Consider the following 238,350-nt stretch of genomic DNA (forward strand, 5'->3'; position numbering starts at 1 on the left):
CCAGGCAGTCTGAACACAGCATTATTGTGTTTACTCTGCATTATATTAACTGTACCATTATGCTACTCTTAAGTTTATTTGCCAAAAAAAACACAAAAACCCTCCAATGCATTTTAAAATATATCTAAATATAACTGTAAACACTATGAATGTTCTGTTATTGTAAAATCCTGTAGAAGGTATACTATGCAGGATTTACCTTTAAGAGGGAGAGAACAGCAAACAGACTTGAAGGATTTTTACAATGATGATTTAGAGGTGTTACTGTCATAACAACAGAGCAGCAGTAAAGTCAAAGTTAAAGCTAAATCAAGTCTTTCTACCAGTCAGACTCATCACTGCTTGCAACTCTTTATAAAGCCTTTAATGTTCCCCCAAAGTTACAGATGACATAGCCCTAATCAAATAAATAAGTTGATGATTATATAAATTAATCATTACATAGCCTACAGCAGGGATACTCAACTTGGGGCCCAGGGTGCCAGGTGGCCCCTCCCAACCATTTTCTGATTTACAATGAAAATAAATTGATTCACATTGGGAGTTTTTTTGTACTGTAAATGTAAATAAGGTGTGAGTGAGAGTGCATAAAAAGCATCACAATAGAGCTAGCTTATCAGCCCCCTGGACCCTCCCACAGAGGTTTGGGCTAAACCTTGAATGACCTCAAATATTAGAAATGCCCCTGCCTAAGCTTGACCTATGCGGCTTGCTGTGACTGCCCCCTGGCCTCCTGTCATTTTGCAGAGGTGGCCCCAGGCAAAGCAAGTAGAGTATCCCTGGCCTACATGAATCACAGCTCTCAGTGATAATCTCATGACAATTCATGACAGCTACTGTGTACATGTCTCTGAACTCTGGGTTGTATAAAAAATACTTCTTTGACTTACCCAAAGTCAAAGAAGTATTTGGTCCTGTTTGCCAGCTTTAAAGGTTTTTTTTTCATAGCAAACCAGGAGCTTTATTTACAGTACACTAAGGCTGTACAAAGCAAAATCCCCTGGAGTCCACACACTAAACAAAAGGAGCAGAGTGGCTGTTACAAAGCTAACTAGAACTAAATTCTGTGATGGGATTATTGTCACTCCACTGCTGTGTTCTGTTCCCAGGGTGTGGCACTTTGTGACATATGTCTTCCTCAGCACACATCTGTAGAATGTCTTTGGATTGTCTGATCTTACATACAATCCATCAGCTCTGCGTGTGCAGAAGCTGCTGACAGGATACACAACAGTGATATTATGAAAGCAGCTGGTGTCCAGTTTGGTTGTGATGACTGGGTCCTGTGTGGGCTGTGTGCCCTCAGATGGAGAGGAGGAGTCTGTGGGGTGAAGCACTGCAGGAGTTGTTTCTTGTGTTGTCCAGTCTGGGAAAAAACCCAATAGAAAAACAGTGTGATTTAAATTATAATAATTTAAATTTGTTTACCAACAAAAAAGGGTATTTTTGAAGGGGAATCCCACCAATTTTACACAAAAAAGTTTCAGTTTACACATCATGAGATGTACTGTGTCAGCCTGTGAAAACAGCTGAGTGATCTCTATGTCTGTGGCTCTGGAGGAGCTGTGACGGAGAAAATAATTGTTTTGTGCATTATGGGAAATGAAGGATTCAGTATTTTAGAGCTTAGCTCACACTATGGACTTGACTTGATCTCATGGTAAAAATGATGACAACCTCTTTACAGCCCATTGTGTGGTGGTGGCACAATAAATTGTAAAGACAATAAAACCTCCACAAAATAGCATTTTAGGTCTTATCCGAGCTTCATATGAGTAGCCTAGAGAAAATAGTCGTGCGCTAGGCTACTTTATACAATGTAATGTGTGCTAATACCATTAGCATGTTGTATTTCTTTGGAAAATGTGTTTATAGTATAAGACAGTTGTTTTGACAGTGAAACTTGTGAGCTGTTTTGTGACGTTACCTTTATTAAATGTTGCTCTTGTTCCTGGCTTCATATGAGTAGAGGAAAACTTTGGTAGCCGCTAGGCTAATTTATACAATGTAAAATGCCATAGGCTTGTGCTAATAACATTAGCATGTTGTATTTGTAAGGAAAACGTGTCCAGATAAAGACAAGTGCTTTGTTTGTGAATGCTGTGAGTTATAATGAAGCAGATTTCAGTCAGAAGCACTTGAGTCAAAGAAAACTTTATTTCCATTTGCAGTTTTACATTTGGCGGTATGGCTCTGTTCTGGGACTTCTCTGCCTTTCCTTGCCTATACAGAAAGCCTCTTCCACACGTCTACGTGGAAAGCATAAGGTGGAGAGAGCACACCTCTCCGCCCTTCTACGTGCATGCGTGGAAAGCCTTAAGGCAGAGAGAGCACACCTCTCTGCCCTCCACGTGCAAAAATGAGGAAAGCCTGAGGCAGAGAGAGCAAACCTCCCTGCCCTTCCATGCACCAACATGGAAAGCCAAAGGCAGGGAGAGCAACAGCAATGTAGACGTGCAGCAGGCATGGTCAAATGCCAGAACGATGCTGTCGTGGCACTCATGCGTTCCCAAGCACCTATTTTCAGGGTGGGACAGCTGCACCCTGAGATGAACAGAGGTAAACTTTTGTGTCGCAGCAGCACGCATCGCATGTCATGTGACAAGGAAAAACCAATCACAGCCAGCAGACATCTTTCCCTCCTTCCATAAATATCAGTCTCTCATTAATATGTAGGAGAAGTTGATTATTTTAGTGTAGGGCTACCCACAGCTTTTCAACAGTATTTCTCATCCTGATGAGTGACTCTCAGCCACATGTCACCATCATCCAAAGCCAACCACAAAAAGCACCGCCAGACTTGCAAAATAGACATAAGAGCCTACATTTAGCACAAATTTAGCAGAGCTGACAGAGAGGCAACTAGAATTGTCTGCGCCCACGTCATGAACAAAGGCAAAGAACAGAGAAACTTGAATTACAACACACACAGCGTGACTTCATTCTCAGCTCAGGACTCCATCACTCCACTATATCTTTACATAGCAAACAGTGGTTTGCTGCTATAATAATGCTCTGAATGTTGCATACAGAACCTTAAAGTAATCAGTGATTCTAGATGAGATGATGATTATTTCTAGTGGTGTGAGGAGGAGCCTTCTTTTGTCAGCTGGCCAAAGCAGATAGCTTTTGTAGGATGCTACAGGATCCTTTAAAACAGTGGTTTCCAGTCTTATGGTCATAATATAAAGTAGAGTAATATGGTGATTAATGGGACAAGAGAGAAATAAAAACCTGGACCTGTGAGCCACGATCCCTCCAAATGTCTGCATGTCATAGAACTGAATTATAACGAATTATAACGAGTAAAGAAAATGTAAAGTGCCATAGCCTCACCTTCACTGAGTTTATGTTTTAATTGTGATATCAGTGGATATTTGCCCTGTTCACAGAACTGTCCAGAAAAGTCATCCATATCCAGAGTCCACACAGCAGCTCCTCCCAGCCGCTTGCTCTTCAGATAGTCCACCTGTGAGACAGTCAGACGTTACACAATAAAACTCACATGTAGAGAGACTTGTTGAAATATGTGCGTTTTTCCACAACAGTCATGTACTGAACCTTGGCATTATAACTCCTCTGGTTATCAAAGCCGACCCACTGACTGCCTTTGACAGCGTAGGGAACTTTCTGACCATCAATCCAGTGCACTGAGGTGCCTCTCAGGAAGGAGCACGTCTGGTAAAGAAACATTAGAGCAGAGTGGTGTTTGTCACAGTTAGAAAAAAGGTGTTGTGTTCATGCTGATGAAGCTGGAGTGGTACTAGCAGCACTTGTGGTAATAGCGGAAGAGGCTGTAGTAATGGTATCACTAATACTAGAACAGCTGCAGCACAGCAGCATTAGTAATGGTAATAATAGTTGCACCGGGGACACAGTTTGAACTGCAGGCGATATGGTACCCTCGGGCCTATAAGGACATGCGCATAATAAATAACTCAAAAACTGATTTCTTTGAATGATCAAAACTTTACATTTATACTGTATTTTTACAACCCTCAAAGAGTCCAATCATGCTCCTATGTTTTAAGAAAAGGCACAGTTGTTCATTTGTCATGCCTGATGGATTTTCTCTCTTCTCGTCCTTTTTGTGGGAAAAAAGTCTACAAGTTAATGAAAGCAAGCAGTGGAAAATATGTCAGCATGACAGACTGCAGAGAAATATGCATGTCTCCTTAAATGACATCACTGACAGCTTTCTGAATAAAGGGATGAAGGACTGGATTCACAAAGTGAAACTAAAGATGAGTCTTTTATCAGTGCTAATCAAATTGGCAACTTGTCTGACTTGAGTCAAGTCATGTGATTCGAGTTTCCCCACCTCTGCTGTTTGGCACCAGCCCACTAAGTGAAGCCATAAAATCCAAGTTTGGGTAATAAAGAGGAAGTCTGATCTGAACTGGAACCAGCGGGCAACACTCACCATGACAAACATACTGTGGTAGAAATGTATTAGACATAAAGGAATATATGACTGGCGTACTGTCATGGTTTTGTATTCTGAGAGGCCTCAGAGACCACACTTGCTTGTATGCTTTATGTGAAGAGGCTCTGGCTGTCCAGAGATTAAAGGGAACCTATCATTTTCTTTATTTTCTGTCAAATATATTATGTTACAGTCATTTTAAACGTGGCCAAAATTTCAAATAATGAGGTAAACATATGTAAACGTAATCCCTGTGAGGAAATACCCCAGGCTTCAGACTGTTGAGCTGGCAACAGATTTCTTTATACAGTCACCTGCACCAGGCACATCAGATTTGTGTTGTGATAGACAAGTAAGGACGTTTGAGACTCACTGAGTTTATTCTATTGTTCATCAAAGAGAAGACTGACATAACATACCCTCCAAACATACCTCTCTTCCTCTTGATTAATGGGTTGTTTTTCTTCAATATCTATGGAATTAAAAGTTTTTATCATTTCATATTCCAGGTATTCCTCATAAAACATGTTTTTGACATGAGGCCATTTGCATTTAAAAAAAATGTTATATACATTTTAAGAAATTGTTGTTTTTGTATCACTACCCCACTCTTCCATAACTGGGGTCAAAAATGACCCCAAGCATTTCCTATGGAATATCAAGGGTTAGACCTAGGAGTCTTTGATTCTTATCAACTGTGACTGTCAGGTATACATTTACTGTCGCACTTACACATCTAATGCCAACAGTCTCACCACCCAGGATTTTTATACAGCAACATACATGTAGTATTAAATTCGTTTTATATCTTGGAATACATATGACGTTTAAGCAATATCACATGAGAGGGAGTGATGTTGTACTGTATACTGTCACGGCTGTGACGAAGACAGTTACAGCCGTGAATTTAAATTAATTTAATTCAAATGTAATTTTGGGGAAAATATCCATCTTCTTGGTGTAACGCTATAGTGTCAGTTTGCGTCAATGTAGCGAGTGTGAGAGTTGGTTAATTAACGGTTGTATTTATATTTATAACACCTGTGAGCGGAGTGATTTTACTGTTACATGTCCCAGTGATGTTATACTCTATATCAACACTCACGGAATGCCTCTCGTCCAATCAGATTACTCGGTCGGAACTAACTGTTGTATAATATAAAATATGAACTTATTTTCCACATCCATGACTTTTGTGCGATAAAGTATAGTATTATTGTCATCAAATTAGCCTACTTTGTAGTTAGCTAACACTAGCTAACTAGTTAGCTAACACTAGCTAACTAGTTAGCTAGTGTTAGCTAACTACAATGGGGTCCATGTCATTGGTTCGACAGCCCATTGGTTCGACATCCCATTAGTCCGACTGTCCGCGGTGCTGAACGGCTCACGGCGGGCGTATGGTGCGCCGCGTCCGGCTTGAGGCGAAGCAGGCTCACGGCTTATGTGTTTGTCACTTTCTTTTTCATTTTAACCCACACCATGATCTTTTCCTGACCCTAACCAAGTGGTTTGTGTGCCTAAACCTAACCAGACCTTAACCACAGGGCATCATGATGATTTCGGAACAGACTTCGGAACAATGAGTTTAATATGGTCGGAACAATGGGATGTCGGACCAATGGGCTGTTCCCCTACAATGTAGGTACTAGTTAGCTAACTACTATGTAATGTTAGTACTGCAATGTTAGCTAGCTAATATTACTACATTTGTTGTGTAGAGATAAGCAGCCTTACTATGATATTTAAAGCTTCCTTGTAAATGTGTGTGTGTGTGTGTGTGTGTGTGTGTGTGTGTGGTTAGCTAGTAAGCTAGCTAACATTACTGCATTTGTTGTGTAAAGATAAGCAGACTTACTATGATATTTATAGCTTCCTTGTAATAAAATCTAACCCGTTAGGTAGCCTATTATACTATTATTGATTATTCAATAAAAAGTGATAAATGAACATGTCAAACATGAAATCATTCTTTTGTTGACCAAAATATAATAGAAATCATCATCTTTAACCAAAATGAAAGAAATTGCTTAAGTTTATCACATAAAACGCATTGATTCTAATTGGGGTCATTTTTGACCCCACTTCTGGAAGAGTGTAGGTATTGGTAGGTCATGCATCTAAGGGTTAAAATTTGTATTTCAGGCTCCCTGTAAGCTCATTTCACTACATCTTGTTTGAGACACACTGTGAAATAGTGGCAGTGGGATTGGGTAGTAGGTAGCAGATAGTAGTAGATATAGAAGTTGTAGTTGTATCAGTGGTCATGCTAGGGTTAGCAATTGCAGTAATAGCAGAACATCTGGTCCATGGTCAAAGTTTGCATTGTTACTATGTGTGATTACGTAGACTTCTGTGCTAAATGCAGTCTATTCAAACGTCTGCTTGTTACCTCATAGTATGACCAGAGACCAATCTGCTGGGTGAAGGGCCCCGGATTGGCAGGGCCACTGATTGGGGCTCCCAGGCCTGTTGCTGTGGTGGAGAGTGTGAAGGAACGAGCATGAGAAGGAAAACCCAGCAATAACTTTCCTGCTGGGGCTCCTTGCTTCATCAAGAACTGCATAACATAATCCTGACAGGAGAGAAAGGGAGGAGTAGTGAGAAATGTCTATTAAACAATTCAGCTTCCTTGGGTTGTAGTTGTTAAAGGGGCACTGTACAATATTCAGAGTGTATCTATCAGAGGTTGTCTGCACACTGCTGTCAACATGGAGGTGGCTGCGCGGCTAGCAGCAAACAGTGCTAATGGTGCTTATAACGCGAGCAATGACAACGGTGCATACAGAGGTAACCGTGTTTATTGACACGGGGGCAAGACCGGAGGGTGGTTGCTATGGCGCTACCCTGTCCTGATATCAGCTGTGACCACCATATGAGGGCAGTGCAGAGTGGCAGCCATTAGCTAGCCAGAGGGATACACACAGGGATTCACATCAACATTTCAGGTTGATACATTTCAATCAATAAATAATTCTATAAATGATGATATCAAACCTTTCACTGGCCCTGTACATGACCGATAGCTTCTAAATAAAACTGGGTACTTACCACGTTAGCATTGTTTTCAGAGTAGAGTGAACTGTGGTGGGCTGTCACTTTATCTTGACCACCACTGGCATCGAAAGTCTTAACACTGATGAAGTCCAGGTACCTAAACATAAACAAAGACACACAATCACACCCACATAAACACAGAAATAGGTTGAATTTAAGCATAATTTGATTATGTGGTGTCAAAAGTATTCAAAATGGAGCTGACATAAATCTAAGTCTTACTCTGACATCACAGAGAGCTCGTATTGTGTATCAGTAGCATCTGTTTGTGCTGCCATGGCTGCAGAGAGGAACAGCTGCGTGTTACTGCTTCCTTTACTCTCAGCTTCATAGGCCTCTGAAATCTCCTGGAAATCAATGGAAATGTATTTACGCTTCAGTCAGTGGTGTGAAATGCACTTCAGAACAGCAAATCACATTTTGTTTTACAAAACTAACCACTTCTGATTTTTTCCCCATCTTCCAGGCAGCTATTGGTAGGCCTATCCGGTTCAGTCCAGTGAAACTTAAAACTTGTAAGATAACCCATCACACTGAACATCATATGTGTTAAATGTGTGGCAATCAGTTTTAAGTGATTGAAATGTCTGCACTGCATTAACATACAACAATAATCTGTGTCTGTTTGTATGTGTGTGTGTGTGTGTGTGTGTGTGTGTCCAAAATATTTAGAGACAGTGCTCACTGATGGATTATCTAACTCAGAAAGTGTCAGGCTTCTTCAAGTTGATCCTCATACTTCACTGAAATGACCACAAACAAGTGGCAACCAACACACAAGTGCCTAAAACTGCAGCTCACTAATGTCCAAAAGTGAGTCAGTCCCCACAACCTCCATGTAACAGCAGAAATAAACACGTTTATGGCCTGGTGCAAAAACCGGTTTTAGTCTTGTGAGTTAATTTCCCTGTTCATGACTACAGGGGGGAATTTTTATATGACTCACCATTTACCTTTTATAATGTTGCTAATGGCATGGCTGCTTTGACTGACAGGTTGGTGCCATTCATTGACAAGTTGCTACCACGACAAGAACATTGGTTAGGTAACTAAACCATGGTGTAACCCATTCACGTGTGCGCACCTGCGCGCCAGACCAGCGAAAGCACGTTAACACACATGAACGCAGTGCTCATGTCTCACAGTCTCACGCAAGCGCACACACATGAACACAGTGTACAGAGTTAGAGCTACAGGCTACAATGAGGCTAAAAACAGAGTTCAAATGATGTTTTTCCGAACAACATTTTATGTTATGTGAGCAGTGTGGAGATAGAATAGAATAGAATAGAATAGAATAGAAAACTTTATTGTCTGGAACCAAAAGGCAACAGAAATTTGTCTTCGACAGGGTTCGACACCAGGTTTACACACACACATACACACATAATTGTGGTTTCAATTATGTGTTTTTAGAGTTTGAATCTGGGGCACCATTAGGTGGAGTTTTGTTGTTACCTCCTCTCCCCTGGGATCTCAGCAAGTGTCGTGTGGAAACTTCACCTGAGCTTCCATCGGCATATGGGTGAGTAGATAATGGGTGAATTTTCTTTTTTGGGTGCACTATAAAATAATATATTTTTATTAATTCAAAATGATATTATTTTTAAGACTCTGTATGATTTAGGCTGTATGAGTTAGGCTAAAATATTAAGAATAAGAAGAGAGAATAAGAATGCCGAAGTAGCAGAACTTTTTTAGTGGCTTTTCTTCAATTAAGACAAGTGTAATATTACGGCAGGGAGGAAGAGTAAAATCAGAAACAGCCACAGTGAGATATTAGATGAAGAGCTGCAGACAACAGGCTCTTACTGCACCTCTGCAAACAGCTCACATCCAACAGGAAAACTATTTTTACCTGCCCTGCTGTGGAAAAACACATGCAGAAAAATAACAGGTGACTTGAGCCGTGGATCAGCTTGCAACTGAACCTGTTGCCCACTTCATAGAAAATACCAGGATATATATTGTATATCGCCAATTAGCCTGAAAATACCGGCATATGAATTTTTGTCCATATCGCCGAGCCCTAGGGGACACTAGAGAAATAGACACAACAAGGGCCAAGAAAAGAGCCAGAGAGACAGAGAACAGTAGCAGGGAGAGAGTGACATAATGATGTCACGTATTATTTGCAGGACATGTTCATGTTCTAATGTCCCTAAAAAAGAAGTTTTCATGAGGTTGTTTTTTTTGTTTTTGTTTATATTGCTGTCTTTTATCTATTATGGTTTTATTGAGTGAAACATATTGGAATTCTGTTTTTGAATTACTGACATAGTAAGATGGCCTACTGAGAGAGGCCAAGACAGGGAAATGCATTAAGTAGGAAGAGGAGAGAGAAAGCGAGAGAGAGAGCAATAGGTTGACTGATAATAACATGTTTTTGGAGTCTTCAAAAAAAAAAAAGAAAAAGAAAAAGAAAGTTTTAATTTAAGTCTGTTATAAACAGACCAACTAAACATTTTCTTGCCTGCCTATTTGTTTGACTGACAGTTTTTGTGATCACTGAGATAACGCTGATTTGACATAAAGTTTAAAAAAAAAAAAATCAATGTAGCTTTGCAAGTAGCAAGCTACTTTTGCCATTTTCTCGTAGCGTGCTACATTTCTCCAGGGATAGCTTCAATGTAGTGAAGCTTTATTTTGATGTAGAGTATTTTATGGCATAGCTCACTACATTTTCCAAGTAGCTTGCCCAACACTGACTATTGACAATATAAAAAGACTTCAAAAAGTATCAACACATAATATGTTTTTTTAAACAATCCCCTTAAAAATTGTATTTCTATTTCTTTTTTGAGGAAAACAGCATTCCTGTGAATCAAATGTATCCATCAACGCACAAGTGTGAGAATGCACAGTTTGGGGCTAACAAATGTCGAGTTGGTTTTTTTTCTATTTTTTTTTTTAACTTTTAGAGTGATAATTACATTGAAGCCACAAAAATAAGCCACATTTTTGACAAGACACAAAGAAATCTTCAAGCAGAACAGGAATTGAACACATAGATTTCAGAGGAAAAAGTGTCCAGTCTTCAGCCAGTGTACCTTGCAGAGCAGAGTGAACCTGTGTATGTCCTCTGGAGGACGTTCATAAGATCCAGGGTACTCCCAGTCCAGATCCAGACCATTAAATCCATGAGTCCTCAGGAATTTGATAGTAGACTGGATAAATGTCTGACGGTTGGCTTGAGTGGACATCATGATGGAAAACCTGCAGTAGATGTGGATGTTGATATCTAAAGAGGCAGTTTGATACCATAATGAGGTGAAGTATATTGAAAACTGAAACATTTGGATTGAAGCTAAACTAACTCTAAGTTTTGACTTAAATATTTATTGTTGATTAATTAAGCAATAACTGGCTTATTTTGGCCAACTGGGGGCAACACAAACAAGAAGTGAACACTACACAAACATCTCAGCAGCTTTTAATTTGATATGGTGAACTTGTCAAACAATTGCATTTACACATCCAGCAGTTACAGGGCTACATAATCAGTCATTTGCAGTTGCATCTGTGTCCACCTGATCATTGTAAATCCAATATTCACTCTCTGTTAGCTCTGTTTTTGATCTCCACCAGATCCTGAGGAAAATATTTGTCTCTTTGTTCACCAGCTGGTCATCAGCTGTATTTGTCTGCTGCTTGTTCCTGAGCAGGTTGTGTACATTGGGTTTTTACAGCTTTTTCTTTGAGAACAGCTTCCTGCAACAACCACGCTATGAGAGAGAGTCACTTTAAAGGAACACTTCACCTGCAAAATGATCATTTGTACATTAATTACTCACTGGGTGCTACCTTGAACTCATAAAGAAAACTTTGTTTTTTGTGCATGCCTCTCCGGTGAACAGAGAAGTCTCATTCATCCAATTGTACACTTCCTGAAACATTACAAAGACGTCAGTGCAAACAGTCTCATGCACAGCTCAATCACGTACCTCTGCTCAAGCAGAGCTCATATGTGTGCGTGTGCTCAGGCAAGCTCAAGACAGGCTACTTGTAGGCAGAAGCATTTTATACTGTAACATTTTAGCGGAAATTCATGTGTTTGGGAAGTACCGAGCCAGTGGTAATTTCATTGACAAAAACGATGACGAAAACAAGACGATGACGAGCTAAAAATAGATCTTGATAATAAAAACTAAGATGAAATCAATGTTTTATTTTCTTTGATGAGGCATGATGAAAATATTAGTAGTGGACTATCAGACACTGAAAACTGAGAACGTCCATGCATGCATTTATCTTCAAATGCCACATTAGCAACAGGCTGGTAAACTCCAGAAAAAAGGTCTGCGCCAGGATGTTTTGCTAGCCAGCAAAAACACTTACGCTGGAGCAGCGTTAGCCATTGTTGCGAGTTGTGAGCTGTAATTCAGCAGTAAATAAGCAGGCGTGTGTGTCTGATTGGTTTGTCAGTTGCAGCGGTGGCTGTTAGCAGCTCTGCTTGCTAGCCACTAAACGGCAGTGGAGCAAGCAGCTCTTAAACCAGTCAAAAACTGCTGGAGAGATGCAAGCTTGTAAGTGTGCAGAAATTGTTTGTAGTTGTAGAATTCTAAATTGAATTTTTATACAACCTGTCACCTCGATTCTAATTTCTGTTACATGGATTAGCCTAGATAAAAAAATAAAAAATTAACATATAGAATATAAAATTTCATGAATGAAAAAATTAACACTACACTGTATCTGGATATATGAGACCTGGATTATAATATTCAAGTTGTGTGAGAGTTTGCAAACAGATGTTTGGACAAAGTTTTGCGGCTGATAAACGTGGTCCCTTATGACTTTGATCATGAAGAATGTTCACTTTCTTTTTTTATTCTCCTTTCACTGTGGAGGAATGTGGGAAGTTTTCTTCAACGGAACAAACGGTAAGTAAATGGTCATTTTGCAGGTTTAGTATCCTTTTAAGCAAATATTCTCCTCCAGAAACTCATGGGATACAAAAACTCACAACTGTGCAACTACTACCAGTATTTCACTACTGCTACTACTACTACTACTACTGCTACCTGTTATTCTTTTACTAATAAAAGTAATTCATGCAAGTAATGTGTACTTGCAAGACTCCAGATTTATCGTATAAGATTTAATTTCCATTTTTAAAATTACCCACACTGACTTGAGAAAGCAATATCTGTCAAAATGCTGCTCTGAAAAATAGTCATTCTTCCATGCCAAACTATCCACTTGACAACACAGTCAAATGAAATCGTTCCACTGCAGCTATTCTTGCATCCTCTCAGTAGATGGAGGAGTTTCATAAGGATTAGCAACAGAGAATCAACTCACTGAGATCCATCGTCCCCTTCTCTGACAGACAGTAAAGTCTTCAGCCTGGGGTTTCTGTTCAGATACACAAGAAAAATGATGGTTTGATGATCGAACTGACACAACATTTTAAAATCCCAGTGCACGATGCAGGTATACTACATGAACCAATTATTACCTGTTTTTGAGCTCAGTGAATGATTTATAGAGGCTTTTCTCATTCCACTCATACTCGGTGATCTCATTAGCATGGTTGATGATGGCGAAGGCATAAACCAGGTGGGTACAGAGGAAGGGGTCTATGTTTTCTGGCAGGAATTTCCCCACACCAGTTCTGTATCGCGACCAGTTGGTAAAATAACATACCAGTTTGGCTGTGGCTGCTGGATCAAGAGAAGGGGAAAAAGCTTTGCTGTACAGTACTGAAATTTAATTAAAACATTCCCATTCCTGTTTTTAAAATGTGTTGCTTACCAATCTGAATAAAGAGCTGAAGACCCACTGCAAGAAGGAAAACTCCTATGTTATTACAGTCGGATATATCACATATCACATATACAGCAAAAACCAATACAGTAAAACTATAGAAACATAGGAGCAACATTTGGAATTTCTCACCAATTATACCCGCTATTCCTGCGTTCATCTTTGTGCTGTCTGTCCTGTGGGAGTCTCCCATTGTGTGGCACCTTACACTGTGGGACAGAGACAGAAGGGTAGAAAGTGTATACACAGTGTAACGTCACCAGAGTCTCACATCTCGTATTACTATGAGTCACATGGTACAGTATTTAAGCACTAAGTGTCTTCACCTAACACTGAAACGCTGAAAGTAGACCTACAACTTACACAATGATGGATACAATGCCTGATGAATTAGTAAGAAAAAAGCTTGGTGAATTACAGGTAAAAGTGAAAAATGAAGAAAGTTCATCAGTGTGAAATTTTTTTTAGCTTGAAATATGTATATATATGTAATATATAAACAAAACTGTCAGTCCGCTGTATACATATGTTTATATATATATATGTATTTCCTTCAGTCAGTGCTCCACTGACTCAGAGAGTTTGAGCAGAGCATTGATAGAAAGAAAACTATATACTGTGTTGGAGGCAGGAACCTGTTCAATAATGTTCAACTGCTGTGTAAAAAATGACCCAGGTGATCAGCACTACTTCTGCATCATTGGGCCCCACAGAGCAGGTGCACTTAGACACTTTGGCGGGCTGAGCCAGCTACTCTTGGTTTAGCGCTCCACTATCTTGAATGGGGATAAAATTATCAAATCATGTGGCTTTATCCACTGATTTACAAATGTCTCTTTCACAATGTAAGTTTACAGGAAAGAGTTGTTTGGGGCCAAATGACATCACGTGACAGACTCAGAAGTTGTAATTCCACTGTTTGGCCCCTACTGAAAATGGCTTAAAAAGCCTGGCACACCTCCTGGGGGTCTGGTTTAGACAAGACAGCGGGCTTGCTTTGTTAACATGTAGAAACATAGTGCCCAGTGCCCACACTCCATTCTCCACTGGTTAGTTAACATTAGCCTTGGCCACTCTGCACTGTGCACCACCCAGGTCGAGTAGGAGCTTGTTACCATCACAGTGGTGGGATGATGTTGCTGTGGAAACATGGTGGTCACCCTCCAGTCTCCTCTCAGGTAGCCCCAGTGAGCAAGCGACTTACTTTTGAGCCACAAACCCCCCCCCCCCCCCCCCCCCCCCACCCCCACCAGGACCAATCACGGCAAGTGGGGGACAGGGCCTTTTCCATTTGCCATTGGTGCTCCCACCCTGTGGAACTCACTCCCTAAGGACACATCAGAGAGTCCCCCTCACTTTCCACCCTCAAGAAAACCCTCAAAAGACACCTTTTCAAAACTGCCTACAACCTCTAAAATGTACCTAAAGTGTACCTCACCCTTTTTGCATTATTTCCCTCTCTACCTCCCTAAGGATTATTCTATCTTTTTTTTTTGCTGTTGTTGTTCTTTGTAAAGCGTCTTTGAGTATCCTGAAAAGCGCTATACAAATCCAATGTATTATTGTTTATTATTATTATTAATGAGCAGCACTGCCAGCTAGCTCTCATTAGACCCAGGTTGTGTGCAGTGCAGTGAACTGAAGAATAGCAAAATGTACTAGACTGACATGCGCAATCGGCCAAAAACATTCTCTGTGGTTCAATGATAAACAGCAACTGCTGACATCCCTAGTTTAAGTATGAAACTTGTTGTACTCCCTTAACAGGAAGGACTGGACTGGGACACTGATATTCTATCTACAATTTAAAGTGACCCACTTAGTTTCACCTTCAGCATTTTATCAGGAAACTCAATGCCACACCGTCCCTGCATCCTCTAAAATAATGTAATGATGATATGTTGTTGTGTATGATGCTTGACAGACACAGACTGGCAGGACAAAGGACATGTCATGCTGAAGTGATGAGCTTTCACCTCGAGGCTGAATGATGGATGAGCAGGGTAGAGGATGCACAGAGAGAGTTACAGTTTCATCTATTACTTTGTTGATTTTGTGTCCATGGTTTTGAATTTGAAAACTGTTCTTTGGATTCTAAATGACACTTCTGCTTTATCACAGTTTTTTTGTATAAATATCCTTAATAAAAAAAATGGCAAAGCACAATTTAAATCTTCTGTGATGATGTAAACCTGAGGAGATCAGTCAGAATCTGGGAGTGTTTATTAAGTTATTTATTACAATATTACTCCCAGTGTAGAATGATAAGTTACTTATTAGACTACTTTTGCATTACTTTCACCAAAATGAGCTCAGAAGAACTAATGTTGATTTTAAATGGATGAGGGTCATGTTGTTTCACAGCAGGTAATCAAAGCACAGAAGCTCCACTTTATTACAGTCCATTTCAACTCCAGTGCTGCACAGGTCTGACACATTCATGCATTCACATACACTGGTTACCACTTTGTATTAAAATACCCTTCTTACATTAATAACTGCATGATGATGTAGAACAAGTAAATAGCCTAGACCTTTTAAAACAAACAAATATACTTGGACACAGTGACGGTAAGGCAGAGGATCAAAGTCTGATAATTATGTAACATAGATAAATATTTGTGGACTTATGATATGAAACGCAATAAACAAATGTTGAGGCTAGCACAACAAATGGAATGGCATGTGAGTACGTCACTAGGATGAGCGTAAATTAATACACCAGAGCTGGAAGACCCACCTGCTGGTTCCTGGTGTGCTGGTCAGCTACAACAGCACCGGAGAGAGAGTTATGCATAAGAACGGGACTGTGTGCCAGCGTTGCTCTGCAGTTAGAGTGGATGTGAATGGAAACACATCCAACAAATACTAACATCACCTATGCCGATCAACAAAGTGGAGGCTAGCTTCTTATCTCCACTACTTTCAAACAGCCTTAGGATGAAAAAGCAGAACAGGATACAATTTATGCCGTTATATTAATGGAGACAAACATGTTAACGCACAGTACGGCATAACCCAGATGTGCCTACCACTGGCACCCCTCTATGATGTAGTCTGTAGTGACCCTAGACTGTATAAATAAGGTAGTGACATGACAACACACAACAACCTTCATGGGATATTTTTTCTGGTGGCGCAATGGTGGAAGTGGAGCGATGTGTATAAATTTGCCCCCAACACTGTCCATGGCCATACCTCAAGTCCATGTTTGAAGTTTTTGAGATAATGCTCAAGTTGTTTCACATTTCTAGCAATACTGTGTTATAGAGGTTGAATTAATCTTGCCTACAAATTATGATTTGGCTCTACAGTACAAGCACGTCAGTGTATTCAATGGGTTGTTTTAGAGTCATTATGTTCTGTAAATGTATTGTAACAATATACAACAATGTGTGTGAGATAATTCAAGTAACAGTTTGACTCAGGAACTTTCACTTGATTTAGAGTAACATTTAACCAAGAGTATCAATGGAGTTGTGTACTCTGTCCACCACTGTGTAAACAAAACATTTTTGCTGACCATTTTTGAATCCCTGCTTCTCTATTTTAAGATATTTTTTCTTTTTGTTTCTGGCAGCTATTGGTTTTAATTTCTTTATGTGTCGTGTGCAATTCTGTAAGCTGATACCTGAAACTTGCTTTACTGTCACTCATCTCAGTGAGACTGAGGTCTGCACTGATATTTGTGAAAATGCATCATTTTTGTTGTGAGATAATGGAGTTTAAGTACAGACTGACCTGAAAAGTGTGACTTCAGGGTGAATACAGTGGCTGTCCTCTGAGAAGGAGCAAGCAGAGCTATGTTTTGACCTCGTAAGGTTTGGTTTTCGCAACATTTTTGGTGTAATATTCCTTTAAATGTTCTCTTTCTCTGCAAAGTTGCAGGAACCAGTTGAAACAAAGTCTTCTATAGATGCAGGCCACATAAAAGTGCCACACTCAAGCTGGCACAAATTGCACCTTGTGGTCAGTAATTCAGTGACCCTTGTTACGCCAATAATTGATTTTGGTGATAACACTTATCAATAACAGTGACGTCATTGTTATCTGTGGGCTCTGGCAAGTTCATTGAACAAGGTCTGTTAAATTGCTTTTGCTGTAAATGAGTTCATGAGGTCCTGAGGTCTCCTTTTTCAAATTCTCCTTATCCTGGACTGAACCCCAAGGACGTGCACGACAGTTATCACTGAGTAGGCTGGAGTAAACCTTAATTTTATGATGGCATGTTATCCTCTTTGTTGTATTTGTTATGCTATATATCAGGTTATGTCCTCTTTGTTTGATCCCTGCAGGGCTGTGTCTAGTGATGCATCAGTTCAGCAATTTGTATTGTATCTTTGAGGGGTAGCATTACAGGAAGAAGCAAAAACAGTTGAGATAGTTCCTGTCATGAATCATAAAAAATAGTTCAGTATCAGTATCAGGATTATAATGTTGTCTGAGGTTTCAGCTGCATCTTTAGTGCACCTCACCACTGATTTGACCAACCAAGCAACCAGCTAGGTAAACAACCACATAACAACACAACAGCTGACAGCGGCAAAACACATATTAACAGCCCAGTTTATTTTGTTGCTTTTTTTTTCTCCTCATGTTATGTTTTTTTACTCATTTATTTGGAAAGGGCGTCCTAAGAATTTCTTTAACAATCAGAAGCGGGCCATAAGTCACAAAAGATTGAGAGCCCCTGCACTAAAATGTATGTGCGTCTGGACCAGCTACCTTAACAAAGAACAGAGAAGCTCAGATTACAACACGAATAGAGAAAGCATGATATCATTTTCTTCACAGAACACCGCTATACCTTTACATAGAAATTAGTTATTTGCAGATATATTCATACTCTGAATGTCGTATATAGCTCCTTTGCTTTTAAAGAGTATTTGGACAAAGTTCTTGCACAGCAGTTTTTGACACTAAACACTGCATTTGACAGGTTTATGCTGATTGTTAGACATACTTATATATAGAAAAATGTGTATACACTCAACAAAGTAAGGTTTAAAAATGTATTGATTTGGTATTGGTACAAAAACTAGGATTCTATTTCTCACACTGCTGAAAAAAATAATACCCAGCTCTACAGGAAAACTGTGTGGTAACATGTAGGTTTGTGGAACATAGTATGGAGACAGTTAGTGAATAAGGTAAATTGAAATGATGAGGCAGCACTCAAGCAACTTTTACCAAAGTACTTCAATGCTTTTATTTGCAATCTATTTTACATATTTCACAAGAGCATACATTATACCTAATGACACACTCATTTACGTAAATGATTGTATAGTTTACACAGTATTCAAGAGAACTTAAACAGTCTGCTCGATAGATGACTTTTGCATCACTTGTAATGCACATTGTCTCCACACATGGCTCAGGGCCAGATGCAGCACTTGCAGCTGTCATCAAAGATAGATCCAGGTCCACAAGAGCTCACGTGGGTGATGCCGCCAGCGCACATGTAGAAACGGCTCTTGTCATCTGGGTTGGCGTACAGGCCGTCAGGTTTGCCATTGCAGAAGCCAGATCCTGGGGCGTGGGTGGTGGTGGTGGTGGTAGTGGTTGGAGGGGAAGTGGTGGTAGCACCAGGTTTGGGGGTGGTGGTGGGGGGCAGTGGAGGCAGCTCTGAATGATAGGACAAGAAGAAGAGGTTTGAAGCAGAGAGATAAACATCCATTAATATTTATCCATAATTTTACTCTGATTTTAATGAGACAGACAACACTGTATATTACTTTATTACTCCAAATTATTGAGAGGGTGGCTCATTCTCAAGACCTACAGTAAAGCTGGACACACACTTGCGACGAGTGTCAAGTGCCGCCCCTAGCACCAATAGTAAGCATCACGCTGCAGCGCATCAAGAGACGACTACTCACAGTAATTACTACTTTTATTAAAGGATCTCTACTTCGATGGCATATCGATGAGGGCTGGTGCACAATGAGCCGCCGCCAGTTTGGGGTTGTACATAAGAAATAATAGGGGGGGCTGTTTGACATGCGGCATTTGGCACCAGTGGGTTTTGGCCTCAATAATGGTGTTACAAACAAAGAACCTTATTGAACATTCATGTTGGCAGTTTTTTATATGACTGTAGTAGAGAGATACCTGGTTTCAAAGTTGGTAAGAAAAATACCTGATGCCAGTTTAAATTAGACTTAATTCATAAGAATATAAGATTCAATGTTTAATGTGCTAGGCAATGAGAATTAGAGCAGATGGGATAATGGTAGGGGTAATAATTATCAATCACCAGACCACTAAAGATGGCAGACATTACTATCTATCTTGACCGTAGTCTAATAACATCTGCGTAAAAATGCATTGGATTTACCAATATTAAGAAGTTTGTTGAGATGAGCCAGCAGAGGGTGGCTGCCCTCTCCACAGAATCGTCCCGCAAAGTCATCTAAATCAAGGGCCCACACAAAGGCACCACCAAACATCTGCTCCTGCAGGTAGCGCACCTATTGGGGGAAAAATAAATTGGTGTAAATACTTAAGATAGGCTGTGAATATGTTCAAAGTATAGAGTATAGAGCTGATGTGTCACCTACCTTGATCTCATAACTCTCCCTTGTGTCAAATCCCACCCACTCACTGTTCTTGGTGGCATAGGGAACCATCTGGTCCTCAATCCATTGAAGGGTGGTGCCCTTCAGGAAGCCACAGATCTAAACCAAAGACATCATGAAGGTTGTGTAATTTTGTACTTTGTATTTTCACACAGGCCATTAAATGCCAACATAATTACTGACACATACTGTACATTATATTGTTTCTTTTTCTTTTTTTCTTTTTTTTGTACCTCATAGTAGGACCAGAATCCAGCTTCACGTGTGAATGGTCCGGCTGATGCAGGGCCACTAGCTGGAGCTCCAACGCCAGTGTTTGATGATGTCAGACGGAAGGTACGACCATAAGCAGCAAATCCCATCCTCAACTTCTCCACTGGGGTGCCATTGTCTCTCCAGTACTTCATGGCAAAGTCCTACAAAAATTGACGGAAGCGGTCAAGTACAATTCTTTAAAATTGTACCCCCAATTTACTATTCTTCAGTTCCCAATGTCCACTTACAGTATTAAAGTAGATGAGGTCACCAAAGTCCTGGGATCCACGGTACAGTGGGCTGTTGTGTCCAGTGAACTGCTCCCAAGTTCCATGGAAGTCGTAGGTCATCACGTTGATGAAATCCAGTTCCCTGGAGATAGGGAAAAATAGTCATTTCAAAAAACTTTGTAGACCTCCCAGTTTTCTCTCTGAATTGGGTATTCATGACAGCACACTCACTTGGCAATCTCAGCAATCTCATATCCATTGTCAATTGTTCCCTTTCCAGCAGACACTGCAGCAGTCAGCATGAGCTGAGGATTGCCGGTGGACTTGGCCTCAGCTGCGTAGGCTTGAACAAGTTCCTGCAAAAACAGACCAACGAAGAAGTAAGAAAGAAAGTAAACAAGAAGTCAACATTGATATAAACCATTGACCAGTAGCTGTGAATTGCAGGTAGCAACCCAAGCAAGAGAAATCTGTACCAACCCTGCAGAGCAGAGTGAACCGCTGTTTGTCCTCTGGAGGACTCCCACGAGCACCAGGGTACTCCCAGTCCAGATCCAGACCATCAAATCCATGAGTCCTCAGGAATTTGATAGTAGACTGGATGAATTTCTGACGGTTGGCTGGAGAGGATACCATGATGGAGAACCTGCAAGGAACATTAAGTTCTGTTATCATAACTTTAATGATCCAAAAACCTTCATAGTAAAGTGGGCTAACGGCCTTTTCCCTCAAGCAGCCCTTAGCTTTTGGTAAACAACTGTGCGCCGTTTGAAAGGCATATTTGATTGATATCTGGGATGATTTTGATTGGCAATGGGTTTTTTTTCTTTAATACATTTTTAATTTTTACAGATGAGCTACATAGCTAGCAAACCACACCAGTGAACTATCTGTTGCTGTTTTGTTCTAAATGTATACTAAAGTAGTGATACAAGTGGCTAAATGCTTTATGTTTAAGATAACATCAACTATAGCTTCTTACTGGACAGTCAGCTGGCAACCACAAGACAAGTACTATATGTTCATACAGGCCTCATTATGCCTGCATTGTGTCACAGTTAAGACTTAATTGGACTTTCAGAATGTTGCAAGAATGTAAGCGTTAGAGCATTTGTAACATAACAACAAGCACTCTGTATTTGTGTTAAAATGTGATACATTGTGCTCATGGTTTAAAATGTTACTCACTGTTGTGAACCAAAGTTCCATCCACCAACAGCCAGCAGAGTTTTCAGTCGAGGATTTCTGTAAACAGCACAGAGGGTTGGTTAAGACTTTCAAACATTTCCTCCAAACTTTGTTCAAGCTTGTTGCTGATAACAGGTTTGAGAACAATGTATCATTAAGGCTCAAGTGATGCATTTTTATTCTACAGTAAGGAGCATCGCTAGACTTGAGTCATTGTTTCCCCAAGCATTACGTTACTTCTTGTGCAAAGCACTGAACTTCTGCCAGCTGCAGAGGTACTGTAGCTTAGCCTGACCTGTGACCTCTCCTAGATGTGACACAAGGGTAACTCAACTGTGGCCACTTACTTGGTCTTCAGGGCATTGAAGGACTTGTAGAGGACTTCATCATTCCACTCGTAGGTAACCAGCTCGTTGTTATGGTTGATGATGGAGAAGGCATAGATCAGGGTAGTGCACAGGAAGGGGTCCACATCTTGTGGCAGGTACTTCCCCTCACCAGGTCTGTACTGGGACCAGTTGGTGAAGTAACATTCCATCTTGGTGGCAGATCCTGTGTTGGAGTAAAGAAAAATTAAAGAAGCACTGATTACAGTACAAGTGAAAGTCCAAATCAAATAATAGTTGATCAGAAAGTGTTATGACTTACCCAGCTGGCATATCACCAGACATAAGCCTGAGGAATATAGAAAAGAAATGCACATTCTATTTTCGAAAAAATATATTAAGTCAAGTCAGCTTTAGGCCTACTTTATTTATTAAGCCCAATATCACCAATTACACATTTGCCTTCCACAATCTGTTCAGCACATAACATCTGCTGTCCTTAGACCCTCAATTAAGATAAAGGAAAAACTCCCCCAAAAAACTCTAACAGGAAAAAATGGAGAGAAAAAAACCCCTCAGGAAGAGCAACAGTGGAGGAATCCCTCTCACAAGACAGACATACAATAGCGGTCGTAAGTACAGAATAGACCAACATGACAAAATACAGACATCACGGTTAGTGTGTCAAGATTAATATACATAGCCTACAACACCACATGAAGATGGATACCTGCTAGAATTGTGAGCCTGGTCATCTTGAATTCACTTTTCACAACTTGACTGGATTACTATAAGACAAAAAGTGAAACAGAAAGCTACCATTCTCGATATAATTAAAATAATAAATGATAACTTATAGTAATTATTCTTCCTTGTAAACTCACCTTGGGACTGGATGAGAGACCCAAACAACAGCAGCAAAAATTGGCCTTTTATACAGTTGAAAGGAGGAGGTGTAGCAGCCTTTGATAAACTGAGGTAATAAATGTTATGATTATTAGGGACATGTTTTGATATGATCCTGCAAAGTCTGAACCATAGGGTATGTAGACAATAATTTACTCAGTGCAGCACTTTGTGTACAGCATGTCCTCAACACATGAACTGGTTGTAATTTTGATCACTAAATAGATAACGCATTATTATTTTATTCATTAGCCTAAATGATCTTTCACTGTGGATCATAGTCTTGATATTTACCTTCGTTGGAATAAGTGTGTTATTGTTACTGTTGTCATGATGACTTAATATTGCTTTTAAATCTTAATTAGTTACATTCAGTCAACTGAAAAACAATATTTGATTATGAAAAAACAATCTATTGTTGCTCTGTCATGTAAAACACACTCATTGGTTGGTTCCAGCCTCTTTTTTGGTTTTATATTATTGAAACTAATGCCTGCATACATGTGAGCACTTAAATCTATTCTCGCACTATTTAGACTGACTTCATACTTTAGATATAGAAGTAAGCAGTAGTTGGCAGTGAACTGTGACTTAGACTATGTTGATATTGCAAGCACGTGGCCAAAATCCAATTTAGCGATAGCTGTGGCCTGAGGCATTATGTTTTTGGGTTTTCAGTCTGTCCCATTCTTGTGAACATCATATCTCAGGGACGTTTTGGGGAATTTCTTAATTTTGGCACAGACGTCCACTTTAGGCCCTGACACACCATTTGTGAAAATGCAAAAAAGGGCAATTTCCCTGCTTTTTTCCATTCAGACCACATTAGACCAGGTCCAGATCACAAACCACTATACTTAGAACTGTCAAATCTGGACTAGATTAACATGGAGACTCCGGAGACTCATTGAAACACAGTTTCAGATGTGAAACCTTTATTCTATTTGTGAAAATGGCAAAATGTATAGTATTGCCACAACCCAGCCTGAAATTTAAAGTTTAAAGTCGAAGAGGCTGAGGTGAACAGGTTTTCCCACTTGCTGCTCATGATTGTGGTCAGTCTATCTATAGTACTCTGTGATCTGGACCTGATCTAATGTGGTCTGGATGGAAAAAAGCAGTGCAATCACCCTTTTTGCATTTTACTAAATTCAATTTACTATGTAGTATGTAGGAGTATGGGGACATTACATGACCAGACATTATCAGGGAATGATTCTGTTGCAGTTTATCACTGTAATCGTGATCACTATGAATGGTTTCCACTGTATCAGCAATAGCTACTGATAGAGCTAGTGGACTGTAACCCCAATAAAAACACACACCTATATAGCTCCAAAGGGCCATCTCTCCAACAATGCCCTACAAACTTTCCCAAACAGAAGCACATGGCTACTTATGTACTCGGACCTTCCTACAATGGATTTTTTAGAAATGAAACTTGCACTGCTTGGTCATTCATTTTTCCATTAAAGGAAGGAGAAAGATGGCGGTGTGTGTGTACATGCAGCAGCTCAGCACTCTGTGAAGCGGTTCTCTTTAAGAAGTATTCTGTTAGTGAACTTGTTATTGAGTGCCACGTATGCTTTTGTGAGCGTAAAATACAGCCGGCACAAACTGATGGGCGATGGTTCGCAGCACAACAGCTGTGTTTTTGACCACCACAACATCCGGATGGAGACTGTGATGCCACCAGGTTCTCCGTGGATTCCTGTCCCAGCTGAAAGGTGGTGAAGGTGGTGCAGTAACAAGAAGCAGAAGCTGGGCTGTCGATCCAGCATATGTGCTAGGCTAGCACAAGACCCACACAGACCTTGGCTGCCGAGTCTCTTCATTGCATAAGTACAATCACTCCCCAACAAGATGGAGGAGCTGGAACTTGCCACGTCTACGCAGAAGAAAATACAGGACTACTGTATCATAGTGATCACGGAAACATGGCTCAATCTGACAATCCCATAGGAGGCTATCTGGCTAGCAGGCCACACTTCACACTGGGTTGACAGGTCAAGCAACTCTGGTAAGAGCAGAGGGGGAGGACTGTGTGTGTACACAAACAACAGCTGTGCACAGCAGGGGCGTAAATATAGACAGTGCAGGCAGTGTGGTTGCACTGGGGCCCATGGGGTGGAGCGGCCCGACTGCCACGTGGAAATACGCCCGTGTTCAAAGAAGAACTCACATTAATACAAAAATGGTGCTATTTTCCATACATGCCCTAAATAAGGCAAACCCATCTCCATCATGGTTTTCTGGTTTTGTAAAACATTGTCAATCTATAACAAATTATAAACTTATTCTACATAAACTATTTTAAAAACTATAATTTACCAATAAAAAACTATCAAGTTAAACTAATAATTTCCTATTTTCTTTTGTAGATTTGTCTTATTCAGATATGTAATGATGATTGATGTGTAATATGTATGTTAATGTGTCCAATATCAAGTATCTACTGTAAAAAAAAAAGCATCAGTAAGACACACTGTTGCTACGCCACCTGTGGGATCACAGACACTCACTAGGCCCGTTTCCACTGAAGAAGTTCCTGGTACTATTTGGGGGGCAGGAACTACTACAGGAACGTCCTCTCTCTCTGCCCTCTCAACCGCCGTGTCTCCACTGAGAGAGCGGAGTGGGAGGAAGGTTCCTGTAAAGTTACGGGCTCTGGATGTGACGTAATCGTTGCGCGACCATTTACCAGGGCGACGTAGGGACGCCGTTAGCTGATAGCCCTTAGCGGTGTCTGTAATAACTCACTAAATGGCCCGTGAAAAAAAATAAAAAAAATTCCAGCGGATGTCTTAGTTACAACATGATTGAGCTAACTGGAGTAGTTTCATGTCGTATCCGACAACGGGAGGCTTTTAACAGATGACGTTCTGATGTTAGCTTTGCTGCTGCTGTTAGCTGTCCCTGTCAGCGGCAGCCACTGATGCTTTTTAGACATTGTGATTTCCCAAAACTGAATAAATACCACACATAGCAACACAAAACTCCTTTGCTAGCTCAATCATGTTGTAACTAAGATATCCGCTGGAAAAAATATTTTTTTCACGGGCCATTTAGTGTTTTTTTTTTACATGGCGTAGGAAGCTATATGAACGAGCTAATCCTCGTGTGCTGAGTTTTAAAAATGCCGGCTATTTTGTTGCTTTCTGTTGACATCACATCCCTCCTTGAGTATATCCAATCAGCACCAAGTAATCCCCAAGCCCCAGCCAGGAGTCTTTCGGGGCCGTTCTGAGTACCTACTCCGAGGCAGGGACTTGTTTAGCCCCCGTAAAAGTTCCGGAACTCTGTCCTTCGGGGGTGGTTCCTGCGGTGGAGACACGCACCAACGGCCCCAGCCCCGTAAAATTACCCCGAAGTTCCTGCGGTGGAAACGGGCCTACTGGTCCCTGGACCTGGGGCCATATTCACAAAGCTTCCTAGTACAAAGAGTTGCTTCTAGTGACAAAATTCTAAGACAATTCTTAGAATTGTGACCTTTTTGTAGTATTTCCCATTAAAGTTAAGACTAGGCCCTTGTAGAGATAAAAGTCATTCGCAGAGCAACTTAGACCTTAAAAGAGCTCCAAAGGTGAAAAGCTGTTAGGAGCAGGGAGGAGGACTATTAAGAGGCAGAGAAAAAAATGGCAGAAACACTAAGAGAAACAGGAAATTTTCTCCAAACTCAAACAAATGAAATGCTACAGATTAGATCGTGTGTGGTTAGTCATGAAGGATACGTACACATTTCCCACCATATTAAGCTATAAATAAAATGAGCACAACCCTAAGATATCTGGAAAACTTAAAAAATGCAACAGTGCAGCAGAAACAACTTAGGGTCTGTCTCAAGCTTTCATCAATAGAGTGATCACACTAACAATAACACTTTCCCGGTCAGCAGCTCATTTCATTTCCACTAGGTATCCACACCTTGCAGGCTCACAAAGGGTGTGTCTGTGACAACCAATCACATCTGTTAAAAGAATGCATCACACCTAGCAAGGGGGTTAACCACATATCCTCACTATGGTAAACGTTTATGTCCTTTCCTTCCTCAGGGTTGCTCTGAGAACTTTCCTAAATCACTCCTAAGCTAGGACTCCTTACTAAAAACTTTAGGCTACGTTAGGAGCTCTCTGAGAGTATTTTCAGAATGTTTGTGAATACAGCCTCTGGAGTATTTAACTGTAAAATGTTGCTCCTTCTACTTAATGAGGGAATACATGGCTGTCATGATTACTGCTGTTTACACCCCCCTTCAAGCTAACACAGCTACAGCCTTGAGCTACCTGCTAACTGCCATTACAATACCAAGCAAGAGTGCCCACCCAAATAGGGTGTTTGCAATAGCTGGTGACTTCAACCAAACAAACCTGAAATTCCTCAAATTCTAACAGCATGTCCAGTGCCCCACACGAGGAGATAAGAAGCTCGACCATGTGTACAGAAACATTAAGCATAATTTTAAAGCGTCCTCTCTCCAACACCTGGACCAGTCAGACTACATCCCTCTGTTTTTTATATCCAGCATACACACCGCTCACCAGCTTGGTAAAACCAGTTGCTAGAGTGACACGAGTGTGGCCGGAGCATGCATCTGAACAGCTTCAGGACTGTTTTGAACACACTGACTGGTCCATATTCAAGGATGATGACATCAACACCTACACTTACGCCTCCCCCGTGCTCTTTTATATAAGAAGCTGTGTCGCCACCACAAAGCAAATCCATATCTTTCCCAACACCAAACCATAGATGACCAAAGATGTCCAACTTCTACTGAAGGCCCGCAACATGGCTTTCAGGTCTGACGACGCACAACAGTACAGTGTTGCCAGGACAGAATTGAAGGTGGCCTACAGGAGGAGGATTGAGGGCCACTTTGACAACGCAGACCCACAACGTGCATGGCAAGGGATATGGCACATCACAAACCAAAACAATAACATCAACCTGCCTACCAGCAACATTGCTGCACTGGCTGAGGAGCTCAACCTCTTCTTCGGCTGCAAAGAGGGGGAGACGGTAGAGACTTTTAGGGCCTCGGCACCAGCTGTGAACAACCAGGCACTCATCTTGCAGACTGCTGATGTACAACACAAACTTGGTAATATCCTGGGAAGGGTCCTCATAGACTGTGCCGTGGAGCTGGCTGAGATTTTCACAGACATCTTGATTACATCGCTGTCACAGTGCTCTGTCCCCACCTGCCTAAAAACATAATAGTCCCACTTCCCAAACAGACTGCAATAACGGGCCTCAATGACTACAGGCCCGTGACATTAACACCCATAATTATGAAGCGCCTGGAGAGACTGGTGCTAAAATACATCAAGGTTGCTCTCCCACCACTCTGTCTCCCCATCAATATGCATACAGAACCAACAGATCAACAGATGCCATCTCCACTGCCCTACAGACTGTACAGCTCCAAAAGCCAGGTGCAAGGTGGGCTACAGTGGTGGGCCTGATCAACAGAGGAGACAAGACAGCTTACAGGGAGGAGATTCTGAGGCTAACAGAACTGAACTGCAATGAAAAGACCTGTTTTGCAAATGTGATGTCTTTTTGAGGTTGTTTCAACATGCATGGTTGTGTGGTTGCATGTAAAGCATTTCAGGGGAGAGATTCATTCACACTGATGTGAGATATAGGTCACTTCAATCATGACTGTGAACAGTCTAGACAAAAAGACAAAAGACTGGATGTGGGGGAAATATCAGAACCGAGAATTTAGCCCTGTTATGTGAAAAGAGCCTTAGTCTTCCAGCCAACTAAGGCTTGCCTGGCCCGGTCTTGTTCTGATTCAGTACAATTACTGTGAAAAACAATTTCTGCTCGTGTCCTTCAGCCGTTTGCAAGAAAGACCTCTCTATCTCAAAAGTCCCAGGCTGATATCAGCCCCAAAATGTTCCTGGTGCTAACATGTAGGTTTGTGGAACAAAGTATGGAGAAAGTAAATGAATAGGTAGATTGAAATGATGAGGCAGCACTCAGCAACTTGTACCAAAGTACTTCAATGCTTTTGTTTGCAATCTGCAACTATATTACATATTTCACAAGGGCATAAATTGTATCTATACAGGATTAACAATAGACTCATTTAGGTAAATGACTGCATAGCTTACACTGCATACAAGAGAACTTGAACAGTCTGTTTAATAGTTGACTTTTGCATCAGTTGTCATACACATTGGCTCCACACATGGCTCAGGGCCAGACGCAACACTTGCAGCTGTCATCAAAGACAGATCCAGTTCCGCAATAGCTCACGTGGGTGATGCCACCAGTGCACATGTAGAAGCTGTTCTTGTCATCTGGGTTGGCATACATGCCGTCAGGTTTGCCATTGCAGAAGCCAGATCCTGGGGCGTGAGTGGTTGTAGTCGTAGTGATAGTAGTGGTTGGAGGGGAGGTGGTGGTAGCACCAGGTTCGGGAGTGGTGGTGGTGGTTGGAGGGGAGGTGGTAGGGGGTACTATGGGTATGTCTCAATGGTAAAAAGAAAATAACATCCATTAATGTTTGTCTATAACTTGACTATGATTTTAATGAGACAGATAGCACTGTACATTATTTTATTACTCAAATAAACTAAAATAAATAAAGATCAGGGGTTTGATCCCTGGCTCCTCCAGTCTGCAACTTGAAGTATACTTGAGCAAGATACTGAACCCCAAATTGCCCTTGATGGCTGTTCATCTGTGTGTGAGTGTATTGAAAACTGAGAAACAGGTGGCACTTTGTATGGTAGCCTCAGCCACCAGTGTGTGTGAATGTGTGTGTGAATGGGTGAATGTGAATGTGTGGTGTAAAACATGCTTTGAGTGGCTGGAAGATTTAAAAGGCGCTATTCAAGTGCAGGTCCATTTACCACTGAGAGGTTGGCACATTCTCAAGGCTTAAAGTAAGAGATGGTATAACAATCAAAGTACATGTTAGAACATGCAGGTTGGCAATTTCTCTATATGACTGTAGTGGAGAGATACCTGGTGCGCAAATTGGCAACAATAACAATACCTGATGCCAACTGAGATAAGACTTAAATTATAAGAATATATATTTAATTCATCAGGAATGTTTGATGTAATAGCCACAGCGAATTAGTCAAGACAAGATAATAGTTGGGGTAATAATTATCAATCACCAGACCAATAAAGATGGCAGACATTACGATGTGTCTTGACCATAGTCCAACAACATTTTACCAATTTCAAGAAGTTTGTTGAGATGAGCCAGCAGAGGGTGGCCGCCCTTTCCACAGAATTGTCCTGCAAAGTCGTCCAAATCAAGGGCCCACACAAAGGCACCACCAAACTTCTGTTTCTTCAGGTAGTTTACCTATTGGGGCAAATAATTTGAAATTTTCAATTTTAGATTTGGGCGCAGGCTTCAGATGAAAATGCTTAGTAGTTTTTGCCACATTGTAGGCAAGTGAAGTTTTCGTAAAGTTTTAATTGACAACAGCTCAAAACATTTTACTTGATGAAAAGTAATGATGTTTTTGTCAAATAATGTTTTTCTCTTTAAATTAACTAGGATTTGTACCCAGGTTCACTATAAACTCTGAGTTATCAATCTCATACCATTCATACGCCATTAGAAGATGCAAGCCCGGCCCTCATAGGCTTCCTAGGTTAGTTTAAAACATTTTTCTTATGTTTCCAAAATAATTTATTATTCAGTTCTCCTCTCATCTCATTTTGAATGTCCAGTAGTCCAGCAGTAACATTTTCATCCAATCTTGTCTCATCAACAAACATGAAACATAAATTTTGTCATGGGTATTGTTATCTTTTTTTTATTTTTAGTCTGTCAATGTCTTGTCTTCATCATGGCAAAAAAAAGGTTGTTGATGAATGTTTTCCATCATAGTTTTTGTTTTTGTTGTTGTTGTTGTTTTGTTGTTGTTGTTTGTTTAAATTAACACTGCCACCTACCTTGATCTCATAGCTCTCCCTGGTGTCAAATCCCACCCACTCACTGTTCTTGGTGGCATAGGGAACCATCTGGTCCTCAATCCATTGAAGGGTGGTGCCCTTCAGGAAGCCACAGATCTAGACAATGGACATCATGATGTTTGTATAGTTTACAATAAGTTTCTTTTTCTTTTCACACAGGCCATTAAATGCCAATGTCAGTGACATGTACTTTACATTGCATCCTTATGTTTTTTTTTCTATTGGGATTTTTTTGTTGCCTTGGTCTTATCTAAACTGTACCTCATAGTAGGACCAGAATCCAGCTTCACGTGTGAATGGTCCGGCTGATGCAGGGCCACTAGCTGGAGCTCCAACGCCAGTGTTTGATGATGTCAGACGGAAGGTACAGTACGACCATAAGCAGCAAATCCCATCCTTAGCTTCTCCACTGGGGTGCCATTTTCTTTCCAGTATCTCATGGCAAAGTCCTACAAAAATTGATGTAAGAGGTGAAGTACAACTCTTTAAAATTGTACCCCCAATTCATTTTTCTTCAGTTCCCAATGTCCACTTACAGTATTAAAGTAGATGAGGTCACCAAAGTCCTGTTGTGTCCAGTGAACTGCTCCCAAGTTCCATGGAAGTCGTAGGTCATCACATTGATGAAATCCAGTTCCCTGGATATATGGGAAAAAATAGCTATTGCAAAAAAACTTTGTAGACCTCCCAGTTTTCTTTCTCAAGAGATATTTATGACAGCACACTCACTTGGCAATCTCAGCAATCTCATATCCATTGTCAATTGTTCCCTTTCCAGCAGACACTGCAGCAGTCAGCATGAGCTGAGGATTGCCTGTGGCCTTGGCCTCAGCTACATAGGCTTGAACAAGTTCCTGCAAATTCAAACCAAAGAGGAAGTAAGAAAGAAATCAACATTAATGTAAACCATTGACCAGTAGCTGTGAATTGCAGCTCGGAAATCAAGCAAGAGAAATCTGTACCAACCCTGCAGAGCAGAGTGAACCGCTGTTTGTCCTCTGGAGGACTTCCACGAGCACCAGGGTACTCCCAGTCCAGATCCAGACCATCAAATCCATGAGTCCTCAGGAATTTGATAGTAGACTGGATGAATTTCTGACGGTTGGCTGGAGAGGATACCATGATGGAGAACCTGCAGGACAGATTGACTTCTGTTATCATACAGAATGATTTGAAAAAAATTTCAATAAAGTAGGCTAGCAGCCTTTGGACTCAAGCAGCCCTTAGCTTTTGGAAAACAGGCAGGCATATTTGATTAATAATTTGGGATGATTTTGGATGGGAATGTGTTTTATTATTGATACATTTTTAATTTTTACAGATGAGCTACATAGCTAGCAAACCACACCAGTGAACTATCTGTTGCTGATTTGTTCTTAACATACAGTTAGGTAGTAATACAAGTGGCTAGGGACAGTTAAGACTTAATTGGACTTTCAGAATGTTGCAAGAATGTAGACATTAGAGCATTTATGACATAACATGTGATAAAGTGTGTTTATGGTTTAAAATGTTACTCACTGTTGTGAACCAAAGTTCCATCCACCAACAGCCAGCAGAGTTTTCAGTCGAGGATTTCTGTAAACAGCACAGAGGGTTGGTTAAGACTTTCAAACATTTCCTCCAAACTTTGTTCAAATTAGTAATGGCTTGTAACCGGTCACTAGAACAATGTATCATTAAAGTTCATGTGGTGCATAAACATTTTACAGTAGAGAGTATCTCTGAGCTTGAGTCATTGTTTCAGCAAGCATAACCCTACTGAAGGCTTCTTGAGCAAGACACTGAACATCTGCCAGCTGCAGAGGTCCTGTAGCTTGTGGCCACTTACTTGGTCTTCAGGGCATTGAAAGACTTGTAGAGGACTTCATCATTCCACTCGTAGGTAACTAGCTCGTTGTTGATGATGGAGAAGGCATAGATCAGGGTAGTGCACAGGAAGGGGTCCACATCTTGTGGCAGGTACTTCCCCTCACCAGGTCTGTACTGGGACCAGTTGGTGAAGTAACATTCCATCTTGGTGGCAGATCCTGTGTTGGAGTAAAGAAAAATTAAAAAAGCACTGATTACAGTACAAGTGAAAATCCAAATCAAACAGTTGATCACAAAGTGTTATGACTTACCCAGCTGGCATATCACCAGACATAAGCCTGAGGTATATAGAAAAGAAATGGTCAGAGAAATACAAGCACATTCTATTTTTAAAAAATATATTAAGACAACCTAATTCTATTTATATAGTCCAATATGACCAATCATTAGGGCCGTAACGGTACATGTATTTGTGTCGAACCGTTCAGTACGCGACTTTCGATTCGGCACGACCCTGTACCGAATTATTGGGCGCAGGATATTATTTAATTTTATTTTGTTTTATTTTAATTCCGTTTTTGCGAGCCGAACCATTTAAAATATCTAGTTCACCGACGGACATAATTGAGTGACGCACAGAGTCCCGTAAATCTCCGCTTTCACTTTGTGCATGGTGTGGGTTAAAATGAAAAAGAAAGTGACAAACACATAAGCCGTGAGCCTGCTCCGCCTCAAGCCGGTCGCGGCGCACCATACGCCCGCCGCGAGCCGTTCAGCACCGCAGACAGTCGGACTAATGGGATGTCGAACCAATGACATGGACCCCATGGCAAGTGAGCCTGACGAACCTGAAGACCCACCCGCAAACCTTAAGTCCTCCGTTTGGGAACACTTTGGTTTCAGGGTAAAATACGAAGATGGAAATAAACAAGTTGACAAGACAAAAGCAGTGTGCCGACACTGCAGAACAGCGGTCGGGTATGTACTTGGAAACACGTCTAACATGCTAACGCATCTAAAGCGACACCACCAGAGTTTGAACGTTAACCGGCACGACTAGAAAAAGCAATCTGGTGCAAACTACAATATCGTCGTTGTTTAAAAAGAAAGAGCGTTTCCCTGACCATCGTGCTAAAGAAATAACCAACGCCACTGGAGTTGAGTAAAATTGTTTAAGCTGCACTTTAGATATAAGCATGTTTTGTTTACTGCACTTTAACAAAGTGGGAAAGCTAAGTAAGTTCCTAGTAAAACTGAATCTGAGCAGGCTTTAAACTGTGAGCTCTAATTCAGTGTGCGGATTTTCTTCTCCTTTTTGCATGAACCCCTTTTATCCAGCACCTGACCTAACACAGGATTGGATGTGTGCACAACTACTCTGTCTTCCCACAATATACATCCCGACATGTGGACTTAGAATTCTTCTTACTGAATTCATCATATATTATATTACTAATTAGTTCTGTTTCACCATTTAAATTTATTCTTTGCCCCCAGTGGTCTTATCTCGCTTTAACTATACCATACTGCCTCCATGATCTCCAGTGGTACTGCTCCAATTCCACTGTATCCATAAGTTTCCAGAAAACATACACAAGTACAAATGAAACGAATGCACAAAAGGGAGGTACTGTCCTTCTCCATATCCATCATTGAGCATTGATGCACTATTAGGGTATGTTCTCGATACATGCACTTGTGGCCCAGATTTGATTTTTATGCCTCTGCGCCAAAGATAGCCAAGGCCAGAGGCGTTATGATTTCTAGTTGTCCCTCATTCTCATTCGCAGGGATGCCTTGAAGGAATTTCTTCAGATTTGGCACAAATGTCCATTTATATTTCATGATGAACTGATAAGATTTTGGTTTGCATAGGACAGGGTCACTGTGATCTCATCTATCTCATTCTTTGAAACACGATATTTCAAGAACACTTTGAGGGATTTCAAATTTGAAATTATAGCTGCTGCGCAGCAATGGTCGAGGACGGGCAATTTTAGGCAAAATTAGGCAATTCTGAGCAACACACACACTAAAACAAAGCATATCACAACATAGAAGTTACATCATATAATCATGGCATGCCCTTTAAATTGTGGACGAGTGGCTGAAGTGATCAGACTCATAATATACAAAGGAAAGAAAAAACTCAAGAACAAGAAAGTAAGAATAACTTTAACTGCTAGCAATTATGAACAAACTGGCCTGATCTAGCTTAAAGCTAAACATTATCCATGGTGACAAAGATGAAAACATTTTTTAAAATGTAAAAGTAGCTATTGGATAGATTCTCCATATTGACTGATAGCTAAGCCAAATAAACAGGGAAAAGAGACAAGGGATAACAGGGAAAAGTGTTGATAAAGAGTATTTGTCTCTCCGCGAAACTGCCTGGATCATAATTATTTTAACCTTGGTAGTCTCTAATCCACATAGCATGATGTCTGAACATAAGACTTTCACATTAGAATGTTCATTCTGCCTTAGCTGAGGCTTGAACTCACAACTTCTGAGACTGAGGTCCGTCTTCTATCTCACTGAGCTAATTGGCAAGTGACAGTTCATGTGTGGCTTCACAAACTGACTAAGCCAAGCATCAGGGTGCCAGACAGTAGCCATCCATGCCATGGAAAAGCAAATTTCAAAGTGAAAGTTCCAAAGCTGTAGCACATATGGTTGATTTATTATGAATTTTCAAAGTTTTGAAATTTAGAGGCTTGCTGTAGCGCCACCATCAGGACTATTGTCTTGTGTTTCCAGTTGAGGACATCTGGCATGGGACTGGACCTTTATGAAAAGTTTGGGTAGATTTCTCATATGGAAATCTCACTGAGCTAATTGGCAAACAGAAATGTTACATGTAGCTTCACAAATTGACTAAGCCAGTCACCTGTGTGCAAGACAGCAGCTGTTAGTGTGTAAAAGCAGATTTCAAACGGCTGTCAAAAATTCAGTTATTAAGACAAAAATCCGAAAATACACAAATTGCATCTAGACAGCATGGAGATGTTGGTAATTTGTTTTTAACAATGATTTATTGGCTCCATAAGTGAAAAACTGATGTTTAAAAATGTCATTTTTGCATTGACTCCAATTGTTCGCATGAGAGCGAAATTCAAAATGCTGTAAAAAATTCAGTTTTTGAGATAAAATTGAGATCATCTACCATGACTTCAAAATTTTGTCATTTTTTTAATGAACATTGAAAATGTGTTTTGCAAGAATTTGCAAGTACAGTACAGGCCAAAAGTTTGGACACACCTTCTCATTCAATGCGTTTTCTTTATTTTCATGACTATTTACATTGTAGATTCTCACTGAAGGCATCAAAACTATGAATGAACACATGTGGAGTTATGTACTTAACAAAAAAAGGTGAAATAACTGAAAACATGTTTTATATTCTAGTTTCTTCAAAATAGCCACCTTTTGCTCTGATTACTGCTTTGCACACTCTTGGCATTCTCTCCATGAGCTTCAAGAGGTAGTCACCTGAAATGGTTTCCACTTCACAGGTGTGCCTTATCAGGGTTAATTAGTGGAATTTCTTGCTTTATCAATGGGGTTGGGACCATCAGTTATGTTGTGCAGAAGTCAGATTAATACACAGCCGACAGCCCTATTGGACAACTGTTAAAATTCATATTATGGCAAGAACCAATCAGCAAACTAAAGAAAAACGAGTGGCCATCATTACTTTAAGAAATGAAGGTCAGTCAGTCCGGAAAATTGCAAAAACTTTAAATGTGTCCCCAAGTGGAGTCGCAAAAACCATCAAGCGCTACAACGAAACTGGCACACATGAGGACCGACCCAGGAAAGGAAGACCAAGAGTCACCTCTGCTTCTGAGGATAAGTTCATCCGAGTCACCAGCCTCAGAAATCGCAAGTTAACAGCAGCTCAGATCAGAGACCAGATGAATGCCACACAGAGTTCCAGCAGCAGACCCATCTCTAGAACAACTGTTAAGAGGAGACTGCGCCAATCAGGCCTTCATGGTCAAATAGCTGCTAGGAAACCACTGCTAAGGAGAGGCAACAAGCAGAAGAGATTTGTTTGGGCCAAGAAACACAAGGAATGGACATTAGACCAGTGGAAATCTGTGCTTTGGTCTGATGAGTCCAAATTTGAGATCTTTGGTTCCAACCGCCGTGTCTTTGTGAGACGCAGAAAAGGTGAACGGATGGATTCCACATGCCTGGTTCCCACTGTGAAGCATGGAGGAGGAGGTGTGATGGTGTGGGGGTGTTTTGCTGGTGACACTGTTGGGGATTTATTCAAAATTGAAGGCACACTGAACCAGCATGGCTACCACAGCATCCTGTAGCGACATGCCATCCCATCCGGTTTGTGTTTAGTTGGACGATCATTTATTTTTCAACAGGACAATGACCCCAAACACACCTCCAGGCTGTGTAAGGGCTATTTGACCAAGAAGGAGAGTGATGGAGTGCTGCGGCAGATGACCTGGCCTCCACAGTCACCGGATCTGAACCCAATCCAGATGGTTTGGGGTGAGCTGGACCGCAGAGTGAAGGCAAAGGGGCCAACAAGTGCTAAACACCTCTGGGAACTCCTTCAAGACTGTTGGAAAACCATTTCAGTGACTACCTCTTGAAGCTCATGGAGAGAATGCCAAGAGTGTGCAAAGCAGTAATCAGAGCAAAGGGTGGCTATTTTGAAGAAACTAGAATATAAAACATGTTTTCAGTTATTTCACCTTTTTTTGTTAAGTACATAACTCCACATGTGTTCATTCATAGTTTTGATGCCTTCAGTGAGAATCTACAATGTAAATAGTCATGAAAATAAAGAAAACGCATTGAATGAGAAGGTGTGTCCAAACTTTTGGCCTGTACTGTATATGTTTACAATACCGTTTACAGTCAAACATTTTGATGCACTGTAGGCTCAATTTTCGATAAATCAGAAATCTGTGTGGATTGTTTGTGTAGGACAGTCTGAAGATAGTCTGTAGCAAGTTTGGTGTCAATTGAGCAAAAATTGTGGGAGGAGATATAGGTTTAATAGGTTTTACGGTTTTTGAAAAAAACAGAGTGATGGACTTCATAATTTGCAATAGATTTAAATGTACAAAAGTTTCTTCAGTACTGGGGCTACATTCTGGTGAAAGTTGCAAATCTGTAGCACATATGGTTGATTTGTTGTGAATTTTCAAAATTTTGAACTTTAGAGGCTTGCTGTAGCACCACCATCAGGACTATTGGCCTGCTTTTGCAGCTGAGGCAATCTGGCATGGGACTGGACCTTTGTACAAAGTTTGGTGATTTTTCGCGCATGGGAAGTAGGATTTCCTCGGAAGAAGAAGAAGAAAGAAGAAGAACATGCAGAATAACAATAGGGTCCTGGCAGCTTAGGCTGCCCGGCCCCTAATAAATATCCACTTGGACTCAGCAATGAACTGACTAGAATTTGGTGGGTGAAGGTCAAAGGCTAAGGTCACTGTCATCTTACAAAACATGTTTTTGGCCATGACTAAAGAATTCATACACTAATCATGACAAAATTTCGCACAGATGTTGAATAGGACAAAATAATGAAGAGAAGACATATCCAAAAGGTCAAAGGTCAACTTCATTGTGACATCATAACTTTAGCTTACATTGTAGTTATGCTATGTAGCGTGTGAAATAGAGTATGGTGAATGTGCTAGTAAAGGTAGTATCAGCATTGCTTCTGCCTGGAGCTCGCATAAACGGAGCCTGGGCTTGGTTGAAGTTGGCAGTGCTGTTTGGGCTGAGATCACTGTCCAGCCTCCTGGAGGTGTCATTGTTGTGAGGGCTCGTCCTGGGGAGGTAGACTGTACAGCCTAACCCGGCGGGGGAGTGTGATAGCCTAACAAGGCTTCCTTCCCTGGGTCTACCTCCTCTGTGGTAGTATAGGTAAGGTAAAGGAGGTTGTTCGGTTAGTGTGGGGAGCAGTGAGACCTGGCATTAGGGGAGTGTCTCTGGGACGCCAGAGATCACTGTCTAGCCTCCTGGAGGTGTCGTGGGACTAACTAGGCGAAACACCGGTGAAAGGAGGTTCCCACCCGATGACCCCAAAGACTTGCTAGTTATCACTGCTCACGGGTCTGTATAGTTAAGCCTTGCCATAATAGCTTATCGTAGGGCTTAGGAGGATTATTCACTGAGCGCTGATCCCTTTTTTTTTTTTATTATTATTATTAGAGCACAAACTTCTTGTGTTTATTTGAATTCAGAACTAGCCCAGCTAGTGACTGCTGTGAATAGGGCAGCTGACAACAAGGGAAAGACCATGTGACCGCTTGGAAAGACAGGTGACAGGAGGGAAAAGACCCCAGCGGTGCTGGCATGGGTTAGCAACCCATGGTAGCAGTGGTGAGGCCTAGCAGCCTTATTACAACCAAAATTAGCTACAGCCAACATAGGGAAAATACCCCAAGAGTCAGCGAGAGCAGGGGTGGAAGATGACTCACAGGTGGATTACACGGTAACAGACATTGGAAAGGACACGACTATGACTTGGACCGGTGACTCAGTGAAGGATAGGGGCACGGACCTATCCACCAGTGCTAGAATTAGCAGCACTCAGGGCAAGGTGAGCGCATCTGTAGAGGGCAAAAGTAGCATAGTTGAGAACAAGATGCTTCAGGTCTGTCCTTGCGGCTGGCAGAAAGTAACATCAGTGAAAGGCCTCAGAACTCATCAGGGAAAGAAGAAGTGTGTGGCAAAGAAAGGGCAGAGTAGCCGCATTGATCAGTACTTCCTAAGAAGTCAGTCGAGTCAGTCGGATGAAGTCCAGCGGCAGGTAGAAAACCACAGTTCGCAGGATATCAGTAACGCTGCCACTGAGGAGGAGGGGGTAGTAAGAGAGGATGCAGGTGACACTGAGGCCAGTATGCTAGCCAGAGAAAGAACTATGGAGCAAAAGGTTAGAGTTAGATGGCCTAGAGCAAATGACAGTAAAGAATGGGAGATAGTTAATAGAGACTTGTCAGTAATCTTGAGTAGGCTTAGAGGAAATGCAATACAAAGGTTAGAAAAGATGGGAGATATAATGTATTCATATGGTGTAGAGAGGTTTGGGGTGCATGAGAGAAAGAGGAGTGAGAGGGTACAGTCAGGTAAGTCTAGGCGGCAGAGAGAAATAGAGAAGTTAGTCAAGGAAAGGAGACAGTTAAGAAAGCAGTGGAAAAAGGCTACAGAAGAAGAAAGGGAGGGAATTAAGGTGTTGCAAGAGGAGTTGAGGAGCAGGCTAGCAGTTCTTAGAAGGGCGGAGCATCTCAGGAAAAAGAGGAGGAAGAAGGAATATGCTAGGACAGGTTTTTTCAGGGACCCTTTTAAGTTTGTTAAAGGATTGTTCAGCCAGGAAAAGGGAGGGCAGCTTAAAGCAGAAAGGTTAGAGGTTGAAGAATATTTGAGAAACACGTATTCAGATTTGGAGAAGAATAGGATAGTAGGTTTCCCACCTGATATCCCTCCATTAGGAGGGATAGAGCATGAGATGGATGTCAGGCCACCTAGGTGGAAGGAAGTTCAGGAGGTGGTCAGGCGTGCAAAGGCTTCTTCGGCCCCAGGGCCTAATGGAGTCCCCTACCGGGTTTATAAAAGTGCGCCTGATACCCTTAAATTTTTGTGGAAACAGCTAAGAATAGTTTGGGAAAAACAAATTATACCAAGAGCATGGCGTAGGGCAGGGGGTGTCCTCATTCCTAAGGAGAAGGAGTCTGTGGACCTTAGCCAGTTCCGGATGATTTCTCTCTTGAATGTGGAGGGGAAGATTTTCTTTAGTGTAGTAGCGCAGAGACTAGCTAGCTACTTAGAAAGGAATAGCTTAATAGATACCATGGTGCAGAAGGCAGGAATACCAGGTTTTTCAGGGTGTTTAGAGCATACTAGCATGATCTGGCACCAGATTCAGGCAGCGAAGATTAACAAAAGGGACCTACATGTAATATTTTTAGATCTTGCAAATGCGTTTGGTTCAGTACCGCACAGCCTCATTTGGAGTGCATTTGACTACTTCAGAGTGCCACAGGTAGTTGTTAACTTAGTGAAAGCATATTTTCAGGATATTAGGTTGTGTCTAAGTACAGCAGGTTTCACAACAGGTTGGCAGAGGCTAGAAATAGGCATCATGGCAGGGTGTACAATTTCTCCATTAGCATTTACTATGGCAATGGAAGTAATCATCAGGGCTTCTAAGTGGGTGGTAGGTAGGGAGAGACGGCAGAATGGGTTGCATCTTCCACCAGTTAGGGCTTACATGGATGACATGACACTGGTGACCACAACAATGCCATGTACAAAGAGGCTACTAGAGAAGGTAAATAAGAACCTCAAGTGGGCCAGCATGAAAATCAAGCCTAGTAAATCTAGAAGCATCTCGATATGTAGAGGGAAGTTAAGTGATAGGAAGTTTGTCATAGATGATGAGGACATCCCAACAATTAGGGAAAAGTCAGTAAAGAGCTTAGGTAGGTGCTACAATGTAGAGTTGAATGATAAGGAACAGGTGGTGAAATTTAGAAAAGATGTGGCTGAAGGATTGGATAGAATAGATAAATCAGAACTTCCAGGAAAGTTGAAGTTGTGGTGTTTGCAATTTGGGCTATATCCTAGGTTAATGTGGCCATTGTCAGTTTATGAAATTCCAATATCTGTTGTGGAGAGAATGGAAAGGTCGGTTAGCTCCTACATTAGGAAGTGGTTGGGCGCTCCTAGGTGCCTAAGTAGTGTTGCATTGTATGGAAAAGGGATACTTCAGCTGCCAGTATCTAGTTTAACAGAGGAATTTAAATGTACCAAGGTCAGGACAGAGCTCTTGTTATCTGGGAGTAAGGACGTGGTAGTTAGGAGTGTGGTTCCAAATCCAACCAAGGGGAGGAAGTGGAACCCAAGATCGGCAGTTCAGGAGGCAGAGGCAGCTCTTAGACATGCAGAGATTGTAGGTAATGTTCAGTTTGGCCGGGGAGGCCTGGGGCATGGCTCAGGTAAACCGGTATGGAATACAGCAGGCCTCAAAGATAAAAGAAAGCTGGTTGTAGAACAGATACGCAGACAGGAAGAGATAGTAAGGGGTGCAAAGGTAGTGGCCCAGGCTAAACAGGGACAGTGGTTGAATTGGGAAAGTGTAGAGAAGAGGAAGCTTAGTTGGAGGGACCTGTGGAGTATGGAGGAGAATCGTATTAGATTCCTGGTAGGGGCTACATACGATGTGTTACCAACCCCCCAGAACCTAAAACTGTGGGTAAATGAGGACCCATCATGCCCATTGTGTTCACGTACCGCAACTTTAAAGCATATTTTGTCAGGCTGTAAAGTTGGCTTGTCACAAGGCCGATATACATGGCGACATAATCAGGTGTTGAAATGTTTAGCTGCAGGCATCGAAGGGAAACGAAGACAGGTGAATTCAGAAGGTGTTAAGGATAGGGGCTTAGTAATTCAGTTTGTCCGTGAGGGAGAGAAATACAGAAGGGATAAGTTAGTGAGGAGGCAAGGGTGTGGCCGCCTAGAAGGTGCTTGTGATTGGGAAATGCAAGTAGATTTAGGGGGAAAGCTTGTTGTTCCTCAGGAAATAGTCTGTACCAGGCAGAGGCCTGACTTAGTGTTGTGGTCAGTGAGTCAACAGATAGTTTATTTCATTGAGCTGACAGTTCCTTGGGAAGACTCAGTGGAAGAAGCCTATGAAAGAAAAAAGCTTAGATATGCAGACTTAGGAGCAGAAGCTGAGCAGCGAGGATGGAAGACTAGGATTTGTCCAGTGGAAGTGGGGTGTAGGGGATTCATAGCAAGATCAACTGTCTCACTCCTGGGGGAACTCGGAGTGCGGGGACAGAATTTGAGGAAGACAGTGAGGGAAATGTCAGATGAAGCAATTAAATGCAGCCAGTTTATCTATTACAGAAGAAATAATGTCAGCTGGGGGCCAGCAGGGGGAACTACTAAGCAGGGCACATAACTCCTTGAGATCAGGTGGAGAGATCCACTTCCTGTCAGGAGAAATCCAGGAAGAGGAAGTATTTAAGTGTGGGAGTGGCCTATTGGAATCCATTTTGTTTGAGGCCATGCGGCAAGGTGAGTGTGCTTGCTGATCCTGTAAGTCCAGTTAGCTCCTTTAACTTTAGCTTATATTGTAGTTATGCTATGTAGTGTGTGAAATAGAGTATGGTGAATGTGACAGGAAAGCTAGTATCAGCATTGCTTCTGCCTGGAGCTCGCATGTATGGAGCCTGGGTTTGGTTGAAGATGGCAGTGCTGTTTGGGCTGAGAAAGCCATGTGTAAGTAAGAAGGAAATCCAGGAAGAGGAAGGTTATTTAAGTGTGGGAGTGGCCTATTTGAATCCATTTTGTTTGAGACCATGCTGCAAAGTGAGTGTGTTTGCTGATCCTGTGAGTTCATTTATCTCCTTTAACTTTAGCTTACATTGTAGTTATGCTATGTAGCGTGTGAAATAGAGTATGGTGAATGTGCTAGTAAAGGTAGTATCAGCATTGCTTCTGCCTGGAGCTCGCATAAACGGAGCCTGGGCTTGGTTGAAGTTGGCAGTGCTGTTTGGGCTGAGATCACTGTCCAGCCTCCTGGAGGTGTCATTGTTGTGAGGGCTCGTCCTGGGGAGGTAGACTGTACAGCCTAACCCGGCGGGGGAGTGTGATAGCCTAACAAGGCTTCCTTCCCTGGGTCTACCTCCTCTGTGGTAGTATAGGTAAGGTAAAGGAGGTTGTTCGGTTAGTGTGGGGAGCAGTGAGACCTGGCATTAGGGGAGTGTCTCTGGGATGCCAGAGATCACTGTCTAGCCTCCTGGAGGTGTCGTGGGACTAACTAGGCGAAACACCGGTGAAAGGAGGTTCCCACCCGATGACCCCAAAGACATGCTAGTTATCACTGCTCACGGGTCTGTATAGTTAAGCCTTGCCATAATAGCTTATCGTAGGGCTTAGGAGGATTATTCACTGAGCGCTGATCCCTTTTTTTTTTTTATTATTATTAGAGCACAAACTTCTTGTGTTTATTTGAATTGAATAATGTTCTGCAAAACACTGTTCTAGCCATTTCTTAACATCATAACTCATGAATAGAAGGGGACACATTTGGTCAGATACTGAAATGGAGACATTAAACTTGGGTGTGCACCTTGAAACTGTTAGCAGTCAATAGAGGCCGACTGCCAGACACTTTCGGACAGGGATAGCTTGCCTACATGACATGACAATGATGTTGTGAGGGACAGGCAGACATATTGGAATGTAGCACTGGAAATAATTAAGGTTTTGGAGGAACTTGTTCCACAGTGAGGTCAAATCACTGGAGGTGGATGAGTATTATAAATGAATTTTTCTTTTTTCTCCTGAAAATTACTATCTGATTGAAAATCTTAAATTTATTATGTGAATATAAAGTGATGAAATTGGCAACTTCACAATTAACTGAATTTTACTGACTGTCTCAAAATACAGCAGCTGTTACATTACATGGACATTATGTGATATATGATGAGGGTGGCTACAATTACAGTGCTTTCTCTGTGTGTATTCATTTTCTGTCTCCATCACTAACAGCCACAAGTCTTAAGGAGAAAATGTTTTTCATTCAGAGAAAAAAAACTGTTTTTCACATTATCATTTCAATGTCTATTCTGCAGCACTTACCAATTTTTATTTTTATGAGTATTCACAATGCACTTTATTATACTTAAATGTTGTCCTTTCCATGTTTAATGTCTTATTTGCCATATGTTCCTCACTATACCTGGATGTGAGAGTAACTGTATGCTGCTGTATAGAGAGAATGACAATAATGAATTGAATTGAACTGAATTGAATTGAATCAAATCAAATCAAATCAAGTCAAATCAAATTTGATTGATTCATCCATACAAGCAGTTGATCACTGTAACTGTGATCACCATGAATAGTTTCTACTGGACCAGCAATAGCTACTGATAGTTTGCTGAAAGCCCAATCTATCACAGAGACAAACTCCCATATAGGGGGCCATTTCTCTAAAAATACCCCACATACTCTCCCAAACAGAAGCACATAGCTACTTATTATGCAGAATGACATCATCAGACCATCCTACTATGGCATCATTCTGGAAATGAAACTTGTACTGTGTCATTCATTTTTTCCATGAAAATACCTTTTTTTGTGAATGGGATGTCTTTTTGAGGTTGTTCCAGTGCATGTCTTTAAAGTTATTGGTTGCATGCAAGGCATTTCAGGGCATAGATCCATTCACACTGATGTCAGATTTAAGTAATTTCAAACATGAATGTTAACAGTCCAGACAAACAGATTGGATCTGGGGAAATTGTTGAAACTGAATGCCCTCGAATGTGAATGTAGCCTTAGTCTTCCAGCCCACTTAGGCTTGTCTGCCCTGGTCTTGTTTTGATTCAGTGCAGTGGTGACATGTTATACAAAGGTTGAAGGAAGGTATTGAGAATACATCATATAGTGTCTCAAGCATCATCACATTCTCTTCATGCCACAAAAGCTGTATTTGTATTAAAATTACTGTGAAAAACAATTTCTACTCGCACCCTCCAGCTGTTTGCATGAAAGACCTCTCCATGTCAAGGTCCCAGGCTGATATCAGCCCCAAAATGTTCCTGGTGCTAACATGTAGGTTTGTGGAACAAAGTATGGAGAAAGTAAATGAATAGGTAGATTGAAATGATGAGGCAGCACTCAGCAACTTGTACCAAAGTACTTCAATGCTTTTGTTTGCAATCTGCAACTATATTACATATTTCACAAGAACATACATTGTATCTATACAGGATTAACAATAGACTCATTTAGGTAAATGACTGCATAGCTTACACTGCATACAAGAGAACTTGAACAGTCTGTTTAATAGTTGACTTTTGCATCAGTTGTCATACACATTGGCTCCACACATGGCTCAGGGCCAGACGCAGCACTTGCAGCTGTCATCAAAGATAGATCCATTTCCGCAGTGCCTCACGTGGGTGATGCCACCAGCGCACATGTAGAAGGTGGTGTTGTCATCTGGGTTGGCATAAATGCCATCAGGTTTGCCATTGCAGAAGCCAGATCCTGGGGCGTGGGTGGTGGTGGTGGTTGTAGGGGGGGTGGTGCTCTCACCAGGTTTGGGAGTGGTGGTAGAGGGCATCGGAGGGAACTCTGAAGGTAGGAGGAGAATAAGGGGTTTGAAGCAGAGATATAAACATTCATGAATGTTTGTCCATAACTTAACTATGATTTTAATGAGACAGACAGCACTGTATATCAGAGTCCTGCACGGGTCCAGTTTTCAAGATCCGCCCCGACCCGACCCGGCAACGTACAAACCCGCACCCGAACCGCAAACCCGCGCATCGGGCCAATTAGTACCGCAACCCGGTCCGACCCACTGAAACACGACCCGCAGCCCGACCCGTAACCCGGATTTAAAGTAATCATTTTGGGTCATATTGGCTGAATATTGAACAGCATATCGCCACAGTTAAGGTGCCAGTGAGTAAACAACGACCTGAATGAAGCAGCTCTCACAATAAAAACCTGACTTCAGCTCCATCATCAACCCTCTGTGCTCTTCTCCCATACGAGTGTAAAAGCACTCGTTTGTTACGTTTAATGCTTTTAAACTTTTAATCTATGTAAAGGAACTTTACATGTGTAATAACAGACTTACTTTCTGTCCAGAGCGACGTTCAGAAGTTACGAGCCGTCACATGTTTTTAGAATCCATCGAGGAGAGAAGTAATCCATCAGGGAAACACTTCAGAAACATTATAAAGTGATAGTTGTACGTTTTATCCACTTACTTCTCAAATACCTAAATAATTATTTACTGTTTTGGAAGCGGCGCTTGTTAGACGGTGGCAGCCATGTTGATTCTGTCATCCAATCACAAATTGTGTTATTAGATGGTGAAACACGTGTAAACAGCTGAACCAATGACCGTTGCGAAACAGCGGAGGCAATCCTCAGAGAGTAAATAATGACCAAGATAGTTATCTGCGGGTACCTGACCCAGTGCAGGACTCTGCTGTATATTACTTTATTACTCCAATAAATTACTGAGAGGGTTACAGCAGGAGATGGTATAACAAACAAAGTACCTGTTTGAACATGTTAATGAATGTTGATCTTTTTTTACATGACTTTAATAGAGAGATACCTGGTCTCTATGTTAGTAAGAGAAATACCCAATGCCCATTTAAAAAAATACATTTTAAGAATATAAGATTAAACTTAACAGGAATGTTTAACATAGTAGCAAAAGAGAATTAAAAGAAACACAATGGTAGGGGTAATGATTATCAATCACCAAACCACTAAAGATGGCAGACATTATGATCTGTCTTGACCATAGTCTAATAACATCTGCATAAAATGCCTTGGACTTACCAACGTCAAGAAGTTTGTGGAGATGAGCCAGCAGAGGGTGGCTGCCCTCTCCACAGAATCGTCCCGCAAAGTCATCTAAATCAAGGGCCCACACAAAGGCACCACCAAACTTCTGCTCCTGCAGGTAGCGCACCTATTGGGGGAAAAAAAACAAAAGAAAGGAAATGGTGTAAATACTTTCAATTAAGTAAAGTTAAGAACATGTTAAAAATATAGAGGTGATGTGTCACCAACCTTGATCTCATAGCTCTCCCTGGTGTCGAATCCCACCCACTCACTGTTCTTGGTGGCATAGGGAACCATCTGGTCCTCAATCCATTGAAGGGTGGTGCCCTTCAGGAAGCCACAGATCTAAACCGAAGACATCATGAAGGTTGTGTAGTTTTATAGTAAGTTTGTACTTTTTCTTTTCACACAGGCCATTAAATGCCAATGTAATTAACATGAACTGTACATTGTATCCGAATGTTGTTTTTTTGTTGTTTTTTTTTACCTTGGTCTTATCTAAACTGTACCTCATAGTAGGACCAGAATCCAGCTTCACGTGTGAATGGTCCGGCTGATGCAGGGCCACTAGCTGGAGCTCCAACACCAGTGTTTGATGATGTCAGACGGAAGGTACGACCATAAGCAGCAAATCCCATCCTTAGCTTCTCCACTGGGGTGCCATTGTCTCTCCAGTACTTCATGGCAAAGTCCTACAAAAATTGATGGAAGAGGTGAAGTACAACTCTTTAAAATTGTACCCCCAATTTACTATTCCTCAGTTCCCAATGTCCACTTACAGTATTAAAGTAGATGAGGTCACCAAAGTCCTGGGATCCACGGTACAGTGGGCTGTTGTGTCCAGTGAACTGCTCCCAAGTTCCATGGAAGTCATACGTCATCACATTGATGAAATCCAGTTCCCTGGAGATAGGGAAAAATAGTCATTTCAAAAAACTTTGTAGACCTCCCAGTTTTCTCTCTGAATTGGGTATTCATGACAGCACACTCACTTGGCAATCTCAGCAATCTCATATCCATTGTCAATTGTTCCCTTTCCAGCAGACACTGCAGCAGTCAGCATGAGCTGAGGATTGCCGGTGGACTTGGCCTCAGCTGCGTAGGCTTGAACAAGTTCCTGCAAATTCAAACCAAAGAGGAAGTTGGAAAGAATTAAACATTGATATAAACCATTGACCAGTAGCTGTGAATTGCAGCTCGGAACCCAAGCAGGAGAAATCTGTGCCAACCCTGCAGAGCAGAGTGAACCGCTGTTTGTCCTCTGGAGGACTTCCACGAGCACCAGGGTACTCCCAGTCCAGATCCAGACCATCAAATCCATGAGTCCTCAGGAATTTAATAGTAGACTGGATGAATGTCTGACGGTTGGCTGGAGAGGACACCATGATGGAGAACCTGCAGGACATATTGAGCTCTGTTATCATACTTAGCATGATCCAAAACCCAAAGTAGGCTAACAGTAGTCTGCCTTTGATCTTCAGCAGCCCTTAGCTTTTGGGAAACAACTGACAGCAGTTTTAAAGGTAAGTGTGATTCATATTTTAAAGGGTTTTGATTGTTGTTTGATTTTCTTTTGTCATTATTACATTTTTAATTTTCACATTTGAGCTTCACAATGAGCAAACCACACTGGTTATTTAGCTATTGTTGATTTCCTTTAAACACGCAGTAAACTAGTATTAAAAGTGTCACAGCGCTGTTTGTTAAAGATAACATCATCTAAGGCCCAATCCCAATAAAATCCCTTGCCCCTGTCACTTAGCCGGTTACACCCTGCCTTTCCGAAAATAGACCTCCATTCTTCGTAATGGCGGGGTTTCCCATTTTTTCTAAAGGCCCCGGTATTCCGAATATTGGGGACAACGTCCGCAGTTCGTCAACAGGTGCCTCCAAACAGCCGCACACTCAATCACAGATCCGCTCCGACCAGCCTCCCCCTGCAACTACAGCTCCACTCGGCTTGTTGTTGTCATGGATAGGCCTACATCATTGCTTCTAGCTGGTGATATGCTGTGATAAGGCTTTAAAATTGTAGCCGTAGGTATATGCTCATTATATCACAGTTAAGAAACAATCAGATTGACTGATTTCACCTTTCCGTTTTATAAATGCATTTAATATATTTATTCCGACCAGAAGCCAGATTATCACTAGTCTGTCTGACCAGAGGGGGGCCAGGAGTGTGGCCAGGAGTATGGCCGGGAGTGGGGATTTCAGCACCACGAACAGCGCACGTAAAAAGACTTGACAAGCGTCTCTTTTCAAATGTGTTTGCTGCTAGCGAAATTATACATAATAAATGAAGACAGTGACATATTTTCAATAAAAAAACAATGAGTTGAACGTTCATTTCAAGCTTTTGTAGTACAACGAGTTTCAGAATTGTGCGAGTGCGGCGGGAGAGCAGGCGCCAGTGTTTGATGCAGGAAACTCGATATGGACTTGAAAATCAGTTTCGGAGTCGGGGGTTTGTAGTGTAATATTTACTATAGTGTTCATACTGTACCTTTAAACTGACCTTTAAAAGAAACGTGTTGAAGCAATATAATCTGTGCAACTGACAAATTACACACTGGTTTAATATTTCATGTATTCTTATGACACACACACACACTCATTGAGCACTTAAGAATTGTGGTGGAGAAGTACCTAGGACTCACTGTGAATCATTTCTAAAAATAGCATGAGGATGGGTTCAGAAAACACTAGTGGAAAGTTAGGGGAATTGCAGTTTGTCCTGATAATGACCCTAGAGGGGGAAGGACTAAAAAAGTGCAAACTCAGCAGAAATGTGACACCAATATGGTGGGAAGGACTAAAAAGTGCAAACTCAGCAGAAATGTGACACCTTTATGATCAGCACCCAGTGGAAAAGTTTAAGGAAAAGAGATGACTCAGCAGAAATTCTACGATAAAAGAGCGAGCGCAAACAAAGAAATGCTTGCTCCGGAGCTTGACTCATTGAGTTGTGATGTGTTTGTTGCCTGCGAGCACATTAAACTCAGTTGTATCTGATTCTACGTGTCTCCAGTGATTTTTGTGACCTCTGAGTATTTGAGTTTTTGATATCTAATGGAGGACAAAGAAAGTCCGTTTGAGAAGAGAAGAGCGAGGTCGCAAGCTTTCTGGCACGGCTCGGGACCTTGACTTTTTTGCTTCCACAGGTTTCGGAGTGGGGGTGGTTCGGAACGGCGGTGTTTCAGAACGGCGGTGTTTCGGAATGGAGGGCTGTCCCCCACTTAGCCCTTACTCCTCTGTTTTGCACGTTCATGTCTAGGGATAGGGTGCTCCAGTTCTTGGATAGAGGGGTAGGGCAGGTGGTGCTACATGGCACTCCAAACTGAAGTTTTTCAGGGGCACAATTCAGTCTGGGTGTTATGTGAATCATCAGAAATATGGCTGTATGAACAACAACCCACAAACATATTTTCTTTGTTTATAAAAAAATAAAAATTTTGATAACCATAGTATTATCTTATTTCAATGTACTCAATGTACAATGTACTCTGGTCCGTTTCTAGCTAACTAGCTAGCTAACTAACAGTACATTGTTATAGCTGATTTGTGCATGACAGTTTGGCATTTTGACATATTGCCATTTAGCATTCCCTCCTTTGATGGCATACAACACCTGAAATTTAACTTAAGTCCAGCAGTGAAGGTGTACTTGTTGCTGCTCTTCTAATATTGGTGCAGACTGGCAGAGTAGAGGCATGGGTTGCTAACGTTAGCCGACAGAGCACTGCTAATTGCCTGGTAAGCTGTAAACGAACTGTGAGCATCCTAATAGCCACAAAAGGCTGCCTCTAACCCACTCAAGAGAAATCAACACAGCAGAAGACGGCATATTCACAATGACGGGCAACATTTGTTGCGTCAGGTTACGTAAACATCCGCAATATGATGGAACTGGGCCTTAATCTGCCTGCTGGACAGTCAGCTAGCAACCAAAAAACAGTAAAACTATGTATACTACAATAATAATATACAGACTTTTTTTTGCCTACATTTTGTCACAGTTCAGATTTCAGTTGACTTTCAGGATGTTTCAAGAATGTAATGGTTGGAGTATTTGTAACATGATTTCAAGCACTCTGTATTGTTGTAAAAGCATGTAAAACACTGTGCTCATGGTTTAAAATGTTACTCACTGTTGTGAACCAAAGTTCCATCCACCAACAGCCAGCAGAGTCTTCAGATGAGGATTTCTGTAAACAGTACAGAGGGCTGGTTAAGACTTTGGAACATTTCCACCACACTTTGTTGAAGCTTGTTGCTGATAACCGATACTAGAACAATGTATCATTTAGGCTCAAGTGGTGCGTTTTTATTTTACGGTAAGGAGCATCGCTGGGCTTTCAGCCCCACTGATTGCTTCTTGTGCAAAACACTGAACCTCTGCTAGCAGCAGAGGTACCCTAGCTCAGGCTGACCTCTGACCTCTCCTGTATGTGATACCAAGGGCATCTCAACTGTGGCCACTTACTTGGTCTTCAGGGCATTGAAAGACTTGTAGAGGACTTCATCATTCCACTCGTAGGTAACTAGCTCGTTGTTATGGTTGATGATGGAGAAGGCATAGATCAGGGTAGTGCACAGGAAGGGGTCCACATCTTGTGGCAGGTACTTCCCCTCACCAGGTCTGTACTGGGACCAGTTGGTGAAGTAACATTCCATCTTGGTGGCAGATCCTGTGTTGGAGTAAAGGAAAATTAAACTGATTACAGTCCAAGTGAAAATCCAAATCAAACAGTTGATCACAAAGTGTTATAACTTACCCAGCTGGCATATCACCAGACATAAGCCTGAGGTATATAGAAAAGAAATGGTCAGAGAAATACAAGCACATTCTATTTTTAAAAAATATATTAAGTCAACTTTATTGTGTTTATTCAGCTCAATATCACCAATCACAAATTTGCCTCAAGGAGTTTTACAATCTATACAGCACATAACATCTGCTGTTCTTTGACCCTCAATTCAGATAAAGGAATAAATAAATAAAATAAATAAATGAAAAAAACTTAAACAGGGAAAATGAAAGAAACCTCAGGAAGAGCAAGAGTGGAGGAATCCCTCTCCCAAGACAAACACACAATAAATGTCATGTGTACAGAGACCAACAAAATCACAGTATAGACAAAATGACGAAATTACAGACATTATGTTCTGTGAGTGAAGGTCAATATATACATACAACACCACATGAAGATAAATACCTGCTAGAATTGTGAGCCTGGTCATCTTTGAATTCACTTTTCACAACTTCACTGGATTACTATAAGACAAAAAGTGAAACAGGGTCTGTGAGTGAAGCAACAACAGAAATCTACCATTCTTAAGGTAATTACAATAATAAATGATAAATTAGAGGAATTATTTGCTCTTGTAAACTCACCTTGGGACTGGATGAGAGACCCAAACAACAGCAGCAAAGGTTGGCCTTTTATACAGTTGAAAGGAGGAGGTGTAGCAGCCTTTGATAAACTGAGGTAGTAAATGTTATGATTATTAGGGACATGTTTTGATAAGATTCTGCAAAGTCTGAATCACAGGATAACAGACAGTATTTTACATAATGCAGTACTCTGTTAGCAGCATACACTCAACACATGAACTAGTTGTAATATAGGTCACTTTATAAGTCACTCATTATCTTATCATTAATCAGCCAAAAAGACCTATTGTGGATCATAGTCTTGATAATTTTCTGTCATTTAGATAAGTGTGCTATTGTTACTGTTGTCATGATGACTTGAGTCACTTTTAAATCAATTAATTACATTAAATCAACTGAAAAATAATAATTTATTTGTCCTTTAAAACCCACGGTTGTCATAATCTTAAACATTTGAAGGACTGAATAGTGAACAACTGATGAATCATAAAATTAACATGAAACTTATGTACGGATCATGTTCTGATATCTGTTTGTTTGACTGACATATCAATGTCATTTCTGTAAGTCACTGATGCTGGCTTTGTTCGGTTCCTGGGGGAGTCTTTGCTGCTGCGAGGTGTGGTTTCTCTGCCTTAGGCTTTCCATGTAGACGCGTGGAAGAGGCTTTCTGCATAGGCCCAAAAGAAAGGCAGAGAGGCCCCAGAACAGAGCCATACCCCCAAATGTAATACTGTAAATGGAAATAAAGTTTTCTTTGACTAAAGTGTCTCTGAATGAACTAGAATTACTGCCACACAGTTATATCCCTCTGCACACCAGTCAAGTTTCTTTTACAGATTGCGTCCATGTCTGTGAAAACATGGATGCTTCACACCCATTGTCCCCCCGACAGCACAGACGATCGATACAATCAGCACAGTTTGAAGGTGGACACCTAAGATTAGATTCAACAATTAAGTACCTGACCAAATATTTCCCCCTCTGTTTTTTTGAGATAAGACATTTAATAGCGGGCCAGAAAAGTGTTTTATGCAGAACATTATGATGTCACAGTGAAGTTGACCTTTGACCTTTTGGATTTAAAATGTAATCACTTTATTACTTTATCCTTTTAGACATTTGTGTGAAGTTTATTTTCATAATTAGCATATGAATTCTTGAGTTATGGATTAAGACATATTTGTGAGGTCAAAGTGACCTTGACCTTTGACCATCGACCACAAAATTCTAATAAGTTTATTCTTCAGTCCAAGTGGATGTTTGTGCCAAAATTGAAGAAATTCCCTTCAGGCATTCATAAGATATTATATTCACAAGGATGGGACAAACGTATGTACGGATGGACGGACGGACGGACATCCTGAAAACATAATGCCTCCGACCACGGCTATCACTGGCATGAAGACATAAAAATGAAACAAAAAAACATGAGTGAAAATTAGCATTTTATCCCAGCAACTCTGAGAATTTTTTTTCAAACATCAATTTGTCAATTTGCCTCCGTTGTGTTGTTTATAGTGGAAAAAAAAGATACAGTCAGGGAACATATGGCAAGAGAGGAAGAGGGCATTCAACAATGAATCCTAACTAGAATCAAACCAGGGATGTGTGTGTTTACATCAGGGATGTCAAACATAAGAACTACGGGTCAGATGGGGCCAACTGAAGGGTTCAATCTGGACAGAGGGGTCAAATTGATGCACTTGTGAAGGCTAATGCCAGGTTCACACTGGATGCAGAAGCACTCCAAATTGGTAATTGTCGCACATCTGCATGTCAGCAGTCACTTGCCATTCCAGTGGCGTAAGGTAGTTACAATGGGCCCCAGTGCATGCTATTATGAGGGGCCCTATTACGCCCTAGTTACAAGTTAAGGAGCACACACACACACACACACACACACACACACAGAGTTTTAGGTGTATATATATATTTTTAGCAACAGTGTGTCTTACTGCCGCTTTTACATTACATCCACTTGCAGATACTTGATATTGGACACATTATCATACATATTACACATCAGTCATCATTACATATCTGTATAAGACAAATCTATAAAAGAAAATAGGAAATTAGTAGTTTAACTTGATAGTTTTTTTATTGGTAAATTATAGTTTTTTAAATAGTTTATGTAGAATAAGTTTATAATTTATTACAGATTGACACTGTTTTCCAAAACCAGAAAGCGATGATGGAGATGGGTTTGCCTTATTTAGGGCATGTATGGAAAATAGCACCATTTTTGTTTTAATGTGAGTTCTTCTTTGAACACGGGCGTATTTCCAGGTGGCAGTCGGGCCCCTCCACCCCATGGGCCCCAGTGCAACCGCACTGCCTGCACTGTCTATATTTACGCCCCTGTGCCGTTCACACCTGAAGCGTATTTTTCCATGCCAGTGAGCAAGAGATTCTGCTCTCTGCTCTGTTTAAATCACAAGTAGAGCTCTGCCTCTGTCTGCTTGTGTCTGTGTTTGTGTGTGTGTCTGTGTGTACATTTCTCTTGCCATGTCTGTCTGTCTGTGTGTGTGTGTCTGAGGGAGTATGTGGCTCTGCTTGTCTCTCTCGCTCTCTGTTTAGAAATAACTGACAAATATGTGGAAGCATGGGGTGCATATTTTATCATTTATCATAGTCAGATAATTTATTACATTTCTAATATGGCCTTCATGTCATTTACAACACATCTGCCGCTCCAGAAGTGATTCAGCTTGCAGAAAAAATTCAAACTATCACTGTAGACCGAGAGCCAGCCCAATCTGTGAACACAGGTGCCGAAAGCAAGTGGGCGGCACTCCATAGGAAAATTGATGTGTTTAGTGGCGCGCCGCGTCCAGTATGGCGTGAGAGGTGTCAGGTTTCAGGAGCAAGTTGGAGTACTCTGCTTCATGTAAAATGCTGCTTCAGAGGCTTCTCACCCTGACCAGAATACAGTTCTCTGAAAAAAAGAAAAAAAGAAAGAAAGAAAAAAAAAAAAGAAAATTCTCATTGTGGTCATATTTCAAGATATTGAACACTGCGCAAAATATTATCAATCAGCAGCTTTAGTACAAAAGAATAATTCTCGTCTCTCTCGCTCCACCTTAAAACAATATTGGTGGAACTCTATTACCAAGGCACTGCTGAAACCTTAGATTTGTAACTGATTTGTAAGACAGGAGATAACCAACCTGCTTCCTCCATAGTTTTCACTTTAGATTGGTGTGGTGATGCCAGCATTAAGACACAGGAGTGGAAATTTGGAAAATTGGAAATGTAACCATTGTTACATGTATGACATGTATGTAATGACAATGAGTGGTAGACTGACTGAATGTGGAAAACCTGAGACATATTTTTGAAATTGAACCTATTGTTCTTAAGAAATCTCAGGCTGTTCATCATCTGTTTTGTCAACAGGTGAACATTTTCAGAATGTACTTGTATGACATTACACTAAAAGAAATGGGGAAAAATAGGTGTCTTTATAGTTTATCATGCAGTGGTTTTACTGGTTCAGCCTATTTTTGATCAAATTGGGCTGTATGTAGTTCATGAACTAAATTGAGTTTACTCCTTGTTTACATCATGTGCATTTTCAACCTCTAGGTCACTAGGAATTTTCCTTTTATTGAAGATGTAATTAATACGCAAGTAATAAAAGAAGAATTTATACACAAATATATATAATAGTTAAATTAAAAAAAGTTTACTTTTCAGTTTTTTAAACACACACTCTGAATCAAACATTTTAAGGTATAAAAGGTCAGCCAAATATAAGGTGAAAAAAAAAAAAATGTTATCAACCATGTGAAACTTGATATGTTTTGATTGCTTTGTTTTGACTAACCAAAACAGATGTGTGTCAACTGAGATGCATTGTGAATAAGTTGGTATTGCTCGAGACTGCCATGTCCAAGTTCCTTGATTAACAGTCTTGATTACTTTATCTCTTTCCTTTGAGTGGTGGCCATGACCATTGACCATCAAGATGCTGGCAGCTTGTTTTTCCATTCCACAATATCTTCAACTGCTTTGGAGATCAGTGTGGAGCTAGCTGGAGAATTCTGGGACACACAGGGTGGTGTGATCTGGGTGTGATACAGTCACAATAACAGAGAAAAGAAAAAAAATCAAACATATGGGAGGTAGACACAAAAACATGAACATCTGCATAATTTACAAACCCAAGATACTAGGTTTACAACATTATGACATGGATAAAAGCAGCAGCCATTGACAAACAGTCAAATGACTGTAAACTAATGAATTAAAATAGAAAACATTTACCACAATATTGAAATGTATTGTGTTTTGATGAATTAAACAATAATAATCAAAACAGAAATTTTGCTGTTTTTGTTTTGTATGATATAGGCAACAACATTTTGTTACTGATTAATCTACAGATTTGACAAACTACTTTTAACTTTTCACCATTAATAGTTTAGTCTATGAATTGAATTATTTGTTTTTCTATGATTGAGTCTATGTTTTGTTTGTCATACATTTGACACCACACTATTCCACTGATCTGCATGTAAATACACAAAATATGCTGCAATGCACAAACAAAGACTGGAAAGAAGACTGTATGCTAGTGACAAGGTATCACAAGATGTTTTTAACATTTAATCAGTGGTGGTAATAGCAATTGTAGATATCAACAACTGCTTTTTGACTAGTTAGAATTCCAAGCCAATATATCCATCATGTAATTTTGACCAGTAGTAATTCTAATCACAGGTACCTACAATTATTTCTCGCTAGTCAAAATGGTAATTCTTGATATTAACAATTAATCTCTCGCTGGTGGAAGTGTTCTTTGAAAATATCTGTAACTTAATTACAACCAGTCAACTTTTACCATTGACTTGTGTTTAAACTCAGTTATCTTACTATTTAATGACGAAAACTCTGTCTGTGTGTGTGTCTGTGTGTCTGTTCCACGTTTTTCTCCTCACTGACTTGGTCAATCCATGTGAAATTTGGCACAGTGGTAGAGGGTCATGGGAGGATGCAAATGAAGCAATATTACATCAATTGGCCAAAGGGGGCGCTATAGCAACTGATTGAAATTGCAAACTTTGAATGGGCATATCTCATGCCCCGCATGCTGTAGAGACATGAAACTTTGCACAGAGATGCCTCTCCTCATGAGGAACAAATTTGCCTCAAGAACCCATAACTTCCGGTTATATAGATTTTCCGCCATTTTGAATTTTTTGAAAAATACTTAAAATCGATCTCTTCCTAGGAAGTTTGACCGATCTGCATGAAACTGAGTGAACATAATCTAGGGGCCAATATCTAAAGTTCCCTCTTGGCAAAAGTTGGAAAACTTACTAAAACTGAGCTTCTGTAAGGCAATGAATATTGCGGAGGGCGTGGCTCATCACATAAAGGTGTATAACATCTCAAGGCTTTCACCGATCACCACGCAACTTTGTAGGCATATGACCACACATAATCTGAGGGGACCCCTCCATTATTGACCCCATCAAACAAAATGGGGGCGCTAGAGAGCTAATTTCTTACCTAGTTCCTAACCGCCATATGGATTTTTACTAAACTTGGGAGATATGTAGAACAGGAAGCCTCAAGGTGACTGGAGAAATTTAACTCTAATTGGCAACTGGGTGGCGTTATAGCAACAGAAAAATGCTTAAAAATGGCTAAAATGCGACAGATCGCTGTGGCTCCCCCTGTGGCTGAATGTTTTTGGGTTTTTTTTCTAATTTTTGGTATGACTAAGTCATGGTATGGTATGCTGTAAATAATCACGGAAACTGTCAGTGTGTCAGTCGGTCAATTCAGTCTGTCCCACGTTTTTCTACTCACTGACGTGGTCAATCTATGTGAAAGTGCACATAGGCACTGAGGATTGGCATAGGTAGAAGGTGACAAAGCTACCAATGGGTATGGACTAGTGTATCTATAATTCAGTTTCAAAGTGTTATATCTCCAAGTTGACATATCCATAATGTAATTTTGACTAGTTGCAATGATGGCAAGGCCTTTTAACATGTAATCAGTAGCAATGTTGAGACCACTGAACCCTACAGATGATTTGTTCATTTGTGCAACACTAAACTGGACATTTGAGGCATGTTCTGTAAGTTCAGTTCAGCCCTCTACAAAATGGCTGCTGTGGCCTCCTTTGATCGTCAGACAATGGCCTGCCAAATGAACTCTGTTTCCTAAAGTCCTCTGCTTTTCACACCTTTGTGTGAAATCTGCCCTTTTAGTCCCCACTGGTCACTGTGGCATGTGACTCTGCAATGTTACCAGCCAACAAAAAGAAGAATCTCTGCTGCATATGCACTGTGCAGCAGAGGTGAGAATAAGTGGCAGGAACAGCAGGAACTGTAAAAGGGGCTATTGTTTGCTGTTTAATATTAAACAGCAAACAATAGCCCCTTTTACAGTTCCTGCTGTTCCTGCCATATATATATATATACATATACATATATATATATATATATATATATATATATATATATATATATATATATATGTATATATATGTATAAAAGGTATGATAGCGGAATTTGGGGATAGAGTGGTCTCACCTTAAAGCCACCACAGGAGGTAGTAACAGCACCAAAACGGTGTCTGTATAAACAGGAGAGCCATCAAGATGGGACCATGGGCAGCACAGGTGTGATGTTTTGATGTAACGTAATATGCGTGTGACCCACCATGGGAGATTCACAAAGTAGCTGTCAGCAGTTAATTTAAAGAAGAACACCAGCCCTAAATGTCCACTAATCAGAAAAACAATGGTATTCGGGAGCTCCTTACCCTCCGAGCAGAGGACGAGATCAGCTGCCATATAACAGAGATGATAAATGATTGTTATTGCCATGCTATGCTGTCTAAAATCACACACTGGAGTGGAATAAAAAATGCAAAGGAGGCGTGAAAAAGAGACTAAGTAGTGGCTCTATAGAGCGATCTATGTGTAAAAAATGTAAAAATAGCTCTCTGAACGTGGCCTGCTCATGAAGAAACAATGGTTACCACATGTTCTGGTTTTCGTGGGATTGTTCTCTTTTTTTTTTTATCTCTTTAGATTTAGACATCCAATCCCATGTCTGTAAAAAGGTAAAAATGAGAAGAACAAAGCTACGATTATCCATATACCTGTCCTTCTTTTTAGTCATTAGCAGAAATATGAAAGTTTACCTTATCACCTAGCAACTGCTACACAGGCTGTCGCTGTCTTATGGTAAGTTATTCACATTATTATATAACATATAACATTTCACATTATTTTGTGCAGTTAGTAGGCCACTGTGTTCCCCACCATACTGTGAGAGCGTCACTCTTCATAACTGACACATTGGAGTGCAATGATTATTATATTTTGAAAGACCCTGACCAGATGTTGCAGTTATATGTCTTGTGCTGCTGTTGGGATGATAAAGATGTCTGACGTCAGTTCTGACAAATCGCTGTGTGCATCAAAAGCCTGGATCACTTTGAAACAACTTGACAAAAACAGTTTGTAGGTTTCTGTGACTTTTAAGACTTTATGATCAGCAATCAGTTATTTTTCTCTTTAAGACTGGTTACCATGGACACAGACGCACAGACGAATACATCAGTGGCTGACTGGAGATTATGCGCCCCTGTTTTTGTATATGGTATAAACCCAGCATACTCAAAATACTTGTACATTAATAACTTTTCTTATGACTTAAGAAACTGACCAGGTGTAGTTAGTGAAGCTTGTATCCATAAATGGTCAAAGAGCAGAGCAACAGCTGTATCTGACTGCTTGGTGTAGCGTGGCTGTAGTCAGGACAAATAGACTTAAGAGAGGCAATATGGAGTCCTACAACTGTTAACATAGTATATTTGCAAATATAGTTTAATGCCCTGCATCCTGTACTTTTCTTGCATTTCACACAGCACTTAGAAAAAATTTGAACATCCACAACTCCCGCCTCCCTCCAAAGTCCCATCCCCCTCCTCCTGCAACTCCACCTCCCTCCAAAGGCCTACTCCCCCCTCCTCCATTACGTCCTCATTACGTCTATGATAGACGTAGGCATTGGCAAGGTAACATTAGATACACGGAAGAGGAGAGCAAGTGTAACGTTACAACCGAGACAGTCAAACGCAACCCTGGAGTTTTAAAACTCAACCAGAGTCAGTGATGACTGATGAGTTTTAGAATAAGGTTACAGTGCTAACATGTTACGCAAGCGGTTACATCAGTCCAGAGTGGGGAAGACAGACAGGACGCTTGGCCAATCATTGAATTTAGTCTGAATGCAATGATTGGTCAGAGTTTTCTTAGAACCATATGAGAATGGTACAATTGTGAGTTTTTATCTCTGGTGGAATTCACTTACATTTTAGTGTGCCATCAGCTTATTAATAGCAATTTAACCTAAACAAAGAAATGCATAAAATTTCCAGAAAGGTAAGTGTTGCTTTAAGTAATATAAGACATTTGTATTTTTTACTCAAGCATGGCTTTCAAGTACTTCATCCACCACTGCTCTTCTAAAAGGTAGAAAAGAGCAGACAAGTTAAAGGGATAGTGCACTCAAAAATGAAAATTCAGCCATTATCTACTAACCCTCATGCCGAGGGAGGCTCTGGTGAAGTTTGAGAATCCCCACATCACTTGCGGTGATCCAAGGGGAGAGGGGGTAGCAGCACAACTCCACCTAATGCAGGCTGACAGCGCCCCAGGTTAAAACGTCCAAAAACACATAATTGAAACCACAAAATATCTCCATTCTGCTCGTCCGTAGTGATCCAAGTGTCCTGAAGCCCTGACATAAAAAGTTGTTTGGAAAAACGTTATATGAACTCTGTTTTTAGCCTCATTGTAGCCTGTAGCTCTAATTGCCTCTATTTGGACCATGCTCACGTGTGCGCACTATCCCTTTAATGGCCCAGGCAGACACAAAGTTTACAAGCTAACTTAGCAAGCAAAGACGAACAAAGCCGAGTTAGTGTCAAACTGCCAACTCTGTAACAAGCAGCACAATAAAGCAACTTTTTCATGTATTCATGGACTGATAACATAAAAAGTGGGAATAGCATTAGTACAATTTTACAGGTGAAGCAACTGTTTAACTTCTGTTAATGTACATGTATTAATTTGATGTTATACAATTAGTTTATTGCACAGAAAAAATACTATGGGTGAGAATTACAATTTTGCAATTACCGAAAAGTCCTCAATAAAAGACCATAAACAAATGCTTTCCATACACAAATGTTCAGCTGCAATCCATTTGAGCATAGCCAAAAGCTCTGTCAGGCTGAGTGCACCCAAAGAACACCTGAGCGTACACCATTCCTTTATTTCTACCACTGTCTGCTGCAACCATCCAACATTGCAGCTCCAGTTACACTGCATGTTGTGTCATACCCCACTGCTCCCATGACTGTGTCACAGCCCTCAATAAGTAGCCTTGCATTGCGCATCCATCATACCCATAACTATAACTACAGATGGAAGGCATGACAGCTCCCCAAAATTGAAATTAAAACTTTTTTTATTTTTTGATAAGTTTGGTTGTAAGTACGTATCTGATGCTTGAAAAGGGGCTGTGATGTCATTACTGATAGCTGAATGTGTCAGTTGGTGTTCTAGCCATCTTGCTACTCCAAATTGGATCAGACGGGTGTACATCTGGGAACTCGATACTAAACCTCCACATCCTGACTGCTACTGTGCCAAATCCAAAAGCACAAGATGACAGAGTCCCTGTCTGGGATATTTTGGCTTCATTTCTGTACAGTGGGAGGAAGTGGAGATGCATCATTCATCTTTGCATACAGTCTATAGTCATACCCAATAGCTCCCATAATGTCAAAACACCATGTCCTAGCCTTCATTTGATGGCCTTGCTCTACAGTAGGTACTGGAAATACTTAAACAATTGGCTTTGAAAAAGTTTTATGAGAGAATTTATTCAACATATTTGTTAGACCTCAAGTATACACACAATGTGCTTTGGTGAGAAACACTGAATGTAAGCAAAACTTTTGTTTGCTTACAAGAAAACTTCACAAAGCACCTTTAAGTTTACAGTGAAATCATCAATCAAAAATCATAGCAATAACATCAATGACATCAGTGTGTTTTTATTGCTCTTTATTTCTAGCTCCAAGTGCTAAAGGGCACACATGATATGGTAACGGGTGTGAGGTAATACATTCTTCAGATATACGGTCTCCATCTCCCTTGGCACAAACACCATGTAGTGCCGCATGAGGTGTTGGTGCTGACACACCCCTATCCCTTTCCTGAATATAACTGCAAAGGCCTTCAGGCAGAAATATAAACAATGCTGAAAACAACAATGAAAAAAATTCCCAGTGTGACTGATATTCCTACTGTTGTATCAGAGTGTGTATCACAAGTCAGCCCAAGCCCATTGGCACTATGCAATCCTGCACAGACTATTTCATGATAAATGAGTTTTCCAGATCCGGGCCAATGTCTTCATCAAATGAAGCACACAAAAAAACCCACTGAGAGGGTAATGTGATAGGGCAGTGCTGTTAAGAAATTCATTGGAAATCCACTGCCACTATATGACCTTATGTTTTGTGGAACGTGAATGAATAATCAATTCTATAAGTTACTTTTATTACAATATTATAAGATCTTCACTACATGATAAAGATCAGCATTTCAGTATATTTTCAAACTGACCAACCTTCCAACAGAAGGACAGAATTCTCCATATAAAATGTATGTGTGTAGTGTAATGTACAGACATATCGTTTGGTTTCAGTCATTTATCAAACACATTTTTGATCTGTCATAATACTTTTATTCTCATGGAAGAATTGCATTTTGAATTTTAAGCTGTTTTCTAAACATCAAAATATTTTAATCAAAAAACACAATAACAGATCATTTTCCAGAAGCATTCAGCTTGTAGAGACAGTATTGAGATGACAGCCAATGACAATAATCCACAAGTTAATACTTAGGGCCACACACAGCACTTGCAGCTGTCTTCGAAGACAGTACCAATTCCACACATCCTTATATAGGTTCGGCCACCTGCACACACATAGAAGCTGGTCTTGTCAGCTGGGTTGGGGTACATGCCATCAGGCTTGTCTTTGCAGAAGCCACGTCCTGGGATAGGGATGTTAGTCTTGGTGGACGGAGCATTGGTGGTACCACTGGGTCTGGGGGTGGTTTTGGAAACTGGTCTAGTAGTGGTAGAAGCAGGTTTGGGGGTTGTGCGCGTGGCTGATGCTGTGGTAGTCACAACCGGTCTCTTAGTTGTGGTTGGACGTGGAGGTGTATCTGTGAGAGATGAAAGAAACAGAAAGACATTATATCAAAAGGAGAATTTTTAAGCATATGGCTTCTATAAGTGTAATGCTGGGTTCACACTACACAATATAAGCCCGATTATAGCTTGATGTGGCGTCGTACAGTGTCAGCTGTGATCGTGAACGACATGAGTGTCGTACATGATAATCCATTGTTTCATCTTGTGTACTTTGTCATAGTAGACGACAACTGATGCCACATCTAGGATGCCTCATGATGTCCCAACAGAAAGTCTAGCATGTTTGATTTTATTTTTGTCTTTCTGACCAATAGAAACACAGAGCAATCTGCTGCCGTGGACAACTGTATGACAGCAACACCCCAGCCTTTTAGATATTTCCTCTGGGGATGTTACCAGGACAAAGTTAGCATCAAGCTAGCAAAGAATGTTAATTCTTCATAATGGAGAAGGATATAATTCACAAATAGTGGTGGGGCTTTTACTTAACACAACTGCAGAGGGTACCAGCTTCATTTGAAACAGACTACAATAAAAATGGAACTTTATTTATTTATATTTTAAATTTCCTCTGTATTTTACTATTTTTATATTTAATCTGCTCCTGTTTGCCTTTTTAAAGTTAATACATTGCGCTGTCATTTCAGACTCAACACTTTATCAGTTTATAATTAAACACCCCTTATAATTTCAGTTGAGAGAATCCCTTCATTTTATGAAAAGACTTTTATTGTGAAACAGTTGCAGGAAGTTGTTGTGGAGGATTCAGTGACTTGCACAGTTTTTCATGAGGCACTTCAAAAGTAGCTCCTGCTTTCTGATGGCACTTTTTACATTACTACAATAACATTTCAGGTGGGACATGAACACCCTCTGTGACTGAATAAAAATAGGACAAGAATATTACAATGACATCATGCACGTCATGAAAGGGGACCAGGGATGATTGGTCATAGACCAACCTGTAGTCAGTCATGTCCATTGGCCAAATCACGGCAAAATTTTATGACTCCTCAGTCACCTAATCTGACATAATGACTGCCAGAATGGACAAAAATGTTGTGTAGTCTGAAACCGGAATAACACAGTCATTCTGAAAAAACCTGCCAAGAACTGTGCATGATAAATTGACAAGCTTGGAACACACTGGTTTATAAAAAAGATGAGAAGCAAGACTTGCCAACATCAACGAGTTTGCGCAGATGGGACAGCAGAGGATGGCTTCCCTCTCCACAGAACTCTCCTTTAAAGTCATCCAGATCCAAGGCCCACACAAAGACACCACCATACTTCATTTCCTTCATGTACTGGACCTGTGGATTAAATAAGACGACAAGTCAACCAAAAAGTAAGAAAGAAATCTATATAATACCACCCTGCAGACCAACCCTAAATCCGTAATCCTTGTGTATTAATGTGCCACCTACCTTGATCTCATAGCTCTCCTTGTTGTCAAATCCTACCCACTCATTGTTCTTGCTGGCATAGGGAACTTTCTGGTCATCAATCCACCCAACAGTGGCGCCCTTCAGGAAGGTACAGACCTGAAAGACCAGATTGATGAAATGTCACTGGGTTGTTCCACGGTCCATCCATTCTTCTCGTGTTAGTAGCATTTAATTTTGTTCAGACTTTACCTCATAGTAGGACCAGAATCCTGCTTCACGTGTAAATGGTCCAGCTGACGCAGCACCACTAGCTGGGGCTCCAACACCAGTGTTTGATGATGTCAGACGGAAGGTACGACCATAAGTAGCAAATCCCATCATCAGCTTCTCCACTGGGGTGCCTTTGTCTCTCCAGTATTTCATGGCAAAGTCCTAAAATAGAAACGGAAGGATGAATGGCAAACATGAAGCCTGGGTTTCTTTAAGGCATACTGTAGCAACTGACAGTACTTGTCAGTGTTCAAAGAATGTTCTGGGGATTTATTATTGTACTTCTATAACGAGGGGCTTGTGAGAAATGAACCAGCAGAGTTCAACTTCTAATAAAAGTCAAGCCTCAACCTTGCTGGATCTTAAATTTCCCATAATGCAACCAACTACCTGCATGGTGGCAAATGCCCAGATTTTTTTTTTTAACTCTACATGCTTTTTTTTTTAAATTTCTACTCTCTACTCCCAAGCTTAAACACTATGACACTGGTTGAGTTACCCTGTAAAGGGTATTGAACCAACTTGATGTATGTATTCCTGCATTAGTCATGTCATAATAATCCATTTTCAACAATGTTTGGGGCTCCACACAGCACAAATAAGTATCTTACAGTGTTAAAGTAGATGAGGTCACCCTTGTCCTGTGAGCCACGATACAGAGGGCTGTTGTGTCCAGTGGCTCGCTCCCAGGCTCCATGGAAGTCATAGGTCATGACATTGATGAAGTCCAGATGTCTGAAATGGATTTGAAAATACTAATTAAGATGAGCTACTGAGCCACCATACTATATCATCAAAAACATAGACTGATTAAAAATTATAGCATTTTTAAAAAAAAAAAGAAAATCTGCAGTACTTGGCAATCTCAGCAATCTCATATCCAGCATCAATGGTTCCCTTTCCAGCAGACACTGCAGCAGTCAGCATGAGCTGAGGTTTGCCGGTGGCCTTGGCCTCAGCTGCATAGGCTTCAACAAGTTCCTGCAAATTATGACAACTGATAAGAGACATTCTAAAATATAGTGTTATCAGTGCAATATACATCAGTTCCCACTGGCTCATGAGTTTATAACAAGTGTGTTGCACTCATGAGCAATACAGAGGAATTCCATCACCCCTCTCACAGACCCTACAAAGTCTAAAGCCATTGCTTAATACTCCTGTTTGTTGACTACGATGTACATTTTGAACTCGATAATGCATGGCATTCATTTTAATTTGGCATGTTGTGGAGACTGGAATGGGGGGCTGTGGTGCTCACATCGCACCCCTAGAACTCTCACACTTTTATAATCACTGTTTCATCACTTATTCATGACACACCTTGCAGAGCAGACTGAACCTCATCTTGTCCACTGGAGGACTTCCACGAGATCCAGGGTACTCCCAGTCCAGATCCAGACCATCAAATCCATGAGTCCTCAGGAATTTGATGGAAGACTGAATGAATGTCTGACGGTTGGCTGGAGTGGACACCATGATGGAGAACCTGAGGAGATTTGTTTAATGTTAAATAGGACTTAACAGCATTACCCTGAAATACATCAGAGCTTGATTATGAATTTGACATACCTCATGGAATGTTTGTAAAGGAGCATATATTAGATGAGGAGTATATATTAGACAATGAAAGCAGAAACTTACTGAGTTGAGCCAAAGTTCCATCCACCAACAGCCAGTAAGGTCTTCAGACCGGGGTTCCTTTAAAAGATACAAGTGGCTTGATATGATTTGCTGAATGCAGAAGATTTAAGATGGCAAAGGCTTGTTTATCATACACAGTGTTTGTAGTTAAACTGGGATTTTTAAATTTCAAATTTCACACACTGACTGAACACAAGCTGGAGTATGTGGGGGGAATATTTCATAGAGTGGGAAGACAAGTTCTTACTTGCTCTTCAGGCCATTGAAGGTCTTGTACAGGGTCTCGTCATTCCATTCATAAGTAACCAACTCATTCTTGTTGTTGATGATGGAGAAAGCATAGATCAGATGGGTGCACAGGAAGGGATCCACATTTTGGGGTGTGTATTTCCCATTTCCAGGTCTGTACTGGGACCAGTTGGTGAAGTAGCACACCATCTGGGAGGCAGTTGCTGGATATCAGTGGAAGCAAATTTGTGGTCAGAATTGCACAAAATCTCTCTCTCTTTTTTTTTTTTCTGACATATCGTCAGTGTCAGTACAAACTTCCATGTATATTTGTATGACCATGTCATGGGTTTTACCCAAGTGTAACTTACCCAGCTGGCACATCACCAGGCACAAGCCTAAGAGAGGCACAAATAAGAGAATGGATTGCATGCACACATAAAACTTAATGTGTCATGTTATTAAGGCATTATGGAAAGCACTGAGGCTTGGTGACTGTTTACCTGCTAGAATAGTGAGCTTGGTCATCTTGATTTCAAAGCTCACAACTTCAACTTCTTCTTTTTCCTAGTATAAATAAACAGATTTGTCAAGGATAAAAGAAAAGTCATACAAAATTATATGATTAAAAAATAATATGATTGCATATTCTTTGGGATTTCTGAGATGGCACTAATGCACAAATTGACCATAACTATTATAAATTCAAAACATAAAGCCCATGAAGCAATTTTGAGTTGGTGCACAATAACTCCACTAATGTAAACCATCATAGTTTTTCTGGGATCTTTGTGTACCTATTTTAAACAATCAATATCAATCAAAGTTCTATTAGTTTCCCCTTCAGATTTCACTGTTTCATGTTGTTACAGCAATTAATAACAGCCTGTACCATGTTCTTAAAAATGTAATTTAACTAAATGAACATCTTATTAATATCTTGGCTTAAACTCCATTGTGCAGACTTGGTGCACTTTCCCTGTCACAGGCCATAAACCCTACAGTTTATCTTCCACATTTTGAAGCCAGCCCTAACACAACTGCAACACTTTGTCCCAATTTACAGGAAGTGCTGTGTATACAATTGCCCAATTCCATTCAGTGAAAACCAAATCATACCAAACCAGAGTTACAACCCTACAGTCTGCAATGATGTAGGTTTTGGAAACACAAGAGAGGAAGAGCAGAACTGCTTCTGCTAAATTCCAAGTGCAAGCTTACCTTGGGATCTCAGAAGGAACCAATGTGTATGGGTTTAGAATCTCCTTATATACATCACAGGAGCCAGATATCAGTGTTCCTCATATACCATGAGCCAGGGAGGTGGGCAATAATAATATGTTCAGTATGTTGTGGATACAAAAAATGATAAGATAACTAACATCAGACCTGAACTGACATATGGTGATAAGCTGTAATATATGGTATGGAGACAGTGTGACAAAGCAGCATATTTCTGTACAAGATATGACTCAATATAGGTCATGACCTGAAAGCTTTTACTGGGAAAATTCAAAGCAGAAAAACAAAAACAAAATATTTCTAATGTGTTAGTGTGATCTCATGAACACTGTTAGCAAACTATGAACCAGATTATCTTTTTGTGTTTTGGTCATTTGTTAGCAGGTATAATTATTTGTTACCATAGAAACACAGCTCAGCAATGTCCCTGAGCTGTCCAAGGACATCATCGCCTCACACTTTATTTATTTCAAACAATCCTAGAGAAAGTCTTGCTGCACATGTCTGCTCTGCATGCCTCACTGATAGTCACAAAGAGCTGATGAAGTTGTTTATGTGCCTTAGCTAAGACTGCAACTAGAACATGTGTATGTCATGTGTAAGAGCCCAGTTCCCAGTTCCCCGAACATGATGTTAGCATTGTACATTTCTGCAAACCACGTATATGTGACATTTGTACATTTTATACGTTTAATATCAACATTTCTAAAGTGACGCAGTATATGAGCTGACTTTGTCATTGGGAGGTAGACGGGATGGTGGATGGTGTGACACCCAGGCAAGATGGCTCTGACCTGTAGAGGCATTGACACAGGACCTATGGGGGTGTCCTGTGGTGTCTGGCACCATTGGCAGAGGATCCTTTGGGTCCTGTGGGTTGTGAGGTGAGGTACTAGTACATTCCACAGGGAATTGTGGAGACCAGATTTATGCCTTTGTCACATTATTCCTGAGCAGTTTTTGCAGTGAAGCATCAAGTATTGTCCTTTTGGGGGTCACTGGCATTGGGGAATTCCATTGCTATGAGAAGATGAGAGGGGTACTTGGTCCAAAATTGTGTTTGGGTTTCAGGTGTTTGGGTGGTGTGTGTCAAATGGCATCCACATGAATGCCAGATCCCAAGGTTTCCCAGCAGAATACTGCATAGTAAAGAGGTGATCAAAGTTAATCATTTCACCTTTCACTGGTTTTATGTTTTGGCTGATCGGCATATGTTATACAGAACACATGTTACAGTTTATACCTACTGTTGAAGAGGCCTGCAAATGTGTAAGGCGCAACTGACAACAAAACAAAATGAGCACTTGAAATGTTTTTTTATAGCAGTTGGGCCACTTGGAGTAAAGTTAGATGGCAAAAATACCATAAAAAAATAAGCCAAAGAAAATGCCTGATAGAGCTGAGGGAACTGCAGTCATGGGATAATTATCACTAAGAGTGTCAATCTCTTGACTCTTTGTTCACAGTGCTGCCTAAAAGGAAATAGACTTATTGGCTCTCTGTTCCACAATGAGATCAGCTAACTGATGTCAACTTCAACCTTCATGCATTAACAAACATCTTGTGTGTTGGGGTCAGCACATGTTGAGCCTAGCTGTGAATAAAAACTGGTGACAGGAGGAAGCAGCAGCACTTGGACCAAGTACCCCTCTCATCTAACCAAAAAAATATTAACAACTGTGATTGTAGATGGAGTAGCATAGTGGAGCCATTCTGACCAACAGTAAGGCATAGGTTAACTTTTTCTGATTGGACAGAACATGGCTCACAGTTAACCCCTGCTTCCTGTCATTAAGCTAACCATAATATTGACATTGATCTTCACTACTTTCTTTTATAAAAGAAAGTGAATAAGCATGATACCCAAAACGTGAGCTATTCTTTTGATGCAGCTTTCCACTTTCCCTCACCTTCTTATCAGGGCATTAACGGAAAATGAACGGTCCAAGGACGTGTAGATAATTTGAATAATGATCCCTGGCTCTCCTCAAATCCTTTATGCATATCAATCCACTGTACAGAAAAACTGCTGAAGTGCAGGTTTGGAACATGTAGATTACTTTATCTCCCTTTTGTAAACTAAAGCTAAAGAACACTGCACATAACCACTAAGAAGCTTTGTTATTAGTAAATATTGCTACATGCCTGATAACACATCAGAGCACAAATAAATGATTAATGTTTCTGTTGATAAAATAGTTATATAACTCACATGTGCGTATGTTGGGTGTGACACTGCAGTCTACTTGCCAGGGTTTTGTGTTTTCCATAAGCATTTCATAATCAGTAGCCATCAAAGTCCCCAAAGTCTATTCATTAAGACAGAAGAAAAAATGGTGTCTTATCAGTGACTGCTGCAGAAGCAGTTCCTGCCTCATAAACACTTATCTGAACTACAACACAACTGCTCCCTGTTCATTTCTTCCTGTTTGATGTTTGAAAGTTGATGATTAAGGCAGTAACTAGTGACAAAGCACTGTGCAATACAGATTTTGAAGAGTGCTATATAAATTAAGATGATTATTATTATCATTGTTGTTGTTTTTGTTGTTGAATGCACATGGCCAGCATCAGCATTCATTTACACCTCTTTGCTCTTGAACCTTAGCTTTTATTTTTCCTCAGTAATGACAGTTACACACACACACACACACACACACACATACACACATAGATGTAGTCTGTCCCAGCTGGCCACCAGCATCTTTCCCCGGTGATATTTGGTAGAAATTAGGTTGTGATGTCAGGGGCCAAAACTTCAGTGTCTAATGCCAACATCAACTGATGTTGAACACTGACAACAGATGACAGATGTTAATAACCAAAATCCAACATCTTCCAAACATCTCGTGCCAACATCATCTTGACATAGGATACCAACATTAAGTTGCAAGGTGTGGAGAACAAAACTTAATATCTGCAAAACATCATAATGTGAACATCCACACAGCATGAAATTCAAATGTCACTTGAGAATTAAAATAACCCAATTTTCATTCCAACCAAAATTTAACATCTGTCCAGCTTAAGAGACCCAATGTCTGTGTGTCAATAAACACAACAACACAAGTTGACAGGGTGACTGCAGGTCCATAAAAAGTCTTATTATGTTTTCAATTTTACAAACAATAGTTAAATATTACTTATTATGTTAAAGGTAATAACATTGACTTAAATTTGAATTTTTGAGGTCCTCATTGCCAGAAACATTTATATCTAATTTTATTTACCCATCTTTTCATTTCTTTTTGTCAAAATGAATCTAGCTCTTCTGCATAAAAGTCGTCATTTCTGATGTTCCAAATCTTAAAATCTACTGTCTTTGTACTCTAACAACTATAGTCCTACATAAAACCCTAACTCTGCACAGGACCACATATACACTACTTACATTTATACTTACCTGCAATGCTTAAATTAGAAAATATATAAATTTTGTTTCAAATTATCTGAAAAAGAACTTGAAAAGCATTACATTTAAGTGTCCAATACCTGAAGACACCAAGGAGCAAGCCCCAGGGCTGAAAAATGAAGCCAACACTGAAGTGCCAAAAAAATTCAGTTGCTAGAGCCTGTCAATCCCCATAGACCCCCATGTTAAAATGCCCAAAGTAGGTGGTCCACCACACTTATCTTCAAGGTCTACATTCATTTTAAACTCTACTACACGCTTCTAAAGTTTTGTGACTGCATCTTGCACAGACAAAATCTGTCCACAGAGAGACTGACAGACCACATATTCCCATCTGAAGTTGTCACATATCACTGCTTTGTCACTGGGCTATCATGTTGACATATTACACGCTAGGTATCTTCTGCATCTGCTGTTGACATTCAGGGTTGTGACAACCAACTCCAACACATTAACAAAATCACGTGGTTAGGTTTAGAAAAAAATAACATAATGGTTTGGCTCTACTGTAGAAGTGAATGCCAGGCTCCCAGGGAAAAGTCCATGGATTGTTGGACCAATTAAATTCCCCTCCCTCCTTCCTGCCCCATAGAGACTTTACAGCTCCTTATATTATGTCCTTACTGGCTGTGTTTCAAACTGATGCTACACAGCGGCGTATCATAACGCTGCGACAGGGTTGTCTGGCCAACCAGCAGCGTATCATAACACCGCAAAAGGTTCTGTCTGGCTGCGTTACAAACTGCTGCCGCCTGGTGGTGTATCATACTGCCCACCCTGAGAGGTAGCTTTTGGCATTGGTGTCCGACACCAAAATCACTGACAAAGCGTTTGTATTTGGTGACTTCGGAATGAGAACAGACATATAAACACTCAATAAGTATTCTGTGGTAGTTCCTAATACTATAGGTGTCACCAGGACAACATTTTGCCATGTTCACACACACACACACACACACACACACACACACAGACTCATAAGGTAAAAACAATACGAGCCTTACTGTCATGGCTGGTAACATCTCAACATTCACATCATGAATTTTTATTGTAACATACTCATAAATTTATTTCAGAAAGTAAGACATTACCTTCAACATATAACACTAAAGTATTGTCTTTACATGGAAACAATACGCAGCACATGGTACAGAGACAAACAAATAATAAGGCCTCACTCGTATTCTGTATTAGTTAGTGGGTAGTCTAGTTACTCACATGTGCATAGGTGGAAATCCCAGGGGGGATGGGGGGTCCGGATCCATCCCCCCTGGGAAAAAGGGGGAATGGGTATATATTGGGAATTGTCCTCCCAATATACACTGCCTGGCCAAAAAAAAAGTTGCCACCTGGATTTAACTAAGCAAATAGGTACGAGCCTCCTGTTGGATAATTACTGCATGGGCAATTATCTTTCAGCTGGCAACAAGTTATTTAACCCCAACTGGTGCAATGAGTTGCTTCTCATTTCCTAAACAACCATGTCGAAAGACACATCCCGTGGTCGTGGAAAAGATGTTAGTCTGTTTGAGAAGGGTCAAATCATCGGCATGCATCAAGCAGAGAAAACATTAAGGAGATTGCAGAAACTACTAAAATTGGGTTAAGAACTGTCCAACGCATTATTAAAAACTAGAAGGATAGTGGGGACCCATCATCTTCGAGGAAGAAATGTGGCCGGAAAAAAATCCTCAATGATCGTGATCGGCGATCACTTAAACGTTTGGTGAGATCAAATCGAAGAAAAACAACAGTAGAACTCAGGGCTATGTTTAATAGTGAAAGTAAGAGCATTTCCACACGCACAATGCGAAGGGAACTCAAGGGATTGGGACTGAACAGCTGTGTAGCCTTAAGAAAATCACTAATCAGTGAGGCTAACCGGAAAAAAAGGCTTCAATTTGCTAGGGAGCATAAAGATTGGACTCTGGAGCAATGGAAGAAGGTCATGTGGTCTGATGAGTCCAGATTTACCCTGTTCCAGAGTGATGGGCGCATCAGGGTAAGAAGAGAGGCAGATGAAGTGATGCACCCATCATGCCTAGTGCCTACTGTACAAGCCTGTGGGGGCAGTGTTATGATCTGGGGTTGCTGCAGTTGGTCAGGTCTAGGTTCACCAACAGTATGTGCTCAAAGAATGAGGTCAGCTGACTACCTGAATATACTGAATGACCAGGTTATTCCATCAATGGATTTTTTCTTCCCTGATGGCACGGGCATATTCCAAGATGACAATGCCAGGATTCATCGGGCTCAAATTGTGAAAGACTGGTTCAGGGAGCATGAGACATCATTTTCACACATGGATTGGCCACCACAGAGTCCAGACCTTAACCCCATTGAGAATCTTTGGGATGTGCTGGAGAAGGCTTTGCGCAGCGGTCAGACTCTACCATCATCAATGCAAGATCTTGGTGAAAAATTAATGCAACACTGGATGGAAATAAATCTTGTGACATTGCAGAAGCTTATCGAAACAATGCCACAGCGAATGCGTGCCGTAATCAAAGCTAAAGGCGGTCCAACGAAATATTAGAGTGTATGACTTTTTTTTTTGGTGGTGACTTTTTTTTTGGCCAGGCAGTGTATAATTTGAGGAAACTATACAATTTTAAACTATATAATAATAAAAACTGAAAGCACTTGTGCCAATTATATACGCAACACGATGCATTTATAACTTTAGAAAGATTGCATCCTCCCCCCTCATCTGCCTCACAATGGTTTGGTCCACGTCTGCATACACTGACACACAGCAGCACTCGGCATGACTTACTGTGGATCAGTGAAAGTGTGATAGAGCAGAGGAAACTGAGCTCCACTAAGTAACTACTTTGCAAAAGTTCACTTAAAACAAGAGACATGTCGGACACCTTTATTTACTTCTTCTTTTCAACAGAATAAAACACGTTACCAGTTGTAACCAGACAGTGTTTTGTTCACTTCAGTACCTTGTGGTTGAATCTTAGTGAATGCAGCAGTCATATAAACAGCCCAGCCGCTAAAGATCATTCAAACTCAAATAATTTTGGACCAATTTTAGTGCAATTTGGATTGTTACAATTTACAGAAGTGTGTTTACAAAAGAGAATACATCATTTTCATAACTTTTTGTTTTTTAATCTTTTGTAAATGGTAACTGTAATATTTAAAATCAATCTTTGTTAGTCCCCCGCAAAAATTACTCTTGAGAAATATTTCTGTTTATTGTCCCCCCCAACAATGAAATTGAATTTCCGCCCTTGCACATGTGTATCAGTTTTGATTGATTGATTTTTTATTTATTTACGTGTCATGCCACAAGTGGCCCATCCCACACGGGATTACATGACACCAATGAAACACAGAAAAACATTTCATATGTGACTTCCGGTACACATAACAAAATTCAACTTTACATAACTACAACAAAACATAATCATCTGTACAATGCCATACTTCTTTTAACCCAGGCCTTTTCTATAAATTCTGCAAATAAAAATGTTTTATGTTCAAATAACCATGCCAGCAAATCTGTATCCTGTCTCATCTCTTCCACTTCCAGTTTGTTAAATAACTGCACTCTTAAATCATGATAATATGGACAATACATGTATCTATATTTATTTGATAATAATCAGGGCTGCTGTGGTCAGATTATGTAATAATATTTCTGGCCTGGCTGTTGATTAGCCAGATAACAGATTACTTTGAACAAAGAATTGGGCCGCATTATTATTGAGCTGTCTTAAGGTCACTGGGCTGATAGCCAGCATGGTATGTTGCAACACTAATGTTACATCCATTGGTTAGATCTCAGGATAAATATACAGTCTAACAGTCTAAGGAGATATGACGCGTTGTCTTCAAAGAACAAAGTTCTCTTCTTGAATAACTATCCTGGCCTGACTGGATGATTTACTTTAGCCAGTTTCCTTGTGGGGCTGGGTTTCGGTGGTGGGCTGATGTGATAAGTCTCATCCACAGAAACTCTAAATGATTTTAAAGGTCAAAGTACAAAATTCAAGATCACATGGAATAAAAAAGCTCAAGGTTCATTTTATTCTTTCATAAAAGGACATAATTTACAGTGCTTGTCATCATCAGCCAAGACAATAATACATTTATAGAGGATATATCATAGCAATTTAGTATTTCTAAAGCACCCTTAAAATCTTAACTGGCTTACACTATAGTTCACCAAGCAGCTTCTTTCTTAACATAAAATGTGTGTTGTTTTGATTGAAAGACCATCCAAAACAGTTAATAATATTTCATTTAATGTCTGAATAATATTTTGGCGATCTTAAAAATATCACTTAACACTTGACATTATATATTTTTATCTTTTAGTTAACACTACAAAATGGTGGGGGAAAAAGTAACCCAAGTCAGGGTTAAGAAGTGACTACATTTGAAAAGTATTACATTAAATGATAACAGAAATAATATACTTACATTCTTGGCTACTTCTTTTCTTTTTTTTATATTTTTTGTATTATTTATTTATTGAATATACCTGTGCTTTTTTTACTTTGACATGTCAAAATATCTGCTGCGAAAAAGGTCTATTGATCAGTTTCTCGTGGGCAGGCATACAACTGTAAACTAATTTACAGTAGAGAATAATTAATTCAATTTAATTCAATAGAACTTTATTTATCCCGAAGGAAATTCTTTTGCCAGAGAATGCTTCAAATCAGTAAAACAAAATACAGTAACAGTAACATTCACTAAAAATGAAATAAAAAACAAAACAAAACAAAAAAAAAAAACAGTAACAACCAGAACAACCAGTGGGTTCCCCAGGTCAGGGTCACACCCTGGGCCTAGTTTTTATAACAAAAGAATATTACAGTAAATATCAGTCAAAAAAATTCTAAATATACAAGATATGAAGTGAACCAGTACCCAATAAAGTATCATAGGAATAAGACACATACAAGAGTTATTAAATATGAACTAAATTGGTGGAAAATGCAGACTGCGCCTGATAACCAACATTATATTGTACATGATATGACAATGAGAAGTATTATTGCACATCAGCTTGTGAAAAAGATATTACACTACATTGACAAGTGATCATGAAATTGAAAAGTAATGTTGCACAGGATGTTGAGAAAACATTGTATAAGATATTGAAAAGCAGTGATGTACACCATGTAAACGTTGTAGTGCACGTAATGTAGGTGAATATTGTTATCAGTGTTCTTTGTTTCAGCTCTTCTTCCTACAGAAGGAGAGGAGTTAAACGGTTTGATGGCCACAGGTAGAAAAGATCTCCTGTGGTGTTCTTTTGTGCTCCCCAGTGGTCTCAGTCTACGGATGAAAGTGCTGTGATTCGACTCCAGAGTGGCACGCAGGGGATGAAAGGTGTTGTCCAGAGTCTGTCTGTCTGCCTACCGAGTCTGTTAGCATCAGTTGCCTTCAGCCTGCTGCCCCAGCACACTACAGCATAGAAGATGATGCTGGCTACCACCGAATGATAAAACATCTGTAACATGGCTCTGCAGATGTTGAAAGATCTGAGTCTCCTGAGAAAATACAGGTGGCTCTGACCTTTCTTATACACAGCATTAGTGTTTTCAGTCCAGTCTAGCTTAGTGTCACCCAGATACAGATAATCATCCACAATGTCCACCTCGGTCCCCTTGATGCTGACTGAGTTCAGACGAGTCCAGTGCCTCCTACAATCCACGACCAACTCCTTTGTCCTCGTGACAGTGAGTTGCATGTGGTTTCGTCCACCAAACTCTGTGTCTGTGGTGTAGAGTGTAAACATAAAGGTGTGACAGGACTGTCCCCTGAGGTGCCCCCATGCTGCTCACTGTTATGTCTGGATTATACAGTGTCCGACCTGTGAGGTAGTTGGTTATACAAGTGGAGCATCGACTTGCATGTCCAGTAGTTTATTGCTGAGCAGAGCAGGTCATATGGTGTCAAATGCACTGGATTGCACTTGTGACAGAGTAGTAATAGTGACTGAGTATTCTCCCACATTATTTTGCTATTTACAGTAACATACTGTATGTACCCTTTACAGTATCTTACTGTACATATTACAGTCAAAGAAAAGATAGATAGATCACAATGACAGACTCCATATGAGATATTTAAAATGGTTGAGGATTAAAATACACAAAAGTAGCCTTAGGGCTTATCTTCTATTGCAGTTCAACATGGCAGATTGAATAGAAAATGTATTTTAATTAATTACTAAATGTAATGTATTCATATTTTTCACTTTATTATCAGGTACACCTGTGATTTTCTAACTTTGTAGGTTGAGATTGTCCAAGAATTGTTGACTTACAAACATAGAATTCCTGGTTGTGTTGTCCATAGCTATGCTGAAGGCCAATCCTAAATGACTTATGCATTAGGATTTACATATTAAAATGCAACTTTTGTGAAACTTTAGATTCATGTGCATCAACAGACAGGAAGAAAATGTTACTTGTGCTCTCTTTCAAACACAAGCGTTATACACTTATCTTTTCACCTTTAGGTTCAAGCATTTTCAGATATGAAAGCCAAAGACATATGTATATATTATTTATTTATTTATTTATTTATTTATTGTTTAACTTAAATAATTGAATGACATTTATCATTTAGCTAAAAAACCTATCTAAGGAGCTAAAGAAGAAGAAAGAATACCAAAACAAGTAGTCAAATTGCACAGCTCTGCAGAGGAAACTAAGCTTTGAATATTTGGTTGAAAATATTAAAATAAGGTAAAACTCTTTTTTTTGCTTTTTTTTCATATCCTGGCCTTTTCTGTACAATGTTTTTACAGCAGCTCAAATTCATAATGAATGAAGAGGGAGGAGAGACAGGCATAATGTGGTAAAATGACGACATTTAGGAAAACAAAAGCTTAGAGAGTCACAGAGAACATTTACACCATCTAGTGACACAATGCGCTCACCACTGTGATACATTTGCAGTTTAATGCCCATCTCCACAGGCACACTGACCAAAGACTAATCACTAATGCAGTAAACGGCAGTCCAATGACACTTCACCATAACAACCACTGTCAAATCCAATGTTAGCAACTTAAACTAGACATGAGAGGCCTGTCAAGCTTTCAGAAAAGGGGAAATGTTGAGACTATGTGCATGAGGAACCTGAAAGTCAGACAGTTGATATCCTCAAAGTTTAGATAGGGATGTCATATTTTTTTTACTTTTCTGAAGCCAAAACCTCAAGTCAGTGTGGAAGACCCCACTCAGAGCTGAATCCTATGAAAATGAACAAAAACTCCTTTGTTTGCTCCAAGGTATAATGCTAACTAATGTAAGCTAGCTGAACACATTAGCAAACAAAGATGGTTGTGTATCATTTGAGGCTGTTCACACTTTAAACAAATGGAAAAATAGGATTATTTAGTTTTGCTAGTAATGGGCTAAAACAGATAATGAAAGCTGTTGGGAGCCATAACTAAGACATAACCAAACACCTAAAATACAACTATACATTCTTACTCTGCTGTGCAAGAACATTATTCTTCCTGTTAATATTTGTCCTGGCAAGATGTGGGGTGCGTGACAAATGCATCGTTACTGTGAGCTTTTTCCTTGATATTATGTTCTCTTCATTCACTATACTCAACTGAAAAATTATACTGTTAATGTATGCATATTGTAGCCTCTCTGTCTGCTTATCTGAGATATTTAAGGACTGTTATTCCAGAAATTTATCATTATTTCCTTTGGAATATCTCTTATCAATATCCTTGAACATGTCATATTGACTTGGCAGGTATGAAAGCTTGACAGGCTTAACAACAGGTAACGTGGGGGTGGGGCTTAGCGAAGGGTCAGTTGTGCTTGTTGGAAGTATAAAAGCCAGAGACAAAACAACTGTGCTTTGTTTTGACTGGAAAAAAGACATACCGTGTTATAACTACCAGCTTAGCTATAAACTGTGTTTGTTGTTAAAGTAAAAATAGATTGATTTGCAGTGTTGACTTTTAAAGAGACGTTGAAAGAAATGTTGATATGTGACAAGGTCAAAGTGAGAATGTGTTGTAGAGATGTTTGTCCTTACCAACATCTTGTGAGGACAGAAATGTCCTAGTATTTGTACAAACTCATTGGCAATATCTTTATTCTCATTCCACAGTTCTGTGCACCAAACTACGGGACAAATCACATCTTGTATTGATTGAATAAGGGACAGTGGCTTCAGTTTTTTTTTTTTTTGTTTTTAACATTGGCCGATCCCATACCATGCCTGGTTTAAAAGTCTTCTCAGTTTGTTTTGGTATTCCACCTTTGAGGAAGAGCAGTGCGCAGCTGTTTTGTTTCATTCAGGGAGAGTCCCACACAGGGTTCTATGCATGTCAGATGGTCTGAAGGGGATATCACCATACTGGCAGAGCAATAACATAATGCACAGCAGACTATAGAGCAGGTAGATTTATTTTTTTATTTGAAACATTTTGACTTTATTCTCATTAAATTATGATATGATATGATATGATATGATATGATATGATATGATATGATTTTTGTAATATTACAACTTTTTTCTCAAAATATTATAACTTTACTCTCAACTTGTTGGAGAACACAGATGTGTGTGATATGTTTTCAGAAATCTCTCTGAAACACAGCTATTGAAGTCCAGGAGTTTATAAATGAACGAAAGTAAAAATTTATCATTGATGTGAGTGGGTGCCATATGCACATTTGAAGAGATTATGTCCCCAAACGAAAGACACAAAGGAGGAGGGTAAAGTAAACTATGCACACATAGGTGTTGACACAGCAGGGATGACATTCAAAGAGAAGTTGATCTATACAGGAGAATAAATATTTGAAAGCAATCCAGAATGCCCGAGAGCCTTATTGCATTATAATCCATTATAACCTATTTCTATATTTTGTTAAATTGTTAACTATCACCTGAATTTTGTGTTTTTCTGTACATAAATAAGGACATTTCCACCCTAAACTGGCATTATAAGTAACCAGAATAAAGCAAATGATGTGTTTGGTGTTCAAAATTTCCTGGGGAAGGACCCCCAGAGCCCCACTTAATATGTGTCCTTACCAAAGTTGACATGAAATCTACACCCATGGCTGGAGATGTCAGCTGAGACTGTCTTCTGTTGAGCTGTTGCTGAGGGACACTACAGAAATAAGTTGTATAGTATTGGCTGTTTTACATTAGGTCTGCTGAGTTTTAGATAGATCAGAGGACATGGCCTCTTGTATCATATTTTAATTTGGACATTGTGGAATAACTCTCAATTTAGTTTTTCAATGACTGTAGTGTGTGTGTTCCTCTCTGTTCAGTACAGTTACACTGGGACAGGAGATACAATCCGTCATCTTTTACACCTGCCTCAGCTGTGTGATGGACACTGCTGGTTTTCATTTCAGCTGTATTTATTACTAGAAACCTCATCACACATACTTTCTGTGCTCCATAAAACATCCATCTGTGTATTAGTGCTGTCAATCCACTTAAACCCATCTGACCTAAAGGCTTCTCAAGTCCCCTATAAGTACAGGCTGAATCCAAATATCCACCCTCTGGACTTGCGGACTGAGCCCTGGGGGACTTAAGTTGTACATCCTGTGATGTGTTCACTGTCATCACGTAAAGTCTGCGAGGGTAGAGACTGCAAGCTGCTTGATAGACAGGCAAGACTGTTTCACTTGATGCTGTGGAAACATTCAAGCAACAGCTACAGTCATATACAAGGTGACCACCGCTGTCATATTCCTCATGCAAGTTGATGAATAGTGTCTGCTCATCTGTTCCTGCAGATAGTATACCCTTATATGTAGTATAGTATAGCGTTTTGTGACTGAACAAGATGATAGTCATATATATCTATAATATATAATAGGCTATACACATTCCAAAACATAAATGTCTGTAAATAAGCACAGGACTATGACTAAATAAATTGGGTATTACTTACATTAGAAGACCTTCTTTTGTTGTTTTTCAGCCTATGTTCTAGCACATAATTATAATTCAAGTAGCATTTTAAAAGGCCTAACTACCAATAATTGTTTTACACATTCATGAGTTTTGTTTTTTTAAGTTGGAAATAGAAAAACCTACAATGTTATGTCCATAATACAATGAATTGTGGGTAATTAAATCAGTGAAGTCTGGTGATGTCTGTACCCCAAGCAGACTCTCTGCAAAAAGTCTACTTAAGGACCCTTGTGATCTTGATGAATTGTTGATTTGAGCTACCCAGTTACCCTGCCAGGGCTTTCCAGGAACACGCCGGCAAAGTCTGCAAGTGCATTGAAGTCCGGACATTTGGATTCAGCCACAATGTAAATGAGATGCCAGAGTGCATAAAGAAGCGTCAAAATAGAGCATGGTTATAAAAAGAAAAATGCCAAGGCAGGATCCCCGGACCCGCCAACAGAAGGTAAGTCCCAAATGTTCTCAAATCCTAGAAATGCCCCTGCATACATTGTCTATTGTACCAGTGCACCCAAGATAAACTTTATTGTTGCCCTAAGTAGGTGCAGTTTCACAGCAGCCTTAAGACTTTTATGTTGGGAGGAAATGACAATTAATTATCTGTCCACTATATTGGACATCATGCAATGCTGGCTATATTTCAGCTACAATAAATGAACTCTAGTAAAAGTTTAGTCAGGAAGACAAAACTTTTCATGCTCAGGCTGTAAGTGTCTTGGTCACCCTGCCATTCACTCCTTGCATGCATGCTCACTCACTATCTCTAGGTGCCATTTTGTGGGTAGGTCAATTGAATCATCAGCTGATTCACAATCAGCCAATAGCACAGCGACACACCTTCCCTGTCAGCCTATCATCTTACTGCTCCTCATTTTAAATAGGGTTCTTTCTCTGCTGTAGTTCTGTCTTGCTGCCCTTGAGCGCACCCTCCACCTCCCCATCACCACCTAGTCATTATGGATTCATCAGCCTCATACGCCTCAGCAGCCTCAGAGTCAGCAGCCACCACCACCATCAGTGTCTGGACTCCATGAGGGGGAGTTATCTTGCTGCTGCTCAGATATCTCTCTATCACAAAATATCTCCCTCTGGTGTTTAAGCGCCAAAGACTTCTGTTAAATCTTAATCAGCACAAATCATCTGTTAATCTGTACACTCATATTCTGTGTGAAATATTATCTTTACTTAATTCTTCTGTCTTTCCTGATTGAAATACTATTACTGTGACTTTTTTCTTGAAAATACCAATTAAAGCTATAGTGTGTAACTTCTACAGGTCCGTAAATGTCCGTTTCACCCAAGCCACTACTAGAGGAGATGACACAATGCTGATCAGCCGATCGGCTCCTCTAACATAACTGTATTTTTCAATATATATCATTTTTAGTATGCGTGTAGACTGGCGATATTCCCGCGCTGGCGCACAGGAGATGGTTCCTCACAACAAGAAGGGAGGGGGAGGACGAGCGGAGAGTGTCACAGCAAGAGGTAGAGCGCAGGTAGAAAGTGAAAGCAACATGGCGGAGAAGCAGCCGAGACACGGTTCAGAAGTGGATCCTACCACAAAGGCAAGTGTTACTCTGTGTAAGGTGTGTGGCGACTGGCCAGTGTTACTCTGTGTACACCGTGTGTGGCGAGTATTACACTGTGTACATAGAAGTGCTGCCGGCTTATTAGTTGTAATAACGCATTATCCGCTGGGAGGCGACAGAAGTTACACACTATAGCTTTAAAATGTAACTGAAATGTTTTGTAACAAAAACAAAATTTAATTTTTTTTTTATATTTTTGTAGAAAATGTCCATTGAAAAAAAAATACAGTTCAAAAAAGGTATGATGGGGTTATGTTGGAATATGTTAATATAATCAGGCAATAAAATTTTCAGAAATGTAAAATATTTTTGTTAAAAAAAAAAAAAACACAAGAATGAGAAGTAAATCAGGCATATCATTCATCAGGTTATTTAATGACAAGGTTTTGTTTATTTTGTTGATAAAAGCAGTGAGCTAGCTGCAAAGAGCAATTTTCTCATTGGTTTACTTTGTTTCCTGTTTTAACCCAGCACCATGAGGTAAATCGGTGCAAGATATATCTCACGGTGTCGTACATTCATGGTGTGTGTTTGTAGTTCAGTCTGTGGCTCAAGGCCAGTTGCAGCACTTGCAGGAGTCCCAGTAGATAAGGCCGGGCTGGCAGCGGTGCAGGTAAGTGTTTCCATGGAAGCATTGGAAGTAGGTGGTCTGATCAGCTGGATTCACATACAGCCCATCGGGGCGGCCACGGCAGAAGTCTGCAATGGGGTCTCTGGTGGTGGTGGGGGCTGGGGTAGTGGTGGGCTTCGGGGGGAAGCCTGCAGGATCAGACATAGAGAAAGAAATATGAATGAACAGAGGTTAAATAGACATTTTCTGTCAAATGACTATAAATTGCACCACGACACAAACACAAACCTAACCTTTGTGTTAAAAATGTATCAAATTCACAAAGACAAGTTTAATTTTTCTCAGATTTCTGGGAACTCTATTGATTGAGCATCAGCATCACATCATCTGGGCAGAGATAGTTTGGCTGAGCTACAGTATTTACCCATTGACATCCTGAGGTGGTTGATGAGAGGATAATGTTCAGCTGAGCAGAAGTTTCCACCAAAGTCATCCATGTCCAGAGTCCACACATGAGCACCTCCCAGGTTGTTGGCAGTCATCCACTCGACCTACAGGATGACCACATCAGTCACAAAGATGATTAAACTGCAGGAGTTACAGCAGCTCTATCAGACAGACCTAGAGTGGAGAAGTAGAAGACCTTCTTTTCTTTGAGGGTCTGTTATAAATTCTTACAAACACTTCAGATCATAATGGCAAAGACTTTACAAAAACACCACATCACAGATAATATGAGCTGGAATTTGCCTAATGACATTATTATAACTGCAGGTAATAATGGAACTCTTGGTTACCTTAGAAGAATAGCTGCGCTGGTCATCATAGCCAACCCAGGAACTTCCGTAGGTTGCGTATGGAACCTTCTGTTCAGGGATCCACTGAGTGTTAGCACTGGGGAGGAAGTCACAGATCTGGTAACACAAACACAAACAGAGTTAGATCAGACAACACGGGGCTTAGGATGTTGAAAGTTAAGTTTACTATCTGGTGTAAATACTTCAAGGAGAAATCCGTCCTTATTACTTTTATAATTTTGGATCTGTTTAGTTCAGAGGTGTATTCTCTTCTTGATTGAATGTAGACTAACGCAAGCTGATGTCGAGTCATGTTGTTACAGTGGAGTTAGGTATATTAAAAAAAAGGGCATCAGTTCTTCATAATTTTAGGGGCAAAGAGGCAGAGATGAAGTAACCACATTACCTCTTGTGTTCTGAATTTAGACTTCTTTGATTACACATATGTGGCAATGAGGCTTACTGGAAGTGGCCCAGCAGTGGATGAGATTTTGTCTTTTTAACACCATAGACTGTATAAAAGAAGCAAATGTAGCCAGTTTAAAGTCACCCAATGGCTTGTGAACAACCCTTTTGAAGCCTTGAGTTTGGCATTTTGGCTGTCACCATCTTCATTTTTTGCAGCTAGAAGTGACCATATTTGGATGAGAGGGTGGAGCTTTGGAGAAGCGAGGGGTGGATCTGACTGACAACTCAAAGACACCAGCGTGGTAGCAAACTGACAATCTTAAGGTATCCGCTCCTTAAAGCATAACCTGCTTCATGATAAATTTCACCCTACATGGGGCCATAATTTACAAATGAACATCATGCTGCACTGAAGGACATTTCCACATTGGCTTCATTTTTTGACCTGGGGATAACCCCTTGATGCAGTGGCCATTATTGGGAAATATTTACCTTCGACACAAAGTCCACTGAACATTATAATAGTGTGCAGTACCTCATAGAAGGCCCAGAAGCCAGCAGTACGAGTGTAAGGTCCGGCATCTGCGGGGCCATTAGCTGGTGCTCCTAGGCCGGAAGCAGAACTAGTAAGGCGGTAGGTTCGTCCGTAGGTTGGGAAACCCAGCAGCAGCTTCTCAGCTGGTGCTTCCAGAGCCAGCCAATCGGATATAGAAGAGTTCTAACAAAAGAAAAAAATAACAGAGGTAAATACTACAGCATCAAACTCAATATGTTTGATATTAACACTGAATCAGATGTCACACTGTAATTTGAAAGGTTTGCCAGTAATGCCCATCCAAACTGTGGATAAACAGATAACTCTGCAGCTTTCAACTTATTCTTTAGGTTTATTGGTCTAGCAGCTGAAAAGGCAGACACTTTCCTCAGGAGTTGGTGGAGACCAAACCAGAGTAAAGATGGGAGTGATTATTGGACTTACATTCACACGCGGCAAAGAAACATGACTCTAAATGAATCCCCATGTCACGCAGGGTCTTTGGATACTTGATATCTATATTCAATACTATATCAAGGCTCATGGTCACATGTTGTTGTGAGTCCCTCTGCCCCCCCAGTGGTAAAAGAATCTGTTAATACAAGTTTAAATGGAAAAGGCTTTCTTAAAACCATTTAGCATATCAACTCTGACTGTTCTCATCAGTGAGAAAAAGTCTAACTTAAATACAGATTAATGTCAAAGATTGTGTGTAGTTTGTAGATGTTGGACTTTGTGTGCATCTTACGATATTATGATGAGCATGTGTGCCGGAGTCCATAGAGCTGCTGTACAGTGGGCTGTTGTGTCCAGTAATTGGCTCCCAGTGTCCATGGAAGTCATAGGTCATGACATTGATGAAGTCAAGGTGGCTGTTGATTTGAAAGGTTTTCTTTTTAGATCAGCCATAGAACTTTAATCATTGTTTGAAGAACAAAGTATAAAGTGCATATTAGCTTTAACAGTGAAGTTGAAATTCCTTCTGACGCTGGATAATAAGAGCTGGAGTAATGTAACAGAACTTCTGCTATGTAAGGGCACAAAGCAGAGTAGCAAGTAGGCGCTATTTTTTTCCCCCCAACATTACTATTTGGCATTGCTAGACTCATAGAGCCTAGCAATGCCAAATAGTGCAGTAGGCAGCGTAATTAAAGGGGTGGGTGCTATCAATTGTTTTGAAATATTGATGGACAAGTTTTTTTAGTTCTTTCATTCCTATCTTGTATAAATGCTTTTGTAATGTGTTTCATGATGACCCTAATGAAGGCTGAAACGCATTGGTCTTGCAATCAAGTTGTTCTAAATACTACAAGTGTTGCTGGAGTTTTGGCGCGTTTGGTTCACTTTTTTTATTGCCCTACTATATATACACACCTACTGTATGTGTATTAAGTGCACATAGAGAAATGTCTTGATAAAATAATCAAAAGGCATTGCAGAGATGAATTTTATGTGTGGGAATTTGCCTTTGTTTTTACACTTAGGAGCTTAGCTCAACTTAAATATTTTTATTCAACACTCCTTTTTGCACAGGCAGTGTATGATATTCCCGCAGTCTTGGTCTTAACTGGCGCCAAAGATTTTAAGTCTTTGGCACTTAAAATCCCAAGTCCACTCTGTCTAAGACCTAGATAATATCAAATAAAAATGCGGTTAATTCTGAGACGAGACCAAGACTTTCATAAAATGGCCTTGAGACCAAGACAGATCTGCAGTACCATCACTTCTCTGAGCATAAACATGGGCTAGAGTCCAGTGAAATGAAACTTACAGGGCAATCTTTTTAACCTCGTAGGCTCTGTCTATTGTCTGACGGAAACCAGCAACGTTGGCTGACAGCAGCAGTCGAGTCCTCCTGTTGTCCTTGGCATCATCGTCAAAGGCCTTGGCCAGCTCCTGTATGCATAATGACAAGCAGATCAGCTGGTGATAGAGCCAGCCAGTACACACTGTATGGGCAGTAACGTTATATTTCAGCATGTTTTTTTTTTTCAGTTATTACAATAAATAAATAAACACAAAACAAATGAAAAGAGCAAACAAGCGGACATAGATATAGATATAAATAGATATATTCAAATGAAGGTGCTCGCCTGACACATAGGCCAAAAAAGTTTCTCTCTCTCTTTTTTTTTTTTTTCATTTTTTTTTTTTTTTTGAGGCAATACTGCGAGCGGCCTATGGGAAAAATTGGAAGCAAGGCTGAGTGGCATTCCTTGGGGATTGGTAAGTGCACAGTGTAGTGTTTAATATTTCCTGTCATTATCATCTCACGTTGTTGGTTTGCTTTTGTAAACATCACAGGCACCTGCACAAACAGAATGCAGTTCTCAGTAACCATATTCGTGGTATTTCATATATACAGGGAATATGCACCATTTTAGTATGATTGCTTCATTTCCTCACCAACAAAATCTTATGCCTTTAGAATAATGTTATAAGTGCAAAAGTCTGACACTATTACACTAATGGCTTTTAGGCAGGTTAAAATGCACCACACCTATTGAATGGCAGATGGGGGATAAAACACTAGGATAAGGACCGTACGAACCATGACCAGCAGAGTGAATCTCTCCTTGTCCTGTGGTGGGCTGCCATTGTGTCCAGGATATTCCCAGGCCAAGTTCAGCCCATCAAAGTTATGGGTGCGTAGGTAGCTGATGGCTGACGTAATGAAGGCAGTACGACTCTCAGGCCTGGCAACCATGGAGATGAATCTGGTGGGATGTATAAAGAAAAATACTGCTACCTCTATTCTGTTGATACAGCGACAGGAGAGGTTGTCTGACTTCTAAATTGAAAGTGTGTCAGTGGCATTGAGAAGGTTATTAATTTTTGAACTTACGGGCTCACTCCATTGACTGTGCCTCCGACAGACAGCAGAGTCTTCAGTGCAGGATTACTAATAGCAGAGAGAGAGACAATCAAAATGTTAAATATAATCACGTCCGTCCACTGAATAGAGTTCACTCTGCTTAAAAAAAAATCTACAACCAAAGCAAAAGTGGACTTAGTAGAGAGCAGATCTCTACCAGGTGGCCCCCTGGGATGATCACGTGATCAAGTGTCCCAGAAGCTCACAAAAATACACACCTTGTCTATTTTTGAGGAAGGCAAGGTGCATTGTACAGAACAGAAGTTTTCCTGCTAACAGTCACTGTATGTGAAATATAGGCACAATTGATGGATTCAGTAGGATGAATGTATTTTAACTAAGTCACAACCATAATCTTTGATCTGTGTCATTTACGTAACAAATATTTATATTTGATAACTGGACATTTACTAGTATTAACTTTGTCTGTAGGCTACAGCACAACAAAGTAGGAAATACCAATAAATACAATTAAAGGAGACCAAGAAGAAGAAACCATTTAACTACATAGCCAGCATACTTCCTTATAGTAGAAGCAAAATTATTAAAGGTAGTGGTATGATGGCATGTGGGGGATGGAACATACTGAATTGCAGCCATGGCAGCCAAAACATGGCACAGCTGCACCTGGTGGAATTGGCCCTCTTGTCTTCCTTACAATCAAGATGGCAGCAAAGATGACAAAAAGTGGGATTTATTCATCTTGTATCGTGTCTAACTTTGGTGGATCCTAACATATTGGTTATAGAATTAATCTGCAGATTCTCCTTTCTGTGGATGTAAGATTTTTTTCAGCCATGACAAAGGCCAAAATGTGGCCTGCAACAGATGGTAAGGCTTGTGGTTACTAGCCAAGCTGTTCTCCAGAAAACTTGCAGCCACTAAAAGCTGGTTGAGAGGAGTGAGGAGTCAGTAGTCATTAATACACTGTGAATCACTGCAACCATAAGAGGTGCTTTAGTATACAGTCATACATGTTCATACATACAAAATATTAGGCTGCCTGGTCCAGTAGTTTGTGGGATTAGATTTGGATAGACAGATACAGACTGATACACGCGAACACACACCCAACCCACCTTTTTTTGTGTATTGTTATTGTGTAGTGTGAATTGTTCTTTTTTTCTTGTGAGTGTGCAAATAGTTTTGCTAGTTATACACTCTTCACCAAGTGGCTCACGTAGTCACCTTGTCTCTATGATTTCTTTCTTGTTGTATATTAACCTTGTGAAGCACTGTGTAACCTATGTCCACGAAAAGTGCTTTATAAATAAATTTTACTTACACACACACACGATCAAACCCATGATCAGTAACAATGTAATGTTAAAGTAAGGCTAAGATTTGTTATGAAAATGCATTTATAAGGTTGGAAATGTATAATTATTTTTATATAATTAACTAAAAATAATTTAAAATATAACATGAATGTGCAGTATGTCATATTTAACTTGACTCAGCACCTTTTCCTATTAGTGTGTACATTTAAGAGTTGGGAATTAAAAACAGGATTCCAGGCTGAAAGGGGATCTGGTCTAAAAAAAATTCCAAAATCCATTCCACCCAGACAAAAATACAGCTCTGGGTTTGGCACGAAAATAGATACTATAGATTTATTAACTCACGCATTCTTGAGGTTGCTGAGCCTGACAAACTGCTGCTCGTCATTCCATTCGATGGGGCTGATCTGGTTGAAGCTGTTGATGGTGGCCAGAGCGTAGATGACGTGTGTGCACAGGAAGGGGTCGATGTTGTCTGCGGTGAATTTGGCAGTGCCTGGCCTGTACTGGGCCCAATTGGTCATGTGGCACACCAGTTTACTGGATGAGGCTGAGAGGTGACAGTCAGATAGAAGCAATGAGAGTTAAAGTGCACCGGTGTTTGCTCTGAAACATATATCATATCACTGTGAGGACGAGTCAATGACTGTATGAAACTAATGCTTACCAATGTGCAAAATGAGCACAACGCCCAGAGCTGCAAAGATACCAGAGAAAACAGGAAGAGAGAAGATGTGAGACATTGCCATTTTAGACATGTGATGTATACATAATACATATGTGTCCAAGGAAGGAAAAACATTGAATGAAGAAGGAGTTGGTGTGCAAAACAACAAACTATAATAATATAAAGTTGCTGCAAGAAAAAATAAATATATAATTGTATAATTGTAATTCTAAACTTTATCTTTTTGTTCAATTTATTTGTTACAAATGGACAACCTAATTATGTTAGTTTACCCATTTCAGCAATTTGGTCCTTAGCATCATATGTGTATTAGATTTGAATGTAGAATATTGCTTAATTTCAGAGGTGGGAGTAAGTCACACGTGCAAGTCACAAGCAAGTCTCAAGTTACTGTGGTGAAAATCAAGCAAGTCAAGTTAAGTCATTGCTCAGTAGAAGCAAGTCATATTGAGTCTTATGAATTTCTAATGATCTGGTTGCACGTTAGCTAGAGAGCCAGTAAAACATTTCTTTTTTGTGGGTTATGTAGTGACAAAGTTGGGTGTTGTAGTGGTCGTGTCTAATTTTTGCACTTCACACCTTGCAAACTGCTGCTCTCTTTTTACTACCATTCTCAACAACACAATCCAACACAATCCTCTGCTGGTCTGCTGCATCCTAGTAGGTTGCCAGGTTTGCACGCATTGCACTAGAAGTCTGCGCAGATACGATGTTTAAAATAACAATTTGGCCAATAGCCAAAGGCGTTGTTCTTTTTGTTGTCGGTGTTGTTTTTATCAAATAATGTGCCTCCTCTCCCAAATATTAATGATTAAAGGTAAATTAAAAATCACTGGTACATCATTGCCTGCTTCTTAGTAAGATTAATGTCTTTCTTTACAAAGGTAAGCATATCTGCAGTCTATTTTTCTTCTACTTGTCTACTTGTCTTGTATGTGTACATACCTGGTATTACTGAACTTAAAAAACTGAAATGAGAGAATAGTATTTACCTGTGAGGAGTCTCGTCATTGTGCTCTCTGAAGATCCAACCAATTTCTGCTGCAGCAGGGAACCCCTTGATGATCATAGAACAATCACATGAGATGATAAAAAACAAAATTAGATATCAGGCAACTACTGCTGAAGCAATTTACATGTTAACCACTCATGGCAACTTTGCTCGTTTTTTTGATATTTTGATGAACATTTGGCACTATTCCTTAACATTTTATGCTAAACAATATAATCAATAATCAATATTATCAATAACATAATCCTTAAATAATGAATGAAATAATAAGATTTATAATGAAAATAATATATGTAGTAATCAAACAGGTAGCTACTTATAATTGCAGTACAATGTGACCCTTCTTCCCCCTTTTTAAATTGAATATTTCATGTTTGCAACTTGCAGCTAAATGCTAGTGGTACACGACACAAATCCAGACATGGCAATGATCTTGTTACCTTTCTTCAAGAGAAACAGACGCAGAATCTTGAGCTCAGTGGAGTTGGGTCAGATTTATATTTTACTCATTAATGACTAATAGCTGGTAGCAAAGTGCAGCTGATAAGGGCTCAGGGTGGTGGAGTCTGGCTGATGTGCATAATTACCCCACTTCCAGGTAAGACTGGGTGAAGTCATGTAAGACTTGCTGGGAAAGGAGATATCAGTTTAATTTCTACATTACAGCGACTGCAGTGATAAGTGTAATCAGTGTGCATTTGCAATCATTAGTAACTGGACACAATGATTGGTAATAATAATAATAATAATAATAATAATAATAATAAAGGTGGTAAATAAGTGATGAATATAGACATCCTTATTATACCTGGTACCTGAAATGGAGCTCACAGCTTCCTGCTGGGAATCAGGTTTTGTACCCTGCTTTCTTACACATGATTAGATGAGTTGATTGACATCAATGTCATCTTTGTGCATACGGTGCATGTGCATGTGGAAACTACTAGCTCTGTCAAAAATGAAACAAACAGACAAAAAAAAAAAAAAAAAAATCTCTCTACTCTGTTACATATTTCATAATGTATGGGGAATGATTCCCATGCCATTAGGGTACATGGGTACTTAGAGTTACCTATAAACCACCTGTACCAGCCTGGAATCAAGAGCTGCAGTTACACATGTTTCTGCAACTTAAGTCACTTTCATGCTGTCAAATGAAAAAAAAATTAACCTCAATGAATTTTAATCATCAAATTTTGTATTACATCTAAACAGATACACAAAATTGCATATAGTTTTGTAAAGATTTTAATCTGGAACATGTTTATTTTTTTATGTTTTTCATCACATCTTACAAAATATCCTTATTGTGCAACACATTCTCACTCCGACCTTGTCACATATGGATGTTTGGTTATGGACTTTCAACATTGAGATACGACATGCAAGGTACCCTGGGTGCATTGGTTGTTTATATTCTGGGATGCCGTGTCAACTTCTGCCTGTTACATGCATTGTCTGTTTTCGAAAATACACTTCTGTTTTCACAGGAAATGTACAGTTTGCATACAGTCTCCTTCAAAATAAACCCATTAGGTCAACACCAAAAACTGACGTCTCTTTTACTTCAACAACAAATGTGGGTATGTTTAGCCAACACACACACGGTTGAATTTGGGAAAAACAAAACAAGGTTTGGCTTTACAATCTCATGGGAAGTAAACTCTGGCCACCTCCCGTCCCACCCACCCTACATGGACACCTTAACTTTTGTTCTTGTCACGCTGCGTTTCCCCTTGATGCTGCTCAGTGCCCTTGAACTATACCGGCAACTGGCCACATATCATGCTGGTATGGAGCAACAGCTTTTTTCGTGGGTGTCTTTCACTGCACAAGCAGTGGCTTTCAACAACTTTGGAGCGAGACTGGGTTGTACTGCGATATCAAAATAACATTAATTTTATATACTTCCCTTAAATATGTTTTAGAAAAATTTACGACAGTTGAATTAATTTTCATCGAGCTTTCTAAACTATTGTAAATATTGATGCAAAAAGATAAAATAAATTATGGAATTTCACAGTTTTCTCTATGCAATTGGAAATTTTGACAGTAACCTTACATGTCAATTGTCATATTTTTAAAAGAATAAAATATATTGCTCTTATGACAGATATTCCCATTGTAATGTGAAAATCATCTCTTCTTAAGTGTTAATTTTGTTTTTTGTAAATAAGAATCATAATAATCAAAATAAAGCATTGCCACAGTAATGACATCTTGTCATGGTAAGGACACACTGTTAATGGTTATAATGTAACCTTAACAATAATCTGCAGTACATCATAACAATGATAGGCAAAAACAGAAGGTTTTACATGTATCAAAGACCAGGTCAAACTGATTTACATGTTTCAAAAATATTATGGTATCTTAAGTGGATGTGGCACAAACATTAATGCTAATACACTAACACAATCACTAACTGCATCTCGCCACAACATTACATTTGTATAACAAGTCTAACTATTTCTCATTTTAGCCTGAGGAGTAAACTCATTCCAACTTTGAGGCCTCTGCTACATTTTGGTACACCTTTGAAAGGATCTTCTCCTTGGGGTTGGTCAGTGACCTGCTACTCTTAACTCAGCTGTAACAACATAATGGGACAGTAAAACCCTTGGGGTTAAAAAAACTTGGGGTTGTAATTGTGACTCTGGTAGAGGTTTTTGGTTTGCGGTGAGTCAGAGTGCATCCTCAAGTGCACACAAGAAGTGGAATTACAAAAGCAGCTTGAAACCTTGTTGCCTAGAAACATAAGGTAAGGTAAGCTAATAAAGTGGCTACTGAGTATAACTCACCTTTAATTTGTCTTTACCGCAATACCTACAGTACAGCTGCTGCGGTAAGGACATGTCAAGGAAATGACATTTTTGCTGTTAGCTTTGAGTGTTAGCATCTTTTTATTCACAAATTTAACAGTAATATTAACTTATTCTTTGTATACAGGTCAAAATAAATTATTACTAAGTGTAACGGTAAGGATGCACAATAAATACTTTAGAAGAAAAGATGATCTTTACCTTGTTTTTCTTGAATGGGGGTCACCAAGTGTGAGTGGTCCACTCTATTGTGCATGTGCTCACTTGCTAGCATTTGTTTCCATGAAAACCAGAGCTGGTTGGCTCTGAATTTTTTTTTTACTATATTTATTCAGCATCGCAGTAAGAACTTAGATGTGTGGGACAAATGCATTTAGACCAAAAAAATGATAGATATGAACATTTAACAAAAAAAAACATTTTTTAATATGGTGTTAAGTAATATTTATTTGAAACAATTTCATTTAAAATAATGTCATATTGTAATTGAATTAGTAAATTTGACGTATCTCAACAGTGAGACCAAGGTTGTGGGAATCACAATATTTAGTAATTTTTTTTGTATCAAGGTGTGTAATACCATTGTGTATATATTTTTCAACTATCACATGACACATTTTAATATAAATCCAAAATTTCAGTGCTGGGACTTAAAAATGCCGGCAGTTGCAGAAACACCCTTACAGAGACAAATGTCTTCAACTTGACTGAAATGTAAAGTGTAACCCAGGTTATTTTCTTACAGATGTCCTCTAAACTCTTCACATGCAGACTGTCTTTTGGTAGTTTCTATAATTTACTGATGTGCCCTGATTATATAATTTCAGGCTGTTCTCATGCACTGTTGTACATTTACCTACAAAAAGTAATGCACCAAAATTCATACATATCCCACTTAGTCATGAGCCAGTAATTCATGTATAACCTACATATCTGGGAAGGCTGCGATCTCATGACCAAAGCGCTGACAGGGGTAAAATGAAAAAGGCCAGGTTGGGGTCATGGATGGGTCACAGAACACAGCACTTTCCCAAAGGGACTAGTCATCACATTTTTCTTTTCCTAAATTAAAGAAAGTAACTTTACTTGCCTAAACCCAATGTTCATAACTTTATGATAAGTACTTTAAGTCATTCATGGGGAACTAATTTGTAGAATTTCATATGAACCGCTGTATGAGGATACACTGCTCATTTACAGGCTACGGGCATGGTCATATATGAGTAAATGCAGGTGAGTGACAGTCATCGGCTGAGACGATATTTCTGCTGGATATGGGCTGTGCCAGGTGTGACGCATACGAAAAGCTATCTTGCTAGCTGATGTAAGCTAGCTTGCAAATAAATACCACAAAATATGATGTTATCGGTTTATTTTCCATTTTCCTATGTTTCATGCCTGTCTCCTGACTTAATGCCAGCCAGGCAACATCTCTCATATGGGGCAGTTTGTATTTTCATGTCCAAGATCATACAATATCAGCAGGTTACACAAAAAAATCAGTCAGTACGTTTACATGACATTAGAGAAAATTGATTTATTGTGTTAGTCCGACTAAAACCCAACTTCTATAATGCATGTAAACATGTCAGACTGACACAGCACTAAATGGAATTTGTCAAAGTTGGACTAACACACCCAGATAATGAGACTGGGAGTCGAATTACTCCTGCATATATACAATCAATTGGACCCAAACCAGCCTATGTGCTCTACCCATGCTCCACAGTTTTCAGAAGCCTGCGACAATATGGTGAAGTCTACATCCAGAGCTGTGCATTTTTGGATGGATGAAATGTACAGAGCTGTTAAGTCATCCACCATGGTACCAATTTGCCACTGGCTAACCATAGTTAACCTGTTTGTCAGTTGTTTGATCTGTGATGTAATAAGTCAAATGGAAAAAGGTCCAGTACTAACAAGCTGAAAGGGGGCATATCACCACCTATCGTAGTGGAGTCGGACATACTTTGGTTAATAAATCAATTGACCTCCCTTGTATACTGTGACAAGGACAGTAGCCCAATTAGGTAGCCTAGTCGAACTATTACGTAACTTGACTTAACTGTGCTAGTAAAGGACTTTGTGTCTCCTCCACACTTCTTTGCTATAGGTTGAGGCTGTGACTTTACCAGTCAAAGTTTATTGAAGTTGAACTCCACCCAATGCGAAGATGCAAATTTGCTTTGTCACCAGAAATCTAATTGATTAGACTGTCGGGCCAGTCTCTTTCGGTTGAAGCAGTTACATAGGACATTTTTATTCTGATTATTTGTGTAATAAGGGTCCATGTAAATGCAAATATAGTTTATAGTCTCTTCACTCAAAGAACCAAGGTTACTATGTGACCAGACAATCTCTTATGATACTCTCAAAGCAGAATGACAGTGTAAGAATATATGATTCATGTGTAAAGTTAATCAATAAATAGCACTGTGAATGTAGTAAATACACGTTACTCAAATACAATCCCAGGTGTTTATTTTAAATCATATTTACAGGTAGCACCCCTCCCACCCCTCCCTCACATTTCCATTCAATCACAATTTTGAAAAGGCCCTAAGGCAACATTATCCAGGGCAATCACCCAAGCCATATGAAACACAGACTCACTGTTACCACCTTGAGTGAGTGGTGAGACCAGTCAGTCCTCCAGAACATTCAGTGACTGGGCACCCAGACATGGTGAAATGACTTTATGGCTCTTCAATGAATACTAAAGGCATTGAGAAAAGACTTTGTACAGAGTAAAAACACAAAAGCAGGACATCATTCAACAGTTCTGGGAGCTTTTCCAACTTTTGGACTACAGCAGAGATGAAACGGCTGTGAGGCTCGTCAGTTCTGAGTAATAAACAGTGATGGTGATTTAAATCCAGGTTAAGACCAATTTTGTTTTTGAAGACTGACACCAAAAATTCAGCATTGTAACTTATAGCAAAGCCAGAAACTGTATTTAGACCAGAGCTGTGAAATCATTGTAGGAGGTGGACCATGCTGGACAAGAGCTGAGAAGTGTCAGCCCGTTATCAATATTGGTCTAACCTAAATTGAAACCATTACTTTTTACTAACCAAAGATCATGTAATCATGAATAATAATGACAGGTATAGGGTGTAAATGTTTTGACATTTGTGATATTCTGCTTTCCAGTGCTCAAAGAAAATGATACTTCCTAGTTTGCCTAATACAACTAAATTAATGTAAATTCAATGATACGAAAAGAGCAAAAAATATGAAATATGTGATTAAAAGTTGCATTTTCCTTAAAAAATAAAGCACATCAATCAGGTTGACTAATAAAATAAATAAGAATAAAATGTAATACTGAGGTACACATAAAAGTTCTGGTTGTCCAGACCATTAACTTAAGCTTGTGAGTTCATCTGGATCTCCTATCAAAAGGTCATGGGAAACTGATAACCTTCAAATTTAACTCACAAGTTTGTTCACATTTGGCATTTGAAAAACATTTATTAAGTCCATGCAGACCAGAAAACAAACTGGTGTATCTGTACCCTAAAGGGGCTCTATGCAGAATCCAGAGCATATGAGTTGTCTGAACACAGTTCTCAACATGGATGTGGCTGAGCCAGCAGCTAGCAGCTAACGGTGCTAACTTCATAAACAAAGTAAACAGTGCTGACAGAGCTATTGGTATTAACCAGGGGGAAACCTGAGGGTGGGCACTACGCTTTCACAAAGACAGCGGTAGCTGGCACATGAACACACTGCACTGATGTATTAAGAGCACTGGATACAGCACTGAAGGCGGGGCCCTGTTCATTCCTATAAAAGTTGGTGATCAGTGGCACATAAAGCCAAAACAGCTCAATTTTCAGGGTACAAAATTTCCATCATTCTTAATCATTGAGCCCATTGTGCAAGCGCTTCAGAGACTTATGCTAGCCAAGCAGCCCATTTTTGGTTTAGTCCTCTCCTAATCTGAATGAGGAGTTATCAGACAGAATGGATGAAATCCCAAAAGCAAAATAAGTTGTTTCGTGGGGGTTGTGATGCTCAAAAAAATGTATCCACAAGTGGTGTAGCGGAGGGTGTGCGTGGGTATACCTGCCTCTTTTTTTAAAGCTGTTTATAGTACACCTACCAGCCAGAAAACCACTGGATTATATTGGAGAATATACCCACTTCCTCTTAGGTAATCTAACATCTACCTAGTAGCACACCCACTCTATCAATTACCACTACACCACTACGCTGGTATCCATTTAAAGACGTCTCTTTCCTAATGTAAGTCAATAGGAAAAAGTCTTTTTGGGTCCAGTGGCATCACATGATGAACCTGGAAGTTGTAATTCCATGTTTGGCCACTTTGTAAAATTGGCTTCAAAGCCCAGCACTGTTCTTGGGGTCTTGGCACAGTGTAAAGCAATTGTGATGAGCTAGCCAGTGGGATACATATGTATTAATATGCATGTGCAGCCTGACCGGCTTACCCAAACAAACCATAGAGAAGCTCAGATTACAACACACACAGAGGGAGTGGGACTTCATTCTCTGCTCAGGACCCAATTACCCCCTTGTATCTTTACATAGCAAATAATAGTTTGCTGCTTTATTAATGCTCTGAATGTCACATACAGAACCTTTAAGGGTAAATCCTTTTACCCTTGTTTTTCTGTGATTCACCAGCTCCTAACACCTTGGCTTTTGACTATTATATGAAGAATTTGATCTGAAACTGGCTATTTCTAGAGCTTTCAACATCATGGTTTTCTTCAGGGGTGGAGTTTAAGAAAAACTATGAGAAATGTATGAAAGCTAGCAGGTGGATCTTAAGTTGATTTTGTAAAATGACTGTTTCCAGGATCAAGAATTAACTTTCATGCTGTACTTTGTTAACATTCGAGACAGACTGAGGTAATGGAAACACAAGTTATTGTACAACATAAAGTAAAAACTCCTTTAAAGTAGACTGGGCTGTTTTTTGTTGGCAGGTACAGAAAACCCAAACCCTGTATTCCAGTTGTTAGTGACTCTACGAGGACTATCTAAATCCAAAGCATGTTACCCTCTGAAGTTTTGAGCATTAAATTGCTGACAACAAACAGTTCAAACATTTCTGAGCAAATCAACAAAAAATAAGGCAGCAACAAAAGAGAAATTGTAAGCACTTGATGTTGATTTTTGACATGCTGACCAGACCTGACCTGGACAGGATAAAGAGTACTGCAAGACTGAGTGACAGACAGAACGCTGGAGGTCACATCCTTGCTGTGAATTGCAGTGAACTAGGCATGTTACATCAGAGCTGATAGACGCTGACAGGATTACAATGACAACGATATATGATACTGTTAACTGTACTCTCTGATAACTTTGGTGACCAACGCTTTCATCTGTAGCAGTGACTCATCCTTGCTGCCCCGGGCATTTTTATATCAACCCACCAGCAGAAAAACAGCTGAGATAAACCCAATAAACACTAAACAGAAGCATTTTTACATTGTTGTTGGAAATATTCAAACAATGCAGGCACAACAAATGTAAACAAATAATTAAATACATCCTCCATCCATCCAACTTATACCTCCCCCCAAATATGAGACCTACAAAATAGAAAATGTAAACATTCATTTGGACCAGTGACATATTTCTGCAGCTTGCTATAATTACAGCCAAGACAAAAACACAAACAAGCATACAGACATGAGCAGGAGCTGAAAATCAACAATAAAAAGTTCTTCAGTGCTTCAATGAGTGACTCTTTGTCTGTGTTCACTCTGAGAGCGACAAGACCAGCAAGTCAAGTTCAGTTGGGTAGATGTATGTTTGTAGATAAATCTGAACGTTGTGTCAGTGATATTTGGGTTACTGAGATGATTAACAAAGAAAATGAATTATTAGATGAAACTTTACAACTGTTTTGGATTTGAATCCATGTCATATGATCTCAAACACAAACAGAAATCTATGAAGTTGGGAAACTTTGTCTGTATACATTTTGTTATGACCCTTGGCGGCCTTTTCTGTAGGGAGAGGTCAAAATGACACAGAATTCTCTTTGATGATGTCTTTTCAGTCTGCAATAAACACCAGCTGCATCACATCACATCATTTGAAGTCAACTACTGCCTACTGCCCACAATGGACATGTTGTAAATACAGAGGTAAGGGACAAGGTGCAGTTTACAGAAACTACCAATGCAGGGAGCAAAACTGATGCTGCTTTTCAGGACAGTTTTGGGAAACAGAGCAATGTTCTACCCTGACATGATGGTATGTGTCCACCTGAAACAACGTGCACCAAGGCAACACTGATGCCCATGTCCACTGAAGCATTTCTTCAGCATATCTTTTAAATTCTTTGCAATAGGAGCGTCGCAGATTTACGCTGCACTACAGACACTGCAATACAAATGCAGTGTGACGAGGTGCTGGGTGTGAATTCTGCACTGAGAACAGCCTGTTGGGCGTTTTGTTTTCTCTGAGTGCCAAGAGTTGATGCGCTTATCACTGTTACTTCTGTCGTTCAGTCACAGTGGAGGAGGGAAAAATACTGCGAAGACATACCAACACATCTTACATGTACAAGTGCTCAACAACAACAATGGAGGAAAACTCTGTTAATATACTGTATATACAGTATATTATGTGTCCTCTCATAAACCCACACAGACTGGCGGATCCCTCCTCTCTCCCTGCATGCTTCAGCCTTCCCTTCATCCAAAGTAAGAACTCCCACAGATACTCAGTATCATAGCCATCAGTCACACCCAAAGCATCTCAGCTGAAAAACATTGTGCCTCCAAAGCGCTCTTAAACGCTCCCAGCTGGGCGTTTCCTGAGGAGCGCTTGGTGTTTTTGGCTTAACATATGGAAATAGGTAGATTCATTTTAAACGCTGTAAACATCACTGCCCACATACTTCCATGAGTCCTTTCTGTTGGCATAGATACATCCACTAGATAGCACTAGAGGGTGGACTCAGAAGTTTCTGACAACAACAAACATGACAACAGTGAAGGAGGTTGTACTAATGTGTCGCTGAGGCAGCATTGTAGATGGCAGTGGTCTGTGAGGCCATTAAATGCATGGCAACATGTGGACAGACAATTCTTTTCACCATAATACAGATTCGTTCTGTTTAAAACTGCCCTTGTCAATTCCTATGGTCGTGTCTCATTTAAACTACACTGCCCCCATGGTTTCCAATGGTACTGCTCCGTGTCGTCTGTATCTGTAAGCTTTCAAAAATTCACTCACAAATACGGACAATATGAATGCAGCGTAGGAACAGATGGCTCCATCTGTGTCTATATATAAATTACTTAAGCATAAATAGCCCTTTCATGGAAATGTAATGTTGACATGTTTTGATGCGTGTCCAGTGTGGGTTGCCTTGAGCTTTTTCTAGACAGCTGTGTTACAGTAATTCAGCAGAATGACATAAAAAATTCCTCAGTCAAACAGCATCAAGAAATGAATAATATATCAACTAAATATGTTTTTAGGTACTGAATAAAGACTAGTTGGAGATCTCCTTTACCTTTGTCACTGATAACTGATGATCTTTTTCACTGATGACAGCTTGTTTATACAAGGTATATTATGCAGGATTTTCCTAAAAAAATAATACATAATACAGAAGTAATCCCTCTCATCATCACATGACTTATTATCATCATTGAGTCCAAGGGAACGTTTGTGCCAAATCTGAAGAAATTCCCTTGAGGCAGTCTTGAGATATTGTGTTTACAAGGATGGTACAGACAGGAGGACACACAGCTCAAACTACACATCAATAATTTGTTTTCTCAAACATGGTTTCTGTCATTTTATTTTATACCACGTTGCTGTCGTTTTCAAGTGTTCCTTGTTTCTGATAGAGTTGGTTATACTAGTTATTTGATGCTATAAAAAGAGTGTTTGACATCATGATTGACAGCTGTGTGTGCTAATCGATGTGCCTACGATCAAAGGCACTGCTTGCGATTGGTCGGATGGGTGTATGGGCGGGAACTCGATACCACAGAGATCACTACTGCACAGACTCTGGCTTCAAATGATGTCACCGGTGCAAGATGGCAGTGGCTGTATCCAAGATGTTTTGGCTTTATTTTTGTACGGTAGAAGCAGCGACGCATCGTCTATTTTTATGTACAGTCTGTGCTGTTGACTTAGTTGATAGTAGTGCTTGGTGTCAACATGGTGTCAATTTGGTAAGATGTATACAATACTTAGTGGCTACAGTATGTTTGTGCAGCCATCTGAATTTAATTTCAAAAGTTTTCCAAGACAAATAATTGTTCTCCGGACAATCTAGTGACTTCATAGGGTAATCATATCATAGGGTTTTTAAAAGCTGCATTATGAAATTCCAGGTTTTTCAAAATGTGGAGAAAAGTGACCATAAAATTCTGACAGTACATACCAAGCAGTGAAAAATGCATGAAGAGCTATTTTGACACCACCCACTGCCGGTCAGAACACAGAGACTTGTGGAGTTGCTCTCAGAGTGAACAGGCAGACACCCATCACATATCAGACTGTACTGTATGTACACAAGTTATACACATCATTGATTCTATGAATAATATACACCTGAAGTCTGTGTCTCGCCAGCTACACTTTGGAAGGACACACGTATGAGACGTGTCAGCCACAGATGTGATGGTCCCCATAAGGCATGGTTTTACTGACACCCGTACACAAATACACACCCAGACAGGGCTGCCCTGCTCCCCCAACCCCTCCAACCCAGCCAGACTTTTTGTTAAAAAAGACCCTCTCCGTTGTTATTGTTTAAAAAAACATGAAAACTAAAACCCCTCCTTCCTCCCCCACCCGTCCAATCCCTGCAGTGCTACAACCTTCCCCATCCACTGGAACCCACAATGACCCAAAACACAGGCCGAGACACAGGACAGCTTTAGTTTCAAGCCATTAAAAGCAAAAAGTCCACAAATTGGCAGAGATCACAGGCCTGATGATTGCACGAGGAGAACCAAGCCAATGAGGAGGTGGAGAGTAGGGCTGCAGAGTGTGGAGGAGGCCTCGTTCTGCACCATCATTCCAGTGCCTGTGTGAGAGAGTGAGACAGTATGTAAGGACACAATTTAACAAGATGCAGAGTTGCTCAATGTGAGTGGCAGTCCTACTGAGGCCCTAGCCAAGCCAGCAAATGTTTCCTTCAAACAGCTGTATTTATTCAAGTTTCTTGCCAAAAGCTTCATTTTACAAGATTACAATGAACACCTCATGGGATGTTATAATTTACCTTCCTTCAATACTAATTTTTTACTAAATAGAGCTTGAACGCTTCACAATGTAAATCAATGCAATCTCCGTGAACTGTTGGTTGTGGCCACTAGCTGCTTAGAGGTAACAATGACGATCTCTCCTGCTGATTTCATGTTCTTTCCCTCCACATCCACTCTTTCAGTAGTGTAGTGATAGATTTTGTTGTTTTGACATGATTACAATACAGTGTGTTCCTGGTTTCACATGACGTCAGATAACTGTCCCATCTCTCCCAGAGAGAAAGGTAAAGTAAGCTGGGGAGGGGGGCCGGGGGGGCAGCAGGAACCCAGAAAAAAAGGCCTGTCTATTATTTAGTTGGCTTTACTATGTAGTTATGTTGTTGTGGCCTTATGCAATATGTCAGAATAATTGCAGTCATAGCATTAGTGAAAAAATTGAAGAAGATAAACATTGATTTTTTTGTTCTGTAGTTGTGGTGCCCCCATGGATGCAGTGCCTCTAGCAATCGTCTATACTGTGATTGGGGATGGGAGGGTTTGTCGTCTTGCTGCCATCCAGATGTCCCTCGATCACAAAATATCTCCCTCTGGTGTCACAGCACCAAAGACTTCTGTTAAATCTTAATCAACATGAATCATATTCCGTATCTCTACTTCATTCCTCCGTCTCTCTTGAGTGAATCAGGGCTGGGTATTGAACCTCAGTATGTTTGGTGCCTACTTATGTGTAGTCGTAGCACCACGTTAGCAAAAACTGCCACGTAGCCAAAGTCAGCATAAAATGTTTGGTTAGGTAGTTCCACATTTAATCAGAATTTTGCCAGTTTTGAACAGTTTAACTGAGGTTCAGGGTTAAGGTTGTTGCAAACCTGCTTTTGTCTGGAAAACACTTGAAACCTTAGTTAAATTAAAAATAAATAAATTAAAAAAAGGGTCTCTGTAAGAAGCTGTTAATATGTCTATGACTAAGTAAGCATAATTTGGTCCTTTTGAACTTTCCTTTATAACCAACGGACCTTAAATCACTCACCACAGAAAACTCTCACTGTTCCTTATTTGTTTGAGATACTGCTGACATGTTTATGATCAGCATTATCGATATCCTAATGTTACTATCTCTAAGATAACATGGCCTTGGATGAATAATAGGCTTCAGTCTTACTTTAGAGCACTGCCCGTAACCAATTACAAAATGTCATATTTCATGTAATCCTATTGTGAAGTCATAACTACACCTATAAATATTTCAACTTATCACCTAAAAAAAACTTAACATAATCATATCAGACTTTTGCAATCCGGTGCACAGATTTAACAGACTGAAGATAATGTCATTCTTGTTCTTTTGTTCATTAAAGTGCACCCAGGGCTCACGTGGTAGAAAACGATGATGTGGAAATCTGTCTGAACTGATGGTAAAGCTGTACATGCAGATTGCCAGACAGTGCACTTTTGACCCCTCCTTTACATATTTTTCTGTTTCTGTTTCATTAATGTTGTTGTAAGCTACTGTCATTACCGTTTGTCCTGCATCTCTCTCTGTCTCTGTCTCTGTCTCATTGTGTCATACGGATTACTGTTAATTTATTATGCTGATCTGTTCTGTATGACATCTTTTGCACGTCTGTCCGTCCTGGAAGAGGGATCCCTCCTCAGTTGCTCTTCCTGAGGTTTCTACCCTTTTTTCCCTTTTTTTTTGGGGGAGTTTTTCCTTATCCGCTGCAAGGGTCCTAAGGACAGAGGGATGTTGACCATCAATCACAATGAAGCTAATGGGCTGCAGATAGTCATTATTTTATGATCACAGTACCGTCAGACAAGTAAAATACAGGTTAATGTGGGGACCAGTGTTGTTCAAGAGATTAGTTACAATACTGTCTCCAAAAAGTTGCTGAAATACTTCTACAATCACTTGTAGAAGTATTTATGAGGGAGAATAACTTCTGGGCTACTTTTAAATATCTGCTCCAATTCTCTTATTAATGCACACTTTATTATTTAAGTGTTGATGTGGAACAGAGTTGGACAATACAACTGTCAAATTTTATCTATGATTGGACCCATTATCACTAAGCAGTGAAAAAATTAATCACGTTATATGTTTGACTGTGCGGCCTGAGCTGTCTGGATGGAGTGGCTCCTCTGGGTCAGTCTTGTGCGATTAACTTTGTAGAAGGGTGTTGTTTTGCTTCATAAGATCAGAATTAGTACTCTTTGATGTGGATAAAGCGCTCACACCTCCACAAAGACCACAATGGACCACAATATTTTTGTCCTTGATCCCAAAGAGGGAGAAATACTCTTCATATTTCCTGGACAGCAAGCTCAAATGGTCCAAACTGTTAGCCATTGTGTGCAGTGACAGTCTGATGCTGATGACTTAAATAATGTCATTCATTGGGCTGCTGTAAGATCAGGCGACATTAGATCATAACCCTGACAGAATCTGTCTGCTATGATCAAGACAAAACTAACAAGTAAGTAATTAAGTCTATTTAAACTTCAGTAACTGTAATATTGTTATTTAATGTAAAAAAGTATTTAGTTACATTTCTAGTTAGTAGGAATTACAGTAATTAATTATTACAGCATTAACACTGGTGGGGTCCACCTATGGTAGGAAAAAAATACTGATGTGGTTCACCGCTTTATTTTCATAGGTGTTCAGCAGAGTCCTGCACTGGGTCAAAAACTGCTGATTTGCAGGTTTTTTTAAAAAAAACATTTTTTCCTGGGTTCAGATCTGGGTGGAAAAAATAACGTGGGTCGGATCGCGGGTTTTAGATAAACACATCAGTCATTAGTTTGGTAAACTACAGATGACTATCTTGGTCATTATTTACTCTCTGAGGATCGCCTCCACTATTTCGCAACGGTCATTGGTTCAGCTGTTTACACGCGTTTCACCATCTAATAACACAATTTGTGATTGGATGACAGAATCAACATGGCTGCCACCGTCTAACAAGCGCCGCTTCCAAAACAGTAAATAATTATTTAGGTATTTGAGAGATAAGTGGATAAAACGTACAACTATCACTTTATAATGTTTCTGAAGTGTTTCCCTGATGGATTACTTCTCTCCTCGATGGATTCTAAAAACACGTGACGGCTCGTAACTGCTGAACGTCGCTCTGGACAGAAAGTAAGTCTATTATTACATATGTAAAGTTCCTTTACATAGATTAAAAGTTTAAAAGCATTAAACGTAACAAATGAGTTCTTTTACACTCGTATGGGAGAAGAACACAGAGGGTTGATGATGGAGCTGGGGCCTGTATCACGAAGCAGGATTAATGTCTTAGCGAGGTAACTTCAGGGTTAACTCTGGGTTTTCGGTCTCACGAAGCCGGTTCAGTTTTTATCGGGGTAGATCACCATGGTAACTTACTCTGAACGGCTATCCTGCTCCGGAGCAGGGTAAGTTCAGGGTTGAATCTGATCCTATAAAAAGCACCACCCACTGGCCAATCAGCTGTTCGGAAAAAAATGACTCCGCTGACAGACATGCAGCCCAGTCATGACAGGAAGTTTAATTCATTTGATTGATTTTGATTTTAAAGTTTATTTTGAACATTAAAAAAGAAAAGAAAGCAACAACAACAGACAATGAAAAGATTGTTCAAAAAGGAGTGGAAAGAAGTCAAAATTTCATCCCACCCCTTCATAAGAAAGAAACTGATCATTTGCGGACACTTAATATATTAGTGCCAACATTTTGTTTTGTTGGAGGAAATGATCCCTGTTAAAGATAATGGGCCTAATTGACAGCTTTGCTGCTGGAAATGTGGAAAGTAGCCTATCATGTCTACACTTCATGGTGTTTGAGGGATTTTCCTTTTTGTTTTTTAAAGAGGGAGACTCGGTATATTTTTGCGCAGCTGTTAATTTCTAACACAGCTCAATATCAGGATGATTTTATTCAGACTATCAATTTGGTGTTGATATGATTTAATTGTGGTGTCAGCTTTAAGCTTTATTGTAGCATATATAACGTTATGACAAAGAAGACCAATTTATCAGACGCAATGATGTTAGACGATAATTGTAATACACGCAATTCATCTGTGCAGCATTGATTTCATGGGATTCAAGGGTGTGATCAGTGTCAGATGTACAGGTACAGGTACTGTAGCTACTTCAACCAGTGATGAGTAATTTAACCTACACATCATTTTATTTGCTACCTTGTTTTGTCTTGATTTTTCCCTCTCTCCTCCTCTCTTTCTTCTTTCCTTACTCGTTTCTTTTTTTCTTCTCTATTATGTGATTTCATTGATGTTTTGACAGGGGAATTTCTTTGATAAGCTTTTAGTGGCTTCTAACCTCTCCGGTACTTTTCTTTTTTTAATCTTGTAAATTTTATACTGTCTGTTTTTAACATTATGTGCAAATAAACTAATCTAAACTAAAAAAAACATTATTCATCCCGTTATGCGTTGCCACGCATGTTTCCTCCTCCTGCAGCTGCCACGGTGTTGGCCTTTTCTGTAATGTTGCTTTTCTCCTCCTCATATTTTAGTAGAATTAATCTCTGATCCTCAGGAGAAATACTAGGGATGCACCGAATATTCGGTAACCGAATATATTCGGCCGAATATTGCAAAAAAACACACATTCGGTATTCGGTGGAATAAGTTAAAAGCAAGGCCGAATAATAGCGGCATATTTTGATAATGCGAACAAACGGCGTGCCGTGACGGGCGGAATAAAATGTCGGCAGTGTGGCAATCCGTCCATCACGGCACTCGCATTTGCGACTAAAAATAGTTTTGAGCGAGCAAAATAGGCTTAAATCATTCAGCACGCTGTGCGAGCAGCCTACAGATTTCAACCACCAGCAGAAACGAAAGGCGAATCCCACCGATTGTGGGTTGAACGGGGGTCACAGACACAGACAGTAATGTATTCCTGTCAAATACGGTGGCCATTGGCTTACCGGCGACGGAGAAGTCGGCTCCAATAATATCCTCTTCTTGGTGTCATGACTGCCCAGAAGTACCTGAACAGCTGAGCCAGCCGAACACAGTTATGTGACGTGTCAGAGGAGAAACGAGCCGTTCACGGCCCACAAACCTCACTGCACTTTAGGGACTGTTCTTTACTTATGAAGGGGAGGAGGGTGGCTGGTTGATTTTTATTTTATTTATTTATTTTATTTTGATCCCCCCATGTTCATCACTGATTGATGCTGTTTTTGAAGTATGAATAAGTCAATAAGTAATTTATTCCATTGAAATATCATTGATGTATTATAGAAAAGTGATTATCTTTTTATAAATGACAAAAGGCACATCTGCCTCATTTTCGCTGTGGTATCATGATACTACTCAGAACCATGATATTTTCATTGGTATCGCACAGTGGGTCCCAATTTTGGTACTGTGACAACACTAATCTGGAGGGGGTTCATCTGCAAAAACTAATGAAAAACTAAACAATGATATTCGGTACATACGGCGCTCTATGAGGACGCTCAGTGACGCTCAGTGACGCTGCGCTTCTCTCATGATTGTGATTTGTCCACTGCGTGCGCGTTCACAGCTCTTGATAAAGCAAACCTGGGTTGAGTTACCGAGTTGATATCCAGCGTCGTGATACCGATTATCCTGATTGCCATTGTTAGGGTTAGTCAACCCAGGATAGGTCTGGGTAACCCAAGAAAGGTTGATCTCACTTCGTGATACAGGCCCCTGAAGTCAGGTTTTTATTGTGAGAGCTGCTTCATTCAGGTCGTTGTTTACTTACTGGCACCTTAACTGTGGCGATATGCTGTTCAATATTCAGCCAATATGACCCAACATGATTACTTTAAATCCGGGTTACGGGTCGGGCTGCGAGTCGTGTTTCAACGGGTCGGACCGGGTTGCGGTACTAATTGGCCTGATGCGCGGGTTTGCGGTTCGGGTGTGGGTTTGTACGTCGCCGGGTCGGGTCGGGGCGGATCTTGAAAACTGGACCTGTGCAGGACTCTGGTGTTCAGTCTGGGTGATTTTGATTGTCTCTGCTGCTAAACAATTTACATGGATCAACTGTCAGAGTTTTTATTATTTACACTGTGGTATCTATCTCTGTAATATCTCTGGCTATACCTTCATCAGTTAGGTATTTACTTTGCTGACAGAGGTCATGTTTGAGTGACAGAGATGTTTATTCATGTGTTTATTAGACTGAAAGAGCTCTGAAAGAGGAACATATCAAACTTGCCACTAACACACAGTGGGTGAAAGAAACAACACTGATGCAATGCAGTCTAATGGAATACTCTAGTACCGCTGTACTATTTTAGTACCGGTATACCGTGCAACACTAACCCAGACTTTAACAAGTCCAAATCAGCCAGAAAGTAATTCTTGCTTTGTACAAAAAACAAAAGCTCATTCGTTTTCATACATTTAAAAATGTAAAAAAAAAAAAAAAAAAGATGATTTGTTTTCTGGCATTTCAGAAACAGAATTGTTTCTTTTGTTCGTATTTGTTTAGAAATAAAACAGTACATTTAATATTTTATAAGAAGCACCTTTTTTATATGCTACTAGGAACACATGTTAGAAGATGGGCCACTCAGTTCTAGCTCCATCATAGTTCAAAATAAAAAAATATCATACTTTAACATGTTCGTTTTAATAAATAAATGAATTTAAATAACATACAATTAAAAATTTGATATATTAAGGAAATTTCTCTGGCATTTCTACTTTTTTTCTGTATCGAAAACATACCAAATCGTGACACTACTGTGAATTTTGTGAACCCTTACACCCCTCGTGCCCAAGTGTTTTTTAATACTAACAATGTAGATGATCATGAAGCTAACGCTGGCTGTTTACAGAACGTTATTGTATGTTATTGTACAGTATGTAATCATTATAGTTATCGTTTCTGGTTTGGGCAGCCCTAAAATCATTACTGTCCCTCAGAGAAAGTCTCTGTGTGTGTTTCCTTGTTTCTCACCTGAGTCCCGGGACACAATAATCTCATGTGCTGGCCCATCCCCGCCCTCTCCCCAGGACCTAATCTCCAACACAACATAGCCATTGTCTTTTGGCAGCGGCAGGCTCACTGAGGTCTTGGCCTTGTCCAGAACCTTCAGTGCTGTTTGGCCCTCATGTTTGTACAGGACCTAAAACAGAGACAGCAGGTGGAAAGTTTAGTTCAGACCTCAATATTAAAACATAAAAGCCATTTTTTTACAGCTTAATAACATCCTACTCAGAATACACAGTGTTAGTGATGGAAGTGTTTGTTGATTTTAGTGTTTTATATACTGCAGTGTCATTGTGTTATAATCAAAGGACCATTGTTACAGTGGTTATCTTTTGATGTTATGTTTTTCTCATGCATAAGCAGTTAAAAGGCTTGTAAACATGATCTTTGATTTCATTATGGAGCCTTTTTATTGCTTCTCATATCTCACACGCAGGAGATTATACCTATCGTGATCTGACATTTCAAAAGCAAAACCTCAGCCAGCAGTACGTGCAATCATGCCATACTACACAAGGGTCATTATTATTTAGCCTCTAAACACGATCATCATTTTGCCTTAACATCAACATTTGTGTGAACACACTTAATCCTCAAAAGCTTGGGCTACATCTAGCCCTAAGAAAAACGCAACACACCAAATCTTTAATGTGATTTGTCCTGTTTTTGATGAATCTGTCCTGCTGCTTGTCTTTTAGTGATATTCAAGTCATCATAAGAACATAATAAGCCAAAAAGTAAGTATTACAAATCACTCAATGCTGAGTATTAAAGCAAAGCAGCCATGGTTAGATAGTTGAATGGGCTTATTGCTTATTGTGCCAGGGACCCAAAGTGTCAGGGGGCCCCTGGCCTTTACCTGCCAAATGTCAGATTGAAATTTAAATAAAATGTGAAAACAAAAACAAAAACAAAAAAAACAAGACAGAAACAGCATCTGAACAGTTTGCTACTCCCTGTGTAAATAATGATTTTTACATTAAGTCTTGGATGATACTGACTTACATGATTTATTGTTCCAAGATTTTAAAAGATGAAACTGTAAGAATAATTTGGCGAACAAGTCTCAAGTCATGTTTCAAGAGATGTTAAGTGCTTTCTCAGGTCCCTATTTTTGTTGCTGCAGCGAGTTCAGGTTTTCATTGCCTTGAACCAAACTTTAGTAAACTGCTCTCAGATACCCTTTTCCACCACCTTTTCCACCAAATTAACGCTGGTTCTTGAACCATTTCCGTTAGGGATTCTTGAAACCAGTCAACGGAAGCTTTTGCATAATGCACGATGGAAGCAAACAGTGGCACCAAAACAGAGGCGGTCCTGGCTAGTTTTTATGCCCTGGGCAAACTATCCCTCGCCGTTTTAGCCACCTAAACAAATCAATATCAGTGTGTGTGTATTTTCACTACTTTACCTTTCTGTCGGACAGCCCATTTTGACAGGGACGCCCTTAAAAGGCATCATCTCCCCATCTATACTCTAATCAAAGCCACCAGACTCTATTAAGAAAAACACTAATTTTAGCTCACTGACCACAGGAGCTGCTGGTCTACCCCTACTTTGATGAGTTAGGCAGTTTGTGTTATTGTGTGAAACACCAAAGTCACACAATAACACAAACTAACTAACTGATTGAGGCAGTGGAAGACCAAAAGCTTCTGTGTTCAGCAATGTTAAACCACTGTTTTTCTCAATAGAGTCTGGCTTTAAAAACAAAACAAAACACACAATATAATGGCTTTTTTTCCTGGTGAAAATCGTTGTCTAATGGAGCGGTTAAGCAGTGAAAATACTATGACTATTGTAATTTACCATCTATTAGTACACCCAGTAAAGTACACCCATAAATACACCCATAAATACACTCTCTTTAGCGTGCCAGTTCACATGCAGACAAACACATATAAGCACACTGTTGGTCAGACAACACTCACTTTGTAGCCCAGTACGGCCGACTCATTGTGCATGGCTTTCACATGATCCCACCTCACTGTTACCCATGAGCCATCAGTCTTCCATGACACATTGCCTGGACGACGATTAGGAGCTAGAATGGAAAAACAGACAGGTTTTAAAAAATGAAAACTGACTCCTGCCTAACAGGAGCAAAAGAAAAAAATCAAATTCTGTGTGTGTGTGTGTGTGTGTGTGTGTGCGCGCGCGTGTGTGTGTGTGTGTGTGAGAGAGAGAGAGAGAGAGATGGATGAAAAATAGTATCAAAGAGTCAAAGAGTATCAAAAAAGAAAAGACAAAAGGACAAACATAGAAATAGTTTTTCCATTAGGTTATCTGACCTTGGTCTTGGGAACTTTATGATGTAAAATTCAGGATATCTTACCCTCTGCTGCTTTTAAAAATTCTATTTCATATTTTGTCTCTCACTAATCCCTAAACTAGAGTGGCACTTTAAGATTAAAATCTCTACACCATAAAATGGTTAATATAATGTGTACATTACAAATGAAAACAAAATACAGTGCACTTTGCAGAGATTACAATACATTGCAAGAATACTTCTCTACTAGCAAATGTAAAATATAAATATTTTAATTCTAGGACGAAATTTTGTTTTAAATGCTTCTCTCACACACTTCCATTGTCTATTCATCTTTTATGTATCACTAATGCATTTACCAAAAGTTTGCTTTTTTAAATGTATATTATTTATGCATTTATATTTCATGTATGTCAATATAGTGTATGTTTGTCTACATGTATTGATTTATGTCCACTGTACAAGGTTTGAGCAGGCTATTTTAAATGGGTATATTATGTAATAGCATTAATATTACATAAAAACACACACACATGTTAGAATCATTTAGTACAGAGCTTTGTGGGGTCTGTTTTGACAGGTCTGTGTGTGTCCATGCTGATGTGTTTCCAGGCAGAGGAGTGAACTGAAACAGAATCATGTTTAATCCTCCAGTTGGTTACATTTACAGCCAGAGGCCGAGGAAGTGCTAAGTGCCTTCCCTCCTTCCTGAGTACTGAGAGGACCCACTGGCTGCTCCAGCTGAGAGGGATAATCCATTTCTGCCAGGAGGAGAGGTGGAGGTGAGACTGCATGGGTCATTTAACCTCCGTGTATGAAGTCATAGGATCTTTTAGACAGGAGCCTGAGGGCCTGAGGACCTGACTCCTGTGTGTGTGTGTGTGTGTGTGTGTGTCTGTGTGTGTCTGTGTGTATTTGTGCAACTGTATCTGTGGATATGGAAGTTAGATAATGACAAAACTGTTGCAAGTCAAAAACTGAGAGTGACACAGAATAGTGAATGTTGCATAGTGATTGATTGAGAAAAGAATCAGTGTTTTAAGCCTCTGAGAAGAATTGTGTTGTAGATTTAACTGACTTAAGCTTGTGCTTCAAAGCTTAGTGCTTTTTAGAGCTAAATAAAGATGCTGTTGCGTCTTACGTACACTTTCAAAGCCGTTGTTCAGTTCAGTTTGGTCTGAGTGAAGGAAAAAATGAAGATATATTGCATTCTTAACAGATGAGGATCAGCAGATGGATTTAAAGGTGGTTTAGCTTTTGAATTTGAGCTAAAATTACAGATCTACAGTCATAAAATCCAGTTGGATTCTGGTTGTTTGGTCCAAGTTGATTGACAACTTTCACAAACACACCAGATTCTGTGTGAACATATTCAAGGTGTGAAAGCACCCTTATCAAACTGATGTGACAGCCAGATGTGAGCATTTCCTGTTGGATATTTGTTCTCTTGCTCTCACTGAGTATGTTTACATGCACACTAATATTCCACTATTATTTTTAATTTGATGTGGATCATGTAAACAGCATATTCCGTTTGGATATTCTGAATAAGGCCTTTTTCTGAATTAGCATTTTCTGATAAAGACAACCAACTCGCCACCAGTTTGCTGTAGGCTAAATAGAGTTGCATGTCCAAAAGAAAAACCCACATTTCTGGTTGGAAGGGGAAACTCACCTAATTTTAAATATTATTAAAGACTTGGATATCAACAGGGTTTTGTATATGTGCAAATATCATAGCACCAACCATTTCAAGAAGCTGGCTGAAGGAATGAAAGAGGGAGGCTGTGTTCACATGGTTGAACAAGGCTGCCACTGGTAGCAAAAATCTTACTTTGATGCAAAGAAGCATGACAAACAGCTTCAGCTGTTCCACTGTTCCATATTTTGGCGTAATAATCGTCATGTTAAGGCACGTTAAAAGGAGTATGCAAGGCTGCATGTAAACGAGTATATTAGTGGAATATTCAGTTTCATCAGCGATGTAAACAGCTTAGTAGGAAAATTATCTTTTTCAGGGCAAAAAACTGGATTGTTTTGAGCCTGCACGCATAGCCACTGTTGCTTAAGACTGATTTTCAACTAAAAGGCAAACAAAATAATTGTTAACAAACTATATATATATATATATATATATATATATATATATATATATATGGTTTCTGATAATTTTCCATATATGTCACTGTGTTTGTATGTGTGGGTGCTGTGGCCATACGTGGTTTCCTGGTGGTGACGGTGGTGCGTGGCGAGGGCGGCCCGGTGCCTGCACTGTTGTATGCCAGCACAGCAACATGGTATCGAGTACTGGGTCTAAGTCCAGACACTCGGGCTGTTGTTTCCAGTCCAGCTGTCCGCACTCTGTCTGCTGCTGCTTCCCGCTCATGCTGCCGCCAGTACCTGATCTGAGGATGCACATTATGCAAAACAAAAAAACATGTACAAACCAAACCTGAAACATTGCATATGAACCTTACAGTAGCAGATGTACTAAATATATCAATATCTTTTTCTGTTTGCATTCTGTGTGTTTGTGCTTCTAGTGGTTACCTAATGAGGTCATCCATCTTCATCAATAAGGGAAAATGAAACTGATTATCTAACTTCACCAACAAACAATCAATGTGTTGGGCATGCTGACTTTGGGCATCTCTGCATTAATAAAGTGATTCATTTGTTATGATCTCAAGCATTAAAAGAATCAAAGTTGATAACCTGAACTGTGGCAGCTTGTAGGACTGAGATTAGCTCATAATATGATTAGAACTTTAACAGCAGGTCAGAGGTAAATAAACTGGACCCATATACCAGCACAACCTTGTCATTGAGACCAAAGTTTGATATTGTTTTTCCTTTGCCACACTGTAACTTTAGATTGAAGGATAAACTCTAAACAAAAACAGAGGCAGGTCCAGCTGAAAGCCACAGGACAAAATACATCTGATTTCACGATAAAGGGAGCAAACATTTCCTGGATAATCAAGTGTGACAATTTGTGCTTTCCAATCTTCTGTTTTTTATTATCGAATGTCAAATATTCACAACAAGAAAAATATTCCATTTTTTTAAACGTGCTTTGCTGTTTAACAAGATGCTGCTATAAGAGCAGACTGATTTAGCTGAACTATATTCGCGCTGTAAATTAAAACACATGTCCTCTAAAGACTACATTTCTCTGTATGTAAAAAAAAATGTGTCTATGCATGACTTCAACAGGTCATTCTTCGCCCCTTTAAATTTTTACTGTATCACTTTTTCTTTCCTATATTTGATAGACAATAAAAATCTACTGTGATGGATCAGCCAACCATCCAGATGTGTGCTTAAGCAGCTCATCACCTCATATCCTCTGAGGATGCCATTGGCGCTGAGCTGCTGGACGGGCTCCCATGAAACCTGGATCTCAAAAGCAGTCAGTGCCGTGGCGTTGATGTTTGATGGTCCTACTGTTGGCTCTGTAAGGAGTCAAGGAAAGGTCAGGGGGTCACAATATCCAACACACTTCATGACATACACTGTGTCTTGATATATTGGGATCAGAGGTATAAAGTGTTCATTTTACGATCAGTGAAATTCAAACTGTAAATGAGCTGCCTGTGGTCCCTTTACTAAAGGCTGTGGCTGCTCTCTAGTGGTGATAGCAAATACTGCAGTTAGAGACAGTGGCTGGCTGTTTTCACACCTTTCATTACAAATTTTTCACAGTTTACCTTACTGCCAGCCGTCTTTCACTGTACACTGTTGAGTATATGGTTTCTTTATGTGTCTCCACCTACTTCACTCCACTTAGAATATATATCTCTAACAGAAATAACACCAGGTTGGATCTTCAGTCTATTGCATACCAATCTGAGGTCTCAGCATGTTGATGTACCTAATATTCCTGCAGACCAACTGAGCAGAAGGTAGGTAAAAAACCTAATATTGCTATAGTGATGTCAGAAAACTGCTCAGCACTTTAACAGTTCTGTTCTGTGCTCATTTCAGAATCTTAAAACCAGGCCTGGATCCAAACTTCCACACTCACATGATGTTTAGTAAGCTGAAAACTGTGTGAGATTTTTTAGTAGGTCTGGAACCTTGATATGAAACCAGCAGTATGTCGTTTGCTTTCTGTCACAGGTGAAATAGTACACAATGCAAACACTGGACATTATGCCGACCCATGTTGTAATGCAGTAGTGATGACAATATTCTTAACAGACAATGGCAGCAACCAAGAAGCTTAAATATTAAATATAAATAAATAATAAATATAAGAAAGGCATAATCATTATTACTGTTATCCATTGAAAGTTTGTATTGATATACTACATACATACACATATTAGGGTTGTAAGGGTATGAGATTTTTATGGTATGCTAACCGTCTCAGAAAATATGGCGGTTTCACAATATCAGGAATTTACAGAATGTATCTTATTGTCAGTTAGAATGATCCTTAAAGGAATGAAAACAGAAGGCTATTTTTGGTGGAACAAACATTTGATTACTACAACTGAAACTTGAAACCATTTTGTTAATGGAAGTATGTGTAAAAAATCTCCCCTCAGAAAATTACTAAAATAAAGGGGATATTCAACGTCCAGTTGCATTTTTTTTTTCTTCAATATCGTAGATAAGCAAATGTACCCGGTTTGATAACCGTCAACTTATATGTCACAGTATACCTTGAAACCGGTATATTGCTGCAACTGAACACACACACTCACATATAGATTGATACTAATATTTAATAAATTAACCATTAAATTACACACATGTTAGATGATACATGTAAACAATCAGTAACTTTGTCACATGTGACCGTTGGACTAGTTGCTTCCCTTTTACAGTAATTGGCATGGCAGCAGGAAGTGATGTGGTAATTAAAGCTAAGTGCGTCCGAAAAGATACAGTACATACTACTTTTTTTGTACAAAAGTATGTTGAGCAGCACATATTAGGTATGTAGTGCAGAGTGTGCGATTTCAGACCAGCGAGGAGAGTGTGGATACCTGACCTGACCGAGCCCGGTATGGAAAGATATTTACAAATAATGTTTGGGTTTGGGTCGGGTTGAAGTTGACGTCTGACAGACCTACCGTCTGAGTTGAACTACTTCTTGTTAAGCGCTGGGGTTTGTTATTTGCGTGACAACAAATGAATGCAACACAGAGGCTATTTCAGGAGGTAAATATTAATGAGAGTTAAGGTTAGCTAGTAGCCTGGTTCCAGACCATAGACCCCGCCCACTCAACTGAGTAGGCTTGCATCTCTGGTCTGGCATACTTCAATGAATTTGCGATTTATCTCGTCCAAACGATGGATGGACCAATGAACGCCGGGGGTGGGGGCGGGTCTAGCGATTAGCCAATCAGCGCCACGCTGATGTAAAGCTATACACCGGTGGGTAACTGGTGAGGATAGCAACAATGGCGACTGCTACAGATCCTACAGACCACATTAACGATGCTATCGAGGTATTTCGCCACTCCTCGCGTTAATGGAGGACCAAATTAAGGAAGCTGCTAAACTGGATTTAACAGCGATGCAGCTGGGTGTGCACGACGACAGAGACATTTTAAACGGGCAATGCTCGCTTGTTTTCGGCACCCCCGAGGCATGGATACTAATGACGTCAGATTCTGGGTGAGTCGTTGATCTCTACTGATTGGTTAGGGAAAAAAAATCAAATTCCCCCCCCCCTTGTAAATCGCCTTCAATGGAGGCCATGTCAGACTGAAGGTTCTGTGGAATGGAGGATGTCAAACAAAATATATCACCTAACGTTACCCAAAGCTCGGTGTACTTCACAGGAATAGAATAAGAGTTCCATTGAAATCAACATAGTAGGATGGTCAGAGCAATGGCCATTTTTATGTGTGCTGTTGCCATTGCAACCTTTATAGCTAACTTCGGTAAAAAAAAAAAAAAAAACAACACTTTTGGCAAGCCACCAACTCACTATGGAGAGGTTTTGTAGTAATAACCAAACCAGCAATGGAGTTGTAATGTTATGTTTTCAAATTAGCATTAGTTACTTTTGACTATTGCTTCCCTTGTCCCTCAGTTGCCATTAATTTTATGTTTGTTGAAACATGATGTAACATTCAGGTCCGGCTTGGTTACAACTCTCTCTCTGGCTCTGCTCTAATATACAGCCCGAGCAACACTCTACAGTGTAGGTTTGTCCAACAGGCAGCTTGTTATTTTAATTATCTTCAATGAAATTCTGTTTTAATGAAGTGCCCTTAAATTCTCCTCTTGACAATCACCCAATGCTAGATTAGATGAAGTCCATCTCACAGTGTTCAGTCTCTGTAATCAACAACACGCTTACTGAAAGTATTTTAAATTCTCATCCAGTTAGTATATTATTTTGGAAGCGAGAGTTACAGGATTTCAGTGAGGAGCCAGATGTTATTGAAGATGTTCCCAATCCTTGTCTCTGTCATCTTCACGAGGATGCAGATATTTACAAAAGAGAGTGCTATTTTCCTGAACCTCTGAATTACATTCCTGAATTACACTTGGTGTATGGCATCAATCTGTGTAAATAATCAGCTGAACACAGTAAATCTGGAATGTATGACAGAAAGGCTGATCAACACTCAACTTGTTACAGTAGAGGCCTGGTATTTCTCATCAGGGAGCATTTAAAACTTCACATCACAGAGGAACTGAAAAAATAGACTGTTGTCAAGAACAATAATCAACTTGTGATCTACTCTATTTTTGTTTCACACCTTTGCCAGAGGCCTTTTTTTTATGGACCTCCCTACATGTCATTATATTTGTATTGCCTGTCCTTCTCTGTGATGTATGTTTTCTTTCTGTTTAACAAAAGAAAAAAACACAACAGTGAGACGTGGTAAAAACTGGTTTAGCTCACCTTCCTCTGCAGAGTAGACCACAGCGATCTGACTGAACGGACCTTCTCCTCTGCGGTTGTAAGCTTTGATCTTCACCTCGAAGGGACTATACGGCGTCAGGCTGTCATTGTAGTAAACATAACGCGATGACTCCACGTGAGGAATACGTAACACTGTCCAAGATGATGAGTCTTTCTTCCTGAATGCCAGGATGTAGCCAAAGCCATCTCCATTCTGGTACTCTCTGGCCATGGGCTGGAAGGTTCAGCAGAGCATTAACATGTGAACCTCTACAAAGAAAAATAGACCCAATTCCAATGTTCTAAGAGACATCTGACACAACCTTCCTGTGTATGTGTGTGCACGCACTCACAGCTGTCCACTGCAACATCAGTAGGCTGAGTAGGCTAATTATAGGTTTACAGTCTGTATTAAAACAACAGTCAGGTGCCCATGTGACACTGAAACAGGTTTTTGCTTGCTGTAGACAGTCCTTCTGTTCCTGCTGATCATGTGGATCTCCTCAAAAGTTAAAGTCTTTGTAGTTCAAAATTCCCTCTTTGTATTACTATCCTTCCACTGCAGCTCAACAAGAAATCACAGACTGGGGAAACTTTGAGAAGGAATTTCAAGCTAAAAACATTTTGGATGATATCAGCTTGATTAGACTAGTTCAGACTTTAGAAGCCTTTTAGAAGCATTTATGATTTTTATAACTGTAATATATCTTTACTCCAGATTTGACTTGGAACTTGAGTGCAAAGAAAAATACTTAATTGTGACTTGGAATATACTATGTACAAAAAGAGCACACACACACACACACACACACACACACACACACACAAACTTCTCTAAGTGCAGCGCTCACCGTCCAGGTAACGATGAGTTCGTTGCGGTCTCCTCCTCCTCCTCCAAGACCACTGGGGGCCACTGTAGGAGCTGAGGGCCAAATATATAAACACAAGATGTGTATCAGTGAAAAGCAGCACAAGTGAAAAAATCACTGTCTGAACAACAGATTCTGCTTTTAAATATTACAGTGCTACAGTGCTCCCTCACCCACAAACCAAATCCTTATTGGGAAATGTGAAAGAACACACACTCTGTTTTCATCTTACATCAGTATTTGTTTAGAACATCTGGCAGACAGACATGTATTAACAGAAAGGACGTAATAACACTTGAATGTACAGTGCCCTCCAAAAGTATTGGAACAGTGAGTCCAATTTGTTTACTTTTGTTGTAGACTGAAAACATTTGGGTTTGACATCAAAAGATGAATATGAGACAAGAGATCAACATTTCAGCTTTTATTTCCAGGTATTTACATCTGGATCTGATTAACAACTTAGAAGATAGCATTATTTGTAATGGAACACAAAATTTTTAGGTGAGCAAAAGTATTGGGACATATAAACTTAAAATAGATTAAAGTGAATGAGACTTAATATTTAGTTGCAAATCCTTTGCTTTCAATAACTGCATCAAGCCTGTGACCCATTGACATCACCAAACTTTTGCATTCTTCTTTTGTGATGCTTTTCCAGGCTTTCACCGCAGCCTCTTTCAGCTGTTGTTTGTTTTGGGGGGTTACTCCCTTCAGTCTCCTCTTCAGCAGGTAAAATGCATGCTCTATTGGGTTTAAGTCTGGAGACTGACTTGGCCAGTCTAAAACCTTCCACTTCTTGCCCCTGATGAATTCCTTTGTTGTTTTGGCAGTGTGTTTTGAGTCGTTATCTTGCTGCATGATGAAGGATCTCCCAATCAGTTTGGTTGTATCTTTCTTTAAATTAGCAGACAAAATGTTTCTGTAGACTTCTGAGTTCATTTTGCTGCTGCCATCATGTGTTACATCATCAATGAAGATGAAAGAGCCCGTCCCAGAAGAAGCCATGCAAGCCCAAGCCATGACATTACCTCCACCGTGTTTCACAGATGAGCTTGTATGTTTGGGATAATGAGCAGATCCTTTCTTTCTCCAAACTTTCACCTTTCCATCACTTTGGAAAAAGTTAATCTTTGTCTCATCAGTCCATAAAACTTTCTCCCAGAATATTTGAGGCTCATCTCTGTATCTTTTGTCAAATTCCAGCCTGGCCTTCCTATTCTTCTTGCTAATGAGTGGTTTGCATCTTCTGGTGTAGCCTCTGTACTTTTGTTCATGAAGTCTTCTGCGAACAGTAGATTGTGATACCTTCACTCCTGCCCTCTGGAGGTTGTTGCTGATGTCACTAACAGTTGTTTTAGGGTCTTTCTTGACAGCTCTCACAATGTTTCTGTCATCAACTGCTGATGTTTTCCTTGGTCTACCTGTTCGACGTCTGTTGCTTAGTACACCAGTGGTTTCTTTCTTCTTCAGGACATTCCAAATGGTTGTACTGGCTATGGCCAATGTTTGTGCAATGGCTCTGATTGATTGTCCATCTTCTCTCAGATTCACAATTGCTTCTCTTTCACCCATAGACAGCTCTCAGTTTTCATGTTGGTTCCACCTCTAAATGCAGTCTGCACAGGCAAAACCTATCGTACCCAATCTGAAACTGAGCTCAGACATTCAGTGCTATTTATTGTTTGAATAATCAATGTAATTGGGAGACACCTGGGCAACAAAACACACCTGTCAGTCACATGTTCCAATACTTTAGCTCTCATGAAAAATGGGTGGGTTCAAACAAAAGTTGCTATCTTCTAAGTTGTGTATCAGATCCAGATGTAAATACCTGGAAATGAAAGCTGAAATGTTGATCTCTTGTCCCATATTCATCTTTTGATGTCAAACCCAAATATTTTCAGTCTACAAGAAAAATAAAGGAATTGGCCTCACTGTTCCAATACTTTTGGAGGGCACTGTATGGCCCGCTGCTGATCTCTGCTTGATCTCTAACAGCTCATTAGCTACATTAGCCACTACTAGCACAACACACCTAAATCTCTCAACAAAATGTCAGAGTTGAAATGCATTTTGGGTAATTATGCTCAAAGTTTTGACAAGGAAAAAGAATGTGTTGCTTCAAATAAGATACATCTGGTTCCTCTGCATTGATTTTAATGTTAGAGGAGTGTCATGCATGAGGTCAGGCAGGTATGACGAATAAAACTACTCATTGCAGCAGCGATGCAAATTACCAGAATCCCACTGACCCAGAGCAGCGTCTGGAAGTCTGTCTGAGGTAAGTTGTTGTATAACCTACTGCATGATATTTTAGTGTATTGTTTCCTTTTAGTGAAAAGCTCTAAGAGAATCTGACTTCCCTCTGTAAACATTTGCATAGTGTATGTGTCTTGCATTTTGTTGTGAAAGCTAAGAACAGAGGGAGTGGATCTGGTATGGAAACCATTTGAAAGACAGTTCAAAAAATACACTGACGTGCAAATTAATTGCACAAAATAATGCCACCAGCATGTAAAGGCCTGTATGCCAATAATCTACCTGTTGCAATGACTAGAAGAAAGAACAACCATATTTTCCCAGAAGAAGAATGCACTGCCACATTTTATGTGTATTTTAATCATTATTGATGTTTAGCAGTTTGAATGGCAATTTGTCTTTGAACTGACTCTAATCAACTTCAGAATAAACTCTTGTGATTATTCATCCTTTAGGAAGCTACTGTACATCTGCTACATCATTGCTCCTGAGCTGCTTTTACATGTGTGTCTTTTCAAGCTGTACACTGTTTTTTATACAGTAAGTTCGTGTATCCAGACTATGAAGGCGTGGTAAAAGAGTGGGCAGACTTAGGTTAAATGTAAAGTGACTGCCATTGGTTTGCAAGTAGTGCTGGATGCAACATGTGGCCCCTTACCTGCTTGCTGTGTGCGGATGGTATGTGAGGGCATGCTGGGCTCTCCGCTGCCCAGAATGTTGCTGGCGATGACCTGGAATTCATAATCCATCCAGGGCATCAGTCCCATCACACGAGCCGACTCTGCATTCCCCTCGATGTTCACCGGATCTAGTGTACAGTAAGGAGACGTGTTTATTCACATAGAAAGAGATGCAAAGCATCAATATTTAATCTCAATCTATCTATATCTTTTTAATCCATTAATGTGACAAAATGTCCAAAATAAATTCCCACATCTCAAAAAGACATTTTTCAAACTTAATTAGGCAGACTTCTTAGTGGTCACATTTGAAAAGCTGTGACCACTAAATGTTTTGTTTGAATACTGTAAAAAAAAAAAAAACACTAACAAGATTGGAAATTGATCAGTTTCAGTTAATCACAAGATTGTATCAGTTCTACACACTCACACACACACACACACCTGTTCTCATCTTCTTCCACTCTGATGACAGCAGTGATCGGCCCATGATGACATATTTGCCGATCGGACTGTGGTTATCGTAGCCACGACTCCACCTGAGCTCCACCGACGTCTCAGCGACATTCTTTACCAATAAACCTCCAGGAGGTCCCGGGGGGCCTGGACAGAACATAAAACCATTTGACTGATTAAATGAAAGGATTCATATCACAGTGTGTATCTGTTTACTAAGTAAAAGGAGTGTGATCAGAACTCTGTGAGTCAGATGTCCACATGACTAACAGTCAGCAGTCAGCACATTTCTGCAGACAGCTGACAGCAGTAGAGACAGTGGTACAGTCCACACAGGCTGTATGTTACTTAGGGTTGGGACTCGTTAGGATTTTAACGGTTCCGATTCCTTACCAATTCCTTCTTAACGGTCCGATTCCTTACCAATTCCTTCTTAACGGTCCGATTCCTTACCGATTCCTTCTTAACGGTCCGATTCCTTACCGATTCCTACATTATATTCATTATACTTGCTATACTTAAACAAGTATATAATAAACACAAATGCAATCATACAAATACAAAAAACTTTATTCTAACTGTTGCACAGTACAATTAGATGAAAATACACATTTGTGTGTGGTGTGTATTTCAGATTAAGAGCTTGAATCATCTCCCTGAGAATACATAACAACAAAAAGTGATTCTCTGATTTCTACAGTAACACTATTACCTCAAATTAACCACAGCAATGTAATAAAAAATACTTATATGCATTCATGCTTGGGCACTGTTATTTACGTGACAACACCTGAACAGAACACACACACACATTGGCTGTTTGTTTCTACCGCTCCCCTCGCTGGAAGCCTCGGACCTCCCGCCACCCGCTCCCGTCTCAAACACGAGGTCTCCCCCTTCACGGAGCACCCACAGCGCACGCCCGGCCTGTTAAATAGCCTGTAACCATAACAACTGTGTGACACAAACTCAGTGCTTTAGTAATTAAATAATGTCGGGCTCGGTCGGGTTCGGACAGAAATATGCGGCCCGTGCCGCACTCTCATGGAAATGCACATGACGTTTTTTTTTTTTTTACAATCTAGGAACCGTTTGCAGGAACCGTTACTCCAAATGTGATGGAACCAGTTCCGTAACCGGAACTTTGGACCCGGTTCCAAAAAATAACCGGATCTGGATCCCAACCCTAATGTTACTACATCTATACAGTTCAACACTGTACCTACTGCAAGACCAACTGTGACACAGGCATTTCTTCACAATATTTCCATTAGGGATGTTTTTCCTCCATTTTGATAAAGATGTTTTACTTTTTCCTTGATTTAAGCCGTTTTCACACAGAGCGCACAAAGTGCAGACCTCCGCCAACGAACCCATTCATTGTGTATGTGCTACCGCGGCGCAAGAGCGCACCACTGTGCCGGCGAGCTGAGCGGCGCACGAGAGGGCACATGCCACGGCGTCTGCGCGCTGCCAGCCTGCGCTAGAGTTGAAAATTTTTTAATTTCACCGCAACGCTGTGACGACACCTCGGCATGTCCAATAGCAGAGAAGAGCCTGAAGTAGCCCCGGAAGCGGTCACCATGGAACTGTAGCTCCTGAACGAGACTGTACTCCCCCAAATCCTGTCTTGCGCGCCTTGCTCTCCGCTTGCTCTTCACCCTACCCCGCGGTGGGCGCCGCGAAAAACGCGCTCTGTGTGAAAGAGGCTTTACTATGCTGAACAAAACTTCAAACACAACACTTCTGTTTTTGCTCCACAAGATCTAAGAATTTTTTCTCTCACTCAATTGATGTATTTCTGTCAAATTTAGGTCACAAATTAGTTAAAATCCATAATAGTGAGCACTTCTCCTCTTCCAGGATAATCCCGTTGGAGGTACTATCAAATTCACAGAAACGACACTGGAGACGGCTTATGGTAGTAAAATGAACATTTATTTCACGGGCAACAGTTCTAGTGGACATCGCTGCAGTCAGCATGCCAATGGCACACACCCTCAAAACGTGGGACATCTGTGGCATTGTGTTGCATGATCAAACTGCACATTTCAGCGTGGCCTTTTATTGTGATCATTCCAAGGTACACCTGTGTAGTAATCATGCAGTTTGCAATGACATTTACTTAATGGCTCAGCAGGTGCTGAGCAGGGCAAATTAACAGCACATAATATATTTTAATACTCCAGCAAAGTCTCTCCACAAAGTCCTTGGTGGCCTGGCTGGTTTGGCAGGACAAGCTGAACCAAGAGGCAGGCACCAGTCACCAGTCACCAGTCAGTAGGGCACATGCTCATGCAGTGACCAGCAGCAGATGTGAATGGCGCTCGCTTGTTTGTGAGCAGTTAATGTGTGCAAGTGCTTAAGTGAACTGCGAGCAGGAAGCCGTCCTTTGTGACTGTGACTGAAGCTGTGCTTATCTGTGTTAGCGACCCCGCTAGCACGGAGCCTACAAACTTTTGCTGGCTAAATCCTAGCGTCAACTAGCCGCCCTTGTAGGGTTAGATGGAACCAGGTACCCTCTTTTATGTGTGATTATGGATTTCTACGCTATGATTCTGACGTGGCAGGTATTCCACCTAGCCTGGACTCTTGGGCACACACTCCTGCCTCCTGACTGCCACTCTCGACTCCAGTATGGAAGGGAGCTGCTTCTAAGATGGGATATCCTCGACCCACCAGTCGACCTCGAACCAACGGACTCCAAGTGCCCGTTTTTCGAGGAATTTCCGGCGGCTGAACTCGTAAGATCAGGAAACAAGGAAGAAGAGGCGGCACTCATCTGAAGCTGAAAAACCAGCTGCTCTCCCACATCCCGTTACCATCTATAATGCTCTCTAATGTCCAGTCCCTGTGGAACAAAACCGACGAACTTCAAGCCCAAGCCCGCTACAGCCACGACTTCAGAGATGCCTGCATCCTAGCCTTCACCGAGACCTGGCTGTCTGACAGGGACTCAGATGGGGATCTAGAGGCGGACAAATTTGGAGCACCTATATGGCTGGACAGAGAAGCTGCTGTAACAGGCAAGTCACCTGGTGGGGGGGTGTGTTTGTATATTAATCAGCACTGGTGTAAATCTGTCACTGTCGGGGGGAAACTCTGTACTGCTGACTTAGAACTGCGCTCTGTTTCATTACGCCCTCCCTATCTACCTCAGGAATTTCCCCAGATATTTGTGACTCTTACATACACCCGAGGGCTAATGAAAGAAACACCTGTGAACTTATCCATCAAGTCACACAGAGGAACAGGAACCAAGGACACGGAAGCAGGTCCCGTGGTCAGGGACAGAAGGCTAGTAAGTTTACTGGAAATCAGACAAAGTAGGCAGGTCTTTTTTCAAAGTGCTTTAAATTGATTTTTCAGAAGTTACTTTACTGCTGCTTCTTTAGCTCAGCTACTGTCAACTGTCAGAACCAAGATAGAAAAGCTAATTCCTTTGGGAGTAAATTGGGGATGGACACGGTGGGTGCTGTGCTTTAATCACAGTTAGCTTTGTAAGCTCAAGGTTAACTGTGTCAACCCTCTGGTTGTGATGAAGCGCTCCACGGCACCCTGCCAGCCTTTCTGCTGAAAGAAAAAAAATGCTATGTGGACACGGGCCACAGTAAATGGAGTGATCTTTGATAAATGACATGACAAGACAGCTCTGATGCTTCTTACCTCGAACCACCAGTTTAGCTGAAGCTGAGGCGCTGTCCACCACAGTCTGAGCTGTGCAGGTGTACATCCCTGCTTTACTCAGATGAGCGTTCACAATCAACAGGTCACCAATGTTTTCCTTCTGAAAGGGCACAGACAGAGCAAGAGAGAGAACATGGCAAATGAGTGAAACTCTGTGTTAGTCAGGAGCTCAACAGACACATAAACATGAGCTGCATGCTGCAGATGAACATTGTACTGAGAGGAAGATTATAGGAGCTCATTTTCAGCTAGACACACAGGTAGCTAACAGCAGCAACTTATTACATTAACATTCATTAAACGTTTAGACATGAAGGAGCCGGGACATGAAATGGATAGTTAATCTCATTTAGGAGCTTATTTCTGCCAGGCACTGTGCTCAGGTACTATGAAATGTTCAACTCACTGTCCTGAAAGAAACTAATTATAGTTGGACAGTATCTTGCACACAATGGTGTGGTCCATTTTGTCTCGCTGTTTAAGAGGATGCTGGGAAACCTGTCTGTGTCGGACATGTCCCTCCAAACTTTGGTGTCAGTGTAACAGCATTTATTTCGGTACCAGATACAGGTGAAACCATATTAGCATATTAATAAACAAGTGCAACCCTTGGTGATGAGGACAACAGCCTCTACCACACTAGACTACACTGCATTTTATTTGGAGTTGAAGAGAAATGTAGAGCTGTTCAGTAGACGATGGATGGAACAAATCTTGATCAAATCAATTATCAACAAACTAACAAGTATTGTGAATATAATCAGAGCCAGATGTTGAAGTCAGAAGAACTGAGATATGGTCTAATGCATTGCTCATTTTGATATTGCTGGCGTAGGAAAAATGTTTGGAGTCCACAGATTATTTTTTTAAATTTGTGTAAACTAGCATTCCCTTTAAATTCAGACCACTTGAGATGGAGCCTTTTTTGATGTTCAGATTATGGACGGACAAATTCATTCAAAAACTCATTTTCCCACTTTGTTTTTTCACACCTTCATGTGAAAACTTGCCGAATCAATCACCATTAATCACTGTGGCACATGACCCTGTGATGTCATCAAGCTAACAAAAAGATGAATCTGCTGTTCTTCTCTCTTTTTCTCCTGGGACCCCAGCAAGGTAGGGCAGAGCCCTGCCCCAGGTTGGGTACCCATTGGTTAAAAAGCTGTGTAACTGGCAAAAATATGTATATATATTAATTTAGGGGTATGGGCACAGCTAAATGATGAAATTCACGCAGACGGACAAAAATATATTTTTTCATTTTTCAGAATAAAACAAATGAAAAAGAAGTGCAGTATATGTGTAATATTTTGAGTCTCTGTCATCAAGCCGCAATTCCTTTTATTTTGAAAGTCAATGACAGAAGTTGAACCTTTGTCCCTGTCGTCCCATTTGTCACAGAGGACTCCAGTGATAGATCTGCAGCCTGAGGATGAGGTGACAGTCTACATCGAGTTCAAGACACCCAAGGTCTGAGGTTTTATGGTGGTGGACGGAGCATGTTAACATGATTCCTAACCTGGCAGTGATTGTGCAGAATGTTTTTGCCATCTTGGCATTAAGCGTAGCCAGTGAAAGAGACTTTTTCTTCACTGACTGGTAATCCCAGAACGGAGAACCCATCTTAATGTGAGTGACTGTAGGCTGTGTGTGTTTGATCATGGGTGCATGTTAGATCACAAGACTTTTATGAACAGGTGTGGGTGGGTGGCTTTGACTTAGACATAATGATGAGTAACGGATCAGTCCTGGTACTGAGCATTACGTGAACAGGCGGGTGCAGGTTTCAAAAAATGGACCTGTGCAGGACTCTGAGTTAGGGTTGTGCAGCTGGAACCGCTACACTATTCCCCCACCTTATCTTACCCCAGCTCCCAGCAGGAGCTGCAGCTTAACTCTGTGAATGTGGCCTGCTCAAGCAGACACAGAAACATTTTTTTAAGTGAAGAAGAGACCAGACAAGTCAGTGCTCCAAGCACACACAAGTTTGCAAGCTAACTTTCCAAGCAAAGGAGAAAAAAGCTGAGTTTGCGCTGAACTGCTAACTTTCTAAGGACACACAGAGCAGCCAGATTCCTCTGATCTGTACCACTGAAAGACAGCACAGAAAAGACTGCACTGGAACCACAACTCTTCTAACCCAGGCTTATCCACGGCAGACAGGACCACCAGCTAACAACTAGCACAACAAAGCTACTCTTCCCTCCTTTCTTAGACTGGTAACATAACAACTGGGCACAGCACTAGCACAACAGCACAAGCTAAGCAAGACTGATCTGATGTTTTTCAACAAATTGTTGTTGTGATCTCATTGTTGTCAGGTTATTGGGTTGTTAGTTTTGCCAAAGCTAAGTTGATGTTGGTTTGCTAATGCTTCACACAGACCCAGGGTCTTGCATGCAACTAAACATCCCATTTATTACCCTTGCACCTTTACACAACAAAGATGACACGCACATACTCATCTAATTTGGCTTTCAACATAACTACATCCTGAGAGGGAACTCAAAGTTCCAACTTCATAAGTTCCTATTGCTCTTCTGACCAACCACGTGTTCAGAGGACCTCCTTCTGAGGTCATCTTTGATTTGGTCACCATCTTTGTAGTTATCTCTGTTGTCAGCCATTTTATCTTTGTGTGTTCTTACATGCACCCTTGTCTAAACATGACATGAGTCATGCGTCGATGTAAGTCACACATGAATGAAAAAGTCTGCCATCTTGAATAGCTACCTACAGCTACACCACTTAGACAAACCACATACACTCAACAACTCTGACTCTGAAAACTCAAAATAATAACTTTTGACTGCTTTATTGCTACTATGACTGAAGGCTGGTTAAGGTCAATGCAACAACTAACCATGCAGTCAGATTTAAAAGTCACACATCTTAACATACATTCTTTATTTCTAAAAATACAAATAATGTCATTTTTCCCCACAGTAAATGTAGTTAGGGGTTTGTAGGGTCAGTTCCGCCTGCTTCTGTGAAAACAAAAAAAGTTCAACTCTGGTCTGCAGCCTCTGATTTACTTTACAAACTATTAGAAGAACACTTGCTTTCTTACTTAAAGAATTGCAGGTTTCAATGACTGTACACAGTTTGCGTGTGTGTTGATAAAGGACTTCTGTTCAGGAAAAGATGGAGGGGCACAGCAGCCATATTGAATTGAGTGACTAACAACTACTGACTGAGTAATATTATGGATGTAGAACCAGTAATTCACTCAGTAACCATCTCCATTACATTTACATTACATTTACATTTTCAGTTTGTCCATGGACAACACAACATAACATAATGAGCTCTAGTAGCACATGGGAAGAGAAGGAGGGGACTACATGAGGGGTTGCAAAAACTACAGCACTTTTCAGTTATTTTCTGAGAGGATGAGACAAAGGAGACACAAGAGGACAGGAGAGCCTATCTACTAATTAATTAATGTCAACTATAGGGAGACTAGGCTCACATAGGTGTTGACTACAGGACACAGGTATGTCATGAATGGCTCTTTAGTGTGCTCGCATAACTGGGATGTGAAACCAAAACTAACTGGATCAAATGTATACATTGTAACAAATATGTGAATCTTGGTGTGGACTATCAGATGTGAAAAGGCCCTTAGCTTTAAATACACTATATAGTGAATTATGGCCAACCTTTGTAGTGGTCTGAATGAAATTATTCAAATCAGAAAAGCTGAGTTACTTTCAGAACAAACACAACTCAAGTTTTCAGATTTGGCCAGGCCAGTGGAAACATAAAATCACAAAAAAACTGTGTTTATCCTCTTCAGGAAAGCCAGATAGAAAACCTTTGATCACAGACGCAGCTGGATTTTTTTCATGAGAATTACTGACACTAACAACCTCAAAGCTCAGGTGGATTCTGCTAATGGTCTTATTGGTTGTCTGATGTTTTGAATCCTGAATGAACCTAATCAGAGCCCATCACAGCCTCAGTTATCAGTGATGTCCACGATTCCCCTACACTACCTCACAAAACCACTAAATCCCCCAAGCAATATTTAAACAAACACAGTGCATGTTTAACCTTCATGCAGTAGAACTGTTCTTTAGGTTCTATACACAAGTATCATCCACACCACATTCTCTCAAGCATGCATCAGAGGACTCACCCCCTCCACGCGGTGGTACGGCCCCGCTGTGTCCTCCAGGTCCAGCAGGACCCCGTTGAGGGCCCAGGTGAAGGTCAGGTCCATGGTGGGGTCGTGGGAGGCGTGACACTGCAGTGTCACATTCTCCCCTTGATTGATGTCAGCGTTAGAAGGAGCCAACGTGATCTTAGTTGCATCTGAATGGGCAAAAATTAAAGCTAATTCAGATTCAAACGAATGGCAGGGGTGTGAATTTTCTCAATAAGTACCACATGTTTTAAAATCCTAAAAGAAAGAAGAAAATCCTCCAAAATGAAGAGAGAGTTGATGAGCCTGACAGGTGACTGTGAAATAATGAGGCTGGTTTTCACATCCTATTGACAGACGTTTTTCACAGCTCACATTTTGGCATGTTCCTCAGGAAAAGCACAAGTACAGTTGATAACATCCTAATATTGTGCATACCGGCTACTGTTGTGGCTCTCTGGGACACTCAGTGGAACTGAGCCATCGTTAACAAAATTAGTTTCACCTGCTATTTCTTGTTATGACGGGTAAAAATGTCTGCTGAGCATTTAAAAGGGCAGTCTTATGAGAGCCCTAATGTATGTGTGTGTGTGTGTGTGTGTGTACCTCTGACAGACAGGTGTCCAGTGCTGTTAGCTTTGCCCAGGTAGTTTTCAGCAAAGCAGGTGTACTTCCCTTCGTCTGCCCTGCTGATGTTGTGGATCCATAAGATGCCGTCTGGAGTTACTGTGACTCTAAGAAGACACAAGCATACAGAGAATAAAGAGCACCCGCAGCTGGATGACTACAGCACTGCTACCAACTCAGTGCATACAAGGAGACGGACAAAATATCTGAAACAACTCTCGTGTAATCCAACATGACATAACAATCTGTTTCTTCAAATGTCATTACAGAACATAAACATTATAGGCATCACAACAATATTATCTGTGTTCTCACATACTGCTCCTCTGGGTCATGTCTTTTTAAGTCCAGGCTTACACTGCATGTGTGAAAGGGGCTTCAGTCACCAGATCCCAACCAAACTGGACATTTCACACAGTGCAGTTTTCAATTAGAGTGCAGCTTTTTGTGTCACTTTCACTGCCAAACAATTGGCTCAGATGTTTTGGCCAAATCGGATTGTGAAACTGTGTCCTCGCATCTCAGCAGTGCCTTTGGTGAGTACATCATCAGAACAGATAGAGATTGTAGACTACAAGACTCAGGCTGGCTGAACACACAGTTTCCTGTCATTACTGGGTGGAATTCAAAAACAATCAGGAGTTGAATTAGACTGAGGCTACCTGGGAGACATCTCTCATATTCACTCATAACTTTAAACTGTGGAAATAAGTATTACTTACATGCTACAGACAGACATACGTGCACAGTGCTCATGTTAGCTTGATTGTTTAAAGCTTCAAATGACTGACAGGTACCACCCACTCTACTGCTTTAACACTGAATGACTGATGTGTTTGGACTAAAGGAGGATGGCTGGTCCATTAGATGCTGTCAATCACACTGACTGAAGATTTCAACTAAATGGGTAACTGAGTGATTGCTTCCTAAATTCATCTGAAATTTTAAATAAGCAATCTAATCTTCACTATTTTGACAGCCTTTTAATCCTTAAAAGACTGTCAAACATCTGACACAGAGAAGAGAGTTTGCCGACCACTAAGCATACAGACAATGATGAATTCATAGTTAGACCAACATTAATATGACACTGACAAGGGACTGAAAAACCTTTCCACTGAAAGACTTTAACTCTGATATGATGCATTCTCTACTCTTTATTGTGTGTTTAGCCTAAACTTTGATGTTTCTGCCTTTGAATCAATATGACACACACCAACACTCAGGTGGTTACAGACTTTCCATGCAGCTGTGACAGAATCTGATGAAATCAACAGCAATAAATCCTCTGATACATACACACACACAACTGCGGGAAGTCGCTTTTGATCTCACCTCCAATTAGACATCTCTGGGTTTTTTCTGTTTTAATCTTTCAACAGTTGATATGAGTTAAAGGTTGTTTTTTTAATGAGCTGCGTCTCCCAGATTGTGGGGGCTTGCTCACTCTGCAGATGACATTATGATAGCTTCTCTTGTTTATTGCTTGAAGTTACAAGAGTGGACAGGTGTGATTTTGCCTGGAGCAGGGTCAGACTGCGACAATGACCCTCACTATCAAGAGAATGTAGCATCTACTGCAACAGTATATGAGTAAATTATATATACAGTATACATAGCAACATTCAGTAATGTGAAATTCTGTTAGAAACATTCTCATCATAGTTTAATCACTGGTACACTCAGCAGCAGTGAATGTGTGTGTGTGTGTGTGTGTGTGTGTGTGTGTGTGCGTGCGCATGTGCATGTGTGTCTGTGTGTAATAATGATGACTTATGCCATCAGGTTTCCACCTAAGCTGCAGTCTCATTTCTACTAAAAGAAGTGAACTGCTTTATGAGACTTACCTATTTCTTGCAACACACATTTAGAAACATTGCAGATTTTAGTTGAAGATCACATAAATGGAGTCGTACAATCTACAGATAGGAAGTAAAGACTCTGTGTGAAACCGATTTGTGTACTAGAGACATTTTAAATCAATCTATTGGACCAGTATCTTGGATGAGTAAGTTAACTGATGGCTTTTGGCTCTAAAGATCTTAAACAAAACACTAACACACAATAATAATAATAATATAACGTACAGAAAACCATTCAAGGAAAGCTGTGGCTTCTTTAGGCAACACGTGTAGCTGTTGAAACTGGTACTGACAGGTACTTAAAGGGACACGTGGTAGGTTTTCAATCAGTGTCACTGTGATGTGTTTCGCATCATCTGGCAGATTCTGGTTGCCAGATGGGCAACTGGTGGCATGGGGGGGCGCTTTAACACTGTTCAATTGCACACATTCCCTACAATACGGCGACACAGCTCTGGTTGAAAATCTGTAAAGTATCCCTTTAACAGCCCAGTTGCCAGAATAAAGTTACTGCTGAGTCGATTTGTGTACTTGTGTTTGAAATTGTCACTGAAGCCATGTTTTGTGTGTGTTTTGGGTGTGTTTTCAATCAACTAAACTTTACAGCACTTCACAGAAACTCCTCCGCCAACAAGTGTTTTGGAGGTGTAACTGCAGAGTGACACTGAAACACCACCACAAGTATAAATGCTCAAAATGGCCACATGTGTAGGCCACACTGTAGACTCTGCATAGAGCTGACGCACAACTATAAATCCACCTTCAGCCTGTAGTATAGCATAGTGTCTCCATTTCATGTATATGGCATGTTAATTCTTTATTTTGCAACACAAGAAATACCTGAACTCTGAAATCACAGAAAAAGTCATCCCATAAAATACCCATGGGAGGGAAATGAGAGATATATAAATATAGCAAAAAGGTTTTAAAACATGAGGCAATGCACTGTAGTAAATATGGAAATCAGACTGATTCTGTTTTACCTGCTACTGTTGATGAGCAGCTCAGTCCCGCGGCTCCAGAACAGGCTGGGCTTTGGGGCAGCTCGAGGGCGACACTCGATCATCACCTGCCCCCCTCTGGCTGCTGGGATCAGTCTCCTTACTGGATTCAACCTGAAGTCTGGAGCCTGAACTGGAAGGACAGGAGGCAGGATGGAGTAACAATAACAGCACAGAGAGGAGAATACAAGGAGCGTGATAGAAGAGATGCAGTAGGGAAGAGGATGGAAAAAGGATGATTATGAGAAATAAAGAAATAGTGAAAGATGGTTAGAATGCAGTTAATGTGAGGCAAGTGAGTGGTACAGTATGATTTGTACACAACACTTTGTGTACAAATGTGTTTGTGTTTCTTTAATGATGTAGGTCTGAATGTTTAATAGTTGTGTCTCAGTAGTATATGAGAAGTGTTATTTTGGGAATTAAGATCTTTTTACAGTAATAATAATAAAAACAGTGTAATGAATGTAATTTCAAATGAGGGAAATGGTAGACAATACTTCTTTTCTACCTTGGACTCTGAGCTCGGCAGTTGAGTAGATGGTGCCATGTTTGTTCTCAGCCACGCACTGGTACATCCCAGAATCCTCCAGGGCCAGGTTACTGATCTTAAGACGAGCCCCGTTCACCTCCACCCGGTCCTGGGGGCATCGGAGAAAAAGGTAATGAGGGAGGTAAATAAAAAGGGACAGAAAAGGAAGAGAGTGAAGAGGTAAAAAAATTATGTGTGAGCTGAAAAATGAAGCATTTGTGTGCTACGGTGTACAGGAAGAAAAATGTCACAACAAGTCCTACTCTACCCAATAAAGGGGAGAACTCCTATTCACAGTGAATCAAAGTGAAGTTGTGCCCATCCATGAAAACATTTCCAATTTTCTTCAGTAATTCTTTCTGAAAGGGCAGATCCACATGGGACTAATAGTGACATTCTGGAAAACTTATATTTTTCTCTCTGTTTTGGCCTCTCATCCACAAACAAACAGAGTTTTAGATCATTACAACAGAGATTTTTGAAAACATCTTTCAAAGGCAAGTTTGATTGCCCCCCTCTCCACTCCCCCACCGCTCAGCTTTCACATTAGTAATGTTGTTTCTTGCTCGAGAAGACTTGCTTTGTCATCTTTGTGACATTTTGTTGTGCTACAATGTAGAAATGACGCAGATGGATACTGCTGCCATGGGCACCGTCATTGGCTGGGACCTGGAGCAGCGTGGCGAAGCTCTGTTGGGCATGGAGCACTCCACCTCCCACCGGAGCTCTGACTGCAGATCATAGGTGCCTGCAAAGCCGAAACTGGGTCTGTCTATAGAAGCATCAGTATTAAATTGAGACTGTTTCATAACTGGTTAAAAACTCCTTGTAGTCGTGGTAAATAGCACTCCATTTTTGTGTTTTGGTACAGTTGGTTTGCACACCTGTTGCATACTGAACACGCATGGTCTTTTATCAAGACCCCTTTTTTGAGCGGATTCGAGTACAGATTAATGTACCATACCTGGGTACAGTACACAGTGCTCAAATTAATCAAACAAACTGGACTTTGGGGTCAAGTGTGCTGGAATCTGGACCTGGGTCTCTGATGTGAAAGCCCATTTAAGGTGTAGACTTTGTATCCATGTGGACATGTAAAACAGAGCAATCCTCAATTCATGCATGCCAGTTGTTGTTGTTTGTAATGACCATGCGCCAGAAACAATAACAACAATGGCGGACTGCTGCACTTAATCTTATCTGCTCCACCTCAGCATCCAGAGGGTTAATGTCTGACAGAAACAACAGTTTTAGATCAGTACCAGCGGATGTTGGGACAACTTTTTTGAGCAGAATTGTTTTTGTTGAATTGAGGAGTGGAAGGAAATTTTCACATGTCCAGAGTATCATTCTTATCTTTGAGTGAGCTCCTTCATCCTTATATCGAAGGAGAAGGTGAAGAGATCTCCAGTGGGTATTGTGAAAAAACGGAATGTTAGCCTGTACACTTTACTACCTGAGTGACGAGAGGAGACTGTTGCAGAGAGCTAACACTGCTGAGCATTTGGAGTTGTCTTTGCATTCTAGTGTGCATGGAGATATTTTGTAAAACAAAGTGATGTAGACAGAACTTTTTCTTTTTTTAAACAGAGGGGGAAATATCTATTTTCAAAAACACCTGAACACTAAAGCAGTATGCTGTGTGTGTTACCTGTGTGCTGAGTGGCTGTGCATTGCGTAGCCAGCGTATGGAGGGCCGGGGTTTACCAGCAGCAACACAGCTCCAAAGAAGCTCTGAACTGATCTCCACCTCTGAGTCGCTCATCACCTGTAACCACTCTGGCTGAGCTGAAGGTTTGGAGAAGAAACAGGAGAGAAAAAGAACAGAAATAACACAGAGACAGACAATAAATAGGAATGCATTACAGAGTGAACTAAAGGTGCGAAGCAACGAGATATTTTGCCCTTTTCAGACACTGAATACGTTACAATGCAGGCTCAATCAGTGATGGGTTCTTGACATTTAGATGGAGGTGACTTTTAAATTAATGTTCCTTATGCTTACGCAATATTTCACACCTGGTGCATGAGAAAGTGAGGTACAGGGAAAAAGAGAAAACAGTGGTGAGTTAAAAGTTATTATACCAAGGAGGGAGTGTTTTTTTTCTCACTTAACTGTCTCAATGATGGATTTTAAAACATATTTTCCCACTGAAGCCTTAATAACCATTGTAAGCTTGAGGGACAAACAGTGAAACTACTGAAACATTTAACTTTGACAACCAATTCTGCTGCTTGTTTTATAATATTAGTCAGGGCACAGGGCCATTCATGTCTGTTTGCTCACATGCTGTATGTAAAGAGTATTGCTGGGAATTCAATTACACATTCAAGCAATTGGCATAAATGAACACTGAAAATTCATTTAAAGAATGTTAGTCAGATAATTATTGTTTTTCAACGTCTTTTACTTCATTGCACTGAGGGAAAATAGTCTTTGTAGACTAATCTGATAGAAGATTGATGTTTTTCAGAGTGTATTAATATACTGATTTTGTGCATGAGAGATAAAAATTTAGATAATTAATGAATGACAGTAATTTAAGGCCACGTCCACACTACATTTTTATTTTAAAATGGCATTTTTAAAATGAAAATGATCTCTCTAAGCGTTTTTACATCGTTTCAGAAATAATCTCTGTCCATATTAACATGCCTGAAAAAACATATCACATGACCAATCACCTACACTGGGCATGCATGTCCCACTGTAAACAGGAAGCAGATTGTCTACTTTGTTTGGTTGCTTAGTTACATACAATACTACAGAGATGGTGGAAGATAAGACCAGAGATTTCTTTTCACCGACACAGCTGTACCCAAGCTCTACGGAGAAGTGAAGCATAAAGTTGAGAAACCTTTGAGTGAAGCAGGAAGTGTGGGATTAACTTGTGACACCTGGACTTTAAGGTCAGTGGATTCATATGTGACTATAACAGCCCATTATTTCACAGAGGACTGCTGTCTCAGGTTTTCCAAACTAGAGCAGTACACGAAAGTCACACAGACCTCATGCAAAATGCAGCACAAGGATGGAAGATTGCCCATAAAAACCTTGTCACTGTAGCAGTCAATGCTTCTAACATATGTGTTGCCATTCAGTTAGCGGGATACCTGCATGTGCAATGTTTTGCTCACCCGTTTAATCTGGCCTAGTAAAGGGAATTAAATCTGCCCACAGTTCAGTATGCAGCATTTCTGACTATGTTGGTCAGTCTGTCTGCTTTGCATCACATTTTGCTGCAATAAAAATGATTAAACTCAGACTGAAAACTTTATCTTATGAGGTAAAACTGATGTTGACAAAGTTTTGCTTTGGGAAAATAATTTACAGTTGGAATAAAAGGTAATAAATCACAATATATCACAATATATTTTAGCGCAATACTCAGCATATCATCAGTGGATGCTTGGCATAAACGTAGCAATGGTTATTTGTTTTCAAACAAAAATGTATTAGTTTGGATGTATCCTGAGAAGGTGATGCAAAACATTGAATCACTCTCCCTCTCTGCATGCCTTACCTTGTGCTGCTGCAGCCGTTTCATTAATCCGACGGCATTCAACTCTTGTGCCGTTTTGAAAGTGATGAGAAAACGTTCCCAGGTCTGACCTCACAACATTGCCCTTGTGACTTTTATGTCAAAGTGTATTTATAAGACCGACATGTTAAGCTGTCGCTAGATAAAAAGTACAGTAAAGGGATGCATGTCTGAAAGGGACTATAAAACATAAAATTACTTAACATGCTTTGCTGCAATCCAAACAAATGCTCACACAATATGTTTTCCTTACCTTGCACGTTGATGCGTCCCTGGTATGTGTCGCTTCCCTCTGAGTTGTAGGCCTCACACTCGTAAACACCCTCATCATCGAAGGAGAGTTCTGGCAGAATGAGGGTGGGACTCTCAGCACTTAAGCCAGCCTTGGACGGCATCAAGCCGTCCACCTTCCTCCATCGCAGTTTTGGGACTGGACTATAAGAGAGAGAAAAGAGCGAGGGTTAGGAGGTGAAGCAAAGGAAGTGGAATTCATTAATTTCCGTAACCTCTTAACCTCTTGAGGGTTGCGGGGGGGCTGGAGCCTATGCCAGCTGACAGTGGGCAAGAGGCAGGGTATACCCTGGACAGGTTGACAGACTATTGCAGGGCGGAGGAACAATGGTAGTTTCAAAATGAAACAGCACAAAGAATGAGCGAGATTCAGGCAAATTTAAGAAGTGTGAGGAAAAACATTCAGACAAGTGAAAAGCTGCACAGGTCACAGCCTCTCAAGCCAAAGCCGTTGCAGAAACATTACGCAGTGATTTCAGAGTTGGAAACTTACTTTCCATAGGCAAAGCACTCTAACTGAGTGGTGTGTCCTGCTAGGGCATAGGTTTCTGCTGGGAAGCGCACTTTGATGCTCGGAGCTGACTTTCTGGGATTGGCTGAAATGAAATACAGATGAATATATTCAGATTAAATCCCATCCAGATTGTGCACCTCTTATCTTATCTTTGATAAGATGGGACATTTGCACTGACTACTTCACTGTATATTTATGTTACACACATGCTATTCACATACACAGTACAATAGAAAAATTTGTCTTGTTAGTAATGTTAGTCTTTGTTTTGTTCTGGACAGTTACGATACGATACAATATACTTTATTGTCCCACTAAGGGAAATTTGTCTTGGACTCAGCAACCGCGCCATAAATGCCTTGACAGCCACAATAACAACAAACAATACATCAACAGCCATACCCTCCCAACAACACTTACATAACAGTATTGCACATATCCCATAACATTACACATAACACATACATACACCATACAATTTTTTTTTTTTTTTAATTCGTTTATTTTTTTTATCAGGGACCATGTACAGAGAACACTGGATTCAACAGAGTAAAGATACACTGCACCAGATTATAGCTTTTTAGCTAGTTTCCATCTGCAGTCTCTGAGGCAGGCAAAAGAAGAAATAACAAGAGAAAAATTAAAATATTACAAAGAGACATATAAAAAGACAGACTGAAACGGTACAAGAAAATAGAGTGCATTGAAATCCATGGGACAACGCACACACAGCGTCCGAAGTGCGAGTGCTCACAGTTCCAGAAAACAGTCATACAAGGTGCACATGCCCATACAGAGCGCACAGTGAAATGAGGCAGCTAGAACACCCATGTCTCATTTGGTCTTCATGTAATCTGTACATAAAGTACATAGTGCAAAATGAGAACAGGATATTCACAGGTGTTAAATGGCGATTAATCTACTACATAAAGTGCATGGTGCAAGATGAAAACAAAATAATCACAGGTCATATAAGCAATAGATCTACACACTAAAATAGGAGACACATACAGGGTACCTATACCAATATGCAATGGAACAGTAACTCGATCGACCGCTTATGAAAAGAAAAAGAAAACAGGACAGCATACCTCGACAGCAGAGTACCTACTCAATGCTGACAGGTTTGGTTACTTAAAATCTTTTTTTTTTTTTTGCTTCTCTAGAGAAGGCTTCATTGTTAGCACAGATTTTCAAATCTGTTGGAAGATTATTCCATTCCTTTATAGCTTTATACGAGAAAGCTGTTTGTGCAAAAGCAGTTTTACGTTTGGGAATACAACACTGCCACCTAGAGGTACTTCTCGATACCCTGCTCATCTGTTCCGAGGTCAGCTGAACAAAGGGCTTGAGGGATGGAGGTGCAGTGTTGTGAATGATTTTAAAAACCAGATGTACATCTGCATACATAATCATGTTACCAAAGTTTAGCATCTTATGTTTGTTGAGTATGTGGCAATGATGATACTGTCGTGTTTTCTTATCCAAAATTTTAAGAGCTTGCTTGTACAGTGACTCAAGGGGCTTCAGGGTCATCTTGTTAGCTTGGGACCAGCATGAGATACAGTAGTTAAAATGTGACATAATCATGGCATTAAAAAAGGTTTTGGCTGCTTCCATCGTAAGTGAATTTCTGATACATCTGAAATTTGCAAGGTTGTATTTCAGAGTGCGGCTCACCTGTTTTATGTGTTTTTTAAAACTGAGAGTGGAATCCAAAATGATACCCAGGTATTTAAATTCAGTTACATTAGTTATTTTTTCTCCATTTACAGTTATGTAGGGATAGTGCTTTTGTTTGTTGGTGAAAAACATGGTTGCTGTTTTCTTAACATTTAAAGTGAGACATGATTCATTTAGCCAGTTAGAGACTTTCTCCATGGCGACTGTTAACTTGGCAGCCACTTGGTCTGCATCCCTCCCATGCGTGTGGATAACCGTATCGTCCGCGTACATTTGTATGTCTATATATCACAGACCGACGGGAGGTCGTTTATGTACAGAGTGAACAGTAGTGGGCCTAGAATCGAACCTTGTGGCACCCCTACTGTGCAAGCTCTTGTAGGCGATATGAGACCATTTATACGCACACATTGGGAGCGACCAGAAATGTATGATTTTAGCCAGGTCAGGGTATTCATGGACAATTTATACTGTGTCAGCTTTGAGAGGAGAATTGAATGATTAACCGTATCAAAGGCTTTGCGCAGATCTAAGAAAATTGCCCCTACCACCCCACCTTTGTCAAGATTCAGTTTGATAGTTTCAAGAAAGTGTCAGCATGCCGTTTCGGTTGAGTGATTTTTCCTTAAGCCGAACTGCGTGGGATGCAGCAGGTCTTCGGACTCAAGATGTTCTATCAGCTGTTCCGCCACCACCTTTTCCACAGCTTTTGACAGGACAGGGAGTATACTGATAGGCCTATAATTGCTAATTTCTTGTTTATCTCCTGATTTGTATATGGGAGTTACAATAGCTGATTTCAGAGCACTAGGAAAGGTGCCTTCCTGGATAGATTGATTTATCAACTTTGTTATTGGGGTGGTCAGGTTGTCTTTATACTTTTTGAGGAAGACAGTGTCTAGTCCATGAATATCCTTAGTCCTGGAGCTTGACAGAGATGAAAGGATTTTACATAGCTTTGCCTCATCTGTGGGCTGAAGGTTTAGATCCCTTTCATGGTTTATTATGATCTGATCAGGGTAGATTTGTGAGAAGTTCTGACTCAGTTCCTGAATGGACATAATAAAATAGTCATTAAAATTGCTGGCTATATCTAGGCTGTCTGAGATATGTGTACCATTTAGTTTAAGCTGCATGACTTCACTCTTTGAACATTCCTTTCCTGTGAGTTTGTCAATACTTTTCCAAAGCTTTTTATTGTTCCCTTTTGCATCTTTAATTATCTCCAAGAAAAAGTTTGCTTTTGCTTTCCGAAGTTGCATTGTGACTTTGTTTCTGAGGCTTTTGAAGATCAGGCGATCTGTACTTAGACCAGATTTTAGGAATTTTTTAAGGGCTGAGTCCCTTTTTTCATGAGGTTCCAGAGTGTGTCATGCAGCTATGGTAGCTCTTGTTTTACCTTGTGTTTGCATTGCACAGTTGTTGTATATTTTAAGGTAATTCGTTTAATTGTTGCCATTAGGTTGTCACATGCCTGTTCACAGTTCATATCAGAAGTTATTTCATCCCAATTAACATGCCTTATTTCGTTTTCAAATGGTTTTGTGTTTTTCTTTGGTATAGACGAGGTGTATTTTCCTCTTTCCACAGACTTTTGATTTTTGTATCGCATTTTTGATAGTTTACGAGTTACCAACGTGAGGTTATGATCAGACATGCCGGTGATCAAGTTGTATATTTTCATTATGCGATCTGGTTTGTTTGTAAAGATCAGGTCCAGTAGGGTTTGGGAGGAACTAGTTATTCTGGTTGGACTGCTTATCATCTGAGTCATGTTGAACTTGTTGGTGATGTCCTTAAATTTTTTCCTCTGGGTTTTACAAAGCCAGTTCAGATTAAAGTCCCCCATAAGAAGCAGTTCTTTGTTGCCATACTGTCTGAGTACATCTGATAGATAATCAAAGAATGTGTCCTTAGAAGATGGAGGTCGATAGATCGCAATCACAACAAAACACATTTCTGGGGATAAAATAATCTTAACCCCAGCACATTCCATACCACTCTCAGGGATGTCAATTTGTGTACACTGATAACCTTCTTTCACATAGATCATGATCAATCCCCCCTGCAGTTTTTTCTGTCTTGTAGATAGATACTATAGGCAGGTACATTAAAAACAGTTGATGGGGTTGATGGGGTTAACCAGGTTTCTGACAGACACAGGTAATCAAGGTTTGAGTTGGTCAACAGTTGTTGAAGCTGTTCTGTTTTAGAAACAACACTCCTTATGTTGAGATGACCTCCAAAAATGCCTTTTGGCTTTACCACTGGGTCCCATAAAACCTTAGCATGATTGACTGTCTGAAACATTTTAGTAGCTTGTTGTTTTTCAGTTACAGTTTCTGACCCACATATGTCTCGCTTCACAACAGTCTTACCAGATCTAGTTGAGTTGAGTCCCATTGAGGGGGCTACTGCTACGCTGATGATACCGGCCTCCTGATAAGCAGGGTTGGTGTTGTCCTCCAGCTGCTGGACGTCTAGCCCTCAGCGCGGCTCCGCTGGATGAACCGCCGCCACGCAGACACCCGGAGAAACCGGGCTGGTGTTGGCCGCCAGCCGCTGGGCTTCAAGCAGTTGGCTCGGCTCCGTCGGATGAACAGCTGCTGCGCTGACATCCAGAGGGACCTGGTTGGAGTTAGCCACCAGTACTGTTGCCAACTCCTCAGTAAGAAAAGTAGCTATTGGCTGTCCTAAAAGTCGCTAGAACTCGCTAAATGACGTCATCGCCTAATTTGCATAATTGTCCATATGCATGTAATTGTAATGGATGCTGTAAGAGAGAGGAATAACATCGTGGGAGAGACAAAAACTGAGTAAAAAAACACCCTGAATATGTTTAGAACTACAAATGAACCTTTTTTCAGTGATTTATATTAGACAAAGAAAATTTTACATTTACATCCCGCCCTGACTGTAAACCAGGTCGGGATCAGAGCAATAGATCAGCCAGCGGTGGTTCCGCGCATGTGCGATTCACTTGCAGTCTGGACGTGGAGGGGTTAACGTCTCCTGCTCTGCCTGCTGCTGGGAGGGAGGACTGGGCCGTCTGTGAGTGCTTTGGGGCGAGAGAGGAGCTCACGGCAGCATCCGCTGCCCGTTGAGAAGACTAAGAATGATACGTGCTCTCACAACAGAGTCTCCAGAAGTCTTCAATAACATCAGAAAAAGTCGCTAGATTTGTTGCTAGTCGCTTTTTTGAAAAAGAGTCGCTAGAGGGGTCTGAAAAGTCGCTAAATATAGCGACAAAGTCGCTAAGTTGGCAACACTGGCCACCAGCCGCTGGGCTTCAAGCAGTTGGCGCAGCTCCGTCGGATGAACCGCCGCTGCGCTGACATCCGGCGGGACCGTGTTGGAGTTGGCCACCAGCCACTGGGCTTCATAACGTTGCCGCGGCTCCGCCGGGTGAGCCGCTGCCGAGCTGACATCCAGAGAGACTGGGCCGATGCAGGCCCGCAGCTGCTGGGCCCCCCCGCTGTCCACGCGACTCCACTGCGCCAGTTCCCGCAAAGATAGGAGCTGTCAGTTGGTAAGCCGACAGTGTACTCGGTGTTAGCTGCGGTTGCCAAGTTAGCTGGTTTAGCTGTAGTTGTTGTGCCAGCTGCGGTAGCCAGGTTTGCCAGTTTAACTGTGATTGTTGTGCTTGCAGTGGGGGCAGAGCTCGCCCTGTAGAGAGGCTAGCTGTGCTGTTAGCATCCAAGGGCTGTGGGCCCGGATTCACCTCCACAGAGATGTAGCGTTACCAGCTGGGTTTACTTGCTCTGGTTTCGTGGAGGGCACCCTAGCACGGCCGTTGTCCAGGAATGTGGAGTACAACAGGTGTTGACTTTCGGAGGTCGGAGAGTCGTGATTTTCAGCCGTGACATACATAACACATGCTAAAAGATCACCATAATAAAAGCACTATAAAAAATATTGCACAATCTTCGGCCTCCAGCAGAATTATTTAAGAGTTTGATAGAGGTTGGAACAAATTCTTAAAACGGTTGAGTTTGCAGTTAGGGACTCTATATCGTCTGCCCGAGGGTAGGAGGTCATATTCTAAATGAAGAATATGGGATGGATCAGTCACTATCCCCTGGGCTTGCCTAAAAACAGTTTGCTCATAAATGGACTGCAAGGTCCGATAGTCCCTTCTTCCCATAACCTTCATGGCCATGTGCACCAGACGAGCAAGCTTAGTTTTCAGTTTTACAGTGAGGTTCCCATACCAGGCTGACATCCCCTATCGGACTAAGCTCTCTAGTACTGCCTGGTAAAATAAAAACATGATGCTTTTGTCCACACCATACACTCTAAGTCTGTGCAAAAAATACAATCAAGTACAAGTTGTGACATTTGGTGGATATCCATGATCCCCAGAGGAAGAATACTACTAATTTAGATGATCACCTGACCTTTCCTCTAAAGCTGCCCTGATCCTGGCCAAGTTTTCAATTTGTTCCAACAATAACCTTAAAATGTAATGGTACCAATTAAATCTATTAAACATATTGGGCCCTAGCTTAACACCAGGCACAAAGCGGCGCACAGTGCAGTGCAACTGTCATTTCTTGTTTCTGACCGTCACAGTTGTCCTATTTGCTGCCAGTGCCCACATTGTGTAAGTACTAAATGGACTTGCGCCCATGGGTGAGAGGCGGGATACACCCTGGACAGGTCGCCAGACTATCGCAGGGCTGACACATAGAGACAGACAACCATTCACAATCACATTCACACCTGCGGACAATTTAGAGTCACCAATTAACCTAGTCCCCAACCTGCATGTCTCTGGACTGTGGGAGGAAGCTGGAGTACCCGGAGAAAACCCACACTTGCACGGGGAGAATATGCAAACTCCGAACAGAATGGGTTTGAACCAGAAACCCTCTTGCTTTGAGGCGACAGTGCTAACCACCACACCACCCTGACGCCCACGGTCTTAAATCAATGGTGCAGTATTTTCCTGCTACTTAAAGGGCACATTATTAAGATACTAAGATGTGACTACATATGCTGGTTCACAACACGCATTGACGCACAGGGAGCAGCATTACTTGAATTAGAACTGTGTTAGTCTGTAAAGGTTAGAGTCATAAAGCTGAACACACACAAACGCAAACCCCCTCATCCTCAATGGAGGATTTTTTTAGGTGGGGGGCTGAATTCAAGTCTAGCACCTGGTTTGCTCACTGTCACTTTCTACTGTTAAACACTTTTGAATTTGCACACTATACTGTATACTGTACCTTACTTATTGAAATTTCAGTAAGGTATGAAGATACAAAAAAATAGATACCACCCAAGCCTAGATAGATATCCCTCTGCCCTCTGTTCATACTTAATCATCAGTAAGTATGCATACGGTTTCTCCAGACCTCTGTGTTAAAGCTAGATCGGGCTGCTAATAGATGAGTCATGCAGCTGCAAAGTCTTCATACCATCAGGCAGCACAGTGAGCTGGTTGGCCTTGCTGAAGGTGCTCTTGGTGCTGATGTCCAAATTGATGGTGGTGAAGCAGAAGTAGTTTCCGGTGTCGTTTGGTTCTGCTTTGGCCACGTACAAGTTCCCTGTTACCTGCGATACAAACCAGCGGCCGTCGTCCGTCTTGATGAAGTTGGGAAATTCGTTGATTAACCAGCGGTAGGACAGAGCTAGAGAGGAGACAGATTGGTGCAAATCACATTAATCAATGAAACAGTTGGGATGTACTGGGTTGAACTTACTGGCATCCTGCCAGTGCTCAGTTTCAAGCAGTCAGCAGACTCCGTCAAAATTTGCACTTAAATGCGACATCATATCATGTTCACCCTTATCCCAAAGAAGGTTCATAATTCTGTTCATTTCAAACACTGTGACCTGTGAACCACCTTTTGACCCTCATCCCTGTCAGCAGCAGGCTGTTTCAGCTTTTCTAACAGCTGGTTCTCAGTGAGAGAAAACTATCATGAAAATAATTATCCAGCACATCATTGTCATATCATATCTGCAGCTTCTCCAATTACCCTGAAAGAGAGTGGATACCTGGGTAATGTACAGGTGGCTGGCAGGCCAGGAAAGTTCCTATGCCTTCATATGCTGTCTGAGGACTCCTGCTGTCTGGTGGGAAGTCATGGAGGTCTGGAGAAACATGCAAAGGTGTAGTCAGAAAATCAGAAAGTCATGGAAAAAATAATGTCACACACAGTCCATAACAAGGACAGCAATAGTACACAGTGGATAATAACCAAAGTACATTTGCAGAGAGTTAGTGTAAAGCAAGTCCTCTGAATTGCCACAATGCCTTCTATCTCTGCCACCGTGACCCACTCAGGCAGCTCAAAGGATGAAAAGGTCATTCTCACTCACAGCCAAATTTGAGGTTAGCTGCTCGGCTGATGATGGTGCCACAACGGTTGATGGCCAGACACTGATAGGAGCCTGTGTCTCGAATAGACTCAGGGCTGCTGATCACCAGGCTACCAGCCACCAGGGTATAGCGCAGGTCCAAACCCAATGGGACCTCTGTGCCATTCACAAGCCATCTGCAAGACAAAGAGCAGGGCAAAGTAATAAGAAGAGGAGCTAATAAATGTAACTATTAAAGTTCCAAAAAGGTAGGGGCTGAGAATGGATGTTGTGGTGAAGCTTTTGTCTTTGCTGTGAGCCTGTTCACGTGTGTGTGGGAAGTATCCGCATACAGTCATAGCCGCGGGACAGTGTATGTCATTAAGAGTGGTTGAACTACTGTAGCCATCCAAAATGAATCTAGAGAAGCTAAGGGTGCAGCAGTTACCCCGACAGATAAAAATTTACTACCAGCAGCAAGCCATGCTATGTTTAACACAGGCTGAGCCCGATGTGGAAAGGTAACAGTAGGCATATCAAGTTTAAAACCATGAATGACAACAAATGAAATTACATTACAATTACATTGAATCTAGAGAATGAATCTAGAGAAGCTAAGGGTGCAGCAGTTACCCCGACAGATAAAAATTTACTACCAGCAGCAAGCCATGCTATGTTTAACACAGGCTGAGCCCGATGTGGAAAGGTAACAGTAGGCGTATCAAGTTTAAAACCATGAATGACAACGAATGAAATTACATTACAATTACATTTAACATGCAAAACCATTGTAAAACAAGCAAAACTGCAGAGAGAAAAAGATACATACAACATTGTATGTTTGCAGGTTAGGCAAATACTGTGCACAGTATAATAACAACAACAACAACAATGCTAACAATAATGTAATAATAATAATAATAATCATATAATAAAATAATAATAATATTTTTATACAGCACAATTCATGTATAAAATGCAACACAAAGTGTTTTACATAAAAGCAAATAATCATAGCATTTATGATAAAACTATAAAAAGAAATAAAACAAAATAAAATAGAACAGCAGGATAAGAAAAGATAAAACAACCATTTGTGGTATGTGTGTTTCCAAGTGGCAACCTCTGGGGCTAAAAAACAATCCAAAGGGGTGGTACCACAAACTGTAGTTCCTCTAATGGCCACTTGAGGCTGGCTGTTGAATTGAGTCAATCCCCATAGACCCCTATGTTAAAATACCCAACTTAACAGCAGAAATAAACATGTTTACAGCCTGGTACAAAAACAATTTTGGTCTCTACAGCTAATTTCCTCATTCATGACAACTTCACGGGTGTGGGTTTTTATATAACTAAACCATTAAACTTTTATTAAGGCTTACAATTACAAATACCTAAGGCCATGGCTGGTTTGAGTGACAGGTGGGTGCCGTCTGTCAACGAGTCGCTACCACATCGACAACATTGGTTAGGTAATGTAACCATGGCCAAATTCATAGAATATAGGTGTAGCTGTAACTGTCACTATTTCAGTGTGTTTTCAGTTCATGAAAGTTAAATGTAACATTTTGGTCCCCTAAAATATTCTTGTTTAGTGTTTGGTTGTACTAACTTGTAAACTTCTAAGGAGTCCGATATTCAGTTTTTCCGCTAAGTACATTTTGTTTAATGGTTTCAACCCTGTTTTTCTCCCGCATTAGCATTAGCACTGTCATACTTATCCAAAGCTGTAAATGCACCGTGCTTACCAAGCTAGCAGGTAGCATTAGGGTTATCTCCACCCTTTCATCCAAATATGGTCATTTGGGCTCCAAAAATCCAAGACGGCAATGGCCAAAATGCCGAACTTGAGCAAAATGGGAAGGTCCACAAACCAGTGGGTGATGTCACAATGGCTAGGTTCATTATTTGGTGTTACCCACCTGTAGGATGCAGCTGGACTGGCTCTGGCTTGACAGCTGAGGGTCACCTTGCCTTCAATTAGGCCCTCTGGGTAGATTAAACTGCTCGGCTGTTCTTCAAACACTGGCCCGCTGTCATGACCCGATACACACACATCTCCACCTGGAAACAACAGTTTTTTTCAATACACTAATCAGTGCCAGAAACTTCTCAATGGTAGGGACCTACAGTTGTGTCCCGTACAATTATATTTTATAACTATTAGGACTGGGCAATAAAACAATGACACTTATTATCCCTATTTAATTTTCCTTGATAGAGATATAATAAATGTTTGACAAATCCTCCATATAATCAAACCTCCCATGGGTGTGTGTGTGTGTGTGTGTGTGTGTGTGGGAGGTGTGGTTGTCTCATCTAATGCTAATGGTAAGTTAGCAAGCTAATGTGACTGACTAACAGGCTATTTAATTAGAATGACATGACACATGGTAACGTTAAAAATCCTTTTATAAATTTCCTTGTACGTACAGTACAGGCCAAAAGTTTGGACACACCTTCTCATTCAATGCGTTTTCTTTATTTTCATGACTATTTACATTGTAGATTCTCACTGAAGGCATCAAAACTATGAATGATCACATGTGGAGTTATGTACTTAACAAAAAAAGGTGAAATAACTGAAAACATGTTTTATATTCTAGTTTCTTCAAAATAGCCACCCTTTGCTCTGATTACTGCTTTGCACACTCTTGGCATTCTCTCCATGAGCTTCAAGAGGTAGTCACCTGAAATGGTTTCCACTTCACAGGTGTGCCTTATCAGGGTTAATTAGTGGAATTTCTTGCTTTATCAATGGGGTTGGGACCATCAGTTGTGTTGTGCAGAAGTCAGGTTAATACACAGCCGACAGCCCTATTGGACAACTGTTAAAATTCATATTATGGCAAGAACCAATCAGCTAACTAAAGAAAAACGAGTGGCCATCATTACTTTAAGAAATGAAGGTCAGTCAGTCTGGAAAATTGCAAAAACTTTAAATGTGTCCCCAAGTGGAGTCGCAAAAACCATCAAGCGCTACAATGAAACTGGCACACATGAGGACCGACCCAGGAAAGGAAGACCAAGAGTCACCTCTGCTTCTGAGCATAAGTTCATCCGAGTCACCAGCCTCAGAAATGGCAAGTTAACAGCAGCTCAGATCAGAGACCAGATGAATGCCACACAGAGTTCTAGCAGCAGACCCATCTCTAGAACAACTGTTAAGAGGAGACTGCGCCAATCAGGCCTTCATGGTCAAATAGCTGCTAGGAAACCACTGCTAAGGAGAGGCAACAAGCAGAAGAGATTTGTTTGGGCCAAGAAACACAAGGAATGGACATTAGACCAGTGGAAATCTGTGCTTTGGTCTGATGAGTCCAAATTTGAGATCTTTGGTTCCAACCGCCGTGTCTTTGTGAGACGCAGAAAAGGTGAACGGATGGATTCCACATGCCTGGTTCCCACTGTGAAGCATGGAGGAGGAGGTGTGATGGTGTGGGGGTGTTTTGCTGGTGACACTGTTGGGGATTTATTCAAAATTGAAGGCACACTGAACCAGCATGGCTACCACAGCATCCTGCAGTGACATGCCATCCCATCCGGTTTGCGTTTAGTTGGACGATCATTTATTTTTCAACAGGACAATGACCCCAAACACACCTCCAGGCTGTGTAAGGGCTATTTGACCAAGAAGGAGAGTGATGGAGTGCTGCGGCAGATGACCTGGCCTCCACAGTCACCGAACCTGAACCCAATCGAGATGGTTTGGGGTGAGCTGGACCGCAGAGTGAAGGCAAAGGGGCCAACAAGTGCTAAACACCTCTGGGAACTCCTTCAAGACTGTTGGAAAACCATTTCAGGTGACTACCTCTTGAAGCTCATGGAGAGAATGCCAAGAGTGTGCAAAGCAGTAATCAGAGCAAAGGGTGGCTATTTTGAAGAAACTAGAATATAAAACATGTTTTCAGTTATTTCACCTTTTTTTGTTAAGTACATAACTCCACATGTGTTCATTCATAGTTTTGATGCCTTCAGTGAGAATCTACAATGTAAATAGTCATGAAAATAAAGAAAACGCATTGAATGAGAAGGTGTGTCCAAACTTTTGGCCTGTACTGTATGTAAACATGATTTCTGCATCAGTCATGTCAGATAGATTTCATGTCATAAAAAATTGTCTTTGTTATTGTTTTGAGTAGGCAATGGCAAAAAATACATATTGTGCATTGCAAACTTGTACAGAAAATACTGACCATAGTTGAGATATTTTTTTTGTCTATTTATTCTGTTTACACTGCCACCTAAAACACTAACATAATGTGTTAAACAGTCTGTACAAAACCTATGAAGTGCTCCTGATCAGAATTAGGATTTCTTTGTCTATCTGTTGTTTAATTTTTTTCAAAGTTTTTTTTGGTTATAATTGTTTTGAATCTACCACAGATTTGCAAAATGTTCTGCTGTTTGACAAATTTCATCATGTCCTGACAATAAATAATAGTTTAAAACACAGTTGGGTGTTAAGTATCTTAAAATCAGCCATTAAACTTGAAAGTAATAATGACTTGACTATTTTAGATAATTATCGATATTGACTGACACAAAAAAATTTCATCATGATGGCATTTTTAGCCATAGTAACCATATGCTGCACTTTCTTTTACATCTTGTCTTTTCTGGGTTTTAACCATTTTTATTAAGGTTTTTTACTGATGTACGTACTGATTGACTGAATTCTGACTTTTACAACCAAGATCTGACAATTTTCCCTGGGTTTGTGCTGTTCCCTGTTACTCTGTGTTTTTATAAAATAAAAGGTAAAGGTCATTTCCTTTTAAAAAAGGTACAGTATGTATAAAATAAACAGTATAAAGTACTTATCTCACTGAAACAAATATGAATGTTCTTTCTATATAAATCCATTAAATGAGCTTGAATGAAAGAAGTTTTTGGTTTTTTTTGTTTTTTTTTTGCTGGATTGATATATATTTATTTTATTTCATTTGAACCACAAGATGGTGCCATTATATGTGAAGCAGACACAGGTGGCAATGCGGGTGATACAGATGATGACTTGATTACCAGTGATGCCTTGTTATGTTTGAAATGTTTATAAATGTATAAAAAGGGTTTGCAACCAGCATTCTTGTTCAGCCCCTGATGAAGGCGTGTGGAAACATTGGGATTTTGATTCAGCACTATGCTGTTGAAATGAAAACAAAAGTGATCTGGTGCTGTAACTGGTATCTCTCGAGTGGGCAGCAGGGGGGGCAGGGCTGTGTCACTGTGTTCTTCAATTCAGCTAAGATACAATCAAGTTTTACTGCTGACTCCCTTTAAAACAGGCCTCCTTCCCAGGGTCTGGGGGCAGTTTAGGAAGGGATCAAACCAAAATGGGCCAGCTCCCTCCTCTAAAGGTCTGAGGGTGACCCAAATTGGGACCAGTAAAATAAAACAAATAATAACAAAAAACAAAAGAATACTCAACAAAAATGACAACAAACATATATGGTACCAGGAAGGAAATGATATTTGGAGGTAGTGATAAACAAAGAAAAACATGACCACGTGACCGAGCATGTCTGCCCTGCCAGCCCACTCCAGAGCCCTGGGATGGCGCCTCGATCCCATTTCGCTCCCAGTGGTAGGCGCAGATGTGCTGCTTTCACCCTCCCTGACCATATAGGTATTAGAGTTATTAGTGGTGGTGGTAGTAGTATCAGCAGTAGTGCTATTATAGCAGTTAGTTTTTGTTTGTTTTGTTTTGTTTTTGTTTCTTTGTTTGTTTTTTGGTCTGTGTGAATGTGTGACTGTTGTGTACACCTTATTAAATAGCTATTACTATAATTATTTACTGTTATCTCATTTATATATTTTTGTCTGCCCACACCCGCTCTTTCTTCCCTACGTGCCTTATTCACTGCACATGGATTCTTGCATTCTCACACGCACCCACCCACCTACACACACACACACACACACACACACACAGTCATGCATACACGTGTACACACATACAATTGCCCTGTCCTGTATCCACTGTTTTGTCTTGTCTGCACTGTCTTGTCAATGTTCTGTCGTTTGTCTTGCAATTAATAACAAAAAAAGAAAGAAATGAAAACAAAGAGATTGTTGAAATGTCTGTGTGTGTGTCCCTCCTCCTCCACCCAGATAAGAGCTCCAAAATTATAAGGAGCAGCACTTATTTGATGTGGTTGAGGTGTTTCTTCATCTAAATAAATGTCTTTTGGTTGCCAGAGATGGACAAACAAAATGATAGTGATAGTTGGATTTATGGGTCAACAATCACAGAGGACTACTAAAATAATCTTGGATGAACTTCAGACCAATGTGTGAATAAAACAGATCCCCTTCACTCTGTAAAATTTTATGACACCAATGAGGAATAAGCCCATATTATGAGCAGTAGTCTGATTTGATAACTGGCTCTAAAGGCAGGTCCAGTGGAGGACATTTTTGTGAGTGTAGTCAATCTGCAGTCTTTCTTTGAAGCCAGATGCAAAGAGCATTATTGTCTGCAGGAGTACAACTGCCCACCAACACAGTGGGGAGACTTACAGCTTAATCATTACACAATACTTTAGCCCAGCATGAACACTGCACCAGCTGCAAATGGCAAGAAATGTATAATGCATAACAGAGATGTTTTCTTTGTCTGATCTGAACCTTGAAAAGCAGAGTAATTGGATTGTTTAAAATAATGAGTAATATTTACATTGCTGTGAAGACAGATATATTCTGCAAATCCCTATGCTCCTGCTTTGAGACATCACTGTTTAGTTATAGTAGTTGGTCTTGGTTATGTGTATGAGTGCACGTAGGATAATGAAGTTAAAACTTGTGAATTTCATGAATTTTATTTGAAAGTGAAAAGCATAAAACCTGAGTCACATTCAGTGTGGCTGAAAGAATATGATAGATAAGATATAGATATATATAAGATATACAGTACAGGCCAAAAGTTTGGACACACCTTCTCATTCAATGCATTTTCTTTATTTTCATGACTATTTACATTGTAGATTCTCACTGAAGGCATCAAAACTATGAATGAACACATGTGGAGTTATGTACTTAACAAAAAAAGGTGAAATAACTGAAAACATGTTTTATATTCTAGTTTCTTCAAAATAGCCACCCTTTACTTTGCACACTCTTGGCATTCTCTCCATGAGCTTCAAGAGGTAGTCACCTGAAATGGTTTTCCAACAGTCTTGAAGGAGTTCCCAGAGGTGTTTAGCACTTGTTGGCCCCTTTGCCTTCACTCTGCGGTCCAGCTCACCCCAAACCATCTCGATTGGGTTCAGGTCCGGTGACTGTGGAGGCCAGGTCATCTGCCGCAGCACTCCATCACTCTCCTTCTTGGTCAAATAGCCCTTACACAGCCTGGAGGTGTGTTTGGGGTCATTGTCCTGTTGAAAAATAAATGATCGTCCAACTAAATGCAAACCGGATGGGATGGCATGTCGCTGCAGGATGCTGTGGTAGCCATGCTGGTTCAGTGTGCCTTCAATTTTGAATAAATCCCCAACAGTGTCACCAGCAAAACACCCCCACACCATCACACCTCCTCCTCCATGCTTCACAGTGGGAACCAGGCATGTGGAATCCATCCGTTCACCTTTTCTGCGTCTCACAAAGACACGGCGGTTGGAACCAAAGATCTCAAATTTGGACTCATCAGACCAAAGCACAGATTTCCACTGGTCTAATGTCCATTCCTTGTGTTTCTTGGCCCAAACAAATCTCTTCTGCTTGTTGCCTCTCCTTAGCAGTGGTTTCCTAGCAGCTATTTGATCATGAAGGCCTGATTGGCGCAGTCTCCTCTTAACAGTTGTTCTAGAGATGGGTCTGCTGCTAGAACTCTGTGTGGCATTCATCTGGTCTCTGATCTGAGCTGCTGTTAACTTGCGATTTCTGAGGCTGGTGACTCGGATGAACTTATCCTCAGAAGCAGAGGTGACTCTTGGTCTTCCTTTCCTGGGTCGGTCCTCATGTGTGCCAGTTTCGTTGTAGCGCTTGATGGTTTTTGCGACTCCACTTGGGGACACATTTAAAGTTTTTGCAATTTTCCGGACTGACTGACCTTCATTTCTTAAAGTAATGATGGCCACTCGTTTTTCTTTAGTTAGCTGATTGGTTCTTGCCATAATATGAATTTTAACAGTTGTCCAATAGGGCTGTCGGCTGTGTATTAACCTGACTTTTGCACAACACAACTGATGGTCCCAACCCCATTGATAAAGCAAGAAATTCCACTAATTAACCCTGATAAGGCACACCTGTGAAGTGGAAACCATTTCAGGTGACTACCTCTTGAAGCTCATGGAGAGAATGCCAAGAGTGTGCAAAGCAGTAATCAGAGCAAAGGGTGGCTATTTTGAAGAAACTAGAATATAAAACATGTTTTCAGTTATTTCACCTTTTTTTTGTTAAGTACATAACTCCACATGTGTTCATTCATAGTTTTGATGCCTTCAGTGAGAATCTACAATGTAAATAGTCATGAAAATAAAGAAAACGCATTGAATGAGAAGGTGTGTCCAAACTTTTGGCCTGTACTGTACGTCATGGGCATCTCAGAAATACTGCGTGAACTGTCCAAGACTGAGCAACAAAGGACTTTAAACCTTAGCTGTAATTCTTCTGAAGGGTGGTGGAGGACAGGAGGGACGAGTGAAGGTAAATCTGTTGTCCAGGTATGAGGGTCCATCCATCACCACTGTGCATGCTCCCCACACACTGTTCTGAGCTGTCTATCTATTGTACACAATTGTGACCCAGTGCATTGTAGGGTAATGATGTCAGTCTAGCCAGGTTCCTAACCACTAGGGCTTTTTGTCATTACACTCTGAAAGTCCTCCAACAATTCCCTTCAGCACAGAGCAAAATACTGTATCTGTATTTGTTATAAATCCCTAACATCTGTTTCCCAATCTGTCCCAGGCAGACAACACAGCCCTCAGCTCAGCTTTCTAACTGAGCATACTGATGATATAATTCCAACCATATGTAACACAAGCTTTGGAACAGATTTCTGAAAATTTGGCCAAAAAAGTGAATAAGCTGTTCTCATGCACTGTTCATACATTTTCCTCCAAAAAGTAATGCACCCAAATTCATATATATCCTACATAGTCATAGCACTGACAGAAGTAAAGAAGGAAGTGGCCCTGAGCAGCTCAGTAAGTACGCTGATTGGGTTGGTGGATGGGTCAAAAACACAGGACTTTCCCCAAGAGACTGCTGTTTGGATAAATGTGAACTTTAAGTGAACTCTGAGTCATTTAAAGGTACATTGTCACCGTGTTCCTTTTCTTAAACCTTACCACAGTAACTTTACTTGCATAAACCTAACCTTCATAACTTTCATAGCTTTACATTAAGGACCTAACATCATTCATGGGGCACTAATTTGTAGGATATCATACAAACTTGTGTGATAATACGTTTTAAATGTAAATATCTCAAGAGTGTATTGAGATTACAGACTTACTGTAAAACAGCATCACAAACTCTGGCAGTGGTGGAAAGTAGGGGTGTGCCATATCACATTGTACACAATAATACCAGTATAATTTTCAATATGATATGAAAAATTCATATCGTGATACTCGCAGTATTTTGACTGTTACGCACTGCAACGAGCATGGCTGAAAGTGAAATTATTACAGACTCCGCAGTGGTTCCAAAAAGAGGAGCAGCTTCAGTAGTGTGGAATAAACGGTAGTGTCGTTAGGCCTGGGCATCCTCAATGTTTAATGAACAGCCCCGGATTCTCAGACTCTTTCAGCAACTTGCCGCTCAGAGAGAATTCATTCAGCAGCTCCTCTGGCAGCAGCACAGCATCTCTCCCTCTCCTCTATTGGCATGCGCACACGGGAGTCTAGGTCATCAGGAGATTTTGTCATAAACCTTTGGTAATGCAAACCTATGTGATGCTTGTGGCTTGACAAAACACTACACAGATGTGAATGTGTGATAGTTATGATGGCATAACAGCCTGTCACAGGTTACAGCTTGATGATTAGAAGCAAAATGGCAGAGCATAAAGGTCCAGGTGGAAAAAAAAAACAGCTCAATCATTTAGGATTTTGCTGAAAGGAGGAAATCGCCTGTTTAATTGTAGATCCCAGGGTACATCTTTTGTATTTTGGAGCTGTTTAAATGTGTAATTTGTGGTAGATTTTATTTTGTTGTACTATTACCGGTAATATTGTATACAGAATCTGAATCTCACTCTGAGTGTTGTTTACAAACTAAAGAAATGAGAGAAAAAAAATCTTTAGTTTTTACTGAATATTTTAAGGCAAACTGTTTGGTTGACATGTAAAACTATATTACGTATTTTGTTGCAATTCTATGTTCTTTATTAATAAGATATTTTTTTTACTAATGTGTCATACCGTCAAGAATATTGTCATCACAAAAATACCCTAAAATATCATATTATTTTAGTGCCATTACGCCCACCCCTGTTGGAAAGTACATTTACTCCAGCACTGAACTAATGTACAGTTGAGAGATTCTTGTATTTTACTTGGTAATATCCATATTATTATTCTTTATATTTCTACTTCATTACATTTCTATTTCATTACATAAGACAATATGGTGCTCAACTACAGTACATTTAGTTGACTGACATAGATACTATTACTTAAGAGATTAAAAATTTACATGCAAAACACACAATAAGTTTAAAAGATATGAAGTACTCTTAAAGGTAAGCTACCTATCAACTAGGTTTAATTTTGTTTTTCTTTTGATGCTATGGAGGGGCAGAGCCATGTAACAATGGGTGGAAGCTGTACTTATACTGTAGGTAAAACTAGAGGAAGAAGAAAATAGTTTTCCATCAGCCTTCATAAAATCTTTTCTTAAAATACAAAACTTTACCAGCCAGGTTGGACTGAATTTTAAGGCATAATTCAATGTGATAATAATGTGATAATGTCAATGTGTCTGCGCCGCACAGCACTGCGTAGCAGATATGCTCCCATTCTAGTAGGGTTGCCATAAATGGGCTTGTCCCAGAGGCATTCAACTACCAGAGAGCTTTTGAAATCTTCTTTTCGAAGCCGCGTAAACTTAAATGCTCTGATTCAGGGTACCATACTTGCAAATCATGAGGGAGGGAGGGAAGGAGGAAAGCAGTAATTTGTGTCTGTTTGTGTGTAAATAATTTGAGTCTTGCCTTTTGTTTTCTTTTCGTATTGTGTATTTTGTATTGTTTTGCGTATCTGTAACTGTGTTTGTGAGTGTGTGTGTGAGAGAGAGAGTTTTAAAAGAATATTTTGTTTGCACATGATAGAAAATAATAAAATAGCCCTCCAGAGGCAGATCAGTAGGTTAGTCATTTTTCTTTTGATTACTGAAATGTTTAACCACTAATCCTTAGCCGTATTTTAAGTGTAACCCTTCACCATAACATACCACTAGTGTTTTTATCAGTAAAAATAGAACATTTTTCACACATAAAAGGCACAAAGATGTTGAAATCTAGGCATATTCTGCCATCATAACTTGGCTCTCAGAATTCACCAGATTGATGACCCCCCCTACAGGGTTCGGACGCCCCCCCCCCCCCCCCCCCCCCCTTTCCCGCCCCAAATAGTCTCCAAAAATCCTGTGGGAAACACTGTTGCACTATTTTGAAACAGGTGGCTGGAAACCTTCCATCCTTCAGTTCAAGCCTTGTGTGTCTCCAAATTAGCTTGTCCAGTGTCAGGTATAATGAGTACTGATTTTAACAGGAAGCCAAAATCTGAAAAACTTCCTTCAAATATTCACCTGGCTTTTTGCCACAGGACAAAAAAAAATTGTGCAGAGCATAGTTTTTTCCCCAGCGAGTGTATCGCTTTATCAGTGCACACACCCATTTTAACATATCTTTGAGACAACAGTGTCTCACTTCCTTGCCATCTTTCTATTTTAGTTAGACACTATGTCATCTACATTGTGAGGCCAAATGAGAGCTGCAGCTGTTTTTTGGTAAAATTGATTTCGAGGTTTATTACCTGCATCCAACTTTCAATTCGTGTAGTGCAAATGAAACAGTGTGCACAGATGAAGCTGATTCATATCTCAACAGTATTTTTTCTGCTTTTCACTGACAGAGCTCTTTCATGGGCTGCACCCAGTCATTATCTACCTGTATCATTCATCACACTGGTGCATTAATTCAACACTAAGGCCTGCTGGAGAAATGCATCCCCTCCCTTTGCTGTCTAAAGCCCTATTCGGACGGGATTAGTTTTACATAGGTACGTGGGGTAAGGTAATACTTACCAGAGATTTTAGTCCCGTCTGAGTGTGCCTTGTCAGTAATCATTACCGCACAATGTCAGTAAAGATTACTACGACTTTTACCTTCTGTAAAAGGGTCCTGGACAATTACCTCAGGTAATACTAATCCCGTGCGAATAGACCAGCAGTAAATATGTGTGTTAGTTAGAAATATATTCGAATATAGCCTATATATTTTTTTATAAGTTCTAACATAAATTTGATAATTCGAATATCATTAATAATTAATTAATACTATCAATGTTGTATATCACGGCAAATCCCATTCGGGCAGAAATGGCTCGCGCACAAGCCGGGCCAGAGAGGGACGCAGCGATGGAGGGAGAGGCGCAGACGGAGGAGCCTCCGTGCCAACACCACCCACTGCACTGTCCGCGATGTGTGACCTGTTCGGGGAGACATACAGGGAGAGTGTTGCACCTGCTGCCTCCCTGCCTACCCTTTTTGAAGAAGAGATGAAACGTTACCAGAATGAGACACCACTACGAGCTGGCCAGGATCCACTGTTGTGGTGGAAAACTACGCACTAAAGTATCCAAACATTGCTCAGATAACAAGGCAGATGTTGATCCGCAATAAGCATCTTATTTTTTGTTTTTTTTGTAAAAAAAATAATAAAATAAAATAAATAATAATAATAATAATAAATTCTAATATTGTTCGAACTTTACTAAATTTATTCGAAAATATTTGAACTCAATTTCATGGTGCTTTTGACAGTCCTATCATACGCACATGACAACAGGAGGGGACGGCGGTGCGTGAATGGATTTACCCCTCCCACTTGTGGTAGTTTTACTGATATTTCCTATCCCGTGTGAATCGGTCATTAATATTACTGACGTCCTGTGGTGAAGTGACATTACCCCACGTGCCCATGTAAAACTAATCCCGTACTGCTTAAGACAACAATCATGAAATTTTAATCAGACCCGAAAGGCCCCAAAATGAGCCGCATCCACACATTAAACTCATTCTCTCACACACACGAAGACACAAATACTTTGGCAAGTTAACTGTTTAAACTATTTTTGAAGATGTTTCCCAGCCATTAATACTTTCCAGTAGTTCCGTGAACTGTTTTGAGATTCACCATAACAGTGAGCCAGGAGGACATCTGAGAATTTAGGGGCACTCTTTGGTGCTAAAGAAAAATGAGAGAGAGTATTTTTAACTTCACCTCACAGCTATTACTAATTCTAATTCTGTTTTGTGGTCAAAAGTCGTTAAAAAGTGTTTTGAGTTTTGATTGTGCTATTATTATTCTTTCATTATTCAAAGAATGTATAAAAAAGCTCTGTGTTTTCAACAGAAATTCTCCTTCAGTCTCCAACTCTTTGAGTGGGCAGGTTCACAGTTGACCCTGCAAATAACAATTGCTCCAGTAACTGGACGAACAGCATTTTGCTAGTATTATATGTATTTCCACTGTGTGGTACAGCTCTACTTGACTCGACTCAACTCACTTTTGGTACCAGGTCCTTTCCTGTATTTCATTCTCCACTGCAGATAGTATCCCCTCAGTGAAGGTAGTATCCTCTCAGTGTAGGTAGGATTCCCAGCTGATCACCATAGCAATGCCACGTGAAAGTGCCGTGACATCGTCTTCAACACAGCGCTCACTGAATTCTTTCATCAGCAACAACTGTACAGCATGTTGTAATGCATAGTTCTACAAGCTGCCATTTTTTTAAAAAAATCTGAGTTGAAGGTAATAAGAAATTGTGGTCCCCATTAAAATAGGCGGGTGTGTGCAGAATGTCCTGTGTTGTCGCTAGTGAGGATTCTCCCGTTGACCAATCAGTGGTCTGTAGTGTATTAACTCCACCTTTTATGATTGGCTCAGCGTGGGCCCGCGGTGATACTAAAAAAAATGTACCAGGTACCATCCACAATTTTTGGGATACCAAACTAGATCTAATCAGCTCATTGTTGAGTCCAAGTGAACATTTGTACCAAATTTGAGATATCGCATTCACAAGAATAGGACGGAAAGACAACCCAAAATCATAATGCCTCTGGCCATGGCCAGCACCATCATGGAGGCATAAAAAGAGCAAATCGAGTTGAGTATAGCTGTGCCTTTCCATGCAGTGGAAATATAGCAATTGTTGAAGAACTGAAGAATATAAACCACACCATTTAGCATCAACTGACTAGGACTGTCACATTTAGTAGAAATTTAAACCGCAGTTCAAATGTACGAAAAAAAAATTAAATTTGATCTCTCTTATTTGAACCTATACAGTGTATATGTATAACAAGCTTTGCCTTGTACTTGAGACATTTGTCAAAATGCAGTCTGTCTGGCCCATTGTTTATCCTTGACACGTGAGCGCGGAGCACAGAGAAGCAGTCAGAGCTACAGGCTACAGTGAGGCTAAAAACAGAGTTCAAATGACATTTTTCCAAACAACTTCTTATGTCAGGGCTGCAGCACACTTGGATCACTACGGATGAGCATGTTGGAGATATTTTGTTGTTTCAATTTTGTGCTCTCGGACGTTAGTCTGGGGCGCCATCAGCCATTAGGTGTGCTAGCCGCTCCCCCCGCCGATCTCCGCAAGGGATATGAGGACTCTAAAACTTCACCAGGGCCTCCATCAGCATATGGGTGAGTAGATAATGGCTGAATTTTCATTTTTGGGTGCACTATCCCTTTAACTCCTCCATTGGCTAAAATTAGGCCTAGTTCTAATGTAATCATTAACACCAACACTGTTTCTGCAATCAGTCTGAAAACCCCCATTGAACATGCATCATTAGTGTTTTAAAGTGGAACTTACCGACAGCTTCCCTCAGGGCTACTAAGCTGAGGACCAGCAGACATAGCAAGTGCTCCATCATCTGGATTCAGATGGATTACAACAGAATCACGAACAGATCAGGTGCAGATAGGATCAGAACCTCTTCACTTTATCTCACAGGAAGAGGAGGCATTCAGTCTGGGCCTGCGCAGGAAAAGGAAGAACAAGATTACTTACATGACAGCTCCTATAGCTCTGTGGAGGAACTGAGTTCATTAAGCACTGATTGCTAAATGAATTCAATTCAATTGAGAATGTAATTTTAAGTTGACTTCCAATCCATCACAATAATTCCTTGGTCCTCTTTAGCAAGTAAATATGAAAATCACCATTTTCTCTACATATTTATCTCTTCCCAGTGTCAATTCCAAGTACTGTTATTTGTACACTCCATGTTTGAAAATCCTGACAGTCAAACTCTGGTTGTAACCAAGTGGCAAACTTTACGGCTGGAAAGTAAAACAATGTGAACCGAAAATTGCATTTCCTCTAGTGGCCTTTTGAGGCTGGCTCAAAAAGCAACACAATCGACATAGACCCCCATGTTAAAATGCCCAAAATTGACAGCAGAAACAAACATGTTTATAGTCTGGTACAAAAACAGTTTTGGTGTTTACAGACAATTTTCTCGTTCAAACTGTACAGAGGTGAATTTCTGTATGATCCACCCATTTAAATGTTTTTAAGGCTTAAAGTTATGCATAATTAAGGGTGTGGCTGCTTGAATGACAGGTAGGTGCCATCAACTCTAATGTCAGCATGACAACACTGGTTTGGTAATGTAATCATGCTGTAACCCCAGATTCAGAGAGTATAGGCAAGTTTATAAAAGTAAATTGTATGGTTGATGTTTTGGTCACCTAAAAACGTCTTGTTGTACTTTGGTTGTACTTACAGATCCTCTAAGAGTCAGATACTGAGATTTTCTGGTAAATACATTTTGTTTTAATGTTCTTTTAGCCTGTTTTTCACTAGCAAAAAATAGCATTAGCATTGTCACAGTTAACCATACCTGTAAATGCAATGTGGTAACCAAGCTAGCAGGTAGTGTTAGGCTTATCTCCACAATCTCATCCAAATATGGTCATCTTGGCTTCAAAAATCCAAGATGGCAATGGCAAAAATGCCAGATTCGAGACTTCAATATATAGCAGTCCACAAACCAATAGGTGAACCTCATGAAAACTTCTCATGACACTAAGACTGAAGTATGTCTACCTTTGGAGGTGAAAAAAGAAAAGACAAGACTTTCTCCCAACAGTCTCTCTGTCCATTTGGGACTCTATAAAAAGGTCATTCCTCTGAAAATCTTGTACAATTGTACTGTAGGGCCACGACTAGAGCTGTTGAAAAACCTTTTAAAAATGTTCTACCATACACAGTAGCATCATACCTTTGTAAAACTGTAAAGCAAGAGTTCCCAAATTCATTAATAAGAACACCACAAAAAAAAAAAAATGAGAAGACCACAAACTCCTTTCACATGACCCCACCATACTGAAATAAAATCACATTTTCAAGGTTTATTCTTAACCAGAATATCTCTTTACAGTGGAAGTGGTTCTTCAGGCTTACACCATAAGGGCCTGTGTCCACATAGCGCCTTTTCTGTCAGAAAGGCGCTGGAAGGGCGCTGCGGAGCGCTGGGATGAAACGTCTGTGCGCCCCAAAAAAATGCTCACGAGGGTTTTCGTTTCTATGAACAATATCTTGACAATTCCTGTAGCCGCGCAGTTTTTGCAGCATCGCCTCTTTGTTTTTTATCTATAGTTTGACATTTCTTTCACGATGAGCACCAACCGAAAGATGCTTGCGCTCATATTATGTTTGGATGAGATGGAGACCGGTTCCAGGCCTATTTTAGGTTAGACGCCGGGCACGCCAATTTTCACCGGGGACGCACGCGAGTAATTTAGGCTGACATTACCTGCTTTTCAGCGAACTCCTCTGGTAATTTAATTAAAAGGCATGGCATATAGGTCCACAGTAGCTGCTTCTTCTTCTTCTTCTTCTTCTTCTTCTTCTTATTATTATTGGGTCTTATAAGAGTGGGCTACAATGAGTACCGGGCTATCAAATCACAGCATCCGCGGTGAGAGAACACAGAATTGTGTGCGCTTTTACGCACGCAGGTGTAGGTGATCACGGATCTTTGATGTGGGAAAGATGTAGCCAGATGTATTACCTGTTTTAGATACGTGGTTGTCTGTCCGTCCGTCCGTCCGTCCGTAGCATGAGTCATGTGCGCCACTTCACCACCGACCCGTGCGTAAAAGCGCAAACAGTCCCTCAGCCGGCAGGGCTGTCCCTCCTTGAGGCAATGAATGAGGAAATAATCGCCCCGGCGATATAACAAAATAATAAGTCGTTATCACGAGATAACAGTGCACACACAAAAAAAATACATGGCCGTTCTCATCTTCCGTATGATAGCCTACATATACTGTGTTAATCTTTTAATGCTACAGCTGGTGAAGTCATCATCATGTTTTATTAGTAGGATTTGTGTTAATGTACTTAGTAACTTTGCCACCACTGTATGGGTTTGAATTGATTACATGTGTGTTGCTGTAAAATCTCTCAATTTATATAGGCCTATTGCTGGAAAAATAATTAATTTAACTAAGCTACTATTACATATATATATATATATATATATATATATATATATATATATATATATATATATATATATATACATATATATATATATAGTCTCTGTTATGGTAATGTCTGTGTGACATGTCATACAACTCCGGATAGACGGACACGGCCAGCACCAGCTTCTCCTCCATTTTTTCTGGTTACCAGGGTGACGGGTTCCGCGATATGATTGGTTGCCTGGTAAAAGCACCGGTGACGACACCAGCGTCTCTCTGAAAAGTTCAGAGATTTTCAACTCAAAATGCTCGGACGCAGCACCTTTTCCCTAGGCGGCCGCATGCGGCAGCAGACACTCTCTCCTCATTGGGAACAATTGAAAAAAGACGCTGGCCCCCTTCTGGCGCTCAGAAAAAGGCGCTATGTGGACACAGGGCCTAATAGAACTCTTTTTGCAGAATACTTCTAGAAGGATTTTTGTAAGATACATTAACATAGTTCAACTAAGTTACTACAAGGTCCATTTGTCAACAGGTCAATGTGTCCTGGTAATCTGGGACTCAAGTCGAGCTAAGTCCAAAGTATAGGCTATCCCAGTGAATCCAATCTTATAAGCTCTGTGTTTCTGAGGCAAGTTGGATAGTTCACATTGATTCTCAAGCTATGTATTGTACTGTTGCTTGTTAATTGGTGGCACATCTTGCTGCTGTGCGTGTTGGCGTTAGCGTCTGTTTGGCTGACCACATTTTGGATAACGTATTTATATACTGGGGGATATTTCAACCCACTTCTAACCAGCCTGTTCTTATTCCCAAGTCATACCCCCTCGGAGTATGATACCAACGCTGAAGGTACACTTTAGGGTCTCGATGAGATGCACCAGGCTTTTAACTAACACCAATGTCAAAGCATTATTTGATGCTGAGAGCAAATGAAGTAGTACAAAGAGCGAGAAATTACACATTGCGGTGGATGGATCAAACAAACTTTCATCTCAGGAAGGCAGTTTGTGTCAGTGTTGTCAGAGTTGTATTGTTATATAACTTACATAGGTATGTGATGTTTCATAGTTATTTCAACTGAAATCATGATGTTTTTTCTAAGTCTAACCAAGTAATTTTGTTGCCTAAACTTAACTGTAATTGTTTCATGTTTCCCAGGTATTACAGTGTATTTCATCCAGAAGACAGCTGTGTATCACATACAAAGGCTAAGGCAGCCGACACTATGAGCTGCCAGGGGGGCATGACAAAGTGTCTGTTTTTGATGACCTGGGAATGAAAATGGATTGCTGTAATTGTTGCCAGGTCATTTTCGGATCAATTTTTTTCTCCTTAGTTATTGCCCTCTGGTTTCTTGTAGGTATAATTTCAGATTAGGTCCACAGTTTCGAACAGGTGAAGGCTCTTCGGAGAACCCCACAGAACATGTATCAAGACCAGATAAGATTGTGAGATATTGCCTGACTAAGATGGTCAGTCCAAGAGTTCTTAATCTCTTGGGGTGGGGGGGGCAGGGCTTTGAGTTTGAACGACGCTGCGCTTTAGCCAATCACAATGGAGGGTGCGTGGCCGAGACGTGCAGGTGTGCCCAGGAAATGTGTACCTACAGAAACAGCAAGCTCCGCGTCCATAGCGAGCGCTCCACCCAAACCGCTGTGTCGTCAACGTGAAAAAAAAAAAGAAGAAAATTTCCAGCCAATGTCTGAGTTACAACATGATTGAGCTAACTGGAGTAGTTTCATGTCGTATCCAACAACGGGAGGCTTTTAACAGATGACGTCCCAATGTTAGCTTTGCTAAGTGTCCCTGTCAGCTGCAGCCACTGATGCTTTCTAGACATCGTGATTTCCCATAACTGAATAAATACCACACATAGCAACACAAAACTGCTTTGCTAGCTCAATCATGTTGTAACTAAGATATCCGCTGGAAAAAATATTTTATTCACGGACCGTTTATTGAGTTATTACCTTATTTTTATACAGTCTGTGGTTATTACAGACACTGCTAACGGCTAACGTTAACAGCTAACGGTTAGCCCAGCTAATCTACGATGTTATTATTGTTATTTACAAAATGTGCACACAGAAATAGTAACGTTTGTTCAGTCATTGTGTTTATAGACTTAAACATCAGATTAGTCTACACGGTAATATAGTGACGTGAAAAATGTGATATATACTGTAGCTAAACTCTGCTGGTTTTCTACCCTAAGTATTTGTAAACAACACGGCGATTCCCTGGGGGCACCGCCGGAAGTGAAGGGCATGATCGATCGCCGCGGCCCCTGGACTTCCGTTATTCAAAAAACTCCGGGCTGTGCCTCCAGAGGTAAAGAAAGAAAAAACTTTTTTTTTTTTTACCGATGGATTTCCAGATTGAAGACTTCTTGACTCATTAGGGTTCCATTCTGAGTCACTACACTGACCAAAAGTCTTATAAAGAACACTACTGCATCTGCTCCAAATTAGCAATATATATATGGTCAAAATGTATCCTTTTTTTTAATAATTTTGTTTCAAAATACAAATGCTAACATGTTTCAGTAATAAGCTGAATGCATTTGTTGACAAAGTTATTTTTCGTCCTTAACCTAATTTGCACTGTAGCTTCTAATCTACTCCTCCAATTACAAGGAAGTAAACCAGTTTCACTTTCAACATTACAAGATGGAACAGAAATTAAGGATTTAATAGCCTGTTCAAACATATTTAAAATGCTCCATGTTGCATTATGGCTCTGTGCAACACTATATTGTTTCTATGAGTTATTGGGGTTTTTTCATGGATAGTGACCATAGTGATTTTCTAGTAAGAGATGTGGATTAGAAATCAAGGATGTAAGGAATTATCATGGGCATATTATTCTGAATGACTAAATACATCTGTGATTGAGTTCTTATTGTTATTTCTGTCCAAAAGGCCCTTGAGGGCCCCTCCTTTATTCATGTGTATCACCACAACACACGCACTGTGTGTCTTTTCTGCTCACAGCAAGAACCGATGGTCCTTCCCAAGAGACAACTCTGCTTTACAGGCTTTGATTCACTCAATATAAAGTAGGATTACAATTCTCCATGCATCACAAGGCCTGACTGACTTCAGTGAGTCTCACTCACTCACACACACACACACACACACATCACCGTCAGTCTGAACTCTCACACACATTGCTGAGAGTGAAGGGATGGGTATGGTGAAGGGAGAATAAAGCAGGAAGGGGATGAAAGAGAAACAGGGGAATCAAAAATACAAGTGGAAAATCTGAGACTGAAAGAAAAGAGTGCACAAGAGGATGACTAAAAGTGGGATTGATGGATGGATAACAGAGTTAGACCATGAGTTAAGTAAGAAGAGAGTAGTGTATCATGTAACTCCAAATGGCCCAGATGCATCACAGAGTAGAATCAGCTCAGTACTGATCCCAGCACATTTAATATTTTGCTTAAGTTAAAGTGTGACAGTCAGCTGCTCACTGTTTACTGACATATCACCACTGTGGGTCTGCAGGCTGAAGTCTGTTGTAGGATGTTGCATACGGCTATTAACATGAACTGGCAGTGATGTTGGAGAGACACATTTACACCAGCAAAACATCACATCCCTTTCGGTCACACTATTTGCTCACTAAACTATACTATTGACCACTGTATAAACAATTCATGTGACTGTTTTTCGCAGCATGCATGCAGTCCAGTTGCCAGAAGAAGCAGGTTTCTGACAACCACGAATACATTTGTATTTGTATGTGTCATACATATCATATCATTGTTTCTAAACTGAGGTGGTATATGAGCTGACTTTGTCATTGCAGGTGGGTGGGGATGGTGGATGACAAGGCACATGCCTGCCAAGCTTCAGACCATAACTGGAGACCAACAAACAAAAACGGTTGTTTTTAGCGAGTCATCGCATGTTTCCAACAGTTTTTTAGCCACCAAACATGGGTGTTTTTTAGCAAACCTTCACTGTTTCCAGTGGGGATAGTGCCATGAAAAGCAGTTGTTTTTTACCAAGACACTGCTGTTTTCCAGCCAAGATCGTGCCACGAAAACCAGGTATTTTAAGCCACATTATGTTTCCTAGACATGATTAAGTGTTGTGTGTGCCTAAACCTTACCACAAGGTAACCACAGTGTTGTTGAAATGTAAGGAAACAAAGTTTCAGCATATTCGCTACATAATAATGCAAAAATGTCATGTATCTGGGGTTTTGCAGAAACGATGGCAATGTTGGTCAGTCAGTCATTTGGTCCACCACTTTGGCCCAGACAAAAATATCTCAACAATTATCCAAAACGTTGCCCTGATATTTCACACGGACGTTCATGATACCCAGAGGATGAACCCTAATGACTGGCGATTCCATTGAGTCCTCAAGCACTATCAGGAAGGTGACATTTTATTTTTTTCTGTGAAATGTTTCAGCAACTATGAGATAGATTGCTTTGAAACTAATCCTGGTGAGTAGACGATGTATCCTGAAGACCTTGGTGATCCCCAGACTCTTCTTCTACCCCATCACAAGGTCGATACTGTGGCTACGGCTAAAATGTCCCAACAACTATTAGATGGATTACTGTTTAATGAAGACATTTATGGTCTTTGTCAGCTTCGGTGAAGCACAGACTTTTCATCTAGTGCCATCATAAGCTCAACATGTGAATGCGTCCAGTGGTTTATCCGTCTAGAATTTTGTTTTTCTCTACAATGAGCATTAGAGCTTCATGAAGCCTGTCACATTGCTGTAAATTTGTTTTATTCAAATGAAGACCGTATTAAAGTAGCCTCTACTTTTACTTACTTTACTTACTTGTACTTTTACTTACTTTACTTACTTGTATTGATTCTTGCGAACAAATTGTGTTGTTTGGTGATCAGGTTCTCAGCTGAAGAGGGTGCCGATATTTTCAGGCAAAGTCTGAACATGTCTAATACAATCTTTACAGGTACAATGGCAGAGTAACTTTTTCTGACTGATCCTTCTCTCAAGACAAAATCTCATGATTTCATTTATGTATCTGTTACAGGGAAACACTTCCCCTCAAGTTCAGGTTTTTAGCAGCAAAAAGCTTGCAGAAGACAAATCTAAAACAGCCATTTTCCTCTTGAATTCCTGTCAAGCCGTCATTTCTTTTGGCTCTGAACATTTACTTCTGATAGCAGACTGAAGCTCTGTGGCCATCCCTGTGGGGTCGGTGTAAGCCTGGCTCAGACTGAGCCTGATTTGCTGTCCTCCCAGTGCACACACTGGCAGTTTTCTCTGTCTGTGTCTGATAGGAGGCAGAAATACAGCCTGGGATAACAGGAAGAGAATGAGCAGCTCTTTGCTTGTGGAGAAGGCTGCCCTCAGGCCTTCATTAAGATCCTGCTTCAGTGCCTGCTGATAAAAGTCTCAGGTTAGGAAAACATCACTGACCTAAGGCCTAGTCCACATGTATATGGGAATTTTGGAAAACACAGATTTTTCTGTGTTTTGGCCTTTTGTCCACATGCCAGCTGCATTTTCAGTTGCTGATAACTGACCTTCTTTAAACTCCTTCCACAGTGAGAGGGTGAAGTGGCCTGAGACATCCTTCCTTAGTGTCCTGTCTATCTCTGACAGAGAAACTCTCCTAAATCAGGATGTGGGCTCCTAAAATCTAATGCTTAGTGTTAATGAGCTCTCTAGAAGTGATGCTGCTATGCATTATGTTGTGCAAGAGTTGATAAAAAGAAGCGGCATCCAGTGCTGATGATTACTGTTAAGTCACCAAAGACAAACTGAGCAGTATGAGCACACTTTATGTTAATGGAGGTGGCTAAATGAAAATAGCTTGATTGTGAAAAACTTCCCAAAGTGATGACTTGCCAAAATGTGGCTGTAGCATTATCTATATATGGTATTCTCATTTATTTCCATACAGGAAGAGTTTTTAGAGCCAGCATCTAGTGTTCCTTTGATGAACTGCAGCTTTAGAGATATCTGCAAAGGCTTCAGTTAGGGGTTGTCAATGGTTAACAGCAAACAATCGGTTAACAGCTAAGAATATTTTTGAAGGGTTGCGCATTTTGGTCTGTAGGTTGTTTTTTTCTACTCCTCAGTTTACTGCACTGGGCACCAACCAGGTCTGGTGGGAGTTGTTCATTTGTTGATTACCACTAGAAATGTCTACCTGACCCAACAACGTTACTATGGAAACATTTTGCTCACCCTACAGTCTCACCCCATCACCCCGGTAAGTAAGTGGTTCAATTTTGAGCCGCAACCCCTCTTTAGCTGTGTTAACTATGTTACCACTGTTCTCCGTTACCAGTGTTAGCAGGTTTAATGGTGCTAACATAATTATCAATGCTAAAGGGGTTTTAAAGCTCAAAATAAAGCCATTTACTCAGCTGGGTACAGTAGGGTGACCATATTTTGATTTCCAAAAAAGAGGACACTCGGCCCAGCCACGAGATAGCCTACTTAAATGATATTCGCAGTTTACTCAAAGATGCCTTATAATTTTAATATATTTAAAGATAGGAGACACATACACACATTAGAGTGTGGCTACCCGATCCGAGCCTGACGGGTCCCGACGGTAGGCCTACCCGACGGGTCAGGCCGGGTTCGGTCAAAAATGTATAATTTGTATTCGGGCTCAGGTCGGATTCGGTCAGCTTTCAGTGAAAATGTAGTGTAAAAATAAATAAAATCCTACTGTCTGTCCTGTTTATTGCTTGGGGACTGTTATTTACATGACAACACCTGAACAGAACACACACACACACATTGGCTGTTTGTTTCTACCTCTCCCCTAACTGGAAGCCTCGGACCTCCCGCCATGATTAAACGCTGAAAATAAAATAAAAGAGGGAGACAAGTTTTCCTATTTTATCTTATGTTGTTATATTTCTCCCTCTCCCCTTGCTGGAAGCCTCGGACCTCCCGCCACCCGCTCCCATCTCAAACACGGAGGTCTCCCTCTCCGCGGAGCACCCACGGCGCACGCCCAGCCTGTTAAATAGCCAGTAACCATAACAACTGTGTGACACAAACTCAGTGCTTTAGTAATTAAATAATGTCGAGCTCGGTTCGGTTTTGGACATAACAAAACAGAATGACTGTCGGGTTCGGACAGAAATATGCGTCCCGTGCCACACTCTAAAACACACACACACACACACACAAAAAAAAAGAAAAACAAGGAAAACCGGACATTATCATCAATTTATAAAGACCCCTGGACGCCCCGGACAGGACGTGAAAAGTGGACATGTCCAGGCAAAAGAGGATGTTTGGTCAGCCTAGGCTACAGGGAGGGGTCCGTAGGGTGGCCACCTTGTTTCAACAGCGTTACCAGCAATAATCACAGCATTAGCGGTGCCACTAGCCAGCTCCCATCCAAACCCCAGTTGTGTGCATTGCAGAGCGGCCAAGGCTAATGTCGGCTAATGAGTAAACACCATGTTAACACCAGCAAAGCCAAAATAAAGTAAAATAAATTAAAAGGCAAAACATTTAAATTGCAAAACATTACAATTTCACCTGGTCTACATGGTTAGCACTTTGAAATGCGGCACTAAACTCACTGTATTTCACTTCATATTGCATTTTCTTAAAAAAAAAAAAAAACAAAAAAAAAAAAAAAACAACTAGTTACTGGTTAAAGACTGTTGGGCTATTGAAAGCAAAATTAAGCAAAACTGATAGCCCTTGCTTCAGTTTTTACCCTATTGATGATTCAAAAAGTGTTATTAAAAAAAATCTTTTAGGACCAGCTTAAAAACGCAGTACAGTGTTCCTGAGAGTTTCATTCATGTTTGATAATACTGCAGTAAAAGTGTCTGCATTCTGTGCCAATGGAAGAAGCACTGTGTCCTTTGTTGAATGTGGTAAGGTGAAGAGTAATGGTGTGGAGGTCATGTGGTGGATGGGTGTCTGACTTTCATGTACAAAATGAGAGTTCTGTTTGAAGATTGGGCTGAGTGAACACAACTAATGGAAAAAGATACTAAAATGATCAGTAATAAAATTGCTTCTACATCATTTATTGGAAAGGGACTGAATGACCATGTGTCAGACTGCTAGAGCACTTGGCACTTTAGCAGTCACTTTTCTCTCCATATAATTGTATCATGACAAATATCCCATATGGAGATACAGTACTGTGGCTCACACATTTTCATCTAACTAAAAACCAAGGTAAATGTTAAAATCTCCGTCTGTGACAGCATTACATCATAAACTCCAGAGATGGATAAAAATTGATACAACATATTGCCATATTTTGCATAATTTGCATGGCAATATTGTATCAATACAAGAAAGCCAAGTATACATTCGTTTTAAGGATGTATTCTCCTGATCGACAAGTCTATTATTTGGTCGCTATCGTCCGACCAAATTCTCATTAGCTGAATAATCGCCGTGTTACTTTCATAAGGTGAAAAGTGCTACATCAACAGCTTTCCAGGATTAATCCATTATTTCCTGCGGCGGGGGGACAGGCTAAGTTACCTGTGAAAATGGGGGTTGACAGAAAGTTGAACTCGCCCACCCTTACGCTCAGCGTCGTGGTGACGCAGACCTCCTGTCAGTTTTCTGTAAGCTGAAACCATTTCCCTCAGTGGAGACGAAGCTTGTATTTACTTGTATTTCACAGACAAGAAACAATAAATTGTGAAGACAGTAAAGCCTCCACTAAATCAGCATTTTAAGTCGTGTGTGTGATCTATCCTTCAAGGATTTACTTCAGAATTTATCCTGGCTTCATATGAGCAGAGGAAATACCCGCTCGTCGCCAGGCTAATGTAGACCATGTAAAATGCCGTAGGCTGGTGCTAATAACGTTAGCATGTTGTATTTGCTTGGAAAATGTGTTTAGTGTAAGACAGTTGTTTTGTCGGTGAACTTTGTGAGTTGTAATGGAGCCAAATTATGTGCCGTTATCTTTGTTAGATGCTGCTGTTGTCCCTGGTTTTATATGAGAAGAGCAAAAGATTGCTAGACACTAGGCTAATTTATACAATGTAAAACACCATAGACTTGTGTGAATAACGTTAGCATGTTCTATTGGTGGGGGAAATGTGTCCAGATAAAGACAAGTGTTTGTCTGTCAGTTCTGCGATTTATAGTGAAGCCAGTTTGCGTACTTGTGTTTGAAATTGTCCCTATTAAGCCATGTTTAATGTGTGTTTTGAATCAACTATATAAATAAAGTTTGATTTGAACTAAACTTTACATCACTTAACAAAGTCCTCCACCACCGACTAGCGCTTTGGAGGTGTAACTGCAGAGTGTCACAGACACACCACCGCAGAAGTAAAAATAACGTGCATAAAGTTTTCCTCTGAGGACACAATCTGCAGTAGAAAAAAGGAAGAAAATCACAATATATTGCAACATATGTTGCTGCAATACTCAGCACATTGCAAAGTGTTTAGAATTGCAATAATACTGTATGGTGACTCAAGTGGCGTAATAATATCATATCGTGGGGTCTCTCGTAATTCCCATCCTCTCTAAACTCTACAGAAAATATACAATTTAACAAACACACAGAAACATTAACTCAAACTACACAAAATGTGTACATTCTTCTAAAAAACTACAACATATAGCAGCTATTTGAGGAGAGTGTAACCCATAAAAATAGTGAATGGCTTCGAAGCTTTAAGAGGTGTAAGCTTTTTCCGAAGTAGCTGCAGTCTGTCCTTATCTCTCTCTATTTTCTTCTCTAAAGTTGAGGCTGTTGAAGGGCACTTGAAGACAGCTGCAGAAAAGGTCAAATGGCTCCCGACAAGTAAATTGTGGGACACACACTCTTTATCTGTCCTTCACCACAATGCATCTCTCTCTCTCTCTCTCTCTCTCTCTCTCTCTCTCTCTCTCTCTCTCTCTCTCACCTTCATGCTTCATAAAGGAGAATGACCACCCAAGGCCATGGGGCTTTTAGGGCTGTGTAGACATCTGCTGATGAAGCACATGCTCCCCCAAGGACCACACACACACACACACACACACACATTAAGGCAGCACAATATCAATTAAACAGAGGTTAAAGAGATGTAAAGGCTGGGTGATGGAGAGATGTGAGAACGAAGTTGAAGGTCGACCTTAAAGAGGAACTTCAGTATTTTTCATCCTGGATCCATGTTTTCGTGTGTAATGGGCCATTTCTATTGTCACTTTTGGCCATGCTGACTCCAAACATGCCAAACCGATTTGCGTTGCCTTTGTCAGTTTTAACATACAAAGCCACACCAAGCCATGCAGACACAGACCTTTTCTTGAGTAGGTTCAAAGGGTAGCACTGATGTCTTGCTGACAGCAGCAAACCCCCGGCAACCCCCTTCTCCCCCCTGAAATAAGTGTGGGTGTGTTGTGAGACTCCACTCAGGACACAAGAGAGAAAGACCTTTTAAAAAGTCTGTGTGTTCAGCTGTCAGTACTTTTGTTCTAACTGAATCTCTGTGGTTTGGAGTCTAGTTTCCCTCCTGTGTCCTGTTTTTACTTTAGATAATCTGCTTTATTTTACTGTTTGGTGGCTTTCACCCTAACATGAGCCTGTTAAGTTATGGCTGATGAAAACCCTACATTTTCCTATTTTGCTGCTTCTCAGGAAAAAAAAATAAATATATATTATTATATATATATATATATATATATATATATATATATATAACAAAATAACGGGACATTTATTGTGAATCAATGGGAAATTAAATGGTTTTATCTCTGAATTAGCAGAATGTTGTCAGAGGCTTTTCTTCAATAAAAACAAGTCTACTGATACCACTGATACCTGTAAAAGCAGAAACAGCCACAGTAAGATGTTAGATGAAGAGCTGCAGACAACAGGCTCTTACTAGAACCTGGTAAGTACTCAGACCAAACAGACGAACCAGATGGAAAACAGGCAGGGTGAGGCCAGGCAGAGGGTCAAGAAGCCTGCAGGTAAGTACTCACAGGATGCACACACAATGGCGAGTGTGGTGACACTGTGAAACTCTCTGGACCACAAGAAACCACAAGTGAGCAGACTGGAACACTCACACTGTAGCGTCATCGTCAGATGGAAACGCCAAGCAGCTATAGCCAAAAGGAACCAAGGACACGGAAGCAGGTCTCAAGGTCAGGGACAGATGGCTAGTGCATTTACCGGGAATCAGACAAAGCAGACAGGTCAGAGACACAGGCAGGGTCAACAAAAAGAAATCAGTCCAGTGCAAAGTCCAGTGAGTGGCGAAGAACAATCTGGCAACAAGTGACTGTGAGGCTGGGGCACATATACTGGCTGAAAGTAATGAGGAAAAGGTGAACAGAGGGGGGCGTGGTGGACGGGAAGAAATGGAAATGTGTTGACAGGTGATAGGTAGGTAAGAGTGACAGGGAGGCGCAAGAAACCACAGTGAATGGAAGTTTACTGACTAAGGGCTGAGTGACTGGCTACGCTGAAAAGAGCAGGTGACCAGGAATGCAGAACTATGATACTAAGATAATTTGTGGGAAGGAGGTACAGATCTATCTAGCTGAAGAAATCAGGTTCCTTTACTCTCTTACCCTGATTGCAGAAACTGTGTTTGTCGAATAATTGTTGTATAAGAAAATGTAACCCCGGTGTGGCTCAACAGTGAAGCTCATGATAACAAATTACTTTTGGTATCTTTTTTCCCCCCTGTTAAAAAAAACACAAACAAATTTCTGATATATATGTCAGTCAAGAAAAGTATATGCTAATCTAGGGCAAAAAAATCTGATCAAACAACATGTACTTAAGCCTGTTCTTAAGGTTGAGGCAGAGCAAAGCCTGGTTACTGAAAACTGCCATAATAAGCACAGACAGGGCAACATGAAACACAAGAAACACACCTCCATAATAAAATATGCATCAATCGTATTTGACACACACACACACACACACAGCCCTTCCCTGCTGATTCAGTGATTCATGATAGAGATCCTGAAAGTGAGAAGCAGCTCATGTCTTGATATGACTTCATTAGTCAGATCAGATTGCTGTCATAACTGAAATCTTGACACAAATACACAAGCACACGAATATTCTTTGTCTCTTTCCATCCCACTGTGTTGAAGGCATCATTAGCCTGCTCAGCAAGCTGAGCCCAAGACTCTAAACTACAATTTCACAGATAAATGTATAAAAAAGTGTATCACGGTGCTGTGGTGCATGCTGTCAATTTTACTGTATTATGATTATGATGCATCTGAATGGAAATGTGGCAATCCTGTCATCACTTTCCCATTACCATACACGGGTGCTCACAAATTTCTGCAAACAATAACATAACATTTGGCAAAAAGATAACCGTGCAGCGTTGGGTCCAGAGAATAAACACCATGATCAGTCTGTGATAAGGCACAGCATAGCGCTGTGCGAGGAGTTTTACGACAACAGAAGCATCACGGTAATACCTGTCGAATGCACAGCTCTCTGTGGCTCCTTCTCTTTTTACCATCCATCCACAAAACAGTTAAAATTGAAACCACGAGAAACACAACAGGTAGAGAGAGGAGGAGTGGAAGAATAGGAGTATAGGAGAGAAAAGATAAGACAGAAAGAAGACACAGACAGTCAGAGGAAGGGGGAGTAGAAAGGAGTGAACTTGGTGCAGAGGAAACAGCACTGCAAGCCTTCCAGTAACCCCCAGTAACAAGGACCAGTAGCTCCTTCCGACTGTATGATTGGCACCAAAGTTTTTTTTTCCACCAGGAAAATACTGTAGGGTGTGTATATTCCTGGGTGTTCTAGCAATGTCAAAATATGATGTTAACATGAGCAGGTCTATTCAGTTATTCTGCTGAGGTTTATGTACAGTGTACATCCAGCAAGCAGTTTTATACATCCTAAAAAACAAAAAGACTACATAGACAGGTCAGACGCAGGCAGGGTCACTAACAGGGGATCAGGCAGGTAAGGAGTGCTGGACAGTGTTGCATGAGGTGGAAGAACAACCTGGCCCTGAGGGCAAGCAGCAGCTGCTTATATGTAGGGAGTGCTGATGAGAACAGGTCATCAGGTGAATGGAGTGTCTTGATGAGGGGGGGCGTGGCTGGCTGGCAGGGTGCAGGTGAGTGGAAATTTACCAGGATGCAGGTTGTGACACAAATGAGTTGTTACATACTAGCATATCAGATATCGGCAAAAAATACAGTATCATGCATCCCTACACAGTAAATCCAAGATTGGCCAGCACTAGCCCTAAACATTACCTCTTTGCTGAGTACTAGCTAATCATAGTACGCAGTGGAATTCTTACTAATGTGTCATGAGGATGGGTATAAATAGCCAAAGAGCTGCAGAGATTTTTTTCCTTCCGGGTGCAAACAGACACCCAGTTTTTAAGTCTAAATTATCTCTGAAGACTTTTCTTTCTTTTTGTTTTTTTGCTTTCTTGCTTTTATGTGAGAGAACAGTTGAAGACAGATAGGAAAGGGAAAAGCAAGAGGGAATACAATGTGCAGCAAAGGGCTGCGGGTCAAAATCAAACCCGGGCCACTGCGGTAAGGGCCCAGCCTTTATGTACGTGGGGTGCACACTCTACCAGGTGAGCATCGGGAAAAGGGAGACACAGCTGATCTTCCAGTGGGGCAAGGGCCCTTAAAGCTATAGTTGGTAATGTTGGAGAGCTAGCAAGATTTAAAAGCGGCACCTCCTCTAAGCTCCACCCCCTCCTCCCCCTCCCTTCAGTGCTCCGTCCAAAGCCAAGGCCCCACACAAACTTGAACGCGCATCCTGCAGTAGGTGTCAGCAGCAGGGCAGAGGAGAGCCAAGTAAAATAACAAATCCCCCCAAAGCAAACAAATAATTACCTGTCCAACAGAAAGACAGCAACCTCTACATCACTTTTCAGGCCCTTCAGCTCCCTCAGTTGTCTCCACCGTTCAAAAGCTGCACCGATGTTGATGTCTGGTTTGTCCTCTCGCTTTATCCAAAGCCTTTTTCGACGCAGCCTTTTCTGCCTCCGACTTTCTCTTCTCAGCCTGTTTAGTGGGGTGAGCCGTTACAAGTAATGCTGGAAGTGGTACTTTTGGCTGCATTTTCTCTGCCACTGTTCAGCAAACTCCTGCTAACTCAGTATTTCTGCTGAGGAGTGTGCTGAATATTTCCGGCAACGGTGACACGTGATGAGTGCGCGCAAGGAGGAGGGAGCGAGGGACGGAGGGGGGCTCGGGCAGGACGAGACATGAAGGCATCTGATTGGTTCTTTCCATTCGCACCGAATGGCAGGGATTGGTCAGAGTTTTTACAGGCCTGCAGCTGCCACAGAGATCTGATTTTTTTTGTTCCTTTTTCTGAACACATTATGTATTTACTACTCTCAGGATGGAAGGACCATTTCACCCAGTATAACAAGAAGTGTTTCTGAACAGGATTACTAACTATGGCTTTAAAACTGTGTATTGTAAGCTACAACATTATCTTTTTTTGATAACAAAGTGGTTTTTGTACCTAAACCTAACCACACCTTAACCACAGCATGGTAACGTACAATGTAATATATTTGTGGTTTGTAGAAATGTACAATGCCAACATTTATTCTGGCAACCAGGTTGAGCAACCTGGTGACGGACTACATCTTCTGTAGTTTTAGAGAGAAGGTTAATTATCATATTCTCCCTGCTGTTTGTTTGTGATTCAGCCATTTCATGTTGCTTAAAGCTATGGTCTATGTTTAGAAAGACGATGAGAACGATCTGAAAAAAGCATCCCCCACACACCCCCCTCCCCCTGTGCTCCATGATCCCTCCCTTCCGAGCTCGTGTCCCCCTCCCCTCGGAGCCCACTAACAACACACCGCCTCCCGTATAGCAACATACAGTTACATAGAGCATACAGTTATCTATGTCACAACATCCACAATAAAAACGAAAATTACCTGTTCAACAAAAACTCCGCTGTATCAGCATCACTTTTCAGGCCCAGATCTTGCCAGAGCTTTCTCCATTGGTCAAAGGAACAGAGGAGACAGAACATGGCAGTGCGCGAGAGTGCAGCGGCTCTTAGCGTTCTCGTATATGTAGTTTTGTCCGCATTTTTCTGCTCATGTCGAGCAGATTTTGTGTATAGTCAGCAGGACATTATCAACATCGGCTGGAAGTGCAAGGTTGACATCACGAGAGACTTTCAAAAGGCACACAACATCCCGGACGCCATCGGCAGACCTGCGGAGTCACTGTGGATCTGCTGCCGAAGGCGGAAGTGCGGGCGCTGCTCGGGGATATTGGCTAGGCTAAAGAAGTACCCTCACACTCTGTCACTGCTGAGCATCTTCCTGACAAACGCCAGATCTATTTCAAACAAAATGGACGAACTGGAGCTATTGTAGCTAGCACTATTGGGCCACAACCACCCTCTAAATGATGTTAATAATAATGATCAATCTTTCTAAACGTAGACCATAGCTTTAAGTGAAATACTTTAAAAGCATAATTTTCAGACAACTTTCAAATGAATAATAGTACCATAACGTAAACTTAATTCCAGACTGCCCCACTAATTCAGATTTACCTACTCCCAATTTAAGATTAATTCCTGATGGTGTGTAATTCTGCCCACCATCCCCAGAGTCTACCAGCATTGGCTCTCCTTAAGAGACTGGAAATGCTGGTATGGCTCCGTGGTGGACCAGCTGCCCTGCTCTTCTTTGTCTGGCAGCCATGCATGAAAAAGCCTAGCTCCCAGAGGACCTCAAGGCGACAGTGCCTCCATCTCTCATACCATGCAGATGGTCAGCAAGATGCTCAGTTTAGCTCGTCTGTGTCATCCTGACCTTATGCATGCACTGTGGGGTGTGTGTATGGATACATGTGTGTTAAAAGAAATCAGGCACAGAGTTTAATGTCTCCTGTCAAGCACCGTTGTGTAAAAGTGCACCTTTGAAAAAGCAGAAAAAAATTGACATTTGAAAAGTATGAATAGAGGGATTCTTTTGCATTCATACCAAATGTCTGTGAGTTAAAGTGTCTGTCTGACCCAGCCTTGGGTTCTCTACCTTTGTGAGAAGTTTAAAATTCTACATCTGAAAAGACTTCTGTGCATGTCAAGAATCAAAATGTTTGTGTTTAATGATTTTGAGTCCTTGTAAGATCTACAAGTGTATACATGTATTTCAATTCAGATCTCCTTCGCATCTTTATTTATGTATATATATGTACATCTGTTTGTTCTGAGGATGACCCTTACAGAGGGCCCCTCAATGAATGTTCAGAACTCTCTCTACCTCTGCTGCATTCTGAAGAGAGAATAGTATTTATGTGTTTCAGATTTGGCAACAGCACAGCATCACTGCCAGGACAAAGCAGAACTGTGAACCGTGGTTGTGTTACCTGAATATTTTCTGTCATAGATGGAATTTTTTTCACAGTGATGGAAAATCTGAAGGCCATCCGTCCTTTCGACAGATTAGAACACTGACGGTGATTCACCATAACTTTAAGTAATTCACAAGCTTGTTCAGTTGGTGGCATGTGACTATTAATCAGCTATTGTCTAATCTCGTCTTTGATGTCACATCCATGACCTCGTTGTCTAGTTGGCTTTAGCCATTACATTGGTTTGCTATATCACCACATACAATTGGAAAATATCACTGCAGCCGAGTGTCCAAAGTCTCTTTGCAAGGTCAGTGTCTCTGTTCTCTTTTTTCTCCATGCGGAGCACACCTGAGTGACGCTCCGCCACTTTTTTTCTCCAAGAGAGGAAATAAATAATCCACAGTTCTAATAATATGTGTCATACAGGAAAGCAAATAAAAATAAATGGAGTGGTCAGAGCTGTGCTATTTACATTTAAGATGTGTTGATTCATTCATGATGTCAACATGCAAGAAAGCATTCCATCTTAAAAGTTGCCGGTAGCTGATAGCACACACGCACGCCCGTCATACACTCTAAAGAGTTTTGTTTTAAATTTAAATAGTTAGTGTATGGCCTGCCTTAATATTTTAAGTTTACTGACTGTTGAGTTGACTTGAGAAGACAAGCCGAGGTAATTTTTTTCATGATTCAATTTGTCATTTCAAATTCAGTCAACGTAAAATTTTAAGGCAGCCCAGACACTAACTTTTTAAAGTTAAAACAAATTGTTTCTTTTTGCAGTGTAGGTAAACTGCAGTACTTAAACAAATAGCACTACACCCCTGCTTGTGAAAACATAATATACAAGCTTGTTCTGTATATTAATTAATAAAAATGAAAATGAAATGCCATTAAATATGTCCTACAATAAAAAAAAAAGACAATTGAAATGATGGGTGGGCTTGGGTGGTATCACGGTATTATGGTATACTAGGGTATTCATCTTGACATTATGATTTACAGTACCATCAAAAATACAGATGTTCATTTTTCTATTAACATCCTACTGGAGAGGCTGCAATAAGGATGTTTTGCATGTAGTGCACATCACGCGCCACCAGAGGTCAGTGTGGTGCAAGAGGCAGCTTAGTTGACTGTGAGTGGTGGTAATAAACATAACAGGATGACGGTAAACAGCTGGAGAGAAAGCAGACAGATCGCGGGGGAAAACAGTATATTTTTACTTCTAACTCGGTAAATTAAGGTTTTATTTGGACCAAACCAGAGGTGATGATTATTTGGACGGTGGGCTAACTAACTAAAGGACTAACAAAACTAACCAAGATGGTTTTGATGAGCTTTTTTTTGTTTCTGTCAAGTTTGACAGACAGACTGTTTTCACCTTTTAGTGTTCAGGATTTTTTCGGCAGGCCTGAAATTGTGGCTTGATGATGCACTGGAGCCATCCTTATCATAACATTACCCCCTCTACACTATATAAACACTGGAGAACAAAGCACCAGTGGTTTGCCCCCTGCTCAGTCACCATTTACAATACTTCCATGGCCTACAGTTTGCTAGCTAGCTATAGCTAGTATTAATACCCACACCAGAGTCCTGCATGGGTCCATTTTTGAAAACCCCCACCCATCAATACTCGTAATGCTCAGTACCAGAACCGACCCATTAACGTCATTATGTCTAAGTCCAAGCCCCACCCACCCGCACCATTAATAAAAGTCCCACAACCTGACCCACACCTGTGATGAAACACACACAGGCTACAGTCACCCACATTAAGCTGGGTTCTCCGTTCTTTAATTACAAATCCTGCTGAGGGAAAGTCTCTTTTTCTGGCTGTGCTTGGATGGCAGAAACATTCCATGCAATCACTGCCAGGTTAGGAAACATTTTAGCACGCTCCTTCCACCACCATAAAACCTCAAAAGGATCCTCCTTGGGTGTCTTGAACGCAATGTAAGCTGCCAACTCATCCTCAGGCTGCCAGTTACGACCCAATGCAGGACTCTGACCCGCATTATAACAGCAAATACACAAAAATATGCGTTAATCAACCACCTGAGCCCGACCTGCAAATAATGAAGCACAATGGTGAAAACTGTGGACTGAGACAGACAACCCCTACCAAAACCCCCAGCAAGCTCAGGTTTTGGACCATGCTTTAGTAAAACCTTGCATACTGATCTGCTTTAGGCCTTTTTATTATGGAGAAATTGGATGAGTGACTTCTAGCAAACTCTAGATTTCATGTTGCATGGCCTGCTTTACTTTTTGCTTTTTATTTTAGATTTATACTGTATTTTGTGATCAAGATTAATCATATCAGCTAAAATCACTCTTCCTCTTAAGATGTGGATCTTTCTTGCTGTTGTTTTAACTTGCCTCCTTGCTTGGTTTCACAAAAGCTGTCTTGCATTTCAATGCATCTAAAATGACCTGACTGTGATCTCTCAGTCTGGTTTGTGCAGTTGTATGGCACTAAGCCATCCTCCTCCGGGTTATACTAATGTATTATTAATGGGTGCTGAGTCAAGAGAGTGCTGTGTATCAGCGCAACACTGCTTGGCTTTTGCCTGGCCTTTAGCACTATTAACCAAGTCTTACTAGATACATTTTCTGTGTCAGATCATTGTTCATGTTATTGTCAGTGATCCTGCAAAATACTCCGCAGACCAACTTCTCTTTTTATGGTACAGCTTCCAGGCTCATTATGCTTAAAACAAGTTAGTAACTTAAGGGGGTCTCACAAGCTTTCTTGAATGGGGTTTTGCCACATCTAAATTGCACATAAACATATTCATACCTACACAAATCTCACACACATACATACACACACTCATACTCAGACACTCACAGACGCATGCATACACACACACACATCCACCTTTATGCATACATACACCTTCATATCTACACACACGCTGTCAACTTCTCTACATGTATTGGTCCATTTATTTGATCCTGTTGTGGATTTGCTGACGTGCTTTGTGCTCTGTTAAAGCTGGGGTGGGCAGAAATCTGAAAAAGGCAAAAAAAAAAACAAAAAAAAAACTGCAGTATTTTGAAAAACACACCCTGCTCCTGCAGCTCTTCCCTCTCTGTCCTAAGCCCCTCCCACCAGATAACCACAGGCATATGCATATACCTAATAAAGTAACCCAGTGTTTCCCATACATGAATTTATTTCAACTTATTTCATTGTGGAGCTCATTCACTCAGCTACTCTTTGCCCCGTTCTTAGCTAGCTAGGCGCCCCCACAGTCCCTCCACCTTGCTCCCCGCCACTGTGGACTGCTTCCCCAGGAGGAGAGCTGGCAGCAGCTCGGGAAGCAAACCTTTAGGTTGGTAGCTGTAGCAGCTTGCATTGGGCCAGTGAAAACCCCCAAGCAAAAGGTGTCACAGCAGGCTGATGGCCAGCAGCAGCACTAGGTCTATCCTGTGTAACACCTGATAAATTAAAATCTGCCTTTATCAAGAATCCCTTTGTTGCCCAGTTGATTAATCTCCAGAAAACATTCTTTCAGTTGCAAGGACAAAGACTGAAGTAGCTGTGTGGAGAGACAAAGAAAGTTTCTGAGAGAGAAGTTCATGCTTCATGGGCATGCTTGTCTGAATTACAAAAACAGTAAACAGCAACAAGCACTTTGCTTGAAACATACTGATGTCATAAAAGTTACATTTGAGCTCTTTTCTATTGCAACTTTTCCTGCAAACCTTAACACTGAGGAATATAAAAAGAACGTCCGAGAAACTCAAACCTGTGAACCTCCGAGCTGAATTTATGGCTCTGCAAATTTACCCTAAAATACACAAAGTCAGTACATGTATCTGCCAAATCTCAACAAAGCGACCAAGCCATAACCCATGTGCTATCTAGACATTTGTTTTCTATATTTAACAGCATATAATAAGGTGCCTGGAAGAATATATATTTTAAAAAGATGTTTAAAATATGCAAATTTAATTAATTCCTGCAATCTGATGTGACATCTTCATTACCTCAGGACAAAGTGCAAGGGTTGGGGTCCACTCATGGGGCAGCTAATGTTAAACTTAAGGAGAGATTTGGGGTACTGGGAGATACTATACAGGGCTCAACAATGCGAGCGTTTCACTCGCATTTGCAACTAAAAATAGGTGTGTGCGAACTGTAAAAAAATATTTAGGGGGACATGTGTGCATAAAAAAACAGCAGCCTATATTTTTGTCAATAAAAAAATATGATAATCTAACCGCAAATGTTGGAGGAACTCCAGCCGCCTTCCCTCTTCCCCGTGTGACACGGTTATGGGCAGTTTTCCAAGCCACTGTCGGCACAATGAATATAGGCTAAGTCCCACTGTCGACTGGGTGGAAATAAGTCAAAGTGTAGCAGAGACGAGGCGCAACGCGCAACGCGCTGTGACGACACCTCGGCGCATCCAATAGCAGAGAAGAGCCTGAAGTAGACCCAGGAGCAGTCACCATGGAGCTGTAGCTCCTGAACGAGCCTGTACCCCAAATCCTGTCTTGTGCGCCTTGCTCTCCGTTTGCTCTGCGCCCTACCCCGCAGTGGGCGCTGTGAAAATCGCGCTCTGTGTGAAAGAGACTTAAGTCCTGCAGAGTTTCAGAGGACCTGGAGAATGTTTTAGGATAGTAATAACATTATATAAGATAATCATATTGCAAATATATTATATATAAGATAATAACATTAAAGACAAAATTAAATTGCAATACTTTTTCAAAACTTGATGATTTTACCTTTCTGTACATTTTGTATACAAATTTATTAAATAATTTTGCTTGTAAATGTCTATTTGCATCACGTTTATTACGGAAAACACATTATTTGCTCGCGCAGAAAATAGATCAGACGCCGAAATGATCGCTGCAGGGTGCGAGCCGGTCACGGTCCGGTGCTTCGAGGCTATTCGCAGCGCTTCCGCGGGCGGTGTGGTCATGGGTCAGAGAGGGGGGGCGAGCGAGAGGTCCGCGGTCCTTTATAACGTAATGTTATAGATAATTGTTTTATGTGTTTTAATGTGTAGGTATGTAAATGTTTTCAAAGACGTTTATGTTGAAATAAAAATACCTCCAAGTAGTTATGTTTCCTTGTATTAATACATATACAAGTATGTTTCCTTGTATTAGTTTGCCCTCTTGTGGACATAATGCGGAAAAAAAAAAATATTCGAATGGTTCGAACCTGTGATTTTTTTTTAGAAGGAATATTCAAACGTCATTTTTGAGCAATTTTGACAGCCCTAGTGGATATTAAAGTGTCTCATGTGTCTCAACTTGTGTTGAGGTGAAACTTTTCTTTGTCTTATTCTATACAGTTGAGAAACCTAAGCTTGCCACAATATGTTTTTATAGCTCGGTGAAATTAAAAAAAAAAAGTTGTAAAAATGTGCACTCAATGTTTTTATGTCATATGCATAGAATTAAATGCTCAAAGAACCAAACAAAGTTATGTTAAACTGACATAAAATTCCTGACATACAAGGGTCATGTGACACATTTATTATGTGTCTGGTGTACTAAAAACTTTTATGTTACTGTATTGTATTAAACTAAAAGTTTTGAGTGCAAGCTGTTCTCCCCCAAAAAATAAAGTGTGAGCTAACTGGGGTTTACAGTGAATTGTATGTTTCTGTAAACCACAGATATGTAACATTTTCACCTTATTATGTAGCAGATATGTTGAAACTTCAAGTTTCAACAGTGCTGTGGTTAACATCATTATGTCTAGGCACTTAAACCACTTGATTATGGATAAGATTTTTTTCCACTAAAAAACGTTTTGTTGGCACAATTGCAGCTGAAAATTCAGCTGATGCCCTGCTGAAAAGCAACCATTTTTTTGTTCATTGGTCTCAAACAGTGGTCTGCGGCTGGCAACCGTCTCGCCTAAGCGCATGCATATACAGTACATATTTTTGCATTTATACTTCGCAGCATCCCTCTGAGTGTTTGCGTAAAGCTGATTGGTTGATCTAACTTTCTGTTGGGAAGAGATTTCAGAGTGGAAAGGAAAAAAACATTCTGTGCAAGTATGAAAGAAACAGCCACAAGAAAGCCTCAAACACATTTTAACCACCCGTACTCAGAGTGTTAATCATCTAAACATTATGCTGTAATTAATTGATTGAGATCACTAACCACTAACACACAAGCAAATGTTACCAATTAGTCATTAAAAATAATGAACAACTAAAGCCTTTAAAGCTGCACTGGGAATTTATCTAATTAGGAAGAAGTCAATCTTGTCGCTGTGATCCACTAACAAAAAGGTGCCATGAAATGTGAACAATATAAATTTTGACTACCAAGCATCTAATTAGCACTCCAGGGCAACTCCTCCACCTCAGTGTACACCATGTATCTGCCACCACTTTATGCAAGTGAGGCATTAATTGACTGACCACATGCAGGGAAAAACACAATTACTGCAACATTCATGGATGGAAAAATATGAGCGATCATATCAAGACATGCTAAACTGTTCACTAAGTCCCTAGATAAAACTGGCAAAGACGGTGCATAATATTGAGTCCTGAGCCAGAACCCAGGCAGCCAACTGGGGGTGAGATACAAATCTCCAGGCTGCCTGCTGCACCCTGAAGCAGCTATTAGTTTGCCATCCACTAACAAGGGGAGTGTGGCGCTTGAGAGCAGAATGACTTCATGCCCACTGTGGCTGACTTCATCAGGACACAGAGAAACACATCTATTATCAGTGTGTGTCTGTGTGTGTGCGTCTCATCATTACAGAACAATAGTTGGTCTATGAGTCCCTTTGGCCACCTCTGGCCCTGTTAAACAGAGAACCATTTACTGAAGTGCAATCAACACTTTTAACACATACACACACATACGATGGGCACTTTCACTGGGCTGTGAGTGCAGCAGCACTCACAGAACCCACTCAAATCACAGTCACTTGACAAGATGTTAGAACAGCATGGGTTGACAAATACTTAAGAAAACAGTCCCTTCTATCTCAGCATTTAAAGGGCTCATATGAAGGGACACACCTTGTTGTTTAGGTTTCATCAGTAGCATAGATTGTATTAAAAAAAATGGACGTGGACACCATGACATCTCCCATTGGTTTATGGACTCCTTTAAGTTTGGCATTTCGGCAGTCACCACCTTAGATTCTTGGAGAGAATCAGAAGTAACCATGTTTGAAGGAGAGGGTGAAGCTGTGTAGGAGCGAGGGGTGGATCTAAATCAGACTGTGGTGACAGTGGCTCACAGACAGCCTGTCAATTAAACATCCTTAATTATGCGTAACTTTGAGCGTGAATAAAATGTAATTCAGGTAAGTCATATAACAATTCACCCCCTGTGCAGTTGTAATGAATGTTGAAATTAGCTAGAGACCAAAACCGTTTTTTGTACCAGGCTGTAAAGCTGTATATTTCTGCTATAAAGATTTGCATTTTAACATGTGGGTCTATGGGGATTGACTCGCTTTTGGAGCCAGCCTCAAGTGGTCACTCAAGGATCTGCAGTTTTTGTCACTTTCACGTTGGCTTCATGTCTCAACCCTGGAGGTTGCTGCTTGGTCTGTCGTCCATACTGTCACCAAGACAGTACCTGAGTTTTTGGGTTTAGGGGTCCACAGTTTTGGACTAATCAAACACAAAATTTGGAAAACTTAGCTAAAACGTATCTGCATATATACATTTTTAAGAAAAAAAGAAGAAACCCTTACATTTAGGTTTGAAAGGAACCAAAGGATACTCAGACCTGGTCCAGGAAGACACAAAAATAATTGGTTGACTCCAGCAGACCCAATTAAAGAGTAGGAGTGTAATAATACATTTATAATAATACATTTATTCACGTTGAACCATTCGATACAAGGTTTTCAGTTCAGAATGCATTCCAAACCAAAGAATACGCTGAACTGTTCTATTACATGTGGAAAATAAAATCTATAGCTTCAACAGTGTTTAATATAATGTTCACAATGCCACTGTTTTCAACAAGGCAACATGCTGTCTGTCCCTCCCACCCCCAAACCAAAATATTCTACTCCAGTGAGACACACTGGGAGGCAGCTATGCTAAGCTAGCTTGTTGCACAATGGTTAGTAACTTCATTACCAGACCAGAAAAAGAAGATCCTCTGATAAACTACAGGTCTGGTGTTTGGAACCACTGCAGTTTTGCTGTGAATTATGAGGGCGATGTTTTGAGAGAGCGGTGGATAAACACACCAAGCCAAAGAACAAGCCGCTGCACAGCTACAGACTCTCTTTAGCAGCTAACCCAGTAGCACAGAAACATACACGACCCCGGAGCTAAAGCAAGAGCCACTGCTAGATGACAGACTCTAATAGCAGCCAAGCCAGAAGCACACACAGTCTGTAGTAACACAGCACAAACATTCCCAAACCAGGGAACAGGAGCCGCTGCGTGGCGATAGCCTCTTGTTCAGCAGCAAGCAGCAGCTAACATTAGCACAAGATAGAAGATAACGCCTTGGACTTATTTTGTACCTAAAATAATTAATTGAGAATATAACTGGCAGATTAACCGATAATGAAAATAAACATTAGATGCAGTCCTAAACTTGGTGACGTACTTGAAATGAATCAGCAACTATTGATTTAAAATTGCTAATTAATTATTTAAGCAAAAAGGTCAAACATCAGCAGATTATTCCATTATAATAAATAATAGTTAGCTGCAGCCCTGGACCAGACCTGACTCGGGTCCCAGGTTGCATCTTGACAAAGTATTCAGTGGCAACTTGACTTCTATGCACACAATATGTAACAATAATAACATGTGCATAAAACCAAACACATACATACACACACACAAACATGCAGGTCACACAGACAAGCAAACACCCTACTCCACTTTCTCCTCCCTGCTTCACAGCCTTGTTGTTCTACTTTCTTCCTGGCTGAAGGACAAACTCCAAAGCCCCTCTCTCTCTTTCTGTGTGTATGTGTGTGTGTGTGTGTAAACGGATGTGAAGAGTCGTGGCCTATAAACGCCGGATGTGTGACTTCTGACCTCAGATATAAGTGCTGCCTCTCAGTAGTCATCACCATCACTTCTGACTTCCTGTCCTGACGGCTGTCAGGCCTGACTTCTAGCTGACCTCAGGCCAAAGAAGGCTGCTGGGTGGAATAAGGTCAGCAGTGCACTCAGGGCCATGGACAGCTTGTTCTTAAGAGACCACTATGTTTGTTCTCTGCCTCTGGGTCTTTATTTATTAAATGACTCAGTGATGAAAATTAGTCCGAAAGTGACCCAAAATTCTCTGACTGACACACATTTGGTCCTACTTTTAGACTAAGAGTAAATACATTTTTTCAGTTTTCTTAACCTTGGGAAGTCGTCCTTCAGGATTCCAGAGAGGTGTAAGCCTTTCCTAACTTGTTCAGAGTTCTAAGCAGGCATTGACTTATATAGATACTTAATAAAGTCTTTAGCCCCTTTTTCACCACAGGAAATATTATCCATTAGCCGGAATTTTGAAAAACCCACAGAGATCTCCGTTTTCCTCTGCCCAACAAACCACTTGCTGACAGCTTCTCACCCTCAACCAGAGCTACAGCAAGTACCCTCTGCCTGTCCAGTAACCAGCAACTAACTAGTGTGAATTAAATAAAATAATAATAAAAAATAATAAATGGTAGATTGATTACACAGGAAGGTTAGGGTAAGGATGAAGTGCTTTGCAAACTGCAAAACACTGCCTAACCCTCTAGGGGGGTCCGGGGGCATGCCCCCCCTGAAGAAAATTTTGTATTTGATTTAAAGGCATTAATCTGGTGAATTCTGAGAGTCAAGTTATGATGGCAGAATATGCCAAGATTTCAACATCTAGTTGTTCTTGTAAATGTTTATGGACCAAATTTTGAAGATCCACAATTTTTTTATAACCTGTTTTTGAATTTAAATTACCCCTCTTCTGAGCTTATAATTGGTGGTGATCTGAACCTGACCCTGGACATATTAGATAGATCAGCTACTAATCGGCTCTCTCTTACAGCTGCAGCTAAGATACTAAAACAAGAACTGTCCTATCACAACCTTATTGATGTTTGGAGGTTTCGTAACATAAATAAACGGGAATACTCTTTATAGTCTCACAAACAAAATAGTTATTCTAGAATAGATTTATTTTATTTATATGCTGGGAAGGAACATCTCATATCCTCTTGTGATTATTTACCCAGAGTAATTTCTGATCATTCTCCGTTAGTGATGCTTATTAAGCATGGAAAAACCACAGTAGGGAGGAAGCGGTGGAGATTTAGCAACTACCTTCTTAATGACCTAGAATATATTAATCTTATTAATATCAATATTGAGACCTTTTTAGAGCTAAACAAACATACTGCTTCCTCGTCAATTATATGGGACTCCCTGAAAGCCTATTTAAGAGGTCTAACTATTTCATATATACATCTAGGAAACGTAAACAGAATGGATCTAAACTAAGCTCCTTAGAATCAGCTATATCTACTCTGGAAAAAAACATATAGAGACTCAGGATGATAAATATCTACTACAGCTAAACACTGTTTACACTGAGAATGTTCTTTTAAGAACTAGAGCCCAATATTATGAGCATGGAGAGAAGTCTGGTTCACTACTTGCTAGGCAGATTCGAAAGGAAGATGCTAATAGAATAATCTCCTCAATTCAACTGAAAGATGGCTCAGTAACTAGGGAGCCACAGCTAATTAATGCAGCATTTACAGAATTTTATACAACGTTATATACTTCTCAAAGGAGCAACCTAGCCTCAACAAAGACGTTCTTAAATTCCTTATCTGTCTCTGCTATATCAGAGGAGGATAAAGAAAGTTTAGAAGTTGATATTACTGAGGAGGAGGTTCAAAGGGCGATACGCTGTCTGCCAGGGGGCAAAGCTCCTGGGCAGGATGGATTCCCCACTGATTTTTATAGGAAGTTTTTGCTTAGGCTCCTTTGCCCCTTGATAGATATGTACAGGGAGACCCTTTATAATGGGAAACTTCCCGACTCGTTAGAACAAGCATTAATTATTTTGTTACTTAAACCAGGGAAGGAGGCTAATCTTTGTGGTTCTTATAGACCAATTTCCCTATTAAATACGGATTATAAAATCCTAGCTAAAATTATTGCAAACAGATTAGCGCCACTTATACCTGAACCGGTAGCCACGGATCAAACTGGGTTTGTCATTAATCGTTCTTCTTATGATAACATTCGAAGGTTTTACAATATTCTTTATTTTTCGAAAAAGATCAAAGTGCCTGTTTTAGCCGTCTCTTTGGATGCTGAAAAGACCTTTGATCGTGTTGAATGGAGCTTTTTATTTTGTGTTCTTGAGAAAATGAATTTTGGTCCCAGATTTATGGCTATGATTAAAACCCCTTATCAATACCCAAAGGCAGCAATTCTCACTAACTCTGACATTTCTTCTCAGTTTCCTTTGACTAGAGGAACCCGGCAAGGGTGCCCCCTCTCGCCTCTTCTTTTTGCTCTGGTAATTGAGCCATTGGCCATTGCAATACGATCAAACCCACAGATCCATGGAATACTAGTTGGAAACGTCAAACATACCATTTTGTTATATGCTGACGACATAATGCTTTTTTTAACTAAGCCTGAGATATCTTTTCCTGCTCTGGTCGATTTATTGAAGATCTATGGTTCTATATCAGGCTATAAGGTAAACAACACAAAGAGTATTATTATGCCTCTCAATTTAGCTGCAGATGTTATGCCCAAACTGAATATACCCTTTTCATGGAATGATAGTTGTCTAACATATCTTGGTTTACAAATATCAATACAATATTTGTATATTGTATTACATTGTATATTTGTATTACAATATAATATAATAAACCAGACCAGGCATTCTCTCTAAATTATGGTCCACTGTTGAAGAAGGTGGAGCAAGAGTTAGATAGATGGAAAACGCTGCCTATTTCATTAATAGGTAGGGTAAACTGTATTAAAATGAGTGTACTCCCTAGGTTTTTATATCTATTTAGGACTCTTCCTTTCCATGTCCCTCAATCTTTCTTTAAGCGTTTAAATAGTTTGATAACTAATTTTCTATGGTGGGGAAAGTCGGCTAGAATGAAACTGAAAGTCCTCTGTTTGAGCCCAGGTGAGGGAGGACTTGGTCTCCCTGATTTGTATTTCTTAGCGGCACAATCAATGGTCATATGGGCCTGGCAAACAAATAGACAGAACCCTCCCTCGTGGTTACAAATTGAGCAATATCAATTAGCTGACATTAATCTTTCTAGCCTTCCATATATTCCTTTTGTACATACTTTCAAAAGAATTTTAAACAACCCTTTTGTTTTACATGGGTGCAAAATTTGGTCAGATATTAGGAAAAAGACTAAAAACCTTCAATCGATCTATACAGCTACCCCCTTCTATGCTAACCCTGCTCTACCTGAGATACTAAAAGATGAATCCTGCTATATATATATATATATATATATATATATACACACATATATAGATATACATATGTATGTGTGTGTGTGTGTGTGTGTGTGTGTGTGTCTGTGTGTGTTTGTGTATATAATGTATTTATTTTATTTACCTGAGTGACCAATCATCTGGATGCCTTCAGCATTATAAAACACAAACAGCTCCTTATAGAACATTATATGTAGTATTGCAGTTATACAGGGTAGCTGCTAATGCTTGTCACTGCTTCTGTCAGTAATGTAACTGTCACTGTCCACATCTTTAATGGTACTACAAAGCATTCTGCAGGCTGCAATTGCAATGTGGGAATGTGTCTGAGAATTTTTACAGAAGGCGGATAGCACAAACACAAACACACAGAGACAGGAGCACAGAATGAGAGACATTAAAATAGATAAGCTCCCCCACCCACCCTTCCCATCTGGTGGCACCCAGGCTCTCCTGAGACCCCGACCCAGACACTGTGACCTCTGGAGTGAGGCACTGGCGCCACCAGAGTCCCTGTGGGGAACCATCCTTGGCAATATTGGTCTGTCTATCCCTGCTCATCTGTCACACTGCACACAAGCAGTACCGAGAGACAGAGCAAGAATAAGACAGAAAGGTAAGAGCTGGGGTTACACTGATGTACGAGGCACATATTAGCCTTTCAGAATAATTCTTATCCTATATCCAGTAAGTTTAGCCAAGCATGATGGACTTGTCTATGCTCTTTCTGTTTGACCTTCTATAGGTCTAAGAGATAGATGTTGGTTTCATCTATTTGGGCATTTATACCCACTTGGATTAGTTTTATGCTGTGAACCACCAACCAAAACATCAGAATAAATGTTACATTTGTACGTTATTATGTAGTGGATACATAGAAACTTAATGTTTCGACAGTGCTGTGGTTAACATGTGGTTAACACACAAAAAAACACACTGGTTTATGGTTAAGAAAAGATCATTTTTTTCCGGCTTAATATACCCAATTTTGGTGGCTAAAAATATCTGCTGGAAACAGTAATGACTCACTAAAAAACACTAGGTTTTGTTGTCTGTTAGTCTTGAACAGTGGTCTGCAGCTTGGCAGACATCTTATCTAGGAGTACACACCATCTACCATCCCCTGCACTACTCGATGACAAAGTCAGCTCATATGCTCATTCATTCTCTTCAATAAAATTCACTGACTGCAGTCAAACTGTGCAGAAATGGAACAAAATAACTGTAAATATGCCTTCACAAACTCAAGCCCCATTTTATAGTGGCATGTTTGTGGAACAAAATCGCGAGGTGATAAAAACAGGAATTTCAGTGACATGTGACAGAGACAACTGTGGGTCAGTGTTCATCAATCTGCTGTTTGAATGTTTTCTGTCCACTAGGGCTGTCAACGAATATTCTAAATTCAAATTTAAATACGAATTTGAAAAAAAGGACCTTCGAATGTGAAAACTGATATTCGATTGTGGAGGAAAAAAAACACCACCGCAGCTGTCCTCTTTGCGAGTGGGCGTTGGCCTGGGCCGCTGCACTGAACACACTGCATAGGCCACACCGCCCGTGGAAGTGCTGCGAAGCGCAGCGCACCGAAATTCTCGCGCGAGCCGGAGCACTTCCATTCACATCAGACGCGCATTTCTCCACGCTGGCTGACAAGCGGTTCTGCTCCCAGCTGTTGTCTCCATCACCCAGCTTGACACATTAGCTCGCGGCCCGTGCAGAAAATAGACCCGACGCCGAAACGATCGCTGCAGGGCGCGAGCCGGCCACGGAGCTGCAGCCGGTGTGGATGACACCATCGGTTAACATGGGCGCCGAAAGGAAACTGGCGGCGCTTCGAGGCTATTCGCAGCGCTTCCGCGGGCAGTGTGGCCTGACGGTGAGAGAGGGGGGGCGAGCGAGAGGTCTGCAGTTGTTTATAACGTAATGTTATAGATAATTGTTTTATGTGTTTTAATGTGTAGGTATGTAAATGTTTTCAAAGACGTTTATGTTGAAATAAAAATACCTACAAGTAGTTACGTTTCCTTGTATTAATACATATACGAGTATGTTTCCTTGTATTAGTTTGCCCTCTTGTGGACATAATGCGAAAAAAAAAAAGAATTCGAATGGTTTGAACCTGTGAGTTATTTTTAGAAGGAATATTCGAACGTCATTTTTGAGCAATTTTGACAGCCCTACTGTCCACTGTTCAAACTGTAGAGGTGGTTACTGAAAACTTGCACACACTCATTGGTACTGTTCTGTTTTGCTTCAATCTAGCTCAGTGCCTGTGTGGAATGGCTCACTGCCTGGTTCCTGCAGTGTAGGCGGCTATATTTACATAAAGTGGAGTTATTAAAGATTTCAGGTCAGACAATATTTGCGCTCAGTGAAACAGTCATGCTGTGTGTGTAATTCCACAAACAGCAAATGCTAAGAATCTTAATTGCAGCTTTATTGTTGCGTCACTGATTACGTTTTAATTGAAGTCAGGAATTGCAAGTTTGAAAACACTAAAATAATTGATGCTCCCCTTGTTTATATGAAACCATGTGCAAAATGAATCATGTGATCACATTTTTAAAAAGTTACTTATGGCAAATAGTAGCGAATGCAGGTCCATTATGTAAATTAACTGCATCTAGCTATAACCAGACACATATTGGGCCTTATCAAATATTAGATTAACACAGGGTGAGGCTGTGCTGTGATACTCATACCAGCTCTGCAGAGCATTTATTTAACCAGGTTACATGTTTACAAGCACTGTAGTAATTTTGTAACTATAAACCTGTGGATAACTAACCAGTCCCAGTCTTTGTTTGAAACTATGTGTTACCTGTTCTGCCTGACAGAAGAAGGTGCTTCCTGGCTTACACCTGGAGGGGATCATGCGTTTGGTCGTGTGTTAGTGTGTGTATCTGTCTGCAGCCAGTCTCGCAAACTACTGGACTACTTAGCTTGTCAGCACATTTATGACTGTATGCTCAAGGATCTTTCTTGGTTGCAATGATTCACAATTACTGAAATAACTGTTTCACTGTTTTATAGTGGTATTAACTACTCACTCTTCAACCCTGTCAGCCGAATCTGCTTGACTAAAAACAACAAGCCCTAATTTCTGTTGCAGGTCACATGCTGACCTTTGTTGTGGCTTAAAACTGAAATCTATAGAGAAGTTTGGTCTTATTTTAAATCGCAGCATCTGCAGAATAATTCCATATACGATATGTTATTATCCACTAAAGTTAGGCACGATACAAGATGAATACATTTCCATTTTTGTCATCTTTGCTGCCATCTTGACTATAAGGAAGACAGGGAATAGCACAACAGGAGCATTTCAGAAGTAGAGTGTTTTGTCTGCCCAACTCTGCAGACTTAAAGATTTTGTTGTTTTAGTCATTTTTTCTTGATATTTGTGCTTCTACCATAAGTAAGTAAACAGGCCATATCCTTAGTGTTTTTTGTTTTTTTTTGTCTGTTTGAATTCTATTTGTTATTATTTCCTACTTTGTTGTGCTGTAGCCTACAGACAAAATTAATACATTTCAAAGACCAGTTATGAATGACATGGATCAAAGGTTTGTGGCAATTTTGTGTTTTAGTTATTAACCAATATTACCACCTTGCGGTTGTATGCCTCCACAAACCTGTCAAGTTGCAGTTACAGTTTACATCCATGTCTGTGAAAACATGAATGTTTCACACCCATCTTCCTCTTGGCAGCACAGAGGGTCTATACAATAAGCACAGTTTCAAGGTGGACACCCAAAAATAGTGTCACCAATTTAGTATCTGACCAAATACCTCCCCTTCTGTTCCTAAGATATGACACTGAGTAATGGCCAGAAAATATGTAGACCATTATGATGTCACAGTGAAGCTGACCTTTGACCTTTTGCACACAAACTGCCATCATTTCATCATTATATCCTTTTAGACATGTGTGAAATTTTGTCATAATTAGCGTATGAATTATTGAGTTATGGCCAAAAACATGTTTGTGAGGTCACAGTGACCTTTGACCACTAAATTCTGAACAGTTCATTAGTTCAGTCCAAGTGAATGTTTGTGCCAACTTTGAAAAATTCCCTAAAAGTGCTCTTAAGATATTATGTTCAAAAAATGAGACAGAGCAAAGGTCACACTGGCTTTAAAACACCAAACTGTAACTCATAACTATATATACTAGTCCATACCCATTGGTAGCTTAGTCCCCTTGTACCTATGCCCATCCTCAATGCCTATGTGCAGTTTCACATAGATTGACCACGTCAGTGAGTAGAAAAAAGTGTGACTGACAGAATGACACACTGTTTTTGTGATTATGTACAGCATACCATACCATGACTTAGTCATACCAAAAATTAGAAAAAAAAAACATTCAGCCACAGGGGGAGCCACAGCGATCTGTTGCATTTTAGCCATTTTTAAGCATTTTTCTGTTGTTATAGCGCCACCCAGTTGCCAATTAGAGTCAAATTTCTCCAGTCACCTTGAGGCTTCCTGTTCTACATATCTACCAAGTTTAGTAAAAATCCATATGGCGGTTAGGAACTAGGTAAGAAATTAGCTCTCTAGCGCCCCCATTTTGTTTGATGGGGTCAATAATGGAGGGGTCCCCTCAGATTATGTGTGGTCATATGCCTACAAAGTTGCGTGGTGATCGGTGAAACCCTTGAGATGTTATACACCTTTATGTGATGAGCCACGCCCTCCGCAATATTCATTGCCTTACAGAAGCTCAGTTTTAGTAAGTTTTCCAACTTTTGCCAAGAGGGAACTTTAGATATTGGTCCCTAGATTATGTTCACTCAGTTTCATGCAGATCGGTCAAACTTCCTAGGAAGAGATCAATTTTAAGTGTTTTTCAAAAAATTCAAAATGGCGGAAAATCTATATAACTGGAAGTTATGGGTTCTTGAAACAGATTTGTTCCCCATGAGGAGAGGCATCTCTGTGCAAAGTTTCATGTCTCTATGACATACGGGGCATGAGATATGCCCATTCAAAGTTTGCAATTTCAATCGGTTGCTATAGTGCCCCCCTTTGACCAACTGATGTAATATTGCTTCATTCGCATCCTCCCATGACCCTCTACCACTGTGCCAAATTTCACATGGATTGACCAAGTCAGTGAGGAGAAAAACATAGAACAGACACACAGACAGAGGTTTCGTCATTATATAGTAAGATGTATATGTCTCAATATAACACATGATGCCTGAGTGCCCTTTCTCTAGTTTTGTGCGTCTTTGTGTCTTTGTTGGAGCAGACTAGAGAGGCAGAGCATAACTCTTCATCACCATGGGGAAGTGTGTAAATTTAACAAAAAACCCCTCAAATGTTCAGCAAACCATTGTATCGTTTTTAAACGTCCTTTACTGTGAAAACTGTGACTGCATTTTTAAAATAGCAGAAAAATAATTTAGTAAGAGCTTATAAGCTTTATAACAGCTTTTTTAAAAGCTTTTTAAAAGTTTATTAACAATGTCTTTACAAGCAGTAGAAGGTGAAAGTTTTTGTCAGTAAGAGTACATTTTCCAGCTCTCAGGAAAATCAGGAATCACTGAATAGGTATTAGAAAACACAAGAAAAAGAAGACGAGGAAATGTCAGAGAAGACATTTCATCAGCAGCAAGGGAATTAAAGATAGGCCGCATCATACTAAAGAGATATAAAGTACAAAGACATTAAAAAATCAATGAAGGACAAGTGAACGTTTTATGAAAGAGACATGCCGACATACAGACACTGTGTTGATAGCACTGAACCGAGCTGTACTGTTGCTGGAAATACATTTTCCCCACAAGATGAAGCATCATGTTGTGATTCTCGGAAGAGTTCAGACTGTAGAGACAGACACTCTGAGCTGACATGCTGCTCTGACTTTAGAAAAAGGACTGAAAAGGCTAAAAATGGACTTTTAAGTTATTTTATCTCCTAGGACTGAACTTGTTCCATACCTACACTCATATTACCCTTACCCTGTGGTAAACTGAGACACAAGACCAGCCTTCATGTGTCAGGATTCTAAAACTGTACTCAGAAAATGCTTTGATTTCAGTAAATGCTTGATAACCTTGAGTCTACCGTATATTGCAATGCTCAATACAGATTTATTTTACCGTTCTAGCAGAAATTGTGAAATGTAACTCATTGTAAAATAGGGTATTTTCCTCATATTCAACTTTATCTTCAACTCTCCCAGCTTATGTTGTTAAACCTGAAATCTAAATGATACATCAGCTTGGCCGATATTAGCTCAGCATCCCATTTTAGCTTATCACTGATAAATTAATATCAGTGTATTTGTTTTGAGTTCAGTAGAGAAATGTCACTTTTACATAGCTTGTCCACCATGGAGAACTGATGCTTATTTTCTAACTGACAACTGTCCTATTTAGTACTTGGTCAAAGTAACCAAATAAAAGCTGGCATTATGTTTTGTTAAAAAGCTGAATATCAGTTGATATATAGCAGAGCTCTAAAATACTGATATTGGTATCAACTTCAAAGTCCAAATTCCAGTTCAAGTTCATTAGTCGGGATTTTAATGCTTTCCATTCCACAGATGATACTATAACAAAGTTGACAGAGGCTTTTTTACTTTGTTGTTGGTCTGCAGTGAAAATTTCATAGCTTCCAGGTACCTTTCTAGGTAGCAAAGTTGCGTTTCCTAGGTTAGCGAAGGCATGACTTGCCCTACTCTGCATTAAGCCTACTTCAGACCAAAGAGTCACAACAAGATGAGCTGAAACAAATAACTACTTGCAATGCACCGCTCTGAAACGTTCTAAAAACCTGCCAGTTCACACCAATGCAACTAGAGGGGGGGTAACCCTAACCTAACCTATCTCACTTCTTTTGCATAAATGTAACCAATCCAACCAACACAGGTAACAAGTACTGGTCAATCACAGAGAGACAAGGGCAGGTCATACCTTCGCCATCCTAGGAAACACAAATGCAGCTTCCAGGTATACATTTAATTTGCTTAAGTCACTGGTAACCAAACTACAGTGATACATGAGCTCCTACTAGTAATACACAGAGAAATCAGCAAAATCTCAAAATATTTGATAATTTATTGGAAATATATATTATGCTATCAAAATACAACATTTCAAAAGAAACTACTTAAACCATGAGATCTGTGAAATGTAATCTCTTTGCCTTTCCTGTAATGTTTTGTTTTCGACATCAGCCTGCTACATAGTCAAGTTAATGAATGTAGCGAGCAGACAGTACATCCATGGTTAGTCAAGAGCTAAACTGTGATGACAAGATAGTAAGCGGAAGGAATAACGCTGCAATTGTGGTTCCAAGGGGGAACTATTAGGAAATATTTCAAGCAGCCCTGTTGAAACTGAAGTAGATGACAATCAACCAAGTACACATTCCAGTGGCTACTAAAGCAGTGGCAGTGAAGTCTCAACAGATTCAAGATTCAAGATTCAAGACAACTTTATTAATCCCCTAAAGGGCAATTTCATTTGACAGCTCGCACAACAACACACAAATTCTGTTAGTCGCCGTGATGAATTACATTAAAATGTGAAGAAAAACACCAATAAATATGTTCATTAAAAATAATTAATACTGGCACTGGATGATAAAAATACATAGAGGTACACAGTACCCAATGCACAATACACACAATACAATTCATAAGGATGTGTTTAACACTCGGACAGCAGAGGGGATGAAAGACTTGGAAAAACGATTACCCTTACAAGCAGGTTGGGCATAATGACGCCCTGAAGGCAATAGTGAAAATTCACTTGCTAAAACATGCCCAGAAGTACTTAGAATGCTGTGTGACTTCCTCAGAACCTGTTGCTCCCATAGAGAACCTAGGTCTCTCTGCTTAAGTCCAATAATCTTGGAACAAATTTTCACAACTCTGTTCAGGCTATTCTTGTCCCTGAGTGACAGGTTGTTGAACCAACAGATCAAGAATAAGTCAAAAGGCTTTCAATGAAGGACTGATAAAAATGACAAAGAATCACTGGACTGACATAAAAAGAATTCAACATTCGAAGGAGATGAATCCTCTGCTGTCCACGTTTGACCAGAGCTTCAGTGTTAACATCCCATTTAAGCTGGTTGTCAAACACAGTGCCTAGATATTTGTAGGAGCTGACAAGCACCCGATAAGGAACTGGCTCTTGGGGTTTATGCGAGTTGTGAGTTAATCTTCTAAGGAACAAACCCTCCTCCTGCATGATCTGCTCACAGCTAAATAGTTAGGCCTACACTATTGTTTTTAAACATATGTTTATAAGATGGTAAATGGTGTAAAAAGTTTGAGGACCACTGACTGTGTTTTGAGAATACTGCCTGTGAAATTCAGCCAGTTAAGTTCCATCATCACTTAGAAGTGACAGAAGGAGTTTTCAGGATACAATGTCAAATTAGGTCTTAGCCAAAGTGCAGGCGAAGTAAAGAGGATTATTTGTTTATATTAATATCACTGCTATGTCAAGAATATTCCTTCTACCTTATCCAGCTCTCTCAGCCTCGTAAGGTTTATGTAAATAGGACATGTTTACATCCACTTTGCACTGCACATTTAGTTTAAACCTTAATAACTGATGCTTCATTTTGATGAATATTACAGGAAAATTAGCATCCAAGTAAAAATAGACAGCACATGTCTAAAGCAGCTTTATCTTCAGCTTATGGCCCAAGGAATCACTCTTAGCTATATTTTCAAAGCTTCTGAAATGTCCAGATAGAAATAAGGGGATTTATGACTTAAACTATTACAAAAAAGTATGCAATATACTTGAGCATTGTGCCCACTTTGGCCACTGTAACCTTGCAAAGGGAGAGGGAACCAGCCTTGGAGCCTAAATCCCTGTTTCCACCAAGAATTCCAGTGTGATTCAGTTCAATTTGGTACGCGTTTTTTCTGTTTCAAATGTGGATGGACTTAATTGTGGATGGTACCATCTGGCTCTAAAAGGTAGCGCTAGAAACACTGCAGTCTGTTGATTAGTCAATAGAGAACCATCACTCTTGCTCAATGCTGAGTTGTGGCTGGTTTTTAAGCTTATGTAACCCTTGTTCATATCGTGGAGAGTTTTACACACATTAGTAAACTATAACTATAAAATGTCATGATGTTTTGCTGCCTCTTACAGCAGCTGTAGACTGAGAGAAAAATAACTTAATTCACTGGGCCGACTGCTAGCAACTTATAAGGTGGAATATTTTCTTGTAATGTTAAGTAACATTACAAGAAAATGCATGAGGTGCCTGGCCCAGAACATTTCCACTACTACCTTTAGAGATGCACTTTAAACCTTACACCACCTGTGATTTCCCCACATACCTATTTACTAATGGTGTTGCATTCCTCTGAGCAGCTCCTTGCTCCCTTTGATTTGATTGTCTGTTGTCAGTGAAGGCCCCAGGCTAGATGAATATCCCCAAACAGTAACAGACAGAAACAAATAAGTCCAGCCTTATTAACTTTTTCCTTGGTTACAGGTACAATCTGTTTGTGGGCTTTTGAATTTCAAGGAGGATGTATGAATGTGAGCAACAGGCTTAGTTTCTAAAAGCCAAAGTTCTGTAACTCTGTATGTTCGCCAGCTTGGTTATACATAAAATTAATAAAATGCTCAGAGGGATGCTTTAGAGAGCTACACACTTTGTTATTAAGAAGTTCAAATGATTGTAGCCAAAGATGCTCAAGATCAGAACAGAGCAAAAACGCAGTCAACCCTCTGTTGACACCTGACGAGGTTGCACATAAGGAAGCGGTGTTCATATGGACTCTTCTCGTGAACACAGCAAACATGACCACATTTGAAGGCAGCATTACTACAGGCTGCTGCTTTAGATAAACAAACATACAGCACTTTCATACAGAACATGAGTGTTATGCAGTGAAAAAGCTTTTTTTTTTTTTCTTTTCAAAACAAGGTTGATTTTTCTGGGCTTTCACACCAATAACGGTAACCAATCATGTTATGCAGAACAACAACGTGGAGGCTCAGAGTCCAAACCAAGACAGCTACCTTTATTACTCCTTTAAATCTTGACAAAGGCAGCACATCCACTCCTTCTGTTCTCATATTTAACAATAAAAGCTTTAGAAATATACACTAAGTAACTGTTAATTAGAGGGAACTCAAATTAACTCAGAGCATTATGCTACAAGGAAACTCAATACAATAGCTTACAGTGGCTTTGGAGCCGTGCACGTCGTATGTTTTACACCATCAAATTAATTGTTTTCAATACAGACGCGCAGCAGGAGTGCTCACACACCAGAGCGACAACGTCATGGCGCGCACCTGTTCCTGAGCGCCTATTTTTTAGGGTGCAATGGCTGCAACCTGAGATATACAGAGCTCAACTTTTGGAACACAGCAGCTCAGGCTGCATGTCATGTGAGGAAGAACAACCAATCACAACTGGCAGATATGTTTCCCTTCTGCCGTAAATATCAGTCTGTGATAAATATGAAGAAGAATTTGATCATTTGAGTGCAGGGCTGCCAGGGCTTTATATCTGTCCCATGAACAATATTTTTGGCCTAATACATGATTAACAATACCTGTTACTTATTTATTTAATTTGGATCTCCACAGAACAACTCACACAAGTAACCCTCCATCAAACTTAGGTAAAGGGTTATTGTATAAAATTTAAAGTTTTCAGTGAAAATTGTGTAAGTGAATTACCATTATATTGTACCGTTTTAACTCTCAAATTAACAGTTGGTATTCAAATAAGGGCTGTGAGCATGGCTGCCATGACCAAATAAAGGCTGGTTGCTAACAGAAAATAATGGTGGTGAAATTACCTGTTGGCTGATAGCTGAGCATAATGAACATTTTTATTGCACTCATTCCATCAGAACACCATCCTGCTGCTCTGAGTGACTCTTTGTAACAGAAACACTGTTTTCACTTCAGTTGAGTTAAGCAACTGTCAATGAAACTCAACACTTTTCACATTGATTATGCCTTTTTAGCTGCTGGAGGGCTTTTAGTGTGAAACATCTGTGCAGGCCAGCTGACTCTAATGTGAGTCTCTTTCAAATTAAGGCCTGTTCTCTCTTTAGTTGTGGTGAAGAATTTACTGATATAATGGAAGCAGTGGCGGGTTAATTTTTGGCAGTGAACACTAAGACTGAAGCTAAGGGGCATATTAGTATTTTTTTGTTTGTTTGTTTTGTTTTTTTGCAGCTGGTAAACTCCATGCAAAGCCACGGCTGAAAATGGTCACAGATCAGCTGCCTGGACTTATCTTTAACCTCCAGTTATCTATGGTGAGCAGGATGGTACTACATTTGTATTAACAGTGCCACACTTGTAAGTCAAGCCTTGTATTCTCAGTGGGTTAGCTATGCAACGCTAGCTTACCTAACATTATTAGTGCAATAGCTCCCTGGTACTATCCTGCTATTAGCAGTCTGCAGCATGTTCTCCTGCACAGCGCTTCACTGAGTTTTAATTTGGACTCAGGCTGTTGGAAGACTTCTATCTACGGCCTCAACACTTCCCAGACACCAGAAGCCTTCTAGCAAGTCATCCCAGATACTGAGAAACACACACACACACACACACACACACATCAGCATGACAGAGTGTTCATATACTTTTCTAAACTGACATGTTTAATATGCAAAAATATGAACAAACCACCTGTGCACACCGCATCCCCACTCACTCCTAGATAAACACACACACACACACACACACACAGACACACACACACACACACACACACACACCTATAATTTAAACTGACAAAGTGTTTGACAAACAGTGTGCTGGTTCCCATCTGTGAACCTCACTCTGCTCCAATCAGGTGATGATGGCAGTAGATTACAGAGGAATGACCCTCGCCTGGGCAGTATTGATTTGTGCATGTAAAGTCTAAGTGCTAAGTGTTTGTGACCTGCTGTGCACTGACTGGGAGCACTATGCTTAGCCCAGAGTGGTCCAAAAAAAATGTGAGTAAAACAGCAGGTCATTTATCACCCTGACTGTTGCCAACCTTACTCAAAGTTTCTTCTGTTCTAGATGAGAAAAATAAAATAACTAACTGTTTGTTTGGGGGTTTGCCACTTTTATTTTGGTCAAGAATTTGAGCCACTATATTCTAATCAGCAGAGTGTATTCTGCACCAGTAGGATTTAAGGAACAATGGGCATGTTTTTGAATAGGCAGTATGGTTGTTTAATGACCTGCCTCAGACAAAGTTTTGCTTCCATATTTCGGTGAAGATACATTTCTGTGACATTATCCTCACGTCTTTGTGCAAGTTTGTGTCTGTGAATTCATTCCAGTGTGTTAATGTTCTTTGTTTCTATGTGTGTGGGTGTGTACATGAAGTTGGACAGGAAGAGGTGAGATGAGAAATGACCACACACCAAACTCAGTCTTGTCTAATGAGCATTTTGGGGCTCTGTATTCCAGCAAGCTGTTGTTTCTGGCTGAAGCCCAGCATGCAGCTGTTTATTGCAAATGTTAAAAGTTCAAACAGGCAGTAAATGTACCAGGGCAAGAGGGTGATATATATACATATATATACATATACATATATATATATATGTATATATGTATGTATATATGTATATATATATATATATATATATATATATATATATATATATATATTTAAAAGATGTAGACAAGACAGTGTGTGTGTGTGTGTGTGTGAGAGGGAGAGAGAGAGAGAGAGACAGACAGACAGACAGAAAGAGAGACACAGGAGATAAAGCTTTCAAGCAACCAGCCAATCAAATATTCATCAAATCCAAAAGCTGAGCAGACAAAGACAAGTATCCTATGATAATGTTTGTTTTTTAAATCCACACTCCACACCGACACAGTGACTGTCAGATTTTTAAGGAGGTTATTTAAAGGGTATTTTGTGAACATTCAACAACCCCAGTGTTAAATCAGTAAAACATGGGTATAAGCATTTATTAGTAAGAAAGTGTGATCATTCAGGTCTCAAAGCACCAACACAATTAACAATGTTACACATGCACAAAACTGGTAAAAAACTGTGAATGGAGTACAGTTTGATAAGAATATCACTAGTTTTGTGTGTATTGCATGTGTATAAATACAAACTTTGACCTGCTGATGGCGCTTGATAACAGTGCATCACCAACATTATTACAATTAAACATGTGGGGAGCAGGAATGTCTGAACTGAATTTTAACACAACCCACCCTGCGGAGGTATATTGTGGAGGTACATTACTGTATAAGTAACTAGAATGTTGTATGTAGATGCAGTTGTATGCCTCCACAAAGTGGTCACACACACAGTTACAGTTTACATCTATTCCCTCTTGAGATATTGTGTTCACGAGAATGAGACATCAAGTTGAGACATCAACTTTGACCTTTGACCTCTGACCACCAAATTCAAATTATTTCATCGTTAAATGGACATTCGTGCCAAATTTGAAGAAATTCCTTCAAGGCATTCTTGAGCAATCAAGTTCAGGAAAATAGGACAGATGGACAACCTAAAAATATAATGACTCCTGCCACACCTATCATCAGCACAGAGGCATTAAAACTGCTGGCGGCACTACACTGTAGATGAAAAGTCATTAGGATCAAGCCTGTCTGTCTGTCTAAATTTTTGTTGCAATTCATCCAGTTGGTGTGGAGATATTTCAGTCTGGACCTAAGTTGGAGACTGACTGGGGACTTCACATTGTCCTCCCTGAACATGTTGGTTAGCCCCTCATGTGGCTAAAATCTGAGACAGACATAGGAACAGACTTGAAAATATTTTTAAAAAATCTTAAAAACCACAAATACATCAGCACAAACCAAAAAAAAGATGTGCTGCTCTACACTGAGCTGTACAGGCAGCAGACCGACATGTCTAAATTCATCACTGCCTACATGAGTTTCAGGAGATGTATTGTATTAACACTGAATAGAGTGTTTTGACTTGCAATTTGTACCTTATTTCTAAAATTAACATCTTTGACTGTGACTGTACTCCATTACAGCAGTTGAAAATATTTGAATTTGAAGTTACAGACAGTTTAGCTGGAATAACATTGCTGGGCAACCTTTTGGGTCCAAGTTTATTTCCTGTCAGCTGATGTCATTCATATACACTGCAAAATATTTCTAAAGGAAATACAGCAGGACCCATTTAGAATGTTTGTCAAGTTCTCAATGATCTAGTAAGCTATATTTGGCCTCAATGCACCATTTAACAACACAGTGGTCACTAAAGTACCCAGCCAAAAGCTGTTCATGTGTCTCATGCTTTCTGAATACTGTATGTGTGGTATTAAAGCATAAATGTCAAATGCAAAAAAAGAAATAATAATAATAAATTTGACTGAGGAATTTAAAATTCTAGCAGATGCCCTTCCTTTCCAGATGTACAAAGAATCCTCCTTCCTACCAGCTTGGTATCTCCACATCTATCTGACACTTTGCAGCAGTACAAAGGCTCATATCTTTCTGAGATGGAGGGATTGACCTCCCTGGTCTCACCCCTTATTAGAACACAAAGAGCTGTTGAGCAAGCTGAGAACACTGACATGAATCTTCTATGAGAGAGAGGCTTGAGTAAAGGCTTCACTGTTCCACTGCAGCTCAAAGCATGTCATATGAACCACAGATGGAGTCTGGGCTGTTCAACTGGTGGATCGATAGCAGCCTTGATATGGAGAAGTGGAGCTGCAGACTAGCAGACAATATAGATGTAAGAGTGGGGGACTGAGGGAATTACAGACAGATGAAGCAGATAGCACTCTGACAGAAGCTGAGAGCCACTGTGGTTGCTCATATATCTGTTTTAAGCCTGTTATCTTGAGGTCATAACTGAGCCTAACTATCTTTGTAAGTCTTAAGAACAAGCTATTGGCTACTGATCACAACTTAATTGCATCATAATCTCAAGATATCAAATCATGCTTATATTAACCTTCCTAAGCTCAATGTTCTATACTGACCGGCACACAGACATTATTATGAGCCAATTACAGCTTCTTACAGATCTTTCTGTATCTGCATATATATGAATATGTAGATATTCTTAGGTAATGTAAAGGCAGTGTCGCCATTACATAGTTTGTCCACCAGAGAGCATTGACAAGTATGTTTTTTCATTAAAAAAATGCTCACACTCAGTACATATCTTGGTCACAGCTCTTAACAAACCTTTATTAAACTGTTAATGTTAAGTTTTTACATTCAGAAGCAATTACAAGCCAATATTATTACAAAAAGTTTTTATTCTCAAAAATCAATGAATAATGTGGGAAAACAAAAGTGGTTCTGGTGTCCCCTACTACACCCACTGGTGCTCTTTTAGGCCACACATGGCTTTAACCTCCTGAGACCTGAGCTTTTGTTTGATTTTTAATATTTAATTTCTCCTACCAATTTGGGATTAGTAGGACCTGATAGGTATAAAAAAAAAACAACTAAGCATTGTCTTTGAACTTTAAGTAGTTTTTGAAAAAATGTGCTCAAAATGTCCTCATATGGGAACAGTAGGTTTATTTTGAATAGTTACAAGTGTGTAATAACATGTAAAACTGTTTATTTTAATACCTGAAAAGTGTTGTGCAAAAACTAAATTACAACATTTGTTCAAGGTTTTGTGACTCTTAGGGCTCTAGTTTCCCGGCGCAGTGCAGGGTGGTGCAGGGGGGCGCAGGGTGGCAAACCCCGCACAGAGCTAGTTTCGAGCAGCACAACCCGAGGCGCGCTCAGTTTGGTAGTTTGGCAGACCGAGGAGGTGCGCTAAGATGGGTGTGGCGGCGCAGCAGGGGGAGGTGTCGACAGATCCAGCTTGGTGCAGTGACAGTTTCATGCCAAAAGGCTTCGCCGAAGGTGCGCTAAAAGCTCGCCATCTGAAACCAGGTCTACTGTCAGCGCAGGCAGAGCGCAGCCGGTGTAAGCCGAAGTTTGGCTGACCAGCAGACAGTGCGCACATGTCACCAAAACCTAACAGGCAGGTTTCCAGAATGTCAGGCATATTAACAATGCAATAAATACCCACAAAACCACTATTCAATGCAACTATCTGCAATCAGCACATAAATGTATCTCTATATCGACTGTCCCGTCACATCTGATGTCAGATCAAAGGGGATTGGCACCGTTTGGCACGTTTGGCACGCGTAATGGAAACCCAAACTGATTCGATTAACACAGCTGCAAACTAATGAGTTCACATCCCTCTCAGCCAACCACAAACAGCCACAGCATCAGATAGGGAGTATATATTCAGCATCTGTCATCTTAGGAAAGTGAAAAGAAAAGAAACAGAGTGAGACTGCGAGAGAGAAAGAGAGAGCGCACGCGCACAAGAGAAACGCAACATTGATTTACAATTGTGGTGACCTCCTCCCAGGCTACCTTTGCATCATCAGCCCGTGGAGATCTGCTCGCAGTTCCGTATATTCGGACACTGCGAGCTTGGACCTCCCGGACCAAAACATCAGTTTCGTCCTGGGAGAAGTTTGGCCGTCTGACGCTGCTGCTCTCTTCTGCCATGGCGAATTGAGTAAACTCTCATTACACCTTCGCGCGGCACATTTAAGGGTGAGGAGAGGGGCTCATTTGATTGGTGTGATGTGTGTAAAACCCACTCCACGCCTTCTCTCCTCCCTCTTTCCGACTTGCGCAGGTAGAAGGGACAGAGGTGGGACAGACGAGTAGCTGCGCCAGCGCGCTCGGTGTGCCAAACTTGCAAAATCCACCTGGCTACACCTAGTTGGCGAAAAGCAGGTGCGCTGCGCCCCCGCCTCGCCTGGTCTGCGAAACTAGAGCCCTTAGGGTTAGAGGTCACTGTTCAAATCTAAAACTGTTCAAATCAATTTATTTCAATGACTGAACATGGTTGTGCACAACAAAACTGTAAATATAGCATATCTAAAAGCCTTATGATTTCTTCATTTTGTAACTGTATGAATTTTCCATGATCCATACTCGAAGCTAGGGATGTCGTTTCTGTCTATAGGAACAGTCCGTCACCAATTAGCCTGTGTGAACTGCTGCAATAATACAATAATGAAGTCCCAATATCCTCACACGAGTACTTTAAATTAACAGGGTCTTAGCTTGTTACTATTGCTGAAAATTGGTCACATGTTATATCAAACTATAAACTTTATTAATCATAAATAAACAAGTTTCAACAATAAAATATGATCAGGTTTTGGACCTCGTCCACTTTTGTGTCAGGATCAGCTGTAAAGTGACCTGGCAGAGATGGCTGCCATCATGTTTTTACATGCATTAGTGTATTGTGGTCTTGCTACCACTAGATGGGACATAAAAGTATCCACAAACAAGGACAGCAGGTCTAAGTTAAGCAGAATGAAGTAAAAGGTGCACAAACCCAAAATGTCATGTCCTCATATGAGGACATAGGGTTGCAGTGGGTAAAAAAACATCATCAACATAATTAGCTAATTGAATAGATAACTGTCAGCATTATGTGAAAACTTATGTAAATCATAATCTTCACAAATGGATTAAAGTCATTTCTCAGCCTTGATAGAAAAAGAAGAGAACAAGGCAAAATTTAGGGGAAGAATTTAGGTCTACACATATTTACATTATGGCCACCATTTAGTGCAATGAAATAACTCTGTTCACCTAATCATGATCTCAAGACAATGGGCCTCCAAAAAAATTGGCAACCACAACTGCTTTCACCTTCTGCGCACTGCCTAAATCGTTAACATCTGATGCCAGTCCCTGTAACTTAAGCTGAGTGTGATGAACCTCTCTGCACTGTGCTGTTATTCACCCCCTCTGGTCTTTATACTAGTTAATTACACATGAAGAAATAACTATATGAGTGCCAGTCTGAAATCAGATTACATGTTGTTCGACTATCTAAGGCAATAAAGGTCTTTGTGTGCAGACAAACTCATCGGGGCCATAACAGAACAAGGAATACTCTTATTTCAGTGGCAAAACAAGAGCAGATATAATACTGTATTTACACACTTCTCATCTCAATATGTGATTTTAATGGCATGAACATAACATTAAACAGGCAAACAAGACAGCTCTGGAGTTTTTAGAAGATGTATTTTCTCTCTTTTATTTAGGGCTGAATGGTATGGAGGGCGGCACGGTGGTGTGGTGGTTAGCACTGTCGCCTCACAGCAAGATGGTTGCCGGTTCAATCCCGGGTGTGGGAGCCCTTCTGTGTGGAGTTTGCATGTTCGCCCCGTGTCAGCGTGGGTTCTCTCCGGGCACTCCGGCTTCCTCCCACAGTCCAAAGACATGCAGATTGGGGACTAGGTTAATTGATAACTCTAAATTGTCCGTCGGTGTGAATGGTTGTTTGTCTCTATGTGTCAGCCCTGCGATAGTCTGACGACCTGTCCAGGGTGTACCCTGCCTCTCGCCCAATGTCAGCTGGGATAGGCTCCAGCCCCCCCGGCGACCCTCAAGAGGATGAAGCGGTTAGAAGATGAATGAATGAATGGTATGGGAAAATAATCTAATTGTAAGATTTAAGAATTACATGTGTTATTCACTACACACAAGCCATAAATCATTCTATAGTGTGACCAACACTGTATAACATCACATCTCCTCCAGCTTTGCATCTTTGCTCAGCTTTTCATAGCGAGGAGCACAGTGTTTCACAAGCACTGACTTTTTTCTTCCTAGGATCTGACATGTCTCTGACAAGTCAGCCACGGCAAAATTAGTATGTGATGTCTCACTCGTCTATTTACTGAAATCTAAACTATGAATCATTCAATTCATATTAGCTCCATGTACTGTGGATAGAGTGGGTGCAATAAGGAAATGTGAATATGACTGACTCCTGAGGAAATGGTTTTTATGAGGTTATACAGTGTGTAATAAAAAAAATGAAAACTATTTAAAAAATGCATAAAAACAACTCTCAGTTGTTTTCCTTTGAGCCCAATCAGTTTCTCCACAACAGCCTATGGCAGTCTTCAACATTTAAGACACCACTGATACTAGATAATAGTGACAATATGGTCTGTTTTAAAGTGAATACAGTGCATCTTCCTGCCAGTGATCAAATTACAAATGCCAGAATAGAAACACAAATCTATTAAAATAGTGAACCGAAGTGTAAGACCCAATAGAGCAGTATTTTAAAAATAAGTACAATGCAATAATTATATTAAAAGTCTACGAGATAGTTGGGATTTTTTTTGAAGTGGGGCTATCTTATATTACTATCTTACTTATCCATAGTCAGTGTATTACATACAGTAGATGTCAGTCGGCACACCCCCAGTTTGGAGTAACAGGCTGGAGTATGAAAGCAAAGTTCATCAATATACTGCTGCGGAGGGGGTCAGTTAGGTGTTTTAGCTACCTAAAAAAAGTAGTATCAATATCATGTTAAATGTATGCTACATTGGGAGTATTTTCACCACTTTGCCTTTTCATCAGACATGCAGTTCAAACGGGAAAGCCATAAAAGGCTTCAGTTCCCCATTAATGCTCTGATCAAAGCCACCAGACTCCACTGAGAAAAACATTTTTTCATTTTAGCTTGCTGGACACAGGAGCTGCTGGTCTACTGCTGCTTCACTCAGTTAGATAGTTTGGATAATTGTGTGACTTTGCTGAATCTGAACAAACCCTTTTAAACACCAATGTCACACAATAACACAAAATAATTGTTCAAAGCAGGGGTAGACCAGCAGCAGCTCCTGTGTACAGCAATGTTAAATCTCTTTTCTCAGTGGAGTCTGGCTTTGAAGAGCACGATAAAATGTCTTCATTTTCCTGTTTGAAAAGCAGTGAAAATATTCTAAATATAGCAGATGCTTAATCTGTTATTGATATTTTTATGTGGTACATTTTTAGGTGACTAAAATACATTTTGTTGCTGACCCCTCCACAGCAGTAGATTGCTAAGCTTCCATGTCAGACTCCAGCCTGTTTCTCCAAACTGGGGGTGTGCTGACTGACACCTACTGTATGTGATATACTGACTATGTGCCCCATACAAACCCACATAAAAAACTGAACTATCCCTTTAAAAGTGCATAGTACAGTGCACTATATGTAGAGAGAGAAAAAGGTGTTACCCTAGATGAGTGCGCTACCTTCATTACCACAGCATCAGTACCAAGACATGATGTGATTACTGAATAAAATAAGATGACTTGTTCATTTAACCTAAACCTTTTCATCTGTCAGAACTCCAGACATTATTTATAAGACTTATTTAAGGCCCCAATTAGTCTTAAGAGTTCATATGAGTGGAGTTTATGATGATAGCACTGAGTTTTTAACAGTCAGTGAATAACAGTCACTGAGAACATGAGCCTTGTGATTACCCTAGTCACTAATGAGGTGGGCAGTACAGAATAATTATAGTCATAATTATTACGGTCTCGGTACAGATAGGGTATGTTAAGTATTCAAAATCACGCTGGAAAAAATAGCTTGTGTGTAAGAAGCACATGTTCAGGTGCTGTAACATGTAGCATTCATGAAATGTTTATCTTTTTCAGGCATAGATAATGCTGAATTATCACCCTAATCCCCCATCCTCTAATTCTTATCTCTCAACTGAAACAACTTATTAGTAATTTTGCTGTGGTCCTCCCGCACAGGACCTCTGGAGACACACTCAAAGACCCCTGCGTGGGGCCCTTTTTGGAAAGCACTGCTCAGACTGCTTCAGTTTCAGCACAAGCCGCAGCACAAGCCGTAATAATAAACCTAAACCACCAACTGAGTCAGCCTGCAAACCCTCCCTTGCCAAACTACAACACAGTATCCTGAAATGCCCCCAGCATGCACACAGATCTTAAAAACATGAACGTGTCGCTTGTATGGATGTCAAACCAAACAGGTAAGAACATGGGATCAGCTTTGACTATCAGTGACCATAGAATAGGCTACAGCATGGTTTAACCCTACGTGGAAACAGTCCAGTTAGTGTGTGCGACATATTCAGCTGTAAAATACATGTTCATTCTCTCCACACATACACACATAAAGGTGTTGAAGTTTAACGTTAACCAAATTAAATGTACAAGTCGACGAAGAGAGGTTGACATACACCAAAGGTCCTAAGTCATGTTATGAGATACAATACATACATGAATACATGAATTTCCCAGATTAAATGTGAAGTTTGGCGTAACGTTCACCACCTTACATGGAGGGAAATACGTTTTATAACGTTAACTGTTGCTACTCTGTGTCTGTTCAAGCTACACTTGTGCTATTGCGTCAAAAATACTAAGAAGCGGGATACCCTTCCACACTGTAGGGGCTATCGGTGAAACAGCAGACCAGCTTTAAACAGCATCCCGAAAACCCGCATCTGCCGGTATGGGTTTTTTTTAGCGCTTGTTGTGCATAAAGATAGGGGAAATAATATTAGTAATACGAGGGAAACGATAGAGGTGTTTGGTGAGAGGTGTGGGTTTGTTTACCTTGCAAAGATGCGGATAGTCTTCTCCCCGGGCAGCTGCGGTGCGGAGCCGCGAATGATGCGCAGGAGGCGGGGTGATGCTGCTCGCAACGTCGGTGAGACCACCTCCGTGATTCAGATGATAGAAGCGACCCGGGTGCGTCTCACACAGCTTTGTTAATGTTCTCCTCTGTCTCTGTCTCTTCCTTCTCTGGATTCACCGTCCTGTCTGCTCCTCCTCTCCGCTGTGAAATATTAGTAGAGCCGCATTAAAGGACGGGCCAGCCTCTCTCTCTCTCTCTCTCTCTCTCTCTCTCTCTCTCTCTCTCTCTCTCTCTCTTTAATGTCTTCCTCTCCTCCGCATCCCTGCTTTCTTTCGATCACCTTCTGGTCTCCTTTCACGAGTGTCAAGCCCGCGAAAATAGCAAAAGTACTTCCGGTCTTCAAATGACATAATTAAACGTGTCCATGATAATTTAACCCGTTCAGAGCACAAATAGGTTTCAAAAAATAAAGTAAAAAAATATATTGTAATAGTGGATTTCTACTCTAAATGCACTCGTAAATAATTATCAAAAAAAATAATAATAAAAATAGGATACTTAATTATGTGCTATTTTTTTCATTCCATTCCAATGGACAAAGAATCTGAATGCGCAAACCGCCTAATAGTAAAATGGACAACTTCTCTGAAGTTTTTTTTTTCTTTTTACAGAGAGACATGCGTTTATTTATTTTTCATGAATATGAACTCATATCAGTAAATAAAGTGACACTCTAAAACAAATTGCATCTATATTTTGTGTTGCATATTATTTGATATATATTCATTTTTCCCTGAATAAACAATGGTTGATGGTGATCATTTTGTATTGTAGTCTATTTGCCATCACTTCTCAGAATAGCTTGAACTAAATAAATCTCCGACTGCTATCCAGTGGAACATAATTTGGAAGCCAGCTTTGAGATCTTCTAAATGTGTGAGATTTAGTATTATACAATATCTGTAGGATTCTGTGCAGAGCATTTATGCTGGCAAAATTGTGGCATTGGAGGCTCTTTATTCCACTTCCTCATGGACTGTCAAGCTGTTAAAACACTGGTTAGAAGCAACAGGCCTATCTCTTATGTCAGAGTTTTTTAGTGTTAACTTCCCAGTGTGCCCCAAAGCATGCTCGCTGGGGTTGAAATTGGACAATAATGTTGGAGTCACAGTTGACGGCTTATGGACGTTGGGTAGCTTATCTACTAAGAGACTAATTCTTCTAAACTGGAAGAAGCGTAAAACAGCCTGCTTCACTGGACTCTTAAGCCTGGACTTGATAAATGTGAAATAGGCAGCATGCCTGATAAAAGACTTTGATAAGAGCCTGAAAGACTACTGGGACACTGTCTGTACACATGTAAAACAGAAGCCTCCAATATAAAAGGCTTGTATGCAACGGATATGTAAAATCCAATCAGTGTGACAAAACATTCTTAATGCCACTCTTTTTTTCTGTTACTGTCACTGCACAGAATATCTTCAGTTTGTTAGGTACGCATGTTCAAAAACCTCCTGAGGTGAATATTATGTTTACATAGTCAATAGGATGTATTATAAGCCCCTATTAATTTTCTGGTGATGCTCAGATCCCCCATCCATGCCAATGGATGGATAATTTTAACAAAATCCTGAGTAAAAGCTATAAATCTTTCATAAGATTTTTTGACGTGAGTGATATAATATTTCATGTTTACTTTAAACACAACTTAAAGACAAATTATGTACTTTAACAATATGATTTCTAGACTGAAACATGCCTTGTTCTTCCTCCTTGCCTCGTGGTCAGCCATGCTTGTTGAAAATATATTAAATATAGCATTGGCTGCAGGGCCTCATTCATTCCTATGAAAGTTGCTCAGTGGCGCATGAAGCCAAAAAAGCTATAATTTTGAGGTATGAAATTACCCAGATGATAGGCGCTGCTTACACATCATTGTGCTCAAAGAGCAGGCACACTAGACACTTAGAGTCGGCAAGCATGGCCGAGCGCACCTCCGGTCAAGCACCTGACTCCTGATTTAGCGCTCTGCTAACCTGAATGGGATAAACACACTACACTTTGTACATATCTGCTGTGTGATAGAAACAGTAATCTCGCACCGAGCGTCAAAGTAAATCCTTTTATTTTGAAGGGAAAATCGTAGAACTTCCGGTACTTTTCTTGCTCCAACCAACCAGCTTGACAGATCATCCCCGCTGTTAGATGGAGCGGCGTCAGTCTGCATCTTCTTTTGTTGTGGGCTCCTCGGCTGCCTGGAAGTGAAGCACAGAGGGGGCAGGTGCTGCTCCCTGCCCCGCTCCACACCCCTGCTCCCTGGGGACCAGGCAGGAGAAAGAGACCCCTCCAATTAAACCCTACGTGAGATAGATTGGGATGATATCACACCTACATGTACTTCCGCTAATATAATCTATAGTGTTTTGCGCTGAAGACTCGTTTATACTTTTCATTTTATTGTTTAATTTTGCTATTTATCTCCCATCCAGCCTACAAAAGAAGAACAATTTTAACACCCCACAAAAAACTGAAAAAGAAAGGATTAAATAATATAAGTGATTAATAACGTAATAACGTGATAATAAAATCGCCCATGTTATACGACAAAAAGTGTTAGAATGCATGTTTATGTTATATGGTCTTATGTTCTTTCTAGAATGTTCCATTTCAGTACTGGAGGTAAAAAGTGAACAGCATGGGAAAAAACTGTTGAGATTTTCATATTCAGCTTAATGGATATAAACTTTGATTTTGTTTTAATTACCATTACATACATTAAATTGATAATGGGATTAACGTGCAACATTTTTTTTCTCATGATTTGCTGCTAGTACTTTATAAATTGGTGTCTCAATGGTTTGACAGTGTCTTGGAACAAATATTGTCAGAAATGTTAAGCTGGGGAATTCACTACAGTTACATTATATGTACGCTGCAAATTAGTTCCAGAAAGTTACAATATGTTACTGTGATATTTCTCAATAAATTACATTATTGTCACATTAAAGTCGACAACTGTGATATTTGATCCTATTCAGATTTTATTGTGAAATTCATGCAGGTAAATATCATAATTTTAGAAAAGTACACTGCTAAATCACAATAATATATGGAGTTTAACTGTGATATTATAGTGGAATACAGTAAGTCTATAGGAGTCTAAAGGATATATATATATATATATATATATATATATATATGTATACATACATATCTTACATACTTATAGATAGATAGATAGATAGATAGATAGATTGCTTGCATAGATTGATTGATTGAGTAGATTTGATGTGATGTGCCCAACCTTCATGGGTTTACAAGACACCATTACAATAATATTGCAGTGATCAGTCGGAAGTACGCGTTATTTTGCTGCTAAGTCTCCAAACAAACACCTTGCTCTCTATCCCAGGCCCAGAAAAGAAATTCTGCTACAAAAATGGTTCCCCTTCTAAAACATAACTCAAACTTTTCATGGCCATCCCAAAAAAAAGAAACCACATAAATAGAGGTCATTTTACTGAAAAGTGCATCCATGATGTCTTCATATACAGGACAGTAAAATATGAAATGAACCTCATTCTTGTTACAAACAAACAAAGTATGTCCCCTTCTAGGGTGGTGTTATACTGTCTAGTCTTTAAGGCAAATGTTCCTGAGCCCAACTGTGCACATAGGGATCTTTGTCTTTTGTTTAAATTATATTCCCCTAAGGTTCAACACAGTAGCTATTTTTTATGAGACAGTACGTTTGTAATTTTGGTTTATACTATACATCAACAGACCATTTTTCTCTAAGCTTGAGAAACATCTTATTCCTCATCTCCTGAATATTACAGAGTAACCTGTTATGGAAAACAAATGACACACTGTTCAAATGAAATACGGATTTCAGCTCATTAGCCCAGGGATGACTAGGGGGATGTCCCTATTAAATATCTTTTTAATGAGTTTCTGATCAGACATCTTCACAAGTCTATTCCAAAGCTAAAGCATATGTTGTTTGGAGGCCCCATCCCATATCTCCACTTGTGGTCAACTGAAGTAAATGTATGCGAATATATATATATGCGTATATATGTGTATATATATATATATATATATATATATATATATATATATATATATATATTTATAGATATATGTAGATATATTTATATATATATATATATATTATGCACATAGACATACAATAGACTTCGTATGTAGATTTCTTGGAAGGCATACAACTAGCTGAGTTGTTCAGAATATCACTCATTAGTCAGTATTTCAAAGAGTGCTAACAACAGCCCTGTTTCCCTTGTGAAGAGTACTTCAAATTAAATGGCGAGAATGTGGAAAAACAGTAATGCAATACTGACAGTGTTTTGTTGCAAATTCTGTTTGTCTTGTGAATGAAGTACATCAACAATAAACAAGGTCATTATACTGTAAAGAAAAATAAAACAGATTCTATAAGAGTGACAGCAGTGGAACAATAGAATCTGTTGAGTAATGAATTACTCTGTGAGCAATGAGCACTGATTCGTTTCTATTATTTCATATTCCCCCCTCAGGGTCATTAGAGCAGAACAGGCAAGTGCCACCAATTAGACAGACGGGGTCACCTTATGACAACACACAGCAACAGACAGCATGCAGGGCCAGCATGATCAGGTCCTGGCTAATTGGTAATTACTCCAGTCCCAGTGCCTCAAGGTAGACTGATATGTGTTTAATTAATCAGCAATAATTCACGCTCTTGTTATGCCTGCTAAATAATGAGCCCCTATGCTACCCCCTCCAACCAAAGCATTGACACTAAACAGTTCAATATCTGAGTTGAAACAGTGGAAGTGAGCTGTAAAAGTGTGGATTAAGAGGAACTTGTTCAAACTGAATCAGTGTGCCAGTCAGACACTATGTGGGATGTTGAGGAGCAAACAGAGGTAGCATGAATCTCAGTGTTCAGATAGGGACTGCATTGTAATGAGAAAGGATATAAATATTCAAACAAAGTTGAAAACAGTACAAACACACCATTCTTTTGCTGATGTTAAATGCTAGGTTTTCCCTGAGATTAATAATATAGACTGTATGAAAGAAGTGGACGTAGCCACTGTGACGTCAACCACTGGTTTGTAGAACAGTGACCTTTGTAGAAGTGACCATATGAAGACAAGAGGGTGGAGCTGTGGGGGAGCGAGAGTCGGATCTGACTGAAAACCTAAGGATACCGCCACGGCATTAGCAAAGATAGCCATGCCCTAAAGCAAACCCTGCTTAATTGTCTATTTTACTCTAAACAGGAGCATAGTCTACAAAATGAACATCATGCTGTATTGAAGAAGACTTGAAACTAGTGATTGAGACCCTAAACTTATTATGAAAATGTTTACTGAGGTAATACATCAAGTGAGAAGCACGGTCATTTCTCATACACTTCTATGCAATCAGACTTCAAAGTTGTCAAATACTGCCGCTTTATCAGTGATTCAGTGTTAGACACCTGATGCAAAAAGCCACCTTTTGTGGTGGTATGATATGCTGCCAGACAGCATCAGTTGCTGGTTGACTCGATGGCACCGGCAAAGCACTGTGATATGCTTCCGGACAGTGTCATGTTGAAACGCTGCTGGTAATGATGTAATGTAAGGAGCAGGAAAATTCCCTATAGAGCGGGTAGGGGAGGTGGATAAGTCCAACAAACCCTGGACTTTCACCCGGGAGGCCAGTGCCCACCCCCCATATGAATGTAGGGCCAAACCTTTTTTGTTTTTGTTTTTAAACCCAACCATATACTTTTGTTGACATCCTGGTGTTGATAGAGGCATCCTGATGTCAAATGCAGGATACCTAGCACGTCATATGTCGACATGAAATGCCACCGACAAAGCAACAACATGTGACGACTTGGGATGAGGACAGATTGAAAAATCACATAAAGCTTGTCCAAATAGCAGGCCCATCAAAATTAAATATGTTTATGGCCCTGATCACACAGAAGGTGTTTTAGCAGCTGAAGGCGCCTTTTTGTAATTATTTTTTATGTGAAGTAAGATTTTGGCCCGCGGTTTTTGCAATGCAACGTGCCTTGCATTTCTGTGCTCTCAGCGTCTGGTGTTTTTCCTGGAGTGCTCTGAACTCCTCCAGTTGAAAAAACTTTAACTTAAAGCTGAAAAACACCCATCATCATCTCGTCTTTCGTCATCTTTTTTCCAATCAGATGATTTGAGAGGCGGCGGGTCTTCTGTGGTGGTCGCGACAATAAATTTACAGTTTGTAAACGATGGAGGAGAAACTGGTAGTAGCGGTTGCTGGATACCCAGAGATATACGACCCGACGGTAGACAGCAGGTTGTCAAACTGCCCTCAAGTCATCCTAAAAATGCTTTCTGTGTGATCAGGGCCTAACTCTTCTCCAACATACTGTGCTAAGTATTATCTGCCAAACATTTCAGGTTGTCTTGCCTCATCAGGGTGATATCTGATTTCTGGTACTTTATATTCTATTAATTTTATAGATCACCATAACATACTTTACAACATTACAAGCAACTTTTCAAAACACTGCCACTAAGAGTGTTTCATCTTAACCCATGAATGAAACAAAAAGATGAAACAGATGATTCACAACCTTTCAATACAAAATCTCCTACACTCTGTGTAACTTAAAAGAAGCTTGCCTTCTTTTACATGATTTTATAACCATGCTAGAAGCAGTCCATCATTTTGGTCCTGACTATATCTATAATGTGAGTTGTCACAAACTTTGTTGCAGAAATTAAGACACTAATGTCCTCCTCAGGATGACATGTAGCCTAATAAGCAAGCACAGTCTCTGGGGCTGAAAAGTGAGGGCAGTGCGGCAGTGCCAGAAACCACATTTCCTCTAGGCTGGCTCAAGGAGCCAGTCCATCCCCATAGACTCCCATGTTAAAATGCCCAACTTTACAGCAGAAATATGCATGTTTACAGCCTGGCACAAAAATGGTTTTGGTCTCTGTAGCTAATATTGACATTCATGACAACAATATGGGGGGTGAATTTTTACAAAACTCACCCATTCACAATTTATTAAATTAAGCTTAACTAAGGGCCTGGCTGCTTTGTGTGACAGGCTGTCTGCAAGGCGTCACCACAGTCATCAGATCTACGCCTCTCTCCTCCACAGCTCCGCCCTCTTATCCAAATATGGTCACTTCTGGTTTTGAAAAAAGAAGATGGTGATGGTCAAAATGCCAAACTCAAGTCTTCAGAATGAGAGTTCACAAACAAATGGGTGGCGTCATGGTGGCTACATCTATTTTTTTTTTTTTTTTTTTTACACTGTCTATGGTAATAATTTTACTGATCCTCTGCTTTCTTCTTTTAGCACCATCAACAAGGTTGAATTTAAATGTGCCCAACATTTTGGTAATGTCATTTCATTTCCATAAGCACTTTGTTTTCAGTTATAACTACCAAATGTTAGCATATTAGCACCCTAAATGGTGAAGATGGTTAACATTTTACCTAAACTTCTGTTACAATGTTAGCATTGCTATTTTAAGCATGGTAGCATGCTGATGTTAGCAATTAGCTTAAAGCTTTATTTTGCCTAAGGACAGTCTCAGAGAGCTGTTAGCATGGCTGTGGACTCATAATTTCAGTTAGTGTTGCATGAATGGAATTTGTCTACATACAAAACAAATTTATTTCTAACATGTATGTTTACATTTTTCCAAAATTTCTAAAACAGCAATATAGAAAACAGTTTTATTATTGCAAATATTTTAATTACATAATCAGCATTTCTCTTTTTCCTCTTACAGAAAGATAAAGAGTAGTTGTATTAAAATACTATTTTAACATGTACATCACTATTAAAATAGTGCTGTACATGTTATTTAGCTTCTCAAATATTCACATACCTCATCATCTACAGAAAGATGTATGCAGAGTGGGACTCTATAGCACATCAGAGACCATGGTGTTCCTATGAGCTTCTTGACACAATCAGTCCTGTCACCAAATGGTCTCTGTCTGTGCCAGCTTTTTGTCAAGTCACAGGCAATTGAATTAAATGAGGTACAAGATTATATCAAATACCCTGAGTGGTTGCCATGAAAGGGTATCAAATTAATTTCTTTGGCCATGTTCCAGGATCTCCACTTCTCCTTTTACACTCATATTTGATGCGAGTGCCTTTTTTTTTTTTCTCTGAACCAATCCCCTCTGAGCCTCTTTGCTCTTAGATTTACTGATTGTTCAGGTCTCAACTTCCAAAACACCTTGAGAATCTGAAACCATGAAGTCACACACACACACACACACACACACACACACACACACACACACACACACACACACACACACACCCCGCACAACAGGCTCTTCATTTTTCATCTGGGTTTTATCACAACTCTCTTCATCCTTCCTGCTACTTTCAATGGCCTCCTCTAGAGTTTGATTTCAGAGTACTAGCTCTTGAAGTCAAGACTCTAGACCTGCCTTTTCTTAGAGTTCAAGATACAGCTTTTTAAAGCTAAGATTGTATCATCATGAGCTAGTTTGGTGCAGGCGTTAAGGATGTTTAACACTTACAATGTTCATTCAATGAAAAAAACAAACAAAAAAAAAGCTTTTAGATTGTAATCACTTACTAAAACTCTTTTCTCTGATTGCCAATTAACTCAGCACTCAGCCATCACTTTTGCTTTCCTTAGTTGTTAATATCACTATAATTTAATTAATTTTCCACCTTTCATTAAACCCCCTTTAATTGTAAGGTTTAAATTTCAGACCTTTTCACACCTCATACAGTGTAATGTTATCCGTGAATTACGTATTTGTTACATGGCATTGTACAAGGATCAACTCTGATGAATGTGATCCCATCAGCTCCTTGAACTTGTGCACTATAATTTAGTCCTTTTTTGCATGTTGGCTGCTGCTTTATAATGCCACGTTTCAGTATGGTTCTGATAATTTGTGGTTTCTGGTTGTGGAATGATTTAACAGTCCACACATCCCGACCTTAACAAGATGGCTGCATGGTTGCTCCTTGCACAACACAGGCAGCGCTGCCTCTGCAGCTGCCTCTGCAGCTGCCTCTGCAGCCGCCTCTGCATGGTGTACAGTGGTCATCAACAGCAGGACCGGGACAGCACCTCACAATCCCACCATCCAGAGTCCTCTGCACTGCGACTCGTCTGGCATCATAACATGACTATGGCAGCACACAGCAGTGCAGTGGCTTGGAGCTCTCTCGATTGGTGCCCTATCTTGGAGTTTTTGTTCTTCTGAAAAAATAAATAAATAAACACACAGCTTCCCACCCTGGCAAGCATCTACAATGCTCACTGTAAGAATAGAACATTAAATATTCTGAAAGACACTTCTCACTGTGGACATCTCCTCTTTGCACCTCTGCCCTCTAGGAGGCGCTACAGAACAATAAAAACCTGCACAATTACACTAAAAAACACCTTCTGCCTGAGTGCTGTTGTGCAGTTGAATCAAATACTACTAAGCCATGTGTGATTGATTCAGAGCCACATCATTTTATTAAACAGGCTCAACCACTTAGTGGGTATTTCTGGAACTGCCCTGGATTGGTTTTCGTCTTACCTCACTGAAAGGAGTTTTTCTGTCTCTGTGGGTCAGTTCATGTCAGACACAGCTCCCCTGTCATGTGGTGTACCACAGGGTTCTGTTTTTGGTCCCATGTTGTTTTCCTTGTACATACTGCCTCTTGGACAGATCATTAGCCGTTATAGCCTTATTTCTTATCATTATTATGCTTACGATATTCAGTTTATTACTCTTTCAAACCTGAAGAGAGTGGCCAACTGTCCATTTTAAATGGATGTTTGGATGCTATCAAAATTTGGATGGCTGACTATTGCCTCCAGTTAAACTCAAATAAGACAGGAGCTCTTATGATTGCTCCTGAAATTAAGCGCAATTGACATCAGATCCTGAATAATTTTACTGACGAAGGGGAACTTACAGGCTGTTGAGAGGAGGGAAGAACTGATAGCGTTTTCAGCATTTTTTTCAGTGGGAGGTGGCTAAAGCCTGTTCAAAAATCACTAGGGCATGTTGTTGAATGGTTGACTGAACAAGTCGCTAAACACACAATGCATGAGCCAGTGTCCTGCACCAGTAACCTGCAAAAAATGTAATGGGTAAAAATAAATAAATATTTAGACAGGGATATATATATATATATATATATATATATATATGTGTGTGTGTGTGTAATGACTGGTAACGGGTCAGTTCTGGTACTGAGCTTTACAGGTATGGGCGGGTGTGGGTTTTCAAAAACAGACCCATGCAGAACTCTGGCAGGAGCAAATCAGGGAGATCATCATTTACCACACATATAGTCAGGGATGTATGTCAGGCTACAGATAACACCTCTTCCACCAATTTAGCTCTGGTTCTTAAACTGGCTCCACTCATGATTCCTAGAACCTTGGTGCTAGTGAACCAGCCCATGTTTCCATCAGTTTTGAGTGGATGAATCACGGATGTGTCATCAATACACAGTGGAAGTAAACAACGGTAGCAAAACTGGGATTACATTAATTACCAGCAAACTTTTGCTCTGTTAAGACAGATATTTGTTTCTACCCAAAAAGTAGCATGGACCAACTATTAATAATACTACTGCATGCTCTTTGCTGCTGCTTTCCCTGCCTCAGGCTTTCCATGTAGGTGCATGGAAGGGCAGGGAGGTTTGCTCTCTCTGCCTCAGGCTTTCCTCGTATACACATGGAAAGGTAGAGAGGTGTGCTCTCTCTGCTATAGGCTTTCCATGTAGGTGCGTGGAAGGATGGAAAAGTGTGGTCTCTCTCTGCCTTAGGCTTTCTGCATAGGCCAGAGAGGTCCCACAACAGAGCCATATTGCAAAATGTAATACTGCAAATGGAACTAAAGTTTTCTTTGACTAAAGTGGTCCTGACTGAGCTATATTTGCCGTCTTTTGGATCAGTGTCCGTGATTTTCATACCATCCTTTCTTGGCTGTGTGCTGCTTACAGTCTGGCACCTGCTTGCTACCTCTTTATAAGGTCTTGACCTTATCTACACGCTGTGCCCAGGAACATCCCCAGAGATTACTGTGATTACTTTACTGTGAGTCTGAAAAAAGCAAACCCTGCATAGTATACCTTAATACACAAAATGGGACATGACGACTTTCTCAACATTTAACCACCATCTTTTCTTTACCTTAACTAATAAGTTAAGTAGTCTAAACCAAACAACACATGACAGCTAAAATGTGAGCCCTGGTCTTGCCCTGTGATTTGTGGTACTTGTTCACACTTATTAGACTGAAAAAATATTTCAAGTGAATATATTCAAGGAAAAAATTACGTTTCCTTCAAAATGTATATGGTGAAGCAGTATATGAACATATTTTCAGATACGGTTGTGAATTCATACTGTGGCTTCTTACAGATGTTACTCATACTGTCCCTACCTGCTTCAAAATAATTAATAAATAAAAAATAATAGTAAAAAAAAAAAAGGAAATAAATGTAGGACAGGAGACATTTTGCTGCTGTCACTACCCCTTCTCTGGGTATCTGATTAACCCAGACAGCATCGCCAGCATACCACACCACCGCTGTCTATGTTGAAGTCCCCCCACCATACCCCCCACCCAAACATCACTCCACTGTCTGCCCTCTGTGCTCCCTGTCATCCTATTCATTTTCATTTTGGGTCTGCATACACACAAACAATCCACCAACTGTCACATGTCATCTTCACCGGCTGTGTGTGTGTGTGTGTGTGTGTGTGTGTGTGTGTGTGTGTGTGTGTGTGTGTGGTGTTATATTTATATTTATATTTATCAAACAAGGTTTACAAAGAGTGATGTGCAGCAAATGAATTGAAAATGTCATCTGATGAAACACCACAGTGACAAATGTATCAAGTGACTGTGATTAAATGAAGTTTGAAGATTCTCATTTCCTTGTGTGACAAAACAGAGATAAAAATATAATTCACCTTATGTGTCCTTTACTCCAGTTATACATACTATGAGTAAAGCAAGAACTTCAACTGGCTGTCATCAGTCCCAAAGGGGAACTGAAGTACATTTACTGTATCTTAAAAATTTGACAATTTAAATGTTCTTACCTGAAATTATTTACTTTTTTGTATTTTTTTTTTCCTCAAAATGAGTTTTAAATTATTGTTTAAAAAAACTGAGCCAGGAAACCCAATCTTACATTTTTTTAAATTTAATTTTGTCTTGCTTTGTTTTGCTTATTGTGGTCTGTTGCAACACCATGGATAAATTAGCTTGGGAAAGATCTCATTTTGATGTTCTTCCCATAGCCATTCTGGAACTGTTGTCAGATCTCTCCCAAAATATCCCCCAAAGTCAGCTTGTCAATCAAGGGGAGAAAGTGAATACAAGCTATTCATTTTCTGAGTCAGGGGCACCCCCAGAAATTAGAATTCTTTTTAGGGGTGGCCAAATGGGACCACAAAAAATCTTGGGGTGGCACACCAAAACCAAAAGCCATGACTGAATTTCAAAAATTCGATTATGCTATTTGGCTTGTTAAAAACTGTGCCATATGGAATATGTCAATGAGGACACATGTCGCACATTGATATAATTTGGTTTCTTACTTTACAGTTAATGTTAATAATGATACTGGTATAGTTAACATTTTGAATGTCACAGCAATCCTGTTTTAATGTTTCATGTAGGGCGATTCACTGTTCTTTAAATAGGCTGGTTGTTCTTTCCTTAAAAAGACAAATATACACAGTACATTGATTTTAAGGAGCCAAACAATTACTGGAACATGAAGTTTTGTGGAATAACTACCTACATGTAACTAGATACATGTAATTAAATTACAAACTAAATGTAATTGTAATCTAGCTACTGAGAAAAAAAATGTAATTACATCATAAATCAAAATGTTGGTGATTACAAAGGCGTTACATGTGAATATACGTAACAATTACTCTGTTGCTTTGCATATTTTCACTGTACAGAAATGCCTTCTTTTGGCTCAGCCTTTATCTGGACATTTTTCGGCTTTATTGCCCAGTTTAGGGTAGTTACATAAGTGACATTACCTTGATGAAGCGATAAAAATAGTTACATTACTTGCATTTTTAACAGGGTAACTAAGGATACACAACATTGGATTTTTGGCTGATATCCGATATGCCAATATATAACAACCTATTTAACTGATAACCAATACCAGTATCACTACATCCACTTTTTCCCCACCTAATTTTAGTCATCATCAAGTTCCCTCTGTAGTGGAATTATTATCACATTATACATGTTTGCTTTTATCGTGATGGTCTACCAGCAGATGGAGACATGAAATACAATACCTTTCAATGTATGTAATAATCATTAATTGTGCAGGGGTGCAGTGCCTACTTTTAATAGTTGTTAATGAGGCTCAGTTTTTGAAGAAGCAGTAATGCATGTAATGCATGCATGTAATGAATAGCCCGAATATTGGCTGATTGGTTTGGTGTATATCAGATTCAGTTTCCTGTGAATGTTCTTCGAACAAAGAAAAAAATTGAATCAACTGCATTCATATAGTGCTTAAATACATAGTGCTTTATAATATGCCTCTTACTGACCCATGGACTGATGCTTATGTGATTGTGATACTGTGAACAGTTTGTTTCAAAGAGTCAGGTCAATGCTTCTGATGGTCTCTTCCCTGTTATGTATTACAACAGTTAAAATATTGCTTAATCGCCAAGGACATCCTGAAACTATGCATTCACAATGTTTTCACACACTCAAAGGCTCTGTGTGACCGGCTGAAGGCGTCCCTGTGTGATGAGTGTCTATTGGACCTAATGCACAGGAAAATTCTGCTATGTCTAGTTTTACAACATGAAGCAAAATGCGTAATGTTTGAACCCTGCATCTGCAAGGGGCCATGTTGAGTGCTTTTGCTGTCCGCCTGATGAAATGGTAGAGGCTTTTAGATGGTGTCCTCGATGTTCATGACCTATGAGTGTTTCATTTTCTGTCTCAAACACATTTACTGATGTTGTGGTTGGATAACTTCATTTTACAATAAAGGAAAGATACAGAAAAATTGAAATTGCCTTTACTTCTTTTTAATCGGTAGCAGAAATAAAAAAGCTTACCTTTTCATCTAGCAACTGCTGCACCGGCTGTTGCTGTCTTAGGTAGGCTATTCAATCATTTCACATTATTTTGTGCTGTTAGTAAACTACTGTATTCCCCACCATACTGTGAGAGCTTAACACTCCATAACTGACACATTGGAGTGCAGAGATTATTTTATTTTGAAAGACCCTGACCGGATGTGGCAGTTTGGCTACTCTCATGTCTCGTGCTGCTGTTGGGGTGATTAAGATGTCTGACATCAGTTTTGACAAATCACCGCGTGTATCAAAAGGCTGGATCGCTTTGAAACCACTTGGAAAAAAAAGTTTGTTTTTTGACTTTATGATAAATATTTAGTGATAAATTATTTTTCAGCCATTGATGTAGGCCTACTCAGTCTGTGCATCTGTGGCCATGGCAACCAGTCTCTTTAACCTATTAATGACTGAATGGAGATAATTTGCTCCTGTTTTTATCATTGACATGGTATAAACCCAACATACTAACGTTACTCGTACATTAATAACTTTTCCTATTACTTCGGTAATGGCTACACCCATAAATGGTCAAAGAGCAGAGCAACAGCTCTATCTGACTGCTGAGTGTTATCAGCTTGGCTGAATGTAGAGGTAATGGGAGGCAATAGTAAGTCCTACAGTTGTTAACAAAATAGCCTATATCTGCAAATATGGTTTAACACCCTGCATCAAATGTCTCGGTTTTTCACAAATCAAATGTGGCAATCCTAGCCACAGCACACGACAGAAACACTGTGTTATTGCTTTGTCTGTGAATCAGCAATAGAGTCTAGCTTACCCAGCAGCACCATTATGAGTGTTAAGGAGAGCAAAGAAGTTTTACAGTTTGGTTTGTTACGTGTCTCTTGGTAATGAAGCTCAGTAGTAATCAAGATCTATGGCCAGAAAGCTCACAGTAAGCTGTGAGGACATTTGGAGATTAATATAAATGCTGAGTTTTACAACAAAACCATGGGAGTTCACCAGGAACTGCCCATTGGTCCGACAGCCCATTGGTTTGACATCCCATTGTTCCAACCATATTAAACTCATTGTTCCAAAGTCTGTTCCAAAATCATCATGATGCCCTGTGGTTAAGGTCTGGTTAGGTTTAGGCACAAAAACCACTTGGTTAGGGTCAGGAAAAGATCATGGTGTGGGTTAAAATGAAAAAAAAGTGACAAACACATAAGCCGTGAGCCTGCTCCGCCTCAAGCCGGTCGCGGTGCACCACACGCCCGCCGCGAGCCGTTCAGCACCGTGGACAGTCGGACTAATGGGATGTCGAACCAATGGGCTGTCGAACCAATGACATGGACCCAGTTCACCATCAATTTAGCAGTGACTTAATACTAATGACTGATTTAAGCTTGATTAATGTTGATGCTGTGACAGCTAATTGTGTTGGCCCTGGTTTCACCTGGTTAGGAAGAGTAAGCTAGCTTGCATACTAGCCTTGCCAGCTAGCAACAAAACAGACGATGAAAGAATGAGTGACTGATAAGAGAAATGAGAGTAGAACGCACAATCCCAATCTCATTCAAATCAAAGTAGCGTCGGCCATTTTTATGTGTACTGTTGTCATTGCAACTGTTGTAGCAGGCTTTGTAAAAACACATTCTCACTCTGACCTCATCACATATCCACTGTTGCCAACTCCTCAGTAAGAAAAGTAGCTATTGGTTGTCCTAAAAGTAGCTAGAAGTCACTAAATGACATCATCGCCTTGTTTGCATAATTGGCCATATGCATGTAATTGTAATGGACACTGTAGGAGAGAGGAATAACATCGTGGGAGAGACAAAAAACACACCCTGGATGTGTTTAGAACTACAAATGAACTTTCTCTCAGTGATTTATTTTAGACAAAGAAAATTTTACATTTACATCCCGCCCTGACTGTAAGCCAAAGTGGGATCAGGCAGCGGCGGGTTCGCACATGCGTGATTCATTTGCAGTCTGGATGTGGAGGGGTTAACATCTCCTGCTCTGACTGCAGCTGGTGCGGCCGCATGAGCACTGTTGCCAACTCCTCAGTAAGAAAAGTAGCTATTGGCTGTCCTAAAAGTTGCTAGAAGTCGCAAAATGACGCCATCGCCTAATTTGCATAATTGTCTATATGAATGTAATTGTAATGGCTGCTGTAAGAGAGAGGAATAACGTCGTGGGAGAGACAAAAACAGTAAAAAAAACACCCTGAATATGTTTAGAACTACAAATGAACCTTCTTTCAGTGATTTATATTAGACAAAGAAATTTTACATTTACATCCCGCCCTGACTGTAAACCTGCTCTGACTGCTGCTGGGAGAGAGGACTGGGCCGTCTGTGAATGCTCTGGGGCGAGGGAAGGGCCCACGGCAGCATCCGCTGCTCATTGAGAAGAATAAGAATGATACGTGCTCTCACAACCGAGTCTCCAGAAGTCTTCAATAACATCAGAAAAAGTCGCTAGATTTGTCGTTAGTCGCTTTTTTGAAAAAGAGTCGCTATAGGGGTCTGAAAAGTTGCTAAGTTGGCAACACTGCGCGTGAGGACTGGGCCGCCAGTGAGTGCTTCTTTGAGACAGGGGAAGGGTACACAGAGGCACCCACTGCTTGTTGAGAAGAGTAAGAAGTCTCCAAAAGTCTCCAATAACATCAGAAAAAGTTGCTAGATTTGTTGCTAGTCACTTTTTTGAAAAAGAGTCGCTAGAGGGGTCAGTTGGCAACAGATATCGACATTTGGTCATGGACTTTTCATGTGAAGATATGACGTGGAAAGTACCCTGGAATGTTCTGGGACGCCGTGTTAACTTTAGCCTATTACATGCATTGTCTGTTTCAAAATACACTTCTGTTTTCACAGGAAATGTACAGTTTGCATGCAGGCTTTTTCACAATAAAAGCACTATGTTGGTACAACACTGCAAATTTACGTTTTACCCAACACATAATGATCTGGGTTATCATTTTTGTAGAAATCCCAGCAGTTTGAGAGATGTGCCTCTGCTAACCACATCTCTGTGAGACTAACTTTCTCAGCCATGAGTCACTGAGCAGTTAACATTACCATGGCAACCGCTCTGACCCACAAACACACAGACATTTTGGTGTGTGTGTGTGTGTTTAGAGAGGACAACAGCAGAATCTCCATTTTAAACAGCATGTAAACAATCAGTATTTTCCATCTATCATATACTACTACTACAGCCTTTACTACTGATAGTACTGTTGGCACTTTTGAGAGCACTTTTCCAACTACTCAAACTACTTTTTTACACCTTTCAATCAGCATTGCAGTGTAGCACCAGCTTTTCAACAGCCCTTAAAATATTGTGTCATTCAACTTTTCAGTGACATTAATAGTTATTCGACCCCTTTAAATTTTTTTTATTATTATTTATTATTATTATTTTTTTTATTTTTTACTATTTCCATTACTTTACCTTATTCTTAGACATTGAAATCAGCATTGCAGTGCTGTGTAAGCTCTTCAGAAAACCTTCAAATATTCCACATCATTGATACATGCATGGTATTATTCAACATTTTAAGCGAGCATTGCAGTGTAGCATCAGCTATTCAGCTTGAGCATTCACACCCACAATTTCTTCAGAAATTGCATTCTCTATTTTTTTATAAAGCACTACCAACATGTACGTTACGTGTCATACTAGAGGCTGACACTTTTGTGTCACATATCATGCCTGCGACGCCTCTTTTGCTTCCGTGATGCTGGCACGCTGTCTAAAATCACACACTGGAGTCACATGATGCCACAGTTGTTTGGTTTTGTGTAAAAGTACAGAGGCAGCAAAAAGATGGGACTTCGTAGCAGCCCTATAGCACGGTCTCTGTGTAAAAAGGGCTTCAGTCTCACATCCAAGGGTGAAACTCATCATCATCATTGTCACCTTGTATTGATCAGCCCAGTCCACCATTGTTCATGTTTTACAGTACATCGTACACCCAGGTGGCGAATGACAGACAGGCCAGACTCTACTGTCCCCTAAGGTTGCGTCCATCTGTTGCTCAGAGCAGCACAATCAATACTGCTGATGTTAATGATGGCTAAAAGCCTGCTAAGAAATCTGAGAGGCTCTTTAAGCCCAGGGCCAGCGCTGTCACCCTGGTGGGCTATCAGTCCTAAAACTGGTCATCTGAAGACTAATCAGACGAGGGTTCATGGTGGAATGTTTCAGCCAAGATTTAGCCTCAGTTTGGCCCCAGCTTTGAAAATAAGCTGAAGACCTTGAAGATGTTTCAGTTCACATGATGAGCATAGATGAGAACTGGTCAGGACTGGTGGTTTCAGACATGTTGTCTACCCCTCCCTCATGGTGTGATAATACAGAACCTTAAATGCCATATAAGGATGAGAGAATGAAGACACTATGCCTTTGAATGTATGTTATATCTTCTCTATCAGATTTGCGTTGATTGCAATGAACCATGTATGCAAGTAAAAATAACTTGGGGGGATGAGTTTTATTCCTTTATTCATCAAAGAATGACCAAAAAAGTTTTCTTTATCAAAATTATAGCATCAAATCAGCGAAATTAACCCCTACTCTAAAACTGTTATATTCAAAGTTGAATTATTGAGTTTTTTAAATAATCCATAAAGACTGTTGGAATGACATATAATATGACATTACTTGCTATTAAGAAAAGGTCCAAATTCATATTAATCATTGTATTGTTTGAGCAGAACAATCTTTAGGGATTTTGTCTCATGAAATGTAGTAAGAGTTGTTTGATAATTTTTTTTTTTGTTACAAAAACTAGCAACTACATTCTGTTACTCAAATGCAACAATCGGTACAAAGGTTTCACATGTGCAGGAAAGACTTATCACACATGGTTGCGGGACAGAAATGACATTCAAAATAAATCACCATCCCTCACTTCCAAGGTGAGTGATGTACAGTATGCCGTGACATGGCAAATGTATCCTGTCACCTTCAAGTAAACGCATAAAACAGATTTATATATGCATCTCATGAGCACAGTATACCAAAGGTATTCTGACATGTTCTTTACATAGGGCACATGTACAAACAAGGACCTCAGCACCCAATCAAATGACCTTGTCGTGCCCTATGGAGTTTCCTAATAACAAAATTAGGTTTACATTTACCTTTTGCAAGCATACATTTCCTGGCAAGTTACTGGCAGCAGTCTTCACTAAGTGGAATAGGATGAGGAATGTGAGAGAGCAACTTTTGAGGTGATTTTTATAAATACATAAATAAATAAAAAAATTCAATTCCTATTTGAAATTTTCTCCTAATAATATCCTCAAAAGCTGGGGTAGGCAGTTTTATTTTGGCATCATTAGGAAAAAATCCCATAACAAACTGAATACATTAAAAATTCAAGTGGTTTGACAGAACATTAGACTTCTACACCTCCTATTGGCTCTCTTTTGAGACCCTAGATAGGAGACTTTGGCCAGTCACAGGTCATTTCAGAGAGAGGATGTTCCTATTGGCTGTTCTGCAAATGCAGATGGCACAGAATCCTACAGAGGAAGTTGCTCTTCCAGCATTGCCAACAACTGCCTACACTGCAAAGCAGCCTAAAAGAAGGAAGACAGACTAAGAAACAGAAAAAGAGAGTCTAAAAGAAAGTCTGAAAATAAATGCAATAAAATATGTGTCAGTAGGGGTCTGGACAGCCCAGGCTCCCTGCTGAATCAGCAAACTTTGTGTTGCTGCCGTTACACAGCTTAGACTTGATGCTGCTGCTAACCACCAGCCTTCTGTGACGCCCAGTACTGGGAGTTTGCGCTGGCTGAAATCAGTCTGTCTCCTGAGCTGCTTCCTGTTCTCCTCCAGGGAAGCAGTCCACAGTGAGAGGTAAAGGGACTATGCGGTGGCTAGCAGCTACTTGTTGGTCTGATAAACAGAAAGAGAGGGCAAGGAGGGGCTGAGAGAATGAGCTTATGCAGCCCTATAATAAAATAACAGATAAATAATAATATAAAATAATAATAAATAAATAAATGTATAGGAAACACTGGGTTAGTGTATGACATGTATGCATATGCTTGTGGTTATCTGGTGGGAGGGGCTTAGGACAGAGAGGGGAGAGCTGCAGGAGGAGGGTGAATTTTCATTTTATTTATTTATTTTTGCTTTTTACAGATTTCTGCATATTCCAGTGCCCTCAATAAGACATAGAGATACTGGCTATCTCCTGAATAATCTAAAACTGACAAATATCTCTGTTTTGGCCATAGGCTTTAAAGAGTTCAACTTAATTTTTGAGAAATCATGTTTTTCTCAGTCGGTTTGTCTTGGAAGTGCCACAATGGTCACACACCTAAAATTGTCTGAACAGGACTTGCTTACCTTCAAAACCCTGACTGAAATAACTCCTTTTCATTGAAGACCCACTGAGCATGGTACTTCAAGGACTTTTCTAAGCTTCTAAAATAGTATGCAAACCAACATAAACTTTGCGCTGCAAAGATCCCAAATCAATTAGAACCATTAAAATAATCCCGTTTCCACTCCCCAGCCTCTACCCAACTGTCTCAGCTCCTTGCTGTCTCAGCATGATGTAAACAACATACAGAAACAGGCATATGGCAGCCACATCTTTATAAACACATTTTCCCCTGGTCCCCAGAGAAGTGTCCAGTACTTCATCACCATCCTAACCAACTGTCAGGCCTCATGGCTTCTCTGCAAGGCTGTTTGTGATTCACAGATGTGCTGCATTGTATAAGGTGTTTATGACGCAGGTTTCCTGCAGGTGTAACAGGGACTGAATCTCTGGTAATTCATGTCATGCAGTTTCACGTTGCAAAATGACATTTCACAGCTTCCTTTGCACCTGGCAGATTAGATGTACACATATTCTTACTCAGACTGACCTGCAACATATTTGATGCCATTAAGATAATACTTGTTACTTGTTGTAATGTTATTCTAAGCTTTTGCCAATCACTGAAATGCAGTTCTCCACCTTTATTTACAAGCTAACCTGAGTCTTCCCAGCTCGCTTGCAAATCCATCAAATCTGCCTAGAACTGTATCTACTCTCTTGTCCACGTACAACAATTGGTGTGGTTTTAAAAGAGGTTGCAATACATTAAGCCAGTGGTTCCCAACTGGTGGGTCACGGTCCAAAAGTGAGTCCTTGGTCCATTCTGAATGGACCACAAGTGACTCATGAATGTGTCAACTTTGTATAAAACACACTTTACAGTGAATTTCCAGCTGAGCTTTTATTTTGAAGTGTTGTTTTTTGTAGAGTGAGTGACTGACAGCTACTTGACAGAGCCAGCAAACTACCTTGATGACATGGCCAAACGCAAGCATGATGCTGAATATATTAAACTGTTTGGACCCTGAACAAATGACTAAAGAGAAATCTGGACCCCGTGGTTGGAGAAGTTGAGAACAACTGCATTAAGCCAGGGTAAATGTCTCTTGATGACTTGCTGTCTGGGAACTGTCCACTCATATATCTGTGTTGTGGTGAACTTTGTCCCTTTTCAGTCTTCAAGTTACAATAACTACTCAACCAGTCTGTCTACATATCCAGTCATGGGGTCACAAAATACTTTGGTGGTAGGAAGAAATCAAACACTGTGTATCTTTGTTTTTATCCCAAACTTTTACAAAGACTTGTATTTCTATTCACCACTGCAAAGTTTCCAGAGAAACTCACTGCTGAGACACCAGCTCCTGTTTGTCTCAAAGAGAGGGATAACAGTGAAAAGCAAACGAAAGAACAATCTCCACCTGTTTGTTTTACAAAGCCTTCTTGTGGTTGAGTTAGAATTTGCTAGCAGGAGACATTGTTTGCAGCCAGAGGTGTTTTTCTCTTTCCATCTTTGAATGGTCAGCTGCAAAGCCCTGTTGGTCTGTTTTGGAGATTGGAAAAACACAAAAACATGTCATTTTCACAGCGGGAAAGAGAGAGAGGCTGCAAGATCAGACCGAGCCTTGAAGATGAAAGTCAAAATGGGTTCAAAATGGTCAGTGGAAACGCAGCAGAGTGTGTACTGCAGTGTGGAGTGTTTGGTCAACAATAAGTGTGTCACTCATGTTACAGCATATATCCTCAGAATCCCTTTCTGCACTGCATTATGTGACTATGCAGTCTGTGTCTTTTTTGCATCACCAATTTTTTAGAAGTGGTGTGCTGGGCCATTATGAGATATTTTCATCTCATGATCACACTTATTTTCCTCCTCTCCTCTGATTGAAGACAATTAGCATTTAGATGAGTTGTGTCCTCTGGTCTTGTTAACCTGACCCA

The 238,350-nt window shown here is 40.3% G+C and overlaps 6 protein-coding genes and 1 pseudogene across 9 annotated transcripts; all 7 read right to left on the reverse strand.

The window, feature by feature from the left end:
- Positions 1-220: 220 nt before the first annotated feature.
- LOC117257327 (acidic mammalian chitinase-like) lies at positions 221-7,821 on the reverse strand. The gene is made up of 6 exons (XM_033627476.2): positions 7,706-7,821; positions 7,478-7,580; positions 6,819-7,001; positions 3,562-3,678; positions 3,337-3,469; positions 221-1,366 (listed from the first exon to the last, which is right to left on the reverse strand). Exons 1-6 carry the CDS (start codon positions 7,759-7,761, stop codon positions 966-968), a joined length of 993 nt encoding a protein of 330 aa, XP_033483367.2. The 5' UTR covers positions 7,762-7,821; the 3' UTR covers positions 221-965.
- Positions 7,822-10,368: 2,547 nt separating this feature from the next.
- On the reverse strand, positions 10,369-16,461 carry LOC144467016 (acidic mammalian chitinase-like). Its single transcript, XM_078175382.1, has 8 exons — positions 16,451-16,461; positions 16,126-16,186; positions 15,993-16,018; positions 13,385-13,461; positions 13,241-13,267; positions 12,945-13,149; positions 12,788-12,841; positions 10,369-10,699 (listed from the first exon to the last, which is right to left on the reverse strand). The coding sequence occupies exons 1-8, from the start codon at positions 16,459-16,461 to the stop codon at positions 10,498-10,500; spliced, it is 663 nt and encodes a 220-aa protein (XP_078031508.1). The 3' UTR covers positions 10,369-10,497.
- Positions 16,462-18,433: 1,972 nt separating this feature from the next.
- LOC117256250 (acidic mammalian chitinase-like) lies at positions 18,434-52,338 on the reverse strand. Of its 3 annotated transcripts, none has more exons than XM_078170756.1 (12): positions 52,278-52,338; positions 52,099-52,157; positions 51,658-51,684; positions 51,366-51,570; positions 51,031-51,087; positions 48,109-48,274; positions 47,872-47,996; positions 47,659-47,782; positions 47,389-47,571; positions 47,108-47,224; positions 46,874-47,006; positions 18,434-18,880 (listed from the first exon to the last, which is right to left on the reverse strand). In XM_078170756.1, the coding sequence occupies exons 2-12, from the start codon at positions 52,121-52,123 to the stop codon at positions 18,630-18,632; spliced, it is 1,413 nt and encodes a 470-aa protein (XP_078026882.1). In that variant the 5' UTR covers positions 52,124-52,157; positions 52,278-52,338; the 3' UTR covers positions 18,434-18,629. The 3 variants fall into 3 exon arrangements, with proteins under 3 accessions (XP_078026882.1, XP_033481440.2, XP_078026898.1); XM_033625549.2 differs by lacking the exons at positions 46,874-47,006; positions 47,108-47,224; positions 47,389-47,571; ... (6 more) ...; positions 52,099-52,157; positions 52,278-52,338 and adding exons at positions 19,593-19,725; positions 19,816-19,932; positions 20,067-20,249; ... (6 more) ...; positions 22,563-22,620; positions 22,717-22,776; XM_078170772.1 differs by lacking the exon at positions 18,434-18,880 and adding an exon at positions 45,193-45,643 and having other exon boundaries at positions 52,278-52,337.
- On the reverse strand, positions 25,863-32,950 carry LOC117257330 (acidic mammalian chitinase-like; annotated as a pseudogene). The gene is made up of 10 exons (XR_013492047.1): positions 32,815-32,950; positions 32,523-32,721; positions 32,213-32,269; positions 31,658-31,823; positions 31,421-31,545; positions 31,228-31,329; positions 30,953-31,140; positions 30,671-30,787; positions 29,939-30,071; positions 25,863-29,220 (listed from the first exon to the last, which is right to left on the reverse strand). The product of XR_013492047.1 is annotated as an acidic mammalian chitinase-like (transcript).
- A 10,030-nt stretch (positions 52,339-62,368) lies between the features above and the next one.
- Positions 62,369-68,323, reverse strand: LOC117256245 (acidic mammalian chitinase-like). Its single transcript, XM_033625542.2, has 12 exons — positions 68,299-68,323; positions 67,581-67,644; positions 67,449-67,475; positions 67,097-67,301; positions 66,850-66,906; positions 66,529-66,694; positions 66,062-66,186; positions 65,817-65,940; positions 65,185-65,367; positions 64,975-65,091; positions 64,728-64,860; positions 62,369-63,558 (listed from the first exon to the last, which is right to left on the reverse strand). Exons 2-12 carry the CDS (start codon positions 67,603-67,605, stop codon positions 63,230-63,232), a joined length of 1,491 nt encoding a protein of 496 aa, XP_033481433.1. The 5' UTR covers positions 67,606-67,644; positions 68,299-68,323; the 3' UTR covers positions 62,369-63,229.
- Positions 68,324-83,625: 15,302 nt separating this feature from the next.
- On the reverse strand, positions 83,626-91,940 carry chia.1 (chitinase, acidic.1). Its single transcript, XM_033625778.2, has 12 exons — positions 91,878-91,940; positions 91,418-91,482; positions 90,405-90,434; positions 90,083-90,287; positions 88,428-88,484; positions 88,134-88,299; positions 87,354-87,478; positions 86,331-86,454; positions 85,583-85,765; positions 84,640-84,756; positions 84,267-84,393; positions 83,626-84,030 (listed from the first exon to the last, which is right to left on the reverse strand). Exons 2-12 carry the CDS (start codon positions 91,434-91,436, stop codon positions 83,822-83,824), a joined length of 1,362 nt encoding a protein of 453 aa, XP_033481669.1. The 5' UTR covers positions 91,437-91,482; positions 91,878-91,940; the 3' UTR covers positions 83,626-83,821.
- Positions 91,941-97,382: 5,442 nt separating this feature from the next.
- cntn2 (contactin 2) lies at positions 97,383-216,323 on the reverse strand. Its single transcript, XM_033626682.2, has 23 exons — positions 215,940-216,323; positions 163,141-163,305; positions 150,004-150,145; positions 148,103-148,278; positions 147,779-147,874; positions 147,196-147,408; positions 140,069-140,171; positions 139,538-139,719; positions 137,394-137,530; positions 135,722-135,851; positions 135,193-135,343; positions 132,327-132,454; positions 131,715-131,890; positions 127,550-127,670; positions 123,872-124,030; positions 123,406-123,555; positions 120,468-120,538; positions 119,617-119,851; positions 116,082-116,197; positions 114,961-115,147; positions 112,402-112,514; positions 110,438-110,606; positions 97,383-103,302 (listed from the first exon to the last, which is right to left on the reverse strand). Exons 2-23 carry the CDS (start codon positions 163,199-163,201, stop codon positions 103,199-103,201), a joined length of 3,120 nt encoding a protein of 1,039 aa, XP_033482573.1. The 5' UTR covers positions 163,202-163,305; positions 215,940-216,323; the 3' UTR covers positions 97,383-103,198.
- Positions 216,324-238,350: the final 22,027 nt, after the last annotated feature.

Source organism: Epinephelus lanceolatus, chromosome 1 (genome assembly GCF_041903045.1).
Source record: "Epinephelus lanceolatus isolate andai-2023 chromosome 1, ASM4190304v1, whole genome shotgun sequence".
Taxonomy (NCBI): Eukaryota; Metazoa; Chordata; class Actinopteri; order Perciformes; family Serranidae; genus Epinephelus; species Epinephelus lanceolatus.

Coding starts and splice junctions, on each gene's coding strand:
- LOC117257327 (XM_033627476.2), bottom strand. CDS start 7,761: ATGGCAGCACAAACAGATGCTACTGATACACAATACGAGCTCTCTGTG. Junction 7,002..7,477: donor CTGAAAACAATGCTAACGTG/GTAAGTACCCAG, acceptor CTCTCCTGTCAG/GATTATGTTATGCAGTTCTT. Junction 3,470..3,561: donor AGAGGAGTTATAATGCCAAG/GTTCAGTACATG, acceptor ACTGTCTCACAG/GTGGACTATCTGAAGAGCAA.
- LOC144467016 (XM_078175382.1), bottom strand. Junction 16,019..16,125: donor TGTTGATCGGCATAGGTGAT/GTTAGTATTTGT, acceptor GTGCTGTTGTAG/CTGACCAGCACACCAGGAAC. Junction 13,462..15,992: donor AGCACACCAGGAACCAGCAG/GTGGGTCTTCCA, acceptor TCTGTCCCACAG/TGTAAGGTGCCACACAATGG.
- LOC117256250 (XM_078170756.1), bottom strand. CDS start 52,123: ATGACCAGGCTCACAATTCTAGCAG. Junction 47,997..48,108: donor GGTTCACTCTGCTCTGCAGG/GTTGGCACAGAT, acceptor TTGAATTTGCAG/GAACTTGTTCAAGCCTACGC. Junction 47,572..47,658: donor ACCTCATCTACTTTAATACT/GTAAGTGGACAT, acceptor CAATTTTTGTAG/GACTTTGCCATGAAGTACTG.
- LOC117256245 (XM_033625542.2), bottom strand. CDS start 67,605: ATGACCAAGCTCACTATTCTAGCAG. Junction 67,476..67,580: donor CAAGCTCACTATTCTAGCAG/GTAAACAGTCAC, acceptor TGCCTCTCTTAG/GCTTGTGCCTGGTGATGTGC. Junction 66,695..66,849: donor TGGAACTTTGGCTCAACTCA/GTAAGTTTCTGC, acceptor AAATCTCCTCAG/GTTCTCCATCATGGTGTCCA.
- chia.1 (XM_033625778.2), bottom strand. Junction 90,288..90,404: donor TGTGCTCATTTTGCACATTG/GTAAGCATTAGT, acceptor GTCACCTCTCAG/CCTCATCCAGTAAACTGGTG. Junction 84,757..85,582: donor GCTTCTGGGCCTTCTATGAG/GTACTGCACACT, acceptor TTGTGTTACCAG/ATCTGTGACTTCCTCCCCAG.
- cntn2 (XM_033626682.2), bottom strand. CDS start 163,201: ATGATGGAGCACTTGCTATGTCTGCTGGTCCTCAGCTTAGTAGCCCTG. Junction 135,344..135,721: donor TGCCGAGCTCAGAGTCCAAG/GTAGAAAAGAAG, acceptor CTGTCCTTCCAG/TTCAGGCTCCAGACTTCAGG. Junction 110,607..112,401: donor CGGCCGTACTGGGCTACAAA/GTGAGTGTTGTC, acceptor TCTCTGTTTTAG/GTCCTGTACAAACATGAGGG.